This window comes from Argopecten irradians, chromosome 15 (genome assembly GCF_041381155.1).
Source record: "Argopecten irradians isolate NY chromosome 15, Ai_NY, whole genome shotgun sequence".
NCBI lineage: Eukaryota > Metazoa > Mollusca > Bivalvia > Pectinida > Pectinidae > Argopecten > Argopecten irradians.
Window position 1 is genome coordinate 22,155,536 of NC_091148.1, and position 264,363 is coordinate 22,419,898.

The following is a 264,363-nucleotide window of genomic DNA, read 5'->3' on the forward strand; positions in this document are numbered from 1 at the left end:
ATAATTGTATACATAGTTATCTGACTGGCTGGGAAACACCGATCGGTTACTTCCTTAAAGCGTTGTCCATTATACACATTCCATAGAAAACATTGCACTGAAGATCCACTCGAAGCCATTCCTTTCCTTGAAAATCTTTCAACTACACCAGCCAGCAGATACAACTAATTTATACTGTTGACATATGTATAACATGTAATCTATTAATCAACTAAGATACGGGGTAGATATAGGGAATGGGGTAGGATGCTCATAATGTCAAAACCTGCCAGTACTATCAATATAAATTTGGACTGCCTTTGCAATATTAAGGTTAGCATCATTTTCTAAATCTGCATCTCCTCTTAGTAATGTATCTAATGTGATGTCACCGGGGTACCATTGAAGATCGTTAAATAATGTCTGTCGTATAATGTGATGTTTTGGGCATGTAAGGAAAAAGTGATAAGAGTCTTCGCACGTGAATCCACACTCACATCGTGCTGAAGGCAAAAGATTGGATCTGAAAATATCGTAATTTAAAGTACTTGCTCTATTTCTTAATCTACAGTGGAGAATATTAAGCCGTCTAGTACCAAAGTTTAGAAAACACAATTCGGTTTCAGGAAGGAAAGATTTACTTAAATTTGATTTGAAGGTATTTAAAGTTGGAGAGTGTCTAATAGATATATATCTAAATTATTCCAAAGAGAAGAAGTTGAAGGAAAGAAGGAGTTTAATGTGCGTTGGAGTCTATAACGATGTTGTCTCACGTCCTGGTAAATTTCTTAAGTCATAGTTTGTCAGGACACCGATGTTTTCTGGTAATATATTACATAAATATGAGGGAGCTATGTTGTGTGTTTAATATTATAAAAGAGGGTTAATTTTCTTATCTCTCTCCGTTTAGATAATGGAAGCCATCCAATTTCTTTATAAATAAACTCTGTTTTGGTATATATTGGTAGTCGTGTAATAATACGGGCGGCATCAAGTTGTAAATTTTCAAGATTATTAGAATTTGTGACACCACAATTATCCCAAACTTCACATGCATACTCTAAAATAGGTCTTATATATGTTAGATACATTTTTTCTAAATTTTTTTCTGCTTAGTAGAAATTTCAATTTACGAAGTGTTGCTATATATTTCGAAACCTTCTTAATAATTTCATCTATGTGTTCAGACCATTTAGCATCGCTACTTAAAATTACCCCTAAGTGTTTGTGTTTGTGTGTGATTTCTATTACTGTATTGTTGAATGTAAAAAGTGGCTGGTAAGGGAGATTTGAAAGAGATACTAATATAATTTCCGTCTTTTTGGGGTTGAAGGACATAAGCCAGTCATTTGACCATTTTTCTAGTGTTTTAAAATCAGTATTTACAACACGTGTAATATCTTCTAAATGTTTTGAAGAATATGATAACGAGGTATCGTCTGCAAAGAGACGACAAAGTGAAATTAGTTCGTTTGAAATATCATTAATATAAATAAGAAAAAATAGAGGACCTAGGACAGAACCCTGTGGTACACCAGCATTTGTATTTTTCAAAGAAAAACAGACTCTTGTATGTATGTATGTATTTATAAAAACAGACTCTTTTCTACAAGACAAATAATTAGCTATCCAAGTAAGTAAGTTTCCATTTATTCCATATTGTTGAAGTTTGTATAAGAGGCCTTTATGCCAAACTCTATCAAAGGCTTTGGAAAAATCGCAAAAAACAAAAGCTATGTGTTCATGATTTTCTAAAGACAGCAACATGGAATGATATAATTCTATTAGCTGATGTGTGCAAGAGTGTTTTGGTGGAAATCCTGATTGTAACTTGTAAATAATATTATTTTGGTTGAAAAAATTGTAAATATGTTTGTATACTAAACGCTTAAAGATTTTTCCAATACAACTTAGTAATGAAATTGGTCTGTAATTAGATACAATGTGTTTATCACCACCCTTGAATATAGGTATAACATTTGCTATTTTCCAACTTTCGGGATAGGAACAGGTTTGAAGGGACGCATTAAATAGGATAGATAAAGGTAGGGCAATCTCGTTCATAATCAATTTCAACATTCTATGGCTTATTCCGTCAGGACCGGTTGCTTTATTTATACTTAAAATGCTTAAAATATCTTTCACTTCATCGGGGTGTTATAACTAAATCGGTGAGTGTGGAGGCAGTTTGTGTATTAAATGTAGGTAGGTGTTTGCCTTGGTCATCTATTGTCGATATGGATGTAAAGTAATCGTTTAAAAGGTTGCATTTTTGTGTGTCGTCAGAAGTAAAATACTATGAATGTTCACAATATAAGGAAGATATATCGGTGTTTTTTTTCCCTTTAAGTAAGAGTTTAAGTAATTTCCAGTATGTTTTTGGGTCAGAATTGGATCTGTCAATAAGGTTATCTACGTTTTAAAAAATATTTCCTTGGCACATTTGATCATATTATTAACTTTGTTTCGTGCTTTCTTGTATTTCGATATGTTGAGATTAGTGTTGTGTTTTATCATTGTATGTTTTAATCTGTTTCGTATACGTATTTGTTTTCTAATGTTGTTGTTAAACCATGGTCTGTCGTGTTTGCGTATTTGCACTAATTTAGAAGGTATACATATATCCATAGCCATCCTAATACTAGCAGTTAAGAAGTTACACATGTCATTTACATCACTACACGAGTCAAACTGTTCTTGCCATGGAACATTATTAATGGTTGTTTTTAGCTGATCGATATCTGCTTGATCATAAATCCATACTATCCATACTTTACGTTTAACTGATTTTTTCAAAATCTCTTTGTGCATTAATTATTGCAAAAACTGCTTTATGGTCACTTATTGAGTTGTCAACTTCAATTACGTCAGAAAGGATTGTAGTGATAGTATCACTTACTATAATAGGATCAATCAAACTAGATGAGTTTGCAACCGTTCTGGTTGGTTCCAGTATAATATTGGTAAGATTAAAAAATGTAAGTATGTTATATAGTTCCCCTCGGTTTAGGTTTAAAAAAATCTACATTGAAGTCCCCCAATAATATTACATTGTTAGTAATGTCAAATGCATTATCTAGTGAGTGTTTCAGGCGTTGCCAGATACCATTTGAATTTGTTATATTTGGGGATTTGTACAGATTTGCAACAATATATATTGTGTTGTTTGAATGTACTTGTGCCCAGATAATTTCGTCGTTTGCAAATTCGAGGTCATATCTTCGCTTAGCTATAATAGAGTTTGAAAAATACATAATAACGCCACCTCCAAACATATTTCTATCTTTGCGAAAGGCTCGTCACTAAAACCTATATATGAATATCTTCGTTTGGTATTGAACAATCTAAATGACTTTCTGTAATGCAGAGGATATCAACATCGTTAGATATTGATTCAACATAATTTATTTTATTGCGTAGACTTCTAACGTTTAATTGCATTAAGTTTAGAGAGTGAAAAGTAGAATATGTTATCTGGACCAGGGTTTGGATGGATGTCTCCGGACATAAGTAAACGGAGCAGAATAGGGACAGTGCTATTAGTGTTTATGGTCGCTTGAAGGATCGACAGTATACAAACAAGGGTAGTGTATTTGATATTCGTTGAAAGTATCAAGAGGAAAGATGCCATTTTCGTTTTAAAATAATAGCTAGCACGAATCTTGCACATTTTTGAATAAAAAGAACCTATGGAAGCCCTCCACGAATCAATATCAGTACCCATCATGGTGGATGAAAAAAAATAATCACAATAATATGCGAGAGGAACTTCCATAGGGTAGGTAAAAGCGACGGTACATGTAGGTTTGACAAAATGAGCACAAGACAGGTTAAGCAGAGCAAAGGGATGGGAGAAGGAGACACTAAATAAAAGAAGAAAGGAGCAGAATAGGGAAAGAAAACAGAAGAGAAATAGCTTTGAAAACATCAAAAAGGTTATGCAATGGATTGTAGAGTGTGGTAATTGTACTGAATTTTGATTAATATTGAATTTGTCGTATATTAGACCAGACTTAATTACAGTAGATAGTAGGTAATCAACAGTGTACACATGTAAAAAAGTCAAGTGTACGTTTATCCGTATATATGCATTATGAATGTATATATATAGTTGTGTATAAGCGCATATAGATGTAACCAAAACATGAACAAAACCTTAAAAATAAATGCGTACATTATGTGTAAATACAATCACAATGAAATTATTATGCAGATAGAATGGATTTCGGCTATCAGAAGACAATGTGTCGTACACATTTACACAAACACAAACGTTTCCTGTGGACAAAATCATACGTACATTTTATATACAGATATTCTAGCACACACACGCGACTGCTGGTGTAATATACATAGTGTGTGGATATGGATACAGGCTCATATGCTTTATCACATACACGCTCGTGCATGATAGCACATACGTACGGTTTCATGTACAATTCAGTGCTGAAATACGCAAGTATGCGTGCGAAAGTGCGTAAGTATATACAGCAATGACTCTAACGTACATGTATGCGGTTCAATGTATTGGGACCAACATGCGTCAAACACCTGCGCACAGTACATAAATGCATGAGTTTTTCACTAGTGCATTAATGGGCACATTGGAATTATAAATTGATTTAGCAGATATTTTTGTATATTGGTGTACATTTTGGAATAATTGCATATATATACACATGTAATTTTGGCTTAATTAATTACCATATGCATTTAAATGCAAAAGATGTACACACTCGATGGATAATAATAACAAATAATAACAAATAAGCGCAGACATACATAAATGCGAGGCATTGTTCACACAAAGAAAAGTGTATTTGTAGATTGGAACATGATTGTAAATTATCTAATAGTAAGGAGATAATACACTATCTTTCTTTTTAACGCGGTAGCTCATTTAATTAATTTGGTTTGGCAAATTTGGTTGAACAGTTATAATTAATATATCCGTACACCGATATTGTGTCTAAGCGCCAATTACTTGTAATTCCAGTGAATGTATAAATTTCACACATACACATATATATGTCTGAATAGATACATCTATACATGCAACTTTAGAAATGGGATAGTTATTCTTTTAACACTTTGAACATGTTTGCCTGTTTGTATATATAGCGAGCATATCCGCCAGCAGCCGTCATCTGCATCAAAATATACAATTAAAGATTACATAAAATGCATGAAGAATGAATAGCTGTATAGGCGGTTATTGGTCAATTAGTTGCATACATAAATGTAAAATATACAAATTATGCGCAAATGCACATATGGGTTCGCACACATACATGTATATGCATATTACGGTAACCTTGTGAACATTAGTATACTCGTATAATGAATCTATATTTTGATACAATAGGCGGTTATTGTTCAATTAGTTGCATATATAAATGTAAAATATACAAATTATGCGCAAATGTACATATGGGTTCGCACACATGTGTGCATATTACGGTAACCCTGTGAACATAAGTATACTCGCACAATGAATCTATATTTTGATACAATAGGCGGTTATTGTTCAATTAGTTGCATATATAAATGTAAAATATACAAATTATGCGCAAATGCACACGTGGGTTCGCACACATATGTGCATATTACGGTAACCTTGTGAACATAAGTATACACGTATAATGAATCTGTATTTTGATACAATGTAAATTATGTATTTCTGATGTGATCGTTCATGTGTGTATGAAATGAGTATATAGATTGAAAATATATAATAGTACATATTATCAGTTATATTATACAGAATGGTAGCCAGTCTAGTCTATACCTTTCAATATATTGTTGTTTGTATTTTCCCAAATGTACTTCTATTATACCTACATATTAAATAGAATACCTTACAGTTTCCTAAACTAATTATCACCTATTTTTTACACAAATACATTTGTAAGAGTCTGCTGCACAGATTCATTTTTAATAAGTTACCAGAGGCAATTGAGAACATTTAGTCATCGATTTTAACACTGAGCCTATTTCTTTGGGACACAAAAGTATTTATATAAAACATTATTCCAGGTTATAAAGTTAACAACACAAAGATGATTTTTTTTGGAGTATGAAATATTATTATACACGAAATACCTGATTCATACTCGTCGTAAACTTCAGTAGAATCATCGTCATCATCAAAATCCGAGATGGCGGCCTGTCTAAAAGCTACAAAGCGAAAATATACATCCAAAGAGTAAATAGCAAAATTTCAAATCCGAAAATATTTTTAACAACTATATATTAAACTAAACATAGATATATAAACTAGAAACAATATAGATTATATCAACATTTTAAGGCCTATAGAAAAAGATGATGAGTTCAGAAATGCGTATGGATTTAAGGCCTATAGAAAAAGATGATGAGTTCAGAAATGCGTATGGATTTAAGAATAATCATGTCCAGTCATTATAAAACTTTATTCATTTCTCGTGTACAAAAGAACACATGATTATGTCGGTGTTGTTGAATAGTTTTGCTCAGATAAGTACGCTGGAGTCAGAACGCTTTTTCCTTTCATTCTTGAACAGTTGGATGATGACCAAAGGCGTTTTGATTCCATAGTTTTACTTACTTGTCTTTGTATTTCATTTTTGGGTGAGATGTCCGGTTACTTGATAACAAAATATGATTTCATCTCTAGATTTGGTTTTAAAACTAGCAACCGTTAAAATTCCTCCTTTAGAGCGTTTTCTTCATTTTCAATTTTTTAAAAATGATTTGTGAAATGGATTGACTATACGTGTTCCTCAATGATAACAAGTATTCATACCGCAATGATAACCAGTATCCATACATCAATGATAGATAATATCTATGTAGCAATGATAAATAATATACATACATCAATGATAACCAGTATCTATACATCAATGACAACTAATATCCATACATCAATGATAACTAGTATCCAAACATCAATGATAACTAGTATCCATACATAAGTGATAACTAGTATCCATACATCAATGATAACTAGTATCCAAACATCAATGATAAGTAGTATCCAAACATCGATGATAACTAGTATCCATACATCAATGATAGATAATATATATGTAGCAATGATAAATAAAATCCATACATCAATGATAACCAGTATCTATACATCAATGATAACTAGTATCCATACATCAATGATAACTAGTATCCATACATCAATGATAACTAGTATCCATACATCAATGATAACTAGTATCCATACATCAATGATAACTAGTATCCATATCCTACATCAATGATAACTAGTATCCATACATCAATGATAGATAATATCCATATACTATAAGCAATGATAACTAGTATCCATACATCAATGATAACTAGTATCCATACATCAATGATAACTAGTATCCATACACCAATGATAACTAGTATCCATACATCAATGTAACTAGTATCCATACATCAATGTAACTAGTATCCACAAAGCAAAGATAACTAGTATCCATACATCAATGATAACTAGTATCCATACATCAATGATAACTAGTATCCATACATCAATGATAACTAGTATCCATACATCAATGATAACTAGTATCCATACATCAGTGATAACTAGTATCCATACATCAGTGATAACTAGTATCCATACATAAGAGATAACTAGTATCCATACATCAGTGATAACTAGTATCCATACATCAATGATAACTAGTATCCATACATCAATGATAACTAGTATCCATACATCAAACTGTTGGTAAATTCCATCATCACCATATTATACAAATATAGCATTTTGGTGAGGTCGATACATGGTTATATCGACCAAAGAAAAAATATTGACCGAGGACGTAGTCCGAGGTCGATATTTTTTCTGTGGTCGATATAACCATGTATTGACCGAAATCAAAATGCTATAATTGTTTTATTATTTTTTTCTGAAATTGTTACATTTTGAAATGAGTGTGAAACTAAATGAGCATCGCATTTTAAATTCTGCTTCGTGATGACAGTTACAATCCTATGACTTTGTAACAAGTATAATTCAAAAACAACATATTAAAACAGTATCAATTGATGCACTTCAAGCTTTTATTACATGAACCCGGTGCATGCGTGTTTGTAAATTGCATACATGTACATGTACTCCATTATACATGTAGCTCCATGTCTTAAGGACACAGTCAATTAAATGTATAGTTTGTTCTCCGTTGAAATAATACACTTCGACGTCAAACATATATTAACAGATTCAGATTGACATTAAGATACATTATCTTATGCTTAGTACTCCATTCCGTAAAATGAAAATCGTATACATACAGTAGGATTAGCCTAGGCCTAATGTTGTAAGTAGCCTAGGTGTAATTTTAAAAATAAATATCAAACGTATTCACTATTCAATGGCTCCAGACGCTTAATGTATGTTATTCGATTATTTCCTACTCTCCTATACCGTGTTTATATTGAAACTTTAAAAGTTTAAACTGTAGTCATCAGCTGGAAGTCGTCATCATCTTTGTTAGAAACCTAAACAATCAACGTCGTCTGACACATTTTGTGGTTACGCTTCAAACTAAGGTCATCAAAGCGTTTGTTTCAAAGCGCCAGGAACACGAAGCGTTTTGGTAACGTAGACGATAACGTTATCTAAAAATAACCGTGCAATATACTTTTTCTATAAACTACTTCCGGAAAAATCGTGCAATATAGTTTTTTTATCGGTGATCACGTGGCGTGTTTTTGACCAATGAGAAGTGACAAAAAATCCAGAAAAATAATAATGTGTTATACAGTTGTGCTACTATACATTGGTGATCGTAAGGTTTAAAGTTTAAAGTTTTATTGAATTTCGTGATAGAGCTTGTTTAACCAATGGTATATATTTATTATATCCTAAACTAATTATCACCTATTTTGTTACACAAATACATTTGTAAGAATCTGCCGCACAGATTCATTTTTAATAAGTTACCAGAGGCAATTTGGATTTTAACACTGAGCCTATTTCTTTGGGACACAAAAGTATTTATGTAAAACATTATTCCAGGCTATAAAGTAAACAACACAAAGATGATTTTTTTTGGAGTATGAAATATTATTATACACGAAATACCTGGTTCATACTCGTCGTAAACTTCAGTAGAATCATCGTCATAATCTCCATCTAGCATCTACAAATATGAATAATTTGGCATACATGTATTTAACATAGAAAATGCTGCAAACTTGTAGTTTATTCGCGGGATTAAATTTCAGTATATCCAGGGTCAACCATCGAACACTTAAATACCCGTAAATACAACTGATTAATATACAGATACATTTGTACTTATTCTGACTGTTTCATTTAGCTATGATGTTCAGGGAGCTGATGTCACCAAATATTTTCTGACAGTTCTAGCAACCTAATCCGTCCCTAAAACTCAAAGTTTCTGGGAGTAGACATTTTATCAGCCAATACTAAAACTCATCAGTACGTGTCCCCTTGTTGGATGGTGTCAGATCCTTTATTAAACGCAGTGAGAATAAGGATCGGTGTTTTAGTAAGATTAATATCTCATTTTTTCATTTTCAAGAATCTACACAATCAGTTTTATCATCATCATCAGCAGCAGCATCACTGATCATTCATTATCAATCAACATCTATTAACTTTTTTTATAAAATTAAAGTGAACATGTGATATGAGATTTTATGAAACGATTTGTTGGCACTAACTTAAGCACGCAAACAAAAAAAACACACACTTTCTTCAACGTATAACTCGTTTCATAAAATTTTGTATCATATGTACACTTTAATTTCATAAAAGAAGTTAATCTAATTATGTCATTTTGTAATTTAATTATGTAAATTAACACCGTTGTAAGTTCTAATGGCTTCTGCAGGCGTATCCTTGTATATATTCGACGTCCAATAAAGTAACATTAAAAACATGTAAGAGTAAATATAGAGGGCTCATTGTGCCAGTACTTGTTTAGGCGTGACTTGAATGAGTTCAGTGTCATTGCAGATACAATGTACCACATTTTCAGGTAGGCTGTTCCGTTTACCACAATGCTACTGTTGAATTTGCTTTTTGTGTTATTAAATCTTGCCCCCGCTTAAAACCACTCCGTTCAATAGAGTATCTGACAAAATCCCATAAAGGGTCATATTCGGATGACCTTTATACCAAGTGTAATTCAGATTGAATGCATTTTCGGCACGTTGCTATATCAATTAATAACGCCATTAAGCCTCAACATACTTTTACTATTTGTTTTGTTGTGCTCTATGGGCGAGAAGACTACGTACACGGAAATAATTCTGACAGATTTTCAAACTATTTCGTCCCCTGAAAGTCACTGTCAAAATTTTACCAGCAGAGACTTGATTAGCCATTTTCAAAGGTCACCTGGACATGACAACTAATGGTATTTTCTCAGATCCTCTTATCCAACGTAGTGATAATACGGATCTTTATTTAGACTTGCTAGGCTTGTTCTCTGTACGAAAATACTAGCCGATTTTGTTTACCATAACTGCATGGTAACATATTGAACTTTGAACTTGCGTATGAAAATGTTCTATGCAACGTAAATGGTCTACTTTAAAAAAAAGAAACACATGGCTTTGTTTACATTTTGACGCAACATTACGTGTATACTGTTGTTTTTCATAGAATTTTGGAAAACAAAACATATGTGTTTTATATTTATATATGATACAAACGTTATTTTAAATTAACAATTGTATAAAGAAACGGGAAAAAATATCCCGACAGAGGTCAGTTATAAACATAGCCTCTTGTCTTTGTTCTTTGAGAATTTAATCATGTGTATTATAAAACATGCACCGCTAGTGATCCACGTGTTGACAGTTAAGTGTCACCACAAATACATCGAACAATAGTGAAATTGATCCATCTATCGATGAATCTATCGTTAATTATATAATCACATGGCTCCAAAGGATGTAATATCGTCAAGTCAGACGATAATCTCAAACACATTGAGCTACTAACTTGAACACCGGTGTGTTGGCAACTTCGGCAAACATTTTTCCATCTTGAGTAGTAATCGACCATGTGGTACTCGGTCAAAAGCTTTACTTAACTCGAGGTAAATGACGTCAACGTTTCTTCCTTTCTCCATTTCTGACGTGACATAGTCAACAACTTCACTACGTTGTGTCACACACGATGTCCCTTTTGTAAATTCATGTTGGTAGTTATTTAAAAAAGCCATTTAGTTCCATATGTGTTGTTATTTCGTCTTTAATAATTCGCTGTAATAACTTGCAAGGAACGGAAGTGAGACTTATCGAACGGTATTTTTGTAAATAGGTGTTAACAAGGCATTTTTCAAGTCATGTGGTAATTTTTTTCAATAATGGATTTGTTAAAGATATTTTCGAAAGGTTCTAGAATTCCATAGGATGTTTCAATGATCAGCTTTGGATGCAATAAATCAGGGCCTACAGAAGAATGTTATCTTACTTAAGAAATCGCCGACTTGATTTTTTCTTTTGTGATGTTTATGTTTCCAGTGGGGTGTCTAGGGTTCTATCATTAAGATGGAGTAGATCTGTATCTGATTCAAGAGTAAATACACTACATAAATATTCGTTGAACAGTTCAGCCTTTTTCTCTGCTGTCACTACATATTAAGCCATTTAAGATCTCCAAATCCTCTACAGCTTGTTTTGTTTTGTTTTGTTTTGGTATAAAACCTTACATATTTCCAGAACTGCTTCGGGTTTCCTTTATTTGATTGGCGATATTTTGTTCGAATTGGTATTTAGTTACCAGTTTTCTGTTGTATGACACTGTTGATATTTTTTATAACATTTTCTTTGATGTTTTCGCGTGCTTGTTTGTCTAGAGGTTTTTTGGACGATCCATGCTGATTTTTGTTCGCTGGTATGTTTTTTTCTACTAATGTTGATATTGTTTCAGCAAAAATTTCCCATGATTCCTCGGCACTTTTTCCGTATAGCAACGCTTGCCTATCAGTATTGTATAGGCCTTCACGTATATTAATAGATGTTGTTTAATAATAAATGGTCAATGATGATGATAAAAATGACAATGGTGAGAAAATGATAATTTCTTTGAAACTTTGTGACAGGAAACAATTAATACTGTAACCAGTTATATTCCTCAGTTCACTTGATTATAACCCCGTATTTACAGAGAGACATATGTGGTCTGGCCTTATTAGACATAGTTATCGATTGTTTGACCTGGGATAAATTTATCAATTTATTTGGGCTCCTCGTGGTTTTTACCATAACACAATTCTACCGAAGCCAATGGAAGAACGCGTTTGCTTGGCTCTGCATATCTGTAAATATGTCACACACTATATGTCACCGTTACCATTTCTTCGGCAATCTTTGGCATTCATTCATTATCATTGTTCACACTTATTAGAGATACTTATTTAGAGCCATTAAGATATCTGAACCAGACACAATGAATAAACATGGTGACACGGACTTTTCTGTTATCCTTTTGGCAGAACAATGGAATATTCCAATAAAATACGTACCGCACTATAAGACACACTCGTTCCACACGGTATATCCAAGTCACTGTGGAAATCAAGTCTTTGTACTACTCTACCTCCGTCCACAAGTTCCTTCTTGTCTTTGTCCACACCAACAAATGCCGTGTACCGAGACACAACGTTTGCCGACATACTGAGAAGTGTTATCTCCCCTTTCTTACTATCATCGCCTGTAAATATTTAATTAGAGTTATAAGAAATTACAAAATAATGTCTTTATGGTTATATGAAGATTTTTTCATCAAGTTATATGACAATCTAATAAAAAAACTGGGTTCTAATACGACAGTGCATCCGACAATTTCAGATAGTCATACATTTATATATTTATAATTTGTGTACGGAAATTACATTGTTTTTAAAAAAGTTTAAATAAAAACGTTTTCAGTTCTTGGTCCTTTTAGGATTTATATAGAGGATCTTATATGAGTTCTTATGTAATATGAAATGTTTTAAACGAGTTCAATAATTAAATAGAATTATTTATCCAGTCATATTAACTCTGTTCACGGAGATATAAACACAACTTTAAATTTCGTCTCTATATCAAACTGACTCTCACGGTATTTATGACACTGCCGTGTGACATGGCTGAACGGGTCTGTCGTGTGATACATACATTTTAAAACATTTTGGTTTCCATAATTGCAATCGCATTGCTTTATTATCATATCTGCAATCTGATTAAAATACCGATCCTAATTATCACTACGTTTGTTGAACAGAGTGGGTATAAGGATCTGTCTTTAATCAAATTGTCCTATCTGTGTCCTATACACACGAAACTGCCACATGGTGTGGACTATTGACGTTGTATGTGCCACAAAACATTGTTGTTTTGATTCTTTGTTTGACTCATTGTACTGCTTGGTAGGCTCAGATATAAGGTATTGTGGTAATACTGCCAAAGTTTATTTTCAGCTTTTATTTAATGTTGGCAACATTGTGAATAAGATATTAAACGCTTTTTCTCAACTTGCTAGTATGACAATTATTGCACATATAACTACAATGACGTCACTATCTTATATTACATCTCGTGTACCATATAGTTACCTGTTGCCTCGAAGTCCTTTATCTGGGTCTTTGCTGCAAGACGATGGACAGGAAATGACTCGTCGGGTTCGACCACAGACAAGAGGTCAAAGTTCAGGGTGTAGTATATTGAATTTTCCTTACCAATGTCACCTTTCAGAACTACTGAACATTGAGTGTCCTTAACAAACAATAATCAAATAACAGATAATTAAAAATTAAAATAATTCAGACAATTTATGGTTTTCTAAAATTGATTAATCACAGGTACGTATTTATATAGAGATTTAACGGTGTTTTGATTGCGTTAAAAGTGGTATGAATGCAATTGGATACAGACACATTAAATGCAGCGCGTTCAATATATATATATATATATTTACATCAATAAGTCTACTTTTACATGTTTGTCATCAGATTTAAAACGGTGTTCGTTACTACGTTGGATAACTACGGTAGTCGGGATGACCGAAGATATAGTTCCGATTGTTGAAAGTTGTAGCATGATTTGAAATATAACAATGACGCCGTTCAAATCTTTTCAAAATAAGTTTTTTTCAACTTTAGAATTTGATAATATACCAATAATATCCATTTTGAGGAAAAATGAAGATGACTGAGGCGGGACGACTATATGTATCGTTATCAGTGTAGTGATGCGGTCCGAAGTGGAGCGCCATATTTGATTTTTTCAACCGAGAAAATGTAGGCTACTGTAATATAGCCTACTGTCCGTTGAACTGCTGAATGTATGTCATGGATGTATCGGTCTACGTAAGTCATAACATTTACTTGTACGGAGGATATATATAAGCGTTTGTATTGTGTATGTAAGCCTATTTTGAGTGTAATCACGGAGGAAAAAGCCGATGATACTGTTTCGGATGATGTATTTTTTTATGGGAACCTGTCCGTGAAACTAATGTTTGCTTAGAATAGTTCTCCAAGAATAGTTCTCCGGTGTTCTGTATAAATTAATGAGAGGAATTACCGTATACGTATACCGATGTAACTATGGAATTCCCCTGAGGAAAGCACCCGGTTGTTGCCCCGACCAGCGATTCATTTAGTTTTTTATTATCGTTAAAAATCTTTGAACACATATTCTGTTTTATGTCATATACGTATTTAATTGGATCTTATTACGCCTCTGTATTGCTATTTTGAAATCCGTCAACCTATGATGTGGAAACTTTTACATTTCAATGTCAAATCTCCTACTGTCAGCTGAGTACTGACCAGCATAATATTGTCTGTGCCGCCTAAGGATCAGTCTTGAGACCAATATAAGACCGAAAACGTATTTCGTTTTGTTATGAATTCAAATAAATCTGTCATATTTAAAAAGGTAAAATGTACCAAATACAGTTAATTTAGATTATCATAGGACGCAATATCTTATCCATGCGTGGACAAGGAGTTCGGTCCTGCACTGTGTTTGCATTCATACGTCATTGCAATTACGCTAATTTGAACGCAACGCAAACTCTGATTGACTATATAGGGGCATATGTAAATATCACAAAAGGACATAAATATAGTGTAAGGTGAGAAATAGTCAAATTGATATTACATTAAAAGAGAACAGATTGTTAGTGTAAATAGCTACTTCGCTGTAACATGCTGCCACTACAGCGACAGAACATTCTACCCAGTAACCTATTCCGTCTTTGCATGTGGCATTGTTCGCTCTCTTGCGGGTAGGTGTCCATTTTGACGTCATTATTGTGTTAGCGCAATTCACGTCGTTTTCTCGGAAAAGTGTGATGTTACGCTAGTAAACACATGACGTCACAATCAATACCTACCCGCAAGGGCAGACAACTCTGTAATATGCAAATAGAGAATACCAAGTGGTTAACCTCACTTGCTAATAGTTAGTGTAAATATACTTCTCAAAATGTTAATACACATATAGGGACCGCAGAATCAAACCAAAAATAGATTCCTGGAAATCCCCTTTTGGGCACAAGATTTCATAGAGAGGTGAATGTTTCGGAGCCTGCTGATTGGGTATTCAGGGCGCAACAGTTTCAAATGTTTAATGTGTGGGTTGGGCAATACATGTAGATGTAAAATATGTAAAGAAATTTTAAAATTCTGTCAAGTGTGTGTCTGACAGGGGGAGGTAATCAATATTGGAATTTCATGAATATTTTGGTCAATTTTTGGTGCGGAATTCAACATAAGATGGAACCCCACACATAAAAATTTAGCAAGATGGTAGATCTTTATTTCTTTTTATTCACAGGTATGCCAGATGCCATTCTTCAAAATTAGTGACCAGATGACCAGACTTGAAAACTCCATTTAACCTGGACAGTGGCAAACGTTAATATATCGTATATTGCGAAATCATTTGGTTCTGCGGTCTCTATAGGATGACAACCGGATATGACGTTTTCATCATTCAGCGTCCCTGGACACCATTTGACTGAACCCAATCTGCATGTTTTTGACTGGAAATCGAATGTTGAAGGTATTTTGCTTGTACTTTATACATATTTGGTAGTTATTTTTAATACGGAGGCCTTCCTGTCTTGATAACAACACTGTAAATTGGAGGATTTTGTTAAAAAAATTCACATTACACATATGTTGTTAATATAGCTTAGCACATGAACCAATATCTTAGAAAGTGATTATACAGAAGATGTTTATGTCACGATTATGACACAGGGGTTTGGGGCAGTATGACACAGGGGCTAGGGTCCTGGCCGGGGGGGGGGGTACATGTAAGAAGTCAGCTGACTTAGAATATGATGTGTATTTCAATGATATTTAGTAAACTTCTATGAATCCGCGTGATACACTGTGATTAGGAGTTATTCAAGCATAATATTAGGCTTTAGGCATTATCTCTTTCCCTGTATTTATCTATTTATCATAATCACTAATCCATTTATCTGTACATGTAACTCAAATATTTTATGTATTTATTCATCATATGGATATATAGTGTTGTTTGGTTCTGTAAAATATACAGTATAGTCTTCTTTTTCAATATTAAGTGTTTATAATAGATTCAGGCTGTAGGTCGGCGGTTTTCATTTGGGTACTCTGGGTTCCTCCAAGTACAATTGACACATCCTTAAATGGTCATGAAAGCTAATCGATCTATATAAAACACTTTCTGTTTTTGTGTTCATTAATTAGCTACTTTCACTCATTCATTTTAGTTATTTAATCATTTATTTATTCATTTTTTCTGTTTCAGCCGCGCTTTGAACATGGTACCTTTTGGGCCGACAAGTTGAACAGCTTATTCCTGACTTGAAGACAGCGCCAAGGAGAGTTAACTCATTTCACGAAAATACAAGACAGAGTTACCTTTCCATAAATGACCTGAGTATTTATTTGTGAGTATAATTTGTCTTTTTTCTCTATATATTTCTCTTATATACCTCTTTGGTTCAATTATCAGTGTTATTAATTTCTTCGAGATGGATAGTCGAGTGAAATTCGAGTTATCTCCCTTCCATTGTCTGTAGGTCTCTGGTAAACGGAGACATTTAGCACTGATAGCAGTCAGATGGTGCAATTTTAGAGGTGAATTGTGTAATTCTTTCACTTCCAGATCTTGTAACTGACTAGTTTACATCAAGATGTGAGTGAAGGATAAGCTTTATTCTATTTTTCAAAATTATTTTCTTTCTAATAGCCACGATTCTTAAGTTCTGACCAGTTTTTCGGGTTCAAACGTTGCTCTAGATTTGATTTTATCTGTCCTTGGAATCTTTCAGAGGTTAATAATTCCCTTTTTCACATCAATTGGTATACATTTGTAATTTTAGAATCATCTCATTCAGAAAATCAGGGCAAATTTGAAATTTTTGGGGCTGTTTTGTATCCATATTTTATTAGCTGCACCATAATTGCTCTGTGTTATATCAGATATATTATGACAGAATATGTTATAATCATTTCTTTATGATATTGTTTTGATTACTAAGTTATATATCTATAGTATTGGGCCAGTTCTGGAACTTTGCTTTGCTTAAATTTTCAGTTCTGGATATTTTTTGCTAGATATTGCAAAAATGGGGGGTGGGGGTAAAGAATATGAGTTATCTCCCCCTGATCTTCAAGTTTAATTCAGTTGTTCATATTATCCTGTAGTACACTAACTATACTATAGTTATAAGTAAAAGTCAAAAGTCTAGGTTCAAATTTCATTGAAATATTTAAATTTTTATTTCTAAACTGTTTCAATTCTCATAATTTTTCTTACAGGAATCCCCATCGTCGATACGAGTACATAGCTTGCAGTACCAGACCAACCCATGCAGAGAGCAAACTCCCATTTTGAATCAGACCTTATGGACATGTAGCTTTCCAAAAATGGTAAATTTGAAAAATATGTAAAATGCTATAATGCTACTTCGCTGTTCTATTCTACCGCGACACCGAGATGAACTGTCTACCCAGAAACCTTTAACCAGTGGTCAAACTCACTTGCATACCATTTTCTCAGTCAAGGAGTCGAATATAAAGAGTTTCTCAAAAATCCAAACAACAAACCCAATACAAACATCAGTCTCAGTGTATAGTAGTCCGAAATATTCTGCCATAACCTAGATTTTTATATCGCTCTTGAGACTGGTCGTACTTCTGATAGACACAAAAATGGGGAAATTACCTCAGTTAGGTGTTCTACTCCATTGATCAGAGCATAAGTGATAACTTTCTGTCCTTTGAATACAACTGGCGCCTGTTGGGGAATATTGATAGCTGTGCAGCTTGGTGGAAGATTCCATTCTAGATTTAGGTTGGTTACCGGCTGCTGCATGGCATGATTCAGAACAGTCATAACCTGTTAATATAATTAAAGATTGATTGACAAGTTTGTCATGGACGCAAGTGTGTATGAGTGATTTATTTGCCATGAAGGGACTGGACAGACTACCAAGTATTTACATCTGTTCCAGCAACCGGGGTAACAACGATTGAGTGTTATAAAGTACTCGGTAAGATATAATAGCAAGTAAAGAGGAACATTAAATCAACATTCTGAGTTATATTTATTATTGTTTCACGCTGAATTATGTATTACATAAGAATCCTATTAGAGCAACATATATTGGTAGTTTGATATGTCATCGTACCTCTATGCTTATAGTGGTAATTATTTTACATGATATCTGATTGTATGTTATGTTTTGTTAAGTTGAACTCGTTATCTACATATTCACCTTGTTCTGTAGTTTCTCCTTGTCTGTAACAAAAGTGGCCAACCCATTGGTAACCTTAGCAACATTCCTCACGAGTGATGTGGATGCTCCTTCTCCAATACCAAAGGTAAAGATTCTGAAATTAAATCAAACAAAATATAGAATGAAGAGAGAAAGTGAGCATAATTCAACTGATGGTGCCAGCATTGCAAACATACTGAAGAAACTTTATAGGATTGAGAATCGTTAACAACCAACTTCACTGTCACTGACCTTGTGTTGTCGGCATTCTTCTTCGCCAGTGTGATGACTTGGTTGGTGTTGGATACGTCTCCATCCGTCAGCAGGAAAACCTTCACGAATCCAGTTGAATATGAGAGTGTTAGTATACGGTAATCGTCTGTGAGGGGGCACTCGATTGACCAAAACGGCATTCATAAACATTAGATTCGTCTTACTTAGATCTGAACAAGTTAAACGACCTGTTTATTCAAAAGACTGCATAGAGATTTAAATACTTCACAAATTTGGCTTAAAACTAGAAAACCAATTTCAAACTCTTTAAATATATGCAAATGTTCTGAAGAATATGTATAATTTATTTTTAGCTGATAAGCAGATTTATTTTTTAGTAGCACAAAATCGCGAAATAATGGGAAAATACTAAAATCATTATTACACGAATGGGCAAAAGACGACGTTATATTTCATTTCACCTATCTTGTCAAATACTTAACAAATGAATGACTTCTTTTCATAAGCGTGTTAGTATTCAACCTGTGTATAAGCAGAAAACATATATTATGGGGTCACTTACCTGTCGAAATGTGGTTGAATGCAACGGCTGGAATAGGAAATTCAAGAATCAGTATCGGCTCAACTTATACAATTAGTTTAAAGTAGGTCTATACTTTTGAAAAAGGCGCCAATTCACATGACGCTAAACCGGAAACTGCGGAGTTTTTTTTGCTTTCCAGAATGGTTTTCGATACCCTACGACTTTCCACTTGGATATTTTTCAATAGGTGAAAATTGTCTACTTATAATATTGAATGCTTAAAATCATTAAATAAATCAAATAAAAGATATAAAGTGGAAATTAAATGATATCTCTGCCGATTTTGCTGTCCCTGTTGTAAATGGGAATGGGTTTTAAACCACCCGAAGTAACGGTCGTGGCAACGAATGATAAGAGTTGACCCGTACGGACAGAAATTCCAGAATTCAAAAAAAAATCGCATACAGATTTTCTTAAAACACAAAATCTGGAGAAAATCAACAAAAAGATAAAATAAAAATTAACATACATAAACTAGATATAATATTACAAAAACATATGACAACAACTGATGTGGAATGTTTTTGAGACATGATTTAAAAAAAAAATATTCAAATATGACCTATCATAGCACTGGATGAAATCGGAATAAGATTGTGAGTTACAAACTGCAAGCATACAAAATTGTGAAAATTTGATAGAGGACCCCATATCTTTTATATCTTATTTGACAAATATATTGGGCATATCACATACAAATATTGTGAAATTGGCTTGGTTTTTATTTCCTTTTTTAACCTATTCGTGGATTTTCAAGAGTCAAAAATATGGCAAAACATGATAATTAAGAAACGATCCAGGAAATAACGAAAATAAGTTAGCATTTGGAAAAATTCAATAGTTTTGTATATTGCTCTATCGTTAGAAATTTAGGACAAAAAAACAATAAGAATAAGACTACATTTACCCTAATATTACAGAAAACATAATTTGAAAATTGACACTGATGGTATATTTCGAGCCCAAATATTTCAAAAAGTAGTTCGGGAACACTCATTTTTTCTTTGCAGATTTGAAATATATTTGGTATTTGGATGGAAGCCAGAGTATCTGGAGAAAAAAAACTACCGACGGCAGTCAGTACCTGGCAACTGTCCCGCATGAGATTCGAGGTAACATGATAACATGTTGGGACATCTTAACCACTCGGTCACCGTCCCCTCCCAACCCTCTCCTCATCCCTAACATAAGTGAGACCATGTTAAGCTAACGTTAGGAAGTACATATATGTATATACAGCTGACGCACATAAATAAAGAGTACTATATCTGTACCTTGTATACGCTAAAATATAGTTACACAAACCATTCTATAAATATGCTAAAATATAGTTACACAAACCATTCTATAATGTAGCAAGTAATATGAATGTGCGACTTTGTTACTGTGCTATTGTGTTCAAAATCGATTTTGCTATTGAAATATATTTAGCCAATATTTAATTGGTTAATGTATCTAAAGATATCACGACATTAAGTCTCCTTTAACGTTTATGTAATGAAAGTAGATAGATTATTTAGTATTTAGTAACTTTGTGTATTTGTTATATCATTACTCGTTTTATTATCAACTTTCATCAAGTTGTGAAACGACTTACCTGTGCATACAGAGATTCCAGAGGTTGCAGTAATTCTGTACCGCCCAGGTTAGCGTCTAAACCTTTCTGTAGTTTAAGTGCTTCCTTCAAACTTTTTTCTTTATATTTCTTAGAACTAAAATTAATGTAAAAACGTTGTATTATTCCGTGGCAAAAACCTTAATAACGAGAGAAGCAATGAGTTTATAGTCAATCTCAGCAAAATACAGATACTTATTATTACTACGTTTGATAAGAAGATCTGGAAAAATCCCACTTGAGGTCATGTCCACGTGACCTTTTATCTCGCCCCAAGAGAACAACAAAGCTAATGGTATAGTGTATACTGTGACTAAATATCGTTTGTCATTGATGTAGCAAGGTGTAGAAATGCATGCGATCTTAGGTACACGTGGTATAAAGTTAACTGAATATGACCCCTTTTGGGATGTTGTCAGATCCTCTATTTAAAGGAGTGGTTATATAGAGATTGAACAGTGTTTTGATTGCGTTAAAGGTGGTATGAACGCAATGGGATACAGACATATTCAATGTAGCGCGTTAGCGCTACATGTAGAATATGTCTGTATCCCATTAAGTTCATACCACCTTTAACGCAATCAAAACACTGTTCAATCTAAATATTTACAAAAATAAATCCACTTTTACGTCAAATTTAAAACGGTGATGGTTGCTAAGTTGGGTAACTACGGTAGTCATGATGACCGAAGATATAGTTCCGATTGTTGAATGTTATAGCTGCAGTTTGATTTGAAATACAACAATGACACTTTTCAATTATTTTCAAAATATATATTTTTTTTCAATTTGATAATATAACAATAATGTCCATTCGAATAAAAATTGAGATAACCAATGAAGAACGACTACCGGTATGCATCGTTGTCAGGGTATTGAGGCTGTCCGGAGTGGAGCGAGCCGCCATATTTGATTTTCAATCGAGGAAAGTTACTATAGCCTTTTGATGGTATGACCGTTGAGCTGCTGAATGTTTGTCATGTATGTATCGGTCTAAGAACGCGATTTAGACTAAATTCGTCATAGTCATTACTTTTATTTATTACTTATAGAAAAATGTTTGCCTGTGTGTAGGTCTATTTTGAATGCAAAGACGGGGCTATTTAAAACTGATGATACTGTTTTGGATAGGTTACCTGTAATGTTTTTTCCCTGGAAACCTATACACTGTATATTATCTGTTAACCTATTGTTCGCTTAGACGCTCCCAGAATTGTTCACCGAAAATCAGATGTTCTGTATATTTAGGTGAGATGAGTGACCGTACACACATACATGTAGGCCTACATCTGACGTAACTATGGGATTTCCCGAACATTCCTGAGGAAAGCCCCCCCGGTTGTAGCCCTGATCAGCGATTCATTTTGTAGTTTATTCCCGTTATAATGCTTGATCACATCTTTTGTTTTGATGTAAAATACGTATTTAATTGGATCTAATAAAAACACTTTAGTGTTATGTTGAATTCCGTCAACTTATGACGCAAAATCTTATCGAAGCGTGAACTAGAAGTAGTCCGAACCTGCACTGCGTTTGTATTCATATATCATTGCGATTACGCTAATTTGAACGCACTTCCCCTCCCGTTGCCTATACAGGGGCATATGTAAATATAAGAATCTGTATTTCAATTAGACTGAGTTTATAGTGAAATGTTTAAAAACAATACTGCTTATGTCATAATATTCCTCATTTACATTCTATCATTATTTTACAAGGCCAACTAGTACATGAAAAGAATAAAATGACAGTAAAATTCGGACTAGCGTTTAGTCCGGTTTTTTTTCGTTCGATCATGTCACTATAAAGGTATTGAGCCGAAGATCTCAAAGCAAATGTGCAAAGACGACAGAATTGCATTATCATCCGGACAAGAACTATGGTTGGACAGTTGTTTTTCTTACTTCACAACTGTTATAAAATACTTTCATTTGTATATGATAGTAAAAATTTAAGGATTCATTCATATATTCAATTCATTACAGAATATATTACAATAACGTCTATGAACGTCACTTACCTCGTGAACCACCACTTAAATGAACTTCCGAAAGCTACCACATTAAAGAAGCATCCTACAGGCAGACTTTTGAGTAGGAGTAGAACGGTTTCTTTTGCCTTCGCGATTCGATCTCCTCCCATACTTGCTAGCAAAGAAAATATGGACCGATCATCGACAATGTTATCATTACTGAGGTATTCTACTTAAACGAAATAGTTTTATCATGGAAATCAAGGATTTCTAAATTAATATGGTATATCTCACATGCAAGAGGTACAATATGACAGACTATTTACACTGTATACAGATTCATTCAAGTGTTGCTACAAATTTCAAAATACAAAACATAATCGATAGAGTTTATACCTGAGCAGTCTATAACGAAGACGAATTCTGCTTCTGTCAGTCCTGGTACTGATCTTAAGTCGGGCAGGAAATCCATCATCACAACGTCACTTTTCAGGAACCCTTCTGTAAACAATGAAAACAGTAACCAAGATCGATATAACGTTCTTGCATATGTCGTTGAGATTCAGGACTATTTTCAAAGACACGTATTTGGTAAAAACGACACAACAAATTATCAAGAATAAACTTGAATGAACTATAAATAAACCGTGATGTTATATCACGATAACTCAATCTGCTTCCGTGAAAATCCTAAATTTTGAAGGTCTATTTATATCAGCCATTCAAGGGTGATGTTACCAACGCTGTCGTCAAATATTACGTGTTTTGATAACATTCATTTTAAGCCAATTTGAAACCTCGTTACGATTAAGGGAAATATAACTGTTTTAATCCACGTAGTCGTCCAAAACACGCGCACTCTCACTACTGGTATATACCCCACATATCACACACAAGGGAGACAACCCTTATATCATACACAACGGGAGATAACCCTTATATCATACAAACAATCCAAAGTGTCGTGTACAGAATGTATACAGGATGAAATGAAACTAATATCTTTAAAAAATCTTTAAAGTTAATGTCAAGAAAAGCCTATTAAATTTACCTTTGCTGTTTTGGCCTTTCTCTAAAATAACCGTCGGTTGAAAAACATCTTCATATTCCAGAGTCAGGGAAAGGTCATGGTCGAATTTGAATTTTGTGGCATCGTCAAGGGTTACCTGTAACGTTACGCCGTATGTAATTTGTTGCTAATCTGAATATATGTATATCCAAATCACTTCGCCGAGATGATATATACGAGACATTGATATGGTTTAGTTATGCATGCTCTTGAAGCCAGATCAGATCGTATTTTTTCATAACAATGAAATTATTATAGTTAAACCGGCACTACGGTATCAACATAGTCACGCGAATTGTTCAGGGTTCTCAAACTTTTTCAGAAGATTTAACGAAATTTACAATACCTTGGCAGTAAACCTATGTTAAAACCATGTTGATAATTACACCTTACATTTGCTGACTTTTTGTCCTCTGCCAACTCCACTTTCAGCATGTCCATCTTTGGCACAATTGCTTTTATCAAATGTTGACCTTCGACCTTAGTCACAAATCGCATCTGGTACTGAATGTCTGTATAGTGAATGGCGTCAGAAGAGGGAGGGGACATCTCGAAACCTTTCAAATACAAAATCGATAACACTTGTACAGATCACAAATGTTCTATCTGAAAATCGACGACATAAATCTATATATGAATGTTTGTGTTATCCACGTGATTATAAACGTTTTATATGCATATACTATTTGTGTCTTTTGCGTTACTTTTACCTCACTCAACAGTTATAAAAGAGGAACCACGAATTGAGATGTTATATTTGTGTGATAACGACATGCACATTTAAAACGTTCATAAGATGTAAATTAGTACCCGTAAGGTTCTAATCTATCAAAATTTTATTTTTCCAGACTTAAGTAAAAAACAAAACCTAAATGTAGACCCGCGAAAATAATCAGACGAAATGGGAAACAATATACAATATACCGTATTCGCCTTCATTACCGCCCCTACCCCTATAAAATGGGAAACAATATACAATAACCGTATTCGCAGTAACTACCGCCCCTACCCTATAAAATGGGAAACAATATACAATTTACCGTATTCGTCATAAGTACCGCCCCTACCCCTATAAAATGGGAAACAATATACAATTTACCGTATTTGTCGTAATTATCGCCCCTACCCCTTTAAATGAGAACAATAAACAATATACCGTATTCACCGTAATTACCGCCCGTAAACCTATAAAATGGGAAACAATAAACAATATACCGTATTCGCTGTAATTACCGCCCCTAACCCTATAAAATGGGAAACAATATACAATTTACCGTATTTGTCGTAATTATCGCCCCTACCCCTTTAAATGAGAACAATAAACAATATACCGTATTCACCGTAATTACCGCCCCCTTAACCTATAAAATGGGAAACAATAAACAATATACCGTATTCGCTGTAATTACCGCCCCTACCCCTATAAAATGGGAAACAATATATAAAAAATACCGTATTCACCGTAATTGCCACCTATATCCCTATAAAATGGGAAACAATGTACAATATACCGTTTTCGCTGTAATAACAGCTCATACCCCTATAAAATGGAAAGCAATATACAATATACCGTATTCGCTGTAATTATCACTTCAACCCTTATAAAATGGGAAACAATATAAAATATATGGTATTCGACCCGCCCCAATCCCTATAAAATGGGAAACAATATCCAATTTATCGTATTCGCCATAATTTCCGCCCCTACCCCTATAAAATGGGATACTATAATATATATACGTATTCGCCGTAATTACCGCCCCTACCCCTATAAAATAGGATACAAATATACCGTATTCGCCGTAATTACCGCCCCTACCCCTATAAAATCGGAGTCAATATAACGTATTCGCCATAAGTACCGCCCCTACCCTATAAAATAGGGTACAATATACCGTATTCGCCGTAATTACCGCCCCTACCCCTATAAAATGGGAAACAATTTACAATATACCGCATTCGCCGTATTAACCGCCCCTACTCCTATGAAATGGGAAACATTATACAAAATTCCGTATTTGGCCTAATTACCGCCCCTACCCCTATAAGAGCATCTCCATTTTTCTGAAGAAGGTTTGAAGTTGTATAAACGCCACATAACATTGATTTAACAATGTTTAGAACATGTGATGCCTCTAACATTAGCATTGTTTCCCATTTTGCATGAGCTTGCGAGTGTTTGACATAGGAATCACGACATGATAATACGCCTCAGATTAATGTACCATGAGTACAGAAATATATATAATATAGCTGACCTTATTCGTCCACAAGTTACATTTTGGTTTATTAATAAGCCACGAGCGCTTATTACGGCGAATACGGTATTTGTTAAAACATTTCTAATAATGATTTGAAATCTAATGGTTTAAATCTTTGAACCTTACCCGGAGGAGTGTATCTCGGGTTAAGAACCGTAGGTAATGTGAAGGTCACTATCCCTTCACTGTCGGTGGTCAGCTCTGTGACGTAGGAGAAGGTTAACGTGGCAGCTCCGTGAGACGGTAGATTGCCGAGTTTACACTCAAACACGTCCCCGGATGTATCAGACTCGGAGAGCAGCATGGCCGTGTGACCAGTTTTAAGAGCATCCTTATAGGTTTCTCTGGCCTGGAAAGAAATCAACATAATACTTCATTACCAGGACAACAGGTAAATGTATTGTTGATTTCTCATCTAGAATGCCTAATAAACAATGCAAACACATTCACGCAAACAATGTGTGATGTGCTAAATGGATGGGAAAATGTGTTATAACAATTATTTGATTTTTAAACAAATAGTTTCGACATCATTCGTTTTCTAATTTGGCATAAAATGAATTATGAATGGAGCTGCGAAAACATGTATAGATAAAGCGTAATCATAGAATTTCTTTAGAAATGTCCGATGGCAATGTTCTTGTTTTCTGTTTAGTTTGAACAGTTAATAAATAACACAGTGACAAAACAACCAATCACGACTATGTTATGTATGTCATTATTTTATGCGAATTTTGCTTCAACCAAGAATCCTATACATACAAAATCGAACGCATGTCTCTGTACAATGATATTTCTTTCTACATTATCCTTAGACACAATGTGCACCTGTTCTTTGTCCTGACATTCCGCGACGATGTGACGGCCGTCGATATCAGCCTCGAACTGATACACAGCCGACTGGTCGTCGATCGGGAACACAAACACCGTCTCCACGGCAGCCTCCTTCTGGTTCTCATAGGTCAAGGTCGATTGGACGTTGGCAACGAACCCCTTGATCGTCACATCAACTCCTACCGACTTTAGGGGTACTACAAAAATAAATGGCTACTATATAGATATCAATTTATGAAGCAGCTTTGTCAGCTCAGATTCCTTTTAAAGAAACCTATAAACATCTAAATCATCTAAATAGCGGTTTTATTGTATTTATGTTTCCCTATATATATATCATGTTTTCATACAAAAAAAATATAAATAAAGAATGAAAAAACAATTGAAATGAAATTGGAAATATTCGACGTGTAAAATTGTTAGAGTACAAAATAAGAAAAAATCGTGACCAGATAACATGTGCAAGTTTGTTTTCTGTGTGTTGATAAAGAGGTGGAGTGTCTTAAATTTAAATTGAATCTGTAACATATTGTGAGTACATATGTGAACACGGTAAGGATAACTTCCTTGTCCCATATATACATGTATAACAATACAAACATACCCGTCACACTCTCTAGCCGTAATCAAACCCTACCTGTTCACACTAGCAGTAGTCTATCGTTACTTCCGCATTGATGTACATGTATAACAACTTCTGCTACAAAAACCCACACACAAATATAATTTACATAATATTTTAACAATTTGATCAATTTATAGATTCCAGTAATTAACATTTCTCTAAAATACGGTAGATTTTAACCTTATTTGGCTTGTAACATTTAATGCTAGCCCTGATGTCAATCCTACCTGTTTTAGATCCCGGTAGAACAATTGCCTTACCTTGAGAGCTGGCTCCTTCTTCATGTTGTATCCTAAGACCGTACATTGTCTCCGCTACTGTAACACTCCACCAATATACTTTGGTTAAGACCAATACTCGTGCGGTATCTGTAGTTATTACTGGCTGTTGACAGTGAGCTATCACGATGTATCACGTCAACATGTTATGGTCGATATAGCCACCTAATTAGCATTTTACCATCCGTGTTGATAAGGGTATTTCCACAGAACACTAACTAATCCAGTCGTTATCGTGATATTTCCACTTTTGCGTTAAATTTAATCGCAATGCAAATATTAAACGCAAGAAAACATCGACAGCAGCGTAATTGTTCACCATGTTCAATCCAATAACGTATGAAAAAAGCAGATATATCTTGTACATATCCAAATTAACCAGGTGAGAGATACAGACCATAACCCCTCACCCCCCGCTCACCCCCTCCATCAATCCCCTCACCCCCTCATTAACCCCCTCACCCCCACCTCTCCCGTCTTTTTATAAAGTGCTGCCAACTGTATATATAATAGAGTTTCTTCGACTGAGAGATAATTTGAGCTCTACTTAGTTGTCATTTAACATTACTTGAATACACGGGTGTTCCGTATTGAAATATATCATTATTCTCAGGTTTTGGAGGTCTTCAAATATATTTGACGTTGGTCGTAGAACATGTAGAAACACAGGTGGGCTTTCATGATGTTAGTTTAGAGCTACATGTACATCGTTGTCTCCATCAGTTCGAGAAATCTTACATAAATTATGTATAACGATAATAATAAAATCTACAATGGTAGGATTCAATTTCATTATTTATATTTTGAATCAATCAAACGTAGGAAGTGCAGCCTCGGACGATCCTCATAGATTACGAACAGACCCTGAGCTACATGTGGATACAATGTATTGTTGTGCTACTAGCAATATGTCGTTTTGGTTAAGCTTATCCAGCTCAAAGACTCTTGTTGTGATGTCATATCTTAACATTTGCATGCCACGGAATTGTTCCAAATACAAATGTGATGTACCTGTTGTAGCAAACAACTCAGCGTTGCCGACATATACATGTTATCATTGTGAAGTCATCGGAATGTACAAAACAAAACTACATTCTACACCATTGCATATGTATCATACACAAGGAAGAATTGCCTACAGAGATACGGTAGTAATATTAACAATGTACTTTTTCCACAATAGTATTGTCATACACAAGGAAGAATTGCCTAGAGAGATACGGTAGTAATATGTTCCTCATCGTTTTTATAACAACGGACCCGTTCACGCTCTCTAACATATTTACTTCCGCGTTGATGTATATAATGTAACAACCACAAAAGAGTGAATGTTTGAATGAGTGTGTACTTGTATATATACTAAGGTATTTTTGTTTTTATTTCTTGCCACTTGTCACTTTAAGGAGAAAAATTGATGATTTTTCATCATATTTTCTTTCAATTGCACATAACTGTTGAAATCTACTTGATATGTTTGAAAGCTCTTGCCTGTTGTCTATTTATTTTGACTGTATATAATATATATCAATAAAATTTATTGAAATTGAAAGAGTGAAGACATAAGCATTTTACATTCGAAATTATTAATTTCTGACACATTGGTTATTTTTTAGATTCCAGTAATAAGTTACCTTATAATATTTCGACAGTTCATATTTAATTGTCAACCTTGATCTAAATCCTACCTGTTCAGTATCTGGGTAGTACATCAGTCGTTCTTTGAGATATGACTCCTATTGTGATTGAACGCATTTTACGACACTCTAAACAGGCCACCTCGGCGTTGTACAGGTATGGAATTGTTTTTTTTTTGGTCAGTAACAGTAGGAAGAGTATCATATTCCATTGTCAGATGATGTTCATGAATACTCTATGGCAGTTGAATGGACAACATTTTTTGATATTAGATTATATCATGTTTCTCGTTGAAGTAGGGTGTGTTCGATGTTTTTACTTGATATTTTAGCGGGTGTCGTGAATGAACCACAGATCGCTCACTCCCCGGAAACACATGATTTAATATTTCTTGTACACTCACAGTGATTGGTAAAAGTGTACAGAGCCTTTTCTGAATGAATATGATTTTGTTGGAAATATGGTTTGTGTTCTGATATATTACCACAATAACTAGTGTCTATCCTCTATAAGTCACGAGTTTTGAACTTGGGACAGATATCTGGCATTGACCGTAAGTCATGAGTGTTGATCGGATAGACCTACTTACTTCCAGCTACAAATGCTGCACGTCACCATATGACAATTGCTGTATAAATGATGTTAAATTAAATAACCCCAATCTCTTTTTGACAACATCCCAATAAGGGTCACGTTCTGGTGACCTTTGGAAATGGCCAATCAAATTTGCTGCTACCAGAATCGTGACAGGGGAAGAAATAGTTTGAAAATAGTCATCTCGCAACAAAGCTAAATGTATATGTATACTGAGATGAAATGAAGTATCTGTTGACATAACAATGTGTAGAAAATGCATGTACACCTGATAAAAAGGTCATCCGGACATGACCCCTGATGAGATGTTGTCAGATCCTCTATTGAACGTAGTGGATTTAAGGATCTGTATTTTAATCAGATTGTCGAATAGACCGACTTTCTTCCATCTACAAATGCTGCACGTCCCCCATATGACACTGCCTGTTCAGGGGATGTGAAATTAAATAACCCCAATCTCTTTTGTTTGGTATATTTAGACTTTGTATAAACGTAATGAATTTACAATGTACATTCATACTGTACAATGTAGTGAATACCTGTATTAACAATAAGAACCACAAAACTATGTTTTATTAATGTAATGAACAAAGGTTCCATTGTAAAATTGAGAATTAAACAATATCTGGTATACAGACTGTATGTGGTTAGGTAGATAATAATTAGTGAGCTTGACATCATTCTATCTCTCCTACGTACTTTTACGTACGTTTATTGTTTAATAGCTTTGCGTTTCTTAAAAAAAAACCCACAAATATTTAAAATTAGTCATGGAATTAAGCTATTACAAATGCTGTCTCTATTTATAATACTTGGTATCTATTGTTTGCGAAAGACAATAACATTCTGTGTAAATGGTACAATAGCACATAAAATTTTACAAAATATAAGCCTGGGTTAGCATTGATATGTTTGAAATATATCTCCTTTATTTGTTTTTTGTGACGCTTACATACAGTTAACACAATTTTAATATCACTTTGTTCATATTTCTTACTTCATAATTCTGCTGATGAAATTTATAAAAATGTAACATGGAATATCTCTTGAAGAAAATTTTACAATGATTATGTACGGAAACTGCAAAATGTTTTCTATGCGCACCCGAAATTTAAGGATTTTTTAGTTGAAAGTGAGTCTGTTCAACTTAGTTTAAATTTTGTCAAACTGCATAAATTATATAGTAGAAATAGAACTTAGTTCCCTCTACTGTAAATAACGATATCATGTCAATAATTTTAAGATGAGTAAACAGATGTTCAATAAAACAACATAACCTTTCTGTCTGTAGGCACACTATTAACAATGACATCTAGATATATGCATATTACACATGAATTAATAACAATTGAACGTTATAAAATAATCCCAAAACCTAAATTCAATCTACAAAATACTTTATCATTTTACATTAACAATCCGAGTATAAATGCTCGGATTCTTAGTAAGTGATGATGAGTTTTCTGTTAGAGTCTCTGTTTCTGTTGTCGGGTAAAGTCTATGGCGACGCGTTGGGTATTACATTTACACTTAATACATGTTTCAAACTATCTGTAAAAAACAATAAGTCAAATGTCGCCATCCCATATTCGAAGGAACCATGCATATGGTAACATGTCAGGTATCTACTCGTTAGAGCTACGTTTATTTCGATATACCGTAAATCGTTCTCAGACTTTGCAAATACTTCGAAATATGCATTGTACTCAAATTATAAATACAAGTTTGAGTTTAGGAAGTTCAACTGTATCACAGAAAAAAAAACACTGAAATATTTCCGATACGAAACATTTTGCTTTTGTTTGTCTCCCCCGACAACAATCATGGAGTCCATGACAGGACATCGCGGGCGAGTGTGACAAGTTCACCAACGGTCTTTCCCGCCAGATTCTGGGAGGACATCCACGACAGTGCCATCTTTTCTATTAGTTCCCAAAGTGTCTTTTCAGAGGCGAACTTCTTTTGTAGACAGACCACACCTAAAGCTGTCGCCCAGACTGATGTGTCCTGTAAGAATGGAGTAATTATATATAGACAGACCACACCTAAAGCTGTCGCCCAGACTGATGTGTCCTGTAAGAATGGAGTAATTATATATAGACAGGCCACACCTAAAGCTGTCGCCCAGACTGATGTTTCCTGTAAGAATGGAGTAATTATATATAGACAGGCCACACCTAAAGCTGTCGCCCAGACTGATGTATCCTGTAAGAATGGAGTAATTATATATAGACAGGCCACAACTAAAGCTGTTGTCCAGACTGATGTATCCTGTAAGAATGGAGTAATTATATATAGACAGGCCACACCTAAAGCTGTCGCCCAGACTGATGTATCCGAAAGAATGGAGTAATTATATATAGACGTGCCACACCTAAAGCTGTCGCCCAGACTGATGTATCCTGTAAGAATGGAGTAATTATATATAGACAGGCCACACCTAAAGCTGTCGCCCAGACTGATGTATCCGAAAGAATGGAGTAATTATATATAGACGTGCCACACCTAAAGCTGTCGCCCAGACTGATGTATCCTGTAAGAATGGAGTAATTATATATAGACAGGCCACACCTAAAGCTGTCGCCCAGACTGATGTATCCTGTAAGAATAGAGTAATTATATATAGACAGGCCACACCTAAAGCTGTCGCCCAGACTGATGTATCCTGTAAGAATGGAGTAATTATATATAGACAGGCCACACCTAAAGCTGTCGCCCAGACTGATGTATCCTGTAAGAATGGAGTAATTATATATAGACAGGCCACACCTAAAGCTGTCGCCCAGACTGATGTATCCTGTAAGAATAGAGTAATTATAGATAGACAGGCCACACCTAAAACTGTCGCCCAGACTGATGTATCCTGTAAGAATGGAGTAATTATATATAGACAGGCCACACGTAAAGCTGTCGCCCAGACTGGTGTATCCTGTAAGAATGGAGTAATTATATATAGACAGGCCACACCTAAAGCTGTCGCCCAGACTGATGTATCCTGTAAGAATGGAGTAATTATATATAGACAGGCCACACCTAAAGCTGTCGCCCAGACTGATGTATCCTGTAAGAATAGAGTAATTATAGATAGACAGACCACACCTAAAGCTGTCGCCCAGACTGATGTATCCTGTAAGAATGGAGTAATTATATATAGACAGGCCACACCTAAAGCTGTCGCCCAGACTGATGTATCCTGTAAGAATAGAGTAATTATAGATAGACAGGCCACACCTAAAGCTGTCGCCCAGACTGATGTATCCTGTAAGAATAGAGTAATTATAGATAGACAGGCCACACCTAAAGCTGTCGCCCAGACTGATGTATCCTGTAAGAATAGAGTAATTATAGATAGACAGGCCACACCTAAAGCTGTCGCCCAGACTGATGTATCCTGTAAGAATGGAGTAATTATATATAGACAGGCCACACCTAAAGCTGTCGCCCAGACTGATGTATCCTGTAAGAATAGAGTAATTATATATAGACAGGCCACACCTAAAGCTGTCGCCCAGACTGATGTATCCTGTAAGAATGGAGTAATTATATATAGACGTGCCACACCTAAAGCTGTCGCCCAGACTGATGTATCCTGTAAGAATGGAGTAATTATATATAGACAGGCCACACCTCACCCAGACTGATGTATGCTCTATATTCTACATAACGGTAACGGTAAGGTTAAAATACATGTAGGAATATCGAGACAAAAGGTTAAAATGCATGCAGAAATATCGAGACAAAGGGGTAAGATGCATGTAGGAATATCGAGACAAAAGGTTAAAATGCATGTAGGAATATCGAGACAAAAGGTTAAAATGCATGTAGGGATATCGAGACAAAAGGTTAAAATGCATGTAGGAATATCGAGACAAAAGGTTAAAATGCATGTAGGGAAATCGAGACAAAAGGTTAAAATGCCTGTAGGGAAAATGAGACAAATGTTATAATGCATGTAGAATTGTTATATGAAACATTTATGTGCTAAGCGTATTCAGTGTGTTTTGATAGACAAATAGATGACTAACAGTTCCGTCGATAATTTCACGATATTTATTTCCACAAACACAATTAAGGCAGCAAGCGGTCGTCCATACATACCAACCGCACACCTTATTGATGCTAGCATACAGATTATTTCGTCATACTTACAAGATTGTCTGGAAGTTTTGATTTTAGGAAATCTTCACTTAGATGAACTGCTTTAGCAAGTTCACGATCCAGTATCCAACTCCCGTCAAATTTCTGTAGATCTATCAGCGTCATAACACCTGCTGTTTTGTCATGTTCAATGGAGGATGGATGCAATTTACTTCATCCTGGCTAACTCTACTGTTACCTATTACAAAACAATAATCAAAGGTTAACAGTGTAAATAATGTATACAGTGTAATACTAGATATATTCAATAAACATTGTACATAAATGTAACTTTAAATTTATATGTGCCGTAACTGGGCGAAAATTTTGGCATGTTAATTTTTCTTCATTAATTTATTGTAAACCATAAGGTTTGGTGAATTAAGCCGTGAAAACCAATTAAATAGCTTCATATCCCATATAAACATTAGTTACAACACAGAGATTATGTACTGTAAATTGTTGTTATTATGTATTAGATGGAAACTTTCCTGCAGAAATCACTTTACAGTTACTTATAACACTGTAAAAATGTGACATGAAGTTGTTTATCACAATTTAGCTTCATGGTCTGACCGTAGGTACTCATTTCGCTTACTAAAGATGAATATATAATGATTTTTGGCAGTACTGCTAAAAACTATTTTGTGCTCTTATTAGTGTTTGTAAAATTAAAACCAATGTATTAACAGTACTGTAATTTTCAAAATGTAAGTAACCTTTGGTAATGAATAACATATTAAAAGCTTTTCTCGATTCGTGAGTATGAAAAATACGGCGCGTATAACTTTAAAAGTTGATTGATAGAAAACATTAGTGTATAGTTGTTTACAGTAAATAACTTGTTTACAGCTGTTATGTTTACAGTTGTGTTCCGTGCTTTTCTATTTCGCTAAATTCGCGGATTCAACGAGAGTCACGAAATTCAATCTTTTTTTTCTCAACAAGTGATCCCAGAGGGATATTGGCGCCCACCAAAGAATTATCTATGTCTGACAAACGAAAGAGGGTCTTTTCTCTGCTTTTCAAACTTTTACTACACATTACTACATATGAAATTTGAGAAAGATCCTTTGAGTACTTTCTGAGATATATAACAGTAACAAACTTCAATAATAAAAATACAAGATACAATCTGTCAGCCATCTTTTTGACCGATCAGTCCGAAAATGCATTATTTTACTTAATTGTTTAATACTTATATACTAGTATTGATAGCATAAATTACAACCCTCTTCCCCTCCCCACCTCTCTCTCTCTCTCTCCCTCCCCTCCCTCTCCCCTCTCTTTCTCTCTCTCCGGACAAATTGCGTATACTTGTATATTTTGTACCATATTGTGGAAAGGGTGTGTATATAAGTTGTAATAACTTGTACCCAATCGGTTTGTAAATTAATGCAATGTTTAAACTAAATGCAATATGCACAACTAGGGTCCTAGGGGAACTGACATATAAAATTTGAGTCAGATCACTCCAGCACTTTCTGATAAATAGCGGTAACAAACATTAATTATCAAATTCCAAGATGGTGGCCTGTTGACCATCTTGTTGACTGATCGGTACCAAAATGCAATATGCACAATTAGACCAATAGGGGAACCTTCACATGGAATTGGAGACATATCCCTTCATTACTTTTTGAGAAATAGTGGTAACAAGCTTCAACTATCAAAATCCAAGACGGCGGCTTGTCGGCCATCTTGTTCATCGATCGGTCCCATAATGCAATATACACAACTAGACCCCTAGGGGAACCTGTACAAGCAGTTTGAGATGGATCCCTTCAGTACTTTCTGAGAAATAGCGGTAACAAACTTCAATTGTCAAAATCCAACATGGCGTCCTGTCGGCTATCTTGTTCACCGATCGGTACCAAAATGCAATATGCTTAACCAGGGACCTAAGGTTACCTGTACATGAAATTGGAGACAGATCCCTTCAGTACCTTCTTAGAAATAGTGGTAACAAGCTTCAACTATCAAAATTCAAGATGGCGGCTTGTCGGCCATCCTGTTCACCGATCGGTCGCAAAGTGCGATACGTACAACAAGACACATAGGGGAACCTGCACATGCAATTTGACACAGATCCCTTCAGTACTTTCTGAGAAATAGCGGTAACAAAAGTCAATTGTCAAAATCAAAGATGGCTTCCTGTCGGCCATCTTGTTCACCGATCGGTACCAATATGCAATATGCATAATAAGGTACCTAGGGGAGCATGCACATGAGATTTGAGACAGCTCCTTTCAATACTTTCCGAGAAATAGCGGTAACAAACTTTGAGTATCAAAATCCGAGATGGCGGCTTGTCTAAAAGCTACAAAGCGAAAATATACTCCAAAAAGTAAATAGCAAAATTTCAAATCCGAAAATATTTTTAACAACTATACATTAAACTAAACTTAGATATATAAACTAGAAACAATATAGATTATATCAACATTTTAAGGCCTATAGAAAAAGATGATGAGTTCAGAAATGCCTATGGATTTAAGAATAATCATGTCCAGTCATTATGAAACTTCTCGTGTACAAAAGAACACATGACCAGTATCCATACATCAATGATAGATAATATCTATGTAGCAATGATAAATAATATCCCTACTTCAGTGATAACTAGTATCCATACATCAATGATAACTAGTATCCATACATCAATGATAACTAGTATCCATACATCAATGATAAATAGTATCCATACATCAATGATAACTAGTATCCATACATCAATGATAACTAGTATCCATACATCAGTGATAACTAGTATACATACATCAATGATAACCAGTATCCATACATCAAGGATAACTACTATCCATACATCAATGATAACTAGTATCCATACATCAGTGATAACTAGTATCCATACATCAATGATAACCAGTATCTATACATCAATGATAACTAGTATCCATACATCAATGATAACTAGTATCCATACATCAATGATAACTAGTATCCATACATCAATGATAACTAGTATCCATACATCAATGATAACTAGTATCCATACAGCAATGATAACTAGTATCCATACATCAAACTGTTGGTAAATTCCATCATCACCACGCTATTGTGTTATACAGTTGTGCTACTATACATTGGTGATCGTAAGGTTTAAAGTCTAAAGTTTTATTGAATTTCGTGATAGAGCTTGTTTAACCAATGGTATATATTTTACCGAATTCCGTATAGCTAGTAATGTTGTATGTATCCTCGATACTCCTGGTGTTACTATCACTGACGTTATATCCATCTCTGGACTATCCAATAGGAAAGCTTTTTACTGAAGCCACCAGAAGACACAGGTAGTTTGATCTTTTAATGTGCATCAAAGAAATTGTACTACAGTACACTGTGGTCACCTGTGTTGCCTTGAAGTAATGCATCATTCTCTCTGTAATCTTCAAAGAAGGTCTCTGCGGGCCTGCAATTGATCAGTTATTTTCTCCAGTTTTACTATGAGATAATCCAGGAGTGGATATTAAGTCAGTGATAGTAACCCATGGAGAATCGAGGATTGTTTTGATGATGATTTCATTATTTTGAGGGATATTTTTAAAGGTAGACACAAAACTGAAAACAAGAGGCCCAAGGGCCTTAACGGTCATCTAATTACCTTTGCAATATTCATATGGAAAATTTAGATATAGTGTCATGGTAGCCATCTTCGATTTGGGATCAATCAGAGATGTAACACCACTTTGTCCGGACCATGTCAGGATCATTTCATGCAAGTTTCAGCCAAATCCCACCGGTAGAACTTGAGAAGAAGTTCAAAATGTGTTTTCAAGATGGCGGCTGTGGCGGCCATCTTGGATTTCGGATAGACCCGGAAAAAAAAACACTTTGTCGGGACCATGTCAGGATCATTTCATGCAAGTTTCAGCCAAATCGCATCGGTAGAACTTGAGAAGAAGTTCAAAATGTATTTTCAAGATGGGGGCTGTGGCGGCCATCTTGGATTTCGGATCGACCCGAAAAATAACAACACTTTGTCGGGACCATGTCAGGATCATTTCATGCAAGTTTCAGCCAAATCCCACCGGTAGAACTTGAGAGGTTCAAAATGTGTTTTCAAGATGGTGGCTGTGGCGGCCATCTTGGATTTCGGATCGACCCGAAAAATAACAACACTTTGTCGGGACCATGTCAGGATCATTTCATGCAAGTTTCAGCCAAATCCCACCGGTAGAACTTGAGAAGAAGTTCAAAATGTGTTTTCAAGATGGTGGCTGTGGCGGCCATCTTGGATTTCAGATCGACCCGAAAAATAACAACATTTTGTCGGGACCATGTCAGGATCATTTCATGCAAGTTTCAGCCAAATCTCACCGGTAGAACTTGAGAAGAAGTTCAAAATGTGTTTTCAAGATGGCGGATGTGGCGGCCATCTTGGATTTCGGATCAACCCGAAAAATAACAACACTTTGTCGGGACCATCTCAGGATCATTTCAGGTAATTTTCAGCTCAATCCCACTGGTCAAACTTGAGAAGAAGTTCAAGATTTGAAAAGTTAACGCACGGCGGACGGCGCACGACGACGGACGAAACATGAAGACTATAGGTCATCCTTCGGGTCAGATGACCTAATAAAATGTACTTTTATTAAGATCATAACTAGGCCAACATGCCAAATAAGCTACTGTACCAATTAAATAGCGTTAATTCATCGACGTGATTCGTTTGTAACTAAAATAGTTATAAATATTATGATATATTTATCATTGGTCATTACGGAAAATGGTGAACGAACATCAGTCCGACTGGGACAATTACCTAGATGGTGCCCTGTTCGCCAACGCACAAAACCGCAGTCAACAACAAAATATAGCCCTTTTTCATGCTTTATGGACGAGAGGCTGTGTATCCCAGTCAGTTAACAGCAAGTTTTGGTGGTGAAGCAAGTGCCCGTATTGTTGAAACTCAAGATGACTACTTGTCAGCCATGTTCCTTTCTATATCAATAAAACAAAGCTACATGTAATATATTTGTGAAAAAATTCATATAATAATTATCATCGATGACGAACAATGAGCAGTGACAAATATTATACAGATATTTACAATTGAAATGTTTGCTAAATTTAGTAAGTCCCTTTTATCACTTTAAACCAACGTTCTTTTGCAGCTATTTAGTTTCATGATTTCCATTTCAAAACAAGTTCGCGAAGACTAATATTTGCGGTTTTAACAACTGAATGATAATTCATATTATATAGATATTAATTCGCGGAGATAAACTTTTGCTACTTTACTCGGATCGCGAATTTCGAGAAAGTAAATCTCACGTGAAAGAAAGTTGGTTACAATTGGTAAACAATACACTAATACTTATTAAGGTATACTTGCAAACAAGAACATAGACCTTAATGGTCATCTTATGATATACAATACAGCAAAGCTAAGATTTTTACAAACTCTAGGTCTATTTCCATTTCCCAAAGGATCGTGTTAACCAAATTTGGGTTAAAATCCATGCAGACCTCTCGGACTATTAGCGTAAAATATGTGATCACTGGGATGAGTCTGGACTTTTTTCCTGAAACACTTCAGAGTCTTCAAATTCATACCTTGCTTAATTTGTCTGATAATATTTTAAACAGATAGACGTGTTTGACAAATTGTGTTCAGAACTGGTCTGATAAAATCTTTAAAGAATGCTTATATTAAAGCGTTATTATTTCTTATCATTTTGTTCACACAGCCCATGACAACAGAACCCTCTATGGAGGCCATCGAAAATCTACTCATAAAAAGAAAAACAATAAATCAAAGCACAACAGAAAATGCACTAAAAAGCATTGAAATTGCACAAAACAAACAGAAGGCAAGATACCATAAAATAAACAACAAAAAGGGGTCAACCGAATTCAAAGCTGCTGACAGAGTGCTTGCCTATAATATAAGAAAAAATGGTAGAAAAACTACAGGATTACAGAAAACTTATGAAGGACCATACACAATTGTAGAAATCAAAGGGAAAATGCAAACCTAGAAAGAAAAGGAAAATCCTTGAAATCTAAAGTCAATGTTGACAGACGGAGATTTTTCATATAATCTAATCCATGAGCAATGACTTCTCTTATTCCCGAAAACATTAAAATATTGCTAAAACAAAAACAGGAGCAACATAAGCCGCTGCAAGAACAGTCGCAGCAACATCAGCCACAACAACATCCGCAGCAACAACCGTTCCAGCAACAACAGTCGCAGCAACATCAGCCGCAGCAACATCATCAGCAGCAAATGTAACGGCAACAAGGACATAGTCATTCAGATCCCCCGCCAATGGAGATATCAAAGCTGAAGTAAGTTTGATTGCGGAGACTTATGTGTATGAATAAAAACAGGAAAAAGGAAGTTGAGCTAAAGAAAGATGGAGTATAATTCAAGTAGAGCGGGGCTGCAATTGTTGAATCAGGTATACAGCCTTGACATTTATATTAGACTATATACAAAAAGATGGGTGGAGTTTTGCAAAGTAACATTTACCTTTACCATTTACCATGATATTTTCAGCAATGTTTCCATGGTAATGGAAAAAGTGCAAAAAATGAAAACCTAAAAATAGCAAAACGTACTACTAGACCATAAAAAGAATGTGTCTATGAAGTTTCATGGAAATATCTGCTGGTTTTAGAGTTATGCTCCGGAAATGAACCTGCTACAAAAATATGATATTTTCAGCAATGTTTCTATGCATGGTTACAGAAAAAAGCACAAAAAAGTGAAAACCTAAAAATAGCAAAAGGCACTACTAGACCATAAGAACAATGTGTCTATGAAGTTTCATGGAAATATCTCTGCTGGTTTTTAGAGTTGTGCTCCGGAAAAAATGCAAAAAATGAAAACCTAAAAATAGCAAAAGGCACTACTAGACCATAATACCAATGTGTGTATGAAGTTTTCGTGGAAATATGTCTACTGGTTTTAGAGTTATGCTCCGGAAACCATTCGTACGGACGGACAGACAGACGGACGGAACCCATTTGTATATCCCCCACCAACGAATAATACGGTAGGAATTGACATAAAACTATTAATATTTCTTGTATGATTAAATATTGTGTCACCCAGGTTCCGTTAATGATATATATAGAGTAACAAGGGGAGGTAACTTGACTGCTACCAACAGCCTGCTCAACACTAGCTACTACTCATATTTATTTCAGAACCACTAATTCTGCTCTACTCCAGTAAACAAGAGGCCCAGAGGGCCTGTATCGCTCACCTAGTTTGTAATGCCAAGTAATGTTCTGAATACAGGTTCATTGTTTCTTTTCTGAAGCAATTTTAATATTTATCTCTAATTCCCCTATTGGGCCCCGCCCCTCCTGCCCCCAGGGGGTCAGAGGCAAAATTTATACAAGTTCTGTTCTCCTTCTCCCAAGGATGTTTGTGGCCAAATTTGGTTACAATCCATGCAGAACTCTAGGACAAGTAGCGATTTATAGGATTTACCTCTATTTCCCCTATTGGGCCCCGCCCCTCTTGTCCCCGGGGGGTCGGAGCCAAAATTTATGGAAGTTCGTGTTGCAGCAGGTACAATTCTAACGCCCTACCTGCAGGGCCAACAACAAATCAAAGCACAACAGAAAATGCACTATAACATCGAAATTGCACAAAACAAACAGAAGGCAAGATACCATAAAATAAACAAGAAAAAGAAGTCAACCGAATTAAAAGTTGGGGACAGAGTGCTTGCCTATGATATAAGAAAAGATGGTAGAAAATCTACAGGATTACAGAAAACTTATGAAGGACCATACACAATTGTAGAAATCAAAGGGAAAATGCAAACCTAGAAAGAACAGGAAAATCCTTAAAATCTAAAGTCAATGTTGACAGACTGAAATTTATCATATAATCTAATCCACGAGCAATGACTTCTCTTATTCCCGAAAACATTAAAATATTGATAAAACCAAAACAGGAGCAACAACATAAGCACCAGCAAGAACAGTCGCAGCAACATCACAGGCAGCATGTTTGTTTGATTAATTAACGTCCTTTTAACAGCTATGGGCATGTAAGGACGGTCTCCGATGTATGCGGTGTGTTGCGTGTATATTGTGCGAGGTGCGTGTTTTGGGAGACTGCGGTATAATGAATCAAACAAACAATGTAAGTATTGATAAAGGAGCAACTGAAGAGCAATGTATGCCACATGTATACCAGACCTAAGAAAGGAAATAGATGAACTCAATCTGATTGAAATACATATCCTTATAATCACTATCATCTATCGTATGTAGTCGTTATAAGGATCTGTATTTTAATAAGATTGAGATGAACTGGGCGCAATATATGCCAAAAATATACCAGATTTAAGAAGGGTCATAAGAGAACTTTTAAAAGAAAGATCATTGCAGGTTTGTGTTATAACTTGTAACGTGTTAATGGTACGGGTCAAATAAAAACGGTATCTCATGTGTGGAATGAGGTGCATGTGTGGATGTCTATATTTCGGGAGACTGCGACATCAATATGCCATCTTTTACGCATGTTTTTTTTTAGATACTGGCATGTCCCTGTTTTCTACCCTATTGGACATACATATCTGCACTTCCGGTGAGGGTAAATCGCGTCGCCTCTTTGTAAAATTTTCCGGGAAGGGGTTACAGGAGGCAGAAAACGAATCTTAAGACAGTCTTCTCTTAGGATAGATATTTTCTTGTCCTACCCCTAAAATATGGTCTCATTGTGATTGGGCTACTCTAGTCTAGTTGTTGTTGTATGAGTTGTGATGACAGTTGGTAGATTGTGGTAGAGTATAGATGCTTTCCTACTTCAAAACGTTTTATCATTATACCATCCCCTTAGACCTCGTTCTAAGAACAGTAATATAGACTAGAAATGTCTCGGAAGAGGAAGTCAATGATAAAGCTATAACAAGGAAATACAAAGATCTGATCGTTCGCCTTGCAAACAGATTATCTGTTAGACAAAAAGCTGCATTAATTGACGACATGATTTTTGTGCTTTCAAAATAGCCTGAAGGCGGGACTTCTCGACGGTAAATCGTACTTTACTCACATCTCAAACTCGCGTATCGAGCATGAGGTAGCCAACGTATTTCTGTTTTCCATTCCACAGACATTGGTAGGTGTGTGTGGCGGTCATCATTGTCAGTTCAGTGAAAAATGTGTGGAGCTTACGTCACAAAACAGCGCTTGCGTCAGCCATGGTGAGTTACAATTCATTATTTCTCTCTCAATTTATAATAATTAATAAATGTTTTACAAAGACCACATAACTTAAAAATCACTTATTTAAATGTAAGTATACATTGTGTATCAGTCAGTGACGCGACAGAAACGTTAAATATGCATACGCTTGACCAGACTGGAGTTCATAACCTGATATAGCCATCTGGTAAACCAGATCAAACGGGAAAGAGAAAGTATAATGAAAATATATGAAAACAGCCAAAATGACCTCTTTTGGCCCAATCCCTTAGGCCCCAATCGGGTTCAGCCCAATCATTTGTACTATTTTTCAGTCAGTACCCCATAAGGATGTTATCAGTCAAATTCTGTTAAATTCTGATCAACTGTTATGAAGAAGCACGGACGGATGTCGGACGCCGCTGTGTCGTATAAGCTCACATTGGTCCTTTGGACCAGGTCGGACCAAGGTGAGCTTAAAGTAATATATGTATGTTGTCATAAGATTAGTTGGTTTGCTGATTATATATTAACATCATAATATGATATCATAAAATGTGTATGCAGTGTTGCGTGGTTTGGGGGGGTAGCGGTATATACTCATTGTAATAGTGTATAAGAAAACCTCTCTGTCTATGTAACAGGTTTAATGTTAACTCCTGGTATGTATGGTGATCTGCTGTCCAACACCAGACTCTACCACCCAGGGAACGACACCAACATCACCATGTACGAATGTACGACACTCACGGATCCGCAAGCAAAGGAGTTATTTCCAGTAGCCAGGGTCGTCAACGGAATTTACACTCAAGCATCTGTTTCATGTTCATGTAAGTAATAATCACAATATCTATATCAGCGGGGCGGTAGTTCCATCTAAGCCATTTCAAATGACCAGTTGTCTGTCGCCTGAACTTGTCCTGATAACGCCTTTCAAACCTGTAAATTGTGTTTTATTTTTCATCAATTCTAGTTTCCGTGGTAACCAGATTATTACACATATATAGGTTTTGTAAGATGACTAAAAATCCATTGGACGACGGTTCAATTTGTGTTAATGTGGTGCAATATCAGTCACTATGGAAACATAAGTGAGGGTTCAAATTGATAGAAATTTAAATGTTAATATGACGTTTAGCTAATAATGTTAATAAAAAAACAAAGAATAACTATTGTTAGGGATATTCTGGTCGATAACAAATTGTTCTGCTTTCAAAAATGCATTAGTCTCAAATGAGGAGTAACTGAGTGTAAGAAAAGAATTGTGATTCTTACAACTAATAACATTTAATTTTACAGCAGTTGACTGTTACGATCCGTCCTTACCATACGAGGGAAGCGTTACCGTTACTGTGTCCGGAATACTATGTCAGCGGTGGGATTCGTCCGTTCCTCACGAAGCTATACATTATCAAGGTCGAGGCGATTTGAAGAATTTCTGCCGACTTTCAGAAGATAACGACGGAATCAGACATTGGTGTTACACAACCGATCCATACAGTCGCTGGGAGTTCTGTCCAATCATTGACTGTTAACACGACTGACTCGAACATTTGCTGGGAGTACTGTCCAATCATTGGCTGTTGACACGACTGACTCGAACATTCGCTGAGAGTACTGTCCAATCATTGGTTGTTAACACGACTGACTCGAACAATCGCTTGGAGTACTGCCCAATCATTGGTTGTTAACACGACTGACTCGAACAATCGCTTGGAGTTACTGTTCAATCATTGGCTGTTAACACGACTGACTCGAACATTCGCTGGGAGTACTGTCCAATTATTGACTGTTAACACGACTGACTCGAACATTCACTGGGAGTACCGCCCAACCGTTGACTGTTAGACACGACTGTAGGAATACCAGAAATGTCTTATAATTATATTTGGTGCATATACCTTTATAAGTGGTAGTTACATCGTTATGTTTAGAATATAAATGTGTAGCTATATTATATGTTGTAGATGTAAAGTGTAGATTCAATATCATTTATTGATAGAGCCTTAAATTACATTATACCAAGGGAGGTGACCCCCATATAGGTTGAATGATATACGCAATGCGGTGAAGACAATCTATGATAAATGATTTTAAATACATACTTATTTCTCCTCTTTTTATATAGGTTAGCAAGTTTATAGACATGGTCAAATAACATGATACCGTTTATTGTAAAGATAAATGTTGATGTTCATTGTTCTTTGCTAAGTCGACAAAATGGGATGTTTAGATTAATTAACATGTGCATCGGTGTGAAAGACTGTTTTGTCATAAAATAATTGTTGCTGTATTGATAATTGTCATCGAAATATACACTGCCCTCCAAAAGGTCTGTTACATGTATATATACGTACAGTTTTACTAATATACACAGAGTATGGAAATATGTAAACCGTTTTAATACAGACATAAGTATATATTATTTATCAACTTGTTTATCTTCTCTAACTCATTAATTGTATTTTTGAATTTTCTTGGAGATAAATTGTCAGCAAATTTTACCATATGTAACACAATTTTTGGAGGGCAGCGTATTGTTACCAAGGTTCAAGAATGTTGCAATATAGGTATTTGACATTGGTGAAAGGCCGATACAGTGTATAATGTGTTGTTAATAAGGATGAAGTGAGATTGTCAGAGCGTAGTGCAAGCGGTAGTAACTGTTGTAAGGGCGAGTTATATCCCCTTAATCGGTTAAGTGTTTCACTATACATAACCAATCTGATTAAAATACAGATCCTCATTATCACTACATTTTAACGGAGTTGTATTTTAATCTGACTGCACTATAACCAAATAGGTTGGTGATTGTTAAGCATTGTAAATAGTCCACCTGATACTATCATGCTATTGAAATAGTATGAAATGAATGTAAATTTTGACGTGGACAGAATTAATTGTGATGATAATAAGGAATTGACACCTAACGTTTTCTTTAATTGTTAGTACAAGTGTCATGTGTTTTATTGGTTGATATATCATATTACCTTATACAATGTAGTTTTATTTTCTCATAAAAAGAGTGTCTGCGGCCATGAATGATCTGTCATGGAATAATTGCTGTCAGGATGTAACATATATGTTGTCACGCTAATCACATCCAGTCATAGTTAGTCATACTTTGTCATATGTAGTCATAATTAGTCGTATTAAGTTACATGTAGTCATACTAAGTTACATGTAGTCATACTTAGTCGTATTAAGTTACATGTAGTCATACTTTGTCACATGTAGTCTTACTTGGTCACATGTAGTCTTAATTAGTCATACTTAGTTACATGTAGTCATACTTGGTCACGTATAGACATACTTGGTCACATTAGTCATCCTTAGCTACCTTTGGGCTACTTTCCGAAATGTGACATTTGACATTTTGTCACATTTTGATATTATTGTTAATGTAGATGTTCTACTGTAAACGTGATTGTGCTAAATTAAATAATTATTGGGTATTATGGTTTTGACATGTCGTTTGATTTTATTCGATATGATTTGAATACAATATGACTTACTGTTAGTGTTATAACTTAGTCAATCTGGAATAAAAGACGCTTAAACGCATTATGATTTCTCTTTCTTTTTATGCAGTGCTGGTGGGTGTCCAGGTCCGGTGGATTGATTTTTAATTTATATAAAGTACATTGTCATTATATACATATATGTCCTTATATGAGGTGTTTTTTATTTTTATATTCGGTACATTCTTCATAACGTCTCCCTGGACACCGCCTCACTTTTTGCCTTCTGTGAGGTAGGCTATGGGTTCTGTCCCATGGCCGAAACACACAAAAGTCTATAAGGCGAAGTTTATGCCCCTCCTTAGCGCCCAGCATACAGAGAGTGGGACGACTGGTTCGCCCGTTGTCGGTATAAAGTGATCGAGCGGGATGCTTCAGTGATATAGCACTAGAAAAAAGGGCCACAGTTCCACTATACAAGACACAACACATACATACCGTAGTCTCCCAAAACGCGTATCACACACTTCATTCACGCTACACAACGTATACATGGGAGGCCGTTCTAACTCGACTTTGGCTGTTAATAGGAATTTGTTTTATTTATATGTTTAATTAACGTTATGACTTTGCGTTGGGTATTTTTTTAGGTAACCCTAGTCTCAGTGATCTACCAGTAATTTCGTCTCATGTGACCTATTCTAATCGCCTTTCATTCGTCGTCGTGGGTCGTCCTTTCAATTCCTTTACCAGACAATCCCAAACACCGACGGACATGTCTGGTAAACTTACAACCGGTCCGGTAAAAAATACCATTTTCCGGACATGCTGTCCGGTAAAATTTCAGCGCTTCAACAGGTATAAATATCACAAATATGATAAAATGTAGTTAAATAAATCACAATACATTCTGTGGCACTAAATTCACTGATAATGGCATACGAAGTGCAAATAATGTCCGTACAGTCGTGTATTAAACGGAACCGAGGTTGTCCGAGTGGTCGTATATTAGATCTCTGTTACTACGCGCTTAAAACATATTGAATTTCATACGACCAAAGCGTTTTACTGATCATGATGATAGAGCGAAAGTGTCATGGCTGACGTTATTTAAAAGCACACCGATAGGGCCTAGTTAGTATGTCTATGCTCAAATATGTGGCGGGAGCAGTGCCAGGGAAAGCCATACCAAAACCTGCGGCGGTTGGAAGTCATGCAGATCGTCAGAAAAGGTACGAGGAAAAGCGTGAACGAAAGTTAAACGAAGAATGGAAGGTTGGACGTGACTGGCTCGTATTTGAGGATGGTCTGATGTCATGTTCTCTTTGTAAAGAATATTACGGGTTCAACTCACGTGATAATTTAATCCAGAGATTAAAAATCTTGCGAGGGCAGAACAAATTCATAACGGGATGTTCAAACAGGAAAATATCAGCGGTAGTTGACCATGAAAATAGTAATAGCCATAAGGCCAGTGTGAAGGCTCTGTCGCCGGGGCCGGTGGCTGTAAAAACATTACAACAACTGGAAAAAGCGGATACTGAGAAGATGTTGATTCTTTTTAAATCAATACATGCCATTGTGAAGAACAACGTCCACTGTCAGATTTTGAGTGGTTATGTGAACTGGATGTCGCAAAGGGGTACCCAATAGGGGAAACATATAGGAACCAAAAAGCTGCTGTGAAGTTCACGGAGGCAATTGCCCGGGCAGAAAGGGTAAAAAACAGTAAGCTTACTACATAAAGTAAACCTTTTTTCCTTTTTAATGGATAATTCAACAGATATCAGTGGGGATGAACAAGAAACCATTTTTGTAAGATACTGTTTAGAGGGCAATGTGACAGAGATTTCTGTGGATAGGCTCCCCAGCAAGTACCAGTTCAGCGGATCTGAAAAACTTTGTCCTTGAAACATTTGACAAAAACAGAATCGATAAAGGCAAGACTTGCAAAGAGTGTTGTTTTTTTCTGGTAATTTTTGATGTTTTTTTAATGTTCCTATTTCTGGATGAAAAACATTAACTGAAGTATGATATGAATGAACTCATGCCATATATGGTAGGCATTTGATAGCTTCACTGCTAGTGTCAAAATGTGATTTACACAATAATATTTATATTTCACAATATACAGAATCAGTTTAAAAAACATAATCCAAATGCAGAGGTACAAATTCTTTGTTCTGAAAAGCAATGCAAAAAAAATAATATATTATTTAGTTTTTCTATCATTTCACTTCAGGCAAGCTGGTAGCCATGGGCAGCGAGGTGCCCCAAATATGGTCGGTGTGAGGGCTGGACTGTCGACATTATTAAGAAAAGACATCAATGAAGAATTGGTGAACGTCCATTGCTTTGCCCACCGGTTGGAACACGCATTTAGGGACGTAGTGAAGAAAACCAAACTGTATGATAAATTAATGAGTCTGCTAATTAGTCTGCACTATTTCTACACCAAGCATATAAGAACAAGCATAGTCTGTTACATACCATTGAAACCGTGAACATCAATGGGATACTACCTCCAAAGGTTACCGGGAAAACGATGGCTTGGTCATTTGTCCAGAGGGATCATTGCTTTATTGCGCACATTCCGTGCATATGAAGCACACTTGTGTACTTTAAGCCACACAAATCCAAAAGCTGAAGGACTCGTCAAGATGATGCTTGATAAGCATCTGGTGTGTTTTGTCCTGTTCCTCAAGGTAAATTAATGTGCCCTTATATAAAGTAGAGATTCTTTCAATAAGTCATCTGTCTTGTTGTTCTCAATTTAAAAAGCTGTTTATGCATAAAACTGATTGAACAAAATGGAATCATTTGCATTGTTTTGAATTTCAGGAAATACTTGATCCTTTGGTTAGGGTGTCACAGAAACTACAAAGGCCTGAACTGAATGTTGGCATGACTGTGGAGTGGGTTGAGGCAGCTGTTGATCTCCTGAAGTCTTAAAAGTCTCGGTGTGAATATTGTAAAATAATTCATAAGAGAAAAAATATATAAATACATGAAATTTCAATGTTTTATCTTTTGTTATATGACATGGTAATTCATTTATAACAGTAGAAGCTAAGTTTACAAACTCGCTTGCTGTCCGCCATTACACATTGTGGTCGAATATCTTGTATGCCAAACCCTGTCCCTTGCACGTAGAGTAATGCAACTTTTGTGTAGAACTGCTCAAATCGCTCTGACAAGAGTGTTTTTACCTTATTAGGTAAATTATCTTGCCTATAAATCATTTTATCACCTTCTCAGTGGTTATGTAGTTCATTTGTTTAACGTGCGTGACTTGGCTCGGATATGGGTACAGCGTACATATTGTACCTGCTTAATCGTATTGATCAACGAATTGTAATTACAAGGGTATCAATTAAAATACTAAACAATGACGTGGAATTTGTCAATATTTCATGTAATATGTTTCATAAGAAATGTAGAACAATACATTTATGCCACATTTGCTTCTTGGTTATGTAAAAGAATTAACTTGAGCGAATTGTCTCTTTACGAAATTGTTTATTGATTTCAGATCTCGTATAGCAACTCTTCCAGCTGCTCCGTTCATCCTTTCCGAGCAGAAAAGGGAGAAGGCAGATGCCAGGTTGAAGGGAGTGAGAGTGCGAATGGATTTTGGAGACATGCCATCTTCCTTATTTGGGAAACTGCATGGAATGAAGAGCCATGCATGGATGAAGGTAACCATTTAGAGCAACTGTTGCTAGTTTTTAGCTAGTGGGGTCTTATATTTGTCTACATCTGTCTTCTCTTTGGGTCTCAGGTTTTGTTTGTAATGAAATTGGGTTTCCAAACGAGTCAATGTTTATTGAAACTTTATACATGAAATGTAGTTTATCAGGGGCCCGGAATTATTCGGAAAGTGAAGTGACCATGTGTTCTGAAAATGTAATTTGAATGGTAAAAGCCAGGGGAAAATGTTGCTTTTGACACTAATTTTAGCTTCTATTCTTCCACTTGCTTCTCAAAATGAATTATTAAAGCATTCTTCTTGGAATAATAATAAAAAAAGAACCACAGTTCATAATTACAGAAATTATAATCAGTATTGTAAGTTTGATTTTTTTAAGATCTTCACTTCTGGAGTGCTCCGTTACATCCTTCGGGACTTCCTTGGAGTACGCCATCGTGAGACTCTACATGTGTTTTTAAGATGTTTGGAAGACCTGCACTCCAGGCAGTTGTCATTGATGGACATGGAGACCACATGGCATAGGTGTCTGTCCTTGATGGATGGAAAGGGACTTTCCATGTGCTATTCAGGTACATATATATATAATACATAGTTGAAAATAATAATTAATATTCCTCATTATCATTATTTATGAAGATTTGTATTGATATTTTCATAAAAAACAAATATCTAACATGAAATCTATGTATTAAATATCTGAAACATTTCTAAAACTAGTAATCAAAACTGCTCCTGATAATAAGAAAGTTGTTTGTTTACAAATTTTAATGAAATGAGTACTTTTTGGCTATTTTCATTTTTATTATAATTAAAATACATACAAATTGATGGTGACATTAGAGAGTTCATAAGACGAAAATTTGTAAGATAAAACCAAAAAGATGCTAACTCCAGTTACCTATCTATTTACCTTAATTGGGTTTCCTACATATATCTTTGTTTGTTTGTTTGTTTGATTAATGTGCCATTATATGGAAATGTTAAATATTTAGAAAATTAACTTTATGTATAATTCAATGAATACACTTAGTCTACTATAGGTACACATATAGCCTTAGGCATCAGGTCGCAGTAACCAGACGGTTATAGACGGTTATATGTATATGCCTTGTAGCTATCATGACCAAGTCAACAGATTTCGATACACTATTACTTAAGTGCGTATTCGTGACAAGAAGTGGTCAGATTACTTAAGAAGGATATGTACTCTGACATTTATTATAAAACTGATTGATGTTGAATGTCCATGTATCTCTATATAAACCAAGATTTCACAAGTTAACAATGTCAACTTCCCCCAGTACTTGACCATGAGTACTGGGCCATACTTTGCCATGCCCTGATGCAGTCTAATGCCAGGGGAAACATGTATTATATTTTCATCTCCGAAGAGGATCCACTACTACACTCAATTTATATCTAACATTTTAAATGGAACTCATTCATTTTATTTTTCTCAGCCTTGTTGTGCGAGATTTCATCGTTGATTTCAAGATGGTTGTACATCGTTGTCAACACCCATTAAATTTCATCACGTGACGGCATATGATAAACATTTATATATCTACGTTTGACATTTTAAAGTTGTTTTTATATTTGAATACTGTGTTTTCACATTTCATATGTTTACTACGTTTTACATACTATAATGTATGTTGTTCAAATGAAGTTTTCCTTTCACTATGTTATCATAATCAATTATGTTTTATGATGTATATATTTCATTTTCAAAATATTGGAAATGATTTGGAAGAGTATATTATTCTTATTCTCATTTTAAAATCTTAATATCATGGTATGCTATTTACACACATATGTTGTTTGTACAAAAGTTTTGAAATTCTTTACTATAGGATATAATTGTCATAATTTATAATGACAATAATATAGAGTATGGAAATGTTAAATATTTAGAAAATTTCATAATATATTATACCAATTTATAGCTAAATTGTTATAATTTATAACATAGAGACGAATGTGCCATTATATGGAAATGTTAAATATTTAGAAAATTAACTTTATGTATAATTCAATGAATACACTTAGTCTACTATAGGTACACATATAGCCTTAGGCATCAGGTCGCAGTAACCAGACGGTTATAGACGGTTATATGTATATGCCTTGTAGCTATCATGACCAAGTCAACAGATTTCGATACACTATTACTTAAGTGCGTATTCGTGACAAGAAGTGGTCAGATTACTTAAGAAGGATATGTACTCTGACATTTATTATAAAACTGATTGATGTTGAATGTCCATGTACCTCTATATAAACCAAGATTTCACAAGTTAACAGTGTCAACTTTCCCCAGCATTCGACCATGGGTGCTGGGCCATACTTTGCCATGCGGAATAAAGTACTGAAACCACAACTCAGCATTTGACTTATACTCAACTTTACCCTACAACATCTACACCTCATCGACATAAAGAGACACAAAGAAAAGAATACTTCATTAGGATGCTGTGATGCATATCAATGATATCATGCATCATTTACCACAGTACCTGAGGCGGTTCGGGCCTGTTTCCAACTTTTGGATGTTCCCGTTTGAACGTCTAAACTCAACTATGAGCAAGGCAATTGGAAGCACCCGTTACTCAGAGCTGGCCGCCATCACGCACATGAAGGCGAGGTTTTATAATACTACAAATATTACTATCAGATAAAATGACTATCAATAAGTTTATACACTGACAAGCTGATACCATGTCCTGATAAATATCATTCTTGCAAGTTACAAGACAAACACAGTGGTAAAAATGCTGATATTTACATGATTCTTTTGATTTGATAGATTTTGTAAAACAAATATCATTATCTATCACAAAATATGGTTAAAATGAACCTTTGGGAACAAACAAAATTACTGTGTTTTAAGCATAGCTTGTTATACACATATTACAGACATTTTATAGGAACCTTGAGAGGAATAAAAATTACTATGTTATAACCATGAATTTGTTGTAAACCTGTTTTACTGTATTGAAATCATTTGATAAACATTTTTACACCTTTCTCTCTTCAATATTAATATGCCCAACTCAAATCATTTAACATATTACAGATCCAGTGGTTATTTTGCATGCTGCGAGCTGCAGGGTACCTCGCCATGTCAGATCCAGACCTAGAGTCTACCATGGATGAAGAAATCCATCTGACCGGTGGGAGGACCTTCATCAGGACCATGACTAATACGGAAGAAGCAGGAGTGCGGGAGGTGTACCACCAGTGGGGTGTTCCCTGGACAGCAACCGTAGTGTCACTGTCCGCCACTACGCAAAGCGGTTTGTGCCCAAGCTGGGGAACACTACAACTTACAGAGCAGCAACGCTTGAGTCCCGGACACTGCATGCGTCCTCTGTCGTGTCAGTGCTTTTGCCAGAAGGCCTTGCATCGGTCAGATTGACCATTTCTTCTCGCATCGCAATTGTTTCTTGGTTAGGAGTAGCCCGACCTGACGAAGGGCAGTGTTTTCGTGTTGTCCAGGACAACACCTTGATTCATTCGCCTGTGATAACGCTAAAGGGATTGTCACCACCTCTTGTGCATGCCTGGGAGGGAGAAAATTTGTGGCTGCCAACCTTGCCAGTGTAGGAATTCTGCGCCAACTAATGACTTTTAATTAATAAGTTGACTCTTTGAAGCTTGTAAAGACGTTTAATATTTTTTTGAGCAGTGATTGATAATATATACCTTTGGAAGACTGTAATCGTGATATATATTGTCAACCATTCTAATTTTGTAATTGTGATATATATTGTCAACCATTCTAATTTTGTTTTTCAGTACGTAATGTATAAATGTAATGTGAGAGTGTTAAAACGTGTTGTGTGACAATAACTTATTAATGGTATATGTTAGTAATGGATGAAAATATAATAAGAAAGTTAGAAAATAAATGTGACTAATGTAAATATATCGTAATGTGAGGTGTCTCTATACACTACATACGTGTACGCTGCGAGTGTGTTGTGTGTCTGTACATATTGTATTGTTTTACCTGTCTGCACTGTATATGTATATACACTGTACTGATAAACCAATTGGTTTAAAGTAATAAAGAACTAACTGACCATTCTAATTGATTCATAATACTTGTAGATGACTAGTGTGCACATTCTGAAGATTACTATACATAACGTAACCACCCGCCCAGCTTATCCCGTACTTCGCTAAGATCTCAACCAATTTGCAACTCATAGAGAGAAATTTTTACGTCTACTAGCAACTTTCAATGTTAATGTTCCCTTTCAATATCTTTGTCTATAAAGTGTATACAATTATTGTCAGCCATTTTCTCGCTTCGTGCTCCTACTAGTGCCGACTAAATGTAAGTCGAGCCTCGTAAGTCAGGTCGCATCACGATTCCGTTAAACTTCTTCTCCACCGTGTATAGGTCTAGTGTGAATTCCTGTCTTAACAGGATAATCACACTAGCAGACATGGCGAGAACCTATAAGTGCTGTGACCTGTCACTCAGAGAGGGAGGGAGAGAAAGAAAGAAAGAGAGAGGGAGAATTAAATATGTAGAAAAAAGTTAATCGCTAAGATGAATACAAGTATGTGTTACTTTTTACTTTTTAGTCTTTAGAAAGAATGCATAAATCATGGAAAAAAAGTAAGAAATCAACACGAAAGTTTTACCCTTATTAAATATGCATAATTATCCACGAAAAAATAACGCTTTCGCGAGAAAAAAAACGTTTCCAACGATACTCGTAACGTGGTCACGTAAATAATAACTTGTGCTGTTGATGCTAACAAAGTTTCACATAAAAATCACGTAACATTCTGGCAATAACATGGGAAACAAAATCATTAACAATCATTGCTGACACTAACATGAGAAATGAAATGAATAACATTGCAAAATAAATAATAACATCAGCCACTAAATCTAACATCATTTTAAAAAAAAGACAAACGCATGCAAAGATAGAGATAACACAGCAGCAAAAATATAAAGTGTGCTAGAAAATAATAACATGCTTTTAGTTAAAGATAACTAAAATTTTGATAACAGTAAAACAGATATAACCAACATAAATATTGTTTAATGGCCTCGTAGCACGATGGTCCAGTTGATAAAAGTAATTTATGTTTAATCTGTTATTAATTAAAGGTATATTTTGATGACACCTTGGGAATAATATGATTTGTTTGTTTGTTTGTTTGATTAATTAACGTCCTATTAACAGCTATGGTCATGTAAGGACGGCCTCCCATGTATGCGGTGTGTTGTGTGTATGTTGTGCGAGGTGCGTGTTTCGGGAGACTGCGGTATATTCATGTTGTGTCTTCTTGTATAGTGGAACTTTTGCCCTTTACATTATGTATATAAGATATAATTATTATGATCATGTTAAGTTGTTTTATTTTTATCACATTTTCCATTTATAATTCCTATACAGGTCGTTGAGTATTATTTTTTGTTTGTTAGCCTGTAGGAAAACAGTTAATGTCCTAAAAAGAAAGGGTGGTGTGTGGAAGTTTGGTACATGAATGTGAGCGTGGATGGTGTAGACCTACTACGGGAGAATGTGATAAGGGTGTGTGGATGTGTGATGCATTTTAAAAATGTATGTGTTTGTTATATGTTACCGTCACTGGGATTCATCGTTTGTTGTCTTCTGTCGTCCATGCTGTGTATGTGTAATTCTGTCGCGGGTCAAATGTCGTGTGACTGGATGACAGTTAGTGTGTCGGTGTTTGTTTGATTAGTTATAATTAGTTCGCCCGTTGTCAGTTTAATGTGACCGGGTGGGGTGTGTTACTTGGTGTCTTCCATGTAGTTCTGGCTGTAACAATTGAAATCTTTGAATATTTTATTAACTTAATCCAGTTTTATCACTGTCTCTCGTTTAAATATACATTTCTTTGAATATGTGACAAAAATCTCACTTTTCAATAATGAAATGACATTCCCGCGTCACTGTGCATGAAATACAGGACAAAGTATAATACAATAAAACATAAAATTCACTTCTACGCATTGGTGAAACTGTTCCGTGAGCAACTTGTATATTTTGATTTTGGCCGTCAGTTGAACATCAAGCAAATGTTTATCACTTGCACCCCTCTAGACGACATTTTTCTAAGTAAAAGAAGCGTTTCGACACACGTAAATAGCATAGCCCGGTTTGTACGATTAGCCCCGGTGGTCTCGTTCACTTGGCTAATTATCATTTCCTGGAATTAGTGAGGTTCAATCTGATAACAATACAGATCGTTTTTAGTGATAATATGGATATGACTTTTAATCAGAAGACAGATCAAGCTACCAAGTTAATTAACGAACGTGGTATAAATGCGTTGTTAGTGACTACACCTGTACCAGACTGTGAGTCGGTCGTTGGACAGCCAAAGGCGAACGGTCAATCTCAGGCACTGTGCATCTCGGTCTGGGATCAAACTCGCACAGCCGAGCAAAGAACACTATACTGAAATTCCGACAGTAATTGAGAGATGTAAGGAAGAAGGAAGGAAGATAGACTTAGGACCCAATGTTAAATATACAGCGCTCTCGACAGAATTGAAGGTGCCGAAGTGTCTTAATGATCAAGATATCGATGCCGAATTGGTTTGTCATCGTTTAATCGCTAACACTAACGCCATATTCTTGCGACAAACATATGTATATGTAATAGGCTTACTAAAACATATCAACAAAGCATTGTTGTTCAATGAGAGTTACCTCCCCTTGAATGCGGACACGCCCACACCACGACGCGGTAAAAATGCTGAAAAATCACGCATTTTGTTGGATTTCGCAGTCTTTCATATAATGCATTTGCTATTACGCTCAATACTTCAAAATATAGATATTTTACTCCCCATTGAAACAATAAATACATCCTTCACTTACAAAGAATCTCCGTCTTTTTTTATAAATACCAGTGTAATTCGGCTGCTTCCTACCTAGTCCGCTAAAACTGACCATAATCGCAGGCTCAAAATTCTGACTGATCGCCTGTTTATGGTCAGCTACCTACTGCTCTTAAAAAGTCGGGGATTGTAGTACAAATCTGGCGACAGCGATTATGAGAATTCTGCATGTTGGTTTGGGGTCAAATATGCATTTAAAGTTAAAGGAAAACGTTTGGCACTCACTTTAATACATGTCACATCCCAATTCATCACATTAACGATGCTATGTCCCTAGTTATGTTCGTGACGTCCAAGAATCAGTGTTTCGGTAGCCATCTTTGAAGACCAAAAGTTAATTTTAACAGCCAATTAGAATCGCCGCATTTCACCGGAAATCGATCCCAGCTGTCTGATTGGGTGTTAAAATTAACTTTCAGTCTTCAAAGATGGCTACAAAAACATTGATTCTAGGACGTCTCGATCATAACTAGGGACATAGCATCATTTATGTGATGATTTGGGATGTGACATGTATTAAAGTGAGTGCCAAATGTTTTCTTTTAACTGTCAATACCTTTCTGACCCCAATTAAACCTACAGAAGTCCCATAATCGCTGTCGCCAGATTTGTACTACAATCCCCGACTTTTTAAGAGCAGTAGGTAGCTGACCATGAACAGGCGATCAGTCAGAATTTTGAGCCTGCGATTATGGTCAGTTTTAGCGGACTACTTCCTACCGTTCTTTAGCATGGGGGTAATGTACATTAATATCAATTTCAGACATTGGATAGCTCTTTCTGTTATGATGATTGGACTCTTTGCATGAACTGCATGCAATATTTCGTTCCAATTTTCGTTGATACTTTTCGGTAATCACTACACGATTCTGTCTCTCCGAGATTTGACGGAGGGCCACTAAGTTTTTATGATTTGTTGCCCTGAAGTATGCCTTTGTCATGATGTCATTGAACTTTTCCAGGCCCTGTTGGGAATATTTCATAATGTTGGGAATATAATATTCCCATGATGTTTGTTTGTTTGATTCATTAACGTCCTATTAACAGCTATGGTCATATAAGGACGGCCTCCCATGTTTGCGGTGTGATGCGTGTATGTTGTGTGAGGTGCGTGTTTTGGGAGACTGCGGTATGTTCGTGTTGTGTCTTCTTGTATAGTGGAACTGTTGCCCTTTTTATAGTGCTATATCACTGATGCTTGCCACCGAAGACAACAAGAAACACACACCACCCGGTCACATTATACTGACAACGGGCGAACCAGTCGTCCCACTCCCTGTATGCTGAGCGCCAAGCAGAAGCAGAAACTACCACTTTTATAGACTTTGGTGTGTCTCGACCAGGGGACAGAACCCAGAGCCTTCCTCACAGGGGCGAACGCTCAACTCAAGGCCTAAAGTGAGGCGGTGCCAAGGGAGGCATTAGGAAAGATAAAGTCAGTTAGGAAGAAGAGAAAAGATAAGATCCTAAATTTAGTCGCCTTTTACGATCATGCAATGGGGCAGCAGGTACAATTCTAACGCCTACCCACAGCCTACCATGATGTCAATCAACTCCTTGACATGAATTCTCAAAATGTGAATATATGGCGTCACAATTTTTGCTTGATAAACCTGTTTGTATGTACTGCACCAAGATTCAATGACTAGTTGAATTTCATCAGAGTTGGGAGAGAAGTGTTTGATCAAAGCATTGATGATCAAAAACTCATCCCAAAGCTTTTGTACACATGCTGCTCTCTCTGGATCATCAAGAAGCTCTGATGCTTGGAACTGAGAGAAAAATGTCACATTTTCCGGACCTGTCAAGTCTCTGTATTCCTACTTTTTCGAATATGTATTCACATTGAGCTGGAAGTCTATACCACAAAGAGTCAATGAATGTTCCAAGGCAGCAATATGCTTGATTTTATCCCGTTCAAGCTTTCCGAAAGTTCTTTTCTCAGTGATATTGTCAAGCATTCTAAGTTCCGATATGAGAAGATTGAATATTTTGTCAGTGATTCTCAAAAAAGATGTAGATGGTCGACTACTACCTTTGTTGGTGGTATGGATGGGAACAGAGGCGGTCTGGAAATAGAAAAAAGTATTTGGTTTTCCTTTTTTCCTTTAGTTGGTTTACTTTCCACCGACGTTTCAGAAATTGTGTATGTCATTCTGGCTCCCTTGTTGGGATCAACTAGTGACCACGACTTTGAAAAATCTGACTTTTCCTTTTTACTACATTTGCAGTAAATACAGAAGTGTTCGGAAGAAATGTGTCCTATACCTACTGCTAACAACGAAAATTTGTAATCTCCTCCTAAGTGCACATTTACGGCATAATCTTTCCATTAATGTGTAAATTTTCAAGACAATTCACTTCATTCCTAAGATCAGCAAAAGCTACACTCAACTCATCATATGACTCTCTGGTTTTGACGATACAAAGTGGATAGTTTCCATCTGAAGAAACACACCTTTTCTCGTTTAGAATGGTGAATGTAACATTTACCACATGCAATCTTTTTCCGACTACCGTTCCATCGGCTGAAAGTTTAATGTCATCACCACCAGAAATCATTTCACTATTCGCTTCCAATAATTTCGAAACGACGCTTATCAACCTTTCAGTAAGGGACTGTTGAACATCCAAGCCATAAGGCGTGTTGATGATTGTAAATCCTGAATTTAGTTCGCTGACAAATCTGTTGATTTCACTGCTCCTGGGCATATTTTTATACAGCATGCTTAGTTCATGATACGCTTTCTTGGAAATATTGAAAGTGTCCAAGACGTAAAGAAGAGTATGTAAATTATCTTTATGACTGTTATCTAAATGATCTTCATCATTTTTCAAAATATCGAGTACTTCATGTCGGCCGTTTCTTTCTATAATAACACCCGTCACTTTGCAAGAGTCCTCTTTTATACGTGATAGTACTTGTTTACACACTTTTTTTTCATTTTTTCGTATCTTCACCTGATGGCTTGGGGTGCAAGCTTCAAAAAGCTTGCGTTTTTTTTCCACATTTTTTTACACAATTTGACCTATAACTCGCAAGATTCTCTTTTTCTTCGAGTTCTTCTTGACATTTCGCTAGTTTTTTCTCAAGAATCTGTTTTTCCTGAGCCAGTTTTTGTTGCTCCTTCCTTTGTATATTTTCATATTGTAAGATATTCTATCTGATGGTACTTGCTCCTGCTTAGCGCTCAGCATACAGGGAGTGGGACGACTGGTTCGCCCGTTGTCAGTATAATGTGACCGGGTGGGGTGTGTTGCTTGGTGTCTTCGGCGGCATGCTTCAGTGATATAGCACTATAAAAAGGGCAACAGTTCCACTATACAAGAAGACACAACATGAATATACCGCAGTCTCCCAAAACACGCACCTCGCACAACATACACGCAACACATCGCATACATGGGAGGCCGTCCTTACATGACCATGGCTGTCAATAGGACGTAAGATAATCAAACAAACAAAGCACATTATCAAATTGTACACTTTTTTCACAGCAATGTCCTATGATCCCCACATCCCAACTTTACTTTGACTGTTCTAGCCGTGATTTGAACGATTGAAGTTGTCTTCCACCTTTTATTTTGTTTTGCAATCCTTCAGTTTTAGCCGAAATAAAAATGCACGGAGTATATTAATCGATTTCTCATTAGTTTCAAAAGAAAGGTCAAGTTTATTTTCCAAAACTTTGATAAACTTCAAAACATTTTCACTTGATAGACTTGAATTCCAAAACTTCTGTTCCAAAATGTTAAATAATAATATTTTCGAAATGACCACCATTGTTTCAGAAAACGTTCAACATCAATGAATAATTTATAGAGTATCATTTCTCAACTTCCCAATAATAGCCGCATTCCCAGGACAAATGACGAAATTGAAGTGTAACTTCTTTCCTCGTGGAATATGGTGTTGTGTTGATTTTGTAGTCGCATTGACGGGAAGAACAAACTCTATCAGAGGTTTCCGTTCCATCACATACATTTTCACGGTACTTGTCCTGATAAAGAAACGACCAAGTTGCTCATTTATTACTCTGAAATCCACGGAATCGCCCAAGATTGGAGACAAGTCTGAACGCTTGCAGATTCCATAGAGTTTCCGGTTCTTGCACGCTTTTAACAATGTCACCATTAAGTAGAGTCTGTACTTGCACACCGTCATCTTCTGATGTTATTGGCAAAGCTAATGTGATATTACTGTCACTCCTTGTGAAGCCGTTTAATTTCTCTTTTACTTGAATTCCTAACAGGTTCAAAATGCCACTCGGTGGACGCTGGAATGGTACATGTACAAGATCCTCCTTTTTCCACTCATCGTATCGACTGTGCCATCTTGCAAAAATAGAAGAAAACAAAACTGAAATTGATCTAGGAAGATCAGATCTATAATAATCATAAAAAAACAATTCCTGGTTACCATTCAAAACAATCACAGTTTTAATTTTTATAAAGAAAAGTTGAGAAAGTGATCAACATTTTGTATTGATCATAGACTTGTATTTTCCCATTCTCTATATTAAAAAGACAAACAAAAAAATGTACCATGTCGGACATCAAAACAGAAGTCACAATCAAACTTGATGTCAGCAGTGTGAGAAATTAGGATTTGACCCAGCAGAGCCCCGGTGTCAATTTCCATCTATTTCACTGTTGAAAACAGTATACAATGTTTTAAAACATAGCCCGACCACATTTAACATAGCCTGGGACTATCGGTCTACCGCTATAGGCACACACTGTGTCAGGACAACCAGCAAACAGAGAAACACAAAGAAAGACATCATGAACCCACAGCAAAACTGAAGGTGAGATCCGACGGATGTTCCGGACGTGTGAGCATCTCCTGCTATAATATTATATATGCTAAGCTGTGCCTTACAGGTAAGGGGTAAATTTTGGCAAAACTAATCTGTAATCAATTCAACTTTCACAAGTTAGATATGCTTACCGATGTAATGCACTTTCACATGACCTGTGGCATCATTTTCCGAGGTCTCAACAACGGGATAGAGTCCTTTATCCCAGTCATCCCTCGCAGCCTGTCGAACTTTCCTTTGTCGGGGTATGTCAACGTCATTGAGTTCACTGTAATAAAATAAACGATTGGTTATTTATGTGCAAAATAGAGGAGACAGGGGGATGTTGGCAACCTGGCACGCGGGGTAAGCTTCTCTTGTTAGGGATTTCCATTAAGGATGGAAATCCCTATTGTTATTGTTCTGTTTTTTCTTATTATTATTATTATTATTATTATTATTATTATTCTTACAAGCTAACCGATACTTGCATTATATATATATCATTGGCTTCTTAGGTAAAATATGTGTTTTCGTTTAAATATCACATACAGTGTATATAACAATAATGACAATAAAAAAAGCTAACCGAATTTTATAACATGTATATAATATATATAATTCATTTTTCACAAAAAAATAATACGGGCATCCACTTAAAACATCATGATATACACGTGCATATCAAAAGGTCTCCAATACTTTCAAATGACATACGTATCAAATTACTTGTAAACGTTTCTGTCATAATTTGCGTGCCCCTGCTGAGGTGATCAAGATTGAATTTTACGGTCTCGGAATAGCAGTTGAGACTGCTTGTTTTACACATGTTCAAAGAAATTTAACTGTCGAAAACAGATATATCTAGAATTAATATCCCAGGAAAAGTTACATAATATAAGACCACGATCGAGAGCATCGTGGGTAGCGATATGCCAAGGTCGTCTCCTTGCAGGCGATGTACGGGACTCGCAAATTATTTAGTCTAGATGAAATAAATGATTATTCTAATTACTGGTTTATGTAAATAATGAATGTACTTGCAATATTTCCAACGTTGGACATTTTTATTTTGCTATAATTAATATCGCTGCTGCTATCGTTTGTGCGATGAGATGAGATGAGATGAGATGAGGAGGTTTTTCAGAGTCATCTCTGTTTTCCCTGTCGACACCAAAATAAAACTTGTATTGTAAGATAGCGACCGGGTATTCTGTTTATCCTGCAACTTTTTCATTATACATACAGAAGATGGTAATCAAAACGAAAGCAAATTGCCTGTTATTTACACAGAATGTTCATTCCGGTGATTGTGACGTCACTGTTTGGCGGGATTGACTGCCGTTTCATTCATTCCTACTAAAAGTGACGTCACTGGAATGTTCGGGATCAAGTCAACAATTTTAGAAATTGAATCAAACGAAAGAAATTAAACATTTATTTACTGACATCGTGATATTTTCCTATTGCAACTATTACATGAAATTCTTATTATCCGATATTGGGTTTTGTGCCCGACTAATGTCGATATTACAGCTGAAAATGCATTGTTTCTTGATATTATTCCACTCCTTTTGTTGATTTTAAATTCGTAAAATGAACTTAACCCGCGAAGGGCGTCAGAACGCTTGTTTTCAACGTGAATAAACACCGTAGTGATAAAGACCTTCCAAGTGAAAATTTGCATCAGGGAAATTGGGACACAAAAAGACGATTTTCTCCAAAAGTAAGTAAGTTACACTACATTAATTTTGCTGGAACACTTAAAAAATCGTTCTGATTTCAGAACAATTGGAATTATGAAGATATCTCTTACAGTATTTTTTATTATTATTATTATATATAATGTAAGTTAATTATTTCCACGAAACCATCTTAACACTTTTTCTCACGAACGGAACAAGGTACGGCGCTCAAATTTGGACACGTTATGTACGTTAATGAGTGCTTGAAACGTACGTTCGATTTTGTACGATAACGTTCAAGGTCAAGGTCACAGACGTAAAAAACGTTTTTTTAAAACGAAGTTTAAACGCTCATAACTTCATAACTGTACGCTGTACATCGTCCACGTTTAGTTATGCAGACAGATCCTGACATTTCGCGTGCTTTTCTCATGCCATGTTATCAGAGATTATGTCAAGGTCAAGAGTCGCTACGGGGTCAAGCAAAGGTCAAAAATGAAATTTGTCGCAGAAAAGTTTTGAAGAGCGCATATGAAAGAACATGCTCTCAGGCAAATAAAAAGACCAATTTCAAGGTCATATGTTTCAAAATGGCGGAGATATAGGACATCGAAAATCGAAATTTTAGTTTATATTTGTCCCTGCCCGAGACGTTTCAGCGCCTTTAAACCTGTATGTACAGTGTTGATTTTTCATACCTATGTTGTATTAACTTTTGTCTTCACAAGTTATTTATTTTTAAGGGGTTATTATAGAAAAATGGCGGAAATATAGCTCTCCAAATATGGCAATTTGTTTCTTTTTCTTATTTTTGTCCGTTATTTGTGAGCTCGTAGGGCCTTTATCATCTCATTTAGAGTGTTGAATTTTTGTAAATGTAAGCTTTAGCCTATTGTCTGTACAGGTTTTTAATTTCAAAGACATGAATTTGAAAATGGCGGAAATATAGACCTCCGAATATGGCGTTTCGTTCATTTTTAACGTAAATTTTAGCGTAATTCAAGTATGAAAATTCAAAGGTGAAATGTTTTGAATTGGATGTGAAAGATCATGCTTTCAGACACATAAAATGACCAAGTTCAAGGTCAAAAGATTCAAAATGGCGGAGATATAGGACATCGAAAATCGAAATTTTAGTTTATATTTGTCCTTGCACGAGACGTTTCAGCGCCTTTAAACCTGTATGTACAGTGTTGATTTTTCATACCTGTGTTGTATTAACTTTTGTCTTCAAAAGTTATTTATTTTTAAGGGGTTTATATAGAAAAATGGCGGAAATATAGCTCTCCAAATATGGCAATTTGTTTCATTTTCTTATTTTTTCCCGTTATTTGTGAGCTCGTAGGGCCTTTATCATCTCATGTAGGGTGTTGATTTTTTGTAAATGTAAGATTTAGCCTATTGTCTGTACAGGGTTATAATTTCAAAGACATGAATTTGAAAATGTCGGAAATATAGCCCTCCGAATATGGCGTTTCGTTCATTTTTTAACGTAAATTTTAGCGTAATTCATGAAAATTCAAAGGTGAAATGTTTTGAATTGGATGTGAAAGATCATGCTTTCAGACACATAAAATGACCAAGTTCAAGGTCATAAGATTCAAAATGGCGGAGATATCGGCCATCGAAAATCGAAATTTTAGTTTATATTTGTCCTTGCACGAGACGTGTCAGCGCCTTTAAACCTGTATGTACAGTGTTGGTTTTTCCTACCTATGTTGTATTAACTTTTGTCTTCAAAAGTTATTTATTTTTAAGGGGTTATATAGAAAAATGGCGGAAATATAGCTCTCCAAATATGGCAATTTGTTTCATTTTCTTTTTTTTTTCCGTTATTTGTGAGCTCGTAGGGCCTTTATCATCTCATGTAGAGTGTTGAATTTTTGTAAATGTTAGCTTTAGCCTATTGTCTGTACAGGGTTTTAATTTCAAAGACATGAATTTGAAAATGGCGGAAATATAGACCTCCGAATATGGCGTTTCGTTCATTTTTTAACGTAAATTTTAGCGTAATTCATGAAAATTCAAAGGTGAAATGTTTTGAATTGGATGTGAAAGATCATGCTTTCAGACACATAAAATGACCAATTTCAATGTCATATGATTCAAAATGGCGGAGGTATAGAACTTTCAGCGATTTTGAGTTGTGATTACATGATGTGGCATGTGGCCAAAGGGAGATAATCGGTATCTAATACTAAAACTCTAATCGTACGTGTTATTCCGCATTGGTCCAAGATCTTCATAAGATAAGGAGAATTTTTGCACTTTTAAAAAACCTGAAATTCTAATGTTTTTACCTATTCATTATCAAAATTGATATTTTGAACCTAAATCTCAATCTGAATTTCCAAATTCATATCATGGTTATCAAGGAATAATTACCTGTCAGAAAACATTTTTACTTTTGAAATTCAAGATTAGCCAGCCAATCAGCGGCCGGGTTAAAATTCTGTCCTGGGCTCAACCTTCGTTACACACGGGCCGTTTCGAAGGTCTTTTGTTTTTCATTTGGCTGGTTGTTACCTATACCCAACTTGAATACTTTAATTTCGAGATGTTTTAAGTTCTACATGAACAATGTACACAATCGCCATGTTTGCGTTAATACACGTAAAATTACATGTGTAGCTACACCGCATGTATGGGAAACCGTCCTTACGTGAACCTAGCTATTAATAGGACGTACATTTAATCAAAGAAAGGTAATGCACAAACCCAATAACTGACAGGTTCAAAACCTTTTATGTGTGTGGCAGAGCTGTCACCTGTGACACCGAATGTTTAAGCAAAACCGGTGCTATGTTGGGGAAAATACCCGGGAGTTTTGAAACCACAGAACCAAACAAATTCACATCAAAATTCTTTACAAATTTTACATCTACATGTATTGCCGACCCATACATTAACCATTAACTGATGTACCCTGAATATATCCAATCAGCAGGTTCCGATATATTCACCTCTCTATGAAATCTAGTGCCCAAAAGGGGATTCCCCTAAATCTGTTTTTCGGTTGGACCAGACTACTTTCGTAAGAAACGCTTTCTGATTAATATTGAGTGACATCGCCCGTTCGTTCAAGCAATCGTCCGTTCGCTAACATTACTTATATCATTACATAGGTGGAAATCCCGTGTTTTGATCGCGATCAAATCTAGTTATTTTTGAATTTGTAATTGATGTTTTGAAAGAGTGAAAGTATGAAAACAGCATGTCAGGCCTATTTTCTAAAATTATTCACTTCAGTTTCAAAATTCAACTTTGTATGATGTAAATAACACCCCCATTGAGATATACAACAAAATATTCCACCAAATACCCTATTTACATTTCATAATTACTTTCGAAAAATTGATCCAATACTGAAAAGACGATTCTAATTATTGTATATGGGCGAATTGTCCTGGTGGACTATCCGCACTGTAAGAAATAAATTAATCACACATCAGCCACTAATGCAAGTGTTATACTATAAAAAAAACACACAAAAAAACATTCAGGAAATCCATAAATTGCAATTTGAGTCAACAAAACTTTGGGCCCGTCCAGATTTATCCGGGTAACAATTTCCCGTCGACCGGTTTACCATTCGCTTCCTCGAAAACACAGGCTCTGTTTTAAAATTTCGTTGCTATTCATATAAAAGCAGCTGATGCATTCTTGATTAAATTAAGTTTAGATACTTCTTCGCGTAACATTCAGTCTTACGCATAAGAACTCACATCTTTTCTCCGTCGCCTCATGGTCTCCATCTTCCCCCAGCAACAAGAAAATGATCACGTGATACGGCCGTCATGAACGATAACTCCTCCCGGAAAACAAAGTTGAATCCGATCATTTGTCGATATGTATCACAGCATTACAGATAGACTTTAAGGCTGTGTCTTGCCATCGTCCCAATCTCCATTTTGGTTACAACAACACACAACATGACTGATGGAGATGAAAAAAAACTGAGAGCATGTCCAAAGCAAATAGAATGATTGGTATTATCCGAAGAAGTTTTGACTATTTAGATAAGGACATGTCACAATCCTGTACAAATCGCTCATAAGACCTCATGTGGAATATTCAAGCTGTGTTTGGAACCCAATATATAAAAAGGATATTGTTGGAATTGAAAACGTGCAACGCAGGGCAAGAAAACTTGTGAAAACCATAGAAAATTTGACCTACAGTGAGCAACTAAGAAGTTTAAGAATACCAACACTGCAATTTCATTTCAACATATTTTATTAATAACAAAGGATCAGACAACAGGCAAGCCTAGATAAGTCTTCTCCCGTCCCGGAGGTTACATTGAATACATATGTAGGAATATAGGTCACTCGCCTTATATATGATGTTAATTATTTTAGTATGTGTGCCATAATTGCTGTGGTCCCTTTTATTGTTTCCATCTGTTTGATATGACACCGGTAGGGTAGGGCTATGTATATAAACATTCCACGTGCGTTTCCGGTTGAGTATTATTATAGCGGCTATGGTATGTATCCTTGGGCAGTCTAGGTTAACTTGGTGTTTACCCTCGAGACTACAGGATATTGGGGAGTTGCGGGTAGAGTTTCCGAACTCACTGCGCATATGCAATAGGGTTGGACCAATCAGAATATGTGTGCGATGTCGCATGTTGTACCATGGAGAAGGGATCATAAAAGGGACTGCACAGCTAAATTGGACGATTTGCATGGCCGGATAACCGGCCAACACCCAGGGGGAGATACCTCCCCTACCAGGCGCTGAAAACAGTTGCCACAGTGCTTATAACAGCACACGTATACGTTAGGACACTTAGGGTGTTAAACGTAGATTAGGGAGGGAGGGAATAGGAAGGGGTGTTGGTCATTAGCTAGGCTCTCCAGGAACTTGTAAGGGCTAGTGTTATCGTTTGGTACTCTCTGTAAATACTTCTATTCTCTATTCTTACTTTGTTATTGTTTACCTGTATATTATCTATTACTTAGTATAATAAATCTCCATTTAACCTTATACAATGTGTTTGTTGACATGTAATTAAATTGCTCCGCCACATCCTTATGAACTTGGGATTGAGCTGTCTGTAATCAGCTCACCGTGTGTGCATGTCTCTACTCTCGTGATTCGTCTGCTGACCGGTGTCGTGGGGATTGTAAATCAAAACTATACGATCACAACATTTGGGAACTGACGTCCCCTCGACGCTGGTCCCGGGAGTGGGTACGCGCTAATACACATACTTACATACATAGATGGACAATATTATAGGATTATTGTAAATGAATATAGGCAACAAACAACCAATCATGGATTAATGATATCAGATTAAAATTACATAAAAAAGCATACGATATTCATAAATAAGTATATTTATAGTAAGTATATAACTAAATAACAAATTTAACAGGATAGCTAGGATTAATTGAATCTGTTAGTGGCAGAGATATAATTATTCACATTAGAACCAAGCAGAATTTATCAAACTGTGTGAAGCTGGTATTTGGAAAGGATACGAGTAAGATGAGAGGTAGGAGAAAGGGACAGCATGTCTTGGTTAATTGTCACCAGTAATTATCAAGTTACAGTTCTCATTAAACAGGGTATCTATTACGGTATCAAACTGGTTCCAGTATTCAGCAGGTGAGTTAGGTGGTCTATAGATACAGCACAGAAGAATCTTTTTATTAGCTGTTTTTAGTTCAAGCACCAGAGTTTCTAAGCTGACAGACTCAAAATCAGATCTACGAACAGCATAGCATGTTCATTGTTTTTAGTGTATATAATAATTCCACCACCAGGTCTACCAGTTCTATCAGTTCTGAAAAGGGTTGGATGAGACTTAAGGTGCATATCTTTTATCATTAATTGAATTATTAACATGAGATTCTGTAAAACAGATAATATCAGTATCTAAATACTCACTTTCAATTAGGTCAAGTTTAGTACGAATAGAACGAACATTTAGCCTGCAGGTAGGGCGTTAGAATTGTACCTGCTGCCCCTATTGCATGATCGTAAAAGGCGACTAAATTTAGGATCTTATCTTTTCTCTTCTTCCTAACTGACTTTATCCTTCATAATGCCTCCCTTGGCACCGCCTCACTTTTGGCCTTGAGTTGAGCGTTCGCCCCTGTGAGGAAGGCTCTGGGTTCTGTCCCCTGGCCGAGACACACCAAAGTCTATAAAAGTGGTAGTTTCTGCTCCTGCTTAGCGCTCAGCAAACAGGGAGTGGGGTGACTGGTTCGCCCGTTGTCAGTATAAGGTGGGGGTGTGTTGCTTGATGTCTTCGGTGTCACCGCATACATAACAGTAACAAAGTATATAAGAAGAAGCTGGTATTATCAATTATAATGGGATATAAATAAGTATGAACACTGAGTAAAGGTATACTTTAAAACCATACATTCTTATACTTGTAGCAATGAAGAACGTTGCTAAATTGAGAGAACATGGACTCGTGCCCTATCCGGGGCACCCCGGGCTCCTCGAACTCACGATCTACGGCACCCAATCGCCTAGCCAAATATAGCTGCGCTTTCTAACACTGCGCCACATCCACGTCCACGTCTTTAATATTTACTAAACACAGTGTATCATATACACTATGTGGTGTTGATCCAAAGATTTAATTTGACAATTTCCACAGAGATCATGTCAGCATATCGAACCGACTATAACTTTGTCATAGAAACGTCCTTTTTTGAGGAACGTTGATGTGGCGGAGGTACGTTTGGTTAGGCGATTGAGTGCCGTAGATCGTGAGTTCGGATAGGGCACGAGTCAATAAATTGTCATGCTTTGTTAAATTGTGTTTCTTTGATATTTAAAGATGCTCCTCCACTGACAATTGGTATTTTTTTCACTATCAAAAACAGGAGCAGACGATGTAGTATTTTTCTTCAGTTACAAAAGTTACTTACTTTACACCATTACCACCATTGAAAAGTTTGAGCTTCTAATTTTACTTCAAGTTGAAAATATGAAAAACAATTAATTGCATCCCGAAAAAAATCCGTGACACTTTATCCTATATGGATTGAAGTACTGATTGCGCATGCACCAAAGGTAAAATAAATTATCTTATATTATTTTTTGTGTTAATTAGACATATATATACAAGATTAAACACCAATTGTTGTTCTAATGATGAATGCCATTTATGCTCTGTCGGCGGTGGAGCATCTTTAATTATCTGTTGTGAGATAACAAACAAACAAAAAAAGTTTAAGACAGAAGGAGGCTAAGATAATTTTGAATTTACATCCATAAAAGTATGTAATGTGAACTTTACCTTGATCCATGCCATCAGCTGCATGCTTCAGTGATATAGCACTATAAAAAGGACAACTGAGTTTCACTACACAAGAAGACACAACACGAATATACCACGGTCTCCGAAAACACGCACCTCGCACAACATACACGCAACACACCGCATACATGGGAGGCCGTCCTTACATGACCATTGCTGTTAATAGGACGTTAATTTATCAAACAAACCATGCCATAAATTATCAGCGACAAATAGTTATGTGGATCCGACTCGACTCTGCGTATTTTGTTGTATAATAATATTAATGTCCATTCCTACAATTAGGAAAGAAATATAGTGAAGAATACGATAAGCTGCAACTAGAATGGACGTCTTATACCTCAAGCTGAGTGAGTGAAATGTAAAAGTTTGATGTTTACAACTTTTATCTGCAGTGTTAGATCTGTATCATATCTTTGACACATTACTGACCTTGTATTGTTGTTGAGCAACTATAATTGTTGCTACATGTAGCTGGTGTTTGCTCTTTGTTCCAACTTCTAGCTTTCTTAGTCTTTAGCATTCCAATGCATGTACATGTAGTCCCAGGGACCTGGTTCGAATTTGTAACCAGCAGTATATATACATGTATATAGTAATGGTATAGTATTATATTATAGTTTTAAGCATTGATGTCACTTTTATTAATTTCATTGGGACATGAAAGAATTTTTTCTTGTAAACGATGAATCAGCCTATCAAGCCATTTTCTAAAGACAATATACAGTACTGTTCATTTTGTAACCTACTAGGTAATATATAGCTTACACCATATTCTGTTGTGACATTATTGATTGGATGTATTGTTATAAAATTGATCTTGTATAAATAGAATAAGCAGACAAAACTTGTTAGGTACGAACGTCAGTTGTTTGACCATTTATTTTGATGTTTAAAAATTAATGTAAGACTACTTTGCTTTCACTATGGGAAATAAGAGAACAAGGGAGATAACTCTCAAACTTGAACAATGCGAAGAAAACACTTGAATAGCTGATTTGTTCATACAGTAATTTTAAAATCAATTATTTTTTTATTGTTCATAGCATTTTAACAAGAATTTTGAACCCTTTCTTTATTCCTTATATGAAAATAGATATGCAAAAATGAAGAAACTGGGTGTAAAAATGGATTTGAAATGGGGGTAAGGTGGGGGGTAGGTAAATTAGTGTTGGAATATCTCAAAATTTTCATCAGCGACCTATCATTATTTTTTCAAATTTTGAGTGTTGAAGGTTAATTGTTTAATTTGACAGAGTTTAAGAAAAAGTTAAATATTATAAATATTTTTTTTTTTATGATTTAGTCTAGATTTTGCAGGCATGGAAGTGAAATCTCTAGTTTAAATGAGGATGGAGTGAAAGGCTAAAATTATGATATATTAGATAATGAATGCTAATATTTCTTGTTTTTATTTTGTAAAAGTATGAAAGTTATGACAGTAAAACCAATGTTATATGTGATTTTATTATATTTTTTTTAACATTGTCATTAAACATGTGTTTTTCAAGGGATTCAGATTTGAAGGTGGTATCACATTACATGCCATTTTCAAAGTGCTCTAGAGCAAAAACAAGCACAGCAACATATTGTTTTCTTTCCAGAATTGAATCGGGCATCATCTCCTCTCTCTGAATAACCATGGTAGAGCAAAAGTTAAATATTCCAAAATTTTGACCTCTGACTTTCATACATCCTTATAAAGTTATGTCCATGATATAAAACCACCCATTAAGCTATTGGTATATGTGTATCACAAAACATCCATACAACATGTACAATATATACACACATACTCGGGCATGCATATTCTGATCTCACATTTTAAGCCATCACATACTCATCTTCACACATATATTTTAAAATAACAAAGTAGAAAAATAGATCGAGAGAGCAAAGTAAACTAAAGAGGAAAATGTTGTTTCTGTTAGTTATTGAATCAACGAATTTTGCTGATTTTTAGCCTCACCAATAAATCATTATGTACATATTTCCCCAATCCCGCCAAAATTTGATTGCGCAAATAAGTACGTTTACAATGAATCCAATATTAATATCATCGATCTGACTTGCAAGAAAAAAAAAACATTTGCCTAAAGGTAAAAAACGCTTCGGAAATTAATAAAGTATTAAATCGAGGGAAAACAAAAAATGCCAAATATACAATATATAAAAAGCAGTGTAAATTTTATTTGTGTTGAGAAAAGAAGCGTTATCTTGCATTTCTGTTATAATTAAGCTGTACTATCTAACGAATCACTAATCTATGTAGCTAACGTTCAATCTGATTAAAACAACATCACATAAGGCATCATGTTCAAATGACCTTTATATCATGTGTACTTTCGATCACATGGATTTTCTACACCTTGCTACATCAATTGAAAGCGTTATTTCACCGCAGTGTACATACATTTAGCTTTGTTGTGCTCTTGGAGCGGGATGACGTGTACGAATATAATTATGACATTTTTCCAAATTATTTCATCCCCTAATATTCACTGTCAAGATTTTGCAAGCAGCAATTTGATTGGCCATTTCCAAGGGTCACCGAGACATGACCCCTAATTTGTAGATAATAAGGATCAGTATTTTAATCAGATTGAGCAAACGTTATAATGTTATTTGCTGGAGCTACGGGAAATACATATTTAAACTCATTGTATATAATCTTATATTTTAGACGCGAATAGTATACAGTATTGGATAGACGGAAATGACTTGGAGGTAGAAAATGTCTGGAAGTATATAAACACTGAACAGGTGATCTCCTTTACGGATTGGGCGCCGGGAGAACCAAACGCTGGCGAAAATGATAATTGTTTGAACTTATGGGGACGCAGTGGATTTCGATACGCCGACAATAACTGCGAGGATCATCATAACTTCGTGTGTCAAATAAGGTATATAAATGTGCAGCAAAAATGTGTCGCATTTAAAATCATTTATGCTATTATATCGAAAACAATGTTAACAAAAGAAAGTGGGCGTCATTTTAAGCTCACCTGACCCGAAGGGCCAATGAGCTAATGTCATGGCGCGGCGTCCTCCGTCCGTCAACATTTCGTTTAAATCGCTACTAGTCATAGAGTCCTGCATGGATTATAACCAATTTGTACAGAAATATTCTTGGGGAAAAGAAAAACAGAGTTTGCATTAATTTTGGCACTGACACTCAGAGGTAGGAGGGCAGGGTACAATAAGGGAAATAGAAGTAAATCTTATAAAGTGGTACTAGTCATAAAAGTTCTGCATGGATTGTAACCTAATTTGGTCACTCAGACCCCTGTAGCAGAATGAGTGGGGCCCAATAGGGGAATTAGAGAAAAATATTTAAATTCCTTAAGAAACAAGCGGCCCAATGGCCTTAACGGTCATCTGACTACCTTGGCATTAACATATAGGAAATTACTTAGATATAGTGTCATGGTAGCCATCTTCGATTTGGGATCAACCAGAGATGTAACAACACTTTGTCGCGACTATGTCAGGATCATTTCATGCAAGTTTCAGCCAAATAGTACCGGTAAAACTTGAAAAGAAGTTCAAAATGTGTTTTCAAGATAGCGGTTTTGGCGGCAATCTTGGAATTTCGGATTGACCCGAAAAATAACAACACTTTGTCGGGACCATGCCAGTATCATTTCATGCAAGTTTCAGCCAAGTTATACCGATAGAACTTTAGAAGTTCAAAATGTGTTTTCAAGATGGCGGCTATGGCGGCCATCTTGGATGTCGGATCGACCCGAAAAATAAATATACTTTGTCGGGACATGTCAGAATCATTTCCTGTAAGTTTCAGCTAAATCGAACTGGTAGAACTTGAGAAGCAAGAAGTTCAAAATGTGAAAAGTTAACGCACGGCGTACGACGGCGGACGAAACATGACGACTATATGTCATCCTGACCCTTCGGGAATGAACCTGTATTCTGAACATTACTTTGCATTACAAACCACGTGAGCGATACAGATCTTTGGGCCTATTGTTATTAACATACAGTCCAACCCACTTAGGACAAACTCGAATAGTACAAACTCCCATTTTATATGAATGGAATTCAAATTCCCTGCAAATCGCATTCACTATTTTGTGTTTATTACCTGTTTGATAAATTGGTTTATTCCCCTGGGTACGTTTGCGTTCTTTTAACTCGCATACTACGATGTGCCAAAACCAGGTAGTTATATCCGTATCCAAAGTCTCACTTTGTTTCATTTATGTGTCAGTTGTACAAATGTTAACACACGCAGTACGAATCCCGGATAATATGTAAAGATTTCAAGGGTCCCAGGAATTCGTAATAACCGGGTTGGACTGTATTTCTTCAAAGTTTAGCATGTAAGAAATGGTAATCATTTTTGTTTATCCATCTGCATCGATTATTGTAATACCTTTCTGATGAAGATCATGAAATGATCTAAATAATTATTAGTTCCCTTCTAAATAATTATTAGTTCCCATGTATTTTGTCAATGAAAATATTAATCTTTGTATTGGTAAACAATCGTACGTTGTTTGCATTCTAATGATGGCGTTTGATTTATAATCAGATGCTTAATATTATGCTGAATTGAATTTTATTTCAAAATGATATACACAATCAACCACAAGACTAATATTACTTATCATCATGTATGCCCATTGCTTGAAATAACATTTTTATTATCATACCTGAATATTATATATTCAACATGTCTAAGAATCTATCTATATATAGAAATAAAAAGGTTATGGTAAATGCATAACATCTTTTTTCAAGAAATTGTAGTCTTAATTTTTAAATTCTTAAATCAATAGGATCCAACTATAAAGTTTTATAAGGTGAACAACATATGGTGCCATATACGATAATGATAATTTGAAGAATTTGAGTAGAAACTGAGTAATACGTCTCCCACCTCATTTAGGGAACATAAGAAGTTTTAGTTACTGGTAGCAAATATGGTTAATAAAATTGACAATTAGTAATAAGTTTTAGTCAGATGTAGTAAATATGACTAGTAATAATGAAATCATTAGATGTTACCTGATCTCTTTACTTTTATTTCAGGGATCCTGAGGTGGGCGAGATTGTTGGTTAATTATGTATACCTAAAGAATCTCAATAAAACTATTCATGCATATTAAAGTACCGTGTATTAATAGCCCACCATCTGATGGTGGTGGGCTATTCAAATCGCCTTTCGTCCGTGGTCCGTGGTCCGTCCGTCTTTCCGTCCGTTAACACTTTTTGTTACCGATATTTCTCAGAAAAGTACTGAAGGGATCTTTATCAAATTTCATGTGCAGGTTCCTCTATGGCCCTAGTTGTTCATATTGCAATTTCGGACCGATCGGTAACAAGATGGCCCACGGGACGCCATCTTGGATTTTGACAAATGAAGTTTGTTACCGCTATTTCTCAGAAAAATACTAAAGGAATTTGTCTCAAATTTTAGGTGCAGATTCCTCTCGGTCCCTTGTTGTGCATATTGCAATTTGGGACCGATCGGTTAACAAGATGGCCGACAGGTAGCCATCTTGTATTTTGATGATTGTTTGTTACTGCTCTATATCTCAGAAAGTACTAAAAGGGTATTTCTCAAATTTCATATGTAGTGAACGTTTGAAAAGCAGAGAAAAGATCCCTCATTCCGTTGTCAAACTTAGGCCATTCTTAGGTGGGCGCCAAGATTCCTTTGGGATCGCTTGTTATGAAGCGAATGTTGATGTAATGTTTCAATCGCGAGGTGGAAAACGTAAGCCAAAGGTCAATGTCCCAATATCACTACATAGTTGATCTTTACTGATTGTATAATACAATAAGTTTTATTTTGATTTGTTTGATTTAATTAACGTCCTATTAACAGCTAATGTCATGTAAGGACGGCCTCCCATGTATGCGGTGTATTGCATGTTTGTAGTGCGAGATGCGTGTATTGGGAGACTGCTGTATATTCGTGTTGTGTCTTCTTGTATGGTGAAACTATTGTCCTTTTTATAAAGCTATATCACTGAAACATGCCGCCGAAGACACCAAGCAACACACCACATCCGGTCACATTATACTGACAACGGGTGAACCAGTCGTTCCATTCCCGGTATGCTTAGCGCTAAGCAGGAATTCTCAAAATATTGTTATTGCTCCCAGAGTCAGTGTCAGACTTACAGCTAGTCGTATGTAACCCCGGGGGGTAAACGAGTACATGTATACGGTCAGTGATCTTGTTGTTTGTGTAACTGGTACCTCCTGATTAGATCTACATGTCCCCTTATGTTATACAGAATATATACATGTGTAGGCTATCGCGGTATTAGATATCATATCCAAATATTGATATTTAATGTTCCTGCTTTCATGGTTATATAATTGTATGTGTACTCAGATTTAATGCCTGACATGTACACATGGGTACAAATCTAACCATTATAAACAAGAACTGAACAGCGATATATACAATGTACTCAGACACACAGATAGAGAGACAGAGGACTTGAACAGTGGTATATACTCAGACACACAGACAAGGAAACAGAGGACTTGAGCAGTGATATATACTCACAAAAAGCAAGACAGACAGATATACTGCACAGTGATACATGTATATACCTATACACACAGTGGAACTGAACAGTGATATAAAATCAGACACACAGGGATACAGACAGACGGACAGAGGAACTGAACAGTGATATATACTCAGACAGACAGACAGAGGTACTGAACAGTGATATATACTCGGACACACAGAGATACAGACAGACAGACAGAGGTACAGAACAGTGATATATACTCAGACACAGAGATACAGACAGGCTGATGAATTGAACAGTGATATATAATCAGACACACAGAGATACAGACGGACAGACAGAGGAACTGAACAGTGATATATATACTCAGATACACGGAGATACAGTCAGGCAGATGAACTGAACAGTGATATATACCCACACAGAGAGATACAGGCGGACAGACAGAGGAACTGAATAGAGATATATACTCAGACACATACAGACAGGCAGAGGAACTGGATAGAGATATACTCCGACACACAGATACAGACAGTCAGAGGAACTGAATAGAGATATATACTCAGACACACAGAGATACAGACAGACAGAGGAACTGAATAGAGATATATACTCAGACACACAGAGATACAGACAGGCAGAGGAACTGAATAGAGATATATACTCAGACACACAGAGATACAGACAGACAAAGGAACTGAATAGAGATATATACTCAGACACACAGAGATACAGACAGACAGAGGAACTGAATAGAGATAAATACTCAGACACACAGAGATACAGACAGGCAGATGAACTGAATGGAGATATATACTCAGACACACAGAGATACAGATAGGCAGAGGAACTGAATAGAGATATATACTCAAACACACAGAGATACAGACAGACAGAGGAACTGAATAGAGATATATACTCAGACACACAGACAAATTAGTATCCTGTTTTTAGTAGGAACAGACAAATAAGTATCCTGTTTTAAGTAGGAACAGACAAATTAGTATCCTGTTTTTAGTAGGAACAGACAAATTAGTATCCTGTTTTTAGTAGGAACAGACAAATAAGTATCCTGTGTTTAGTAGGAACAGACAAATTAGTATCCTGTTTTTTAGTAGGAACAGACAAATTAGTATCCTGTTTTTAGTAGGAACAGACAAATTAGTATCCTGTTTTTAGTAGGAACAGACAATTTAGTATCCTGTTTTTAGTAGGAACAGACGAATTAGTATCCTGTTTTTAGTAGGAACAGACAAATTAGTATCCTGTTTTTAGTAGGAACAGACAAATTAGTATCCTGTTTTTAGTAGGAACAGACAAATTAGTATCCTGTTTTTAGTAGGAACAGACAAAAGTATCCTGTTTTTAGTAGGGACAGATAAATTAGTATCCTGTTTTTAGTAGTAGGAAAAGACAAATTAGTATCCTGTTTTTAGTAGGAAAGACAATTAGTACGTTTTTAGTACATGTTCTTGTTTTTAGTAGGAACAGACAAATTAGTATCCTGTTTTTTAGTAGGAACAGACAAATTAGTATCCTGTTTTTAGTAGGAACAGACAAATTAGTATCCTGTTTTTAGTAGGAACAGACAAATTAGTATCCTGTTTTTAGTAGGAACAGACGAATTAGTATCCTGCTTTTAGTAGGAACAGACAAATTAGTATCCTGTTTTTAGTAGGAACAGACGAATTAGTATCTTGTTTTTAGTAGGAACAGACAAATAAGTATCCTGTTTTTAGTAGGAACAGACAAATTAGTATCCTGTTTTTAGTAGGAACAGACGAATTAGTATCCTGTTTTTAGTAGGAACAGACGAATGAGTATCCTGTTTTTAGTAGGAACAGACGAATTAGTATCCTGTTTAGTAGGAACAGACGAATTAGTATCCTGTTTTAGTAGGAACAGACAAATAAATATCCTGTTTTAGTAGGAACAGACAAATAAGTATCTTGTTTTTAGTAGGAACAGACAAATAAGTATCCTGTTTTTAGTAGGAACAGACAAATTAGTATCCTGTTTTTAGTAGGAACAGACAAATTAGTATCCTGTTTTTAGTAGGAACAGACAAATTAGTATCCTGTTTTTAGTAGGAACAGACGAATTAGTATCCTGTTTTTTAGTAGGAACAGACAAATTAGTATCCTGTTTTTAGTAGGAACAGACGAATTAGTATCCTGTTTTTAGTAGGAACAGACAAATTAGTATCCTGTTTTTAGTAGGAACAGACAAATTAGTATCCTGTTTTTAGTAGGAACAGACAAATTAGTATCCTGTTTTTAGTAGGAACAGACAAATTAGTATCCTGTTTTTAGTAGGAACAGACAAATTAGTATCCTGTTTTAAGTAGGAACAGACAAATTAGTATCCTGTTTTTAGTAGGAACAGACAAATTAGTATCCTGTTTTTAGTAGGAACAGACGAATTAGTATCCTGTTTTAGTTGGAACAGACAAATAAGTATCCTGTTTTTAGTAGGAACAGACGAATTAGTATCCTGTTTAGTAGGAACAGACGAATTAGTATCCTGTTTTAGTAGGAACAGACAAATTAGAAATTTTCTTCTGTTCGGATTTTTTACAGATAAAACTTCGTCGGCGGTCTAGATAAAGCGCGTGTTTGTGTGTTTACCATGTAAAATTAAATCAATTCATCTACGAATGTCTCGTTTTTAGATACAAGGATGTGCCATTGAAGAAAATCAAACTGACAATTTATCCAAGTAAGTGTTTATCTTATTGCTACGTTATTTCAGTTTCTTCTTGTACATTTAAAAACCTTTCTTAGCAATGACATGACAACAAACTGATAATTATTTTTCTCAAACAAAGGCATATTTTGCGCCGACTCATTTTCGCGTTTCAAATTTGCCCAATATCATTTTCACAGTGATTCAATCTCGCGAATTAAATTGTTTCGAGAATAATTGAATGCAATTGTCAGTAAGAGCTCTTAATCGCAAATGTTTGTTAATACTGATGATGATCGATGACGCAAAATATTGTATATGCGAAAATAAAGAGGTTTCCATCATTTACAACAAATCGTATTCAAAGAGATGGTGATATGATACCAAGGGGTCACGTTCTGGTGGCCTTGACGTAGTTGAAGTTGGAGAGTTCAAATGTTATTTAGTTGTATTTTGCTCACTCAGTAGGCAGTATATATCTTTATATGTTACATGGTTTACAGTTCGATTTCACTAGCTGTGAATCATTCGAATAATTTTATCACACATGTTGCCGAACGAATAAAACAATACGAATGCATTGACGAAATGTCATTTACATTTGATAAAGACTACATTGGATTCCAGCTACACGAGCATACATTGACTTTAAGGAATTTCTTTAACTTTCAAGAGAAAGGCGTTGCAAAGTTAAGGAAAACGTCTGATGTTAAGAACTTTCCTTAACATATGTAATGCTTTTATATTGAGAATTTAAGTTAAGGAATTTCTTAAAGTTACGGAATATTCGTAATGTATAAAAATATTTATAACACTGTAATATATTGATTTAAATAATTTGTGAGAAAAAGGCTTTCTGCGATGCGACAACTTGTGCCTAATACTCGTTGTCAACATTGAACTAAATGCCCATGAAAGTGAGCCATACTTTCCTCGCTTGTTACTATGGAGACAATATTATAACATTTATTCATTTATTGTTTTAGGTTTAAAAGATGATATCGACTACCCTGTACCGAAAACAGTATGCAAGTTTTTGCCTCCTTATTCAACATGGAACAGCACGGTTCCATCTGGCTTCCTCTACAAAGGAGTGTACACCAATCTTCTCTGTCGATCAACAGTCACAACTAGTCGAGGGGAGTACCGGGCGTGTCTAAAGCATCGCCCTCTTATATCGATCGACGACTCGACAACTCGACAATGGTTTCTACGTCTGGTCGACATTTTGGCAATACGAAAATCGTCTCGCATTCCTTCTCAGGCTGCCTTTCACAAGTTCGCTATTGCTGAAAACAAAACATTAGGACTGCATCTTGAATGGCAGCCACACGAACTTCCGTTCTAAGGAAGTCCCGGATCTAACAGAAGGGATATTAAATCGGTAGCCTATCGAATAGATCAGATTCCGGAAAACAGCTCTGCCATCGTAGTCATCCATTGGTACGCCCATATCGCCAGGTGTTGTGATCACATGACCTTTCGTGAACACGTGCGCAAAGCAAAAGAGGCCGTCTTGAGACTTCTTATGAGGTCACGGGAAGTTCAAGTTTTTATCAAAGGTCCACATCTCATAACATATCCTAATGCTTTAAAGCCGTATGCATATGTCGGTATGTTTGTGGAGCAGATCTTACTGGAGGAGTTTTATAATTTAACGTATAGAGTTATCTACCTTGATCAGTGGGATATGTCGGTGGCGATGGAAAACGTTGATATACATCCAAATAAACTGTTGGACGAAATCTCACTGAATAACCTTATCAATTTGGCATGCAATAATATTTAAATTTTACTGAATTCGTGACATTACCATCCCTATGATGAACTAGAAAATCTTGGATAAAAGTTTATCTTGGAAATCAAACGTAATTGCATCGGGTCGTAAAGTAACTAAAAATTGACAGTACTTTCTTTCATTCAACTCATGACATTGACATCCGTAGAGCATTCCTATTTGGTAATGGCTTAGTTATCTACAAACGGGACGGCATAATGTCTTGTCCTTCTCGCATAGGTTTGATGAACTTGTAGTAGGAATCTTGGACCTTGTGAACAAATAAAAACACCGGATATCTTTAATAAGGAAAATTGGTTTTGTCTTTTGCAGTATTATGATTTAGCTAAAGGATCAATTCTTCATTTGAAACGATTGTATCGAAATTGAAAAACAGTTTCACAGAACAGCAAATTTTTTACCTTGTACATGAAATCTACATTACATGTTTTCAAGAGCTTCATTTGATACGAGGGACCACAAATAACCTGAATTATACTGCATAGTTCTTGAATTTCACGGGTGTAAACTGTCGTAATTTACTGTTTGCAACTTACTCGCGATGGTTATTTTCGCGAATCACCATTCTAGCCTTTACAAACGTCATTCAAGTGTAAAACCATGATTATTATTTAATCGCGAGTTAGGGTTAATCTGCGTATAAAGCAAAACTTAAGTCCATGCGAATATTTGCAACTGTACAGTTCATCATGTAAGTTTAATTTTTGCGAATACTTTGACAATAACGAAGACGCGAGATATTATATACGAGAGCATGTAGTAATATTAGTGTTCTATAGTTGTTTAGAGATGTGTCTACTAGTGCCAAAGCTTCTGTAAACTATTTAGCACTTACATCTTTTTCATTAAGGGGAGACGACTTGGCGAACTGGTAGAGGGCGTGGTAAACGTTTCCGTCATACCGTCCGAGACAGGAGTCTAAAAGCTCATCGTGAAAGTCAAACGCATCTACCAAGGCAACTGCGTCAGGCCGTACAGCTGTCAGTAGCGTCGTCAGCTGATCAGTTAGAATGTCGACCTGTTCGGCGGTGAAATACTGGTCCTATATAGGATATAAATGGTTCATATAAATGATATTGCTAAGTAGAGGTAACTTCTGTAAGCGTGAAATATTTTGTCAGTTTTAACAACGTTTTTCTCTCCAGAACTTTTGAGCTGAAATATGCCTGCGTTAGGCTTAATTGCATTTTCTGTATTTTATTATTGTAGTTATCATTGTAAATGGGCGAATTTGTCGCTGCGCTAATCTGTTCAAAGTCAACTTTATGCTTAAAATAAATACGTTAACAGTTGTTTATTCTGTTTGGTTTCATTATATAGATATGAAATGCTCATCAATGTTTTCAGGAATATCAGGACCATGTCTTGTACCGGAAAATCGAATACACGAAAATGTAACAGCGAAGAAATAGCGTATTGTTATGAGTTTACCTGTAAGAATTCGCCGAGGTTTTCTAGGATCCCGTTGACGGCGTACAGTTTACACAGAGTGGTCAGTACCACCCGTGTGTTATTGTCCACCTTGGCCTCAGTAACAGTATTTACAAACACATTGACCACGTACTGGTGACAGTGGGCCTTGGCCGCCCAGACCAACTGTGTAGACGCCATATTGAACGCCTCTGTAGGACTCCTACCATCATTCATTAACATCTGAGCGGCTGTCGTGGCAGCTTTGGTCAGTCTTGCAGCCCTGTGTTGATATGCAGTGACCAGAATTGGAAGGTCTACGTCAGAGGACATAGAAGACTTTCCTGACAGGTCCATGCTGAGGTAAAGGACCAGATCTGGTAGTTTTTCTCCACTTTGCATTTTCTTCATGCACTTCATCAGATATCTGTGGAGAGAATATACCAGTGTTAAGAACAGGTTTTTTTTTTAATTTTTGCTCTATCTTTCTGCACTTTGCTCTAGAATGGAATATCTTACCTATTACAATATCATATTTATTCCCTATCTGGTTGATATTTTCGGTGGCATGCTTCAGTGATGAAGCACTATAACAACAGCAATAGTTCCACTATACAATACGGCACAAAACGAATATACCGCTGTCACTCAAAACGCACAACACGCACCTCATACACACTACACGTCGCATACATGGTAGGCCGTTCTTACAAGGCCCTGACTGTTAATAGGACTAAGTAATTAAACATCACGGAAGAGTTATCTTACCTAACTAAATACGTATTTAGAAAACATCGTAGAGTTAACTCCCTTACCTGGCTGTCTGCAACATCATCACGGTGTTCTCGCCGTCTAATGTACAGGTCGGAGTAGTTTTAGTGTATATTTTGGGGAAACCGCTGGCTTGCGAGTAACCATGACCACCACAGGCCATTTGGCACACCCCAATACCCGCGGAAGCACCCCATGTCCCGAACGCCTTCAGGCCAGCCGATAACGCATGTAACTAGAGGATTAAATATATTATTTAGAAATAAACAAAATATTTAAGTACAATATCATTCAGCAGACTGCGATTTTGGCAAACAATTCTCCATAAGAAAGTAAGATTAGAGGAGATAATTTAAGGTAAGAAACTATTGACGCAATGCTTTTTATGGAGACTTTTAAGTCAAGGAAATTTCTAAAGTTGAGGACTATTGTTGGAACTGGGCTCGGAAGATATACATTTGTACTCCTGTTTTAGTAATGAACAATATCAACAAAATAACCACACAGTGTAACGGCCGTAACTTACCACGGGGAGCAGCTGTAGATCCCCAGCCTCTATCGCCTTGGACATCTGTAGATAGCTGTTCTGTACTGCGTCTCCGGCGAAGTGGTAAGCGTACGCTTCGGCCAACAGAGGGAATAACTTGTGCTGTTGTGTCTGGTAGTCCAGGATCTGGGCTTCCTGTCTGAATCCACAGTAGGGTATGGTATGTCACAAACGTTACAAATATCGCAATAGCTGATCAGGGACTCGATGTCCTCTCTACCTTGTCTAAATTTTCTTATACTAAGTGGTATTGCTCAATATTTGGTAAAATGAGACCAAAAAAAATTTGAAATGATTTGAACCCACTTGGAACGATAAAGAACTCAGGAATTAACTTTTTGTATTACCGCTTGCTTGTCCTAACGAAAGCAACGTCAAAGTGCGAGACACTAATCGCATGTTTAAAAGCAAACAGCACATTCTGCAAGAAACTACTGAACAGCCGATGAATTTTTGATGCATCAAAAATCCTTATGTAAAAGTTATTTGAAAAGCAATTGAATATTGGTGAGAACCCGGATCAATCATTGAGGTGTTAATTGATGGAATACCGCCATCCCATTGGTTCAACAAGTGATGGGATACCGCCATCCCATTGGTTCAACAAGTGATGGGATACAGCCATTCCATTGGTTCAACAAGTGATGGGATACAGCCATTCCATTGGTTCAACAAGTGATTGGATACCGCCATCCCATTGGTTCAACAACTGATGGGATACCGCCATCCCATTGGTTCAGCAAGTGATGGGATACCGCCATCCCATTGGTTCAGCAAGTAGGTACCATGGTGTTCAAAGAGAAAATGTAAGTATAGCTACATTAAATCATACATCCAGGTATGGCCTTATCTTTACCCCATTTAACATCGAAACTGGAGACATCTCACACCACGTTATTTTTCCTTCGTATATTTCGTAGTCAAAACCAAAACTGCCGATATCATAGCTTTACAATAACGTACACGTATATATCCATAATTTTTTTAAAAATCAATCCCCTGTTTTGCTATTCCGCTTATCAGTTGATCGTCGCACAAAAAGCCTCCAGTTTTGTTATGACTAACATAGTCCAGGTGTGGTGAATATAACAGCAGAGATAGTAAGCGCTGCAGTATCGAGGATGTGTACATATTGATAATTGATATAACGACACTGATAGTAACCCCTGGATTATTGAGGATGGAAATAACAACAGTGATAGTAACCCTTTGAGCATCGAGGATTGGTATAACGACGGTGATAGTAACCTCTGGAGGATCGAGGATAGATACAATGACAGTGATAGTAACATCTGGAGTATCGAGGATAGATACAATGGCAGTGATAGTAACCTCTGGAGTATCGAGGATAGATACAATGACAGTGATAGTAACCCCTGGAGTAACGAGGATAGATACAACGACAGTGATAGTAACAGTGTAGTATCGAGGATTAGTATAACATAAGGACAGTGATAGTAACCTCTTGAGCATCGAGGATGGATACTTTAACAGTGATAGTAACCTCTGGAGTATCGATGATGGATATAACGACAGTGATAGTAACCCCTGGAGTATCGAGGATATATATAACAACTGACACCTAGAGTATCGAGGGTGGTTATAACGACAGTAATAGTAACCCTTGAACAATGAGGATGGATAATTTAACAGTAATAGTTACCCCTGGAGTATCGAGGATATATATAACGACGATGATAGTGACACCTAGAGTATCGAGGATGGATATAACGACAGTGATAGTAACCCCTTGAACATTGAGGATGGATACTTTAACAGTAATAGTAACCTCTTGAGTATCGAGGGTAGATACAATGACAGTGATAGTAACCCCTGGAGTATCGAGGATGGATATAACGACAGTGATAGTAATCCCTGGAGTATCGATGATGGATATAACGACAGTGATAGTAACCTCTGTAACATCAAGGATAAATACAATGAGAGTGGTAGTAACCTGTACCCTGGTGTATGTACTCCACCCTGGTGACACTTCAGACTGTCTCCGGACGGCGCTGTATCTGACAGCGATAGTACAGGCCATAGCCAGGCCATTGGCCACGTCGTTAACGATGGTCGCTCGGTTCATCAACAAGGAACCATAAACTAGTCTGTCATTCACCGGTTTGATGTATGTACCATCCTCCAAAACCTCACAATAAAGGAAAATAATTAGTGTTAGAAGTTATATTTTAATATTATTAGAATATAAAAAGGACATCATACAGGCCTGTGTGATGTCAGCTGAAGGAATTTTAAGCAACCATTTCTTTTCGCGATGCATGTCCAGTAACCAAATAAGATTTCAATGCTACATGTCTTTCATTTATGTAAAAAATGTGTAACATCTTGTGAAATAGTGCTTCACTGCACACCGTTCACAGTATATAATTAAAGAAGGAATTTTGTTAGCAACAGCAGAATTGCAATAACTTATTTTCTGGTTTGAGAAAAATTCTTTCGTATGTGGAAATTCTACTATATTTTATGTCCTTTCAGGAAGAAAATTCTGAAATAGTCGCATTCCTTCCTTGCGTTTTACAAAATTAACTCCCTTCCGGGTAGGTATCCATTGTGACGTCATTATTTTGTGAGCGAACCTCATGTCGTTTTCTCACAAAAGCATGATGTTACGCTCGTAAACACATGAAGTCACAATCAATACCTACCCGCAAGGACAGATAACTCTGTAATATGCAAATACGTAATATTGATTTGTAACGTGTTTTGTTACGTTCGCAATCTAATTAAAACACCGATCCTTATTATCACTACATTTGATAAGAGGATCTGACAACATCCAATTACGGGTCACGTTCTGGTGACCTTTAGAACACCAATCAAATTGCTGCTGCCAGAATCTTGACTGTGGACGAAACTGTATGATAAAGCTGTCGTGTACGTAGACAACTCGTCCAAAGAGCTCAATAAAGCTGAAGGCATAAGTAAACTGTGGCGAAATGTCGTTGACAATTGACGTAGCACGATGTAGAGATATAAAGGTCATCTGAACATGACCCCTTAATACGATGGCCGAGGTGAGCCACGTACTCACAACCATTAGTTGGATATAGTTGTACATACAAACTTGACATAAATAAGAATTTACTTGTCGACAAACACATATAAGTAGTGTAGTTGTAGACAGCTGATTTTTTTACAAAGTTACTTTTCGGCACACACATATAAGTAGTGTAGTTGTAGACATTGAAAACTTGTCAAAGTGACTTGTCGACACACACATATAAAGTAGTGTAGTTGTAGACATTTAAAACTTGTCATAGTTACTTGTCGACACATCATATAAGTAGTGCAGTTGTAGACAACTGAATTTTTATAAAGTTTCTTGTCGTCACACGTATATAAATAATGCTGTTGTTTCCCAAAATAATTGATTAATATGTGGTAACCTATAGACCTTTTTGTAATGGGTTACATTTATCACCTAGTTTCTCGTAGCATCAACTCATTTCGTCTCCGTACCTGTACGCGCGTATCCACGTTATCTTTAAGATTTATGTTGGGTGTATGGTATATGTTGGCTGTAGGAATCTCACGTCGACAAGTATGTACAACTATATCCAACTTATGGTTGTGAGTACGTGTACAAAAAGGTCTATAGGTTACCACATATTAATCAATTATTTTGGGAAACAACAGCATTATTTATATACGTGTGACGACAAGAAACTTTATAAAGTTTCAAACGCTAGCTGCAACCTTAGATAACCAATGACTAATCTAACAAGGATACGACGGACTCCTAACCCGTTCCTTTTTAAAATGAATAGGCTACATTCTTGAATTTAGTCCACTAGGAAAAGGTCAGTAGGTTATCAAGTAAAACAAATGAATTACAAGTATCGTGGGAAACACAATATCACTTATATGTGTGTGTCGACAAGTAACTATGACAAGTTTTAAATGTCTACAACTACACTACTTTATATGTGTGTGCCAACAAGTAACGTTTTCAAGTTTTAAATGTCCACAACTACACTACTTATATGTGTGTGTCGACAAGTAAATACAACTATATCCAACTTATGGTTGTGAGTACGTGGCTCACCTCGGCCATCGTACTTATGGGATGTTGTCAGGTCCTCTATTTAACGGAGTGAGTATAAGGATTTGCATTGAAAACGTTCGTTGTGTAGAATTGTTTTGTTGTTTTCGTGGATGCCGTAGAACCACGAATAAAAAACAACAAAATTAGTTTTACAACCTTTTTGAAAACATGATTTCATAGGCCAACGAAGAATATTTCTTATATGATATTTTTGAAAGTCATAAACCTTGAAAATAAGTACGCACGGATACTACATATATCTACATGTATATCATAATATCCTTAATCTTCTATCACAATATGTAACACATAACCAATTATTCTGGTAATTCAATTGGGGTCTATTCAATGATATTAAACTAGAGATCTGGTCAATTCTGCGGGGTTTGAGTGTAATTCGTCGTGACAACAGCTCATTTCTTTATCATAACCTGATCAGTGTAATAAAGGATTACCTTGGAGTAGCGCATCAACATATGGTCACGTGGTATTCTCACATTACTAAGTCGTAGGAAGCCATTGTTTATTTCATTTACTCCAAACTTAGGTCCAATAACACCGAGCTCAACTCCTACAATGCAAAAACAAATTGGTGAAAATGTTTATTTTCATCTATAAAGCTAATACCTAGAGGTAGCTGGTATGATTAGAAAACTTTGAAAAATTGAAGAAAATTGAGTCAAGAAAGAACTTTTAACACTATATCGACCATATTATTCAATAATATACAATATATGGACACAGAGGAAACCCTGCCTGCGTCCATCAACTAACTATAACTATGGCTGCTAGGAACGCATCACAAATGCAGGATACTGAACAGCTGTTTCTTGGATAATATCCTAGGTATCTATATTGATTCTTTTCTTTCACTAAATGTCGTTCTGTCGTCGGTAATATATTGAAGACCATAAAGTTATTAAAGTGAACAATTAATCACATATAAGTTATATCTGTTGTATACGGGTACTGTTTGTTTGATTAATTAACGTCCTATTAACAGCTATGGTCATGTAAGGACGGCCTCCCATGTATGTGGTGTGTTGCGTGTATGTTGTGCGAGGTGCGTGTTTTGGGAGACTGCAGTATGTTAATGTTGTGTCTTCTTGTATAATGGAAATGTTGCCCTTTTTATAGTGCTATATCACTGAAGCATGCCGTCGAAGACACCAAGCAACACACCCCACCCGGTCACATTATACTGACAACCGGCGAACCAGTCGTCCCAATCCCTGTATGCTGAGCGCTAAGCAGGAGCAGAAACTACCACTTTTATAGACTTTGGTGTGTCTCGGCCAGGGGACAGAACCCAGAGCCTTCCTCACAGGGGCGAACGCTCAACTCAAGGCCAAAAGTGAGGCGGTGCCATGGGAGGCATTAGGGAAGATAAAGTCAGTTAGGAAGAAGAGAAAAGATAAGATCCTAGATTTAGTCGCCTTTTACGGGCAGCAGGTACAATTCTAACGCCCTACCTGCAGGGCCAGTATACGGGTACAGTCAGAGATGTAAGTTATATACGTTATATAGTACGGGTACAGTCAGGGATGTAAATTATATACGTTGTATAGTACGGGTACAGTCAGGGATGTAAACTATATACGTTATATAGCACGGGGACAGTCAGGGATGTAAGTTATACATGCTATATGTGACGGTACAGTCAGGGATATCAGTTGTATTATTATGTTTTAAGTTACGGATACAGCCAGGATTGTTTTTTGTATATTTTATAACATTGTTATATGGAAGTAGTTTTCCTGCGACTGATATCGACAATGATGAATATCTATACCTACCAAGTAGTAGAATCTAATCATTTTTTTCATCGTACATGTAGTACATTTATGTCAAATTCGCGTGAAAGTAGATGGAAAGTTAAGTTTTAGGCGTTTTATTACATTCTACAATAGCTAACCCCTTTCTAGAAGCTCTATTTTAAAACAGGATCGACGATGCAGGCGTATTAGAGACGGATAATAAATCAAATACATTATGTGCGTTGTTATTCTGACGTTCGAACGGACCGTACATGGGCGGGTACAGTCAGGGATGTAGCTGACAGCCCCTGTTGCATCTAGACAGCAGGACATATTTTTACTACATATACATATGTATGTAGACTCTATTTCATGAATTTCAAAGAAGAAAAAAAAACAATAAAATTATCACGACTATTTTTAGCCCACCGTCATCAGATGGTGGGCTATTCAAATCGCTTTTTGTCCGTGGTCCGTGGTCCGTCCTTCCGCCCGTCCGTGCCAGCATCCGGCAATTAAGGGTTAATCTATACGTCAGGGACAGACTAAGGAGTTAATGTAAAATTAAGTCGTTAACACCTAATTCTGTTCCCAAAATTTGCCCACTGACTCCTTAGGTTTAAATCTATCGATCTACAAATTAAGTCTTAATTCCAATGGACAACATTTTGTCCGTCCTATGGTGGCTGATTACGGCCATCTCGTGTTGTTGTGTTGTCGCCTTGTCGTGTTGTCGCCTTGTCGAGTTGTCGCGGTCTCAAACTGCGACAACCCGAGATTTAACAGTTGAAATGTCGACTTGTCGCGTTTTCGAACCGCGACAAGTCGACAACACGACAAGACGACAAGTCGACAACACGACAAGTCGACATTTCAAACACGCTAATTAGCGCGTACAGAATCTCGTGTTGTCGCGGTAAAATGTCGACTTGTCGTGTTGTCGACTTGTCGTGATGTCGAGTTGTCGACTTGTCGCCTTCCTGTTACTATGGTGGCATATGTCTGCCATCGATTTGCCGACTTACGACTTAATAATGTCGACATCGTTAAGGCATTAAGTCGACATCATATCGGAAGATGTCGACATAAACAGAAGAATATGTCGACTTACCACATGTACATGCCCACATAATGATTCCAAGCTATTTATGTAGACAGTCGGTAACTCGGCGATTAATGTGTTTATGCTCGGGTGTGACACCGACTTGTCAGTTATTGATGTCGACATCTAAACTAAAAGATGTCGACATCTGGTCTTGAATGTGGAAATCAAAGGCCACCCTTTCATAGACCACTGTGTATATGCAGCAAAAGTATGGTGGCATATTTCTGCCATTGTGTTATTTTAGGTCGAGTTATGTAACGTAACTTTGCCGAGATAATTATGTCGACCTGTCGAGTTATATCATGACTTGCTGAGATATTTATGTCGGCAAGTCGACTTACATCATACATCCTGGAAATTGATCCTCGATATTCCAGGGGTTTCGATCACTTACGATCTCTACACCCCTGGACTATCTCATAGTGAAATTGAAGGCAGCTCAGCTGAAAATGTTTGACCAATCACTGGCTAGCAAACATTTCCTTTGAAGATTACAGAGAGAGCGACGCCTAACATCAAAGCCACACAGTCAACCACAGTGTACCGTTATACGGCTCTTTTGATGTACATCAAAGGACTAAATTACCTGTTCTATTCTGTTGCCTCCAGTTTCACTATGAGATAGTCCAGGGGTGTAGAGATCGTAAGTGATCGGAACCCCTGGAGTATCGAGGATGATACATCCTGGAAAATTGATTTACCTTATTACGACGAGATCCACGATAGTCAGTCGCGATAGTGTAACTCGACTTTCCAATATGAATATGTGGACTTATATATCTCAACAAGCCATGTTATAACTCGACTGGTCAACGTAACTATATCAAAAAGTCATCTTATAACTCGACTTGCCGACATAACTATCTGGTCAAAGTTGAGTTACCCTAAGTCGACCTAAACTAACTCGATGGCAGAAATATGCCACCATACAATAGCCATACAGCAGAGATCGACGTTGATTTTGTTAATTCAAGTTTTTATTTATTTGATTTCAAAATTAAAAAAAAATGTGATCCTGCACATCCCGGCCATGAAACTGTAGTCTGCGTGTACGTAGTTGTTAGCCCGAGCCAAGGAAGTGTACAGCGAATTATTAATATATATAACCGTGGGTTGAAAATTCGTTTCAAAGCTGTGTGTGTGTTTTGTTGATTGGCATTCGTACCGAGTCCATGTAGTACATACCGTAATATACTATATTAAAAGAATGAATGAAAAAAATTTAAAAAATGAAATAAAAAAAGATTTTTTTATGTTGTATTTTCTTGTGAATCCCGAAAAATACCAGTTACGTAATTTTAAAGCCATAAAGGTCACAGTACAGGTACACAATACACATTGGGAAACCAGCTATACTTGTTAGCTTGGCCTGTCCATATACAATAAAATGTATATATATACATAAATATTTACATCCCTCGATGCACTTATATAAAGGCACAACGAATTTTTGTTACGGTCTTAATGGTCAGATTCAACCTTTGGGCTAAAAATCCTCCAGGGACGCGGTTTTAAACTCCCAACTCGCGATACATCTGCATCTATTTTTCGTAGTAAAAACATGCGTTCTTTGTAGTCAAACGTAGTAAAAAAAAGTCACGTGCTTATACCTCATTCATGCCATTGGCCGGAATATACAATTGTGTTATGGGTAACTAGTGATCACGTGATTTTGTGTTTACTTCCAAATATGGTGATAGTTTGCTTGCCATTTCTTCGGAGAAATTGATTTATTTGAAAATATTTAGACTCCAAAATGTCTTTAATATTGCATGCATAACATTTTGACTTGTACATATGCACTGTTTTACTAAAAATAATGAACTGAATGAGTTATAAAACTGACATTTCCACGTTTTATATATAAATGATATAATACGAATTGACCAATTCAATAGGTCTAACCGTCTAATCTAGGATTAGCGAAGATCGGCTACTCCCGGCTAAATTCGTAGAATTCTAAATCTATATTTATATATTTTATTACCTGCTTTAGGGTTCAGAACATATACATATAACACAAAGAAAATAAGGCCAAATTATATATAAATACCAGGTCAGAGAAATCACTCTATTTTGGAAGTAAACACACACTCATGTGATCACTAGTTACCCACTAAAACAATTCCATATTTATTTCGGCCAATGGCATGAATGAGGTATAATCACGTGACTTGTTTTACTACGTTTTACTACAAAGAACGCGTGCTTTGTACCATTATGGGGGAAATCGCTCCGCGGATCGTGGTTTCATTTCCACCATTTGAAATTGTTAGCAATACTATCATATCATAGTTTATTTTCCATATTATTTCCAAACAAATAGTTATAAGTTTCCGCATAGCCCACTTAGCTTTTTGGGAATCTAATACATACATGTATGTACACATATACTATGAAACACGGGCTTATGCTTCCCGCCTGGTAAATTGGGACCTAGGACCTAACTCATTATGCTTCGGTAGGTTCCGTACGAAAATGTATCATTTTGTTTCTTCATAGATTGAAAGGTCTCAAGGCCCACTACCAATATTGTGAATTTCATGGCCCTGGGGTCTCGGGAATTTTCCCCAGGGGATAGGGTCTTTACCATAGTTTATATAGGGAAACACATTTATGAGCATTATTTGCTCAATTTTCATAGGAAACAGATGTAATGGAATCAAATACTCTTCATATATTAAAAGGTTAAATGGATATCATCACTGGCTGATTTCATGGGCCTGATAGGCCAATATATGGTGCTTATATACAGTGTATGTATTTGTTTCATTCTGTATCCGAACTCTGGTGACCAATCAGAAAAAAAACATGCATGGCTGACAGGTGGCTATGTGTTTTGTTATTCCTGCTATATAGACTTCATTTTTAGTTTTCCCATGTTATAAAACAGAAAACAGGAAAGAAAAAGGTAAAAAAATTACAGAAATAGAGAAAAGATCCATCTTTAATTGGCATGATTTACATCAGTCAGTAGTGGGTACCAAGTTCATTAAACTTTTTAAATGTGCAACTGCAGGGGCGTAGGAAGGAAAGGGTCCTCCTGCACATTTTTTGTACTTCATTTTAGAAAATTTTGCCGCTTTGCGGCGCATTTCCTAAAAGTTCAAGCACGTAATGTTCAAACCTTTAATAATAAAAATTCAATACACATGAACTAGACTAAAAATGTCCATCAAGGGATTCTACTATTTCAAAAATGTTTCTTAAAATATTAAATTGTTTATATGTCTAAGCAAGACAATTAAATCAATTCATTTTTTTTAGTTAAACAACAATGTGCTGATGGTGTGAAGTCGTATGTTGAGATCGAGCAGGGTTGCATAATGATATGACGACATTCACAATTATAATTTCTAAATGCAGGTAAATGTAAATCGAAAAATTACCACGTTAAGAACGCATTAAAATCCTCAAAATACACCGTAAAACTCATCTTGGCCATTCCAAATCGTAATATTTTTCGCGGGGGAGACCCCCGGACCCCCAGAACACCAAAGTCTCGCGCATTCGGCGCTCGCAAAATCATCAAAATCGTATTTTTTTCCGGGGGAGATCCCCGGACCCTCAAAACACCAATATCTCGCGCATTCGGCGTTCGCAAAATCATCAAAATACATCGTAAAAATTATCTCAGCCATTCTAAATCGTAATATTTTTTTCCGGGAGAGACCCCCGGACCTCCAAACACCAAAATCTCGACTCTTCGACGCTCGCACGCCATTTTGCATATTCATTAATTTCCTGTTAGCGTCTTCTTTGATATGGATGTGTTACAATTTTTGTTTGTTTGTTTGTTTGATTAATTAACGTCCTATTAACAGCTATGGTCATGTAAGGACGGCCTCCCATGTAGGCAGTGCTTGTGTGTATGTTGTGCGAGGTGCGTGTTTTGGGAGACTGCGGTATATTCGTGTTATGTCTTCTTGTATAGTGGAACTGTTGCCCTTTTTATAGTGCTATATCACTGAAGCATGTAATGATTCTGTGTTCAAGGAGTCATGAGAAAAAGTATATAAAGTATTATGGTTGTGTTGTGGTTGTGTGTAATCTCCTCCTGAGTGACCTATTGCAATTGTCTTTTGGCCGACATTATCCAGTGTCTGTGGTAAACAATTTACAATCCTCTTAATAACCAAGAACCTCATACATGGACATGTTATTGGGCCATAGCATGCTGGGATGAAGGGATACAAAGTTTGTTCAAATCAATGATCTTGACCTATGTGCCAAGTCACAGGGCTGAGACATATTTATTTGTTTGTTTAAAAGCAAAACATTATTTATAACTGTGCATATCGGAATTTAGGTGACTGTTAGACTTATATATCCTTATTGCCTTCTGCTCATTCTCAACTCTCATCCATTTGTAAACAATTCAAATTTTAACAAACTTCTTCTCCACAACACGGTTTTTCTCATTTTACAGCAAGTACAAACAACAACAATCAAATAACAATCATGAATATTTTGTATTGATATCATTTTTTTGCAAATTTTCAGCAAAACAAACATGTTTCAAATTAAATTAATACACATATTTGATTAATATATTTTATCTGCATTCACATGGTTTGTCATTTTAATCAAGGGAGATAAATCCGTTTTGAAGGATTTTCCACAAAGTGGAAAAGTTAGGATTAATTCACTTCCCATGCATTGTTCAACCAAATTTAGCCTGGTACATTTCCTGGTCAACATCAATTATAATTTCAACACAAATGAATCAGATGATGTTTCAAGTAATTGTCGAGTATATATACATGAACTTTGACATCTGCCATGGCACAACATGCAATCTTCAATTTATCAATGTTTCACAATCAAAGTCTACTCTAAGCCTTCTGTTTCAAATGGTGTAAATGAAATCACGATCCGTGGGGGATTTTCCCAATAATGGCACAAAACACGCGTTCTTTGTAGTCAAACGTAGTAAAACAAGTCACGTGATTATACCTCATTCATGCCATTGGCCGAAATAAATATGGAATTGTATTATGGGTAACTAGTGATAACATGAGTGTGTGTTTACTTCCAAATAGAGTGATTTCTCTGACCTGGTATTTATACATAATTAGGCCTTTTGAAGAAGATCTTATTTTCTCTGTGTTATATGTATATGTTCTGAACCCTAAAGCAGGTAATAATATATATAAATATAAATTTAGAATTCTACGAATTTAGCCGGGAGTAGCCGATCTTCGCTGATCTTAGATTAGACGTTTAGACCTATTGAATTGGTCAATTCGCATTATATCATTTATTTACAAAACGTGGAAATGACAGTTTTATAACTCATTTCAGTTCATTTTTTATAGTAAAATAATACATATGTGCAAGTCAAAATGATATGCATGCAATATTAATAACATTTTGGAGTCTAAATATTTTCAAATAAATCAATTTCTCCGAAGAAATGGCAAGCAAACTATCACCATATTTGGAAGTAAACACACAATCATGTGATCACTAGTTACCCATAATGCAATTGTATATTCCGGCCAATGGCATGAATGAGGTATAAGCACGTGACTTTTTTTACTACGTTTTTACTACAAAAAATTGATGCAGATAAATCCCGAGTTTGTAGCTAAAACCGCGTCTCGCGGGAGGTTTTGTAGCCCAAAGATTGAATCTGGCCATTAAGACCGTAACAAAAAATCGTTGTGCCTTTATTTAAGTGTATCGAGGGATGTAAATATTTATGTATATATATGGACAGGGCAAGCTAACAAGTAAAGCTGGTTTCCAAATGGGTATTGTGTATCTGTGTTGTGACCTTTTTGGCTTTTAAATTACGTAACGGCTGGTATTTTTCGTGATTTGCAAAAAAAAAATGAAATCTTGAAAAAATCACTGTAATATAGTATAGTACGGTATGTACCACATAGACTTGGTACGAATGCTAATCCACAAAGCACACACACACAGCTTTTAAACGAATTTTCAACCCACGGTTATATATATTAATAAATGATTATGGCCAAGAGGATGGAAATTCGTTGTACAAAGCAGAGTCCTTTTGCACTCTAACTTCCTCAGCTCGGACTAACAGTTACAATGTGTACATATACGCAGGCTACAGCTGCATGGCCGGGATGTGCAGGATCACAATTTTTAATTTTGAAATCAAATAAATAAAAACTTTTCTGAATTAACAAAATCAACGTCGAACTCTGCTGTATGGTGCCTTGCTGCATATACACAGTGCCCTATGAAAGGGTGGCCTTTGAATTCTACTTTCAAGACCAGATGTCGATCGCGACATCTTTAAGTTTAGATGTCGACATCGATTACTGACAAGTCGGTGTCACACCCGAGCATAAACACGATTAATCGCCGAGTTACCGACTTTCTACATAATTATTCTTCTGTTTATGTCGGCATCTTCCGGTATGATGTCGGCAACTCGATGGCAGAAATATGCCACCATAAAATTGCAATATTTTCTAATTTTCGGATTAACGGGCCTTCGAACTATTAGGCCTTAGCGGTTCAAGTGACCTTAAAATTAACAGATGACGATTACTGCGTACTAATCAGACGGCGTGACCAGACCATTATTACACGATTATCATGTAATAAACAAATTATTGAAATTCATAGTTCAGAGAAAAATACTTTGACAACTCTCGGTAAAGAAATTGCTATCAAATATCTTCATCTAGCTACAAACACATGCACACAATTATTTTCATTATCAATCCAATATGGCGAGTGTTATCCATTGTTTGCGCATGTGTAACAGGAAGGCGACAAGTCGACAACTCGACAACACGACAAGTCGACAACACGACAAGGCGACAACACGACAAGTCGACAACTCGACAACACGACAAGTCGACATTTTACCGCGACAACACGAGATTCTGTACGCGCTAATTAGCGTGTTTGAAATGTCGACTTGTCGTGTTGTCGACTTGTCGTCTTGTCGTGTTGTCGACTTGTCGCGGTTCGAAAACGCGACAAGTCGACATTTTAACTGTTAAATCTCGGGTTGTCGCAGTTTGAGACCGCGACAACTCGACAAGGCGACAACACAACAACACGAGATGGCCGTAATCAGCCACCATACCGTCCCGACGGACTCGCCACTTGAGTTACTTCCCTTCCCACAGTTCGTTGATATGTCGATCTGGTATCGTTCAACTAGACGCTTGGTACTATGTATTCAAGTCTGCGTGGTCAATAAGAGTTTAATTGACCGAGATCATGAGTTTTCCCGTGAAAAACGATTAGCGTCTGCGCAGTGGAACTTCCGGCATAGCAGTACAAAGATGGAGGTGATGCGAAGCAGCTGTGGCCCGGATAGGTCTTATCGTACAAGTAAGTGCATCTTTAGCCTATGTTAAACGTTATATATGCAACTTATATTGTGATTTTAATCTAATTGCGTGTATAAAGGGTAACCTATATTTTATACTCGTGTAATAGTAGTTTTAACCGCGCATTTCATGATCTTGTTTCTGCCGATCTAAATGGTGCATTCTTCCAGCCAAAATCAGAGATGGACAAATATATTTTTATTTTCATTTCATAACTTTAAACAGATGTCCATTTTGTCTGTCATCAAAATGCTGACCAACCTGTGCTAGACTGGACTTAATCAGCGAATCATACAGTATCCGTTTTTAACTTTGCGGAGTAGGATGTTTATTGTTTGTATAAGTGATAATTGATATAATTGTCAGTCTGTATGAAAGTCTTCAAATATTCTTACAAAATTCAATTGCTCTCAAAAGTATGAATACTCTGTTTTTTGTTGTTGTTGTTTTGTTGTTTTTTTTTGTATGAAGGGGGTAGCAATACCTCACGATCTCGGGTAGAGGGTACGTAATTTCGCACACCTGACGATTTTTCGCGATTTTCCTTTAAATGTCAGAAAGATTTGCTCTGTTGTTTATGTTGTGACTAAAGGCGACCTCTCACTGTGATTTTGTCATATTTCGCTAAACTTTTCAGGATAGTTTGTTTCGAAATCGGAATAATACGGCCCATCTCAGTAAAGAAATTTAAAGAAAATAAATCACTTGATATAAAATAATTCTGGGTGATAAATAACTGACTCACGTACAAATATGTAGAGAAATGATCCCTTTTTAGAATATAACGAAAACCAATGAAAATCCATCAAGTATAAGCGGAAAACAGATATGTTCTGTGGATACCTTATGATTTTCTTGACCTCGTTTATATTGTTTACAATGGAGAGCTGTCATTTTTGTAACAAAAATGGCGACGAGATGTCACTTTTTTATTTCGAAATATAATTGGGTCTTGATGTCATTTCAAGATTGGAACTATACTTAATCTTTGTTTATGATGTTGTTGGTCTATGAAATGTTTGAAAATAATCATTTTCTCCAAAAACAAGAAAATTTGAGGGGTGTGCGAAATTACGTCCCCCAAACCCGTTAAACCACAGGTTTAACCTCAAGGTAATAACAGCTCCCATGCGCAGTGATACGTCTGCGCATATCTGGTTACATACTCGTGTTTTGTGAAGCACTTGTACACCTGCCGATGTAAGTCGAGTCTTTTTGATTTGGAATGAAAATATTTTAAATTCATTAAAATCAATGCTAAAAGTGTGCGAAATTACGTACCCCCACTCTATAATTTTTCAGTAGATTACATTCTTTTCGCCATATTAGTAAACAAAGATATTACTTACACATTACAAAAACATTGCACTGTTTGTCTACAATCCAAAATGGAAGCTTAATTCACCATCCTGAAAAATGAGTTTAAATCTTTGCAAATTGACTAGTGTCAAGATATAGTCAGATGGGCCTTGGGGCCTTTTGTTCAATTATTGAGTTTGTTTATAAATTCCGTAATCACACAAACAATATAATTCCTTTGTATGTGATATTTGAACAAGAACATAAAACCATTATTACAATGCTTTCATTTTTGTGAACTACATGTAGGCTCAGGTGTTGTAAGAGCAGGAGACAGTTTGAATGAATCAAAGAACGACTTGGATCTAACCTGAAGTATCCAAAAAGGATTTAAGCAACAAACCTGATGAAACAGACTGCAGCTATTGCACAGGTAACGAAACCCCATCATTTAACAGTGATACAATGGCACAACTGACTTTAATGACAATAATCGTTCACAATAAAATCCTACATTATTCAACAGAATATGTCATATAATTTACTGTCATTTTCGATATTTTTTATATTGACATCGTCATATGCACATTAATTCCTCGCATTCAGTCACATAGTGTTACTAATGTTTATATTAATGTACATGTACCTCGATAATGTTTTTGCCACCTGAGATTAGCAAGAAAATTAAAGTTAGTGCATCACTATATATATGGATGAGGATAGTAGTGTCAGTGATAAGTCATTTGTTGAATGTCTAAATCAGAAATGAACTGATTGTGGACACATGATATTTTATGTGTTCTTTATATTCCAGGTGTTAAGTTTGAAGGAACAAGATTAAATGGTTATGTATCCATTTAGGGCATACTAGGCATGTCCATTACCAAGACAGACCTCTGGACTTATAGAGAGAATCGACATCACAAAGCTGGTGCTGATGCAAGAGCACAATCTGGTTGGGAAGTATAGATATTGTAACATGAGCCTTAGGGAAATTCAATTTGATGGTAAGAATATATACTTTTGATGTCTCCTGTGACTTGGTGAAGGTGTCTGTATTTCTATTTATTTGGAGAGGTTATGACCATTTGTATCTTTTTTCTTTAGTGTATACTTTTCTAGCTGTCAATATCATAATTTTTGTATTTAACCATATGCTTCAAAATTACAAGTCTCTTAAGATTTAAAATACTGTATACTTTAAATTGTTTTGTAACCTCATATTGAAAATCATAAATTAATTAAACTATTGGACAGTTTTATCCATTTAAGCATTGCTGTTATCCAATGTTAAATTCATCTTTTGCGTAGTAAAATTTTAATCAGGCTTTGACTAAACTTTGAATTTATAGTCGAACTTCGTCGAGTTGAACTTCCATGTATAAGTCAAATATTTTGTTATGTCAAACATATTGCTTGGTCCAGATTGTATCCCCCTATATAAAACTAGTTATCGAATTACATTATTAGTCGACGTCCCAATGAGTCGGATTTTTTTATCATGGTCCCTTCAACTGCGACTCATTAAGGTTTTTACTGTAGTTAGATAACACTTGCCACCTAAACACAACATTAATTATAAAATATCTAAATTTTATGATCGGCTTATCAAGATTTTGTGATTGTGATTATAAGTGGACTGAAGAAAGCAGAAACAAAAACAAAAATTTGACTTTTTTTGATGAGTTCCACAGTTAAGTGCAAGCAGAGAATGGTCAGACAGGTTGGTTTATAAATCGTGCTATTTATTTCAGAGCTTCTTCAAGATCAAAGAACTAGCAATGACCTGAATGCAGAGCTAGAGGAAATCATCCAGGAATATGATACATTTGAAGAAATCCTCCAAATTGATGACGGAAGCATCAATAAAAGGTCAAAATCGACTAACAGGGTGAAATGGTCAAAGATGAAGAAAACGAAATACATCAATATTTGGCTAAGTACTTAAGTGATGACATAACGAAAACATGTCCTAGTCAGATTGACTGCAAGGCAGCTATTGTCCATTTGAGAAGGTGTTGATACAGTCCAAGAAGTGATTGGCAATATTGCATATCATAAGCTCTTAGTTATATCTGTTCCTGGACAAGTATGTAGTCCATTTATTAATGTTTCAACACAGTCAAAGAAGTGAGAGTGGTAGGCAATATTGCATATAATTAACTCTTAATTATATGGACAGAATGTTAATCCTCTTTTCTTGGACAAATGTGAAGTCCATTTGATAAGGTGTTAATATAGTCCAAGAACCGAGTGGTAATTTTGCATATCATTGGCTTTTAGTTACATGGACAATATGTTAACCGTCTGTTCTTGGACAAGTGTGTAGTCCATATGATAAGGTGTTAATATAGTCAAAGATACATATCATGAGCTCTTAACTATATGGACACAATATTGTGAGAATATACAAGAGGCCCAAGGAGCTAAGCTTGTTTATCTTTATTATTTTGTTTAATTAAGAAATATAATTTAATTTAAAAAATATTAGTATGCATTTCTATCAAAATAATTTTTCATATTAAGACTTTACATTGATAGCACTAAAGCTTGCTAGGGACCAGTTTATTCTGTGTTTTAAGCTTCAAAGTTGACTTTTAAAAGTTTTTCATTCCCTCATATAAACAAGTTTACAATACATTCCAATTTCATATCGCAATAGGTCTTAATGGGTGTTTTCTTATATAGATTTATTATGTCTACATTTGCTGAAAGTCTGTATAAACATAATCGTTATCTTGTTTATTATGTGTAAAAAATCTATTTTGGTCTTTCGCCGTCGAAAACCGATGAAACCGCGGTACCACTGGGTTGCGAGCAGCTACATGTATCGTGATTTTTCGTGTTTATTTTTTCTTATTCATTAAAAAAGCGATCTTTGAAGACTTAAGACTATCTCTGAGTCCAAAAGGTTTCGGCTATAGCATTCATTTTTTTTTTATATTTGAGTTGAATGCATCAAATCGGATCTGTTCCCGACATCGACTGTGCATTGTATAACATTAGGCCTACCTGTACCTGCAGTTATCGTGATTTTTCATGCAACTTAGTAGAATTTTACGATGCATACGCAGTAGAAAGATATAATCTAAAAAAGATTGTATTGTACAATTTCTCAATGCATAATATAACTTTGATATTCCATGGTATAAAATAAAAACTGTCGTTTTCTCCGTATCAACGTAACACGAGCGTGTGCTTCGTCTCGGCGAAATCTAACTCATTCCTCTCAGGGGGGTGTCTTCAACGACGTTCGAGCATATCAGAAAAAAATCAATAAAATAACAAACAAAGATTATCGTATACCAGGTATATTAAAGAACAACAAAAAACTTTGTGATTTGTGATCAATGTGTTATTATCCTTTTTTCACTTTTCTTCATGCTGAAACAACAGCTACATGCACATTACATTTACAAATTTTTATTTTTCCTATAAGGAAATATACTCTATCATACAACAATGTTATCTGCTTCTTATAAAAAAAATCACTGTATATAAAAAAGCAGAAATCTAGCTTAGTGTTAACGTGCAGATCTTCTGATCTTTCGTTTCTCACCACCGGCGGCAATTTTTTTTTTTTTTTTTTTTTTTTTTTTTTTTTTTTTTAAAGGCCCCACTACCTTTCCGAAACGGCTTTTAATTTTTAAAATGGGAATGTAAAACAAGATCGATATTTTTGTAGAGTCTTAAAAATTATTAACTTACCGTTAATACTACATTTATCATCACCTTCTGAACGATTTGATTAAAATAAATAAAATGTAAATTTTCATAACGCGGGTCGTATTATGTTTCCCGCCGTCGTCCTAAATACCGCGTGTAGTTGACTATCACTACGCCAGACGGCAAAACAGCGAATTATCTCTCCACTGTTTTCATTTACGCAGGAAATCTTGCATATGTTTGGTGTCGTAACCTTATTTTAGGTCATCGGTATGCATTTTCTGATGTTATTAACGTTTTTTAACCTTTATATTTTGCTCCGGAAAGGTAATGGGCCTTTAAAATAATGCAAACATGCCTATTCAAACTATTCACAATATCTGGCGAGGGCTACATGTACATGTAGCTCTATTACTACAGAATAAATAATTACATATCTGAGGATTTACATCGGATATATACACGGTCAGTATCTTACAGTAGCTAGGCCAAGGACGTGTCCTTGAATAGGCCTGTTAGTTTTATTTTGGTGTTGACACGGAAAGACGAGATGACTCCTGTCTCCTGGACATTAAAACAAATCATTTATTTCATCTAGGCAAATAATAATTTGAAAATTCCATATACCGCCTGCAAGGAGACGTCCTAGGCCTATCGCTACCCACAATACACTCGATCGTGGTCTTATACATATGTATTATGTAACTTTTCATCGATAATTTGATCCAGATATATCTGTCTTCGACAGTTATATTTAGAATTATGAATATGTGGAAGGAACGTATGTACAAGATAAAAACAACCCATCTCAACTGCTATTCCGGGACCGTGAAATGTAATATTGGTCACCTCAGCCCAAGCACAGGGGCACGCAAATTATACATTACGTAAAATAATTCCTATGTACGTCATGTCCACATGACTGAAAATTATATATTATGTAAATATCGGTTAGCTTATAATAATAATAATAATAACTTTATTTAAACGTCGATGACCCATTGAGCCAATGGCTCATCTCCCATGGGGTCGACACAAAAGCATGCAATACAACAGACAATAATATGACAAATTATACATGTATATATAGAAGTAAATCAACTAAACTAAGGTAATTAATAAAAAAAAAATAACATACGAAAACATTTACATTTATATGTATATCAACTACGACTACAAATCAAGTTAAATGAATCAAAGTAAAAATAGATTCATCACCACATACTATTCATGGACAGGATCTCGATTGTGTTGTTTACAACAATTAAACAATTTCAATATACATTTGCAATAAATGCATTTTTAATCGGTATTTAAAATTTGCAAGTGGCGCACATTCTTTAATTTGCCTGGGTAATAAATTCCAGTTAATCACTCCAGAGTAGCTAAATGACTTTTTCATTAGTTCTGTACGAGGCTTTGGGAGCACAAAAGCATCTTTTGAGGCTGACCTTAGACCATACGAACAGCTGGATGAGACTGGTGTAAATAATGTTGATATGTATTCAGGGGCCACTCCGTGAATTGATTTATATATTAACACACACATGTGGTATTTGGTTCTATACTCAAAGGGTAGTATTTTGAGTTCATTAAACATTTCCTTAGAAGGTGTGAGAGGTGGTTTATTAAGAATTATTCTCAATGCCTGCTTTTGAATTTTTGTTAATTGTTTTATCTGTTCTTTAGTACAATTTCCCCAGACAATAGACGCATAGTCAAGAATTGGTGAGATATAAGCATGGTAATACAACAGTTTCGCGTCTTTTGACAAATAGGTATTTAATTTTCTGAGGATGGCTAATCTAGTTGCCAATTTAGAGTAAACCTTATTAACTTGTTCATTCCATCCAAGGATGTTATCGATGTGTATCCCTAGCACTTTTTGTGTAGTGACTGAGTTTAATATGTAATTGTCTAATTCTAGTTCTAAAACTCATGCAGTATGTAATGCTCTAGGTTTGCCAAGGAGCATACATGTTTTTTTTTTTTATTAAAAGCCATATTGTTATTTGTACACCACTGCTTTATATGATTTAGATCAATTTCGAGATTTGATTGAATTACATCAAGAGTCGTGCCGTTGATGTGAATGGTAGAGTCATCAGCATACATGTCGATATTTGAATGTTTAGTGTATAATGGTAAGTCATTTATATACAAAATAAACAGCAGAGGACCAAGTATTGATCCCTGAGGAAACACCTGATATAATTTGTTGGGAGATAGTTTTAACCGATTGTTTTCTTTGGTTAAGATATGATTCAAACCAAAGTAAACTATGTGCTGATATTTTCATTATTTTCAATTTATGCAATAGAACTATATGGTCTACTAAGTCAAATGCTTTTTTAAGATCTAAGAAAATGCTACCGACTAAATCATTATTATCAATGTTAATTCTCCACTGATCTATTAATTTAACTAGAGCTGTTTGACAAGAGTGATTTTCTCTAAATCCTGATTGTGCAGAGTGGAGAAGTTCATATTTAAGGAGGTATCTGTTTAAGTGATCCGTAACATGTCTTTCAATTATTTTAGCAAGTGTCGGTAGTACAGAAATTGGTCTATAGTTTCCAGCTTCATCAACATTACCTCCTTTAAATAAAGGAGTTACTCTGGCCTCTTTTAGTATAGCGGGGAAGATACCAGATTGCAAACTTAAATTGATTATGTACGCTATATGTGGAGCTAGCTGTTGAACACACAGCTTGACAATTTTGGGTCCAACACCATCAATCCCAGTGGCCTTTGAAGTATTTAGATTATTCACGAGATCAAAGACGCCTTGAACAGAAATTAACGGAATAGAAAATTCAGCATGATTAGGTACCATGTTTAGTACATGGTTTTCAAGTAATGTATGATCTTGTTCATTTAGGGGAGTTTTTGCTACACCATGGGATATATTGACAAAGTGGTTATTTGATTGGTTCTATTATATCCTGTTTTTGGTTAAGTGTAACATCCCCGTCTTTTAGGGTTGACGGTATTGTCGAATTTGAAGATTTGGAGCGAAATGATTTTAAGTGATTCCATAAAACACTTGTATTCTTATTGTTTTCTACTGCATTGATGAAAAAGTTTCTTTTTGAAGTTACTAACAAATTCTTAGCTTTATTTCTCCAGTATTTAAATAAGTTCCAATGACCCTTCTTATGATGGTAATCTCGTTTTATTCTGGCTTGTTTTATATCCTCATTATACCATTCGGGTTGCTTATACCTTTTTATTTTTTTGTCGTTTTTATTGGAGCATGTCTATTTAATACTCCAATTAAGGCAGTAAAAAAATATCTGTAAAGCTTCATTAACATCATCAGTAAGAAAGAGGTCATCGATAGTTGTTTCATGAAGTTCTTGTAAGAATTTTTCTCTGTCAAAACTGTTGAAACATATGTAAGTTATTGTTTTATGACAGTTGTTTTTACTCTGAAAAATGGGTCTTTTACATGCTTTGGTGATAAATACGGGATAATGGTCACTTAAAGCAATGCAAGGTATTTGTACTTCACTGATTAAGTCTTCGTTTGTAGAATAAACATGATCTATTATTGTACTGGATGAATGATCTACTCTTGTAGGTTTATTAACTAATTGAGACAGACCATAACATGTAGTGATGGTATTCCATCTGTTATTAGTACAGCCATTGGTTATATCAATATTGAAGTCCCCCATTAAGATTATATCTAGGTTTTCGTTAGCGGCTTTTTCGATTTGACTATCAAATGCATCAATCCAAGATACAAGTGATCTGGGTGGTCTATATGCATAACATAATAAAACATTTTTGTACTTAAGGATGTTGATTTGTAACCATATAGTTTCTAAAGATGGATCTTCGATGTCCATTCTCCTAGTATAATTTAAGTCATCATATAAGTACACAACTATGCCACCACCTATTTGATCTGTTCGGTCTTTTCGCTGAATGGTGTAACCATCAATACTGATAATATCATTAGAGATTTCAGGATTTAAAAATGTTTCACAAAGACCAATTATATGTATTGGGTCACTTTTGTCACCGAAAAAAGATTCTAATTCATCTAATTTGGGAATTAAATGTCTAATGTTCCAGCTACACATATGTAAACCTCGATGTTTCAATCCAAATTTCTTACTAAAATTATGGATTTCAACAGAATGTACAGATTCATTACCAAGTGGCATTGACATATTAGCATTGTCAGACATATTATCAACAATAGCATCCGTATTCAAAGGCACGTCACTAGTTATACAAAACATGCTATCATCGGTTTGAACAGTATCATCATAGTTTAAAGACGCTTGACTAGAATTACATGTTATGCTAAAATCATTGTGAACAATATTGCAATCGTCATCATTGAAAGATGCACTGTTTACGATGCCGGGTTGATTGCTTTCACTGACATAACTATCCATATGGTGTTGGTTTTGTTCACATAATACACACACTTTGTCAGATTCACTACTGTAATTGAGGTTACAGTTAGTGCACAGAGAAGGTAAAATAGCGAATCTATTATTACACAGCTGGTACGAACTAAGACAAGACCTGTCCGCGTGGTCCTAGTAAACACATTCCGACACAACGTGTCCAATTTGACCACAGTTAAAACACCTAGTGTTACTGCGGTGTGTGTGGCGATTCCTGCTATACAGCTGGGGTGGTTGATTCCATCCTCTATTAGTATGGTCGTTATATGATGGTCGTCTCTCATTCCGCGTCGCTGAAGTAGATTGCCATAGTATTGGTTTAATTTGGTCTATGCACTTAAGGAGTGCTGATGTTCCTGCTGATGTTAAATGTATTCCGTCAGCGTGCAGTAAATATTTCACAGGAGCACCATTACTAAAAATGAAGTTAGAGTACACATCCACAAATGTAAATCCCTTCTTGGATGCTAGATCCTGCAAAATTATATTATAAGGCACAACATCAGCATCCAGACGAGGGGCAAGTCCACAAATAATAGGTTGTTTGTGGCTCACAGCATTAAGCAGACGTTCGTATGAATCATAAAAATCTCGGATTGACTCTTGTTCGGCCGCGTTGTTACCGCCGGCATAGATGATTACGTCCGAGTAATCATCGATATCCATGCTTTTGATCTTGGAGACAAGATCGGATATCTTAGCTCCACGATTTGTTGACACTGTGACGTTTTGCCTTAGACCTTTTGGATTTATTCCTTTTAGAATGGAGCTGCCAACAATTAGAGTTTTGGCTCTTGCCCTTTTTTGATGCGGTGATTTTTCTCCTGCTTTATTATCATGAGTGTTTGTCGAGTTGCGGCGTTGTGTTTCAGTATGTGTTTTCTTATCGGCCGCTGTTTGTGTGCATGCATTTGCAGTGTTAGTATTTGTTTTCACACTTGGGATTTCATCATAAACATTTTCCTTGACTTGTCTGTTTTGAGTAGCGCGTGGAGATTCAGCGGGTGTGGTTGACACTGTAGAGTTAGACTCATTTATGGTCTTCAGAGAGTCAGAAATATGATTGAATTTTTTTTCAATTGATTTGCTAACATTTTTCATTTCTTTGTCCATGTTGCCTATTGCATCATTGACCTGAATAATATCAGACGGGTGTGGTTTTCACAGACAGTCACATGTGACTAAATGGTCTTGATCTCGTCCCGGATTAGGCTTAGTTGTTGTTCTGTAGACTTTACATGAGTTGTAAATGTGGCCGAAAGGTCATCCAGAAAGTTTTGAACACCAACCATAAATTTTTCCATTTCGCTTGTGGTGTTGGCTGAAGAAATAGCAGATTCCTCACAAAGCGAAGGAACGTCAAATTTGCTATGGTCCAATGAACAAAAACTCTGAGTTACACCATTGGTATTGTGGTTAATTGGTGTGTAGAGGTGATAAGTGGTCCCGAGTTGTCAGCATTATCTCTTATCACATCGGATGTGTCAAAAGATAAAGAGGCTACACGGTTGACGTTTGTGTTTTCCTCGATTGTGGTCTTATAATCTTTAATAAAGTTCTCCGACCATCCTAAATAGTTTGTGCCTTGCACAAGTATTGTCCCTGTTGTGTGGAAGAGTGTTATGGTGACAGAGTCATCATTTGATAAAGGGTTAATACATTTCAAGTGAGTGGTAATATTGCATATCATTAGCTCCTGATTATATGGACAGAATGTTAAACCTCTGTTCCTGGACAAGTGTGTAGTCCATTTGATAAGGTGTTAATACAGTCCAAGAAGTGAGTGTTAATATTGCATATCATTAGCTCTTGATTATATGGACTGAATGTTAACCCTCTGTTCCTGGACAAGTGTGTAGTCCATTTGATAAAGTGTTAATACAGTCCAAGTGAGTGGTAATATTGCATATCATTAGCTCTTGATTATATGGACAGAATGTTAACCCTCTGTTCCTGGACAAGTGTGTAGTCCATTTGATAAGGTGTTAATACAGTCCAAGAAGTGATTGGTAATATTGCATATCATTAGCTCTTAATTATATGGACAAATTGTTAACCCTCTGTTCCTGGACAAGTGTGTAGTCCATTTGATAAAGTGTTAATACATTCCAAGAAGTGAGTGTTGATATTGCATAGCATTAGCTCTTAATTATATGGACAGAATGTTAACCCTCTGTTCCTGGACAAGTGTGTAGTCCATTTGATAAAGTGTTAATACAGTCCAAGTGAGTGGTAATATTGCATAGCATTAGCTCTTGATTATATGGACTGAATGTTAACCCTCTGTTCCTGGACAAGTGTGTAGTCCATTTGATAAAGTGTTAATACAGTCCAAGTGAGTGGTAATATTGCATAGCATTAGCTCTTGATTATATGGACTGAATGTTAACCCTCTGTTCCTGGACAAGTGTGTAGTCCATTTGATAAAATGTTAATACAGTCCAAGAAGTGAGTGTTAATATTGCATATCATTAGCTCTTGATTATATGGACTGAATGTTAACCCTCTGTTCCTGGACAAGTGTGTAGTCCATTTGATAAAGTGTTAATACATTCCAAGAAGTGAGTGTTGATATTGCATATCATTAGCTCTTGATTATATGGACTGAGTTCCTGGACAAGTGTGTAGTCCATTTGATAAAATGTTAATACAGTCCAAGAAGTGAGTGTTAATATTGCATATCATTAGCTCTTGATTATATGGACAGAATGTTAACCCTCTGTTCTTGGACAAGTGTGTAGTCCATTTGATAAAGTGTTAATACATTCCAAGAAGTGAGTGGTAATATTGCATATCATTAGCTCGCTATGTTTTGGGCAGAAAGATCTTGTATTAAGAAAGATAATGAAACTGGAATTTTATCAAGTAATTATTTTGTTGAAAACAGCGGAGTGATGTACATGTTCATATAAGAAACACTTCGATAATTCAATGAATGGATTATACAAGTTGAAGTGTGTTTGTTTTAAGCGATCAAATTTTATTCACTGTCTTAATACATAAATTAAGATATATACTGTAAAGTGTCTGGGATAAAGTTGTATCAATCAAGTGTTCAGTATTAAGTAACATGTTTGATATTGAAAATTGAGACATATCCGTTCCACTATTATACATTTATCTATCCTCCTCTACAGTAGTTCGTCGGATAGGAGCCCAATATGGACATAATGTTCACTCTTAGTTTCTTGGACCAGACCTTAAATCTTTCTTAGAAGCGAAAGTACCAAAATCAGTCACTAAAAGATAGTATTTCAGAGGGAAAATAAAGATACTGAAAGTAATTTTACATTCTATCTAAACTCAAAGATTTTTTCTCGTGTATTTGTCACGCACTAAAAAATGAATCAAAAGACATTACTAGCCATTAGATATAAAATGATAAAATATTTACCATTGTTAGTTTTGAAAAAGATAAATTTCTTGTCTTTAATATTAAGATTTTTTATGTTCATTTGTTTATAGTAATTAAGTGTTACTGAAGAAAACTGACATTAACATCTATAGCATACAGTTGTTTACATCTAGAACATAAAGTTCTGATACCCTTAAAGAACACCTCATTTTAACAGACGGTACATATTGTAGCTACATACTCAAGTAATTTTGTAGGATACTAAATTTCACTCAGTGTTCTGATAAAGCAACTTGCAAATTAACTCGTTGTTATTGGACAGAATAATTAATATTTTACCCCTTAAATCAATGGACATATTAACACACATGGGCTCAAATATTAGAACGCTTTTTTTGGAGGCCCATGATTAGGAGTTAATTAACCCTTAATACCACTTAGCACCTTATTCTCAAATGGTTGTACGTCTGTCCTTCCGTCCGTCCTTCCGTCAGTCCGTCCGTTAACAATTCTTGTTATTGCTATTTCTCAGAAAGTACTGAAGGGATTTGTCTCAAAATTCATATGAAGGTTCCCCTAGGGCCCTAGTTGTGCATATTGCATTTTGGGACGGATCAGTCAACAACATGGCCGCCATGGCAGCCATCTTGGATTTTGATAGTTAAAGTTTGTTATCGCTATTTCTAAGAAAGTGCTGAAGGGATCTGTCTCAAATTTCATATGTAGGTTTCCCTATGGACCTTGTTATGCATATTGCGTTTTGGGACCGATCGGTGAACAAGATGGCCGCCAGGCAGCCATCTTGGATTTTGATATCTAAAGTTTGTTATCGCTATTTCTCAGAAAGTACTGAAAGGATCTGTCTCAAATTTCATATGTAGGATCCCCTAGGGCCCTTGTTGTGCACATTGCATTTTCGGACCGATCTGTGAACAAGAAGCCATCTTGGATTTTGATATCTAAAGTTTGTTATCGCTATTTCTCAGAAAGTACTGAAGGGATCTGTCTCAAATTTCATATGTAGGTTCCCCTAGGGCCCTTGTTATGCATATTGCGTTTTGGGACCGATCGGTCAACAAGATGGCCGCCAGGCAGCCATCTTGGATTTTGATAGTTAAAGTTTGTTATCGCTATTTCTCAGAAAGTGCTGAAGGGATCTGTCTCAAATTTCATATGTAGGTTCCCCTAGGGACCTAGTTGTGCATATTGCATTATGGGACCGATCTGTGAACAAGATGGCCGCCAGGCAGCCATCTTGGATTTTGATAGCTTGAGTTTGTTATCGCTATTTCTCAGAAAGTACTGAAGGGATCTGTCTCAAATTTCATATGTAGGTTCCCCTAGGGACCTAGTTGTGCATATTGCATTTTGGGACCGATCTGTGAACAAGATGGCCGCCAGGCAGCCATCTTGGATTTTGATATCTAAAGTTTGTTATCGCTATTTCTCAGAAAGTACTGAAAGGATCTGTCTCAAATTTCATATGTAGGATCCCCTAGGGCCCTTGTTGTGCACATTGCATTTTCGGACCGATCTGTGAACAAGAAGCCATCTTGGATTTTGATATCTAAAGTTTGTTATCGCTATTTCTCAGAAAGTACTGAAGGGATCTGTCTCAAATTTCATATGTAGGTTCCCCTAGGGCCCTTGTTGTGCATATTGCGTTTTGGGACCGATCGGTCAACAAGATGGCCGCCAGGCAGCCATCTTGGATTTTGATAGTTAAAGTTTGTTATCGCTATTTCTCAGAAAGTACTGAAGGGATCTGTCTCAAATTTCATATGTAGGTTCCCCTAGGGACCTAGTTGTGCATATTGCATTTTGGGACCGATCTGTGAACAAGATGGCCGCCAGGCAGCCATCTTGGATTTTGATAGCTTGAGTTTGTTATCGCTATTTCTCAGAAAGTGCTGAAGGGATCTGTCTCAAATTTCATATGTAGGTTCCCCTAGGGACCTAGTTGTGCATATTGCATTTTGGGACCGATCGGTGAACAAGATGGCCGCCAGGCAGCCATCTTGGATTTTGATATCTAAAGTTTGTTATCGCTATTTCTCAGAAAGTACTGAAAGGATCTGTCTCAAATTTCATATGTAGGATCCCCTAGGGCCCTTGTTGTGCACATTGCATTTTCGGACCGATCTGTGAACAAGAAGCCATCTTGGATTTTGATATCTAAAGTTTGTTATCGCTATTTCTCAGAAAGTATTGAATGGATCATTCTCGAATTTCACATGTAGGTTCCCCTAGGGCCCTTGTTATGCATATTGCGTTTTAGGACCGATCGGTGAACAAGATGGCCGCCAGGCAGCCATCTTTGATTTTGATAGTTAAAGTTTGTTATCGCTATTTCTCAGAAAGTGCTGAAGGGATCTCTCTCAAATTTCATATGTAGGTTTCCCCTAGGGACCTAGTTGTGCATATTGCATTATGGGACCAATCTGTGAACAAGATGGCCGCCAGGCAGCCATCTTGGATTTTGATAGCTTGAGTTTGTTATCGCTATTTCTCAGAAAGTACTGAAGGGATCTGTCTCAAATTTCATATGTAGGTTCCCCTAGGGACCTAGTTGTGCATATTGCGTTTTGGGACCGATCGGTCAACAAGATGGCCGCCAGGCAGCCATCTTGGATTTTGATATCTAAAGTTTGTTATCGCTATTTCTCAGAAAGTACTGAAAGGATCTGTCTCAAATTTCATATGTAGGATCCCCTAGGGCCCTTGTTGTGCACATTGCATTTTCGGACCGATCTGTGAACAAGAAGCCATCTTGGATTTTGATATCTAAACTTTGTTATCGCTATTTCTCAGAAAGTACTGAAGGGATCTGTGTCAAATTTCATATGTAGGTTCCCCTAGGAATCTGGTTGTGCATATTGCATTTTGGGACCGATCAGTGAACAAAATAGCCGCCAGGCAGCCAATTTAGATTTTGATATTTAAAGTTTGTAATCACTATTTCTCAAAAAGTACAGAAGGGTTCTGTCTCAAATTTCATATGTAGGTTCCCCTTAGGGACCTAGTTGTGCATATTGCGTTTTGGGACCGACCAGTCAATAAGATGGCCGCCAGGAAGCCATCTTGGAATTTGATATTTAAAATTTGTTATCGCTATTTCTCAGAAAGTATTGAATGGATCATTCTCAAATTTCACATGTAGGTTCCCCTAGGGCTCTAGATGTGCATATTGCGATTTTGGACCGATCATCAACAAGGTGACCGCCAAGGAACCATCTTGGATTTTGATAGTTGAAGTTTGTTACTGCTATTTCTCAGAAAGTACTGAAGCGATCTGTTTCAATTTGTATGTGTAGTATATGTTTGAAAAAGTTTAAAAATTAGAGAAAAGATCCATCTTTCCATTGTCAGACATAGATCATTCTTTGGTGGGCGCCAAGATCCCTCTGGGATCTCTTGTTTAATCTCATTGACACTTTTTAAAAAGGCTTAAAGGGTCTGAAATGATGTTTTACAATACTCTGGGTATGTGACAAAGGGACCTCCTGTGTCCATCTAAACACATATTTTATTATTTCCTTTATTGCTAATGAAAAAGGCTTCTTTTTACTTATTTTATTATTAGTTTTAATACAAATTGATTTCAATTTTTTCTAAAAAGACATCAAATTATTGACAGGATAAATATAAATAGGTTTTGGGTATTTGGCATGTTATCGATTGCATCAACAATTTTAAATCAATGTAAAACATTCCGTACATGTATATATGTTTGCAGATTTTTCAGCAAAATTGAAATACGAGAAAATAGCTTTTAAACGGCTGAAATGCAGCTATAATTTAATTTTTGAAAATAATAGTAACAGTGTACATCATTTCATATAAACATAATCACTGCCTCTACCAGGACTCGAACTCAGAAACTCTGGGTTCATTTCATTTCAACAAATTTCATTGCATCAAAATACATATAAATGGTTGAGATAACAGGCTAAGCCTATATAAAACTTCTCCATGGTAGCGTAGATAATTATAGAAAGATTTAAAAAAATATTATTTTAGTTTGTTTAACTGCACACACACATTCATTCTCCTTTCATTCCAGTAGGACATTGCTATTGACGTAGATTGGTATATTGGTAGATCTAGAAAGAAGCTTTAAATCATAATTAGAATTGTGAAATGTATATGTATCTATACATGAATTATCGTAGATAACACTAGATAACAAATTGATTAAACTGTACAAGTATTTTGATAAATTGATAGGGGGATTGAAGGTATCATCAAAAAATCGTTTTAGTTGCTGAAATATATTGAGTGACTTTTGATACAATAAAATCATTTGTATCTACAGACAAATCAATATTTCCAGAAGTGAGTAAATATGTACCTAAAAACCCAACTTTGGTGTGAATATCATTAATTAAACTTCTAAAGTTTATATAAATGGGACAGAAGAAAAAGAAATTGGTAGAGTCTTCAATATGGTAGCCACTTGAACGTGATGGATCAAGAATTAGGTGATCAGTAAATTTATCATAGTTAGTTTAAAATGAGTGGTTGTTGAATATTGAATTTATTCCACACGAGTGAGTTATTTTTTAAAAGTTACAAAAGACACGAGCTTTAGCGAGTGTCTTTTGTAACTTTTAAAAAATAACTTACGAGTAGTGTGACCTGTGTCTACCACAATCATATTCGTTTTTTAGCCGATAGAAATACGGCAGGAATACGGTAACGTGTATTTACCGAAATATGCAAATAAGGTGTAGTCATATTTTTATCAGCAAAAAGACACTAAGTAGTATTCAAAAGTCATTGTTTGATAAAGAATCCCTCGATATCAAATTCTTCTAATTAGGAATATCTTTAGGGTTAAATGATACTCATTTAACGTCTTATTAAGTTCAAATCTTCATAGTTGCTTCCAAAAAATAAAACTCAATGGCGGACTACATGTATACATGCAGAAGCATTCGCATGACACGGCATCGTCTATTTCCCGCCAAATAATCATCAAGATTACAATCAAGGTCAACTTCGTTTTATACACGTTAAATCTACGAAACTCATCAGTAAAATTTTTGTCCGTCAAGATGTATTATTAGTTGTAAAGGTCAATTTAACATGTATGAAAACGTCACGTATTTTGACAAAACGACCATAACGCATACGCTTTCCAACATGCAGTTTTGGACGTCAAGCGGCGATCATAACATAGAATGACGTTATTTGATTATTGATGACGTTGACAATGATGACGTGACACTGAGAAATAAGTAGTTCGGTCAAAGTTCACCGTGTCAACCAATCAGAATGCGTACAGAGTTTACACCACGTGTGGTATTTTCAACAGCTGCAGTGTTTATTCAATGTCTTGAGAGTTGAATAACACCGCCTATTGTGGTAGAAACAGTATTTTATTCATATAATTATACATATAATACAGTACATAAACACATCTCGGTATCGGAAAACAAGCTTAAAGCTTATATTAATATCTTTCCATGAAATATCAAGCCAGAGGAAAGTTCGGCACCGGAAACACCTTTTACAAGATATGTATAAAGAAAGTTTAACGCAGAAAAATATTAAATTTAGAAACATACGCGTACATAGTAACATGTGTTGAATACAAAATAAATACATACAATGAATATACATGTGGTGATTACAATATAAGAAATGGATTCATAGTTCTATAAAAGATGCTCCACCGCCGACAGAGCATAAATGATATTCATCATTTGAACAATAATTGGTGTTTAATGATGTATACATATGTCTAATTAATACAAAAAAATATAAAATATTTTTTTTTGCCTTTGGTGCATGGGCAATAAGTACTTCATTCCATATAGGATATAGTGCCACGGAATTTTTTCGTGATGCAATTAATTATTTATTATATTTTTAACTTAAATACAATTAGAAGCTCAAACACTTCAATGGTGGTAATGGTGTAAAGTTGGTAACTTTTGTAACTGAAGAAAAATACTAAATCGTCTATTCCTGTTTTTAATAGTGAAAAAATACCATTTGTCAGCGGTGGAGCATCTTTAAAATTTGGTGTAAAGTGTTATTAATAAACAGTCAGTTTAACAACACTGATGAAATTACACTTCAACAAAATCGTTTACTTAATTTGATATAGGTATGTACTGCTAGAAATATTTCTTCGGTTTTTTTTTGTATTGAATAGCTATCATCTCCCCAAAGTAAAGTTTTTCGGTAAAAATTATATATAATTGATGCAGTGTATATTGTCTAATTATAGTATAGTTAGAACATAATAATAAACAATGATGATTAGTTTCGACTAAACCACAGGTACAAAGTGGACTATCTTCTAAGTTTCTTATATATAAATATTGTTTGAGATTACTACATTTTAGTCTTAAACGAGTGTGTAAAATTTAAAGATTTCTTTCTCCTGAGTTAAAATATGAGGGGGGGGGGGGGGGGTATTGCGTTTTTGCAAAAAGCGTTTATTTATGCCAATAGACGGATTTTCACGAATTTCTACTGATAATGCATTCCATAACTTAAATGAAAAATTTAAAAAAGAATCTTTATAAAATTGTGTTTTGCAATTTAGTAGCTGTAAATTGTCTGAATGTCTAGTACTATACATATGATGACCTTCTGATACCTTATTTGGAATTAGACGTGGTAAATAATTTGGAGTTTTCCCATGATACATTTTGTGAAACTGCAAACTTTTATGATTTTCTCTTCTTTTAGATAATTTTTCACAGCCTAAATCTTTACATAATAGACTTATACTTGATAATTAAGTAGCACATGTTACTATTCTTGCTGTCTCCAAATGTATATTTTCTAAATTTTGGCATATATACTTAAGGTCATACATAAAGGCTGTCCCATACAAAATCAGAACATACAGAATCAGACAGTTATCCTTGGAGAAACTTTTTTTATGTGATTTTCCATGTACCATCTTCATTTAATACAACTCCTTAATGTTTGTGGGAGTTTACATTTGATACATTAGTATTTATTCATAGTTATGGGGTCGTAGTGTCTATGTGTTGTTTTCCTAGTTATTAATAATGATTCTGGTTTTTTTTCTGAATTAAAACGTACTAAGCATTGGTTTGCCCATGCATGTATCTTTAAAAGGTCATAATTCATGGTATAAACAGCAAATGTAGGATTATCAACTGATATATACAAGGCAGTGTCATCAGCAAACAATTTAATTTTACAATTGATATCTTTCACTATATCATTAATATAAACAAGAAAGAAGAGTGGACCTAAGATTGAACCTTGAGGTGCACCTGCCTTAATAGTATGTGTCTCAGAAGAAGAACAGTTAAAGACAACTTTTTGATGTCTATCAGATAAATAGTTTTCACACCAAGATACTAATTTCCCAGAGATACCAGATTGTTTAATTTAAATATTAAACTCCTTTGCCAAACTCGATCGAATATCACAGAATACAGCTATAATTTCCTTCCCCGAATCTCAAGCCCTCCCAATTTCGTTAATAATGTCTAATACGTAAAACCTGACTGCCTTTTAGTGAAAAAATCTATGTCCCTAAAAAATTGAAAATTTGTTTAAAAATGCACCTTTCCATTAATTTCCCAATAACACGAATCAAAGATATAGGTCTATAGTTTAAAACAGTTCTTTTATTACCTTTCTTAAAAACTGGCGTAACATTGGCTGATTTCCAAATTGCGGGATAAGTACCACAATCAATAGATTTATTAAAAACAAAATTGGTTATATCTAAAATCATTGACTCTGATTTTGCTTCCTTAATGGTACGTGGACTTATATTATCAGGGCCTGAAAATTTAGAAACATTTAACAAACTTATTGCATCCTTAACATCCTGTGCTGTAATAATAATATTTTCAAGTTTACGTTCAGGAGTTGAAGTGGTAAAATGTAATTAGAGTCGTCTAGAGTTGACTGATTTATAAAATAATTGTTGAAAATGTTTGCTTTTTGTTTTTCATCCCCATAATTTGTGTTATTGTGTATAAGCGTTGGAATATGTGCGGTCTTTGTTGACAAATGTGTGAAAGTGTTTATAAGTTTCCACCAGTCACGCGTGGACGTAGATATACATATTATTTTACCAGTTAGCTTTAGAATAAATCACTTTTTGCTTTCCTTTTGGCATCAATATATTTATTTCTGGCCTGTCTAAATCGCTGCCAACGAAGTGGATTTTGTGTGGATTTCGCTTTTCTATGAAGTCTCTTAAATCCTTATCAATTTCCTAATTCCACTAAACATCCAAGATGGATCTTTGTGTCTAATCAAAACAGTTTTATTAGGAATATATTTTTTTGGCTGTATCTAGAACAGCAGTATTCAAAAATATTGTAAATTCGTCAACTGTTAAATTTTCTAACGGACCAGCCCAATCAATACTGTTTAAACTTACTTATATAACTATATTTGTGTTTCGATATTTATATTAAAAGTATTACGACCAATATCTACGAAAGTTTAATGGGACAGTGATATCTAATATCAGCACGTAAAAATGATTCACCAACAACAACTTTTTTGATGATACCTAAATCACTGGTCAAAAGTAGATCTAAGAAGGAGGATGAGTTTTCTGTAAAATGAGTGGGTTCGTCAACGATTTGATTGAGATTATATCTATATATCATGTCTGAAATACGATTAGGATTTACTGTTTGCTGATTTTCATTAAAATCACCTGTGATTATAATGTTATCACATCTATAGTCCGCGACCATATCTATAGAATGGTCAATTAAATTCCAAGGTTCATGTCTGGAGTTTGGAGGCCTGTAGAAAGTACTAAACATTATAATTTTATTATTGATTTGTAATTCAATCCTAATACATTCAATGTTATTTAATTCAAATCCCTGACAAGGAATGGCAGTTATAGCCTTGTTTATGTACACTGCAATACCTCCACCAATCCTATCTGACCGTGATTTGATAAATGGGTCGTGGAATTCAGGGTTAAAAAGCTCATATGATTTGTCTGTGATTGGGGGTAACTGTGAAGGATAGAATATCATACTGGTGTATTTCACTGAAAATTAAGTCAATTTTTGGCAATACATTATAGTGTACCAACAACAAAAAATCTTGGTTAAGAAAATGTAAATCAGAATAATCGGATAGGGAGGAGGAAGATTCAGGACCTGGATTACTTTCGACATCCCCACATCTAAGAAATAATTCTACAAGAAAGGAAGGTAATGTCATATAAAGTAGAGATGAAAGACTTTATACACTATTAACACACACGTAATAAAATATTGGGTACATTTTACAACATGATTTAACATAACTAAAATAAAAAAGGCATGCCAGCAAAATAACATTCATTGTATACATCAATGTTTTTACGATTAACATTCATTGTATACATCAATGTTTTTACGATTAAAGTACAATGTATCACAATTGTTTAATTTATGAGTAGTAGCACTCTTAGACGAGTTGATATTTGGAAACATATAAAGAAAAACTAAGACAGGTAGGGCAAGAATTTGATATAGACAAAATAAATTAATACCAAGAATAAAAAGTAAATCTAGCTGTTTACTAAAAGGAAACAACCGACTTGACCTCACATGATACAAACCGGTATGGACACGATGAGATACCTATTCAACTGGAATTATGTAATATCATAGTCATAGTGAGGATATGTTCGTGTCCAAAAATAACCAGTTCGTAACAATCTAGGTTCACATGTAAAACAAGGGCACCATTTCAATACAAAACACACTGAATTCATTTCTAATAGTCTATTTTTTTAATTCACCACAAAATAAGAACAGATACTCTCATAACAAGATAGTAAAAAGTAATTTAAGATAAATATAATGCTTCGAATAACCATTGGATACGGAGGGGGCTGCTGGGGTTAGCCTGCTTAGTCAATATATTTTTACAAACTATACTGATATGTAACATACTGATTATCATTTTGGAAGGTTTAATTCCACCATTTATTAAACGAACATTTAATATCTCGTGTCTCAGAAATGGGTTTGTATATAAAATAATGTATGAAGGAAGTACCTATGTAGACGTGTTCACCATTTCACATGTCCAGACATGCAATCAGTAACAAGAAAAATGGTGACGTCTACAAACATTCCAAGAGATATCATCAACAAGATAGTTTGGTATATTGCATGGTTATGACTCTAACAGCAATTATTTTACAAAAAATTAGTCAGATACAGTATATATATGCATGACCGTGTTTCCTGGATGTATAACGGCTGTTGTAATATCAGGTAAGTAATTTGACTGAAATGTTCACACAGTCTTAAAAACTAGTTCAGTTTTTATTGTAAATATAATTTACAGTAGTATAAAGTAATTTCCAAAAACAAAACCACTATTAGATTAAAACTTAGAATATTGCCTTGTATAAAAAATGTTTGACGTTTAGATCAGTCAGTGATGCACTGATCACATAATTTTATATGACTTTTTAGATACTCAGAAGTAGGTTTAGCAAGCAGTATTATGCATTAAACACAATTTTCACCTTGAAAAGGGAAAGGGAATGAAACTAAAGGATGACAACAAAAATAAACAATAATTAGATAAGCTAGTTAGACGTACATATTTTACGTATTGATACTGAACAGTTCCTATGACCTTTCATTAGTGAGTTGGTCACTAGGTAATGGACGCGGCTCATTGGGATTTCTTGACATTGCGTGACCAAACCTACACAAGTCCTTCTCCTGAAAATCTGATGAGTCCGTTCCGAGCGATCTTTCACCATCACTTTACCATCCCATGTCCAGGTCTGGACCACGGAGCTTTGCGGGTTCTTCGCTAATTGTCGACAAATGAATGCCAGTCGGTCGCGATATTTGGTCAGATTCTCGTTAACTGATATAGCCTTGGTAGCTGAACAATCTCTGAACTCTTTACTATGTTTTAATAATGTTCGTTTAGCCTCGTAGGTTCGGAGTCTCATAATGATTTGACGATGTTTACCACCGCCGGGTGTCCCACGCGATGTGACCTCTCGATATCCTCGACAGAAACAGAAATGCCAGCTTTGTCTAAGGCATCCAGGACCTGGGTAAGTACTTAGTTCTGTTCTCTGACGGGGACTCGGGGATCCCCGAAATTCTTACCAATGGCCTACGGCTATATTGCTCTAAATCGTCAGTCTGTCACCATCAGCACCCGATTTGGAGACAGACCCTTCAGAATTCCAGTCTGTAGATATCGACAACATCCTTGAAGAACAGCAGCTGTTTTGGAGTGAGGGAACCACCAAACAGGACTTGGAGAACAGCCAGTGTGGTGCAACATCCACTGCAGCGATTGACAAGGACATGCTGGTAGATATTAGTTTTCTTTTGGGCCGGGTAGCCCCAAAGAGCAGCCGTCTGATTGGCAACTTCACTAGTAACCTCGCCGAAAGTTGGATGTCTATAAGGATGAAATTTGACGGTGGCAAAGTGTTCAACAGTCTGAAATCCCCAAAAGAATATGGACAGTCGTCATTGGAAGTCAGAGATGATGCTATCCCATTGGTATTACAGCAGAAATTTGACCACTTCCTAAACAACTCGGTTGCAGTGTCAGTGATCAGCAGTGCAGGCAGATCCAGCTGGATACCAAGATGCAGAGTTATTGTCTGGCATGGAAAGAAGAACGTAAGATGAGACTGACCGCGTCTAAGATGCGATGAAGATGTGATGCAACGACACCCAAACAAAGCCACCAGTCCATTGGTAAGACGTCTACTGTATTCTTCTTTCCATGGTACACAGTACACTAGGTATGGACTACTGGCTGAACCAGATACAGTCAGAGAGTATGTCCAAAAGAAGGCAGAGTGTTAGGAAACAGTATCGGTATGGGACTGTCCATAGACATGGAGAACAAATTCCTGGCTGCCAGCTGTGATGGGAAGGTAGTTCGATCGGATGGTTCGTGCGGTCTCATCGAAATAAAAAAATCTCCTTCAACGAAGCAAACACCTGTTTACTGAGGCCGCCAAAAAGATGAGAAGCTTTTGTTGTGAAGTTGTAAATGGATCTCTACGGCTGAAGAGGAACCATAAGTACTTTTTTTCAAGTCCAGGGTCAGCTCAACATCACCAACATGCCGTGGTGTCATCAGACGCACACAGCCGTACCAGATCCATGTGGAGAGGATTTATAAAGACGATTCCTTGTGGGCCAATGATGTTGCCAAAGTTGTCGGCATTCTACCATAAGTGTCTTTTGCCGGAGATTGTCCTACCCCGTCTAAACATCAGCACAGGGATCCGGGAGCCCAAACTACCATGGGTGTGTAAATTATTTGATGTCTCAGGTTGTGTGTAAATACTTCACTGTCAAACCTCAAAGTACAGGTTTTATTGTTGTAAGGAACCGGAGTAAACCCAAAATATGTGCAAGATATATCATAAATCATAAAATTGTTCTTGGATTGTGTACAATAATTTTTTCATATTTCATTGTGATTACTCGTTAAAATAATGTTGATTAGTTTTCAAAACTAATAAAACCAGTATATGAACAAAACCACTTAAACAAAATGTTCCTTCTCTGCTTGCAGTTTGTTGGTCCAGCCGTAGCTGATACCACCCTGACGAAGCCCACAGATAGAAAAAGATCAAAGCTGCAACAAGCTACAGGTAACTATTGATCTAATGAAAAAACGTTTTTGTAATATATTGTAGTCTACAAACTGTAAAATTTTAATTTATTTTTTATTTGGTAAAGCTGACAGAAAAACATATGTTCAATCTGTTGATTAGAGGTTAGTTTTGTTTATATATTTACATAATCATCTGCAACAGTAAAACAGAATACGTCGGCTCCTATGCCATCCAGTTCGTCTAAACGAAACCCACAATCTACGCCATCATCATCAGCAACAAAAGGTAAATATACAGTTTACACCCCCCTTATAATTTTAAAACTGTACAGAGTCCAAATTTGGTCAATGTACAGATTTCTTTAGATTAAGGGGAATAAATCTCAAAATTGTTTAATGAGCTAATAAAATAAAAATGATTGTGGGTCTATTATGAATTTTTAAAGAGTCTGTTGGTTACAAGTTAACTTGATTATAACGTATTTAAGAATCCCCTACCAATGTATCATATGCAATAGTAAAACAAAATATGTCGGCTCCTGGGCCATCCAGTTCGTCCAAACGGAACCAATACTCTACACCTTCATCATCAGCAATCAAAGGTAAATATTCAAACATACATATGTAAATATATAAAAAACAAAAAATATAACTCTTCCTAACATACCAATAAACCTCAAATTGATTTTAAGTTGTAAAAAGGTGTTCAAAATATATATACTGTTTTAATTAAAAATGAAGTTATACCTACCGCTCAAAATAAATAGAATCAAAATTTTGAAATGGATCGGGATGGATGGGATTATATTTATAAATAACCTTTCAATGATACTACTAGCTCCAAGCTTCAATGGTTACAATTCCGAATAAGTCACAGAATACTAACTACAAAAACATTTCTTTTAAGAATTGGTAAATCAAACAACAATCTATGTACATTTTGTAAAACAAATCCAGAAACAATCACTCATATATTTTGGGACTGTGAAAATGTATCAAATTTGATTGAACAATTAAGAATTTCTATAATTACTTATAATTTAAGTCTTAGATTTGAAAAACAGGATTTTATCTTCGGCAAACAAGATAGTAAAAATACTAATTTTCATATTGAAAATTTGATACTGCTTCTAGTAAAACAATACATTTACAACTGCAAATGTCTAGAAAAAGAACTCAATTCAAGCAGTCTAAAAATCATATTAAATTTGAACTAAAAGCTCACATGTGATCCAACAGTAATTTAAAGCGGAAACCACAAGCACTTGCAGAATTACAAAATTGGTTAAATATATAAACAGTAATATTTAAAAAAAATTATTGAAGGATCTGTGACCTAGGTTTACTTTCCCCCCTCTTTTTTAATCTATTTTTGGCCTGTCTTTGGTGTAATTTTTATCAAGAGTTGTCTCCCCTAGTTCACTTTCTCACTACATCTGTAGGAAGGGAAATAACTCTTGATATATCTTTTTTGTGAATGGTAGTATGTGTGTATTTGTTACGTTAATAAGTTACTTGTAAATATATGTATGTACATACGTTAAAAATATTCAATTTGAAATAACTCTACAAATGTAACTTCTATTGTACTTGTGTTTCATGTATCTTCTGTATATTTTTTGAAAAAAATGGATAAAAAAAAAATAATTTAAAAAAATATACAATGTAACTAGCCTAAAGGAACTTGTAATTGTAATTATAATTGTTTATTGGTGCAAAGTGAAGCATTTCAAAATTATTAAAAGTCTAAATTTCATCAATATACAGATTTCATAAAATAAAGGCAAAGAAATTGTATGACAAACTCATAAAATCAATAACATGATAAATGGGTGGTTTTGGAATAATGATTCTTGGTTTATTATGATTTATTCAACAAATAAAACTAGTGAAATTCCTATGTTACTTTCATGTATGTGAATAACACTTAACCATGAAGCAACTGAAACACTTGAAGATCCAGTTGCAGGACCAAGTAAACCAACAGCTAGGGTAGGAGAACCTGCACTAAGTTTGTTGGTAGGCGCATCCAGCACGAGTGTGTGTCGACGAAGATACAGGTCAAACACAGTGGTGCTCTGGGACCGTTTTAGACGTGTTGCCATCCGTCTGCTGTCTATGAAATCATCTACGAGGAGAAGATGAACCCCATGAAGTTGACAAACTACAGGAAGATTTAAAGGCAGGATCTGTGAAGTTTCTTGACCTTTAATAACAGATTTTAAGGTAACTTATAATTTTGAAATCCATGACACTTTTATTACTACCTGATTGCGATGGTCATGAGGTCAAAGTTCAGAACGCGCGTGAATACGAGTTGGGGGTCAAAGGTGATATGAATTGTCCAATGGACTGCACAGGTTAATGTTTAATTGCATATGACGTTTTACAATTTCCAGTTTATCACGCGAATATGTTCTGCAAATGCAGACTGCTTACCTTATCAGCAATGCAGATATCTCTGTCCGATAGGGTAGAAAACAGGGACATGCCACAGTATTTATATCATCAAATGAATTAAATAGCTGACCAGGAGTTACTATTACTGTCGTTATATCCACATCCTCGATACTCAAGGGGTTACTATCACTGTCGTTATATCCACATCATCGATACCCCATGGGTTACTTTTACTGTCGTTATATCCACACCATCGATACCCCAGGGGTTACTATCACTGTCGTTATATCTACATCAATGATACTCACGGGGTTACTATCACTTTCGTTATATCCACATCCTGGATACTCTAGGGGTTACTATCACTGTCGTTATAACCGCATCCTCGATACTCAAGGGGTTAACTATTTGGTGTTATATGCAACAATGAACGATGCCATAACACAACTGAAGGCTTGGTAAGCAACAACGGATGAGACAGGTACATTGTACTTAAAGTTTGCATCAAAAGAATGGAATAATGGTACATTGTATTGTTTTCAAGTTGAACATAACTCTGTAATGTTCAAAGTATGACTCAGTAGGCATGTGATTGGTAAGCTTTGTTTCTGCTGAACTGACGTCAGTTCTGGGGTTGATAAGACAACAGTGATAGTAACCACTGGGATATAGAGGCTGTGTACTGTCGGCAATATGCCATACAAAAACAAAAGTCTCTATCAAGGGTACAATGTTATTTAATGTAATCTGTCTACATACAATCTTACAATATATAAGCCTGGTTGGTATCTGATATTAGTACACAACTGGATGTAAATTATCAAAATGCTTTACAAAAAGGTTGAACTATTTCGGAAATAATCACAAAAAATGAAAAGCATACATAGTGGTTCTTACATGAGTGGTTATGTGATATGAAATTTATCAAACGAGTTTAATAACTTGATGGTTAGACTCGTGGCATATCAAATTATTTAACGAGTTTGATAAATTGCATATCACATAGTCACGAGTGTAAGATTCTATTCATCACATTACTTTTTTTAATAGAAATATAAGAGAAACTCTTTTATTTTGTCTCTATATATAACAGCAGAAATCCGGTTCGGATGTGACGTTTCCGTCTACTGAGACAATCATGCGACGTCATATATATATTATGACGTAAAATATATATATGGCGTCATAAAAGTGTTATTACACTTGTGTCTTATGATATTTATGACATGGGTGGACGTACCAGTTACTTGATAAACATTATCTTGTCAGTGGTTGATAAGTTGCTTTACAAATTCTTCGTTCTCTAACATATCACCAAAATTTAACATACGAAAGCACATCAAATATTAGTTTCAAGTGTTGTGATTTAACATGAACATATATTCACGTGTATACGTACATATGAATGGGACAGGTATATTTAACATTTAAGAACATTAAAAACAGCACACCCGTTCTGCGTGTAGCACATTATTCATAATACCATTGTCATGCGAGATATTATCAATAAATCCTACTTCTATAAAACCTCTTATGGCATAAAGATAAGGTTTTAATATCAAACAACTACAACACACGACATTTCCAATAATCGTAAAGTCAAAATGTGCCATTTTGTCCTAACCTCAGGTCATTGTTTGCTGACGTCATGCCATAACGTTACAACGCATTTCCAGCCAATGAACACAGGGTTCGGGTTATATTACACTAGTAATATATACAGACATATTACATGGGCGAAGTCAACTAACACAGTCTCCAGGTTATATTACACTAGTAGCATATTACACTAGTAACATATACAGACATATTACATGGGCGAAGTCAACTAACACAGGCTCCGGGTTATATTACACTAGTAGCATATTACACTAGTAACATATACAGACATATTACATGGGCGAAGTCAACTAACACAGGCTCCGGGTTATATTACACTAGTAACATCATACATACATATTACAAGGGCGAAGTCAACTAACAGAGGCCCCGGGTTATATTACACTAGTAACATATACAGACATATTACATGGGCGAAGTCAACTAACACAGGCTCCGCGTTATATTACACCAGTAACGCAATCTGATTGAAACACAGATCCATATAACCACTCCGTTCAATTTAGGATCTGACAATATCCGATATGCGGTCACGTTCGGATGACCTTTTACCACGTGTTCTCTCGATTAAATACATTTTGTACACATTTGTACGTAAATTGTTAACGCCACTTCGTCCCAGTAAGCATATACATTTAGCATTCTTGTGCAATTTGGGCGAGATGATTACGTACACGAAAATAATTCGGACAGCTTTTTCAAACTAGTTCGTCCCAGTCAAGATTCTGGCAGTGCCAATTTGATTGGCCATTTCCAAAGGTCATCCTGACGCTACCCCTAATGGGATGTTGTCAGATCCTCCTATCAAACGTAGTGATAATAAGTAACATGTACAGACATATTACATTGGCGAAGTCAACTAACACAGGCCCCGGGTTATATAACACTAGTCACATATACAGACATATTACATGGGCGAAGTCAACTACACAACTAACACAGGCTCGGGTTATATTACACTAGTTACATATACAGATATATTCACGGGCGAAGTCAACCATACAGGCTCCGGGTTATATTACACTAGTAACATATACATACATATTACATGGGCGAAGTTAACTAGCACAGGCCCCGGGTTATATTACACTAGTAACATATACAGACATATTACATGGGCGAAGTCCACTAACACAGGCTCCAGATTATATTACACTAGTAACATATACAGACATATTACAAGGGCGAAGTCAACTAACACAGGCTCCGGGTTATTACATCAGTTACATATACAGACATATTACATAGGCGAAGTCAACTAACACAGGCTCCGGGTTATATTACACTAGTAACATATACAGACATATTACATAGGCGAAGTCAACTAACACAGGCTCCGGGTTATATTACGCTAGTAAAATATACAGACATATTACATTGGCGAAGTCAATGGCAGATTATATGATAAATGCACATCATAAAACTATGTTTACACTTGCTATGCTTGTTCACTATACGCAAGTACTAGCCGATTTTGTTAACTATAACTGCATGGTAACACTGAACTTTGAACTCGCGTATGAAAATGTTCTATGCAACGTAAAGGGGCTACTTTTTTAAAGAAACACATGGCTTTGTTTACATTTTGTGTGTATATTATAGTTTTTCATAGAATTTTGGAAAAATGTAAACAATACATATGTTTTATATCTAAATATGATATTAACAGTTTTTTTTAAATGAACAATTGTATAAAGAAACGGGAAAAAATATCCCGACCGGGGCGACGTGCATTGCTTTCATTTTTGTAAAAAAGATGGATGTCAAATGTAAACATTACCTCTGTGTCTGTGTTCGTCCTACGATCGAGTCTTTGGGGTTTACGGGCGTGAGACCCTCTGACAGAGCTAGGTCAGTTATAAACATATCCTCTTGTCTTTGTTCTTTGAGAATTTAATCGTGTGTATTATAAAACATGCAACACTAGTAACCCACGTGTTAGCAGTAACGCGTCACCACAAATACATTGTATCCATTGAACACAAGTGAAGTTGTTCAATCAATTGATGGCGATGGATCTAAGCGTAGAATATATAATCACATGGCTCCCAAGGATATAATATCGTCAAGTCAGACGACAATCTCAAACACATTGAGCTACTTGAACACTGGTGTTTTGACAACTTCGGCAAACTCCAGTGTGTAAGCATGCGTCAGCTTCGCCTCGCTGCACAATAACGGTCACCGATTCACACATGTGACCGAGTACAAATACTTTATGTTATTACGCTATATATTAACTTTTAGCAAAATTAAATACATCTTTAAAGTTCCGATCCGATTAAACAAAATTATCTCTGAAATTTACTTTGTTTGCCATGTTTATTTTACACTTTTGGCACAAAATATTGAACTTTTTTGTCGTCGCGGATGAATAATTCTATCTTACGTGAAGAGTCATCTTTCGCTGTTCAATTGAGTAAGCTCCTCCCACTTTTGACCGACTTTTATTGAATAATTACGTCACTTTCAAATGACGATTTTATTGCATAAAATATAAATAAAAAGTCGTGTGAGTGTAAATATAGGGATTGGATTTCGCTTTTATGTAAACCATGCTTGTATGGAGCAATTCCTCTAAGAATATATTCAATATGGGGCGCTAACGCTAACGCTAATCTATGTAAAGGGCATTATGACCTTCCAATCTATGAAGATTATCTGGTTCGATTAAATCTGTAAATTCAGAAGAAGTTTTTTGAATTTTTAGCCCATTTGACCTCTTTTGGCCCCGCCCCTAACGCCCCTGGAGGTCGGCCAGGACCAATATGGATATGACGATAAAATGCTATCTCAGGCTAAAAATTCTAATTTCCTATGAAAAATAAGCAAAATGACATTTATAAATGTATTTCCCTATATAAACTATAGTAAACTTGACCCCCTCCCAAGAGGGAAACATGAAACCCCATGGTCATATAATTCACAATTATTGTAAAGGACATTAAGACATCTCCATCTATGAAAAGTATTTGATTCTACCAGTCCAGAATTTCAGAAGACAATGTTTGAAGTTTTAGCCTATTTGACCCCTTTTGGCCCCGCCCCTAAGGCCCCTGGGAGTCAGCCATGGAAAATTTGTTAATAGGATTCAATTCCCATTTCATAGGGATAATTCTGACAACATTTAACTAATTTTCAATTATAAATGACCAAATAATGCTCCAAAATGTGTTTTCACTATATAAACTATACTAAACTTAACCCCATCCCCAGGGGGAAACCTGAGACGCCAGGGTCATATAATTCACATGTTTTGTAGAGTGCCTTGGGACCTTTCTATCTATGAAGAGTATTTGATCTGTGAGTGGAGAAGAAGATTTTTGAAAGGACTAGGTATGGTAAGGGTCTTTTGTGGCCCCAAATTCCGCTATTTTTCAAAGTCTGGTATTCTTGCATCTCAAATATTAACTACATACCTGACATATTTGATAGTACTATTAGGTAATATAGCAGTTCTAATACCATTTTTATTATACAAAAAAAAATATGCGAAAATTTCATAAAAATTGGCCTTTTTTATACAGTTTTTCATCTAGTTAACATTCTAGAACATACTTTATATTTCTTAAACTGATAAATATAGAGTTTGTTCTAGGTTGTGCTCTATTGCTTTTAAAAGAAAAACTATAAAAAAATATGCTAAAATTGACAAAATTTTCAAATTTGCATAATTTATGCAAAGATACCATGGTTATAAAGCAAAAACATTATTTCTGTCAACAAAAATATCATTAAGTTTTTATCACGGGCGTATTCAATATTTCAAACGCAGCAACTTACTTTCTAAATACTTAATTTGAAATTTGGTAGATTTAGGGGCCAAAAAGAGTGATTACCACATCTAGTCCTTTTAGTCAATTTTACCCTTTTTGGCCCCTCCCACAGCCCCTGGGGGATGGGGGTCATATAATTCACAATTTTGATTGGCCTTATGCCTTAGAAGGTTTGTGAAAATTTTCATTGAAATTGCTTCAGCGGTTTTGGAGAAGAAATAGAAAATCTAAATTGTTGACGAACATACGACGCACGACGCACGACGGACAAAAGGCGATTAGAATAGGTCACTTGAGACTCCATCTCAGGTGACCTAATAAATCAAATGTCGCTACTCTAAATTCGAAGGAACTTGGCATTTGGCAACATTTCACAGGGGGTCGAACGTGTCTTGGTATGCGAATGTGTAATTTGGTATGCAAAGCAAATATGGCGTCGAAAGCTCCGCTTCGAGTGTCAACAGTGACTGGGAAATCACTCATATCTTCTATGCTTCATGCAACACTCTTATAGATGTTGCGTTTCGGTGACAAAAGGATTGCAGTTTCTAAAAATGCAACATATAATTACTGTCCTCACTTAAACAAAAATCTATTGAAGAAAATACACGCGATTTTCACGCTAAAAACAGCACCTGGGCATGGTACAGGACTTTGTTTGGCTGAATGTGAAATTGTAGTTCGTTAGAACAGCCGTATGATAGACAGAATCCTGTAAAATAACCTATCAAACAATGTTTGCCCTGTTTCCACTGTGAGAAATGACTGAATTCACAGAACCGAGCGTTTTATTTCGGTGTACGCAATCATTGGTATGCGCAGTCGTGGACACCACCGGTTTTGGTATGATGTGGTCTGTTTCATACTAGTGATGTAGATATTTGGAAAGTGGTATAACTGCTTAAATATGTGATGTAGGTACATTGTATTTTAGAGTGTGCAACAATGTTTTTGTGTCAAACATTCTATAATGGACTAAATATCAAATTTATTAGTGAGCCCTTTTTATCAGGCATACTCAAGAAAAATCCATAATAAAAGGTAAAATTGCTCGAAACGCAAAAAAATACAAATATGTTTTTTGCCAACTGTATCACCATAAATTATGATTTTCCGTTCACATTATATTGCTCCATGATCACCGAAACTGAATTAAATATTAACAAAAAAAACTTCAATATTTTGAAATATGCGATTTTCGACCTGTACATCCGTTCAGTGTGAAAATAGAAATGTCAAAGACACAACGTAAATGTTTGACTCGAGGTGGAACAGGATCGGACGGGAAGGAACGAACATACACGTGGAGGATGTGTGTGTGTGTGGGGGGGGGGGGGGGGGTACCCACCTGCAATATTGTAGACTAGACAGCAAATTGTGTTGTCTTTAGCCTAAATAGTAGGCCGGGTATGTATATTCGTTCTCGTTCTAGAGGTGGGAGGGGCATAAATTAAGTACTCCATTCTGACGACTTTAAACACGCAATTGTAAATAGTAATATTGATTTTTTTTTATTTTATTGATTTTATGTGCCCCTGTGATCAATGCCCCAATGCAGCCTTCATTGTAACAAACCCCTGTGGTCTTAGCCATGTTCCATACCCTACATCTATGTACGGACGGAGGTTGATAACCAAATATTAACTCGCGTACGTGCTCGAAACAGGTTAGTATTCAAATACTTATAATTATCTGTGCTCATTCATTCAATAATAACCCCAATCAAACAAAGGAGCTATGCGGTAAGTTCAAGTTATCCGCACCCTTGTGTAAGCAAAACCAACAAAAAACTATACAATCTCGGTCGAGACACAGGGCCTCCTAACATTATATATGTAATATTATGTAAATAGATGCCATCTATCTTAAATATATATCCTCAATTAGGAACGAGGCCCTGTAGGCGGGATATGCACTCAAGCATGACACAGGTATAAGTCATCCTTCACGTGCACAGAGACGGGTGTGTGATGATTCCAAAAATGGAACATACTATAAGTATCTGCTACAGATAGGTTCATTGTTTGTTGGACCAAAACTAGTTTTACCCATCTTACCCATCTGTTATAATAATAGCATTAGTTCCTGGTAAATAACATGTTAGTAAAATAATAGAAAATACTAGTTTAGTGGTCAAACACTAAAATTCAACATACCAAAACTGGTGGTGTCCACGTCTACGCATACCAATGATTACGTACACCGAAATAAAGTGATCGGTACTGTAAATTCAGCCATTTTTCACAGTGGAAACAGGGTAAACAATGTTTGATATGCTATTTTACAGGATTCTGTCTATCATACGTCTGTTCTAACGAACTACAATTTCACATTCAGCCAAACGAAGGCCTTTACCATGCCCAGGTGCTGTTTTTAGCGTGAAAATCGCGTGGTTTTTCTTCAATAGATTTTTATTTAAGTAACGACAGTAATTATATGGGTTTTTTTTAGAAACTGCAATCCTTTTGTCACCGAAACGCAACATCTATAAGAGTGTTGCATGAAGCATAGAACAGATATGAGTGATTTCCGAGTCACTGTTGACACTCGAAGCGGAGCTTTCGACGCCATATTTGCTTCGCATACCAAATTACACCTTCGCATACCAAGACACGTTCGACCCCCTGATTTCAAGTATCCGAGTGTTAAGAGTTACGTTTGCTTGGATATGTTGCACTTATTTCTATTGTTTAGAAATTTGAGACTATATTTGGATAGATTTAAAGAATTGTACGTGGCATATTATGACGTCATATAAGAAGATCGTTTTCGCAGGAAATTTTAAAAGCGGCACATTCATTGACCATTGACTAAGATGTCAGTAAGTTACATATGAATTTGTTTTATTGTAAATAATAAGTAATTAGCTCCTCACTGAGTTATTCAAATTGCTTAGATAGCATGAATCATTTTCAAAAGCAATAAAATACTTCGAAATATGGCATTCGACTTATAGATATAGATTTCAGTTAACGAGTTCAACTCTGTCAACGTTTTCACTCAAACATACTGAAATATTTCCGATACGAAACATTTTGTTCTCCCTCACCTACTCCCGGCAATATTCATGGAGGCGATGACAGGACATCGCGGGCGAGAATGACAAGTTCACTAACGGTTTTTCCCGCCAGATTCTGGGAGGACAGCCATGCCAGGGCCTTCTTCTCTATAAGTTCCCAAAGAGTCTTTTCAGAAGCAAACTTCTTCTGTAGACAAGCCACACCTAAAGCTGTCGCCCAGACTGATGTATCCTGTAAGAATAAAGTAATTATATATAGACAGGCCACATATAAAGCTGTCGCCCAGACTGATGTATCCTGTAAGAATGGAGTAATTATATATAGACAGGTCACACCTAAAGCTGTCGACCAGACTGATGACTGATGTATCCTGTAAGAATGTAATTATATATAGACTGTAAGGAATAGGAGTAATTATATATAGAGACAGGCCACACCTAAATCTGTCGCCCAGACTGATGTATCCTGTAAGAATGGAGTAATTATATATCAATCATAATATCAAACGGTAACGACCTACTGTCAAGTAACCAGACAGTTTCACAAAGTAGACGATACCCTGATCAAATGAGTTGATTTGATTGCGCGAGTCCGAGCTAAAGGTTAAAATGCATGCCCTGTGAAGCATAAACGTATTCAGCGTTTTGATAGAGTGATATATATTTAACAGGACATGCATACAATTTTGACAACCATTTCTTCTCGATGATTGCATCATGGGTTTTTTTTATTTATTAACATGATCACATTTTAGTGTTTGTTTTTTTTTGATTGATTAACGTCCTATTAACAGCCAGTGTTGTTTAAGGACCGTGTCCCATGTATGCAGTGTATAGCATTTATGTAGAGCGAGGTGTGCATTTTGGGAGATTGTGGTGTTGTGTCTTGTTGTATAGTGGGACTCGTGTCCTTTTTATAGTACTACATCACTGTTCAAAGCATGCCGCCGAAGACACCAAGCAACACACTTAACCCGGTCACGTTATACTGATAACGTGCGAACAAGTCGTCCTACTCTTTGTATGCTGAGCGCTAAGCAGGAGTAGAAACTACCACTAATGAAGATTTTTCTCGGCCAGGATACAAAACTATTAAGTCGTACTTACAAGATTATCTGGAAGTATTGATTTTAGGAAATCTTCACTTTGATGAAGTGCTCCAGCAAGATCTTGATCCAGTACCCAACTCCCGTCAAATTTCTGTAGATCTATCAGCGTCATAACATCTGATGTTCCGTCATGTTCAATGGAGTTCAATGTGTGGATATGATATCTGGAATATACTATCATGTAATTCGATAAAATATTTCGGTATAAAGTTTTGAAAGCTGAATTTTCAGGAAAAGAGTATATAGAATGTCAATCTTTAAATAAGATTTACAAATAATGAGCTAACAAGTAACAATTGTAAGACCGTTCGGATTTATGACTCATTATAACATTAGTCATTATAAAATTGATCATTTCTCATGTAAAAAAGGAACACATTATTTGTGATAATAAAAATAATATAAATATTCACTGTATTTGCAGGTGTTTTATTTGCTTAAAGTCAGCTTAGCCAATCATTATGTTATTATCATATATAGATATAGGCATATTTAGTCAATTTGGCGGCCATCTTGGAATGCAAAATTGCGGTCCTTCTACTTGAAGTTAAACACTACCAGAATGATCCAAAATATCAATAATACTAAGTACCAATAATACGGATGTAGACGTTTAAAAATGTTAATTTGATTTTTTGCTCGATAATTTACAGATTGAAATTAGGAAACAACTTTAATTTAAACGGCCATCTTGGATTTTAAAATGGCAGTCATGTTGAAATTAAAATAAGAATCAAATTATTTATGTATCAAACACTACACAAATATAAGTACTCTCACTATATTTGCCAATTCATTTAAATACATTATATATAAAGATATAGCTCGCAAAGTTGGCAGCCATCTTGAAATACAAAATGGCGGTCCTTCTACATGAAGTTTAACACTACCAGAATGTTCCTAAGTATCAATAATATGGGTGTAGACGTTTAAAGTTTGGATTTAGCTGGTATAGAACGTGAGTTATGGGTAACAGAAGGTGGTTTTGGACGGCCATTTTGAAAACCAATATGGCGGCCGCTAGGGGCAATCATTTATTGGGGTCCATTTTTTTCTGAAACCATATGTCCCAAAGAAGCCATATGCAAAGTTTCATGCTTTCTTAAAACTTTGAACGATTTTGCCGGAAAATACAGGAATAATGTGCAAGAACAACCGTAATAATACATTTTTCTCCGCTTCCGTAAAATATCTCTCTTTGGGACACTAAATTATTTATTGTTATATTATCATACAGGACGTACGTGATGAATGCCGTAGGAATGGACTACTAGAACCATATACAACGTCACAAAGTCCTTGTCTCTGCAAATATAATTAATTTAACATGTTTAACATATAAAATACTGCAGAATTGCTTTTATATTCGCGAAAGTAAAATTACGTACATCCGGAGCCAATCTTCCGAGAACTTTTAAAGATATCGATGAATACAACGGATTAAGATACATATACTTTTTCACACTCTATTTTATTTAGCTATGTTATGCTATTTGAGTGAGCTGACTTCACACATGAAATAATTCTGACAGCTCTTGCAATCTATTTTGCCCCTTAAAATTCAAGGATCCTGGATGTATGACTACTATTAGCCAATTCTAAAATCATCAGTACGTGCCCCCTTGTTGGATGGTGTCAGATCCTTAAGTGAACGCAGTGAGAATAAGGATCGGTGTTTTAGTAAGGTTAAAGGGACAATTCAGTGAGACTAATTCTTTATATAACCATGAAGCAAAATATGACATAAATGTATTGTTCTACATTACTTATGAAACATATGACAAGAAATAGTGACAAAGTCCACAACATTGTTAAGTATTTTGATTAATACCATTGAAATTCCAAATCGTTGATCAATACGATTACATAATGTAAGCAGGTACAACATGTACGCTGTACCCTTACCCGAGTCAAAGTCACGCAAGTTAAACAAATGCAATACATAACCACTGAGGGGTTGATAAAATTATTTTTAGACAAGAACGTGCATCTAATAATGTTAACACAACTGTAAGAGCGTTTTGAGTAGTTCTAGGCAAACACTTCTTTACTGTACAGGCAAGGGTCAGGGTTCGGCATACAAGGCTATGTGTAATGGCGATTGAACATTTCGCATACATTTGTCTACTGTGGGCTTTTCTGACAGATCACAGTTAAACCAACTAATCTAATTACCATTAGAACTGGTTTGTTTCCGAAATATGCGCAAGCATTTATGTACTCTTAGACCGAATTGTCCCTTTAATATCCAGTTTTGTCATTTTCAAGCATTTGCACCATCATTTTTGTTATCATTACCATCATTGATCATTCATTATTATCCAACACAGATTAGTATTCGTTATAAAATTAAAGTGTACATATGATATGAGATTTAATGAAACGATTTGTTTTCGCTAGCTTAAGCTCGCAAAAAAACACATCTTTCTTCGATGTAAAACCCGTTTCGTAAAATTATTAAAGGCTGGCAAAATGACAACTTCTTTGAGACTTTGTGGCAGGAACCAATTATTACTGTAACCAGGTATATTCCTCAGTTCTGTACGTGTTATTCAACAACAGTCAAGTAGATTATCACCCCTTGTTTACAGAGAGACATATGTGACGGCGACTGCGAAAATGGGTACAGATGCGGCAAGCCTCATTCTGAGAAAAAGCCGTCTAAAATCACGAGACATTTTGCTGTATTTTTCTGTGACGTGATCGAAGACTTTTTATTATTTTTTTCACACAATATATTGACTAGTCTAGCAACACATAAGCTTGGACACCATGAAATGTACAATATAATTAAAGTCAATTTATTACTTTGTTTATCAACTGTAATAAACAACTGTTTGATCTCGTAAATTCTTTTATTCTTCGATCGGCAGATCCAATTATCTTTGCTTCTTGCCGACAAACTTGATAACTGCTGTGAAGACATGATGTGTTAAATAAAATACGACACTAAATTAAATGTGTTACTTATTATATTGGCTTATGAGTTAATTGTTTTGTTTCAAAATAATAAATGTGCATTGTTAATATACTGGAATCCCAAAGATGACACAAGCTTACGCATATTTATAGAAGCACGGACCCGAACGCACCCGGTGTTTACGGGAGATCACTCTAGTTAGTTTCTTAGTGGCGTAATGACAACAACACGTACGTTTACATCTCTCTGAATTGTCATAGTGTGTAATCTGCAATGATGATTACTTGATCAATGAAAACCAAGCCCGGTAGGTGAGATACGATGTTATATTAATGAAGGAACGTTCAAACTGAGTAGTTAAAGTAGTATCACTTTATACTTCGCGATGTTGTGAAACGCGTATCGTACGTAAGCTTATACGTATTCGACAGTTTGAATTAATGTACCATGGCACGAAATCATTAAAATGAGTCAACTATCTACTGCAACGAACAATAGTTGTTGTAGCATTCCAGCAGAAATTATTTTGAATCAGGATAAACCATTTATAGATGAAATAGAGACTGTTGATCAACTTTATTATTCAAGACTGTACACATCATCCGAGGGTAGCGCCGATGCTTTCAGAGAACTTTCGTCAGATTCCAGTGAAGACGAGTGTAATTACGAGTCCGATAAGTCATCAGATGATAATGATGTTGTATTTGTTTCAACAGATCCCACTGAATGTGACACTATTGAATATATAGCACAGGCAAAATTTCGTAATGACACATGTGGCTGTAAAGTGTATGGTGGAGAAGCATGTAGTGTAAAAATATACTTAGAATCGGCATTTGAATTTAGAGAACATTGTCACCAATTAACACATGATGAACTAGATATTACTGTTAAGGCTGAGCTATTTGCTCATCGTAAATCTGGCAGTCATACCCAATCTAAGAAATACAAGATAAAGGAACGAGAGCGACCATATCAGGAGTTTTATTTCAATGGAATCCGTGTTTGTAGAACTACATTTTGTTTTATTCATGGCATCAGCAAGAACAAATTACAGGCAATTAGTAAGTCACTAGATACTGTTGGTTTGATGCCACGAAAACATGGAAATTCTGGAAAAGCTCCGCATAATGCTCTCTCTGTACAAGACAGACAGAATATCAAGACATTCTTGTAAAAATTTGCTAGAGACAATGCATTGCCTATTCCGGGAAGATTACCAATTTACAGGTCTGAAAAAGTGCTTCTTCTTCCCTCGGATACAACTGCCATGGACATTTTTGAAAAGTTTGATTCACTGGCCGGCAAAATGAATTATAGACGAGTGAGTCTACGCACCTTCCAAAGAGTATGGCATGATCTATGCCCATATATCACAGTCATGAAACCATGTACAGACTTGTGTAACTCTTGCCAAATTTTTTCATTGAAATTATCTGCTACTGGTTCAATAAATGATGATGAAAAGAAACAAGTCTTGGAGGAATACTGTACTCATAAGTGATATAAGTCAGGCAAAACAACAGAGAGATGTATACAGAAAGCAGTGCACAGAGAGTAAAGAAAAGTTCAAGTTATTGTCAGAAGCAGAGAAGACAACAGGTAATTAATAATAATGAAATACAAATTAATATTTACATTTTTTGCTGAGCAATAGATTCTTCAGATAGACATCTTTAAATAAAGCATATCAGAATTATTCAAAGTTTATATAGATTATTATTTTAAACAGGTTCCAAGTCTGTTATTACAGCTTTTCAGCCTAGCTTTCAGTAGACTAGAATGTTAAGATAAAGACCACTCGTGTATACATACTGGGGTATATAATATTACATGAAATGCCTTTCAATTTTTCTTACATAAAAAACCTTTAAATTTTTATTCATGAATTGGGAAAAAATCTGAATGTTCATAATGAAATCTTATTTGATTTCAATTAAACTTAACTACATGTACAATGTATTTGATTTTTAAGAACAAATGTATTTATCAAATTAATTATATATAAAAAAAACCCAAATATACTTGATGTAGTAATGCTCATGTTATGTAGAAATGTATACGGTTGTCTTTATTTCTTTGTAGGCAATTCACCCTGTACAGTTGATGGTGCTTTCCACTATTCCTGGGATTTCGCACAACAAGGTCATTTTCCCCATCATGCTCAACAAGTTGGTCCAATCTTCTTTAAGACACCAAGGAAATGCAGTGTCTTTGGAATCTGCTCGGAAGGTTCAGGTAATTAACCCCCGAGTTTTACTTTAATAAGCTTAAGATAATCATAAAACCAATTAATTAATTGATCTTTAAAATACATCAGTTTTATGATTTGCAAATTAAATCAAATCAAACATAATCAATTATTGGTAATTTAAATTACATGTATATCATTTACCTTAAACACCTTTTTTATTGAAAATTTCCTTTAATGATATGAGATTTCAATTAAAAATTGAGTGACAGTGATGATTCCAGTGGTACACATTTGTTGATATTGCCAATGAAACTGGTAGGAATTAACTACAGTATTCCTTTACTTGATCAATACATTGTAATTATTCAACAGGACAGCAAGTTTTCTATTTGGTGGATGAGGCTGAAAGTTCAGGAGTAGGAAAGGGAGCTAACTCAGTTATCAGCATGGTCCATCACTATTTTCATCATCATGGACATGGAGAAGAGATCGCCAACATCCATTTTGACAACTGCAGTGGACAGAATAAAAACAACATTGTGTTGTGGTATGCCCTTTGGAGGGTGATAGTTGGTAAGTCCCCTTCATAGGTTTGTTAGGCTTGAACTTCAACCACAATTTTGTATGTATATATGCTGATCTTAAAATTTTCATTTCTCCATATATAGAATTATGACATTTTCCTGTTTTAATAAACCAAATTGTGCAATAAAATGATGGAATTTCATATTTCAGACATTTGAGATTTAAAAGTCAATACCACATCATGACCTGATTAATTTGTAGCATTAGAACTACATGAATACCTTGAGATTGGGTGGGGAGGTTTAATATATGTATAAATTAGTCACTGACTTTCAGATTTACTATTTCAGTCATCAATCAGTCTACAATTTAAATATTTTGTTTCTCAAAAGATCAAATTAAAATATTCAAATTTGGAACTTATTATAGATTTGCAACAATTAATTATAAGTATTTTTTTTTTATATTGATATTGTACAACAGTAGTACCTATAATATCCTTCTAATGGTAATTTTTAAAGTTTTTTGTAGAACAATGAACTCATTTTTTGTTTTATTGTATTACACAGGTCTTCATGTTGGTATCCAGTACTCGATGATGATTGCTGGCCATACAAAGTTTGATCCTGACTGGCATTTTGGTGTGTGGAAATTGCGCTGGAGATCTAGTAATGCTGAAAGTTTAGAGGAGGTTGCTCGCACAGTTACAACTTCATCACGGAGTGGACACAATATTCCACAGTTGGTTCAAGATGAGGAAAAACCAGTCATCTTTAGGGACTGGAAGTGTTACCTGAAACAATACTTCAAGCCATTGAAAAACCTGACAAAATACCACCATTTTCTTGTGGAATCTACAAAGCCAGGTGAAGTGTTGTGTAAGGAAGTCGGTGACTCACTTCCAGTGTCAGTCAATCTACTTAAGAGAAAGGAAGTCCTTCCATCTGCAGAAGATGAACCAGAGGAAATTGTGTCAAAAGGACTAGATCCTTCTAGACAATGGTACTTATATGACAATATTAGGGAATTTTGTAAAAGTGAAAGTTCAAAAAACATTACCTGTCCAAAACCCACTGTACCAAAGTCAGAAATGGATCTGACAGAAAGCAACCAAGTACCAAATGTTCCATGCAAACGGAAAGGTTTACTTTTACGATGAAAATGACTGCTATATTACATTGTTCACATTTGTAAGGCGTGTCTTGTCTTCAAAAGATCTGTAGTGATGGAAATAAGTTTATTTTATGTAGGAATTTGTGAGCGGATATTCCTTTTGACAACAGAACTTTGTCTTTAAATGTATATGTATATATACACATGACCTTTGATTCTACCACCTAGTGTTGGACTGATTATTGTTTTTAATTGATGATCGATCGATTATGATTTTCCTAAAGACTATCGATTATGAAATTCAATAATCAATTATTAAAATGGGAGATAACTTGTGCTTATTTTATATTGTTCTGAACCTTTATCATTTGTATATTGGTGTAAAACAAATTTTCTCAAAATGTCTTAGACATGTTAGATAAACAATAATTTGAATTAAAAAAAAACACTTCGTTGAACCGTTGCCACAAGATATCTTTCTAAAATTCTTCAGAGAAAATAAAAGGTTGAATACATAAATATAAAAAAAGTTTTCTATAAATGTAATCCAAATTCAAAATTGATAATTAGTAGGTTGTCCTAAACCGATCATTGAATGTGATTTTACAACCGATTATTAACACTAAGTAGCCTTCACTGTTTGTTTTTTATTGGCTGTCTCCCAATTTTTATCTATTCCTAGTGGATATACTAGTACTATTAAACTTAGACTGATTTTAAAGTTGGAAATTAAAAGTAATTGAGGATCAATATTACTAATATATTAGACACAAAATTAGTACCGATGTAGGGAAGTGAAGTAAGGCTGTGTGCATATAAATTTTACATGTATATATATAAATCGGTGTGATTTTAAACGGCCCCCTCCCTCTTCCTTTTCCATTTTTACCTGATTTTTCCAGCCTATTTCTACCAATTCTCAGTAATTATTCCAATATTTTACTGAATGTTATTATTTTACTAGCTTCATGATCTATCAAACATTTAAGAAGTGTGACCATTTCAATATTTATGGCTTTGGAGTTAATATTTAGATTTTGAATTCTTTCAAAAATTTTGACATTAGATTATCTCCCTTTGATGTATATTCATTTGTACGTGTAACGACGTTTTAAAATGATATGGACAATTTATTTTTCGTAATTAAGAAGGGATAACATAAAATATTTGTTTGGTTTTGAAATATATGTTGTTATTCAAAAGTATTGACATGTCAATATATCCCTTTTGTTATGTGTTGCAAATATTATACTTTTATGACGTTATTTGACTTTTGTGTTTTCTGTGTTCAGTGAAGTGATACAGGTAAACAAACAAATTTTTCTCCATAACCGTACCACATAGAGACCTATTTTTTTGGATTTACATGATTTATAATGTAAGCTTGCAAAAAATGTATAAAACTCAATTTGTCAATTTTCCTCATCTGACCCCATTTTCGCCGTCGCCGTCACATATGTGGCCTTATTAGATATAGTTATCGATTGTTTCACCGTGGATAACTTTATCGACTAATCTGGGCTCCTCGTAGTTTTTAACCATAACACAATTATATCGAAGAATATGGAAGAACGCGTTCGCTTGGCTCTGCATATCTGTAAATATGTCACACACACTATGTCTCACCGTTACCATTACTTCGGCAATCTCTGGCATTTATTCATTATCATTATTCACAATTATTATAGATACTTATTTACAGTCATTGAGACATCTGAACCAGACACAATGAATAAACATGGTGACACGGACTTTTCTGTTATCCTTTTGGCAGAACAATAGAACATTCCAATAAAATACGTACCGCACCATAAGACAACATCGTTCCACCCGGTATATCCCAGTAACTGTCTAAATCACGTCTTTGTACTAGTCTACCTCCGTCCACAAGTTCCTTCTTGTCTTTGTCCACACCAACAAATGCCGTGTACCGAGACACAACGTTTGCAGACATACTGAGAAGTGTTATCTCCCCTTTCTCACTATCATCACCTGTAAATATTTAATTAGAGTTATAAGAAATAAAAAATAATGTCTTTATGGTTATATGAAGGATATTTTAATCAAGTTATATGACAATCTAAATAAAAAAAACTGGATTTTAATACTACATTTGTATATTTATGATTTGTGTGCGGAAATTACATTGTTCTAAACAGTTAAAATAAAAACGTTTTCAGGTCTTGGCCCTTTTAGGATTTATATTGAGGATCTTACATGATTGTCTATGTAATATGAAATGTATTAAACGAGTTCTATAATTAATTAGAATTATTTATCCAGTCCTATTAACTCCTGTTCACGAAAATATAAGCACAACATAAATTTCGTCTCTATATCAAACTGACCCCCACGATACTTATGACACTGCCGTATGAGAGCTGAACAGGTCCGGTGTGTGATACATATATTTTAAAACATTTGGGTTTCCATTATTTCAGTCGCATCGCTTTGGTATCATATCTGCAATCTGATTAAAATACCGATCTTTATTATCACTACGTTTGTTGAACAGAGTGGGTATAAGGATCTGTATTTTAATCAAATTGTCCTATCTGTGTCATATACACACGAAACAGCCTCATGGTGTGGACTATCCATGTTGTATGTGCCACAAACATTGATCTGTTGTTTGGATTCTTTGTTTGACTCATTTTACAGCTTGGTAGGTTTAAATATAAGGTATTGTGGTAATATTGTCAAAGTTTATTTTCAGCTTTTATTTAAGAGTGTTAAATTTTGTTTTATGTGTTACGATTCTCAAAATGTTGGCAACATTTGGAGGTGAATAACATTTAAACGTTTTTCTCAACTTGCTAGTATGACAAATATTGCACATATAACTTCAGTGACGTCAATATATTATATTACATAAACATGTATCGTGTACCATATAGTTACCTGCTGTCTCGAAGTCCTTTATCTGGGTCTTTGCTGCAAGACGATGGACAGGAAATGAGTCAGCAGATTCGACCACAGACAAGAGGTCAAAATTCAGGGTGTAGTATATTGAATTTTCCTTACCAATGTCACCTTTCAGAACTACTGAACATTGAGTGTCCTTAACAAACAATAGTTAAATAAAAGATAATTAAAAATCAAAATAATTCAGACAATTTATGGTTTCTAAAATTGATAAATCACAGGTATGTATTTATATAGAGATTGAACGGTGTTTTGATTGCGTTAAAAGTGGTATGAATGCAATTGGATACAGACACATTAAATGTAGCGCGTTCAATCTATATATTTACATAAATAAGTCTACTTTTACATGTTTGTCATCAAATTTTAAACGGTGTTGGTTGCTAAGTTGGGTAACTACGGTAGTCGGGATGACCGAAGATAGAGTTCCGATTGTTGAAAGTTGTAGCTTGATTTGAAATATAACAATGAAGCCGTTCAAATCTTTTCAAAATAAGTTTTTTTTTTCAACTTTAGAATTTGATAATATACCAATAATATCCATTTCGAGAAAAAATGAAGATGACTAAGGCGGGACGACTATATGTATCGTTATCAGTGTAGTGATGCGGTCCGAAGTGGAGCGCCATTTTTGATTTTTTTTCAACCGAGAAAATGTAGGCTACTGTGATATAGCCTACTGTCCGTTGAACTGCAGAATGTATGTCACGGATATATCGGTCTACTAAAGTCATAACAATTACTTGTACGGAGGATATAGATAAGTGTTTGTATGGTGTATGTAAGCTTATTTTGAGTAAGCCGATGATACTGTTTCGGATGATGTATATTTTTTATGGGAACATGTACGTGAACCTATTGTTTGCTTAGAAGCTCCCAGAATAGTTCTCAGGTTTTCTGTATAAATTAATGAGAGGAATTACCGTATACGTATACCGATGTAACTATGGAATTCCCCTGAGGAAAGCCCCCGGTTGTGGCCACGACAAGCGATTCATTTAGTTCTTTATTACCGTTAAAATGCTTGGAACACATATTCTGTTTTGATGTCATATACATATTTAATTGGATCTTATAACGCCTCTTTATTGCTATTTTGAAATCCGTCAACCTATGACGTGGAAACTTTGTTTACATTTCAATGTAAAATCTCCTACTGTCAGCTGAGTACTGACCAGCATAATATTGTCTGTGCCGCCTAAGGATCAGTCTTGAGACCAATATATTTTTGTTATGAATTCAAAACAAATCTGTCATATTTAAAAAGGTAAAATTCACCAAATAAAGTTAATTTAGATTATCATAGGACGCAATATCTTATCCAAGCGTGTACAAGTAGTTCGATCCTGCACTGTGTTTGCATTCATACGTCATTGCAATTACGCTAATTTGAACGCAACGCAAACTCTCATTGACTATATAGGGGCATATGTAAATATCACAAAAGGACACAAATATAGTGTTAGGTGAGAAATAGTCAAATTTATATTACATTAAAAGAGAACAGATTGTTAGTGTAAATAGCTACTTCGCTGTAGCATGCTGCCACTACAGCGACAGAACATTCTACCCAGTAACCAATTCCGTCTTTGCATGTGACATAGTTCGCTCTCTTGCGGGTAGGTGTCCATTGTGACGTCACTATTGTGTTAGCGCAATTCACGTCGTTTTCTCAGAAAAGTGTGATGTTACGCTAGTAAACACATGACGTCACAATCAATACCTACCCGCAAGGGCAGATGACTCTGTAATATGCAAATACAGAATAACCAGTGGTCAACCTCCCTTGCTGATAGTTAGTGTAAATATACTTCTCAAAATGTTTATACAAATATAATGCTACTTTGCTGTACTATTCTACCGCTACACCGAAAAGAACTTTCTACCTAGAAACCTATAACCAGTGGTCAAACTCACTTGCATACCAGTTTCTCAGTCAAGGTGTCGAATATAAAGAGTTTCTCAAAAGTCCAAACAACAAACCCAATACACACATCAGTCTCAGTGTATAGTAGTCCGAAATATTCTGCCATAACCTAGATTTTTATATCGCTCTTGAACCGGTCGTACTTCTGACAGACAAATAAATGTGGAAATTACCTCAGTTAGGTGTTCTACTCCATTGATCAGGGCATAAGTGATAACTTTCTGTCCTTTGAATACAACTGGAGCCTGTTGGGGAATATTGATAGCTGTGCAGCTTGGTGGAAGATTCCATTCTAGATTTAGGTTGGTTACCGGCTGCTGCATGGCATGATTCAGAACAGTCATAACCTGTTAATATAATTAAACATTGATTGACAAGTTTGTCATCGACGCGTGTGTGTATGAGCTGAAGCATCAGATTTATTTGTGATGAAGAGCAAGAACATTCCTCTGGACTGGACAGACTACCGAGTATTTACATCTGTTCCGAGAATGTTATTCAAGCTTTGTAATAGCAACAGGGGTAACAACGATTGAATGCTATTAAGTACTCAGTAAGATATAATAGCAAGTAAAATGGAACACTAAATCAACATCCTAAGTTTATTTAAGGATGAAAGTGTCAATGAAACAAAACTTTATCCTTCGATAAAACCACAGAAAAGGGACAACTGTATTTAAGGATTAAAGTGTCTTTTTAGAGGTTCTATCGAATTATAAATTTAAGTAGGGTATCGATATTTGGAATGGACCGCGAAGGAAAATTTACAACGCTATAAAGTACTCGGTAAGAGATAATAGCAAGAAAGGCGTAACATTGAATCAACATCCTATTTTATATTTATACTTAGTTTCACGCTGAATAATGATATGTATTTCATAAAAGTCCTATTCGAGCGACATATATTGTCAGCTTGATATATCATCGTACCTCCATGCTTATAGTGGTAATTATTTTACATGATATCTGATTGTATGTTATGTTTTGTTAAGTTGAACTCGTTTTCTACATATTCACCTTGTTCTGCAGTTTCTCCTTGTCTGTGACAAAAGTGGCCAACCCATTGGTAACCTTAGCAACATTCCTCACGAGTGATGTGGATGCTCCTTCTCCAATACCAAAGGTAAAGATTCTGAAATTAAAACAAAACATAGGATGAAGAGAAAAGTAGCATAAATCAAATGATGGTTCCAGCATTGCAAACATAGTTCAGTTATAGGATGGAGAATCATAACAGACAACTTTACTTTCACTGACCTTGTATTTGCGGCATTTCTCCTCGCCAGTGTGATGACTTGGTTGGTGTTGGATACGTCTCCATCCGTCAACAGGAACACCTTCAAGTATCAAGTATTATATACTAAAAGTCTTTGAAGATCAAACCGCCTTGGATGTACTGATTTCAGACTGAATTTCTTGATTATCTTGATAGAAATACCATATGGCCAGTTATTGACACGTTTAACTATTTTTGCAATATTCATTTGAACATGAAAATAAAATTGTAAGAAATTAAAAAGATTCTACAAACCGTTCTTAAGAATGAATATGATTAACTCATCACTTAACATAAAGCATTTTTGGAACATCAAAATTGCGAAATTCCTATTCTTTTGGTTCTTTTGATGCGTTTATTGTCAAATATAGGCGTTTTGTTTAATGAAGATTAATTTGGACAAACACATTAGCAACTGGAGCAGGATTTGAAAAAATAAATTGATAAGGCCACTTACCTGTCGGAATTTGGCTGTATGAAGCGGCTGAAAAAGGAACATTTTAAATCAGTACACGCTTTAACTTTGATGAGACCATGCTAAGGGTAACTCCAGAAAGTATGTATTATGTATGCCAGGAATGTTATTAATGTAACTCATTTCGAATGAGTTTTTGCGCAAAATTATACGCTACTTACAAATTAGTTAACATTAATTTATTACATCAGTAGTGGTCCATTATGTTTTTGCCCGTTGTCAGTATAATGTGACCGCAAGTTGCTCCATCATTACCAAGAAACGTTCCACGATTAATTGACACTAGCTGTTCAGAGGCCGTGTATCCAAATCAACAAACCACAAATATATCCACTTATCATCATATTGTTGTACTACTTACCTGGGCATAAAGAGATTCCAAAGGTTGCAGTATTTCTGTACCGCCAAGGTTAGCGTCCAAACCTTTCTGTAGTACAAGTGCTTCCTCTAAACTGGTTTCGTCATATTTCATAGAACTATAATTAAATGTAAAATTTTATTATTATAATAAAACAATTGTAGAAAACTGATTTGATAGATCAGAATGTTCGGCCATTCTATCATCTCATTACAAAAGCTATTTCCAAATAAAAATCGATATCTGTAAAAAAAAAAAAATCATTCGGACCTGCGATTAAATTTCGTATAATTCGCGGTTTAATAGGTTTCGCAAACATATACGAGTGTTGCAGCAAAAACTAAAAATAATTTCAAAGCGTTTTGAAAAAGTCGTTAGGCATGGCAAGTTTAGTGATCTCACCACAAAAACAACAAAACAACAAATGTTGCTTGACAGTTATGTAGGCGAACGTTACACATTGTCAGTTTAATATACCTTTCTGTTATAAGGAATTTTGAAATTTATAGCAATTCCTAAGGAAAGAATTACTATTCATTCAAGAAATATACAATTTCCCATTTTTATATCAATGGCAACATTCTTAAATGCTACGAAAATCACGAAGCCTTTTCCAAAACAAGAACAAATTTCATTTCCCAAGTAATTAATGGAGATTTGTCGGAGTTGGGAGTCTTGGGGCCAGTTCCGTTACAACAAATAACATCACGCAGGATGTCACTCTTTCAATGTTTCCTTATCACTTTCAACATACTCCGATATCATATTACATACCCTTTAACACATTGCATTCAAAATTCATAAAGGTATATATCTATATATTCATAATTTAGCTTAATATATCAATAATATAAATTTATTTTTCCTAATATGGAAAAATGAAATATAAAATATATAAAAATCAACAACAAATCACTTCCGTTCATTACTTTTAATTTGTTTTTCAAATATCATTTCCTCTGGTACAAAACTTACTGGCACTTACCTTGACATAACCCATATGAACAATTCATTACAGGATATATCCTGTATCAATTACAATAACGTTAAAGGCTCTATGAACGTCACTTACCTTGTGAACCACCACTTAAATGAACTCCCAAAAGCTACCACATTAAAGAAGCATCCTACAGGCAGGCTTTTGAGTAGGAGTAGAACGGTTTCTTTTGCCTTCGCGATTCGATCTCCTCCCATGCTCCCTAGCAAGGAAAATTTGGACCGATCATCGACAACGTTTTCATTACTGAGGTATTCTAGGGATTTCTGTACTCTAAACTTACAATGTATATCTCACATGTAAGATGTACTATAGGACAGACTATTTACACTGTATTCACATTCATTCAAGTGTTGCTACAAATTTCCAAATACAAAATATAATCGATAGAGTTTATACCTGAGCAGTCTATAACGAAGACAAATTCTGCTTCTGTCAGTTCTGGTACTGATCTTAAGTCAGGCAGGAAGTCCATCATCACAACGTCACTTTTCAGGAACCCTTCTGTAAACAATGAAAACAGTAACCAAGATCGATATAACATTCTTGCATATGTCGTTGAGATTCAGGACTATTTCAAAGACACGTATTTGGTAAAAACGACACAACAAATTATCAAGAATAAACTTTAAAAAAAACGTTACAGGGATATAAAAACAGATCCGACTGAACTATAAATAAACCGTGATGTAATATCACGATAACTCATTCTGTTTCCGTGAAAATCCTAAATTTTGAGGGTCTATTTATATCAGCCATTCAAGGGTGATGTTACAAACGCTGTCGTCAAATATTACGTGTTTTGATAACATTCATTTTAAGCCAATTAGAAACCTCGTTACGATTAAGGGAAACATAATAATTGTTTTAATCCACGTAGTCGTCCAAAACACGCACACTCTCACTACTGGTATATACTCCACATATCACACACAGGGGAGACAACCCTTATATCATACACAACGGGAGATAACCCTTATATCATACAAACAATCCAAAACGTCGTGTACAGAATGTATACAGGATGAAATGAAACTAATATCTTTAAAAAATCTTTAAAGTTTATGTCAAGAAAAGCCTATTAAATTTACCTTTGCTGTTTTGGCCTTTCTCTAAAATAACCGTCGGTTGAAAAACATCTTCATATTCCAGAGTCAGGGAAAGGTCATGGTCGAATTTGAATTTTGTGGCATCGTCAAGGGTTACCTGTAACGTTACGCCGTATGTAATTTGTTGCTAATCTGAATATATGTATATCCAAATCACTTCGCCGAGATGATATATACGAGACATTGATATGGTTTAGTTATGCATGCTCTTGAAGCCAGATCAGATCGTATTTTTTCATAACAATGAAATTATTATAGTTAAACCGGCACTACGGTATCAACATAGTCACGCGAATTGTTCAGGGTTCTCAAACTTTTTCAGAAGATTTAACGAAATTTACAATACCTTGGCAGTAAACCTATGTTAAAACCATGTTGATAATTACACCTTACATTTGCTGACTTTTTGTCCTCTGCCAACTCCACTTTCAGCATGTCCATCTTTGGCACAATTGCTTTTATCAAATGTTGACCTTCGACCTTAGTCACAAATCGCATCTGGTACTGAATGTCTGTATAGTGAATGGCGTCAGAAGAGGGAGGGGACATCTCGAAACCTTTCAAATACAAAATCGATAACACTTGTACAGATCACAAATGTTCTATCTGAAAATCGACGACATAAATCTATATATGAATGTTTGTGTTATCCACGTGATTATAAACGTTTTATATGCATATACTATTTGTGTCTTTTGCGTTACTTTTACCTCACTCAACAGTTATAAAAGAGGAACCACGAATTGAGATGTTATATTTGTGTGATAACGACATGCACATTTAAAACGTTCATAAGATGTAAATTAGTACCCGTAAGGTTCTAATCTATCAAAATTTTATTTTTCCAGACTTAAGTAAAAAACAAAACCTAAATGTAGACCCGCGAAAATAATCAGACGAAATGGGAAACAATATACAATATACCGTATTCGCCTTCATTACCGCCCCTACCCCTATAAAATGGGAAACAATATACAATAACCGTATTCGCAGTAACTACCGCCCCTACCCCTATAAAATGGGAAACAATATACAATATACCGTATTCGTCATAAGTACCGCCCCTAACCCTATAAAATGGGAAACAATATACAATTTACCGTATTTGTCGTAATTATCGCCCCTACCCCTTTAAATGAGAACAATAAACAATATACCGTATTCACCGTAATTACCGCCCGTAAACCTATAAAATGGGAAACAATAAACAATATACCGTATTCGCTGTAATTACCGCCCCTAACCCTATAAAATGGGAAACAATATACAATTTACCGTATTTGTCGTAATTATCGCCCCTACCCCTTTAAATGAGAACAATAAACAATATACCGTATTCACCGTAATTACCGCCCCTTAACCTATAAAATGGGAAACAATAAACAATATACCGTATTCGCTGTAATTACCGCCCCTACCCCTATAAAATGGGAAACAATATATAAAAAATACCGTATTCACCGTAATTGCCACCTATACCCCTATAAAATGGGAAACAATGTACAATATACCGTTTTCGCTGTAATAACAGCTCATACCCCTATAAAATGGAAAGCAATATACAATATACCGTATTCGTCGTAATTATCACTTCAACCCCTATAAAATGGGAAACAATATAAAATATATGGTATTCAACCCGCCCCAATCCCTATAAAATGGGAAACAATATCCAATTTACCGTATTCGCCATAATTTCCGCCCCTACCCCTATAAAATGGGTAACACTATGCAATATGCCATGTTCGCCTTAATTACCGCCCCTACCCCTATAAAATCGGAGACAATATAACGTATTCGCCGTAATTACCGCCCCTACCCCTATAAAATAGGATACAATATACCGTATTCGCCGTAATTACCGCCCCTACCCCTATAAAATCGGAGACAATATAACGTATTCGCCATAATTACCGCCCCTACCCTATAAAATAGGATACAATATACCGTATTCGCCGTAATTACCGCCCCTACCCCTATAAAATGGGAAACAATTTACAATATACCGTATTCGCCGTATTTACCGCCCCTACTCCTATGAAATGGGAAACATTATACACAATTCTGTATTTGGCGTAATTACCGCCCCTACCCCTATAAGAGCTTCTCCATTTTTCTGAAGAAGGTTTGAAGTTGTATAAACGCCACATAACATTGATTTAACAATGTTTAGAACATGTGATGCCTCTAACATTAGCATTGTTTCCCATGTTGCATGAGCTTGCGAGTGTTTTACATATGAATCACGACATGATAATACGCCTCAGATTAATGTACCATGAGTACAGAAATATGTATAATATAGCTGACCTTATTCGTCCACAAGTTACATTTTGGTTCATTAATAAGCCACGAGCGCTTATTACGGCGAATACGGTATTTGTTAAAACATTTCTAATAATGATTTGAAATCTAATGGTTTAAATCTTTGAACCTTACCCGGAGGAGTGTATCTCGGGTTAAGGACAGTAGGTAATGTGAAGGTCACTATCCCTTCACTGTCGGTGGTCAGCTCTGTGACGTAGGAAAAGGTTAACGTGGCAGCTCCGTGAGGCGGTAGATTGCCGAGTTTACACTCAAACACGTCCCCGGATGTATCAGACTCGGAGAGCAACATGGCCGTGTGACCAGTTTTAAGAGCATCCTTATAGGTTTCTCTGGCCTGGAAAGAAATCAACATAATACCTCATTACCAGGACAATAGGTAAATGTATTGTTGATTTATCATCTAGAATACCTAATAAACAATGCAAAAACATTCACGCAAACAATGTGTGATGTGCTAAGTGGATGGGAAAATGTGTTATAGCAGTTATTTGATTTTTAAACAAATAGTTTCGACATCATTAGTTTTCTAATTTGGCACAAAAGGAATTATGAATGGAGCTGCGAAAACATGTATAGATAAAGCGTAATCATATTTTTTTTTACAAATGTCCGATGGTAATGTTCTTGTTTTCTGTTTAGTTTGAACAGTTAATAAATAACACAGTGACAAAACAACCAATTACGACTCTGTTATGTATGTCATTATTTTATGCGAATTTTGCTTCAACCAAAAATCCTATACATACAAAATCGAACGCATGTCTCTGTACAATGATTTTTCTTTCTACATTATCCTTAGACACAATGTGCACCTGTTCTTTGTCCTGACATTCCGCGACGATGTGACGGCCGTCGATATCAGCCTCGAACTGATACACAGCCGACTGGTCGTCGATCGGGAACACAAACACCGTCTCCACGGCAGCCTCCTTCTGGTTCTCATAGGTCAAGGTCGATTGGACGTTGGCAACGAACCCCTTGATCGTCACATCAACTCCTACCGACTTTAGGGGTACTACAAAAATAAATGGCTACTATATAGATATCAATTTATGAAGCAGCTTTGTCAGCTCAAATTCCTTTTAAAGAAACCTATAAACATCTAAATCATCTAAATAGCGGTTTTATTGTATTTATGTTTCCCTATATATATATCATGTTTTCATACAAAAAAATATAAATAAAGAATGAAAAAACAATTGAAATGAAATTGGAAATATTCGACGTGTAAAATTGTTAGAGTACAAAATAAGAAAAAAACGTGACCAGATAACAAGTGCAAATTTGTTTTCTGTGTGTTGATAAAGAGGTGGAGTGTCTTAAATTTAAATTGAATCTGTAACATATTGTGAGTACATATGTGAACACGGTTAGGATAACTTCCTTGTCCCATATATACATGTATAACAATACAAACATACCCGTCACACTCTCTAGCCGTAATCAAACCCTACCTGTTCACACTAGCAGTAGTCTATCGTTACTTCCGCATTGATGTACATGTATAACAACTTCTGCTACAAAAACCCTCACACAAATATAATTTACATAATATTTTAACAATTTTATCAATTTATAGATTCCAGTAATTAACATTTCTCTAAAATACGGTAGATTTTAACCTTATTTGGCTTGTAACATTTAATGCTAGCCCTGATGTCAATCCTACCTGTTTTAGATCCCGGTAGAACAATTGCCTTACCTTGAGAGCTGGCTCCTTCTTCATGTTGTATCCTAAGACCGTACATTGTCTCCGCTACTGTAACACTCCACCAATATACTTTGGTTAAGACCAATACTCGTGCGGTATCTGTAGTTATTACTGGTTGTTGACAGTGAGCTGTCACGATGTATCACATCAACATGTCATGGTCGATATAGCCACCTAATTAGCATTTTACCATCCGTGTTGATAAGGGTATTTCCACAGAACACTAACTAATCCAGTCGTTATCGTGATATTTCCACTTTTTTCGTTAAATTTAATCGCAATGCAAATATTAAACGCAAGAAAACATCGACAGCAGCGTAATTGTTCACCATGTTCAATCCAATAACGTATGAAAAAAGCAGATATGTCTTGTACGTATCCAAATTAACCAGTTGAGAGATACAGACCATAACACCCCTCACCCCCCGCTCACCCCCTCATTAACCCCCTCACCCCCTCATTAACCCCCTCACCCCCACCTCTCCCGTCTTGTTATAAAGTGCTGCCAACTGTATATATAATATAGTTTCTTCGACTGAGAGATAAATAGAGCTCTACTTAGTTGACGTTTAACATTACTTGTATACACGGGTGTTCCGTATTGAAATACACCATTATTCTCCGGTTTTGGAGGTCTTCAAATATATTGGACGTTGGTCGTAGAACATGTAGAAACACAGGTGGGCTTTCATGATGTTAGTTTAGAGTTACATTGTTGTTTCAATCAGTTCAAGAAATCTTACATAAATTATGTATAACGATAATAATAAAATCTACAATGGTAGGATTCAATTTCATTATTTATATTTTGAATCAATCAAACGTAGGAAGTGCAGTCTCGGACGATCCTCTTAGATTACGAACAGATCATGAGCCAGATATAATGTATTTTCGTACTACTATAACAGGAGAGGAGAAAATGTAGCGGCCAGACCCGGATTCAAACCCGGGACCCTCAGAATACTAGCCGAGTGCTCTACCGACTGAGCTACCTGGTCACCGATGATCGACCCAGTCCAATCCCGCTACATTCCTCCCTCCTTTCTCGAAGTCTTCGTCCTCGAAGACACACGAGACCGTGGGTTATTTAGTTGGGCGCCAATTTTGTAACAGGAGAGGAGAAAATGTAGCGGCCAGACCGGGATTCGAATCCGGGACCCTCAGAATACTAGCCGAGTGCTCTACCGACTGAGCTACCTGGTCACCGATGATCGACCCAGTCCAATCCCGCTACACTCCTCCCTCCTTTCCCGAAGTCTTCGTCCTCGAAGACACACGAGACCGTGGGTTATTTAGTTGGGCGCCAATTTTGTAACAGGAGAGGAGAAAATGTAGCGGCCAGACCGGGATTCGAACCCGGGACCCTCAGAATACTAGCCGTGTGCTCTGCCGACTGAGCTACCTGGTCACCGATGATCGACCCAGTCCAATCCCGCTGCACTACTAGCAATATGTAGTTTTGGTTAGGCTTATCTAGCTCAAAGACTCTTGTTGTGATGTCATATTTTAACATTTGCATGCCACGGAATTGTTACAAATACAAATGTGATGTACCTGTTGTAGGAAACAACGCAGCGTTGCCGACATATACATGTTATCATTGTGAAGTCATCGGAATGTACAAAACAAAACTACATTCTACACCATTGCATATGCATCACACACAAGGAAGAATTGCCCAAAAAGATACGGTAGTAATATTAACAATGTACTTTTTCCACAATTTACACACGTACATGTATAATGTGTTCAAACGTATTTTTATACATGTTCCTCATCGTGTTATCGCTGCTGAAAACAATAAGAGTTTCTGATGTGGACCATCATATATCCACGAGGCAACAAATTACGAGTGACATACTCGATTTATCGAGAAAAAGGTGAGTAGGCTTTGATTGAAATCAACGGGATATCAGTTCTCCACTGACTGTAAATATACGTGGATCACAATAACAACGGACCCGTTCACGCTCTCTAACATATTTACTTCCGCGTTGATGTATACAATGTAACAACCACAAAAGAGTGAATGTTTGTATGAATGTGTACTTGTATATATACTAATGTGTTTTTTTTTCTTTATTTCTTGCCACCTGACACTTAAAGGAGAAGATTTGATGATTTTTCGTCATATTTTCTTTACATTGCACATAACTGTTGAAATCTACTTGATATGCTTGAAAGGTCTTGCCTGTTGTCTAATCATTTTGACTGTATATAATTTATATCAATAAAATTTATTGAAATTGAAAGAGTGAAAGACATAAGAATTTTAAATTCGAAACTAGTAATTTCTGACACATTGATTAATTTTTAGATTCCAGTAATACGTTACCTTAAATATTTCAACAGTTCATATTTAATTGTCAACCTTGATCTAAATCCTATCTGTTCAGTATCTGGGTAGAACATCAGAACTGGCCAGCTCGGCGTTGTCCAGGTATGAAATTGTTTTTTTTGTCAGTAACAGTAGGAAGAGTATCATATTCCATTGTCAGATGATGTTCATGAATACTCTATGGCAGTTGAATGGACAACATCTTTTGATATTAGATACTATCATGTTTCACTATGAAGGAGGGTGTGTTCGATGTTTTTACTGGATATTTTAGCGGGTGTCGTAAATGAACCACAGATCGCTCACTCCCCGGAAACACATGATTTAATATTTCTTGTACACTCACAGTAATTGGTAAAAGTGTACAGAGCCTTTTCTGAATGAATATGATTTTGTTGGAAATATGGTTTGTGTTCCGATATATTACCACCATCACTGGTGTCTACCCTCTATAAGTAACGAGTTTTGAACTAGGAACAGATATCTGGCATTGACCATAAGTCATAAGTGTTGATCGGATAGACCGACTTGCTTCCATCTACAAATGCTGCACGTCACCATATGACACTGGTTGTATAGATGATGTTAAATTAAATAACCCCAATCTCTCTTTTGAGAACATCCCAACAAGGGTCACGTTCTGGTGACCTTTGGAAATGGCCAATCAAATTTGCTGCTGCCAGAATCGTGACAGGGGAAGAAATAGTTTGAAAAAGCTGCCAGAATTATTTTCCTGTGTATAGTCATCTCGCTAAAAGAGTACAACAAAGCTAAATGTATATGTATACTGGGATGAAATGGAGTTATCTGTTGACATAACAATGTGTAGAAAATGCATGTACACGTGGTAAAAAGGTCATCCGAACATGACCCCTGATGAGATGTTGTCAGATCCTCTATTGAACGTAGTGGATTTAAGGATCTGTATTTTAATCAGATTGTCGAATAGACCGACTTTCTTCCATCTACAAATGCTGCACGTCCCCCATATGACACTGACTGTTCAGGGGATGTGAAATTAAATAACCCCAATCTCTTTTGTTTGGTATATTTAGACTTTGTATAAACGTAATGAATTTACAATGTACATTCATACTGTACAATGTAGTGAATACCTGTATTAACAATAAGAACGACAAAACTATGTTTTATTAATGTAATGAACAAAGGTTCCATTGTAAAATTGAGTATAAAACAATATCTGGTATACAGACTGTATGTGGTTAGATAATAATTAGTGAGCTTGACATCATTCTGTCTCTCTTACGTACTTGTTTATTGTTTAAAGCTTTGCGTTTCTAAAAAAAACACAAATATCTAAATTTAGTCATGGAATTAGGCTATTACAAATATTGTCTCTATTTAAGACACTTGGTATTTATTGTTTGCGAAAGACAATAACATTCTGTGTAAATGGTACAATAGCACATAAAATCTTACAAATTATAAGCCTGGGTTAGCAGCTTCGCATTATAAACATAAATATAGTTGAATATATTAAATAAAGTAAAATATTAATAATGAAATAAAAAAAAAGTGTAGACATGAATGATAACGATATAGAAACCTCCTGGATTAGCCGGGCTTCATGCGGCGAGGGAGATCTCGTTGGTACAACATATAGTGATCACAAGGTAATTTGGACAACGGAATAAAACATGTTGAGTTTAACAGGTATAATGCACGTACAAACGTATTATAAAAGTCATACTTTTACTACAGTATATATTTCATTCGTTTTGACAAAAACATTTTAATTTTTTTAATGAGTTCATTTTTCATCATATTTTCTTTAAATTGTCACCACTATTGAAATCGCCTTGATATGTTTGAAATAGATCTCCTTTATTATTTTTTTTGTGTGAAATATACGCTTAGCTACAGTTAACACAATTTTGACGTCATTTTGTTGTTATTTCTTACTTCATAATTCTGCTGATGAAATCCATAAAAATGTAACATGGAATATCTCTTGAATTAAGCTACAGAAATTTTACAATGATAATAAACAGAATCTGCAAAATGTTTTCTATGCGCACCCGAAATTTAAGGATTTTTAGTTGAAATCGAGTCTGTTCAACTAAGTTTGAATTTTGTCAAACTTCATAAAATATATAGTAGAAATAGAACTTATTTCCCTCTACTGTAAATCCCGATATAATGTCGATGTGTCGATAAATTTAAAATGAGTAAACAAATATTCAATAAAACAACACAACCTTTCTGCCTGTAGGCACACTATTAACAATAACATCTAGATATATGCATATTACACATGAATTAATAACAATTGAACGTTATCAAATAATCCCAAAACCTAAATTCAATCGACAAAATACTTTATCATTTTACATTAACAATCCGAGTGTAAATGCTCGGATTCTTAGTAAGTGATGATGAGTTTTCTGTTAGAGTGTCTGTTTCTGTTGTCGGATAAAGTCTATGGCTACGCGTTGGGTATTACATTTCCACTTAATACATGTTTCAAACTATCTGTAAAAACAATAAGTCAAATGTCGCCATCCCATATTCGAAGGAACCATGCATATGGTAACATGTCAGGCATCTACTTGTTAGAACTACGTTTATTTCGATATACCGTAAATCGTTCTCAGACTTTGCAAACACTACGAAATATGCATTGTATTCGAATTAAAAATACAAGTTTGAGTTAAGAAAGTTCAACTGTATCACAGAAAAAAAAACCACTGAAATATTTCCGATACGAAACATTTTGCTTTTGTTTGTCTCCACCGACAAAAATCATGGAGTCGATGACAGGACATCGCGGGCGAGTGTGACAAGTTCACCAACGGTCTTTCCCGCCAGATTCTGGGAGGACAGCCATGCCAGTGCCTTCTTCTCTATAAGTTCCCAAAGTGTCTTTTCAGAGGCATACTTCTTCTGTAGGCAGGCCACACCTAAGGCTGTCGCCCAGACTGATGTATCCTGTAAGAATAGAGTAATTATAGATAGACAGGCCACACCTAAAGCTGTCGCCCAGACTGATGTATCCTGTAAGAATAGAGTAATTATAGATAGACAGGCCACACCTAAAGCTGTCGCCCAGACTGATGTATCCTGTAAGAATAGAGTAATTATAGATAGACAGGCCACAACTAAAGCTGTCTCCCAGACTGATGTATCCTGTAAGAATGGAGTAATTATATATAGACAGGCCACACCTAAAGCTGTCGCCCAGACTGATGTATCCTGTAAGAATAGAGTAATTATATATAGACAGGCCACACCTAAAGCTGTCGCCCAGACTGATGTATCCTGTAAGAATAGAGTAATTATATATAGACAACCACACCTAAAGCTGTCGCCCAGACTGATGTATCCTGTAAGAATAGAGTAATTATATATAGACAGGCCACACCTAAAGCTGTCGCCCAGACTGATGTATCCTGTAAGAATAGAGTAATTATATATAGACAGCCACACCTAAAGCTGTCGCCCAGACTGATGTATCCTGTAAGAATAGAGTAATTATATATAGACAACCACACCTAAAGCTGTCGCCCAGACTGATGTATCCTGTAAGAATAGAGTAATTATATATAGACAGGCCACACCTAAAGCTGTCGCCCAGACTGATGTATCCTGTAAGAATAGAGTAATTATATATAGACAGGCCACACCTAAAGCTGTCGCCCAGACTGATGTATCCTGTAAGAATAGAGTAATTATATATAGACAGGCCACACCTAAAGCTGTCTCCCAGACTGATGTATCCTGTAAGAATAGAGTAATTATAGATAGACAGGCCACACCTAAAGCTGTCGCCCAGACTGATGTATCCTGTAAGAATAGAGTAATTATATATAGACAGGCCACACCTAAAGCTGTCTCCCAGACTGATGTATCATGTAAGAATAGAGTAATTATAGATAGACAGGCCACACCTAAAGCTGTCGCCCAGACTGATGTATCCTGTAAGAATAGAGTAATTATTATAGATAGACAGGCCACACCTAAAGCTGTCGCCCAGACTGATGTATCCTGTAAGAATAGAGTAATTATAGATAGACAGGCCACACCTAAAGCTGTCGCCCAGACTGATGTATCCTGTAAGAATAGAGTAATTATATATAGACAGGCCACACCTAAAGCTGTCGCCCAGACTGATGTATCCTGTAAGAATGGAGTAATTATAGATAGACAGGCCACACCTAAAGCTGTCGCCCAGACTGATGTATCCTGTAAGAATGGAGTAATTATATATAGACAGGCCACACCTAAAGCTGTCGCCCAGACTGATGTATCCTGTAAGAATAGAGTAATTATATATAGACAGGCCACACCTAAAGCTGTCTCCCAGACTGATGTATCCTGTAAAGAATAGAGTAATTATAGATAGACAGGCCACACCTAAAGCTGTCGCCCAGACTGATGTATCCTGTAAGAATAGAGTAATTATAGATAGACAGGCCACACCTAAAGCTGTCGCCCAGACTGATGTATCCTGTAAAGAATAGAGTAATTATAGATAGACAGGCCACACCTAAAGCTGTCGCCCAGACTGATGTATCCTGTAAGAATAGAGTAATTATATATAGACAGGCCACACCTAAAGCTGTCGCCCAGACTGATGTATCCTGTAAGAATAGAGTAATTATATATAGACAGCCACACCTAAAGCTGTCGCCCAGACTGATGTATCCTGTAAGAATAGAGTAATTATAGATAGACAGGCCACACCTAAAGCTGTCGCCCAGACTGATGTATCCTGTAAGAATAGAGTAATTATATATAGACATGGCCACACCTAAAGCTGTCGCCCAGACTGATGTATCCTGTAAGAATAGAGTAATTATATATAGACAGGCCACACCTAAAGCTGTCTCCCAGACTGATGTATCCTGTAAGAATAGAGTAATTATAGATATAGACAGGCCACACCTAAAGCTGTCTCCCAGACTGATGTATCCTGTAAGAATGGAGTAATTATAGATAGACAGGCCACACCTAAAGCTGTCGCCCAGACTGATGTATCCTGTAAGAATAGAGTAATTATAGATAGACAGGCCACACCTAAAGCTGTCGCCCAGACTGATGTATCCTGTAAGAATGGAGTAATTATAGATAGACAGGCCACACCTAAAGCTGTCTCCCAGACTGATGTATCCTGTAAGAATAGAGTAATTATATATAGACAGGCCACACCTAAAGCTGTCGCCCAGACTGATGTATCCTGTAAGAATAGAGTAAATTATATATAGACAGTAAGCCACACCTAAAGCTGTCTCCCAGACTGATGTATCCTGTAAGAATAGAGTAATTATGATAGACAGGACCACACCTAAAGCTGTCTCCCAGACTGATGTATCCTGTAAGAATAGAGTAATTATAGATAGACAGCCACACCTAAAGCTGTCGCCCAGACTGATGTATCCTGTAAGAATAAGGAGTAATTATATATAGACAGGACCACACCTAAAGCTGTCGCCCAGACTGATATATCCTGTAAGAATAGAGTAATTATAGATAGACAGGCCACACCTAAAGCTGTCGCCCAGACTGATGTATCCTGTAAGAATGGAGTAATTATATATAGACAGGCCACACCTAAAGCTGTCGCCCAGACTGATGTATCCTGTAAGAATGTAGAGTAATTATATATAGACAGACCACACCTAAAGCTGTCGCCCAGACTGATGTATCCTGTAAGAATAGAGTAATTTAGATAGACAGACCACAAATAAAGCTGTCTCCCAGACTGATGTATCCTTAAAGAATAGAGTAATTATAGAGCACACATACCTAAAGCTGTCGCCCAGACTGATGTATCCTGTAAGAATAGAAGTAATTATAGATAGACAGGCCACACCTAAAGCTGTCTCCCAGACTGATGTATCCTGTAAGAATAGAGTAATTATATATAGACAGGCCACACCTAAAGCTGTCGGTGCCCAGACTGAATGTATCCTGTAAGAATAGAGTAATTATATATAGACAGGCCACACCTAAAGCTGTCGCCCAGACTGATGTATCCTGTAAGAATAGAGTAATTATATATAGACAGGCCACACCTAAAGCTGTCGCCCAGACTGATGTATCCTGTAAGAATAGAGTAATTATATATAGACAGGCCACACGTAAAGCTGTCGCCCAGACTGGTGTATCCTGTAAGAATAGAGTAATTATATATAGACAGGCCACACGTAAAGCTGTCGCCCAGACTGGTGTATCCTGTAAGAATGGAGTAATTATATATAGACTGGCCACATCTAAAGCTGTCGCCCAGACTGATGTATCCTAAAGAATGGAGTAATTATATATAGACAGGCCACACCTAAAGCTGTCGCCCAGACTGGTGTATCCTGTAAGAATGGAGTAATTATATATAGACTGGCCACATCTAAAGCTGCAGCCCAGACTGGTGTATCCTGTAAGAATGGAGTAATTATATATAGACAGGCCACACCTAAAGCTGTCGCCCAGACTGATGTATCCTGTAAGAATGGAGTAATTATATATAGACAGGCCACACCTAAAGCTGTCGCCCAGACTGATGTATCCTAAAGAATGGAGTAATTATATATAGACAGGCCACACCTTAAGCTGTCGCCCAAACTGATGTATTCTAAAGAATGGAGTAATCATATATAGACAGCCCACATATAAAGCTGTAGCCAAGACTGATGTATACTGTAAGAATTGAGTTAATATATATCAATTATACTACCTAACGATAACGGTAATGTTAAAATGCATGTAGGAATATGGAGACAAAAGGTTAAAATGCATGTAGGAATATCGAGACAAAAGGTTAAAATGCATGTAGGAATATCGAGACAAAAGGTTAAAATGCATGTAGGAATATCGAGACAAAAGGTTAAAATGCATGTAGGAATATCGAGACAAAGGGTTAAAATGCATGTAGGAATATCGAGACAAAAGGTAAAAATGTATGTAGAATTGTTCTATGAAACATTTATGTGCTAACCGTATTCAGTGTATTTTGATAGACGAATAGATGACTAACAGTTCCGTCGACAATTTCACGATATTTACTTCCACAAACACAAATAAGGCAGCAAGCGGTCGTCCATTCATACCTATCGTCCACCTTATTGATGCTAGCATACAGATTATTTCGTCATACTTACAAGATTGTCTGGAAGTTTTGATTTTAGGAAATCTTCATTTAGATGAACTGCTTTAGCAAGTTCATGATCCAGTACCCAACTCCCGTCAAATTTCTGTAGATCTATCAGCGTCATAACACCTGATGTTCCGTCATGTTCAATGGAGGATGGATGCAATTTACGTTCATCCTGGCTAACTCTACTGTTACCTATTACAAAACATTAATCAAAGGTTAACAGTGTAAATAATGTATACAGTGTAATACTAGATATATTCAATAAACATTGTACAAAAATTTAACTTCAAATATATATGTGCCGTAACTGGGCGAAAATTTTGGCATGTTAATATTTCTTCATTAATCTATTCTAAACCATAAGGTTTGTTGAATTAAGCTCTGAAAACCAATTAAATAGCTCCATATCCCATATAAACATTAGTTACAACACAGAGATTATGTACTGTAAATTGTTGTTATTATGTATTAGATGGAAACTTTCCTGCAGAAATCACTTTACAGTTACTTATAACACTGTAAAAATGTGACATGAAGTTGTTTATCACAATTTAGCTTCATGGTCTGACCGTAGGTACTCATTTCGCTTACTAAAGATGAATATATAATGAGTTTTGGCAGTACTGCTAAAAATTATTTTGTGCTCTTATTGGTGTTTGTAAAAGTAAAACCCATGTATTAACAGTACCGAATTTTCAAAATGTAAGTAACCTTTGGTAATGAATAACATATTAAAAGCTTATCTTGATTCTTGAGTATGAAAAATACGGCGCGTATAACTTTAAAAGTTGTTTGATAGAAAGCATTGGTGTATAGTTGTTTACAGTAAATAACTTGTTTACAGCTGTTATGTTTACAGTTGTGTTCCGTGCTTTTCTATTTCGCTAAATTCGCGGATTCAACGAGAGTCACGAAATTCAATCTTTTTTTCTCAACAAGTGATCCCAGAGGGATCTTGGTGCCCACCAAAGAATTAGCTATGTCTGACAAAGGAAAGAGGGATCTTTTCTCTGCTTTTCAAACTTTTACTACATATTACTACATATGAAAATTTGAGAAAGATCCTTTGAGTACTTTCTGAGATATATAACAGTAACAAACTTCAATAATAAAAATACAAGATACAATCTGTCAGCCATCTTTTTGACCGATCAGTCCGAAAATGCATTATTTTACTTAATTGGTTTAATACTTATATACTAGTATTGATAGCATAAATTACAACCCTCTTCCCTCCCCACCTCTCTCTCTCTCTCTCTCTCTCTCTCCCCTCCCTCTCCCTCTCTTTCTCTCTCTTTCTCTCTCTCCGGACAAATTGCGTATACTTGTATATTTTGTACCATATTGTGGAAAGGGTGTGTATATAAGTTGTAATAACTTGTACCCAATCCGTTTGTAAATTAATGCAATGTTTAAACTAAATTGCAATATGCACAACTAAGGTCCTAGGGGAACTGACATATATAATTTGAGTCAGATCACTCCAGCACTTTCTGAGAAATAGCGGTAAACAAACATTAATTATCAAATTCCAAGATGGTGGCCTGTTTGACCATCTTGTTGACTGATCGGTCCCAAAATGCAATATGCACAATTAGACCAATAGGGGAACCTTCACATGAAATTGGAGACAGATCCCTTCATTACTTTTTTGAGAAACAGTGGTAACAAGCTTCAACTATCAACATCCAAGATGGCGGCTTGTCGGCCATCTTGTTCATCGATCGGTCCCATAATGCAATATACACAACTAGACCCCCCAGGGGGAACCTGTACATGCAGTTTGAGATGGATCCCTTCAGTACTTTCTGAGAAATAGCGGTAACAAACTTCAATTGTCAAAATCCAACATGGCGTCCTGTCGGCTATCTTGTTCACCGATCGGTACCAAAATGCAATATGCTTAACTAGGGACCTAAGGTAACCTGTACATGAAATTTGAGACAGATCCCTTCAGTACTTTCTGAGAAATAGTGGTAACAAGCTTCAACTATCAAAATCTAAGATGGCGATACCTACAACAAGACACATAGGGGAACCTGCACACATGCAATTTGACACAGATCCCTTCAGTACTTTCTGAGAAATAGCGGTAACAAAATTCAATTGTCAAAATCAAAGATGGCTTCCTGTCGGCCATCTTGTTCACCGATCGGTACCAATATGCAATATGCATAATCAGGTACCTAGGGGAGCATGCACATGAGATTTGAGACAGCTCCTTTCAATACTTTCTGAGAAATAGCAATAACAAACTTTGAGTATCAAATCCGAGATGGCGGCCTGTCTAAAAGCTACAAAGCGAAAATATACCTCCAAAGAGTAAATAGCAAAATTTCAAATCCGAAAAAATATTTTAACAACTATACATTAAACTAAACTTAGATATATAAATAAACTAGATTAAACAACAATATATAGAAAAAGATTATATCAAAATGCATTTTAAGGCCTATAGAAAAAGATGATGAGTTCAGAAATGCGTATGGATTTAAGGCCTATAGAAAAAGATGATGAGTTCAGAAATGCGTATGGATTAAAGAATAATTCATGTCCAGTCATTATGAAACTTTATTCATTTCTCGTGTACAAAAGAACACATGATTATGTCGGTGTTGTTGAATAGTTTTTGCTCAGATAAGTACGCTGGAGTCAGAACGATTTTTCCTTTCATTCTTTGAACAGTTGGATGATGACCAAAGGCGTTTTGATTCCATAGTTTTACTTACTTGTCTTTGTATTTCATTTTTGGGTGAGATGTCCGGTTACTTGATAACAAAATATGATTTCATCTCTAGATTTGGTTTTAAAAACTAGCAACCGTTAAAATTCCTCCTTTAGAGCGTTTTCTTCATTTTCAATTTTTTAAAAATGATTTGTGAAATGGATTGACTATACGTGTTCCTCAATGATAACAAGTATTCATACCGCAATGATAACCAGTATCCATACATCAATGATAGATAAATATCTATGTAGCAATGATAAATAATATACATACATCAATTGATAACCAGTATCCATACACATAAGAGATAACTAGTATCCAACACCAATGATAACTAGTATCCATACATCAATGATAACTAGTACCCATACATCAATGATAACTTAGTATCCATTCATCAATGATAACTAGTATCCATACATCAATGATAACTAGTATCCTACATCAATGTATAACTAGTATCCATACATCAATATAACTAGTATCCATACATCAATGATAACTAGTATCCAAACATCAATGATAACCCAGTATCCATACATCAATGATAAACTGGTATCCATACAGCAATGATAAACTAGTATGCATACATCAATTGTATAACCAAGTATCCATACACAGATGATAACCTAGTATACATCATGTGATAAACTAGTATCCATACATCATTGATTAACGCAGTATCCCATCAAAGATAAACCAGTATCCATTTCATCATGTGATAACTAGTTATCCAAACATCAATGATAACTAGTATCATACATCAATGATAATCCAGTATCCTTACATCAATGATAAAACTAGTATATCACATACATCATTTGATAACCTAGTATCCATCATCAATGATAACTAGTATCCATACATCAATGATAACTAGTATCCATACAGCAATGATAACCCATCCATACATCAGTCAGATAACTAGTATCCATACATCAATTGATAACTGGTATCCATATTCATAAAGCAAATGACAACTAGTATCCATACAACTGATAAACTAGTATCCATACATCAATGATAAATAATATCCATAACCATCAATGATAACTAATATAGCATACATCAATGATAACCAGTATACCAGACATCAGTGAATAACTAGTATATCCATACATAAGAGATAACTAAATATCGATACATCAGTGATTAACGAATAACCATACATCAATGATAACCAGTATCCATACATCCAATGAATAACAGAAAATCTATACATCTATGATAACTAGTATCGCATACATCAGTGATAAACATAGTATCTATACATCAATGAAACCCGTATCCAAACATCAATGATAACAATATCGATACATCAATGATAACTAATATCACATACATCAAAGATAACAAAGTATCGATACATCAATGAGATAACTAGTATCCATACACAATGAATAAACTAAATATCCCAATACATCAATGATTAACAAATATCCATACATCAATGATAACCAGTAACCATACATCAGTGGATAAAACTAAGTATCCCAAACATAAGAGATAACTAGTATCCATACATCAATGATAAATAATATCCATACATCTATGATAACTAATATCCATACATCAAGCCGATTTTTGTTTATCCATACATAACTGCATGGTAACATAGGCACCGAAACCTTATGGAACTGCGTATTGAAAAATGTTCTGTTCTAATGCAACGTAAATGGGCTAGCTACTTTTTTTAAAAGAAACACATGGCTCTTTGATTTTACAGATTTGATTGACACAATATTACGTGTAATATTGTTGTTTTTTTCATAGAATTTTGGGAAGATGTAAAAACAATATACTTATATGTTATATATTTTTGAGATGAATACTAACATTTTTTTAAAATTTAAACACTTGTAATAAAGAAACGGGGAAATATAGCCCACCCGCGGGCGACATGGCAAGTGCCTGTCAAATGGTCAAACATTACCTCTGGTGTCCTGTGATTTCATCCTACGATCGCGTCATTGGGATGGACGGGCGTGCGGCCCCTCTGACAGAAGCCAGTTTTATAAACATATCCTCTTGGTCGTTGTTCCTTTGAGAAATCCAATCAATGTGTATTTTAAGAAAACATGCACCGTTTTTTTCTATTACTCCACGTAATGCCATTTGCGCCGACACCACAAATACATTGTAGCCCGCCAAACAAAGTGAAAATGTATTCCGTCTTGTAGATGGCGATGGCTCTGACGTGTAGATTATCTACACACATGGCTTCCCAAGGATGTAATATCGTCAGGTCAACGACTATCTTTCAAGCACGTATGAGCGTACTTGAATAACTTGTTTTTTGACAACATTCGGCATACTCCCCAGTGTGTAAGCTGAGCGTCTGGTTCGCCCTCGCAAGCTCAAAAACGTTCACGCGAGTTCACAAAGGTGGCCGAGTACAAAATCTGAGTATTTATGTTATTACGCTATATATTAACTTTTTTAGCAAAGATTCAATATTATTTTTAAAGTCTTCTTGATCGAATTAAATAAAAACTATCTCTGAAAATTTAGCTTTATTTGTCAAGTTTAATTTTTAACATGAGAATTATTGAACTTTATTGGACGTCTGTTGGAATGATCAATTCTAACCTTACCGTGAAGAGTCTTCTTTTCGCTGTTCAATTGAGTAAAGCGCTCCTTCCTCACCCCTTTTATTTTGAACCCGACTTTTATTGAAAAAATACGTCAATTATCAAATAAATGAACGCTTTTAATAGCAATAAAATTAAATCAAAAAAAAAGTCGTATGAGTTAAATATATCGGGATTTGAATTCGCTTTTATGTAACCCATGCTTGGATGAGGCCAATATTCCACCTAAGAATATATTCAATATGGGGCGCCTAACCGCGCCCCCAAAGAATATATTTCTATGAGGAATTACTCCCATACAAGGCAACGTTTAACATAAAAGTGCAATCCAATCCCTATGTGGTTCAGTTAAATCAGTGTTGTTATACTATACATTGTATGATCGTAAGGTTTAGAAATCTACACTTTTAGTATTGAATTTCCGTGATAGAGCATTGTTTAAACACTGGTAATAAATTTTACCGACTTCCGTATAGCTAGCATTCATCGCTTTCGGTAGAGACGAAACCTGAAAACAAAAAGCCCCAAGGGCCTTAACGGTTCCCTCTGTTATACCATTGCAATTAATCATATGATGGAACATTAATTAGATACAGTGACATGGATAGCCATCGTTCAATTTGGGATGCAACCAACATGTATACAACACTTTTGTCGGGAACCATGTCAAGATCATTTCATGCAAGGTTTCATGCAAATCGCACCGTAGAACTTGAAAGAAATTTCAAAATGGTGTTTCAGAATGGCGCTGTAGGCGGCCATCCTTGGATTTCGCATCCCGACCCCAAAAAATAACAACCTTTGTGCGTGGCCCTTCAGATCTTTCCATGCAAGTTTCAGCCAATTGCACCGGAAAACTTGAGAAGAAGTATCAAAATGTGTTTTTCAGGATGGCGGCGTGGCGGTCACCTTGATTTCGGACTCGACCAAAACAATAACCCGGGAGACGTTGGGCTTATTCCCTACTTCTGGAGACGTTTTTCTCCCCGCACTAGCTATCTGACTTAGAAATATAACCTCATACATCTAATTGACTTACACCTAATCAGCCCCGACCAATTACGTGCATATATTTATAAAGGCCATATGCGGCTAAAAAATATTCTAATTCCCATTTACCTCGAACCTTCAAGGTAAAAAAAGGGGCACGTCAGGGTCGTCCAACTTGTGTATACAATCTCACAAGCCTGGCAGACTAGAATCACACGTGAAGAGAGACAAAGGAATAATCAAGTCCAAATTTTTAGTGAATTTTGGTTATCAAGATATATTTTGCCTGTGGCATAATTCATCTTGAGACATAGAATTAGACAACAGGGATTCGACACAAGTGATATGCCAACTAATACCGTCCTCCTCCCCAATAACATAATATAGAATATTACATTATGGACAGCCATGAACACGATACATATATTGATATAATCTAAATTTTCTAATTAAAGAATGAAGGAAAAAGTGAAAGAAGAGGAGTAATAGGAGAGAGGAAATAGTTATTTCATTAATTTAATTCTCGCGTAAAAATGGATAATTTGTATACATAGTAATCTGAACTGGCTGGGAAACACCGATCGGTTACTTTCCTTAAAGCGTTTGTCCCATTAAATCACAGTCCATAGAAAAACATTGCAACTGAAATCCACTCCGAAGCCATTCCTTTAATTGTATATCTTTCAACTACACCAGCGCAGCAGAAAACAAACTAATTTAATATTGTAAGACATATGTATATACATTGGAAATGTATGTTTTACTCAAGATACTCCGTAGATATAGGGAATGGGGTAGGATGCCTCATAAAGTCAAAACCTGCAGTAACTATCAATATAAATTATAGACGGCTTTTGCAATTATACAGGTATTAGCATGCATTTGTCTAAATCATGCATCCTCCTCTTAGTTAATGTATCCTAATGTGATGTCACCACCCCTCAACGTGTGTACCATTGAAGATCGGTTTAAAGTAATGGTCCTTCGTATAAAGATGTAGTGTTTTGGGCATAGTAAGTGGAATAAAGTGAAAATGAGATCCTGCGGCACGTGAATCCACACTCACGTCCAACAACGTAGTGCTGCAAGGCAAAAGAATGGAGCTGAAAATATCGTAAATAATTAAAGAGTACGTTGCCTCCTAGTTTCTTAATCTAACAGTGGAGAATATTATGCCGTCCTAGTAACCCAGAAATTTTAGAAAAACACGAATCAGGTTTTACAGGGAAGGTAAGATTTTACTTAAATTTTAGATTTGAGAAGTGTATTTAAAAGTTGGAAGAATTTCCCTAATGACGATATATCAAAATTAGTCCAAAAAGAGATGAAGTATTTAAGTGGAGAAGAAATGGGAGTTTAAAATGTGCGGTTTGAGTCTATAAACCGGATGTTGCCCTCCTCCACGTCCTGGAAATTTCTTAAGTAGCATAAAGTTTGATCAGGACAAAGTACCGTATTTTTTTTCTGGTGTAATGATATTACATAAGATTATGAGGGAGCTTATGGTTGTGTTTTTAATATTATAACAATAAGGTCTGTGTTATAATTTGGTTCTTATCTTCATCACCGTTTAGTATAGATGGAAGCCAGATCCAATTTCTTTATAAATAAAACTCTGTTTTGGTATAAATTTGGTAGTCGTGTAATAATACGCGGCGGCCCATTCAAGTTTGTAAATTTTCAAAGATTATTAGAATTTTGTGACACCACAATTATCCCAAACTTCACATCATTACTCTAAAATAAGGTCTTATATATGTTTAGATACATTTTTTTTCCCTAATTTTTTTGCTGGACTTAGTAGTAATTTCAATTTAACGAGAAGTGTTGCTATATATATTCGAAACATTTCTTAATAATGTTTCATCTATGTGTTCAGACCATGTTAGAATCGCTAAATAAAATTAACCACTAAGTGTTCCTGTTTTGTTGTGTGATTTCTTATAACTGTCTTGAAGAATGTAAAAAAAGAGTGGCCCTTGGTAAGGGAGTAATTTGAAATGAGCTACAGAATATAAATTCCGTCTTTTTTTTGCGGTTGAAGGACATAAGCCAGTCATTTGAGACCAAAATTTTTAGAGTTTTATAAAATCAGTTATTTACCAACCACTGTGTAACATCGTCCAAAATGTTTTTGGAAGAATATGATAACGAGGTGTATCGACTGCAAAGAGACTGACAAAGTGAAAATTAGTTCGTTTTTGAAATATCATTAATTAATAATATGAAAAAAATATAGGAACCCTAGGGACACGAACCCCATGTGGGTACACCAGGCATTTGTATTTTTCACAGAACGGGTTGGGGGGGGGGGATGGGGGTGTGGGTGTTGGTGTGGAAGTTTTTATAAAAACATACTCATTTATACAAGACAAAAAATTAATAGCATATACCAAGTAAGTAAGTTATCCATTTATTCCATAATGTTGAATGTTTGGTAAAAGAGGTCCTTATATGCCAAACACTATCAAAGGGCGTATTGAAAAATCGGCAGAAAACAAAAGCTAAGTGTATCAATGATTTTCATAACGACAGCCAACAATGGAATGATATAATTTCTATTAAACGGATTTGGTGGCAATAGTGTTTTGGTAGAAAATCCTGATAGTATAACTTGTAAATAAAATAAATTTTGGTTGAAAAAAATTTGTAAATATGGTTGGTATAGCTAAAACGCACACAGAGAAATATCCAATACAACTTAGTAATGAAATTTGTACCCGTAATTAGTATTCCTATGTGTTATATTCACCACCCCTTGAAATTCATGGTAATAGGACCATTAGCTATTTTCCCAAACTTCGGATAGGTAACAGGTTAGTGAAAGGGATGCATAAGATCGGAAAGATAAAGGTAAGGGCAATCTCGTTCAAAAACAATTTCAATATACGATGGCTATATTCCTGACAGGACCGGTTTGCTTTAATTATACTTAAAAATGCTTAAAATATCTTTCTCACTTCCATCGGGTGTTAGTAAACTAAAACGGTTGATTAGTGAGGAGGCGAGTTTTGTTATTAAATGTAGGGTAGGAGTTTTGCCTTGGTCCATGCTAATGTCGAAATGGATGTAAAGTAAATCGGTTAAAACGTTGCATTTTTTGAGTTGTGACGTCCAGAAGTACAATACTATGAATGTTCACAAATTATAGTAGGGAGATATATCCGGTGATTATTTTCCCTATTAAGTAAGAGTTTAAGTAATTTTCCATGTAAATAGTTTTTTTCGGTCAGAATTGGGATCTGTCAATAAGGTTTATTCTACGTTTTGCGTAAAAAATATTTTCCTTGGCACATTTGATCATATTATTAACTTTGTTTCCGTGCTGCTTTCTTGTTATTTCGATTATGTTGAGATTAGTCAGTGTTTTGTGTGTTTTATCATTGTATGTGTTTTAAGTTGTTCTCGTATACGTATTTGTTTTCTAATGTTGTTGTTTAAACCTATGGTCTCGTGTCGTTGTTTGCGTATTCTTTTGCACTAATTTAGAAGGTTATACATATATCCATAGACATCCTAATTCTCATCCTATACTAGCAGTTCGGGTTAAGAAGTTACACATTGTCAATTTTACATCACTACATGAGTCAAACTGTTCTTGCCATGGAACACTTATTAATGGTTTTGGTTTTTTTTAGCTGGCTGTTTTAGCTGATCGATATCTGCTTTGATCATGAAATCCATACTTTTACGTTTATAACTGATTTTTCCAAAATATCTCTTTGCACATCAATTATTGGCAAAAACTGCTTTATGGTCAGCTTATTGAGGTTGTCAACATCTTCAATTACGTATCAGAAAGGATTGTAGTGATTAGTTAATCCACTTACTATAATAGGATCCAATCAAACTAGATGAGTTTGCAACCGTTCTGGGTTGGGTTCACCTGTATAATATTTGGTAAGAGATTAAAAAAATGTAAGTATGTTATATAGTTCCCCTCGTGTTTAGGTTTAAAAAAGTTACTACTACATTGAAGATCCCCCAATAATATTACATTGTTTAGATGATCGTCAAATGCATTATCTTAGTATGAGTGTGTTTCCAGGCGTTGCCAGATACCATTGTGATATCTTGTTATATTTGGGGATTTGTACAAGATTTGCAACAATATATTATTGTGTTTGTATTTGTATGTTCTTGTGCCCATATAATTTCGTCGTTTGCAAATTCGAGGGTCATATCTTCGCTTAGCTATAATAGAGTGTTGAAAAATACAGTAATAACGCCACCGCCAAACATAATTCTATCATTATGCGAAATAAAGGCATCGTCACAAAAACCATATATTTGAATAATCTCTTCGTTTGTGGTATTGAACATTCCTTAAAATGACTTATCTGTAATGACAGAGGATAGAGGATATCTAACATCGTATAGATATTGATTTCACATAAATTTAATATTATTTGCGTGTTGACTTCGTAACGATATAATTTGCATTAAGTTTAAGAGAGAGGAACAGTAGATGTGTTTTTGTTATCCTGACCAGGGTTTTTGGATTGGATGTCTCCGGACCAAAAGTAAACGGAGCCAGAATAGGGAACTGTGCTATTAGTGATTATGGTCGCCACTTGACGAGGATCGACAGTATACAAAGTCAAGGGTATAGTGTATTTGATATTCGTTGAAAGTATCAAGAGGAAAGATGCCATTTTCGTTTTATAAAATAATAGGATCTAGCACAGAATCTTGCACATTTTTTGAATAAAAAGAACCTATGGAAAGCCCCCTCCACGAATCAATATCAGTACCCATCATGGTGGATGGGAAAAAAATAATCACAATATATATGCGAGAGGAACTTCCATAGGGTAGGTAAAAGCGACTCGGTACATTGTAGTGTTTGACAAAATGAGCACAAGACAGGTTAAGCAGAGCAAAGGGGGATGGGAGAAGGAGACACTAAATAAAAGAAGAAAAGGAGCAGAATAGGGAAAGGAAAACAGCACGAGAAATAGCTTTGGAAAATATCAAAAAGGTTATGCAATGGATTGTAGAGTGTGGGTAATTATTACTGAATTTTGATTAATATTGAATTTGTCGTATAATTAGACCAGACTTTATTACAGTAGATAGTAGGTAATCAACAGTGTACACATGTAAACAAGTCAAGGTGTACGTTTTATCCGTATTATATGCATTATGAATGTATATATATTGTTGTGTATATAGCGCATATTGATGTAAACCAAAAACATGAACAAAACCTTAAAAATAAATGCGTACTTTATGTGTAAATAACAATCACACAATTGAAATTATTATGCAGATAGAATGGATTTCGGCTATCAGAAGATACAATATGTCGTACACATTTACACAAAACACAAACGTTTTCCTGTGGACACCAATCATACGTACATTTTTATATACAGATATTCTATGCACACACACGGCGACTGCTGGTCTTGTAATATACATAGTTGTGTGGATATGGATAAGGGCTCATATGCTTTATCACTAATACACGCTCGTGCATGATAGCACATACGGTACGGTTTCATGTACAATTCAGTGCTGAAAAATACGCAAGTATGCGTGCGAAAGTGCCGTACGTATGTATATACAGCAATGACTCTACGTACATGTATGCGGGTTCAATGTATTGGGACCAACATTCCTGGCGTCAAACACCTGCGCTACGAGTACATAAATGCATGAAGTTTTTCACTAGTGCATTAATGGGCACATTGAATTATAAAATTGATTTAGCAGCAGATATTTTTGTAAATATTGGTGTACATTTTGGAATAATTGCATATATATACACATGTAAATTTTGGCCTTAATTAATTACCATATGCATTTAAATGCAAAAAAGATGTACACACTCGATGGTATTAATAATATAACAAATAATAGCAAATAAGCGCAGACATACATAAATGCGAAGGCATTGTTCACACAAAGAAACAAGTGTATTTGTAGATTGGAACATGATTTGTAAATTATCTAATAGTAAGGAGATAATACACTATCTTTCTTTTTAACGCGGTAGCTCATTTATATTATTTGGTTTTGGCAAATTTGGTTTGAACAGTTATAATTAATATATCCGTACAGACCGATATTGTGTCCTAAGCGCCAATTACAATTGTAATCTTCCCAGTACCCAGTAGATTTGGTATAAATTTCACACATACACATATATATGTCTGAATAGATACATCTATACATGCAACTTTAGAAAATGGGATAGTTATTCTTTTAACACTTTGAACGTGTATTGCATCTGATTGAATCAGCTAAAGCCGTAGACAAGCAAATATCTAAGCCCTGCATCACCCCCACGTCTATCTGCATCAATAATACTACCATATTAAAGCCATTTACATAAATTTCATGTAAGAAATTCCCGTAAAAAGCTTTGGATAGCGAGCAGCGTTATATATGGTACTATTAGTGTTTGCATTACATAAAGTTGTAAAATTATTACAAAATATATGCGCAAATAGCACGATATGGTACGGCACACATACATGATAAAAAAGCATATTACGGTAACCTTGTGAACATTAGTAATATCCGTATAATGAAATCTATATTTTGATTACAAAAGGCTGGTAATTATTGTTCAATTATTTCATATATAAATGTATATATAAAACAAATTATGCGCAAATGTACATAATGGATTCCGCACACATGTGTAGCATATTACGGTAACCCTGCGAACATAAGTATACACGGCACAATGAATTATCAATATTATACAGAATGGTAGCCAGTCTAGTCTATACCTTTCAATATATTGTTGTTTGTATTTTCCCAAATGTACTTCTATTATACCTACATATTAAATAGAATACCTTACAGTTTCCTAAACTAATTATCACCTATTTTGTTACACAAATACATTTGTAAGAGTCTGCTGCACAGATTCATTTTTAATAAGTTACCAGAGGCAATTGAGAACATTTAGTCATCGATTTTAACACTGAGCCTATTTCTTTGGGACACAAAAGTATTTATATAAAACATTATTCCAGGTTATAAAGTAAACAACACAAAGATGATTTTTTTGGAGTATGAAATATTATTATAAACGAAATACCTGATTCAAACTCGTCGTAAACTTCAGTAGAATCATCGTCATCATCAAAATCCGAGATGGCGGCCTGTCTAAAAGCTACAAAGCGAAAATATACATCCAAAGAGTAAATAGCAAAATTTCAAATCCGAAAATATTTTTTAACAACTATACATTAAACTAAACATAGATATATAAACTAGTAAAACAATATAGATTATATCAACATTTTAAGGCCTATAGAAAAAGATGATGAGTTCAGAAATGCGTATAGGAAATAAGGATGCGTATGGATTTAAGGTTATAGAAAAAGATGATGAGTTCAGAAATGCGTATGGATTTAAGAATAATCATGTCAGTCATTATAAAACTTTATTCATTTCTCGTGTACAAAAGAACACATGATTATGTCGGTGTTGTTGAATAGTTTTGCTCAGATAAGTACGCTGGAGTCAGAACGCTTTTTCCTTTCATTCTTGAACAGTTGGATGATGACCAAAGGCGTTTTGATTCCGTAGTTTGACTTACTTGTCTTTGTATTTCATTTTTGGGTGAGATGTCCGGTTACTTGATAACAAAATATGATTTCATCTCTAGATTTGGTTTTAAAACTAGCAACCGTTAAAATTCCTCCTTTAGAGCGTTTTCTTCATTTTCAATTTTTTAAAAATGATTTGTGAAATGGATTGACTATACGTGTTCCTCAATGATAACAAGTATTCATACCGCAATGATAACCAGTATCCATACATCAATGATAGATAATATCTATGTAGCAATGATAAATAATATCCATACATCAATGATAACCAGTATCCATACATCAATGATAACTAATATCCATACATCAATGATAACTAGTATCCATACATCAATGATAACTAGTATCCATACATCAATGAAACTAGTATCCATACATCAATGATAACTAGTATCCATACATCAATGATAACTAGTATCCATACATCAATGTGTATCCATACATCAATGATAACTAGTATCCATACATCAATGATAACTAGTATCCATACATCAATGATAATAATATCCATATAATAGTATCCATAAATCATACAACAATAATGATAAAGTATCATACATCAATGATAACTAGTATCCATACATCAAAACTGTTGGTAGCCTCAACATCAATGAAACTAGTATCCATACATCAATGATAACTAGTATCCATACATCAATGTAACTAGTATCCATACATCAATGATAACTAGTATCCATACATCAATGATAACTAGTATCCATACATCAATGATAACTAGTATCCATAATCGGATAATTATATAAATACATCAATAAATGATAAACTAGTTCCATACAGGTAATGATAGCCTAGTATCCATACATCAATGATATCTAGTATCCATACATCAATGATAACTAGTATCCATACATCAATGATAACTAGTATCCATACATATCATTTTTGATAATAAAGTATCCAACAGCATGAATTTCTAGTATTTTTACATGACAAAAGTGATTTAACTAGTATATCCATACATCATGATTGACTATTTATTCCAACACTTTTAAATTAACTAGTATCCATACATCAGTGAGAAACTTTAGTAAGCAAAGTATCCATACTTTTTTTTCATATGATAACTAGTATCCATACATCAATGATAACTAGTATCCAGTACATCACTTATAACAAAGTTTAAATCTGTGGAAAACTAGTATCCCAATCATTTAGTTGGTTACTATTATAGCGAACGCAACCGGAAGTATAAGATTCATCATGAGAGCCGAGTTACAAAGATACAAAGGTAAATTTCGATACAAGTTTTAGAACATATACGTGTTCATGTGCAATATTATGCATGCAGTTATATCCAAATTAAATTAATTAATTGGTATATATAACGTAATATTCATTCGTAAATTAGAACGCTTAAATTCATGTTGACATGATGCGTTACAACATGAGATTTGTACAGATCACATGGGTGCGCGGTGCATGGTCTTCTCAGTTTTCATGTAACATTATTTAGTTCACGGAACTGTATGCATGTTCCGGTTTTAGTGTGAACCAGGAATTAGCGGTCATCTTTTAAGAGGGGGGGTGTCAGTCTCGTCTCTGCCATATTACATACATCGAAAGCCATTTTGACCAAAGGTATAAAACATTCTTATATCATCCATATTGAAATTGGTAACATTAAGGGGAGACAATTACATTGTATTAACATAATGTCAAATGTTTTGGGTGTGGTATTTATACCTGCCAGGATTAATACATAGATGGGAGTGGGGGGGGGGGGTTGGGGGTGATGTTCATCTCAGGTAAATAGCCAATTTTAACTAATTGAACTGATTAATTGTAATGTTAGGGCTAATAAGTTTATTAAAAGTCATTTTTTATGTTTGTAATAAAGGAGCTGATAAAAATACCATTTTGTGAATATTTTTTTCTGTTAATGAAACATATTATTTGTTTCAGGGTCATTCAAGATTTTTCCGGAAATATATGTTGGTTGCACAGATTCCAGTCACGGACAAAGACATGCATCTTTTGTGCTCATTACAGGTTTGATCTTTGTTTAATTTGTTTATTTTAAACAGAAAGGCTCTAGAACCATGTTTTCTTGGTAAATTTAAAATATTAAAAGGTTTTATATCTGGATTTTTTATCTTCCAAAATCTTGACATTTTCTATAATTAAACGCAAATGTAAAAATTATCTCCATTCTTAACTTTTCTATTTTTAAAATTTTTTCAGAAAGATTTTACATTAACCAATAATTAATAAAGAATTTAATCTAATTATTTCATATTTGTAATTAATAATTTGCAATTAATCAACACGTTTGTAAGTTCAATATTTCATGTTTTCAGAATTATTCCGCGGGTGACTGTCCGAAGGTGAACCCTGTATTTCATGGACAAAAAAACTTCCAATTAAAGTCATATTACAAAACATACAGCCGTACACTTTAGAGTAGGTGTATTGGAATTTTAATTTTTCTGCTATATGTGATCAACCAACTAAATAAAAAGAGCAACCTTCGAAATGGCCCCTGTGTAACAAGATTAGATGCCCATTGATAGAATTTTTAACCTTGGCCGCTGATTGGCTGGCTAATTATGAATTTCAAAAGTAAATAAAAATTTTCAGGTGACAGGTAATTTCCTAGGATTAACCATGATATTCGAAATTGGAAATTCTATATTGAGATTTAGGTTCAAAATATCAACTTTGATAATGAATAGGTAAAAGCATTAGAATTTCGGATTTTTTTAGTGCAAAATGCAGCCTAGATTTCAATTACAAGCTACATGTGGAGTTTGATATTCTGGTATGATACTTTTTTTTTCATATTTAGTGGTTATTATGAGAACCTGACTTTATATAATTTATCTGAACACAACAGCTAAACTAATTTCCTTTGTTTTCAATAATTACAGTATTATGCGTTTAAAACCACAGTAAACTTTAACACTGTGGTACTATTTGAAATCATTTAGTTGTTTGCTCTCTGGGCAGTTACGTAGTCTACACACAAATTAGGAATTATCCATTCTGACAGATAGTGAAATTGATCAATTCTACTCCGATCACCTCCCATGGCTCCCAGAGGATGTAAATTATCGTCCAAGTCAGACGATAATCTCTAAGCATTGAGCTACTAACAAAGAACACCGGTGTTTTTGACAAAAGCTTCGGCAAACTACACCAGTGTGTAAGCGTGGGTCAGGCTTCGCCTCGCTGCACAGTATCGGTTCACCGAGTTCACACATGTGGCCGGAGTACCAGGATACTTTATGTTAGATACGCTATGTTATAAAAACCTTTGCAAAACGTAATATACATCTGAAAAATATCTGATTGATTGAATTACGATTATCTTGGAAATTTACTTTCTTTGTCATGATTGTATTTTACACTAAAATATTGTAACTTTTTTAGGTGTCGCGGATTGAATAATTTTCTGTATACGTGACATAGTCTTTCATTCGCATGTTAAATTGAGTACAACTTCCACTGTTGACCGACTTTTGTTTTGAAATATATTAAGTCACTTTCAAATGACGATTTTCTTGCGTACAATAGTGGATATTGAGTAGTGTGTGAGTGTTAAATATTAGGAATCGCGCCCCATAGAACTATATTCTGTAAGGGGATTTGCATCCATAAAATGCATGGTTAATATCTAAAAAGTCCGACGATCCAATCTCCTATGTATTTTAATCGATATGCTACCCGACTTCAGAATCCGGTGTTTTTTGGAGTTTTTGAATTTTTTCCTTTTGTAACATTTTTCCCATCTTGAATTAGTAAATCGGACCTCATGTGGTTACTCGGTCTCATCTGCTTTACTTAACTCGAGGTAAATGACGTCAACGTTTCTTCCTTTCGCTCCAGATTTTGAGTCGTGACATAGTCAATAAGCTTCACTAAAGTTGTGTGTCCACACGAACGTACCAGGTTTTGTAAATTCATGTTGGGAAGTTGAATTTAAAAAAATTCATTTAGTTTCATATGTGTTGTCAATTTCGTTATTTAGATAATTCGCTGTAATAGCTTGTAAGGAACGGGATAGTGATACTTTTCGAACATTATTTTTTTTTTCTGGTTTTTTTCTTGTTTTTTATTCCGTTTTTGTGAATAGGTTGTTAACAAGGTATTTTTCCAGTTCATGTGGTTATTTTTCTACAATAATGGAAATTTGGTAAAAGATATCTTCGAAAGGTTTTAGAATTTCATTGGGATGTTTAAATGATCAGTGATTTGGGATAGCATATACATCTGGGCTTGCAGAAGAATTTTTATAAATAACTAAGAAATCGCCCACCGACTGACTTGATTTTTTATTTTGTGATGTTTATGTTTCCTGTGGGATGTCTTACGGGTCTTTCATTTAAGATGGAGCTAGATGCTGTATCTGATTCAAGAGTAAATACACTACATAAATTATTCGGTTGAACAGTTCAGCCTTTTTCTCTGACTTGTACACACTACATATTAAGCCATTTGGATCTCCAAAATCTCTATCAGCTTGTTTTTTGTTTTGTTTTGTTTATGGTTTTAACACTGTACATATTTGCAGAACTGCTTCGGGTTTCCTTTATTTGATTGGCAGATATTTTGTTAGAGAAATTGGTAATTTACGTCTACAAGTTTTCTGTTGTTTGGACAACTGTTGGACTTGTTTTTTTATCAACATTTTCTTTTGATAATGGTGTTTCGCGCGTGCTTGTTTGTCTAGAGGTTTTTTGGAAGATTCCATTGCTGAATTTTTGTTGCGGCTGGTATATGGTTTTTCTTCTAGTACATGTTTGATATTGTTTTCAGCAATATAAATTCCAATGATTCAAGCTGGTACACTTTTCCGCATAGGCCAGTACGCTTCCTATCAGTATTGATATAAGCACTTCTAACGGTTATTATAGTTATTGTTTAATAATAAAATGGTACAAATGATGTATGAATAAAAATGACGAATGGTGAGACAAATGATAATTTCTTTGTAAACTTTGGGGTGTGCACAGGAAATCACATTTAATGAGACATGTAACCAAGTTATATTCCTCGGTTCACTTGATTATAACACCCGTAATCTTAAAGAATAGACCATATGTTGTTCTGGCCTTATTAGGACTTGTATTTATGCGATTGTTTGACTCTGGGAAACAAGAGTAAATATCAATTTATATTTGGGGTCTCCGCGTGGATTTTTTCATAAGACAGAATTCTACCGAATCCCAATGTGAGAGATGCGTTTGCCTAGGCTATGCTTACATGCGCAGATAATATGTCCACACACACTATGTTTCACATTACTTCGGCGAACTACTTCGGCAATACTTGGACATTCATTTTATTAAAATTGTTCAAACTATTTTAATAGAACTAGATTATAAAGAGCCATCTAAGAATATCTGGTACCAGTTTACAGTGACATTAGCAACCGATGGTGACAACGGACATTTTCTCTGGTTTACTCTCCTTTAGGTAGATACAATAAGACACATTTCCAATAAAATTACTGTACCTCACTGACGAGACCATACTTCGTACATACGGTAATCTGACAAGTATTACGAGGCATACATCGCGGAAAAATACTCAAGTATTTTCGAAGCATCATGTCTTTGTACTAGTCTTACCTCCGGTCCACCAAGTTTCTTCTTGTCTGTTGTCCACGACCAACCAAATGACCGCGTGTACCGAGGACCATCACCACGTTTGACGACATTCATGCAGAAAGTGGTTTTCTCCCCTTTCTTACTACTCATAATAGTATATTATTTAAGTTGAGTTAGAAGTAAATATTGTATGTATTTTTGGTTATTTGAAGAATATTTTTCAATCTGTTTTACTGTACAATTTAAGTAAAAAACTGGATTCTTATACGAATAATTTTAGTGTGCGGAATTTGTATATTTTAATCGTTCTATAAAATATTAAATAAAAACATTTTCAGTTCTTGACCTTTTAGCATTTATATAGAGGATCTTACATGAGTGTCTATGTAATATAAAATGTATTAAACGAATTCAATAATTTAATACAATTATTTATCCAGTCCTATTAACTCCTGTTCACGGACATATAAGCACAGCTTTTAAATTTCCGTCTCTATATCAAACTGACTCTCACGATATTTATGACACTGCCGTATGACATAGCTGAACGGGTCCGTTGTGTGATAAATAAAGGATCTTATATGAGTGATCATTTCATATGAGATTTTATGAAACGAGTCCAAGAAGTTTTTTATTTTTGCGAGCCTTGGCGAGCAAAAATTAAAACTTCGAGACGAGTTTCATAAAATCTCATATAATGAACACAAATTAAAAAAAATCAAATAATTTTACGTCCAACTGTATTCTGGAAATCCAGAAAATGCTGCCATTTTGTTCCACCGTCCTCGTAATTCTGACGTCACGTCATTTTTCCCTAACGTCATTTTATTGTTTTCTGTCTGATGTCACAATGAATTTCCAGCCAATGAAAATCGCTTAAGGTCAATATTACACTAGTGACATATGCAAAAATATTACACGGGCGAAATCACTAGATATCAGGCGGATTGTGTGATAATTATATTTTAAAACATTTGGGTTTCCATTATTTCAATCGCATCGCTTTGGTATCATATCTGCAATCTGATTAAAATACCGATCTTTATTATCACTACGTTTGTTGAACCGAGTGGGTATAAGGATATGTCTTTAATCATATTGTCCTATCTGTGTCCTATACAAACGAAAAAGCCACATGGTGTCGTCCATCGATGTTGTATGTGCCACAAAACATTGATCTGTTGTTTTGATTCTTTGTTTGACTCATTTTACTGCTTGGCAGGCTAAAATATAAGGTATTGTGGTAATACTGCCAAAGTTTATTTTTAGCTTTTATTTAAGAGTGTAAAATGTAAACCTTTGTTTTATGTGTTGCAATTCTCAAAATGTTGGCAAAATTTCGAGGTAAATAATATCTAAACGTTTTTCTCAACTTGCAAGTATGACAATTATTGCACATATAACTTCAATGACGTCAATATCTTATATTACATAAACATGTATCGTGTATCATATAGTTACCTGCTGTCTCGAAGTCCTTTATCTGGGTCTTTGCTGCAAGACGATGGACAGGAAATGAGTCAGCAGATTTGACCACGGTCATGAGATCAAAGTTCAGGGTGTAGTCTATTGAATTTTCCTTACCAATGTCACCTTTCAGAACTACTGAACATTGAGTGTCCTTAAGAAACAATAGTTAAATAATAGAAAAAATTGAAAAATAATTAAGATAATTTATGTTTTCTGAAAATGAATATATCCACAGGTATCGTGCTTTGTATATGTAGAGATTTGAACATTTGTTTGATTGCATTTTTATAAAGGTCGGGATAAATGCAATAGAATTCAGACAACATATCAATGCCAGCGCGTTTCAATATATATATATATATATTTACATCAAATGCATGTTGTCATCTATTTTCTAACGGTGTTCGTACGTTGGATAACTACGGTCGGGATGACCGAAGTATAAGTTCCGATTGTTGAAAGTTGTAGCATGATTTGAAAATATAACAATGCATCTTTTCAAAATAATCAACTTTAGAATTTGATAATATACCAATAATATCGTTTTTGGAAAAAATGAAGATGACTGAGGCGGGGACGACTATATGTATCGTTATCAGTGTAGTGATGCGGTCCGAAGTGGAGCGCCAGACAACCTGAAAATATCAATGCCTACTGTCCGTTGAACTGCTGAATGTATGTCATGGATGTATCGGTCTACTAAGTCATAAACATTTACTTGTACGGAGGATATATATAAGCGTTTGTATTGTGTTTGTAGCCTATTTTGAGTGTAATCACGGAGGAAAAAGCCGATGATACTGTTTCGGATGATGTATTTTTTTATGGGAACCTGTCCGTGAAACTAATGTTTGCTTAGAATAGTTCTCCAAGAATAGTTCTCCGGTGTTCTGTATAAATTAATGAGAGGAATTACCGTATACGTATACCGATGTAACTATGGAATTCCCCTGAGGAAAGCACCCGGTTGTTGCCCCGACCAGCGATTCATTTAGTTTTTTTAGGTCGTTAAAAATGCTTTGAACACATATTCTGTTTTGATGTCATATATATTTAATTGGATCTTATACGCCTCTGTATTGCTATTTTGAAATCCGTCAACCTATGACGTGGAAAATTGTTTACATTTCAATGTAAAATCTCCTACTGTCAGCTGAGTACTGACCAGCATAATATTGTCTGTGCCGCCTAAGGATCAGTCTTGAGACCAATATAAGACCGAAAACGTATTTCGTTTTGTTATGAATTCAAAACCAATCTGTCATATTTAAAAAGGTAAAATGCACCAAATAAAGTTAATTTAGATTATCATAGGACGCAATATATATAATATCTATAATAAGCGTGGACTAGAAGTAGTTTGATCCTGCACTGTGTTTGCATTCATACGTTATTGCAATTACGCTAATTTGAACGCAACGCAAACTCTCATTGACTATATAGGGGCATATGTAAATATCACAAAAGGACCAAATATAGTGAATAAGGTGAGAAATAGTCAAATTTATATTACATTAAAAGAGAACAGATTGTTAGTGTAAATAGCTACTTCGCTGTAAAACTGTGCCACTACAGCGACAGAACATTCGAACCCAGTAACGAATTCCGTCTTTGCATGTGCATTGTTCGCTCTCTTGCGGGTAGGTGTCCATTTTGACGTCATTATTGTGTTAGCGCAATTCACGTCGTTTTCTGAAAAGTGTGATGTTACGCTAGTAAACACATGACGTCACAATCAATAACCTACTACCTACGCAAGGGCAGATAACTCTGTAATATGCAAATAGAATAACCAGTGGTCAACCTCCCTTGCTAATAGTTAGTGTAAATATACTTCTCAAAAAATGCTTATATACACATATAATGCAACTTGTGTAAATATTCTAGGACCTACCTTTCGACAAACTTTCATGTAGAAAAAAATAATTTTGTCAGATCTTTGAATTTGGCTAGGCTGAGAAGCAAATTACATAACTCATACAAACGGACTGATATGTTGCCGATTACGGTCTCGATCTTGTATGAATAAAATGAGATTTCATAACAAGTGATTAAAAAACATTTTCTGTTCACTCAGTTAAACTAGTGAACATTTGACACTTAATATACATGTGTTTAAAGGGAGATACATACATTAATCAAATCAAGCTATTCCAATTTTGCCGAGTAATCCAGCTAGTATAAAACTACAGGGATACAGAATAACTATTTTGATCCTCTCTCCATCGCCCCGCCCCTGCTTTTCGTTCAATTTGTGCAAGCTAGTATATTTCATGAAATATTGCTGGTATGTAGATGTCTACATGAATCATGTTTAGCTATAATACGATCCTCAATAAGCATCTAACACGTTCGGGAAACAAGACTTTATTTACTGTATACATGTACGATAAGACAGCCTAAACTACACTAATAGTAGATGATGCATGTATTTCCCGTTTTGAGAAAATGCATGGAAGTACTCTGATTCATTTGATTAAATACTACATGTATCTTACGAAAAAGCACATGTAAGCTAGTGTCAACAACAGTATTATATCTGTGATATAGAAACTAAACATGTACATGTAGGCATAGACTAATTTATTTCCCTGTCTACAGTGTAATCAGCTGAATGTAGATCGAGGATTCAGAATAAGAGATTTTTTCTTAGGCGTACACTTGTCGTACAGGTTATATTGAGGATCCAAAAATCTGTTTTAGTTTACTTCGGATAATAAATATATATATCTACATGTATTAGATATGCAGATATCTCATCAAAAAACATACAAAGACATACAGTTGTGTATGATGACATCGATTTTATCGACTTTGTTGTGATCAAGTTGAAGTTATCAACTTCGATCGTTGTCACGTAGACGCTTTTCATCGTTACAAATTTGGCGCCAAATTCAAATTTATGCTTGAATATCTGCCTCAAACGACTATTGAATCTAAGATATCTTGACGATGGAAAGATAGAATTTGATAAAATATTTTCCCGCTAAAACAATATAAAATCATGGATTGTCTAAAGGGTAATTGAAGTGGAGTCTTTACACGGAATTTTCCATATTAATTTTTCAGATATTATGTCCAGGCAAAATAATGACTTAATTGTGCCATTTCTTAGCTTTGTATAGCATCACATCGGTAGCATCGTGACATAAAATTAACAGGTATAACAGTTTATATTATCAGACTATTACACTTTATAATGTTGAATATTTAAGATGTACTTTATAAAAATATTCCGCTCGATTTCGGTCTAATAATATAATTTGTGAAAAAAGTCTTTTTTAGGGGGTAGGGGTATAGAAAGGCTAATTACTAAAAAAATCCGCGGTCAATTTTTTTTATATTCTTTCATCATAATCCAAACAACTGTCTAATTATGTGGACAAAAAATAAAGAAAATTAAACGACACAATTTTTTGAAATTAGGTAATTAAGTTGAAATTCAAATGCAAAAATTGGCCCTTTTTAGGCCTCATTTACACGCATTCGCATGAAAAATTCATAATTAATGTATTTTTAAGAGTGGAAACGACATTGAGGTCATTGATAGCTATATAAACTTACATATTAAAGATAAAAAAACGTTTGTTGTTTGTAATATTTCAGTCAATTACCAAGCTTTGAAAATATGTGTGTAAAATTGTATTTTGATAAAAACAGACAGTAAAGTAGTCTTATTGAGAGTACAATATTTCCAAAATTTCAAATAAAAGCCTTAATAAACAGTTTATCAACCAATCTTTCAGTGAGCAAATTTTAAAGAAAATTAAACGAGGGGAAATTTTTAGGCCTAACTGTATCGAACCACCTTAAATTTCTTATTAAGGTTCGATAGTACTGAAGGGATCTGTCGCATGTATTAAGGTCAGGCTCCCCTAGGTCCCAAGTTATGCATATTGCATTTTGTTACCGATCGGTGAACAAGATAGCCGACATGCCGCAATCTTGGATTTTGATAAATGAAGTTTGTTACCACTATTTCTCACAAAGTACTCAGGGGATCGTTCTCTAATTTCATATTTAGATTTCTCTTGGGCTCTAGTTGTGCATATTGTATTTTGTGACCGATCGGTGAAGAGGATGGCGGACAGGCCGCCATCTTGCATTTTGTTAGTTGAAGTTTGTTAACGGTATTTCTCAAAAAGTACTAAAGGGATCTGTCGCAAGTTTTATGTACAGGCTCCCCTAGGGCCCTAGTTGTGCATATTGAATTTTAGGACAGATTTGTGATCAAAATGCCGACATGATTCCAACTTGGATTTTGATATTTGAAGTTTGTTATTGCTAATTTTCAGAAAATTTCGAAATCTTCTGCCATAACCTCAATTTTTATATTACTCTTGAACCCGTCGTACTTCTGATAGACAGAAAAAAGGGAGGAAATTACCTCAGTTAGGTTTTCCACTCCATTGATCAGGGCATAAGTGATAACTTTCTGTCCTTTGAATACAACTGGAGCCTGTTGGGGAATATTGATAGCTGTGCAGCTTGGTGGAAGATTCCATTCTAGATTTAGGTTGGTTACCGGCTGCTGCATGGCATGATTCAGAACAGTCATAACCTGTTAATATAATTAAACATTGATTGGTCGCATGAGTTGAAGCATCAGAGTGAACATTCCTCAGGAGTGGACAGACTACCAAGTATTTACATCTGGTCCGGAAATGTAATTCAGTCTTTGTAATAGCAACCGGGGTAACAACGATTGAATGTTATAAAGCACTCGGTAAGAAATAATAGCAAGTAAAGTGGAACATCAAATCAACATTCTTTGTTTGTTTAAGGATTAAAGTATCCATGAAACAAAGCTTTATCCTTCTATAAAATCATCAGAAAGGGACAACTATATTAAAGGATTAAAGTGTCTTCTTAGTGGTTCTATCGAATTATAGTAGTATATAAATATGTAGTAAGTAGGGTATCGATATTTGGAATGGACCGCGAAGCAAAATATACAATGCCATAAAGAACTCGGTAAGAGATAATACCAAGAAAGGCGTAACATTGAATCAACATCCTATGTTATATTTATACTTCGTTTCACGCTGAATAATGATATGTATTTCATAAGAGTCCTATTAGAGCGACATATATTGTCAGCTTGATATATCATCGTACCTCCATGCTTATAGTGGTAATTATTTTACATGATATCTGATTGTATGTTATGTTTTGTTAAGTTGAACTCGTTATCTACATATTCACCTTGTTCTGCAGTTTCTCCTTGTCTGTGACAAAAGTGGCCAACCCATTGGTAACCTTAGCAACATTCCTCACGAGTGATGTGGATGCTCCGTCTCCAATACCAAAGGTAAAGATTCTGAAATTAAAACAAAACATAGGATGAAGACAGAAAGTGAGCATAATTCAACCGATGGTGCCAGCATTGCAAACATAGTTCACTTATAGGATGGAGAATCAGTAACAAACAACTTCACTGTCACTGACCTTGTATTGTCGGCATTCTTCTTCGCCAGTGTGATGACTTGGTTGGTGTTGAATACGCCTCCATCCGTCAGCAGGAACACCTTCACAACAAGTTAAACGACCTGTTTATTCAAAAGACTGCATAGAGGTTTAAATCGTTCACAAATTTGGCTTAAAACTAGAAAACCAAATTCAAACCTTTAAATATATGCAAATATTCTTAAGGATATATATAATTTACTTTTAGCTTATTAGCAGATTTGTTTTTAAGTAGCACAAAATGCCAAAATAATTGAAAAATACTAAAATTATTATTACACGAATGGGAAAAAGACGACGTTAGATTTCATTTCACTTATCTTGTCAAATACTTAACAAATGAAAGATTTCTTTTCATAAGCGTTATAGTATTCAACCTGTGTATAAGCAGAAAACATATATTATGGGGTCACTTACCTGTCGACATGTGGTTGAATGCAACGGCTGGAATAGGAAATTCAAGAATCATTATCGGCTCAACTTATATAATTAGTTTAAGGTAGGTCTATACTTTTGAAAAAAGCGCCAATTCACATGACGCTAAACCGGAAACTGCGGAGGTTTTTTTTTTTGCCTTCCAGAATGGTTTTCGATACCCTACGACTTTCCACTTGGATATTTCTCAATAGGTGAAAATTGTCTACTTATAATATTGAATGTTTAAAATCATGAAATAAGCCAAATAAAAGATATAAAGTGAAAATTAAATGATATGTAAATGGAATGATATGTAAATGGGAATGGGTTTTAAACCATCCGGAGTAACGGTCGTGGCAACGAATGATAAGAGTTGACCCGTACGGACAGAAATGCCAGAATTCTAAAAAAAATCGCATACAGATTTCCTAAAAACACAAAATCTGGAGAAAATCAACAAAAAAATAAAATAAAAATTAACATACATAAACCAGATATAATATTACAAAAACATATGACAACCACTGATGTGGAATGTTTTTGAGACATGATTTAAAAAAAATATATTCAAATATGACCTATCATAGCACTGGATGAAATGGGGATAAGGTTGTGAGTTACAAACTTCAAGCATACAAACTTGTGAAAATTTGATAGAGGACCCCATATATTTTATATATTATTTGACAAATATATTGGGCATATCACATACGAATATTTTGAAATTGGCATGGTTTTTATTTCCTTTTTTTACCTATTCATTGATTTTTAAGAGTAAAAAATATGGCAAAACATGATAATTCAGAAACGGTCCAGGAAATACCGAAAATTAGTTAGCATTTGGAAAAATTCAATAGTTTTGTATATTGCTCTATCGTTAGAAATTTAGGACAAAAAACAATAAGAATGAGACTACATTTACCCTAATATTACAGAAAACATAATTTGAAAATTTACACTGATGGTATATTTCGAGCCCACATATTTCAAAAAGTAGTTCGGGAACACTCAATTTTTCTTTGCAGATTTGAAATATATTTGGTATATGGATGGAAGCCAGAGTATCCGGAGAAAAAACTACCGACCGGCAGTCAGTACTTGGCAACTGTCCAGCATGAGATTCGGGGTAATATGATAACATGTTGGGATGTCTTAACCATGACATGAATTTAATTACGTTAAGAAACGGTCAAGGAAATAACGAAAATTAGTTAGCATTTGTAAAAATTCAATAGGTTTGTATATTGCTCTATCGTTAGAAATTTAGACAAAAAAATAGAGACTACATTTACCCTAATATTACAGAAAACAGGTTAAAGTAATTCTGTACCGCCCAGGTTAGCGTCTAAACCTTTCTGTAGTTTAAGTGCTTCCTTCAAACTTTTTTCTTTATATTTCTTAGAACTAAAATTAAATGTAAAAACGTTGTATTATTCCGTGGCAAAAACCTTAACAACGAGAGAAGCAATGAGTTTATAGTCAATCTCAGCAAAATACAGATACTTATTATTACTACGTTTGATAAGAAGATCTGGAAAAATCCCACTTGAGGTCATGTCCACGTGACTTTTATCTCGCCCCAAGAGAACAACAAAGCTAATGGTATAGTGTATATTGTGACTAAATATCGTTTGTCATTGATGTAGCAAGGTGTAGAAATGCATGCGATCTTAGGTACACGTGGTATAAAGTTAACTGAATATGACCCCTTTTGGGATGTTGTCAGATCCTCTATTTAAAGGAGTGGTTATATAGAGATTGAACAGTGTTTTGATTGCGTTAAAGGTGGTATGAACGCAATGGGATACAGACATATTCAATGTAGCGCGTTAGCGCTACATGTAGAATATGTCTGTATCCCATTAAGTTCATACCACCTTTAACGCAATCAAAACACTGTTCAATCTAAATATTTACAAAAATAAATCCACTTTTACGTCAAATTTAAAACGGTGATGGTTGCTAAGTTGGGTAACTACGGTAGTCATGATGACCGAAGATATAGTTCCGATTGTTGAATGTTATAGCTGCAGTTTGATTTGAAATACAACAATGACACTTTTCAATTATTTTCAAAATATATATTTTTTTTCAATTTGATAATATAACAATAATGTCCATTCGAATAAAAATTGAGATAACCAATGAAGAACGACTACCGGTATGCATCGTTGTCAGGGTATTGAGGCTGTCCGGAGTGGAGCGAGCCGCCATATTTGATTTTCAATCGAGGAAAGTTACTATAGCCTTTTGATGGTATGACCGTTGAGCTGCTGAATGTTTGTCATGTATGTATCGGTCTAAGAACGCGATTTAGACTAAATTCGTCATAGTCATTACTTTTATTTATTACTTATAGAAAAATGTTTGCCTGTGTGTAGGTCTATTTTGAATGCAAAGACGGGGCTATTTAAAACTGATGATACTGTTTTGGATAGGTTACCTGTAATGTTTTTTTCCCTGGAAACCTATACACTGTATATTATCTGTTAACCTATTGTTCGCTTAGACGCTCCCAGAATTGTTCACCGAAAATCAGATGTTCTGTATATTTAGGTGAGATGAGTGACCGTACACACATACATGTAGGCCTACATCTGACGTAACTATGGGATTTCCCGAACATTCCTGAGGAAAGCCCCCCCGGTTGTAGCCCTGATCAGCGATTCATTTTGTAGTTTATTCCCGTTATAATGCTTGATCACATCTTTTGTTTTGATGTAAAATACGTATTTAATTGGATCTAATAAAAACACTTTAGTGTTATGTTGAATTCCGTCTATTTAAAGGAGTGGTTATAAGAATCTGTATTTCAATCAGACTGAGTTTATAGTGAAATGTTTAAAAACAATACTGCTTATGTCATAATATTCCTCATTTACATTCTATCATTATTTTACAAGGCCTACTAGTACATGAAAAGAATAAAATGACAGTAAAATGCGGACTAGCGTATAGTCCGTTTTTTTCGTTCGATCATGTCACTATAAAGGTATTGAGCCGAAGATCTCAAAGCAAATGTACAAAGACGACAGAATTGCAATATAATCCGGACAAGAACTATGGTTGGACAGTTGTTTTACTTACTTCAACACTGTTATAATATGCTTTCATTTGTATATGATAGTAAAAATTTAAGGATTCATTCATATATTCAATTCATTACAGAATATATTACAATAACGTCTATGAACGTCACTTACCTCGTGAACCACCACTTAAATGAACTCCCAAAAGCTACCACATTAAAGAAGCATCCTACAGGCAGGCTTTTGAGTAGGAGTAGAACGGTTTCTTTTGCCTTCGCGATTCGATCTCCTTCCATGCTCCCTAGCAAGGAAAATGCGGACCGATCATCGACAATGTTATCATTACTGAGATATTCTACTTAAACGAAATAGTTTTATCATGGAAATCAAGGATTTCTAAATTATTATGGTATATCTCACATGCAAGAGGTACAATATGACAGACTATTTACACTGTATTCAGATTCATTCAAGTGTTGCTACAAATTTCTAAATACAAAACATAATCGAAAGAGTTTATACCTGAGCAGTCTATAACGAAGACAAATTCTGCTTCTGTCAGTTCTGGTACTGATCTTAAGTCAGGCAGGAAGTCCATCATAACAACGTCACTTTTCAGGAACCCTTCTGTAAACAATGAAAACAGTAACCAAGATCGATATAACATTCTTGCATATGTCGTTGAGATTCAGGACTATTTTCAAAGACACGTGTTTGGTAAAAACGCCACAACAAATTATCAAGACTAAACTTAAAAAAAACCGTTATAGGGATATAAAAACAGATCCGACTGAACTATAAATAAACCGTGATATCACGATAACTCAATCTGTTTCCGTGAAAATCCAAAATTTTGAGGGTCTATTTACATCAGCCATTCAGGGGCGATGTTACAAACGGTGTCGTCAAATATTACGTTATAGGATGATAACATACATTTTAAGCCAATTAGAAACCTCGTTACGATTGAGGGAAACATAATATTTTTTTTTTAATCCACGTAGTCGTCCAAAACACGCATACTCCCACTACTAGTATTCTCCACATATCACACACAGGGGAGACAACCCTTATATCATACACAACGGGAGATAACCCTAATATCATACAAACCATCCAAAACTTTGTGTACGGAATGTATACAGGATGAAATGAAACTGATATCTTTAAAAAAACTTTAAAGTTTATATCAAGAAAAGCCTATTAAATTTACCTTTGCTGTTTTGGCCTTTCTCCAAAATAACCGTCGGCTGAAAAACATCTTCATATTCCAGAGTCAGGGAAAGGTCATGGTCGAATTTGAATTTTGTGGCATCGTCAAGGGTTACCTGTAACGTTACGCCGTATGTAATTTGTTGTGAATCTGAATATATGTATATCCAAATCACTTCGCCGGGATGATATATACGAGACATTGATATAATTGCGAAACTGCATAACGTCCATCCGTTAAGTAATACGAATTGTCTAAGTTATGCATGCTCTTGAAGCCAGATCAGATCGTATTTTTTCATAACAATGAAATTATTATAGTTAAACCGGCACTACGGTATCAACATAGTCACGCGAATTGTTCAGGGCTCTCAACCTTTTTCAGAAGATTTAACGAAATTTACAATACCTTGGCAATAAACCTATGTTAAAACCATGTTGATAATTAAATCTTACATTTGCTGACTTTTTGTCCTCTGCGAAGTCCACTTTCAGCATGTCCATCTTTGGTACAATTGCTTTTATCAAATGTTGGCCTTCGACCTTAGTCACAAATCGCATCTGGTACTGAATGTCTGTATAGTGAATGGCGTCAGAAGAGGGTGGGGACATCTCGAAACCTTTCAAATATAAAATCGATAACACTTGTACCGATAACAAATGTTCTAACTGAAAATCGACGACATCAATCTATATATGAATGTGAATGTTATCCACGTGATTATAAACGTTTTATTTGCATGTAAACTTTCTTTTGCATTAGTTTTACCTCACTCAACAGTTATGAAACAGGAACCACGAATTGAGATTGTATATTTGTGTGATAACGACATGCACATTTAAAACGTTTATAAGATGTAAATTAATACCCGTAAGGTTCTAATCTATCAAAATTTTATTTTTCCAGACTTAAGTAAAAACAAAACCTAAATGTAGACCCGCGAAAATAATCAGACGAAATGGGAAACAATATACAATATACCGTATTCGCCTTCATTACCGCCCCTACCCCTATAAAATGGGAAACATATACAATACCGGAACCAATAAAATGGGAAACAAATACATTTACCGTATTCGCAGTAACTACCGCCCCTACCCCTTTAAATGGGAAACAATATACAATATACCGTATTCGCTAAGTACGCCCCTAAACCTATAAAATGGGAAACAATATACAATTTACCGTATTTGTCGTAATTACCGCCCCTACCCCTATAAAATGGAACAATATACAATTACCGTATTACGTAATTATCGCCCTACCCCTATAAAATGGGAAACAATAAACAATATACCGTATTCGCTGTAATTACCGCCCCTAACCTATAAAATGGGAAACAATAACAATTTACCGTATTTGTCGTAATTATCGCCCCTACCCCTTTAAATGAGAACAATAAACAATATACCGTATTCACCGTATTATCGCCCTAACCTATAAAATGGGAAACAATAAACAATATACCGTATTCGCTGTAATTACCGCCCCTACCCTATAAAATGGGAAACAATAACATTTACCGGCGTAAAACCCTTAAATAAACAATAACAATATACCGTATTCACCGTAATTACCGCCCCCTAACTATAAATGGGAAACAATAAACAATATACCGTATTCGCTGTAATTACCGCCCCTACCCCTATAAAATGGGAAACAATATAAAAAATACCGTATTCACCGTAATTGCACCTATATCCCTATAAAATGGGAAACAATGTACAATATACCGTTTTCGCTGTAATAACAGCTCATACCCCTATAAAATGGAAAGCAATATACAATATACCGTATTCGTCGTAATTATCACTTCAACCCCTATAAAATGGGAAACAATATAAAATATATGGTATTCGACCCGCCCCAATCCCTATAAAATGGGAAACAATATCCAATTTATCGTATTCGCCATAATTTCCGCCCCTACCCCTATAAAATCGGAGACAATATAACGTATTCGCCGTAATTACCGCCCCTACCCCTATAAAATAGGATACAATATACCGTATTCGCCGTAATTACCGCCCCTACCCCTATAAAATCGGAGTCAATATAACGTATTCGCCATAAGTACCGCCCCTACCCTATAAAATAGGGTACAATATACCGTATTCGCCGTAATTACCGCCCCTACCCCTATAAAATGGGAAACAATTTACAATATACCGCATTCGCCGTATTAACCGCCCCTACTCCTATGAAATGGGAAACATTATACAAAATTCCGTATTTGGCCTAATTACCGCCCCTACCCCTATAAGAGCATCTCCATTTTTCTGAAGAAGGTTTGAAGTTGTATAAACGCCACATAACATTGATTTAACAATGTTTAGAACATGTGATGCCTCTAACATTAGCATTGTTTCCCATTTTGCATGAGCTTGCGAGTGTTTGACATAGGAATCACGACATGATAATACGCCTCAGATTAATGTACCATGAGTACAGAAATATATATAATATAGCTGACCTTATTCGTCCACAAGTTACATTTTGGTTCATTAATAAGCCACGAGCGCTTATTACGGCGAATACGGTATTTGTTAAAACATTTCTAATAATGATTTGAAATCTAATGGTTTAAATCTTTGAACCTTACCCGGAGGAGTGTATCTCGGGTTAAGGACAGTAGGTAATGTGAAGGTCACCATCCCTTCACTGTCGGTGGTCAGCTCTGTGACGTAGGAGAAGGTTAACGTGGCAGCTCCGTGAGGCGGTAGATTGCCGAGTTTACACTCAAACACGTCCCCGGATGTATCAGACTCGGAGAGCAACATGGCCGTGTGACCAGTTTTAAGAGCATCCTTATAGGTTTCTCTGGCCTGGAAAGAAATCAACATAATACTTCATTACCAGGACAATACGTAGATGTAGTGTTGATTTCTCATCTAGAATGCCTAATAAACAATGCAAACACATTCACGCAAACAATGTGTGATGTGCTAAATGGATGGGAAAATGTGTTATAGCAATTATTTGATTTTTAAACAAATAGTTTCGACATCATTCGTTTTCTAATTTGGCATAAAATGAATTATGAATGGAGCTACGAAAACATGTATAGATAAAGCGTAATCATAGAATTTCTTTAGAAATGTCCGATGGCAATGTTCTTGTTTTCTGTTTAGTTTGAACAGTTAATAAATAACACAGTGACAAAACAACCAATCACGACTATGTTATGTATGTCATTATTTTATGCGAATTTTGCTTCAACCAAGAATCCTATACATACAAAATCGAACGCATGTCTCTGTACAATGATTTTTCTTTCTACATTATCCTTAGACACAATGTGCACCTGTTCTTTGTCCTGACATTCCGCGACGATGTGACGGCCGTCGATATCAGCCTCGAACTGATACACAGCCGACTGGTCGTCGATCGGGAACACAAACACCGTCTCCACGGCAGCCTCCTTCTGGTTCTCATAGGTCAAGGTCGATTGGACGTTGGCAACGAACCCCTTGATCGTCACATCAACTCCTACCGACTTTAGGGGTACTACAAAAATAAATGGCTGCTATATAGATATCAATTTATGAAGCAACTTTGTCAGCTCAGATTCCTTTTAAAGAAACCTATAAACATCTAAATCATCTAAATAGCGGTTTTATTGTATTTATGTTTCCCTATATATATATCATGTTTTCATACAAAAAAAAATATAAATAAAGAATGAAAAAACAATTGAAATGAAATTGGAAATATTCGACGTGTAAAATTGTTAGAGTACAAAATAAGAAAAAATCGTGACCAGATAACATGTGCAAGTTTGTTTTCTGTGTGTTGATAAAGAGGTGGAGTGTCTTAAATTTAAATTGAATCTGTAACATATTGTGAGTACATATATGAACACGGTAAGGATAACTTCCTTGTCCCATATATACATGTATAACAATACAAACATACCCGTCACACTCTCTAGCCGTAATCAAACCCTACCTGTTCACACTAGCAGTAGTCTATCGTTACTTCCGCATTGATGTACATGTATAACAACTTCTGCTACAAAAACCCTCACACAAATATAATTTACATAATATTTTAACAATTTTATCAATTTATAGATTCCAGTAATTAACATTTCTCTAAAATACGGTAGATTTTAACCTTATTTGGCTTGTAACATTTAATGCTAGCCCTGATGTCAATCCTACCTGTTTTAGATCCCGGTAGAACATCTGCCTTACCTTGAGAGCTGGCTCCTTCTTCATGTTGTATCCTAAGACCGTACATTGTCTCCGCTACTGTAACACTCCACCAATATACTTTGGTTAAGACCAATACTCGAGCGGTATCTGTAGTTATTACTGGCTGTTGACAGTGAGCTGTCACGATGTATCACATCAACATGTCATGGTCGATATAGCCACCTAATTAGCATTTTACCATCCGTGTTGATAAGGGTATTTCCACAGAACACTAACTAATCCAGTCGTTATCGTGATATTTCCACTTTTTCGTTAAATTTAATCGCAATGCAAATATTAAACGCAAGAAAACATCGACAGCAGCGTAATTGTTCACCATGTTCAATCCAATAACGTATGAAAAAAGCAGATATGTCTTGTACGTATCCAAATTAACCAGTTGAGAGATACAGACCATAACCCCTCACCCCCCGCTCACCCCCTCATTAACCCCCTCACCCCCACCTCTCCCGTCTTGTTATAAAGTGCTGCCAACTGTATATATAATATAGTTTCTTCGACTGAGAGATAAATAGAGCTCTACTTAGTTGACGTTTAACATTACTTGTATACACGGGTGTTCCGTATTGAAATACACCATTATTCTCCGGTTTTGGAGGTCTTCAAATATATTGGACGTTGGTCGTAGAACATGTAGAAACACAGGTGGGCTTTCATGATGTTAGTTTAGAGTGACAGTGTTGTTTCAATCAGTTCAAGAAATCTTACATAAATTATGTATAACGATAATAATAAAATCTACAATGGTAGGATTCAATTTCATTATTTATATTTTGAATCAATCAAACGTAGGAAGTGCAGTCTCGGACGATCCTCATAGATTACGAACAGACCCTGAGTCAGATACAATGTATTTTCGTACTACTATAACAGGAGAGGAGAAAATGTAGCGGCCAGGCCCGGATTCAAACCCGGGACCCTCAGAATACTAGCCGAGCGCTCTACCGACTGAGCTACCTGGTCACCGATGATCGACCCAGTCCAATCCCGCTACACTACTAGCAATATGTAGTTTTGTGAGCTACCTGGTCACCGATGATCGACCCAGTCCAATCCCGCTACACTACTAGCAATATGTAGTTTTGGTTACGCTTATCTAGCTCAAAGACTCTTGTTGTGATGTCATATGTATTTAACATTTGCATGCCACGGAATTGTTACAAATACAAATGTGATGTACCTGTTGTAGGAAACAACGCAGCGTTGCCGACATATACATGTTATTATTGTGAAGTCATCGGAATGTACAAAACAAAACTACATTCTACACCATTGCATATGCATCACACACAAGGAAGAATTGCCCAAAAAGATACGGTAGTAATATTAACAATGTACTTTTTCCACAATAGTATTGACACGTACATGTATAATGTGTTCAAACCTATTTTTATACATGTTCCTCATCGTGTTATCGCTACTGAAAACAATAAGAGTTTCTGATGTGGACCATCATATATCCACGAGGCAACAAATTACGAGTGACATACTCGATTTATCGAGAAAAAGGTGAGTAGGCTTTGATTGAAATCAACGGGGTATCAATTCTCCACTGACTGTAAATATACGTGGATCACAATAACAACGGACCCGTTCACGCTCTCTAACATATTTACTTCCGCGTTGATGTATATAATGTAACAACCACAAAAGAGTGAATGTTTGTATGAATGTGTACTTGTATATATACTAATGTATTTTTGTCTTTATTTCTTGCCACCTGTCACTTTAAGGAGAAGATTTGATGATTTTTCGTCATATTTTCTTTACATTGCACATAACTGTTGAAATCTACTTGATATGTTTGAAAGGTCTTGCCTGTTGTCTAATCATTTTGACAGTATATAATTTATATCAATAAAATTTATTTAATTGAAAGAGTGAAAGACATAAGAATTTTAAATTCGAAACTAGTAATTTCTGACACATTGATTAATTTTTAGATTCCAGTAATACGTTACCTTATAATATTTCAACAGTTCATATTTAATTGTCAACCTTGATCTAAATCCTATCTGTTCAGTATCTGGGTAGAACATCAGAACTGGCCAGCTCGGCGTTGTCCAGGTATGAAATTGTTTTTTTGTCAGTAACAGTAGGAAGAGTATCATATTCCATTGTCAGATGATGTTCATGAATACTCTATGGCAGTTGAATGGACAACATCTTTTGATATTAGATACTATCATGTTTCACTATGAAGGAGGGTGTGTTCGATGTTTTTACTGGATATTTTAGCGGGTGTCGTGAATGAACCACAGATCGCTCACTCCCCGGAAACACATGATTTAATATTTCTTGTACACTCACAGTGATTGGTAAAAGTGTACAGAGCCTCTTGAATGAATATGATTTTGTTGGAAATATGGTTTGTGTTCCGATATATTACCACCATAACTGATGTCTACCCTCTATAAGTCACGAGTTTTGAACTTGGGACAGATATCTGGCATTGACCGTAAGTCATAAGTGTTGATCGGATAGACCGACTTACTTCCATCTACAAATGCTGCACGTCACCATATGACACTGGCTGTATAGATGATGTTAAATTAAATAACCCCAATCTGTCTTTTGACAACATCCCAATAAGGGTCACGTTCTGGTGACCTTTGGAAATGGCCAATCAAATTTGCTGCTGCCAGAATCGTGACAGGGGAAGAAATAGTTTGAAAAAGCTGCCAGAATTATTTTCCTGTGTATAGTCATCTCGCTAAAAGAGTACAACAAAGCTAAATGTATATGTATACTGGGATGAAATGGAGTTATCTGTTGACATAACAATGTGTAGAAAATGCATGTACACGTGGTAAAAAGGTCATCCGAACATGACCCCTGATGAGATGTTGTCAGATCCTCTATTGAACGTAGTGGATTTAAGGATCTGTATTTTAACCAGATTGTCGAATAGACCGACTTTCTTCCATCTACAAATGCTGCACGTCCCCCATATGACACTGACTGTTCAGGGGATGTGAAATTAAATAACCCCAATCTCTTTTGTTTGGTATATTTAGACTTAGTATAAGCGTAATGAATTTACAATGTACATTCATACTGTACAATGTAGTGAATACCTGTATTAACAATAAGAACGACAAAACTATGTTTTATTAATGTAATGAACAAAGGTTCCATTGTAAAATTGAGTATAAAACAATATCTGGTATACAGACTGTATGTGGTTAGATAATAATTAGTGAGCTTGACATCATTCTGTCTCTCTTACGTACTTGTCGTTTATTGTTTATAGCTTTGCGTTTCTAGAAAAACACAAATATCTAAATTTAGTCATGGAATTAGGCTATTACAAATACTGTCTCTATTTAAGACACTTGGTATTTATTGTTTGCAAAAGACAATAACATTCGGTGTAAATGGTACAATAGCACATAAAATCTTATAAATTATAAGCCTGGGTTAGCAGCTTCGCATTATAAACATAAATATAGTTGAATATATTAAATAAAGTAAAATATTAATAATGAAATAAAAAAAAACAGTGAACACATGAATGATAACGATTTAGAAACCTCCTGGATTAGCCGGGCTTCATGCGGCGAGGGAGATCTCGTTGGTACAACATATAGTGATCACAAGGTAATTTGGACAACGGAATAAAACATATTGAGTTTAACAGGTATAATGCACGTACAAACGTATTATAAAAAGTCATACTTTTACTACAGTATATATTTCATTCGTTTTGACAAAAACATTTTAATTTTTTTAATGAGTTCATTTTTCATCATATTTTCTTTAAATTGTACACCACTATTGAAATCGCCTTGATATGTTTGAAATATATCTCCTTTATTATTTTTTTGTGAAATAGACGCTTAGATACAGTTAACACAATTTTGACGTCATTTTGTTGTTATTTCTTACTTCATAATTCTGCTGATGAAATCCATAAAAATGTAACATGGAATATCTCTTGAATTAAGCTACAGAATTTTTTACAATGATAATAAACAGAATCTGCAAAATGTTTTCTATGCGCACCCGAAATTTAAGGATTTTTAGTTGAAATCGAGTCTGTTCAACTAAGTTTGAATTTTGTCAAACTTCATAAAATATATAGTAGAAATAGAACTTATTTCCCTCTACTGTAAATCCCGATATAATGTCGATGTGTCGATAAATTTAAAATGAGTAAACAAATATTCAATAAAACAACACAACCTTTCTGCCTGTAGGCACACTATTAACAATAACATCTAGATATATGCATATTACACATGAATTAATAACAATTGAACGTTATAAAATAATCCCAAAACCTAAATTCAATCGACAAAATACTTTATCATTTTACATTTACAATCCGAGTATAAATGCTCGGATTCTTAGTAAGTGATGATGAGTTTTCTGTTAGAGTGTCTGTTTCTGTTGTCGGATAAAGTCTATGGCTACGCGTTGGGTATTACATTTCCACTTAATACATGTTTCAAACTATCGGTAAAAAACAATAAGTCAAATGTCGCCATCCCATATTCGAAGGAACCATGCATATGGTAACATGTCAGGTATCTACTCGTTAGAGCTACGTTTATTTCGATATACCGTAAATTGTTCTCCGACTTTACAAACACTACGAAATATGCATTGTACTCGAATTATAAATACAAGTTTGAGTTAAGAAAGTTCAACTGTATCACAGAAAAAAAAACCACTGAAATATTTCCGATACGAAACATTTTGCTTTTGTTTGTCTCCACCGACAAAAATCATGGAGTCGATGACAGGACATCGCGGGCGAGTGTGACAAGTTCACCAACGGTCTTTCCCGCCAGATTCTGGGAGGACAGCCATGCCAGTGCCTTCTTCTCTATAAGTTCCCAAAGTGTCTTTTCAGAGGCATACTTCTTCTGTAGGCAGGCCACACCTAAGGCTGTCGCCCAGACTGATGTATCCTGTAAGAATAGAGTAATTATAGATAGACAGGCCACACCTAAAGCTGTCGCCCAGACTGGTGTATCCTGTAAGAATAGAGTAATTATAGATAGACAGGCCACACCTAAAGCTGTCGCCATGAATTATGTATCCTGTAAGAATGGAGTAATTATAGATAGACACGCCACAACTAAAGCTGTCTCCCAGACTGATGTATCCTGTAAGAATAGAGTAATTATAGATAGACAGGCCACACCTAAAGCTGTCGCCCAGACTGATGTATCCTGTAAGAATGGAGTAATTATATATAGACAGACCACACCTAAAGCTGTCGCCCAGACTGATGTATCCTGTAAGAATAGAGTAATTATATATAGACAGGCCACACCTAAAGCTGTCGCCCAGACTGATGTATCCTGTAAGAATAGAGTAATTATATATAGACAGGCCACACCTAAAGCTGTCGCCCAGACTGATGTATCCTGTAAGAATAGAGTAATTATATATAGACAGGCCACACCTAAAGCTGTCGCCCAGACTGATGTATCCTGTAAGAATAGAGTAATTATAGATAGACAGGCCACACCTAAAGCTGTCGCCCAGACTGATGTATCCTGTAAGAATAGAGTAATTATAGATAGACAGGCCACACCTAAAGCTGTCGCCCAGACTGATGTATCCTGTAAGAATAGAGTAATTATAGATAGACAGGCCACACCTAAAGCTGTCGCCCAGACTGATGTATCCTGTAAGAATAGAGTAATTATATATAGACAGGCCACACCTAAAGCTGTCGCCCAGACTGATGTATCCTGTAAGAATAGAGTAATTATATATAGACAGGCCACACCTAAAGCTGTCGCCCAGACTGATGTATCCTGTAAGAATAGAGTAATTATATATAGACAGGCCACACCTAAAGCTGTCGCCCAGACTGATGTATCCTGTAAGAATAGAGTAATTATATATAGACAGGCCACACCTAAAGCTGTCGCCCAGACTGATGTATCCTGTAAGAATAGAGTAATTATAGATAGACAGGCCACAACTAAAGCTGTCTCCCAGACTGATGTATCCTGTAAGAATAGAGTAATTATAGATAGACAGGCCACACCTAAAGCTGTCGCCCAGACTGATGTATCCTGTAAGAATGGAGTAATTATATATAGACAGGCCACACCTAAAGCTGTCGCCCAGACTGATGTATCCTGTAAGAATAGAGTAATTATATATAGACAGGCCACACCTAAAGCTGTCGCCCAGACTGATGTATCCTGTAAGAATGGAGTAATTATATATAGACAGGCCACACCTAAAGCTGTCGCCCAGACTGATGTATCCTGTAAGAATAGAGTAATTATATATAGACAGGCCACACCTAAAGCTGTCGCCCAGACTGATGTATCCTGTAAGAATGGAGTAATTATATATAGACAGGCCACACCTAAAGCTGTCGCCCAGACTGATGTATCCTGTAAGAATGGAGTAATTATAGATAGACAGGCCACACCTAAAGCTGTCGCCCAGACTGATGTATCCTGTAAGAATAGAGTAATTTATAGATAGACAGGCCACACCTAAAGCTGTCGCCCAGACTGATGTATCCTGTAAGAATAGAGTAATTATATATAGACAGCCACACCTAAAGCTGTCGCCCAGACTGATGTATCCTGTAAGAATAGAGTAATTATAGATAGACAGGCCACACCTAAAGCTGTCGCCCAGACTGATGTATCCTGTAAGAATAGAGTAATTATATATAGACAGACCACACCTAAAGCTGTCGCCCAGACTGATGTATCCTGTAAGAATAGAGTAATTATATATAGACAGGCCACACCTAAAGCTGTCGCCCAGACTGATGTATCCTGTAAGAATAGAGTAATTATATATAGACAGGCCACACCTAAAGCTGTCGCCCAGACTGATGTATCCTGTAAGAATAGAGTAATTATAGATAGACAGGCCACACCTAAAGCTGTCGCCCAGACTGATGTATCCTGTAAGAATAGAGTAATTATAGATAGACAGGCCACACCTAAAGCTGTCGCCCAGACTGATGTATCCTGTAAGAATAGAGTAATTATAGATAGACAGGCCACACCTAAAGCTGTCGCCCAGACTGATGTATCCTGTAAGAATGGAGTAATTATATATAGACAGGCCACACCTAAAGCTGTCGCCCAGACTGATGTATCCTGTAAGAATAGAGTAATTATAGATAGACAGGCCACACCTAAAGCTGTCTCCCAGACTGATGTATCCTGTAAGAATGGAGTAATTATAGATAGACAGGCCACACCTAAAGCTGTCGCCCAGACTGATGTATCCTGTAAGAATAGAGTAATTATATATAGACAGACCACACCTAAAGCTGTCGCCCAGACTGATGTATCCTGTAAGAATGGAGTAATTATATATAGACAGGCCACACCTAAAGCTGTCGCCCAGACTGATGTATCCTGTAAGAATAGAGTAATTATATATAGACAGACCACACCTAAAGCTGTCGCCCAGACTGATGTATCCTGTAAGAATAGAGTAATTATAGATAGAAGCACAAAGCTCCAGATTGACATGGATAATCAGCCACACCTAAAGCTGTCGCCCAGACTGATGTATCCTGTAAGAATAGAGTAATTATAGATAGACAGGCCACACCTAAAGCTGTCGCCCAGACTGATGTATCCTGTAAGAATAGAGTAATTATAGATAGACAGCCACACCTAAAGCTGTCGCCCAGACTGATGTATCCTGTAAGAATAGAGTAATTATAGATAGACAGGCCACACCTAAAGCTGTCGCCCAGACTGATGTATCCTGTAAGAATAGAGTAATTATAGATAGACAGGCCACACCTAAAGCTGTCGCCCAGACTGATGTATCCTGTAAGAATAGAGTAATTATAGATAGACAGGCCACACCTAAAGCTGTCGCCCAGACTGATGTATCCTGTAAGAATAGAGTAATTATAGATAGACAGGCCACACCTAAAGCTGTCCCCAGACTGATGTATCCTGTAAGAATGAGTAATTATAGATAGACAGCCACACTAAAGCTGTCCCCAGACTGATGTATCCTGTAAGAATAGAGTAATTATAGATAGACAGGCCACACCTAAAGCTGTCGCCCAGACTGATGTATCCTGTAAGAATAGAGTAATTATAGATAGACAGGCCACACCTAAAGCTGTCCCCAGACTGATGTATCCTGTAAGAATAGAGTAATTATATATAGACAGGCCACACTAAAGCTGTCCCCAGACTGATGTATCCTGTAAGAATGAGTAATTATATATAGACAGGCCACACTAAAGCTGTCGCCCAGACTGATGTATCCTGTAAGAATGAGTAATTATATATAGACAGGCCACACGTAAAGCTGTCGCCCAGACTGGTGTATCCTGTAAGAATGGAGTAATTATATATAGACAGCACGTAAAGCAGTCCCAGATGGAGTATTTATATAGACAGGTACACTAAAGCTCGCCACATCTATATAGACAGGCCACACTAAAGCTGTCGCCCAGACTGATGTATCCTGTAAGAATGGAGTAATTATATATAGACAGGCCACACCTAAAGCTGTCGCCCAGACTGATGTATCCGTAAAGAATGGAGTAATTATATATAGACAGGCCACATCTAAAGCTGTCGCCCAGACTGATGTATCCTAAAGAATGGAGTAATTATATATAGACAGGCCACACGTAAAGCTGTCGCCCAGACTGGTGTATCCTGTAAGAATGGAGTAATTATATATAGACAGGCCACATCTAAAGCTGCAGCCCAGACTGATGTATCCTAAAGAATGGAGTAATTATATATAGACAGGCCACACCTAAAGCTGTCGCCCAAACTGATGTATTCTAAAGAATGGAGTAATCATATATAGACAGCCCACATATAAAGCTGTAGCCAAGACTGATGTATACTGTAAGAATTGAGTAAATATATATCAATTATACTACCTAACGATAACGGTAATGTTAAAATGCATGTAGGAATATGGAGACAAAAGGTTAAAATGCATGTAGGAATATCGAGACAAAAGGTTAAAATGCATGTAGGAATATCGAGACAAAAGGTTAAAATGCATGTAGGGATTTCAAGACAAAAGGTTAAAATGCATGTAGGAATATCGAGACAAAGGGTTAAAATGCATGTAGGAATATCGAGACAAAAGGTAAAAATGCATATAGAATTGTTCTATGAAACTTTTATGTGCTAACCGTATTCAGTGTATTTTGATAGACGAATAGATGACTAACAGTTCCGTCGACAATTTCACGATATTTATTTCCACAAACACAATTAAGGCAGCAAGCGGTCGTCCATTCATACCTATCGTCCACCTTATTGATGCTAGCATACAGATTATTTCGTCATACTTACAAGATTGTCTGGAAGTTTTGATTTTAGGAAATCTTCATTTAGATGAACTGCTTTAGCAAGTTCATGATCCAGTACCCAACTCCCGTCAAATTTCTGTAGATCTATCAGCGTCATAACACCTGATGTTCCGTCATGTTCAATGGAGGATGGATGCAATTTACGTTCATCCTGGCTAACTCTACTGTTACCTATTACAAAACATTAATCAAAGGTTAACAGTGTAAATAATGTATACAGTGTAATACTAGATATATTCAATAAACATCGTACATAAATTTAAATTGATATGTGCCGTAACTGGGCGAAAATTTTGGCATGTTAATATTTCTTCATTAATCTATTCTAAACCATAAGGTTTGTTGAATTAAGCTCTGAAAACCAATTAAATAGCTCCATATCCCATATAAACATTAGTTACAACACAGAGATTATGTACTGTAAATTGTTGTTATTATGTATTAGATGGAAACTTTCCTGCAGAAATCACTTTACAGTTACTTATAACACTGTAAAAATGTGACATGAAGTTGTTTATCACAATTTAGCTTCATGGTCTGACCGTAGGTACTCATTTCGCTTACTAAAGATGAATATATAATGATTTTTGGCAGTACTGCTAAAAATTATTTTGTGCTCTTATTGGTGTTTGTAAAAGTAAAACCCATGTATTAACAGTACTGTAATTTTCAAAATGTAAGTAACCTTTGGTAATGAATAACATATTAAAAGCTTATCTTGATTCGTGAGTATGACAAATACGGCGCGTATAACTTTAAAAGTTGATTGATAGAAAGCATTGGTGTATAGTTGTTTACAGTAAATAACTTGTTTACAGCTGTTATGTTTACAGTTGTGTTCCGTGCTTTTCTATTTCGCTAAATTCGCGGATTCAACGAGAGTCACGAAATTCAATCTTTTTTTCTCAACAAGTGATCCCAGAGGGATCTTGGTGCCCACCAAAGAATTAGCTATGTCTGACAAAGGAAAGAGGGATCTTTTCTCTGCTTTTCAAACTTTTACTACATATTACTACATATGAAATTTGAGAAAGATCCTTTGAGTACTTTCTGAGATATATAACAGTAACAAACTTCAATAATAAAAATACAAGATACAATCTGTCAGCCATCTTTTTGACCGATCAGTCCGAAAATGCATTATTTTACTTAATTGTTTAATACTTATATACTAGTATTGATAGCATAAATTACAACCCTCTTCCCCTCCCCACCTCTCTCTCTCTCTCTCTCTCTCTCCTCCCTCTCCCCTCTTTTTCTCTCTCTTTCTCTCTCTCCGGACAAATTGCGTATACTTGTATATTTTGTACCATATTGTGGAAAGGGTGTGTATATAAGTTGTAATAACTTGTACCCAATCCGTTTGTAAATTAATGCAATGTTTAAACTAAATGCAATATGCACAACTAAGGTCCTAGGGGAACTGACATATATAATTTGAGTCAGATCACTCCAGCACTTTCTGAGAAATAGCGGTAACAAACATTAATTATCAAATTCCAAGATGGTGGCCTGTTGACCATCTTGTTGACTGATCGGTCCCAAAATGCAATATGCACAATTAGACCAATAGGGGAACCTTCACATGAAATTGGAGACAGATCCCTTCATTACTTTTTGAGAAACAGTGGTAACAAGCTTCAACTATCAACATCCAAGATGGCGGCTTGTCGGCCATCTTGTTCATCGATCGGTCCCATAATGCAATATACACAACTAGACCCCCAGGGGGAACCTGTACATGCAGTTTGAGATGGATCCCTTCAGTACTTTCTGAGAAATAGCGGTAACAAACTTCAATTGTCAAAATCCAACATGGCGTCCTGTCGGCTATCTTGTTCACCGATCAGTACCAAAATGCAATATGCTTAACCAGGGACCTAAGGTAACCTGTACATGAAATTTGAGACAGATCCCTTCAGTACTTTCTGAGAAATAGTGGTAACAAGCTTCAACTATCAAAATCTAAGATGGCGATACCTACAACAAGACACATAGGGGAACCTGCACATGCAATTTGACACAGATCCCTTCAGTACTTTCTTAGAAATAGCGGTAACAAAATTCAATTGTCAAAATCAAAGATGGCTTCCTGTCGGCCATCTTGTTCACCGATCGGTACCAATATGCAATATGCATAATCAGGTACCTAAGGGAGCATGCACATGAGATTTGAGACAGCTCCTTTCAATACTTTCTGAGAAATAGCAATAACAAACTTTGAGTATCAAAATCCGAGATGGCGGCCTGTCTAAAAGCTACAAAGCGAAAATATACCTCCAAAGAGTAAATAGCAAAATTTCAAATCCGAAAAAATATTTTAACAACTATACATTAAACTAAACTTAGATATATAAACTAGAAACAATATAGTTTATATCAACATTTTAAGGCCTATAGAAAAAGATGATGAGTTCAGAAATGCGTATGGATTTAAGGCCTATAGAAAAAGATGATGAGTTCAGAAATGCGTATGGATTTAAGAATAATCATGTCCAGTCATTATGAAACTTTATTCATTTCTCGTGTACAAACGAACACATGATTATGTCGGTGTTGTTGAATAGTTTTGCTCAGATAAGTACGCTGGAGTCAGAACGATTTTTCCTTTCATTCTTGAACAGTTGGATGATGACCAAAGGCGTTTTGATTCCATAGTTTGACTTACTTGTCTTTGTATTTCATTTTTGGGTGAGATGTCCGGTTACTTGATAACAAAATATGATTTCATCTCTAGATTTGGTTTTAAAACTAGCAACCGTTAAAATTCCTCCTTTAGAGCGTTTTCTTCATTTTCAATTTTTTAAAAATGATTTGTGAAATGGATTGACTATACGTGTTCCTCAATGATAACAAGTATTCATACCGCAATGATAACCAGTATCCATACATCAATGATAGATAATATCTATGTAGCAATGATAAATATATACATACATCAATGATAACCAGTATCTATACATCAATGATAATATATCTACACAAGATAACAGTATCCATACATCATGATAACTAGTAATCATCATGATGATCAACTAATAACATACATCATCAATGATAACTAGTATCCATACATCAATGATAACCAGTATCCATACATCAATGATAACTAGTATCCATACATCAATGATAACTAGTATCCATACATCAGTGATAACTAGTATCCATACATCAATGATAACTAGTATCCATACATCAATGATAACTAGTATCCATACATCAATGATAACTAGTATCCATACATCAATGATAACTAGTATCCATACATCAATGATAACTAGTATCCATACATCAATGATAACTAGTATCCATACATCAATGATAACTAGTATCCATACATCAATGATAACTAGTATCCATACATCAATGATAACTAGTATCCATACATCAATGATAACTAGTATCCATACATCAATGATAACCAGTATCCATACATCAATGATAACTAGTATCCATACATCAATGATAACTAGTATCCATACATCAATGATAACCAGTATCCATACATCAATGATAACTAGTATCCATACATCAATGATAACTGGTATCCATACATCAATGATAACTAGTATCCATACATCAATGATAACTAGTATCCATACATCAATGATAACCAGTATCCATACATCAATCATGATAACTAGTATCCATACATCAATGATAACTAGTATCCATACATCAATAAGTATAACTCATGATAATATATCCATACATCAATGAACTAGTATATACATAATGAATATATCCATACATCAATGATATAATATCCATACTCATCCATGTACAATATATAACCATACATCAATGATAACTAGTATCCATACATAAGAGATAACTAGTATCCATACATCAGTGATAACTAATAGCCATACATCAATGATAACCAGTATCCATACATCAATGATAACTAGTATCCATACATCAAACTGTTGGTAAATTCCGTCATCACCACGCTATTATATTTACACTTGCAAGGCTTGTTCACTATACGCAAGTACTAGCCGATTTTGTTTACCATAACTGCATGGTAACATTGAACTTGCGTATGAAAATGTTCTATGCAACGTAAAGGGGCTACTTTTTTTAAAAGAAACACATGGCTTTGTTTACAGTTTGACACAATATTACGTGTATATTGTTGTTTTTCATAGAATTTTGGGAAGATGTAAACAATATATATATGTTTTATATTTTTATATGATACTAACATTTTTTTAAATTAACAATTGTATAAAGAAACGGGAAAATATCCCGACCGGGGCGACGTGCAGTGCTGTCAAATGTAAACATTACCTCTGTGTCTGTGTTCATCCTACGATCGCGTCTTTGGGGTGGACGGGCGTGAGCCCCTCTGACAGAGGTCAGTTATAAACATATCCTCTTGTCTTTGTTCTTTGAGAATCCAATCATGTGTATTATAAAACATACACCGCTAGTAATCCACGTATTGCCAGTTGCGCGTCACCACAAATACATTGTACCCATCGAACAAAAGTGAAAATGTTCCGTCTGTAGATGGCGATGGATCTGAGCGTAGATTATATAATCACATGGCTCCCAAGGATGTAATATCGTCAGGTCTGACGACAATCTCAAGCACGTTGAGCTACTTGAATATCTGTGTTTTGACAACTTCGGCAAACTCCAGTGTGTAAGCGTGCGTCAGGTTCGCCTCGCTGCTCAAAAACGGTCACCGAGTTCACAAATGTGGCTGAGTACAAATTCTTTATGTTATTATGCTATATATTAACTTTTAGCAAAATTCAATATATATTTAAAGTTCTGATCGAATTAAATAAAACTATCTCTGAAATTTACTTTATTTGTCATGTTTATTTTACAATGAAATATTGAACTTTATTGTCGTCGTGGATGAATAATTCTACCTTACGTGAAGAGTCATCTTTCGCTGTTCAATTGAGTAAGCTCCTCCCACTTTTGACCGACTTTTATTGAATAAATACGTCAAATTCAAATGACGATTTTATAGCATAAAATATAAATAAAAAAGTCGTATGAGTGTAAATATAGGGATTTGATTTCGCTTTTATGTTAACCATGCTTGTATGGAGCAATTCCTCTAAGAATATATTCAATATGGGGCGCTAACGCGCCCCATAGAATATATTCTTAGAGGAATTACTCCATACAAGCACGGTTAACATAAAAGCGCAATCCAATCCCTATGTGTTATACAGTTGTGTTACTATACATTGGTGATCGTAAGGTTTAAAGTCTACACTTTTATTGAATTTCGTGATAGAGCTTGTTTAAACAATGGTATATATTTTACCGAATTCCGTATAGCTAGGAATTATCGCTTTCGGTAGAGACGAAACTGAAAACAATAGGCCCAAGGGCCTTAACGGTCATCTGATTACCTTTGCAATAATCATATGGAACATTAATTAGATATAGTGTCATGGTAGCCATCTTCAATTTGGGATCAACCAAACATGTAACAACACTTTGTCGGGACCATGTCAGGATCATTTCATGCAAGTTTCAGCCAAATTGCACCAGTAGAACTTGAGAAGAAGTTCAAAATTATTTTTCAAGATGGCGGCTGTGGCGGTCATCTTGGATTTCGGATCGACCAAAACAATAACCGGGGACGTTGGCTTATTCCCTACATTCTGGAGACTGTTTCTCCCCGCACTACTTCTACTTAGAAATAAAACCTCATTACATCTAACTGACTTACACCTATTCAGCCCCGCCCATTCGTGCATATATTATAAAGGCATATGCGGCCTAAAATATCTAATTCCCATTTACCCCGAACCTTAAAGGTAAAAAGGCACGTCAGGGTCTGCCATCTTGTGTATCATCTCACAAGCTGACAGACTAGAATCAGACGTGTAGTAGAGACAAAGGAATAATCAAGTCAAATTTTAGTGATTTTGTTATCAATATTATTTTGATTTTAAACATATTTTTATTGTCATAAATTATTGACAACAGGGATTGGACACAAGTTTTGCCAACTTAGTAACGTCCTCTCCCGAATACATAATATGAATATATACATAATGGACAGCAATGAAGACAATACATATATATAATATGAATCAAAATTTTCTATTTTAAGAATGAAGGAGAAAAGGGAAAGATAGAGGAGTATAGGAGAGGAGAATAGTTATTTATTAAGTTATAATTATTTGTAAAAAGTGATAATTGTATACATAGTTATCTGACTGGCTGGGAAACACCGATCGGTTACTTCCTTAAAGCGTTGTCCATTATACACATTCCATAGAAAACATTGCACTGAAGATCCACTCGAAGCCATTCCTTTCCTTGAAAATCTTTCAACTACACCAGCCAGCAGATACAACTAATTTATACTGTTGACATATGTATAACATGTAATCTATTAATCAACTAAGATACGGGGTAGATATAGGGAATGGGGTAGGATGCTCATAATGTCAAAACCTGCCAGTACTATCAATATAAATTTGGACTGCCTTTGCAATATTAAGGTTAGCATCATTTTCTAAATCTGCATCTCCTCTTAGTAATGTATCTAATGTGATGTCACCGGGGTACCATTGAAGATCGTTTAATAATGTCTGTCGTATAATGTGATGTTTTGGGCATGTAAGGAAAAAGTGATAAGAGTCTTCGCACGTGAATCCACACTCACATCGTGCTGAAGGCAAAAGATTGGATCTGAAAAGATCGTAATTTAAAGTACTTGCTCTATTTCTTAATCTACAGTGGAGAATATTAAGCCGTCTAGTACCAAAATTTAGAAAACACAATTCGGTTTCAGGAAGGTAAGATTTACTTAAATTTGATTTGAAGGTATTTAAAGTTGGAGAGTGTCTAATAGATATATCTAAATTATTCCAAAGAGAAGAAGTTGAAGGAAAGAAGGAGTTTAATGTGCGTTGGAGTCTATAACGATGTTGCCTCACGTCCTGGAAATTTCTTAAGTCATAGTTTGTCAGGACACCGATGTTTTCTGGTAATATATTACATAAATATGAGGGAGCTATGTTGTGTTTAATATTATAAAAGAGGGTTAATTTTCTTATCTCTCTCCGTTTAGATAATGGAAGCCATCCAATTTCTTTATAAATAAACTCTGTTTTGGTATATATTGGTAGTCGTGTAATAATACGGGCGGCATCAAGTTGTAAATTTTCAAGATTATTAGAATTTGTGACACCACAATTATCCCAAACTTCACATGCATACTCTAAAATAGGTCTTATATATGTTAGATACATTTTTTCTAATTTTTTTCTGCTTAGTAGAAATTTCAATTTACGAAGTGTTGCTATATATTTCGAAACCTTCTTAATAATTTCATCTATGTGTTCAGACCATTTAGCATCGCTACTTAAAATTACCCCTAAGTGTTTGTGTTTGTGTGTGATTTCTATTACTGTATTGTTGAATGTAAAAAGTGGCTGGTAAGGGAGATTTGAAAGAGATACTAATATAATTTCCGTCTTTTTGGGGTTGAAGGACATAAGCCAGTCATTTGACCATTTTTTGTGTGTTTTAAAATCAGTATTTACAACACGTGTAATATCTTCTAAATGTTTTGAAGAATATGATAACGAGGTGTCGTCTGCAAAGAGACGACAAAGTGAAATTAGTTCGTTTGAAATATCATTAATATAAATAAGAAAAAATAGAGGACCTAGGACAGAACCCTGTGGTACACCAGCATTTGTATTTTTCAAAGAAGAATTTGATGTATTTATAAAAACAGACTCTTTTCTACAAGACAAATAATTAGCTATCCAAGTAAGTAAGTTTCCATTTATTCCATATTGTTGAAGTTTGTATAAGAGGCCTTTATGCCAAACTCTATCAAAGGCTTTGGAAAAATCGCAAAAAACAAAAGCTATGTGTTCATGATTTTCTAAAGACAGCAACATGGAATGATATAATTCTATTAGCTGATGTGTGCAAGAGTGTTTTGGTAGAAATCCTGATTGTAACTTGTAAATAATATTATTTTGGTTGAAAAAATTGTAAATATGTTTGTATACTAAACGCTCAAAGATTTTTCCAATACAACTTAGTAATGAAATTGGTCTGTAATTAGATACAATGTGTTTATCACCACCCTTGAATATAGGTATAACATTTGCTATTTTCCAACTTTCGGGATAGGAACAGGTTTGAAGGGACGCATTAAATAGGATAGATAAAGGTAGGGCAATCTCGTTCATAATCAATTTCAACATTCTATGGCTTATTCCGTCAGGACCGGTTGCTTTATTTATACTTAAAATGCTTAAAATATCTTTCACTTCATCGGGTGTTATAACTAAATCGGTGAGTGTGGAGGCAGTTTGTGTATTAAATGTAGGTAGGTGTTTGCCTTGGTCATCTATTGTCGATATGGATGTAAAGTAATCGTTTAAAAGGTTGCATTTTTGTGTGTCGTCAGAAGTAAAATACTATGAATGTTCACAATATAAGGGAGATATATCGGTGTTTTTTTTCCCTTTAAGTAAGAGTTTAAGTAATTTCCAGTATGTTTTGGGGTCAGAATTGGATCTGTCAATAAGGTTATCTACGTTTTCGAAAAATATTTCCTTGGCACGTTTGATCATATTATTAACTTTGTTTCGTGCTTTCTTGTATTTCGATATGTTGAGATTAGTGTTGTGTTTTATCATTGTATGTTTTAATCTGTTTCGTATACGTATTTGTTTTCTAATGTTGTTGTTAAACCATGGTCTGTCGTGTTTGCGTATTTGCACTAATTTAGAAGGTATACATATATCCATAGCCATCCTAATACTAACAGTTAAGAAGTTACACATGTCATTTACATCACTACACGAGTCAAACTGTTCTTGCCATGGAACATTATTAATGGTTGTTTTTAGCTGATCGATATCTGCTTGATCATAAATCCATACTTTACGTTTAACTGATTTTTCAAAATCTCTTTGCACATCAATTATTGCAAAAACTGCTTTATGGTCACTTATTGAGTTGTCAACTTCAATTACGTCAGAAAGGATTGTAGTGATAGTATCACTTACTATAATAGGATCAATCAAACTAGATGAGTTTGCAACCGTTCTGGTTGGTTCCAGTATAATATTGGTAAGATTAAAAGATGTAAGTATGTTATATAGTTCCCCTCGGTTTAGGTTTAAAAAATCTACATTGAAGTCACCCAATAATATTACATTGTTAGTAATGTCAAATGCATTATCTAGTGAGTGTTTCAGGCGTTGCCAGATACCATTTGAATTTGTTATATTAGGGGATTTGTACAGATTTGCAACAATATATATTGTGTTGTTTGAATGTACTTGTGCCCAGATAATTTCGTCGTTTGCAAATTCGAGGTCATATCTTCGCTTAGCTATAATAGAGTTTGAAAAATACATAATAACGCCACCTCCAAACATATTTCTATCTTTGCGAAAAGGCTCGTCACTAAAACCATATATATGAATATCTTCGTTTGGTATTGAACAATCTAAATGACTTTCTGTAATGCAGAGGATATCAACATCGTTAGATATTGATTCAACATAATTTATTTTATTGCGTAGACTTCTAACGTTTAATTGCATTAAGTTTAGAGAGTGAAAAGTAGATGTGTTTATGTTATCTGGACCAGGGTTTTGATGGATGTCTCCGGACATAAGTAAACGGAGCAGATTAGGGACAGTGCTATTAGTGTTTATGGTCGCTTGAAGGATCGACAGTATACAAACAAGGGTAGTGTATTTGATATTCGTTGAAAGTATCAAGAGGAAAGATGCCATTTTCGTTTTAAAATAATAGCTAGCACGAATCTTGCACATTTTTGAATAAAAAGAACCTATGGAAGCCCTCCACGAATCAATATCAGTACCCATCATGGTGGATGAAAAAAATAATCACAATCATATGCGAGAGGAACTTCCATAGGGTAGGTAAAAGCGACGGTACATGTAGGTTTGACAAAATGAGCACAAGACAGGTTAAGCAGAGCAAAGGGATGGGAGAAGGAGACACTAAATAAAAGAAGAAAGGAGCAGAATAGGGAAAGAAAACAGAAGAGAAATAGCTTTGAAAACATCAAAAAGGTTATGCAATGGATTGTAGAGTGTGGTAATTATACTGAATTTTGATTAATATTGAATTTGTCGTATATTAGACCAGACTTAATTACAGTAGATAGTAGGTAATCAACAGTGTACACATGTAAACAAGTCAAGTGTACGTTTATCCGTATATATGCATTATGAATGTATATATATAGTTGTGTATAAGCGCATATAGATGTAACCAAAACATGAACAAAACCTTAAAAATAAATGCGTACATTATGTGTAAATACAATCACAATGAAATTATTATGCAGATAGAATGGATTTCGGCTATCAGAAGACAATGTGTCGTACACATTTACACAAACACAAACGTTTCCTGTGGACAAAATCATACGTACATTTTATATACAGATATTCTAGCACACACACACGACTGCTGGTGTAATATACATAGTGTGTGGATATGGATACAGGCTCATATGCTTTATCACATACACGCTCGTGCATGATAGCACATACGTACGGTTTCATGTACAATTCAGTGCTGAAATACGCAAGTATGCGTGCGAAAGTGCGTAAGTATATACAGCAATGACTCTAACGTACATGTATGCGGTTCAATGTATTGGGACCAACATGCGTCAAACACCTGCGCACAGTACATAAATGCATGAGTTTTTCACTAGTGCATTAATGGGCACATTGGAATTATAAATTGATTTAGCAGATATTTTTGTATATTGGTGTACATTTTGGAATAATTGCATATATATACACATGTAATTTTGGCTTAATCAATTACCATATGCATTTAAATGCAAAAGATGTACACACTCGATGGATAATAATAACAAATAATAACAAATAAGCGCAGACATACATAAATGCGAGGCATTGTTCACACAAAGAAAAGTGTATTTGTAGATTGGAACATGATTGTAAATTATCTAATAGTAAGGAGATAATACACTATCTTTCTTTTTAACGCGGTAGCTCATTTAATTAATTTGGTTTGGCAAATTTGGTTGAACAGTTATAATTAATATATCCGTACACCGATATTGTGTCTAAGCGCCAATTACTTGTAATTCCAGTGAATGTATAAATTTCACACATACACATATATATGTCTGAATAGATACATCTATACATGCAACTTTAGAAATGGGATAGTTATTCTTTTAACACTTTGAACATGTTTGCCTGTTTGTATATATAGCGAGCATATCCGCCAGCAGCCGTCATCTGCATCAAAATATACAATTAAAGATTACATAAAATGCATGAAAAATGAATAGCTGTATAGGCGGTTATTGGTCAATTAGTTGCATACATAAATGTAAAATATACAAATTATGCGCAAATGCACATATGGGTTCGCACACATACATGTATATGCATATTACGGTAACCTTGTGAACATTAGTATACTCGTATAATGAATCTATATTTTGATACAATAGGCGGTTAATTATTGTTCAATTAGTTGCATATATAAATGTAAGATATACAAATTATGCGCAAATGTACATATGGGTTCGCACACATGTGTGCATATTACGGTAACCCTGTGAACATAAGTATACTCGCACAATGAATCTATATTTTGATACAATAGGCGGTTATTGTTCAATTAGTTGCATATATAAATGTAAAATATACAAATTATGCGCAAATGCACACGTGGGTTCGCACACATATGTGCATATTACGGTAACCTTGTGAACATAAGTATACACGTATAATGAATCTGTATTTTGATACAATGTAAATTATGTATTTCTGATGTGATCGTTCATGTGTGTATGAAATGAGTATATAGATTGAAAATATATAATAGTACATATTATCAGTTATATTATACAGAATGGTAGCCAGTCTAGTCTATACCTTTCAATATATTGTTGTTTGTATTTTCCCAAATGTACTTCTATTATACCTACATATTAAATAGAATACCTTACAGTTTCCTAAACTAATTATCACCTATTTTGTTACACAAATACATTTGTAAGAGTCTGCTGCACAGATTCATTTTTAATAAGTTACCAGAGGCAATTGAGAACATTTAGTCATCGATTTTAACACTGAGCCTATTTCTTTGGGACACAAAAGTATTTATATAAAACATTATTCCAGGTTATAAAGTAAACAACACAAAGATGATTTTTTTGGAGTATGAAATATTATTATAAACGAAATACCTGATTCAAACTCGTCGTAAACTTCAGTAGAATCATCGGCATCATCAAAATCCGAGATGGCAGCCTGTCTAAAAGCTACAAAGCGAAAATATACATCCAAAGAGTAAATAGCAAAATTTCAAATCCGAAAATATTTTTAACAACTATACATTAAACTAAACATAGATATATAAACTAGAAACAATATAGATTATATCAACATTTTAAGGCCTATAGAAAAAGATGATGAGTTCAGAAATGCGTATGGATTTAAGGCCTATAGAAAAAGATGATGAGTTCAGAAATGCGTATGGATTTAAGAATAATCATGTCCAGTCATTATGAAACTTTATTCATTTCTCGTGTACAAACGAACACATGATTATGTCGGTGTTGTTGAATAGTTTTGCTCAGATAAGTACGCTGGAGTCAGAACGCTTTTTCCTTTCATTCTTGAACAGTTGGATGATGACCAAAGGCGTTTTGATTCCATAGTTTTACTTACTTGTCTTTGTATTTCATTTTTGGGTGAGATGTCCGGTTACTTGATAACAAAATATGATTTCATCTCTAGATTTGTTTTTAAAACTAGCAACCGTTAAAATTCCTCCTTTAGAGCGTTTTCTTCATTTTCAATTTTTTAAAAATGATTTGTGAAATGGATTGACTATACGTGTTCCTCAATGATAACAAGTATTCATACCGCAATGATAACCAGTATCCATACATCAATGATAGATAATATCTATGTAGCAATGATAAATAATATACATACATCAATGATAACCAGTATCCATACATCAATGATAACTAATATCCATACATCAATGATAACTAGTATCCATACATCAATGATAACTAGTATCCATACATCAATGATAACTAGTATCCATACATCAATGATAACTAGTATCCATACATCAATGATAACTAGTATCCATACATCAATGATAACTAGTATCCATACATCAATGATAACTAGTATCCATACATACATCAATGATAACTAGTATCCATACATCAATGATAACTAGTATCCATACATCAATGATAAATAGTATCCATACATCAATGATAACTAGTATCCATACATCAATGATAACTAGTATCCATACATCAATGATAACTAGTATCCATACATCAATGATAACTAGTATCCATACATCAATGATAACTAGTATCCATACATCAATGATAACTAGTATCCATACATCAATGATAACTAGTATCCATACATCAATGATAACTAGTATCCATACATCAATGATAACTAGTATCCATACATCAATGATAACTAGTATCCATACATCAATGATAACTAGTATCCATACATCAATGTAACTAGTATCCATACATCAATGTAACTAGTATCCATACAGCAATGATAACTAGTATCCATACATCAATGATAACTAGTATCCATACATCAGTGATAACTAGTATCCATACATCAATGATAACTAGTATCCATACATCAATGATAACTAGTATCCATACATCAATGATAACTAGTATCCATACATCAGTGATAACTAGTATCCATACATAAGAGATAACTAGTATCCATACATCAGTGATAACTAGTATCCATACATCAATGATAACTAGTATCCATACATCAATGATAACTAGTATCCATACATCAAACTGTTGGTAAATTCCATCATCACCACGCTATTATACAAATATAGCATTTTGGTGAGGTCGATACATGGTTATATCGACCAAAGAAAAAATATTAACCGAGGACGTAGTCCGAGGTCGATATTTTTTCTGTGGTCGATATAACCATGTATTGACCGAAATCAAAATGCTATAATTGTTTTATTATTTTTTCTGAAATTGTTACATTTTGAAATGAGTGTGAAACTAAATGAGCATCGCATTTTAAATTCTGCTTCGTGATGACATTTACAATCCTATGACTTTGTAACAAGTATAATTCAAAAACAACATATGAAAACAGTATCAATTGATGCACTTCAAGCTTTTATTACATGAACCCGGTGCATGCGTGTTTGTAAATTGCATACATGTACATGTACTCCATTATACATGTAGCTCCATGTCTTAAGGACACAGTCAATTAAATGTATAGTTTGTTCTCCGTTGAAATAATACACTTCGACGTCAAACATATATTAACAGATTCAGATTGACATTAAGATACATTATCTTATGCTTAGTACTCCATTCCGTAAAATGAAAGTCGTATACATACAGTAGGATTAGCCTAGGCCTAATGTTGTAAGTAGCCTAGGTGTAATTTTAAAAATAAATATCAAACGTATTCACTATTCAATGGCTCCAGACGCTTAATGTATGTTATTCGATTATTTCCTACTCTCCTATACCGTGTTTATATTGAAACTTTAAAAGTTTAAACTGTAGTCATCAGCTGGAAGTCGTCATCATCTTTGTTAGAAACCTAAACAATCAACGTCGTCTGACACATTTTGTGGTTACGCTTCAAACTAAGGTCATCAAAGCGTTTGTTTCAAAGCGCCAGGAACACTAAGCGTTTTGGTAACGTCGACGATAACGTTATCTAAAAATAACCGTGCAATATACTTTTTCTATAAACTACTTCCGGAAAAATCGTGCAATATAGTTTTTTATCGGTGATCACGTGGCGTGTTTTTGACCAATGAGAAGTGACAAAAAATCCAGAAAAATAATAATAATGTGTTATACAGTTGTGCTACTATACATTGGTGATCGTAAGGTTTAAAGTTTAAAGTTTTATTGAATTTCGTGATAGAGCTTGTTTAACCAATGGTATATATTTATTATATCCTAAACTAATTATCACCTATTTTGTTACACAAATACATTTGTAAGAATCTGCCGCACAGATTCATTTTTAATAAGTTACCAGAGGCAATTTGGATTTTAACACTGAGCCTATTTCTTTGGGACACAAAAGTATTTATGTAAAACATTATTCCAGGCTATAAAGTAAACAACACAAAGATGATTTTTTTGGAGTATGAAATATTATTATACACGAAATACCTGGTTCATACTCGTCGTAAACTTCAGTAGAATCATCGTCATCATCTCCATATAGCATCTACAAATATGAATAATTTGGCATACATGTATTTAACATAGAAAATGCTGCAAACTTGTAGTTTATTCGCGGGATTAAATTTCAGTATATCCAGGGTCAACCATCGAACACTTAAATACCCGTAAATACAACTGATTAATATACAGATACATTTGTACTTATTCTGACTGTTTCATTTAGCTATGATGTTCAGGGAGCTGATGTCACCAAATATTTTCTGACAGTTCTAGCAACCTAATCCGTCCCTAAAACTCAAAGTTTCTGGGAGTAGACATTTTATCAGCCAATACTAAAACTCATCAGTACGTGTCCCCTTGTTGGATGGTGTCAGATCCTTTATTAAACGCAGTGAGAATAAGGATCGGTGTTTTAGTAAGATTAATATCTCATTTTTTCATTTTCAAGAATCTACACAATCAGTTTTATCATCATCATCATCAGCAGCAGCAGCAGCAGCAGCAGCAGCATCACTGATCATTCATTATCAATCAACATCTTTTAACTTCTTTTATAAAATTAAAGTGAACATGTGATATGAGATTTTATGAAACGATTTGTTGGCACTAACTTAAGCACGCAAACAAAAAAAAACACACACTTTCTTCAACGTATAACTCGTTTCATAAAATTTTGTATCATATGTACACTTTAATTTCATAAAAGAAGTTAATCTAATTATGTCATTTTGTAATTTAATTATGTAAATTAACACCGTTGTAAGTTCTAATGGCTTCTGCAGGCGTATCCTTGTATATATTCGACGTCCAATAAAGTAACATTAAAAACATGTAAGAGTAAATATAGAGGGCTCATTGTGCCAGTACTTGTTTAGGCGTGACTTGAATGAGTTCAGTGTCATTGCAGATACAATGTACCACATTTTCAGGTAGGCTGTTCCGTTTACCACAATGCTACTGTTGAATTTGCTTTTTGTGTTATTAAATCTTGCCCCCGCTTAAAACCACTCCGTTCAATAGAGTATCTGACAAAATCCCATAAAGGGTCATATTCGGATGACCTTTATACCAAGTGTAATTCAGATTGAATGCATTTTCGGCACGTTGCTATATCAATTAATAACGCCATTAAGCCTCAACATACTTTTACTATTTGTTTTGTTGTGCTCTATGGGCGAGAAGACTACGTACACGGAAATAATTCTGACAGATTTTCAAACTATTTCGTCCCCTGAAAGTCACTGTCAAAATTTTACCAGCAGAGACTTGATTAGCCATTTTCAAAGGTCACCTGGACATGACAACTAATGGTATTTTCTCAGATCCTCTTATCCAACGTAGTGATAATACGGATCTTTATTTAGACTTGCTAGGCTTGTTCTCTGTACGAAAATACTAGCCGATTTTGTTTACCATAACTGCATGGTAACATATTGAACTTTGAACTTGCGTATGAAAATGTTCTATGCAACGTAAATGGTCTACTTTAAAAAAAAAGAAACACATGGCTTTGTTTACATTTTGACGCAACATTACGTGTATATTGTTGTTTTTCATAGAATTTTGGAATAGTGAAATTGATCCATCTATCGATGAGTTTTATATTTATATATGATACAAACGTTATTTTAAATTAACAATTGTATAAAGAAACGGGAAAAAATATCCCGACAGAGGTCGTTTATAAACATAGCCTCTTGTCTTTGTTCTTTGAGAATTTAATCATGTGTATTATAAAACATGCACCGCTAGTAATCCACGTGTTGACAGTTAAGTGTCACCACAAATACATCGAACAATAGTGAAATTGATCCATCTATCGATGAATCTATCGTTAATTATATAATCACATGGCTCCAAAGGATGTAATATCGTCAAGTCAGACGATAATCTCAAACACATTGAGCTACTAACTTGAACACCGGTGTGTTGGCAACTTCGGCAAACATTTTTCCATCTTGAGTAGTAATCGACCATGTGGTACTCGGTCAAAAGCTTTACTTAACTCGAGGTAAATGACGTCAACGTTTCTTCCTTTCTCCATTTCTGACGTGACATAGTCAACAACTTCACTACGTTGTGTCACACACGATGTCCCTTTTGTAAATTCATGTTGGGAGTTATTTAAAAAAAAATCATTTAGTTCCATATGTGTTGTTATTTCGTCTTTAATAATTCGCTGTAATAACTTGCAAGGAACGGAAGTGAGACTTATCGAACGGTATTTTTGTAAATAGGTGTTAACAAGGCATTTTTCAAGTCATGTGGTAATTTTTTTCAATAATGGATTTGTTAAAGATATTTTCGAAAGGTTCTAGAATTCCATAGGATGTTTCAATGATCAGCTTTGGATGCAATAAATCAGGGCCTACAGAAGAATGTTATCTTACTTAAGAAATCGCCGACTTGATTTTTTCTTTTGTGATGTTTATGTTTCCAGTGGGGTGTCTAGGGTTCTATCATTAAGATGGAGTAGATCTGTATCTGATTCAAGAGTAAATACACTACATAAATATTCGTTGAACAGTTCAGCCTTTTTCTCTGCTGTCACTACATATTAAGCCATTTAAGATCTCCAAATCCTCTACAGCTTGTTTTGTTTTGTTTTGTTTTGGTATAAAACCTTACATATTTCCAGAACTGCTTCGGGTTTCCTTTATTTGATTGGCGATATTTTGTTCGAATTGGTATTTAGTTACCAGTTTTCTGTTGTATGACACTGTTGATATTTTTATAACATTTTCTTTGATGTTTTCGCGTGCTTGTTTGTCTAGAGGTTTTTTGGACGATCCATGCTGATTTTTGTTCGCTGGTATGTTTTTTTCTACTAATGTTGATATTGTTTCAGCAAAAATTTCCCATGATTCCTCGGCACTTTTTCCGTATAGCAACGCTTGCCTATCAGTATTGTATAGGCCTTCACGTATATTAATAGATGTTGTTTAATAATAAATGGTCAATGATGATGATAAAAATGACAATGGTGAGAAAATGATAATTTCTTTGAAACTTTGTGACAGGAAACAATTAATACTGTAACCAGTTATATTCCTCAGTTCACTTGATTATAACCCCGTATTTACAGAGAGACATATGTGGTCTGGCCTTATTAGATATAGTTATCGATTGTTTGACCTGGGAAAAATTTATCAATTTATTTGGGTTCCTCGTGGTTTTTACCATAACAGAATTCTACCGAATCAAATGGGAGAACGCGTTTGCTTGGCTCTGCATATCTGTAAATATGTCACACACTATATGTCACCGTTACCATTACTTCGGCAATCTTTGGCATTCATTCATTATCATTGTTCACACTTATTATAGATACTTATTTAGAGCCATTAAAGATATCTGAACCAGACACAATGAATAAACATGGTGACACGGACTTTTCTGTTATCCTTTTGGCAGAACAATGGAATATTCCAATAAAATACGTACCGCACTATAAGACACACTCGTTCCACACGGTATATCCAAGTCACTGTGGAAATCAAGTCTTTGTTCTAGTCTACCTCCGTCCACAAGTTCCTTCTTGTCTTTGTCCACACCAACAAATGCCGTGTACCGAGACACAACGTTTGCCGACATACTGAGAAGTGTTATCTCCCCTTTCTTACTATCATCGCCTGTAAATATTTAATTAGAGTTATAAGAAATTACAAAATAATGTCTTTATGGTTATATGAAGATTTTTTCATCAAGTTATATAAAAATCTAAATAAAAAACTGGGTTCTAAATACGACAGTGCATCCGACAATTTCAGATAGTCATACATTTATATATTTATAATTTGTGTACGGAAATTACATTGTTTTTAAAAAAGTTTAAATAAAAACGTTTTCAGTTCTTGGTCCTTTTAGGATTTATATAGAGGATCTTATATGAGTGTCTTATGTAATATGAAATGTTTTAAACGAGTTCAATAATTAAATAGAATTATTTATCCAGTCATATTAACTCTGTTCACGGAGATATAAACACAACTTTAAATTTCGTCTCTATATCAAACTGACTCTCACGGTATTTATGACACTGCCGTGTGACATGGCTGAACGGGTCTGTCGTGTGATACATACATTTTAAAACATTTTGGTTTCCATAATTGCAATCGCATTGCTTTATTATCATATCTGCAATCTGATTAAAATACCGATCCTAATTATCACTACGTTTGTTGAACAGAGTGGGTATAAGGATCTGTCTTTAATCAAATTGTCCTATCTGTGTCCTATACACACGAAACTGCCACATGGTGTGGACTATTGACGTTGTATGTGCCACAAAACATTGTTGTTTTGATTCTTTGTTTGACTCATTGTACTGCTTGGTAGGCTCAGATATAAGGTATTGTGGTAATACTGCCAAAGTTTATTTTCAGCTTTTATTTAATGTTGGCAACATTGTGAATAAGATATTAAATGTTTTTCTCAACTTGCTAGTATGACAATTATGGCACATATAACTTCAATGACGTCACTAACTTTTATTACATCTCGTGTACCATATAGTTACCTGTTGTCTCGAAGTCCTTTATCTGGGTCTTTGCTGCAAGACGATGGACAGGAAATGACTCGTCGGGTTCGACCACAGACAAGAGGTCAAAGTTCAGGGTGTAGTGTATTGAATTTTCCTTACCAATGTCACCTTTCAGAACTACTGAACATTGAGTATCCTTAACAAACAATAATCAAATAACAGATAATTAAAAATTAAAATAATTCAGACAATTTATGGTTTTCTAAAATTGATTAATCACAGGTACGTATTTATATAGAGATTTAACGGTGTTTTGATTGCGTTAAAAGTGGTATGAATGCAATTGGATACAGACACATTAAATGCAGCGCGTTCAATATATATATATATATATATATTTACATCAATAAGTCTACTTTTACATGTTTGTCATCAGATTTAAAACGGTGTTCGTTACTACGTTGGATAACTACGGTAGTCGGGATGACCGAAGATATAGTTCCGATTGTTGAAAGTTGTAGCATGATTTGAAATATAACAATGACGCCGTTCAAATCTTTTCAAAATAAGTTTTTTTCAACTTTAGAATTTGATAATATACCAATAATATCCATTTTGAGGAAAAATGAAGATGACTGAGGCGGGACGACTATATGTATCGTTATCAGTGTAGTGATGCGGTCCGAAGTGGAGCGCCATATTTGATTTTTTCAACCGAGAAAATGTAGGCTACTGTAATATAGCCTACTGTCCGTTGAACTGCTGAATGTATGTCATGGATGTATCGGTCTACGTAAGTCATAACATTTACTTGTACGGAGGATATATATAAGCGTTTGTATTGTGTATGTAAGCCTATTTTGAGTGTAATCACGGAGGAAAAAGCCGATGATACTGTTTCGGATGATGTATTTTTTTATGGGAACCTGTCCGTGAAACTAATGTTTGCTTAGAATAGTTCTCCAAGAATAGTTCTCCGGTGTTCTGTATAAATTAATGAGAGGAATTACCGTATACGTATACCGATGTAACTATGGAATTCCCCTGAGGAAAGCACCCGGTTGTTGCCCCGACCAGCGATTCATTTAGTTTTTTATTATCGTTAAAAATCTTTGAACACATATTCTGTTTTGATGTCATATACGTATTTAATTGGATCTTATTACGCCTCTGTATTGCTATTTTGAAATCCGTCAACCTATGATGTGGAAACTTTTACATTTCAATGTCAAATCTCCTACTGTCAGCTGAGTACTGACCAGCATAATATTGTCTGTGCCGCCTAAGGATCAGTCTTGAGACCAATATAAGACCGAAAACGTATTTCGTTTTGTTATGAATTCAAATAAATCTGTCATATTTAAAAAGGTAAAATGTACCAAATACAGTTAATTTAGATTATCATAGGACGCAATATCTTATCCATGCGTGGACAAGGAGTTCGGTCCTGCACTGTGTTTGCATTCATACGTCATTGCAATTACGCTAATTTGAACGCAACGCAAACTCTGATTGACTATATAGGGGCATATGTAAATATCACAAAAGGACATAAATATAGTGTAAGGTGAGAAATAGTCAAATTGATATTACATTAAAAGAGAACAGATTGTTAGTGTAAATAGCTACTTCGCTGTAACATGCTGCCACTACAGCGACAGAACATTCAACCCAGTAACCTATTCCGTCTTTGCATGTGGCATTGTTCGCTCTCTTGCGGGTATGTGTCCATTTTGACGTCATTATTGTGTTAGCGCAATTCACGTCGTTTTCTCGGAAAAGTGTGATGTTACGCTAGTAAACACATGACGTCACAATCAATACCTACCCGCAAGGGCAGACAACTCTGTAATATGCAAATAGAGAATACCAAGTGGTTAACCTCACTTGCTAATAGTTAGTTAGTGTAAATATACTTCTCAAAATGTTAATACACATATGTGGAATGTCACATTTTTTTATATTGCACAATCTCAAAATTGTTTTAGTGTTAATTTCGATCTTAATAAAGTTATTCTACATGTAATTAGTAGTATTTAACATGCTGTCTCAGCAATTATTGACATATATACATTGGTGGTGCCCATGACGATCAGTATAAAATATCCTTTGTGCATATCATAGTTGAAGTTATCAAAAACGAATGTATGTGTACATGAACCGTAATTCAAATGTATCATTTTGAAAGTTTGGCGCCAAATTAAAATATTTTGAATATCTTCAAACTTTCAGAATCCCTAAGTTTCATATCTTTCTTGATGCGAAATTAATAAATTTGATAGTCTATCTTTGACCGCTAAGTTTTTAATAATAAAATCATGGTTATGTTGTGAAAGGGTAATTGAATTTTGGAATCATAATGTAGGTATTTTCCAATATTTGGAATTGCAAAGTTTCAAGAAATTATGTCCAGATATTTGAAAAAATGTTAACCTTGCTTTATGACAGAAAGTATAAGTGCCATTTCTTATTGTATGTATAGATAATCAGTAATTGATATGTAATATTTAGGTAAATGCATAGAAAATTGATTCCTCTTTCCATTGATCAAAATTTGAACAAAAACCATCCCATACCAATGCATTGTTAACTGGCGTTATCAATATTTCACTTTATTTATGTTGATATCAGTTTCATAGAAATAGTTTTATTTTCTAACAAAATGAGTTTTCCATTGAAAAAACGTCAAATACCCAGTTACTTTGTAAAAAGTCAATAGACACCGGGGTAGCGGGTATAGTCAATCCCTAATTACTTAAAATTGGATTAACACTGAGGTCAAATTTTGTATAGTGTCTTTCTGTATATTACCAAATTTGGTAATGGTGTTTTTTGAAAAAATAAAGCCTGAAAGTTTGAAATCCGATTTTGAGAAAATTTTTTGAAATTCGTAACTAAGTTTATCAAATTGCAAAAAAATCAACTTTTTTAGGCCTCATCAAACCACGCATTTTCTGGACTCAGTCCAACTTTTTCTCGCAAGTAATAATTTTGTGAGTTGGACCATGAATATTAGATGTGACGTCAATTGTCTTTTGACGTCGAATTAGCGTAAACGGGAGTTTCCTATTCAATGTAAGGTCGGTAACTTATTTCAAGTCAATTAACTGCGAAGTTCAATTTTTGAAAAAACGTTCTGTCAAATTTATAAAAACATTAGTTATTGCAAGCATTGATGTAAAGTCAGTCTTTATTGAGTGTAAAATATTCTCCAAAATTTCAAAAGCCTTAATAAACAAAATGTTTATAACAACTTCCGTTGCACATCATTTTCTCAGTCAAGGAGTTGATAAAAAGCGTTTCTTAAAATTCCAAACAACCCATCCAATGCACATGGCAAGGTGGTGTCTATGCTCGGTCTCCGTGTATGGTAAACCGAAATATTCTGTCAAAACCTAAATTTTTATATTACTCTTGAACCGGTCGTACTTCTGACAGACAAATAAATGGGGAAATTACCTCAGTTAGGTGTTCTACTCCATTGATCAGAGCATAAGTGATAACTTTCTGTCCTTTGAATACAACTGGAGCCTGTTGGGGAATATTGATAGCTGTGCAACCTGGTGGAAGATTCCATTCTAGATTTAGGTTGGTTACCGGCTGCTGCATGGCATGATTCAGAACAGTCATAACCTGTTAATATAATTAAACATTGATTGACAAGTTTGTCATGGACGCAAGTGTGTATGAGCTGAAGCATCAGATTTATTTGTGATGAAGTGTAAGAACATTCCTCGGGACTGGGCAGACTACCACGTATTTACATCTGGTCCGGGAATGTAATTCAGTCTTTGTAATAGCAACACGGGTAATAAAGATTGAATGTTATAAAGTACTCGGTAAGAGATAATAGTAAGTAAAGTGGAACATTAAATCAACATGCTATGTTTTTTAAATAGGGTATGTATTTCATAAAAGTCCTTTTCGAGCGACATTGTCAGCTTGATATAACATCGTACCTCTATGCTTATGTTGGTAATTATTTTACATGATATCTGATTGTATGTTATGTTTTGTTAAGTTGAACTCGTTATCTACATATTCACCTTGTTCTGTAGTTTCTCCTTGTCTGTAACAAAAGTGGCCAACCCATTGGTAACCTTAGCAACATTCCTCACGAGTGATGTGGATGCTCCTTCTCCAATACCAAAGGTAAAGATTCTGAAATTAAATCAAACAAAATATAGAATGAAAGTGAGCATAATTCAAATGATGGTTCCAGCATTGCAAACATAGTTCAGTTATAGGATGGAGAATCGTAAACAAACAACTTCACTGTCACAGACCTTGTATTGTCGGCATTCTTCCTCGCCAGTGTGATGACTTGGTTGGTGTTGGATACGCCTCCATCCGTCAGCAGGAACACCTTCACGAATCCAGTTGAACATGAGAGTGTTAGTATACGCTAATAGTCTGTGAGGGGGCACTCGATTGGTCAAAACGGTATTCATAAACATTAGATGATTCTTCTTACTTAGGTCTTAAGAAGTTAAACGACCTGTTTATTCAAAAGACTGCATAGAGGTTTGATATTTCACAAATTTGGCTTAAACCTAGAAAACCAAATTCATGGTTGGTGTTGGATACGCGTCCATCCGTCAACAGGAACACCTTCAAGTATCAAATATTATATACTTAAAGTCTTTGAAGATCAAACCGCCTTGGATGTTCTGATTTTAGACTAAATTTCTTGATTATCGTGATAGAATTACCATATCGCCAGTTATTTCCACGTTTGACTATTTTTGCAATATTCACTTGAATATGAAAATAAAATTATAACAAATCAAAAAGATTCTACAAACCGTTCTTCAGAAGAAATATTATTAACTCATCCCGTAACATAAAGCAGCGGATTTAATGTTTGGAACATCAAAATTGCAAAATTCCTATTCTTTTTGTTCTTTTGGTGCGTTTATTGTCAAATATAGGCGTTTTGTTTAATGAAGATTAATCTGGACAAACACATTAGCAACTGGAACTGGAATTGGACAAACAAAATTGATAAGGCCACTTACCTGTCGAAATTCGGCTGTATGAAGCGGCTGAAAAAGGAAAATGTCAAATCAGTACCCGCTCAACTTTACGCTTGATGAGACCATGCTAACGGTAACTCCAGAAACTATGTAATATGTATGCCAGGAATTGTTTTAATGTAACCCATTTCGAATGAGTTTTTGCGCAAAATTATACGCTAATTACAAATTAGTTAACATTAATTTATTATCAGTATTGGTCCATTATGTTTTTGCCCGTTGTCAGTATAATGTGACCGGGAGTTGCTCTATCATTAACAAGAAACGTTCCACGATTAATTGACACTAGCTGCTCAGAGGCCGTTTATCTAATTAAACAAACCACAAATATGTCCACGTATCATCATATTGTAGTACTACTTACCTGGGCATAAAGAGATTCCAAAGGTTGCAGTATTTCTGTACCGCCAAGGTTAGCGTCCAAAACTTTCTGTAGTTTAAGTGCTTCCTCCAAACTGTTTTCGTCATATTTCATAGAACTATAATTAAATGTAAAATTTTATTTTTATCATAAAACAATTGTAGAAAATTGATTAGATGGATCAGAATGTTCGGCCATTCTATCGTCTCATTACAAAAGCTTTTTCCAAATAAAAATCGATATCTGTAAAAAAAAACAAAAAAAAAAACATTCGGACCTGCGATTAAATTTCGTATAATTCGCGGTTTAATAGGTTTCGCAAACATATACGAGTGTTGCAGCAAAAACTAAAAATAATTTCAAAGCGTTTTGAAAAAGTCGTTAGGCATGGCAAGTTTAGTGATCTCACCACAAAAACAACAAAACAACAAATGTTGCTTGACAGTTATGTAGGCGGACGTTACACATTGTCATTTTAATATACCTTTCTGTTATAATGAATTTTGAAATTTGTAGCAATTCCTAATTGAAGAAGTACTATTCATTCAAGGACTACACAATTTCCCATTTCTGTATCAATGGCAACATTTTTAAATGCTACGAAAATCACGTAGCCTTTTCCAAAACAAAAACAAATTTCATTTGCCAAGTAATCAATGGAGAGTTGTCGGAGTTGGGAGTCTTGGGGCCAGTTCCGTTACTATAAATAACCTCACACAAAATATCACTCTTTCAATGTTTCCTTAGCACTTTCAACATACTCCGATACCATATTACATACCCTTTAACACATTGCATTCAACATTCATAGAGGTATATATATATATATTCATAATTTAGCTTAATATATCAATAATATAAATTCATTTTTCCTAATATGGGAAATGAAATATAAAATATATAAAAATCAACAACAAATCACTTTCGTTCATTTCTTTCATTTTTTTCAAATATCCTCTCCTCTGGTACAAAACTTACTGGCACTTACCTTGACATAACCCATATAAACAATTCATTACAGGATATATCCTGTATCAATTACAATAACGTTAAAGGCTCTATGAACGTCACTTACCTTGTAAACCACCACTTAAATGAACTCCCAAAAGCTACTACATTAAAGAAGCATCCTACAGGCAGGCTTTTGAGTAGGAGTAGAACGGTTTCTTTTGCCTTCGCGATTCGATCTCCTCCCATGCTCCCTAGCAAGAAAAATTTGGACCGATCATCGAATAACGTTTTCATTACTGAGGTATTCTAGGAATTTCTGTACTCTAAACTTACAATGTATATCTCACATGTAAGGTGTACAATATGACAGACTATTTACACTGTATTAAGATTCATTCAAGTGTTGCTACAAATTTCCAAATACAAAATATAATCGATAGAGTTTATACCTGAGCAGTCTATAACGAAGACAAATTCTGCTTCTGTCAGTCCTGGTACTGATCTTAAGTCGGGCAGGAAATCCATCATCACAACGTCACTTTTCAGGAACCCTTCTGTAAACAATGAAAACAGTAACCAAGATCGATATAACATTCTTGCATATGTCGTTGAGATTCAGGACTATTTTCAAAGACACGTATTTGGTAAAAACGACACAACAAATTATCAAGAATAAACTTTAAAAAAAAACGTTACGGGGATATAAAAACAGATCCGACTGAACTATAAATAAACCGTGATGTTATATCACGATAACTCAATCTGTTTCCGTGAAAATCCTAAATTTTGAGGGTCTATTTATATCAGCCATTCAAGGGTGATGTTACAAACGCTGTCGTCAAATATTACGTGTTTTGATAACATTCATTTTAAGCCAATTAGAAACCTCGTTACGATTAAGGGAAACATAATAATTGTTTTAATCCACGTAGTCGTCCAAAACACGCACACTCTCACTACTGGTATATACTCCACATATCACACACAGGGGAGACAACCCTTATATCATACACAACGGGAGATAACCCTTATATCATACACAACGGGAGATAACCCTTATATCATACAAACAATCCAAAACGTCGTGTACAGGATGAAATGAAACTGATATCTTTACAAAAGCTATAAAGTTTATATCAAGAAAAGCCTATTAAATTTACCTTTGCTGTTTTGGCCTTTCTCCAAAATAACCGTCGGTTGAAAAACATCTTCATATTCCAGAGTCAGGGAAAGGTCATGGTCGAATTTGAATTTTGTGGCATCGTCAAGGGTTACCTGTAACGTTACGCCGTATGTAATTTGTTGCTAATCTGAATATATGTATATCCAAATCACTTCGCCGAGATGATATATACGAGACATTGATATGGTTTAGTTATGCATGCTCTTGAAGCCAGATCAGATCGTATGTTACCAGAAATTCTATTAAACATACAGTCGAACTTGGTTGATACGAACTCGGATAATACGACAACCCGGCTTAATACGAAGTACTTGGCCGGTCCCGGCCAAATTCCCTCTTTATCTATGTTAAAAAAACTCGGAAAATTCGAATTCGGAAAACTCGAAAAACTCGCTTGATACGAAGTATATGTTTGGTCCGAATGACAAAAATCCTACATAAAATGTTCGTATAATACGAAGTGAGATTTTTTTGTGAGTAAAAGATTGCCGAAAATGCCGATTTAAAAAAACGACAATTAAAAAAGCCGTTTTCAACTACGTAAACACGGAGATAACTGTTAAATGTTTAGCAATATCGTTAATTCTTTGTATCAACAATAATCAGTGATCATCAAATTTAAAATTGGGCCACACGTACGCTGCACTTACGTAAACATTATCCCGACTGGTACAGCGATATGATACAAAACATGTGGTCCCGGCCGCCTGTCACTAGTGTGATCACTCAAGCAGAACTAAGCTCTACCACCTGGCACCGTGTTAAAATCACAACCTGGAGTCGGTACACGCTTACTGTTTTTACAGGTGTATACGTTAGTTAATTATCGTGTCAGAGTCGGAAAATATGAAAGACGCAATGGTGTAATTAGTCCCGAGGTACTCATTAAGAGTAGCTCAGTAACTGAGGAGGTGTCATGTACGTGTATAATAAATTCACTGCAGTTTCACAGCAATATCATACCCGTTTCGGAAATGTCAAAGTCAACTGAGCAATCCAACGAAGGACCCGGTACAACCGGGGGGATAATTGGATCAGTTGATAGGGTGAAGACCGGAGTGAAGAGGAAGATGACGGCCCAAAGACTTTATTCTTGTGAAACCGAATAGTGCGATTACAATTGTATCAATGTTAGTGCTTTGAACGTGTTACTCAGCAAAATAGACTTTGCGCTGTTCACCATCCACCATAGTGATAAAACACTGATATTTTAAGCTGACATGCGTAGATTTACTTCCTGTACATTGTAACTTCCTGTCAACACATGTGTCTCGGTAAACGTAAGTTTTCTGCTATTTATATGATTCTGTTACATTCTTTTTGTATGTTTGAATAATTTGTTGTGATTTCATTAAAAAAATATTTTGGATATATTTCTGTTTTATAGTTATATCTTTGCGACCCAGTGGAACCCACTTATATTGAAATCGATTACCGGTGAATTCAATATTGAAATACTGTTTATTCCATATTCACAATATTCCATCGTCTTTGGTTTATATTGAAATCTCAATAATTTTGAAAATATTCCCCATTCCCCAAGGACTTCAATATAAGCGGTTTCCACTGTACATATAAGATTTTGACACCGTCCTTGCTTACGACGTGAGACTAGTACATGTGTGTATACTTAGTGAAGAGATTGACAGTTTGACTTGAGAACTCGCTTAATTCGAACACTCGGATAACTCGAAGTTTTTCCGTGGTCCCTTCGAGTTCGTATTAACCGAGTTTGACTGTAGTTAAACCGGCACTACGGTATCAACATAGGTCACATTATACTGACAACGGGCGAACCAGTCGTCCCACTCCTGTATGCTGAGCGCTAAGCAGGAGCAGAAACTACCACTTTTATAGACTTTGGTGTGTCTCGGCCAGGGAACAGAACCCAGAGCCTTCCTCACGCGAATTGTTTAGGGCTCTCAACCTTTTTCAGAAGATTTAACGAAATTTACAATACCTTGGCAATAAACCTATGTTAAAACCATGTTGATAATTAAATCTTACATTTGCTGACTTTTTGTCCTCTGCGAAGTCCACTTTCAGCATGTCCATCTTTGGTACAATTGCTTTTATCAAATGTTGACCTTCGACCTTAGTCACAAATCGCATCTGGTATTGAATGTCTGTATATTGAATGGCGTCAGAGGAGGGAGGGGACATCTCGAAACCTGTCAAATTCAAAATCGATAACACTTATACAGATAACAAATGTTCTATCTGAAAATCGGCGACATAAATCATTATATAAATGTGTATGTTATTCACGTGATTATAAATGTTTCATTTGCATATACTGTTTGTAAACTTTCTTTTGCGTTAGTTTTACCTCACTCAACAGTTATGAAACAGGAACCACGAATTGAGATGGTATATTTGTGTGATAACGACATGCACATTTAAAACGTTCATTAGATGTAAATTAATACCTGTAAGGTTCTAATCTATCAAAATTTTATTTTTCCAGTTTTAAGTAAAACAAAACCTAAATGTAGACCCGCGAAAATAATCAGACAAAATGGGAAACAATATACAATATACCGTATTCGCAATAACTACCGCCCCTAACCCTATCAAATTGGAAACAATATACAATTTACCGCATTTGCCGTAATTATCGTCCCTAAACCTATAAAATGGGAAACAATAAATATACCGTATTCGCTGTAATTACCACCCCTACCCCTAAAAAATGGGAAACAATATATATAAGATACCGTATATACCGTAATTGCCACCTATACCTCTATAAAATGGGAAAAATTGTACAATGTACCGTTTTCGCTGTAATAACCCCTCATACCCCTATAAAATGGAAAGCAATATACAATATACCGTATTCGCCGTAATTATCACTTCAACCCCTATAAAATGGGAAACAATATAAAATATATGGTATTCAACCCGCCCCAATCCCTATAAAATGGGAAACAATATCCAATTTACCGTATTCGCCATAATTTCCGCCCCTACCCCTATAAAATGGGTAACACTATGCAATATGCCATGTTCGCCTTAATTACCGCCCCTACCCCTATAAAATCGGAGACAATATAACGTATTCGCCATAATTACCGCCCCTACCCTATAAAATAGGATACAATATACCGTATTCGCCGTAATTACCGCCCCTACCCCTATAAAATCGGAGTCAATATAACGTATTCGCCATAAGTACCGCCCCTACCCTATAAAATAGGGTACAATATACCGTATTCGCCGTAATTACCGCCCCTACCCCTATAAAATCGGAGACAATATAACGTATTCGCCATAATTACCGCCCCTACCCTATAAAATAGGATACAATATACCGTATTCGCCGTAATTACCGCCCCTACCCCTATAAAATGGGAAACAATTTACAATATACCGTATTCGCCGTATTTACCGCCCCTACTCCTATGAAATGGGAAACATTATACAAAATTCCGTATTTGGCGTAATTACCGCCCCTACCCCTATAAGAGCATCTCCATTTTTCTGAAGAAGGTTTGAAGTTGTATAAACGCCACATAACATTGATTTAACAATGTTTAGAGCATGAGATGCCTCTAACATTAGCATTGTTTCCCATGTTGCATGAACTTGCGAGTGTTTTACATATGAATCACGACATAATAATACGCCTCAGATTAATGTACCATGAGTACAGAAATATCTATAATATAGCTGACCTTATTCGTCCACAAGTTACATTTTGGTTCATTAATAAGCCACGAACGCTTATTACGGCGAATACGGTATTTGTTAAAACATTTCTAATAATGATTTGAAATCTAATGGTTTAAATCTTTGAACCTTACCCGGAGGAGTGTATCTCGGGTTAAGGACCGTAGGTAATGTGAAGGTCACAATCCCTTCACTGTCGGTGGTCAGCTCTGTGACGTAGGAAAAGGTTAACGTGGCAGCTCCGTGAGGCGGTAGATTGCCGAGTTTACACTCAAACACGTCCCCGGATGTATCAGACTCGGAGAGCAACATGGCCGTGTGACCAGTTTTAAGAGCATCCTTATAGGTTTCTCTGGCCTGGAAAGAAATCAACATAATACTTCATTACCAGGACAACACGTAGATGTAGTGTTGATTTCTCATCTAGAATGCCAAATAAACAATGCAAACACATTCACGTAAACAATGTGTGATGTGCTAAATGGATGATAAAAATGTGTTATAGCAATTATTTGATTTTTAAACAAATAGTTTCGACATCATTAGTTTTCTAATTTGGCACAAAAGGAATTATGAATGGAGCTGCGAAAACATTTATAGATAAAGCGTAATCATATTTTTTTTTACAAATGTCCGATGGTAATGTTCTTGTTTTCTGTTTAGTTTGAACAGTTAATAAATAATACAGTGACAAAACAACCAATCACGACTATGTTATGTATGTCATTATTTTATGCGAATTTTGCTTCAACCAAAAATCCTATACATACAAAATCGAACACATGTCTCTGTACGATGATTTTTCTTTCTACATTATCCTTAGACATAATGTGCACCTGTTCTTTGTCCTGACATTCCGCGATGATGTGACGGCCGTCGATATCAGCCTCGAACTGATACACAGCCGACTGGTCGTCGATCGGGAACACAAACACCGTCTCCACGGCAGCCTCCCTCTGGTTCTCATAGGTCAAGGTCGATTGGACATTGGCAACGATACCCTTGATCGTCACATCAACTCCTACCGACTTTAGGGGTACTACGAAAATAAATGGCTGCTATATAGATATCAATTTATAACGCAACTTTGTCAGCTCAGATTCCTTTTAAAGAAACCTATAAACATCTAAATCATCTAAATAGCGGTTTTATTGTATTTATGTTTCCCTATATATATCATATTGTCATACAAAAAATTATAGATAAAATAAAAATGAAAAAAAAAATTGAAATGAAATTGGAAATATTCGACATGTAAAATTGTTAGGGTACAAAATAAGAAAAAAACGTGATCAGATAACAAGTGCAAAGTTGATAAAGAGGTGGAGTGTCTTAAATTTAAATTGAATCTGTAACATATTGTGAGTACATATGTGTACACGGTTAGGATAACTTCCTTGTCCCATATACATGTTTAACAATACAATCCTACCCGTCACACATTCTAGCCGTAGTCTATCGTTACTTCCGCATTGATGTATATATATAACAACTACAGCTACAAAAACCCACACACCAATATAATTTACATAATATTTTAACAATTTGATCAATTTATAGATTCCAGTGATTAACATTTCTCTAAAATACGGTAAATTTTAACCTTATTTGGCTTGTAACATTTAATGCTAGCCCTGATGTCAATCCTACCTGTTTTAGATCCCGGTAGAACATCTGCCTTACCTTGAGAGCCTGCTCCTACTTCATGTTGTATCCTAAGACCGTACATTGTCTCCGCTACTGTAACACTCCACCAATATACTTTGGTTAAGACCAGTACTCGAGCGGTATCTGTAGTTATTACTGGCTGTTGACAGTGAGCTTCACGATGTATCACGTCAACATGTCATGGTCGATGTAGCAAACTTATTAGCATTTTACCATCCGTGTTGATAAGGGTATTTCCACAGAACACTAACTAATCCAGTCGTTATCGTGATGGTTCCACTTTTTCGTTGAATTTAATCGCAATGCAAATATTAAACGCAAGAAAACATCGACAGCAGCGTAATTGTTTACCATGTCAATACAATGACGTATGAAAAAAGCAGATATGTCATGTAGTATCCAAATTAACCAGGTGAGAGATACAGACCATAACACACACACACACCCGCTCATCCCCTCACCCCCTCCCTCAAACCCACTCGCCCCCGCCTCTCCCGTCTTGTTATAAAGTGCTGCCAACTATATATATAATGGAGTAAAATCACTGTAATATCTTTCTTATTGCGTGTGTCAAGGATAGGCCATGGGCTAAGAGGGTCCCACATGCACCCCCCCCCCCCCCAAACCTCCGAACCAATATTTTTCTGAACCCTTATGACCCACGGATCACAAATCCAAATGTTAACATTGCATAAGTTGGGATGAACTTCCGGTTATGACGTCATCAAGATGGCCGCCATCTCGAATTTCACTAAAAATTGAAAAATAGTCATAACATTAACATTTTTCAACCGAAGTAGACAAATGAGGTATCAAAATGACAACAATAGAACAACAAATACATATCAGGACCAACAAATCCAATATATGTAGTGATTTGAACGCAGGAAATGAAAAAAAAAAAAATTTTAAGCTCAAAAATGGTAATTTTTCAGCAAATTTTTCATAATTTTTTTGACGCAGCAAAAATGTTTCCCAACAGCAATCTATTATTTCTAATAGGTTTTTTGACCACTTGTCAATCAGTTTAAGCAACAAAAACAACCAAAACCAATGTTAACATCGTATAAGTTCCGGTTATGACATCATCAAGATGGCCACCATCTCGAATTTCACTGAAAAATGAAAAATAGTCATAACACTGATATTTTTCAACTGAAGTAGACAAATGAGTTTATCAAAATGACCACAATAGAACAACAAATACATGTCAGGACCAAATAATCCAATATATGTAGTGATTTGAACGCAGGAAATGAAAAAAAAAAATATTTTAAGCTCAAAAATGGTAATTTTTTAGCATTTTTTCATATTTGGCTTGACGCAGCAAAATTGTTTCCCAACAACAAATTATTATTCACAATCAGTTATTTGACCTCTTATCAATCTGTTAAAACAACAAAAACAAAAATATATAGAAATGCAAAAGATGATTGTTATACCATCATTTGGTTTACAAAACATCACCGGATGCGGCATATGATTGTTATTTTTTCCAAACCGCTAACACTACAGTTTCCTGGTGTCTTGGAATTTCCTGAATATAACATTGGCTATTGACGATTTATATCTTAACAAATTTGAATTTAAAGTTTGCTGAATATCTAAGTGGGACTTCAAAATAATCCATTTTTATGTTCGAAATTTTGTAGACTATTAGCCTCTCAAACTGAATTATTACAGCAAAACGCTAACTAATAGCTATAGGGTATCAAATTAAAGTTCCGTAAATACCATGACACTTTTCGAAACGTTTTGTGTCTTTTAGAATGAGCACATCCATTGTTTATTTCCTGTGTATAACGCAAGGAAATATAAGATGGTTACTACAGTGTCACATATTTCTTTCACTAGTTCTTAATGCTAATCATTTTTGTTGTGCGTGCTTTCTCGCCAGAGTGTCGTCTTCGACCTCGGTGACCTGATGTGATATTACATTACCGGGTTACCATCGTGGTTCTAACTTGTCAACTGTCCATGGTCAGAGTTAATATCAGAAACATCGGCTTCAGGGATGTGGGAGCTCTTCCTAGTTTCACCTAGATTCACGTATCGTATATGATGTTCCAGACTTCCCCGGCATGATGGAAAAGACACCTGATCAACATTCTGCGGAGGGTTGAGTTGGTTCTCCTTACTTCGTATGAAGCACAATTCCTCATTCTTGTGAACCTCAGTGACCATAGGTGGCACAGGTGGATTCATTTGAGGTCATAAATGAGGTCTGCAGTGAAGTTTCACTCTTTGCCAAGTCTGGAAAGCACTTTATAGAACTTTTTACTGGAAAGTCTTCTATGGTCTCTTTGTGCATACACCAGATGTGACACAACCAGCACCTTCAAGGGAGTGGGGAAAGTCAGACCAATGAAAAACATTTAACATTTATGCCCTCATTAATGACCTCGATGATATCACCTGTGCCATTTATGGTTGCACGAGGGTCCACAAGATTGATGAATAGTACTTCATACGAATTATGGAGTTATGTGCTAAGGAGAACCAATTCCACCATTGGAAGAATGTGCATCTGGTGTAATTTCCATTATGCCGGAGACGTCTGAAACAGCATATACGTACGATATGTTAGAATCTGAAAGAGATCCCACATCCCTGAACCTGTTGTGCCTGATATGAACTCTGGTCATGGATGGGTCATAAAAGGCTAGAACAACACTGGTAATGCAGTGTCACATGAGCTCATCGACATCGAAGACGTCGATCTGGCTTTCGACGAATTGGATACCGATATCTCGAGTACTCTGATTCGGACTGCATGTACCAGCTACCAGATATGCCGAGTCTCTTCAGTGGATAGGTCAGTGAGGCGAGAAAACACGCACAATGATAATGGTTATCATTGAGAACCAGTGAAAGACATATTAGTGACATTGTAGTAACCATCTGACATTTTGCTTATGCTATGCATAGGAAATAAACAATGAATGTGCTCATTTTCAAAGACACAAACGCTTTGGGAACTGTTAATGATATTAAAGGAAACACAGGCTTAGCTTAGGTTACATTTGTTACGCTATCAGTAGGTGTTGTGTTATTTTTGAGACGCTGCTAATCTACAAAATTGAGGGTATAACAATAATTCTTTTTTTGCATTTCTATATATTTTTGTTGTTGTTTTTGTTTTTACTGATTGATAGGAGTTTAAATAACTGATTACGAGTAATAATTTGTTATTGGAAAACATTTCTGCTGCGTCAAGCCAAGTATGTAAAATTTGCTGAAAAATCACCATTTTTGAGCTTAAAAGCTTATTTTTTTATTTCTTCCGTACAAATCACTACACATATTGGATTATTTGGTCCTGATATATATTTGTCGTTCTATTGTGGTCATTTTGATACCACATTTGTCCACTTTAGTTGAAAAATATCAGTGTTATGACTATTCTTCATTTTTTAGTGAAATTCGAGATGGTGGCCATCTTGATGACGTCATAACCGGAACCTATACAATGTTAACATTGGTTTTTGTTGTTGTTGTTGTTTAAACTGATTGATAAGTGGTCAAAAAACTTATTAGAAATAATAGATTGTTGTTGGGAAACATTTTTGCTGCGTCAAACAAAATATGAAAAATTTGCTGAAAAATCACCATTTTTGAGCTTAAAATATTTTTTTTTCATTTCCTGCGTAGAAATCACTTCATATATTGGATTTGTTGGTCCTGATATGTATTTGTTGTTCTATTGTGGTCATTTTGATACCTCATTTGTCTACTTCGGTTGAAAAATGTTAATGTTATGACTATTTTTCAATTTTTAGTGAAATTCGAGATGGCGGCCATCTTGATGACGTCATAACCGGAAGTTCATCCCAACTTATGCAATGTTAACATTTGGATTTGTGATCAGTGGGTCATAAGGGTTCAGAAAAATATTGGTTCGGAGGTTTGGGGGGGGGGGGGGGTGCATGTGGGACCCTCCTAGCCCATGGCCTAGGAGGTGTGACGAATGGAGAGTTTCTTCGACTGTGAGATAATTTAGACTCTACTTAGTTGACGTTTAACATTACTTGAATACACGGGTGTTCGGTATTGAAATATATCATTATTTTCCGGTTTTGGAGGTCTTCAAATATATATTGGACGTCGGTCGTCGTAGAACATGTAGTAACACAGGTAGGCTTTCAGGATGTTAGTCTAGAGTTACATCGTTGTTTCAATCAGTTCAAGAAATCTTACATAAAATTATATATAACGATTACAAGTATCATAAAATCTACAATGGTAGAATTCAATTTCATTATTTATATTTTGAATCAATCAAACGTAGGAAGTGCAGTCTCGGACGATCCTCATAGATTACAAACAGAACCTGAGTGTACAAAACAAAACTACATCCTACACCACTGTATATGTATCATATACTCAAGAAAGAATTGCGTAGTAACATTAAAAAATATAATTTTTCCCCAATTGTATTTACACACGTATATGTATAATATGTCCAAACCTATTTATATACATGTTTCTCATCGTATTATCGTTACTGAAAACACTAAGAGTTTCTAATGTGGACCATCATATTTCCTCGAGGCAACATATTACGAGTGACATACTCAATGTATCGAGAGAAAAAAGGTGAGTAGGCTTTGATTGAAATCGACGGGTTATCATATTACCACTGACTGTAAATATACGTGGATCACAATATCAACGGACCCGTTCACGCTCTCTAACATATTTACTTCCGCGTTGATGTTTATAATGTAACAACCACAAAAGAGTGAATGTTTGTATGAATGTGTACTTGTATATATACTAATGTATTTTTGTCTTTATTTCTTGCCACTTGTCTCTTTACGGAGAAGATTTGATGATTTTTCATCACATTTTCTTTAAATTGAACATAACTGTTGAAATCCACTTGATATGTTTGAAAGGTCTTGCCTGCTGTCTAATCATTTTGATTGTATATAATTTATATCAATAAAATTTATTGAAATTGAGAGAGTGAAAGACATAAGAATTTTACATTCGAAACTATTAATTTTTGACACATTGATTAATTTTTAGATTCCAGTAATTAGTTATCTTATAATATTTCGACAGTTCATATTTAATTGTCAACCTTGATCTAAATCCTACCTGTTCAGTATCTGGGTAGAACATCAGTCGTTCTTTGAGATATAACTCATTTTGTGATTGAACGCATTTTACGGCACTCGAAGCTGGCCAGCTCAGCGTTGTACAGGTATGAAATTGTTTTTTTGTCTGTAACAGTAGGAAGAGTATCATATTCCATTGTCAGATGATGTTGATATCAGAGTGTATCACGTTCTCTATGAAGCAGGGTGCATTCGGTGTTTTTATTGGATCTTTTAGCGGTTGTCGTGAATGAACCCACAGATCGCTCATTCCCCGGAAACACATGATTTAATATTTCTTGTACACTTACAGTAATTGGTAAAAGTGTACAGAGCCTTTTCTGAATGAATATGATTTTGTTGGAAATATGGTTTGTGTTCCGATATATTACCACCATCACTGGTGTCTACCCTCTATAAGTAACGAGTTTTGAACTAGGAACAGATATCTGGCATTGACCATAAGTCATAAGTGTTGATCGGATAGACCGACTTGCTTCCAGCTACAAATGCTGCACGTCACCATATGACAATGGTTGTATAGATGATGTTAAATTAAATAACCCCAATCTCTCTTTTGAGAACATCCCAACAAGGGTCACGTTCTGGTGACCTTTGGAAATGGCCAATCAAATTTGCTGCTGCCAGAATCGGGACATGGGCAGAAATAGTTTGAAAAAGCTGCCAGAATTATTTTCCTGTGTATAGTCATCTCGCTAAAAGAGTACAACAAAGCTAAATGAATACTGGAATGAAATGGAGTTATCTGTTGACATAACGATGTGTAGAGAATGCATGTACACGTGGTAAAAAGGTCATCCGAACATGACCCCTGATGAGATGTTGTCAGATCCTCTATTGAACGTAGTGGATTTAAGGATCTGTATTTTAATCAGATTGTCCAATAGATCAACTTTCTTCCATCTACAAATGCTGCACGTCCCCCATATGACACTGACTGTTCAGGGGATGTGAAATTAAATAACCGCAATCTCTTTTGTTTGGTATATTTAGACTTTGTATAAACGTAATGAATTTACAATGTACATTCATACTGTACAATGTAGTGAATACCTGTATTAACAATAAGAACGACAAAACTATGTTTTATTAATGTAATGAACAAAGGTTCCATTGTAAAATTGAGTATAAAACAATATCTGGTAAACAGACTGTATGTGGTTAGGTAGATAATAAGTAGTGAGCTTGACATCATTGAGTCTCTCTTACGTATTTGTTTATTGTTTAAAGCTTTGCGTTTCTAGAAAAACACAAATATCTAAATTTAGTCATGGAATTAGGCTATTACAAATACTGTCTCTATTTAAGACACTTGGTATTTATTGTTTGCAAAAGACAATAACATTCGGTGTAAATGGTACAATAGCACATAAAATCTTATAAATTATAAGCTCGGGTTAGCAGCTTCGCATTATAAACATAGATATAGCTGAATATATTAAATAAAGTAAAATATTAATAATGAAATAAAAAAAGCAGTGAACACATGAATGATAACGATTTAGAAACCTCCTGGATTAGCCGGGCTTCATGCGGCGAGGGAGATCTCGTTGGTACAACATATAGTGATCACAAGGTAATTTGGACAACGGAATAAAACATATTGAGTTTAACAGGTATAATGCACGTACAAACGTATTATAAAAAGTCATACTTTTACTACAGTATATATTTCATTTGTTTTGACAAAAACATTTTAATTTTTTTTAATGAGTTCATTTCTCATCATATTTTCTTTAAATTGTACACCACTATTGAAATCGCCTTGATATGTTTGAAATAGATCTCCTTTATTATTTTTTTTGTGTGAAATATACGCTTAGATACAGTTAACACAATTTTGACGTCATTTTGTTGTTATTTCTTACTTCATAATTCTGCTGATGAAATCCATAAAAATGTAACATGGAATATCTCTTGAATTAAGCTACAGAAATTTTTACAATGATAATAAACAGAATCTGCAAAATGTTTTCTATGCGCACCCGAAATTTAAGGATTTTTTAGTTGAAATCGAGTCTGTTCAACTAAGTTTGAATTTTGTCAAACTTCATAAAATATATAGTAGGAATAGAACTTATTTCCCTCTACTGTAAATCCCGATATAATGTGATGTGTCGATAAATTTAAAATGAGTAAACAAATATTCAATTAAACAACACAACCTTTCTGCCTGTAGGCACACTATTAACAATAACATCTAGATATATGCATATTACACATGAATTAATAACAATTGAACGTTATCAAATAATCCCAAAACCTAAATTCAATCGACAAAATACTTTATCATTTTACATTAACAATCCGAGTGTAAATGCTCGGATTCTTAGTAAGTGATAATGAGTTTTCTGTTAGAGTGTCTGTTTCTGTTGTCGGATAAAGTCTATGGCTACGTTGGGTATTACATTTCCACTTAATACATGTTTCAAACTATCGGTAAAAAACTATAAGTCAAATGTCGCCATCCCATATTTGAAGGAACCATGCATAGGGTAACATGTCAGGTATCTACTCGTTAGAGCTACGTTTATTTCGATATACCGTAAATTGTTCTCCGACTTTACAAACACTACGAAATATGCATTGTACTCGAATTATAAATACAAGTTTGAGTTAAGAAAGTTCAACTGTATCACAGAAAAAAAAACCACTGAAATATTTCCGATACGAAACATTTTGCTTTTGTTTGTCTCCACCGACAAAAATCATGGAGTCGATGACAGGACATCGCGGGCGAGTGTGACAAGTTCACCAACGGTCTTTCCCGCCAGATTCTGGGAGGACAGCCATGCCAGTGCCTTCTTCTCTATAAGTTCCCAAAGTGTCTTTTCAGAGGCATACTTCTTCTGTAGGCAGGCCACACCTACGGCTGTCGCCCAGACTGATGTATCCTGTAAGAATAGAGTAATTATAGATAGACAGGCCACACCTAAAGCTGTCGCCCAGACTGGTGTATCCTGTAAGAATAGAGTAATTATAGATAGACAGGCCACACCTAAAGCTGTCGCCATGAATTATGTATCCTGTAAGAATGGAGTAATTATAGATAGACACGCCACAACTAAAGCTGTCTCCCAGACTGATGTATCCTGTAAGAATAGAGTAATTATAGATCAACAGGCCACACCTAAAGCTGTCGCCCAGACTGATGTATCCTGTAAGAATAGAGTAATTATAGATAGACAGACCACACCTAAAGCTGTCGCCCAGACTGATGTATCCTGTAAGAATAGAGTAATTATATATAGACAGGCCACACCTAAAGCTGTCTCCCAGACTGATGTATCCTGTAAGAATAGAGTAATTATAGATAGACAGGCCACACCTAAAGCTGTCGCCCAGACTGATGTATCCTGTAAGAATAGAGTAATTATAGATAGACAGACCACACCTAAAGCTGTCGCCCAGACTGATGTATCCTGTAAGAATAGAGTAATTATAGATAGACAGGCCACACCTAAAGCTGTCTCCCAGACTGATGTATCCTGTAAGAATAGAGTAATTATAGATAGACAGGCCACACCTAAAGCTGTCTCCCAGACTGATGTATCCTATAGAGCACCTAAAGCTGTCGCCCAGACTGATGTATCCTGTAAGAATAGAGTAATTATAGATAGACAGGCCACAACTAAAGCTGTCTCCCAGACTGATGTATCCTAAAGAATGGAGTAATTATATATAGACAGGCCACACGTAAAGCTGTCGCCCAGTAAGAATGGAGTAATTATATACAGACAGGCCACACGTAAAGCTGTCGCCCAGACTGGTGTATCCTGTAAGAATGGAGTAATTATATATAGACTGGCCACATCTAAAGCTGCAGCCCAGACTGATGTATCCTAAAGAATGGAGTAATTATATATAGACAGGCCACACCTAAAGCTGTCGCCCAGACTGATGTATCCTGTAAGAATAGAGTAATTATAGATAGACAGGCCACACCTAAAGCTGTCGCCCAGACTGATGTATCCTGTAAGAATGGAGTAATTATATATAGACAGGCCACACCTAAAGCTGTCGCCCAGACTGATGTATCCTGTAAGAATGGAGTAATTATATATAGACAGGCCACACCTAAAGCTGTCGCCCAGACTGATGTATCCTAAAGAATGGAGTAATTATATATAGACAGGCCACACCTAAAGCTGTCGCCCAGACTGATGTATCCTAAAGAATGGAGTAATTATATATAGACAGGCCACACCTAAAGCTGTCGCCCAAACTGATGTATTCTAAAGAATGGAGTAATCATATATAGACAGCCCACATATAAAGCTGTAGCCAAGACTGATGTATACTGTAAGAATTGAGTAAATATATATCAATTATACTACCTAACGATAACGGTAATGTTAAAATGCATGTAGGAATATGGAGACAAAAGGTTAAAATGCAGGTAGGAATATCGAGACAAAAGGTTAAAATGCATGTAGGAATATCGAGACAAAAGGTTAAAATGCATGTAGGGATTTCAAGACAAAAGGTTAAAATGCATGTAGGAATATCGAGACAAAGGGTTAAAATGCATGTAGGAATATCGAGACAAAAGGTAAAAATGCATATAGAATTGTTCTATGAAACTTTTATGTGCTAACCGTATTCAGTGTATTTTGATAGACGAATAGATGACTAACAGTTCCGTCGACAATTTCACGATATTTATTTCCACAAACACAATTAAGGCAGCAAGCGGTCGTCCATTCATACCTAACGTCCACCTTATTGATGCTAGCATACAGATTATTTCGTCATACTTACAAGATTGTCTGGAAGTTTTGATTTTAGGAAATCTTCACTTAGATGAACTGCTTTAGCAAGTTCACGATCCAGTATCCAACTCCCGTCAAATTTCTGTAGATCTACCAGCGTCATAACACCTGATGTTCCGTCATGTTCAATGGAGGATGGATGCAATTTACGTTCATCCTGGCTAACTCTACTGTTACCTATTACAAAACATTAATCAAAGGTTAACAGTGTAAATAATGTATACAGTGTAATACCAGATATATTCAATAAACATCGTACATAAATTTAAATTGATATGTGCCGTAACTAGGCGAAAATTTTGGCATGTTAATATTTCTTCATTAATCTATTCTAAACCATAAGGTTTGTTGAATTAAGGTCTGAAAACCAATTAAATAGCTCCATATCCCATATAAACATTAGTTACAACACAGTGATTATGTACTGTAAATTGTTGTTATTATGTATTAGATGGAAACTTTCCTGCAGAAATCACTTTACAGTTACTTATAACACTGTAAAAATGTGACATGAAGTTGTTTATCACAATTTAGCTTCATGGTCTGACCGTAGGTACTCATTTCGCTTACTAAAGATGAATATATAATTATTTTTGGCAGTACTGCTAAAAATTATTTTGTGCTCTTATTGGTGTTTGTAAAAGTAAAACCCATGTATTAACAGTACCGAATTTTCAAAATGTAAGTAACCTTTGGTAATGAATAACATATTAAAAGCTTATCTTGATTCTTGAGTATGAAAAATACGGCGCGTATAACTTTAAAAGTTGATTGATAGAAAGCATTGGTGTATAGTTGTTTACAGTAAATAACTTGTTTACAGCTGTTATGTTTACAGTTGTGTTCCGTGCTTTTCTATTTCGCTAAATTCGCGGATTCAACGAGAGTCACGAAATTCAATCTTTTTTTCTCAACAAGTGATCCCAGAGGGATCTTGGTGCCCACCAAAGAATTAGCTATGTCTGACAAAGGAAAGAGGGATCTTTTCTCTGCTTTTCAAACTTTTACTACATATTACTACATATGAAATTTGAGAAAGATCCTTTGAGTACTTTCTGAGATATATAACAGTAACAAACTTCAATAATAAAAATACAAGATACAATCTGTCAGCCATCTTTTTGACCGATCAGTCCGAAAATGCATTATTTTACTTAATTGTTTAATACTTATATACTAGTATTGATAGCATAAATTACAACCCTCTTCCCCTCCCCACCTCTCTCTCTCTCTCTCTCTCTCCCCTCCCTCTCCCCTCTCTTTCTCTCTCTTTCTCTCTCTCCGGACAAATTGCGTATACTTGTATATTTTGTACCATATTGTGGAAAGGGTGTGTATATAAGTTGTAATAACTTGTACCCAATCCGTTTGTAAATTAATGCAATGTTTAAACTAAATGCAATATGCACAACTAAGGTCCTAGGGGAACTGACATATATAATTTGAGTCAGATCACTCCAGCACTTTCTGAGAAATAGCGGTAACAAACATTAATTATCAAATTCCAAGATGGTGGCCTGTTGACCATCTTGTTGACTGATCGGTCCCAAAATGCAATATGCACAATTAGACCAATAGGGGAACCTTCACATGAAATTGGAGACAGATCCCTTCATTACTTTTTGAGAAACAGTGGTAACAAGCTTCAACTATCAACATCCAAGATGGCGGCTTGTCGGCCATCTTGTTCATCGATCGGTCCCATAATGCAATATACACAACTAGACCCCCAGGGGGAACCTGTACATGCAGTTTGAGATGGATCCCTTCAGTACTTTCTGAGAAATAGCGGTAACAAACTTCAATTGTCAAAATCCAACATGGCGTCCTGTCGGCTATCTTGTTCACCGATCGGTACCAAAATGCAATATGCTTAACTAGGGACCTAAGGTAACCTGTACATGAAATTTGAGACAGATCCCTTCAGTACTTTCTGAGAAATAGTGGTAACAAGCTTCAACTATCAAAATCTAAGATGGCGATACCTACAACAAGACACATAGGGGAACCTGCACATGCAATTTGACACAGATCCCTTCAGTACTTTCTGAGAAATAGCGGTAACAAAATTCAATTGTCAAAATCAAAGATGGCTTCCTGTCGGCCATCTTGTTCACCGATCGGTACCAATATGCAATATGCATAATCAGGTACCTAGGGGAGCATGCACATGAGATTTGAGACAGCTCCTTTCAATACTTTCTGAGAAATAGCAATAACAAACTTTGAGTATCAAAATCCGAGATGGCGGCCTGTCTAAAAGCTACAAAGCGAAAATATACCTCCAAAGAGTAAATAGCAAAATTTCAAATCCGAAAAAATATTTTAACAACTATACATTAAACTAAACTTAGATATATAAACTAGAAACAATAAGATTATATCAACATTTTAAGGCCTATAGAAAAAGATGATGAGTTCAGAAATGCGTATGGATAAGGCCTATAGAAAAAGATGATGAGTTCAGAAATGCGTATGGATTTAAGGCCTATAGAAAAAGATGATGAGTTCAGAAATGCGTATGGATTTAAGAATAATTATGTCCAGTCATTATGAAACTTTATTCATTTCTCGTGTACAAAAGAACACATGATTATGTCGGTGTTGTTAAATAATAGTTTTGCTCAGATAAGTACGCTGGAGTCAGAACGATTTTTCCTTTCATTCTTGAACAGTTGGATGATGACCAAAGGCGTTTTGATTCCATAGTTTTACTTACTTGTCTTTGTATTTCATTTTTGGGTGAGATGTCCGGTTACTTGATAACAAAATATGATTTCATCTCTAGATTTGGTTTTAAAACTAGCAACCGTTAAAATTCCTCCTTTAGAGCGTTTTCTTCATTTTTAATTTTTTAAAAATGATTTGTGAAATGGATTGACTATACGTGTTCCTCAATGATAACAAGTATTCATACCGCAATGATAACCAGTATCCATACATCAATGATAGATAATATCTATGTAGCAATGATAAATAATATCCATACTCCACAAGATAACTAGTATCCATACATCAATGATAACTAGTATCCATACATCAATGATAACTAGTATCCATACATCAATGATAACTAGTATCCATACATCAATGATAACTAGTATCCATACATCAATGATAACTAGTATCCATACATCAATGATAACTAGTATCCATACATCAATGATAACTAGTATCCATACATCAATGATAACTAGTATCCATACATCAATGATAACTAGTATCCATACATCAATGATAACTAGTATCCTACATCAATGATAACTAGTATCCATACATCAATGATAACTAGTATCCATACACAAGATAACTAGTATCCATACATCAATGATAACTAGTATCCATACATCAATGATAACTAGTATCCATACATCAGTGATAACTAGTATCCATACATCAATGATAACTAGTATCCATACATCAATGATAACTAGTATCCATACATCAATGATAACTAGTATCCATACATCAATGATAACCAGTATCCATACATCAATGATAACTAGTATCACATCATTATAAATACATCAATGATAACTAGTATCCATACATCAATGATAAACTAGTATCCATACATCAATGATAACTAGTATCCATACATCAATGATAACTAGTATCCATACATCAATGATAACTAGTATCCATACATCAATGATAACTAGTATCCATACATCAGTGATAACTAGTATCCATACATCAATGATAACTAGTATCCATACATCAATGATAACTAGTATCCATACATCAATGATAACTAGTATCCATACATCAGTGATAACTAGTATCCATACATCAATGATAACTAGTATCCATACATCAATGATAACCAGTATCCATACATCAATGATAACCATAACTGCATGGTAACATTGAACTTTGAACTTGCGTATAAAAATGTTCTATGCAACGTAAAGGGGCTACTTTTTTAAAAGAAACACATGGCTTTGTTTACATTTTGACACAACATTACATGTATATTGTTGTTTTTCATAGAATTTTGGGAAGATGTAAACAATATATATATGTTTTATATTTCTATATGATACTAACATTTTTTTAAATTAACAATTGTATAAAGAAACGGGAAAATATCCCGACCGGGGCGACGTGCAGTACTGTCAAATGTAAACATTACCTCTGTGTCTGTGTTCATCCTACGATCGCGTCTTTTGGTTGGACGGGCGTGAGCACCTCTGACAGAGGTCAGTTATAAACATATCCTCTTGTCTTTGTTCTTTGAGAATTCAATCATGTGTATTATAAAACATGCACTGCTAGTAATCCACGTATTGCCAGTTGCGCGTCACCACAAATACATTGTACCCATCGAACAAAAGTGAAAATGTTCCGTCTGTAGATGGCGATAGATCTAAGCGTAGATTATATAATCACATGGCTCCCAACGATGTAATATCGTCAGGTCAGACGACAATCTCAAACACGTTGAGCTACTTGAATATCGGTGTTTTGACAACTTCGGCAAACTCCAGTGTGTAAGCGTGCGTCAGGTTCGCCTCGCTGCTCAAAACGGTCACCGAGTTCACAAATGTGGCCGAGTACAAATTCTTTATGTTATTACGCTATATATTAACTTTTAGCAAAATTCAATATATATTTAAAGTTCTGATCGGATTAAATAAGACTATCTCTGAAATTTACTTTATTTGTCATGTTTATTTTACAATGAAATAGTGAACTTTATTGTCGTCGTGGATGAATAATTCTACCTTACGTGAAGAGTCATCTTTCGCTGTTCAATTGAGTAAGCTCCTCCAACTTTTGACCGGCTTTTATTGAATAAATACGTCAAATTCAAATGACGATTTTATAGCATCAATCTGATTGAAATACAGATCCTTATAACCACTCCGTTTAATAGTGATAATAAGGATCTGTATTTTAATCAGATTGTTATAGCATAAAATATAAATAAAAAAGTCGTATGAGTGTAAATATAGGGATTTGATTTCGCTTTTATGTTAACAATGCTGTATGGAGCAATTCCTCTAAGAATATATTCAAAATGGGGCGCTAATGCGCCCCATAGAATATATTCTTAGAGGAATTGCTCCATACAAGCATGGTAAACATAAAAGCGCAATCCAATACCTATGTGTTATACAGTTGTCTTACTATACATTGGTGATCATAAGGTTTAAAGTCTACACTTTTATTGAATTTCGTGATAGAGCTTGTTTAAACAATGGTATATATTTTACCGAATTCCGTATAGCTAGGAATAATCGCTTTCGGTAGAGACGAAACTGAAAACAATAAGCCCAAGGGCCTTAACGGTCATCTGATTACCTTTGCAATAATCATATGGAACATTAATTAGATATAGTCTCATGGTAGCCATCTTCAATTTGGGATCAACCAAACATGTAACAACACTTTGTCGGGACCATGTCAGGATCATTTCATGGAAGTTTCAGCCAAATTGCACCGGTAGAACTTGAGAAGAAGTTCAAAATGTATTTTCAAGATGGCGGCTGTGGCGGCCATCTTGGATTTCAGATGCACCCGAAAAATAACAACACTTTGTCGGGACCATGTCGGGATCATTTCATGCAAGTTTCAGCCAAATCACACCAGTAGAACATGAGAAGAAATTCAAAATGTGTTTTCAAGATGGCGGCTGAGGCGGCAATCTTGGATTTCGGATCGACCCCAAAAATAACAACACTTGGTCGGGACCATGTCAGGATCATTTCATCTAAATTTGATCTATGGAAAATATTAGTGTTTAGTTCAAATTTTCGCGGGGTTTTAATTTCGCGTATTCACTCTCGAATAGCTAGCTTATTTGTATATCTTCATATTGAGGTTGTTGCGCATAGAAACGGAAATGTTGTTTTACCCTCCGCTCTATTGCCGGTTGGCTACGGACAAGAATTTAGATCTATATACAGGTATAAATGCTTTCAAAGCGCATTGCCCTTATTTTTTACATAACCAAATGAGTTATTTACTTTCAATTCCAAAACTTTTATAGATATCGGATATCTATTGCCGTACCTGTATGCTGGGACCGGTGAAACATGCCAGGTGGTCCCTCGAAGTTATCTGTGGATGGCCCTAAAAGAGATTGCAAAATTATTTGTTCTTATAATCGTCTGGCAGGAAAAACACCTTGTTAACTTTACATATAGTTTTAATTGAAGGGATTGAGTCTGAATGCGGCATCCCGATTGGTAAGAAATGTTACCATATTGAAGTAACTATATAACCATCGATACCTCTTTGATAAACACATTTCCTGCCAGATGGTAATGAGAACAAATGTGAAACAACATCATAACAACATGGTAATTACCAATGACAGTTTTATATATATTCACTATGTCAAAAATTTTACCATCAGAGATGTAGGAGTGGATAGTACATTTTCAAAGGTCACCGGGAAACATGTACCAAATCTAATTGTATGATTGGACTCCTCAGAACTTCATACCAACTGTAGTGATAAAAACATATTTATTCACTTAGTAGGTTGTCTGTGAGCATAAACAAATATACTTATGATCAAACTTTGTTACACAAATAATTTCATACAAGTGCATGCTGAACATATGACTGAACTTTTAAAACTTTGCATGTATGAAGGTATGTTTTCTATGGGGAACGTAAGACCCACCTGAACTTTGATGCGATTGAAGACAACTGTCAGGCTTTGTAATAACATTATTTTGCAACGTAAACATTCCCACAAAAGAAACGTCATTGTTTTTTTTTTTCATGAAGTCCTGTAAAATTAGTTAGACCCTATAGTGACATGTTTGATCCCACTATCGGATAATTTCTCATTAGATCTGAATTAATTATATAATCTACATGTATGTAGTACAATAGGCCACTATGGTCAAGTTAGAATAATAATCAAACAATTTAACAAACCCCATGTTGGTTGTAGCCCCCATTTATTTTTAACCACCGTGTGGTAGGAACCCCCCCCCTTAGGGTGTATGGCATCAATACCCGTAAATTTGACATCTTACAGTAGTAACTCGAGCCATAATCCCGTTCAAGCAAGCTGTTTACTTTTAACTCGAGGTTACATTGACTTTCAACGTTTCTTTCATTCCTTGTCCCATTTAGTCCTGTTGAGTTACATACCTGTCCGGAACATCACTAGATGTGTCTGCCGGGGGGCTACTAAGTATTGAGGAGTTGTAACATAGCATCCACCATAAAGTCGGACATTAAACAAAAGGAAGGGATTAGTTCCTCAATTCGTTTCTGTTTATATTCCCCCATCCACCTAACTATACCTTCTGACTGTAAAACAAAACCACACTCATAGGTCGGTTATGACAATTATCGAAACGTATTTTATAATTAACCATAGGTACAAAAAACATGTGTTTGGCTACTAAGATACCCCATTTATCGCCAATATGGGCATGACGGGCGGGAATTCCATAGTACTTGATAAAGTTTCAAATGACAGACATATTAGATCACTAGAACTCCAAGCATGGTACCAAGACACGTAGACATCCATATATCTTCACTAAAATGAAAAATAAACCGTCCAGCATGGATTCTATTAGTACACTTTTAGTATGCATATTATGAAAGTATCCAGATCCCAGCAATTTTAGGTGGTTGATATTGATAGACATCCCAATAGTGATACAATGGGTATACCTAGAACATATCTAAATGTAAAGACTAAACCCTTGTCAGTTTGCTAACTAAATAATGGTCTAGTAACAAACAGGGTCCCCCACATGATTTTCACTACAGATAATAAACGGACACATTTACGTGTCTCAATACCAAATGGCTACGAGTTTTTGCATAACATACATTTGTTTTGGTTTGAAAGATCTCATGTGTAAATCATACAATATTGTTCCAAGACATATTATTCGACTGGTTTAGAATATATTCTCCAGACATTGCTGAATTGGAAGCAATATCAGAAGCCTCCAATTTGATGGTTAATGAACTCAAAACCAAACTGATTGTATACCATAACTACATGTTTATGGTGCAATTGCAGATGGGGTGACAGTCCAAATATATATTGCCATATGGGGTACAGATCTTAGTCTAAACATACACATTTAAAACACTACAGGCATAAGGGTGATTTAAGTTATATTTTTTTTTTTATTCTACTGTACATACATATTGGTCATGAACATAAAATTTAAGAAATCTCGACATACTTTATCCGTCATTACTACTTGCTAGACATTATTGTATACTTCACGTATATAGTACGATGTATGTTTATCCATAGTTAATCAATCACCTACTATCTGATATAAGTAGCATGAACATGGTCACCACTGCGAATTCGGGTCTATAGCCTAATAGCTTTGTGGCAGAAGTATACATTATGACTAGAGTAAATGTATGTACTACGGACTGATATTCCTCAGTTTTTCTGAACTATGCACTGTATTTTTAACATAAGTAGACAATGTCAGAGTCACATTATTAGATATAGTTATCAATGCTTAGACATTGTGATCAATCTTTAAATTGCTAGTTTGGTTTGCCTAGATTCTTACTTTTTTACGATCATGTTGCTCCAACAAACGACAAAGTTTTGCTACTGGTAGTATGAGCATTATTTGTAAATCCATATTATTGCCTCAAAAACCTCAACAATAGATTCCTTGGACAAATTCCGTCAAGCAGCGATTCTACATTCTCTAGTTATTATGAATTCAATGTATTGATCAGATGAACGCTATTAATAATACTCACGTATGTCAACGGTGTTACCCAAGCAACATACCTTGTATAGCCGACTCAAACTCTACGATGGTGGAACCCAATGATAAACTGGGAATATAGTTAAGAAACTTCTATAGCAAATAATACAACTAGCTACTAAATATACACCTCCGCGCATCGTTGTCATAATCGGTTAACCAAGCTAATATAGAAACTAGCCTATAAGAACACTTACAGAGTAAAATGTGATCTGGCATTAAATATAGATCGATTGTAGTTCTAACCAAACCAATACACGCTTACTATAGCTAGAATGCGTTCCTAGCTACCCAGTTTCTTCATAAAAACCGAATGCAAGTGAGTCAATACGCGTTATGTGGTGGCTAGACCTGTTCATATCTGTAATAAACCTGAATACCACACAAATATTATCAACTGAGCCTACACTAGCTGTCTCTTGGCAACCACTTAGAACAATCTGTATGGCATTTTCCATTTTATCAGCTTTGTTCCTGGGACTTATTGCTTTCATACACGTCTTTCCGTTTGGTAGAGCTCATTCTAGCAATCACCATGTACGTGATAATATACAATAAAATGTGGGAGGTCAGGACATTCTGTTATCCTAGAAATCATGCAAAAACAATATAACAGTATCAATAAAATACGCCAGCCCATTAATGCAAACCACATGACTACACATTCCCTTACGATAAAACTTGCGAACATGCGGTGTCAAAGTTACCATGCTGTCTATATTCGTGGCTCAAAGTCTGCTCTGGGGCAGTAGTTACAATTTTTGTAAAAAAAGGTCCATCGAGCCAATACTAAATGAACGTACAACTCAAATTACTTAAAAGGCCGATTAAAGCTTATTTCTGACCTAACTCAACGGTCACACTACTACTCAAAACCAACTGACTTTGTCTCACTTACTAAGTTTCTGGGAGTAACCTATTTTAAAGTATTATATATAATTAATTAAAGAGTATTCTCAGGAAAAAGTGGAAATAAAAACAAGCCAAATTTTGTCAACAACTTATGGTGTTTCCATCAGATAGCTTTCTTTTCTGAGTATCCTTCCTGGGTCAAGTTTTATGGGAGGCAAGTAAAAAGAACTAACACTTAAAATGTAAATCTAACTTCACTATTTTGCGTAGTTTCCTGTAAGTATGACATTTGTATAATGCAGAAATTTACTCACAATTGTTAACGTAAAAAGTTTGAAAAACGCCATCCCAGAATGATACCCCAAGTTCTTAATGTGTCCGATCGTTTTAAGATTTAAACGCAGAGTACTACTAGTATCACGTGATTTTACTGTGCATCCAGAATGTGAACATCTGAATTTATTAACGACATTGAGAGCAAAGTGAACTTGCGTATGACAATGTTACTTATCTGATGTTCAAGATCAGATTTAACTCCTGGGTTGTAAATTGTCTTTCCTTAATATAAGCACAAGTAGTTAATAATTCGTCTCTATACGAACGACTCTCACGATACTTGGTTGGACAGCTGCCAGGTTTAGGTAGGACATAGTGAACGTGTCCCGTTGTGTGCTGTACAAATATCATAACTACGTATACTATGGGTTTCCATTAATTAAGAATCGATCATACGACAATTGGCGTATCAGTATCTGCAAGTTTAGACTCTGAATGCTATACCGATCTTTATTACAGCGTAAGGCTACCTTAAGCAAGAATACTACTAGAAACAATAGATACTTTTTCGTTCGATATTCATTCAGTTATCATTTATTCTTATTTCAGCATGTCACTGCACATATACGATATATGTGATGAGCGCGATGAATAAGTTAAGTGCATACTGTTTCAACTTCTCATACTACTTATTGTTGGCAGGATAAATAAAATCATGTTACTTGTGTTTAGAAATTATTTTGTTTTGTAAGGATTTTCGAGTAATATCTCGCATACATAATACGATTCAATAGATTACGCAGATTTACTAGTAGGGACTATAATAGATAGATAATTCCAAAGGTAGTCTGTATAGACTTTGGATCAGTGATTTATTAACTCAGTTCATAAAAATAAGGGCTAAATAATACAGAAGTCCGTAATATTCCAGGATGTAATTCATAGATTGTCTATTGATTCATGCCTTTTAGTTGTTAACCAATTTTGCATGCTCTCATGTAGTGGGTGCAGGACGTTTGCTGGCGCTAAGAATATCGGGTTCAAAATGGGGCGCTAATGTTTTTCGCCGCGTGGCATAGAACGGTATTGATTCTGTAGCAGGAATTTATGCTCCATACAAGCATGGTAAACGATAAAATGGCCGCAAGTCTCAATACCAATGTGCTTATACAGTTTGTCTGGTACTGATACATTGTTGATGTGATCATAAGGTGAGTTTATTAGAGTCTACAGCTTTTATTGAATTTCCGTGATAGCAGCTTTTTAAAAACAATGCTACCATGATAACATTGAGTAGCAGGAACCTAATTATC

At 35.3% G+C, this 264,363-nt stretch overlaps 7 protein-coding genes and 2 pseudogenes across 10 annotated transcripts in view; 3 read left to right on the forward strand and 6 right to left on the reverse strand.

Moving 5' to 3' along the window:
* Nucleotides 1-4,717: 4,717 nt before the first annotated feature.
* Nucleotides 4,718-28,417, reverse strand: LOC138309822 (von Willebrand factor A domain-containing protein 5A-like). 2 transcript variants are annotated; one of them, XM_069251050.1, is made up of 16 exons: nt 28,142-28,417; nt 27,284-27,486; nt 26,582-26,804; nt 24,588-24,751; nt 24,177-24,291; nt 23,522-23,626; nt 23,174-23,300; nt 21,136-21,250; nt 19,518-19,544; nt 18,974-19,053; nt 18,722-18,836; nt 18,169-18,342; nt 13,551-13,710; nt 12,477-12,664; nt 6,082-6,156; nt 4,718-5,126 (listed from the first exon to the last, which is right to left on the reverse strand). In XM_069251050.1, the coding sequence occupies exons 1-16, from the start codon at nt 28,218-28,220 to the stop codon at nt 5,055-5,057; spliced, it is 2,022 nt and encodes a 673-aa protein (XP_069107151.1). In that variant the 5' UTR covers nt 28,221-28,417; the 3' UTR covers nt 4,718-5,054. The 2 variants fall into 2 exon arrangements, with proteins under 2 accessions (XP_069107151.1, XP_069107152.1); XM_069251051.1 differs by having other exon boundaries at nt 4,725-5,126; nt 28,175-28,411.
* Nucleotides 28,418-40,640: 12,223 nt separating this feature from the next.
* On the forward strand, nt 40,641-45,597 carry LOC138308671 (uncharacterized). Its single transcript, XM_069249707.1, has 4 exons — nt 40,641-40,816; nt 43,562-43,755; nt 44,380-44,565; nt 45,035-45,597. The coding sequence occupies exons 1-4, from the start codon at nt 40,641-40,643 to the stop codon at nt 45,268-45,270; spliced, it is 792 nt and encodes a 263-aa protein (XP_069105808.1). The 3' UTR covers nt 45,271-45,597.
* A 28,425-nt stretch (nt 45,598-74,022) lies between these two features.
* LOC138308672 (NXPE family member 2-like) lies at nt 74,023-82,569 on the forward strand (annotated as a pseudogene).
* A 120-nt stretch (nt 82,570-82,689) lies between these two features.
* Nucleotides 82,690-87,257, reverse strand: LOC138309826 (peroxisomal acyl-coenzyme A oxidase 1-like). Its single transcript, XM_069251055.1, has 5 exons — nt 85,286-87,257; nt 84,804-84,994; nt 84,010-84,415; nt 83,414-83,620; nt 82,690-82,828 (listed from the first exon to the last, which is right to left on the reverse strand). The coding sequence occupies exons 1-5, from the start codon at nt 85,328-85,330 to the stop codon at nt 82,757-82,759; spliced, it is 921 nt and encodes a 306-aa protein (XP_069107156.1). The 5' UTR covers nt 85,331-87,257; the 3' UTR covers nt 82,690-82,756.
* Nucleotides 87,258-135,151: 47,894 nt separating this feature from the next.
* On the reverse strand, nt 135,152-156,896 carry LOC138309820 (von Willebrand factor A domain-containing protein 5A-like). 3 transcript variants are annotated; one of them, XM_069251046.1, is made up of 17 exons: nt 156,638-156,896; nt 155,781-155,983; nt 155,080-155,302; nt 153,034-153,197; nt 152,623-152,737; nt 151,931-152,035; nt 151,607-151,733; nt 150,538-150,652; nt 150,159-150,185; nt 149,683-149,762; nt 149,443-149,557; nt 148,599-148,772; nt 146,475-146,634; nt 145,378-145,565; nt 138,066-138,126; nt 136,820-136,995; nt 135,152-135,944 (listed from the first exon to the last, which is right to left on the reverse strand). In XM_069251046.1, exons 1-17 carry the CDS (start codon nt 156,714-156,716, stop codon nt 135,759-135,761), a joined length of 2,298 nt encoding a protein of 765 aa, XP_069107147.1. In that variant the 5' UTR covers nt 156,717-156,896; the 3' UTR covers nt 135,152-135,758. The 3 variants fall into 3 exon arrangements, with proteins under 3 accessions (XP_069107147.1, XP_069107148.1, XP_069107149.1); XM_069251047.1 differs by having other exon boundaries at nt 135,160-135,944; nt 156,671-156,894; XM_069251048.1 differs by lacking the exon at nt 135,152-135,944 and having other exon boundaries at nt 136,826-136,985; nt 156,638-156,895.
* On the forward strand, nt 139,397-144,838 carry LOC138309821 (uncharacterized; annotated as a pseudogene).
* A 3,263-nt stretch (nt 156,897-160,159) lies between the features above and the next one.
* Nucleotides 160,160-243,560, reverse strand: LOC138309817 (von Willebrand factor A domain-containing protein 5A-like). The gene is made up of 19 exons (XM_069251044.1): nt 243,311-243,560; nt 242,464-242,666; nt 241,762-241,984; nt 239,963-240,126; nt 237,933-238,047; nt 237,222-237,326; nt 236,897-237,023; nt 235,825-235,939; nt 235,443-235,469; nt 234,711-234,790; nt 234,471-234,585; nt 233,884-234,057; nt 230,461-230,620; nt 229,386-229,573; nt 225,927-225,984; nt 222,933-223,007; nt 179,495-179,569; nt 166,133-166,320; nt 160,160-161,966 (listed from the first exon to the last, which is right to left on the reverse strand). Exons 1-19 carry the CDS (start codon nt 243,354-243,356, stop codon nt 161,781-161,783), a joined length of 2,424 nt encoding a protein of 807 aa, XP_069107145.1. The 5' UTR covers nt 243,357-243,560; the 3' UTR covers nt 160,160-161,780.
* Nucleotides 186,981-201,762, reverse strand: LOC138309562 (von Willebrand factor A domain-containing protein 5A-like). Its single transcript, XM_069250796.1, has 13 exons — nt 201,340-201,762; nt 200,481-200,683; nt 199,779-200,001; nt 197,632-197,795; nt 197,177-197,291; nt 196,486-196,590; nt 196,138-196,264; nt 194,251-194,338; nt 192,935-192,979; nt 192,500-192,579; nt 192,257-192,371; nt 191,439-191,612; nt 186,981-187,202 (listed from the first exon to the last, which is right to left on the reverse strand). Exons 1-13 carry the CDS (start codon nt 201,416-201,418, stop codon nt 186,996-186,998), a joined length of 1,725 nt encoding a protein of 574 aa, XP_069106897.1. The 5' UTR covers nt 201,419-201,762; the 3' UTR covers nt 186,981-186,995.
* Nucleotides 243,561-249,487: 5,927 nt separating the features above from the next.
* Nucleotides 249,488-264,363, reverse strand: part of LOC138309816 (von Willebrand factor A domain-containing protein 5A-like) — a 43,225-nt gene continuing 28,349 nt past the window's right edge. Inside the window, exon 17 of the mRNA XM_069251042.1 lies at nt 249,488-251,312. Within this exon, the coding sequence (XP_069107143.1) occupies nt 251,127-251,312 (186 nt within the window). The 3' untranslated portion in view covers nt 249,488-251,126. The remainder of the gene's footprint in view (nt 251,313-264,363) is intronic.

Excerpts from the sequence above, each read along its gene's own strand:
- LOC138309822 (XM_069251050.1), bottom strand. The coding sequence starts at position 28,220 with ATGTACGGTCTTAGGATACAACATGAAGAAGGAGCCAGCTCTCAAGGT. Across the intron at positions 23,627-24,176 it reads GAAAGGCCAAAACAGCAAAG|AAGGGTTCCTGAAAAGTGAC; the intron begins GTAAATTTAATA and ends CATTGTTTACAG. Across the intron at positions 5,127-6,081 it reads TTACGACGAGTATGAATCAG|ATGACGGCTGCTGGCGGATA; the intron begins GTATTTCGTGTA and ends ATTTTGATGCAG.
- LOC138308671 (XM_069249707.1), top strand. The coding sequence starts at position 40,641 with ATGACTTCTCTTATTCCCGAAAACATTAAAATATTGCTAAAACAAAAA. Across the intron at positions 40,817-43,561 it reads CAACATCATCAGCAGCAAAT|CCTGAAGGCGGGACTTCTCG; the intron begins GTAACGGCAACA and ends CTTTCAAAATAG. Across the intron at positions 44,566-45,034 it reads AGCATCTGTTTCATGTTCAT|CAGTTGACTGTTACGATCCG; the intron begins GTAAGTAATAAT and ends TTAATTTTACAG.
- LOC138309826 (XM_069251055.1), bottom strand. The coding sequence starts at position 85,330 with ATGTCCAAGGCGATAGAGGCTGGGGATCTACAGCTGCTCCCCGTG. Across the intron at positions 84,416-84,803 it reads ATGATGTTGCAGACAGCCAG|ATATCTGATGAAGTGCATGA; the intron begins GTAAGGGAGTTA and ends TTCTCTCCACAG. Across the intron at positions 82,829-83,413 it reads CTCCCCTTAATGAAAAAGAT|GTCCAAGATTCCTACTACAA; the intron begins GTAAGTGCTAAA and ends TTTGTTCACAAG.
- LOC138309820 (XM_069251046.1), bottom strand. The coding sequence starts at position 156,716 with ATGTACGGTCTTAGGATACAACATGAAGAAGGAGCCAGCTCTCAAGGT. Across the intron at positions 146,635-148,598 it reads GAGTAGAACACCTAACTGAG|GACACTCAATGTTCAGTAGT; the intron begins GTAATTTCCACA and ends TTGTTTGTTAAG. Across the intron at positions 136,996-138,065 it reads ATTCCTACGGCATTCATCAC|TATATTCCAGATATCATATC; the intron begins GTACGTCCTGTA and ends ATTACATGATAG.
- LOC138309562 (XM_069250796.1), bottom strand. The coding sequence starts at position 201,418 with ATGTACGGTCTTAGGATACAACATGAAGAAGGAGCCAGCTCTCAAGGT. Across the intron at positions 192,980-194,250 it reads TGGGCGGTACAGAATTACTT|TTGAATTTCCTATTCCAGCC; the intron begins TAACCTGTTTTC and ends CGATAATGATTC. Across the intron at positions 191,613-192,256 it reads AGGAGAAACTGCAGAACAAG|GTTATGACTGTTCTGAATCA; the intron begins GTGAATATGTAG and ends TTATATTAACAG.
- LOC138309817 (XM_069251044.1), bottom strand. The coding sequence starts at position 243,356 with ATGTACGGTCTTAGGATACAACATGAAGTAGGAGCAGGCTCTCAAG. Across the intron at positions 234,586-234,710 it reads AAGAATGCCGACAATACAAG|AATCTTTACCTTTGGTATTG; the intron begins GTCTGTGACAGT and ends ATTTAATTTCAG. Across the intron at positions 225,985-229,385 it reads CGAGTGTGTCTTATAGTGCG|ATGCTATATGGAGATGATGA; the intron begins GTACGTATTTTA and ends TCATATTTGTAG.